This window comes from Mastacembelus armatus, chromosome 16 (assembly GCF_900324485.2).
Source record: "Mastacembelus armatus chromosome 16, fMasArm1.2, whole genome shotgun sequence".
Lineage (NCBI taxonomy): Eukaryota > Metazoa > Chordata > Actinopteri > Synbranchiformes > Mastacembelidae > Mastacembelus > Mastacembelus armatus.
Window position 1 is genome coordinate 5263729 of NC_046648.1, and position 278815 is coordinate 5542543.

The 278815-nt window shown below is 38.8% G+C and overlaps 10 protein-coding genes across 27 annotated transcripts; 4 read left to right on the forward strand and 6 right to left on the reverse strand.

Annotated features, from left to right (window-relative positions):
- Positions 1-9444: 9444 nt before the first annotated feature.
- Positions 9445-18761, reverse strand: trmt11 (tRNA methyltransferase 11). 2 transcript variants are annotated; one of them, XM_026292940.1, is made up of 13 exons: positions 18667-18761; positions 17770-17835; positions 17608-17681; positions 17339-17420; positions 17102-17194; positions 16557-16691; positions 16304-16460; positions 16118-16198; positions 15855-16019; positions 15460-15532; positions 15112-15246; positions 11692-11812; positions 9445-9799 (listed from the first exon to the last, which is right to left on the reverse strand). In XM_026292940.1, the coding sequence occupies exons 1-13, from the start codon at positions 18742-18744 to the stop codon at positions 9659-9661; spliced, it is 1401 nt and encodes a 466-aa protein (XP_026148725.1). In that variant the 5' UTR covers positions 18745-18761; the 3' UTR covers positions 9445-9658. The 2 variants fall into 2 exon arrangements, with proteins under 2 accessions (XP_026148725.1, XP_026148726.1); XM_026292941.1 differs by having other exon boundaries at positions 17608-17647; positions 18667-18726.
- A 471-nt stretch (positions 18762-19232) lies between these two features.
- On the forward strand, positions 19233-20675 carry LOC113122850 (actin-binding Rho-activating protein). Its single transcript, XM_026294482.2, has 2 exons — positions 19233-19374; positions 19749-20675. The coding sequence occupies exon 2, from the start codon at positions 19757-19759 to the stop codon at positions 20270-20272; it is 516 nt and encodes a 171-aa protein (XP_026150267.1). The 5' UTR covers positions 19233-19374; positions 19749-19756; the 3' UTR covers positions 20273-20675.
- Positions 20676-20743: 68 nt separating this feature from the next.
- On the reverse strand, positions 20744-24144 carry hint3 (histidine triad nucleotide binding protein 3). Its single transcript, XM_026294483.2, has 5 exons — positions 23968-24144; positions 23327-23444; positions 23104-23173; positions 22224-22350; positions 20744-21879 (listed from the first exon to the last, which is right to left on the reverse strand). Exons 1-5 carry the CDS (start codon positions 24097-24099, stop codon positions 21832-21834), a joined length of 495 nt encoding a protein of 164 aa, XP_026150268.1. The 5' UTR covers positions 24100-24144; the 3' UTR covers positions 20744-21831.
- Positions 24145-25303: 1159 nt separating this feature from the next.
- Positions 25304-29530, reverse strand: ncoa7a (nuclear receptor coactivator 7a). 2 transcript variants are annotated; one of them, XM_026294343.1, is made up of 7 exons: positions 29341-29530; positions 28257-28437; positions 27487-27636; positions 27189-27341; positions 26972-27067; positions 26698-26771; positions 25304-26534 (listed from the first exon to the last, which is right to left on the reverse strand). In XM_026294343.1, exons 1-7 carry the CDS (start codon positions 29364-29366, stop codon positions 26396-26398), a joined length of 819 nt encoding a protein of 272 aa, XP_026150128.1. In that variant the 5' UTR covers positions 29367-29530; the 3' UTR covers positions 25304-26395. The 2 variants fall into 2 exon arrangements, with proteins under 2 accessions (XP_026150128.1, XP_026150129.1); XM_026294344.1 differs by lacking the exon at positions 29341-29530 and having other exon boundaries at positions 27738-28399.
- Positions 29531-41072: 11542 nt separating this feature from the next.
- Positions 41073-45888, reverse strand: cmtm8b (CKLF-like MARVEL transmembrane domain containing 8b). Its single transcript, XM_026293019.1, has 4 exons — positions 45727-45888; positions 44109-44282; positions 42126-42245; positions 41073-41577 (listed from the first exon to the last, which is right to left on the reverse strand). Exons 1-4 carry the CDS (start codon positions 45856-45858, stop codon positions 41491-41493), a joined length of 513 nt encoding a protein of 170 aa, XP_026148804.1. The 5' UTR covers positions 45859-45888; the 3' UTR covers positions 41073-41490.
- Positions 45889-104744: 58856 nt separating this feature from the next.
- On the forward strand, positions 104745-116353 carry ctnnb1 (catenin (cadherin-associated protein), beta 1). The gene is made up of 17 exons (XM_026293524.2): positions 104745-104912; positions 110046-110096; positions 110671-110898; positions 111023-111276; positions 111371-111609; positions 111779-111980; positions 112070-112214; positions 112346-112449; positions 112577-112711; positions 112884-113087; positions 113477-113635; positions 113807-113926; positions 114258-114408; positions 114569-114690; positions 114839-114899; positions 115615-115865; positions 116134-116353. The coding sequence occupies exons 2-16, from the start codon at positions 110084-110086 to the stop codon at positions 115827-115829; spliced, it is 2352 nt and encodes a 783-aa protein (XP_026149309.1). The 5' UTR covers positions 104745-104912; positions 110046-110083; the 3' UTR covers positions 115830-115865; positions 116134-116353.
- A 175-nt stretch (positions 116354-116528) lies between these two features.
- ulk4 (unc-51 like kinase 4) lies at positions 116529-188980 on the reverse strand. 6 transcript variants are annotated; one of them, XM_026293511.1, is made up of 39 exons: positions 188688-188980; positions 185638-185778; positions 185288-185387; positions 184841-184980; positions 184578-184740; positions 183914-184015; positions 183501-183584; positions 183224-183290; positions 182635-182778; positions 181994-182289; positions 181577-181646; positions 181260-181326; positions 180946-181032; positions 180184-180244; positions 179857-180074; positions 179231-179277; positions 178382-178460; positions 172547-172654; positions 167869-167952; positions 158546-158707; positions 157975-158160; positions 156387-156514; positions 151509-151642; positions 150952-151073; positions 150585-150641; positions 150217-150268; positions 149546-149640; positions 147446-147497; positions 146871-147054; positions 145194-145286; positions 139965-140013; positions 137521-137626; positions 131817-131983; positions 130233-130334; positions 128018-128212; positions 121858-121946; positions 117954-118587; positions 117777-117858; positions 116529-116899 (listed from the first exon to the last, which is right to left on the reverse strand). In XM_026293511.1, exons 2-37 carry the CDS (start codon positions 185773-185775, stop codon positions 118521-118523), a joined length of 4095 nt encoding a protein of 1364 aa, XP_026149296.1. In that variant the 5' UTR covers positions 185776-185778; positions 188688-188980; the 3' UTR covers positions 116529-116899; positions 117777-117858; positions 117954-118520. The 6 variants fall into 6 exon arrangements, with proteins under 6 accessions (XP_026149296.1, XP_026149297.1, XP_026149293.1 ...); XM_026293512.1 differs by having other exon boundaries at positions 117777-118587; positions 149546-149634; XM_026293508.1 differs by having other exon boundaries at positions 117777-118587.
- Positions 188981-195470: 6490 nt separating this feature from the next.
- Positions 195471-225819, forward strand: trak1a (trafficking protein, kinesin binding 1a). Of its 10 annotated transcripts, none has more exons than XR_003294852.2 (17): positions 199716-199954; positions 202669-202863; positions 213058-213134; positions 214066-214182; positions 214296-214396; positions 214592-214700; positions 214842-214920; positions 215045-215175; positions 215308-215382; positions 215510-215647; positions 215911-215987; positions 216085-216309; positions 216587-216915; positions 219244-219711; positions 220410-220512; positions 220838-220966; positions 221745-221879. XR_003294852.2 is itself a non-coding variant. In XM_026293521.2 (17 exons), the coding sequence occupies exons 1-16, from the start codon at positions 199951-199953 to the stop codon at positions 220905-220907; spliced, it is 2298 nt and encodes a 765-aa protein (XP_026149306.1). In that variant the 5' UTR covers positions 199716-199950; the 3' UTR covers positions 220908-220928; positions 221745-221873. The 10 variants fall into 10 exon arrangements, 8 of the variants coding, with proteins under 8 accessions (XP_026149304.1, XP_026149306.1, XP_026149307.1 ...); XR_003294851.2 differs by having other exon boundaries at positions 220838-220970; positions 221745-221836; XM_026293521.2 differs by having other exon boundaries at positions 220838-220928; positions 221745-221873.
- Positions 225820-249779: 23960 nt separating this feature from the next.
- On the forward strand, positions 249780-253287 carry ccka (cholecystokinin a). Its single transcript, XM_026293882.1, has 4 exons — positions 249780-249846; positions 251270-251349; positions 251570-251768; positions 252383-253287. The coding sequence occupies exons 2-4, from the start codon at positions 251272-251274 to the stop codon at positions 252529-252531; spliced, it is 426 nt and encodes a 141-aa protein (XP_026149667.1). The 5' UTR covers positions 249780-249846; positions 251270-251271; the 3' UTR covers positions 252532-253287.
- Positions 253288-254844: 1557 nt separating this feature from the next.
- On the reverse strand, positions 254845-277386 carry mroh1 (maestro heat-like repeat family member 1). 2 transcript variants are annotated; one of them, XM_026293728.1, is made up of 45 exons: positions 277238-277386; positions 276591-276671; positions 276270-276415; positions 274900-275031; positions 274647-274809; positions 274038-274136; positions 273680-273831; positions 272947-273087; positions 272645-272737; positions 271105-271183; positions 270584-270697; positions 270260-270333; positions 269800-269922; positions 269427-269534; positions 269099-269243; positions 268866-268906; positions 268297-268438; positions 268084-268136; positions 267641-267748; positions 267233-267352; positions 266997-267119; positions 266722-266868; positions 266296-266322; positions 265038-265160; positions 264844-264923; positions 264366-264507; positions 264008-264103; positions 263665-263769; positions 263267-263402; positions 262795-262907; positions 262429-262581; positions 262241-262297; positions 261878-261975; positions 261547-261712; positions 261101-261267; positions 260837-260974; positions 260341-260455; positions 259269-259415; positions 259110-259176; positions 258778-258899; positions 258462-258611; positions 258198-258332; positions 257577-257679; positions 257299-257364; positions 254845-257203 (listed from the first exon to the last, which is right to left on the reverse strand). In XM_026293728.1, the coding sequence occupies exons 2-45, from the start codon at positions 276610-276612 to the stop codon at positions 257127-257129; spliced, it is 4908 nt and encodes a 1635-aa protein (XP_026149513.1). In that variant the 5' UTR covers positions 276613-276671; positions 277238-277386; the 3' UTR covers positions 254845-257126. The 2 variants fall into 2 exon arrangements, with proteins under 2 accessions (XP_026149513.1, XP_026149512.1); XM_026293727.1 differs by having other exon boundaries at positions 277129-277386.
- Between the last annotated feature and the right edge of the window lie 1429 nt (positions 277387-278815).

The window sequence follows — 278815 nt, forward strand, 5'->3', positions numbered from 1 at the left end:
TTCATGGCTTCAAAGCTTTTTCAATATAATCATAAGCACAATGTGGATTTTAGAGGGTATATTGTCTCAGTTACTCAAGCTATTTCACAAAACCAACTTTGTTTAATTGCCAGCATGAATGGAAACAGGTGAAAATGATAAATGACTGTAATAATTCATATGTGTTGACACAAGGTTTATCAGACTGTTTCATCTCAACTCCTACATTGTCTCATTTCTTTAAAAAGCATACTCTAGTCTATCATGGGGGGCCCTGCATAAAACAACACTGTGATCACCTGTGGCTGCTGCTAAGAAAAAAACTCTAAAAGACAACCCACTGCTCACCTGTTCAGGATTATCCAAGGTAGTAGAGTTAGAGTCCATGTAAGGACAAAGACACTTCCGCACATCTGTTTGCATTGACTTGACAGAGTGTAAGTCACTTTTATGGGAAGGAGTTATGGGAATGAATGAATTTCACACTTCTGCCCCATGCAAGATGATAGCATAAAAAAGGATTATATACATGTCTGCAGTGTAGTAGATCAGTAACACTAAAATGCCAGTTTTATGTCAGGTGACTGTAAACTTAACTCTCTCAAGCATTTGTTTTTTTCTTTTTTTATGCAAAAAGTCTAACAAATGTAAAAAACAAAAAAAAAAAGAATATCCCCCTGACTACATACTAATTATGAAAGTATATTAGTGTACCTGTACCCTTTGTGTCTCTTATCATATTAAAGCCTTGTAAGGTTAAAAAAATTTTTAAAAAATCTATGTTGTAAATACCAGCTATCACTTGTTCCATTATCAATTTTTAAAAAACTTGTAAGACTGATACAAAAAAGGATTCAAAATAATTATTCACCCACGTCTGCAAAATTTTAATATGTTTACTGTTCACACTTATCACTACAATCTCAACACAGACAAGGTTTTCTCACAGATGGTCCATCATGAACCATTTCTGTCTCTTCTTAATGTTTTTTCCAGAGACATCTGCCTTGTGCTGGGCATACATTCTCAACATTTGCTTAGTGACATGTTAACAGCGGAAAAATGGACCTCAGTTCTGGGAACATGGCAGTCTGAGGTGATGCTGCTGTGCAAAAGCGTTCAGCTATTAAAGGCCAACCCAACACTGGTGCGTTTGGTTCTGCTTGCAGCCTCATAAAAGCAACGAGCATCTAAAGCGCCCCTTTTGCATCCAAGCTTTAATTCATTCCTTATAATGTAACGTTTCCCCACCACCACCTTGGGGAGTGCTGGCAGCAAATGGGACGTCACCTCCTACATGGCATGACTGTTTTTTATTACAGGTTAAAAGTTTTTTTTTCTTTTGCATTTTTCCATTATTTCCCCTCTGAGCTTTCATTGCACAAATGGTTCTTTTTGGAAGTAAGTATATGATGATAAATGACTGTTGGAGGCACACATGGTGTTACACTGCAGGCACATGTACCTTTGATGAGGAAAGGAGGGAGGGATGAGAGGTATGAGACTGGTGAGATGGAAGAGTGAAGTCTTATTTTGTTTCTCTTAAAAGTAAAGGTTCTTTCAAGACCATTTTAATTAGGCATTGAAAGTTAAATTGGTGCATTTATTTGACTGAATGACAGCAGATTTTAAAAGAAATACATTTCAATGCTTTTGACGCTTGAGGGGAATTTTTGTAGGTCTAAATGTGTGGAACGGTGTGGTACAGAACTGCACAGAAAGGTTTTCAGCCAAAATTCAAATATGAGATTAAAAGCCAAAAAAAGGAGCTGCCATCCTTACTGAAATTTGTTAATGCTCTTTGAAGCACCAACCTTTCACAAAGCATTTGTGTTGACTGCTCAGATCATGATATAGCCACTTTCAGACATTGTTCCCAACACGGTGTGGACCATACCAAGAAACGCCACCAGTGGAATAAACCAACACCTGCAAGTCAAGCTAACCAGGCTGCAGGTTGGCACGCCTCCAGTCAGTTTTTCAACTCTGTCTGTAAATCTGTGATGAGGTGCTAAGTGTGTAATAAAGGGTGAGATAAAACTGCCAAAATCAGGACATGACTCCTTTCATACTCTTTTAACAATTTCTTTATCATTTGCCAAGAAATGTACCCAATTCTAACTGCAACACACACTGCCAGTAGACCCACTTAAATATTTGCTTTAACCACCTAAACCAAGTGATTAAATGTCAAGTAAATCATCTGCTCACTAATGATCATGGTCAAGTGAGTTGCCTGGATGAGCCACAAAGTACAAGTCGAAGAAAACCTGGTTTTTGTTTGCAGGCTCACATGCATTCATAAACATAAAAATGAACATATTCAAATGAAGAGAAAACATTTTCTCATGACTGTTGCATGAATCCTTCACAGTGACACAGTGTTCTAGTTTGTGCCAGAGAGTCCCCAAATTTGGGGACTTTGGGGAGCGGTTAGTAAACACAGCATGAAACAATGCACTTATACAGAAAGAACATAGCGACTTTTCAAAATAAACTACAGGACCTGGGCTACAACACTATACAAACCTTTTTACATGCTCCAAACACAAGTGAAATGACAACTAAATGAATTACTAAATATCAAACTCCACACAGCCACATCACTATGTAAAACACACCATGCACCTCAAATGAAAGCAGAGACCCCACCGATTCTGAAGATGTGTGTAAAAACACGGTACGACAAAGCATCGGAGAGATAGAAGCCAAAACAGCAACAGCACTCAAATCATTCCATTCTCAATCTGTGAGGGCTCTAGGACCCAGGAGAGAAATTTAACACTTCTGCATGCAGCAGCTTGCCCCCCCACCCGCCTAAACTGTACTGTACTAAAACCTCTCAAATTTTGCTCTGCTTCACTCTATCAGATTAAACTATTGCAGAGATAATGTTAACATGTTTAATTATGATTTCATAAAGGTTTAGAACTGCTGCTGCCTCATTCTCAAAATATAGATCTTAGATAGATCTATATAGATATATAGATCTTGTGGTTGCAGAGATGTACTCATTTCATTATGGGATATGCAATTTTCAAGTTCTAAAAAATAGGTTTAGGGCTCAAAGTCTGAATTATATAAAAACTGCATAATATCTCTCTCACCATCCTGCTGTGCTGCTGAAGTCCAGAAACATCTGGATCAGTCACTGGTGCCTGAAAGTTTTTTTCCCTGAGCATTTAATAATAGTAAATAAAAGTATTAAAAGCGGGTATAGGATCAAACGTATAATCATATGTCCTTTGTGCAGGATGATTACATATCAAATACAGACAGGGGCCTGAATCATCATGCTATAGATGATACAGTGGCTAAAAGGTTTATTTTAAATTGAAAGATTTGTACTGGGCCACAGAGAACAACCATGCTGCACCTTGATTCAAATCAAATTCAATTTAAATCTAAATAAAACAGAATGATGATTTTAGACTACCAGGATCTGGTTTCTGTTTTATAGCACATGCTGAATCACTGTATGAGTCTAACAGGTAGGAGGTAAAAAGCGGCAAGTGGAGGGAAAATTTGCGAGCAAAGAAAAAGTCATTCTGGAAAACCCCCATGATACAAACCATACAGATAGTCAAAATCACACACACATGCATACAAACACTGTCGTGGGTGAGCAGACACCTACACACACTAACATGCTCCTGCATGCACACGCAGAAGCTTACACAAACACAGGTTTTATTTATTTAGATTCATAAAACCTCAGAATGCTCAACAAAGCTGTGCAAGAATGAAATAAAAAAACAACAGCAACAAACTTTTCATCATGCAAGATCCAAACACTCAAAGTAAACCTTTGTAACCAACTTCCCACCAGCCTCATGTTACACACTATACTGTAGATTGTAACATGCAACCTATATTCGCATCAAAGCCCATTTTTTGTCTTCCAGGTGGAAGGATGAGTTAGGCTTTGTTCATATGGCTTTCCATTATTCACTGTGTCCTCCAGGTCTCCCAGCACAATGTGTAGAAACAGAACATACATCAGCATTGTACATGTGTTAGAAAATCAACAAGCCCTGAGCCATCAGAACGGTCTTTTGCGGTCTGCAAATTGTTTATGGTGTTATGGCAAGAAGAGGTAGCATAGCAACATTGTTTAAAAAGAGTAAGAAAAGAACAAAAATAAACAGGATTTGTTGTGGTTTGTTTGAAAATGTCGAGTTTTTATGTTAATCTGCCAGTAACACTTAATTTTATATCAACCATTTAAAATGCCCAAGACAGCTCTTCCTTCTGCACAGTGCTTGTTGCTGCTCACAACGTAAATTTCACAAGAATCTCCCTCTCTGTTAAAAAACTCATGACGTGCAAGAGACATCAGAGTTTTTCTTGTTATGGATCAAAGACAGTGTTGGTTCGAGCCTGCGTCAATCCAAAAAGCTGTAACAACAAGAACAGGCACTAACTCAAAGGAAACTGAAGTTAGAAAAGTGCTTCATCCAGGCACTTGTATACGATACTGTTTGATTTATCAGATCAAAAAAAAAAGAATGGAACAAAATACATAGTTGTGTTAATACTGAAGACAAGCTGTATTTACCTCATCAATATAAATAATCAGTTATGAGGCTGTTCTTGTAAATGTGTTGTATTTCTTGGTTTTAGAACATGGTATATGATTAACTATATGCATAATTTTTGAAGCTTAATTTCCTCATGTAATTTCCTCCATTCAGAAATGTTTTGTGAAATGTGCTGTATACTTATATTTATTATTCAGGCAGCTGGCAGTTATGTTACCTTAGCAGAAATCCTGGAAACCAGGTGAAAAAGATAAGGTCTGCCCTAAGATCAAAAAAGAGAAACATGCCAACACCAGCAATTCTAACGCTCATTAATTTAAATGTTCAAGAACAAAAATATGGCATGTTTTGATGTACCAGTTAAGTCAGTTTATAGCTTCTCATAGCTGGATCTTTGGAAAGAGGCAGGCTAGCAAACTGTATGCTAAGCTAAGTTAACAATTTTCTAGCTGGATATTTACTGGTCAGATATGAGACTGATAGTTTCAAAAATGCCCAACTATTCTTTTAATGTCAAGCTGGATGGCAGATGATCAAATGTCAGTTCAGAGTAAATGAGGCTCATGATGTACATATACCAATGTAAGAGGAAGAAGAAAAAGCCAAAGTCAAGGAGAAAGTGCAGCTAGAGACAAAGCAAAACAGGCATACAGATAAACTGACACAGAGAAACACAGTCAGATGCAGGCAGGCATGCAGGTGAGCTGGGCTCAGCCGGTCTCAAACAGGGCTCACCTGTGCAGAAAGGACAGGTGTGGGTGTGTTGGTAGCCAGGAGGCAGCTTAGAGATTCACCCAACAGTGATAGGGGTGTGATAGTCTCCACGGGTCCCAGAGGAGAAAACATTTGAGCATCTTGCGTGTATCCTGGCCCTGACTAACACACACCCCCATGGATAACACATTCCACTCAACTAAATAGCCATGAGAACGTTATGATCGGCAAAGTACATATGTACTCAGCCAGGGATGTTCACAGACACACAGCTGCTTGTAGTACACACACACACATAGTACCCCTACACCCCAGTATTACCCTCCCAAGAGGCACTGAGGTGCATCGCTGAAATTCAAACCCTGCCTAGACAGCCCACTGAGAGGCAGAGCAGCTCATCCTGAAAAATGTAATTTCTCAGGGAGAGGGATGATATGGGGGGATGCAGGGACCATGCAAAGTGGGCTGGGGGTATGAGAGATAAACAGGGCACTCCAGGAATAAAACGAAGGGCATGAATGAGCATTTGATGGTACTTTTGCATATTAGAGCATGGGTAATACAGTCCTAAAATGCAGAAGGGAAGTTCTAGAAGCTTGCATTTAAGGTCATGAAAAAGTCATTTTTAAAACAGCTGCAAATATATCATATAAAGCAGCGAGAATATTAATATTTCCTCACTGTGGTGTTCTTTGCGTGTTCACAGATATTTCTTTTGGCAGCTCTGGTTTCCTCCAACTTGGCAAATCCATGGCAAGTCTGATGAGACTGGACACCCAAATTTGCTCATTAGTTTTAATGTCAGCAAGAGGTTATGTGTATTTATCCTGTGTGGAACAGTAACCTGTCCAGGTTGTTTCCATGCATTGAGCACCATGCATGCTGGGATTGATTCTCTCTGAATAGATACCTTTGGAAAATATATAAATGTATGAAAAATGGTCCCATATTGGTTACATCCTCAATGGTGTCTTATATTAGATGTATTAAATGGAAGGAAATGTGTCACAGTCACCATGTTTGCCATCTCAACCGTGTGTGTGTGTGTGTGTGTGTGTAACCATTTGGCAGTTAAGAGTCATTAAAAAAGGGCGTTAGGGAGCCATCGAGTGGTTTCTTGTCATTAATGAAAAACAGCACTAACAACCACAGGAACCCACAAATACACACCAACACTGTAAACACAAAATGAAGCACAAACACACACATCCAAATAGACCCATAGACTGTTTGGTCTTGGCTCTATACTCCCTATTGCTCTCTACTACAAACACTTTTTTTCCTCTTCTCCTTTTTGGTTGGATTAACTGTGATGAATCCATAAACACACATCAAGACCTGCACACACTGACAAACGTAAATTTACCAAAACAACAACGAATGTGTGAAGCGCTCTGGAGAACTTTAAGGTCACACTAGAAAATTAACAGTAAAAGAGGGAGCTGCTTAAATCACAAAGCAGGATTTCTGGTGGTTTATTTAAAGTAAGCCATAGCAGACTTAATCAAGTTCCACTCTGTGGAAAAACTTAGCACGGTGATGATATAACAGTCAAACATGGTCTGAGCGGGCTGTGAATAGGTGAAAAACGGATGAGGAAGTTGTGTGACAATCCGTTCAGTCACCCCCTTTACTTCCTGGGCCAAGAGGATGTTGTGTGTTTAGAGCTGCTCTGCACTTTCTCAACCACAGCTCTATCACTTCAAAAGCCTAACCCCTGAACTGTTTGTTTACCAACTGCACAGCACTGATTGTATGGCAAACAGTCTGTGAGCGGGAGTACAGTCCATAAAGCACACAGAGGAGATGAGTTATCAGTCAATTGGAAACTGAAAGCTTTCTCTGCTCAAGGCTGTCATCTAGTGGCACTGAATTCAGTAGTGCTGGAAAAAGGTGGACAGGAGATGCTCTGTTGTTAATTGTAAAATAACTGGAAAATCTTTGATCTCAAAATCTTGAAGTCCTCTGTTTTCTGACTGTTCCTCTTCATTTCTTGTCTTCCCCTTCCACTTTCTTCTGAGCATGGTTAGAGTTTCACATGGCTGTGTGAAATGGGACTCCCCGTAGTGATTTGTAGCACCATAATGGCTCTTCCTCTGCTGTGCTTCTGCTCGCAGACATTGAGATAACAGCTCTCGCCTTACTTTGATCAACAACCAGAGGGGCTGCAGAGGGCTTTCTGAGATGGATGAGGGGAACTGGGGTGACCTGAGGGTGGAGGAGGTAAGGCAAGAAGGGGTGGAGGACTTGCAGGTGTCTAAACTCCCCTGACTACAGACAGGTGCACTGCACCTGTACCACATATGTTGAGGCACGTGTGTGGGAAGGGTGGACATTGGAAAAGCAGCTGTATGCTATGAAGTTTCTTTCTTCACACACTTACCACCCTGCCTTTCTAAACACATGTACACACTCAATTTTCTCTCACACGCAGTCCCTGTGAAGTACACACTTACACACACATTCGCTCCACACACATTTTTTAAAAAGATCAATTCATGTGTTAACTAATGTTACAGGTCAATACATGTCTAATCACCTACTATCCATTTCAGAGTAGCAGATGTGCGGAGCATCAATCCATCAGATCTAACCAGGACTGATAAGGACATCATGGTAGACACACCTCTCCCTGTGACTACAGAGATTCTCACCAAGGTTTGGTGAAGGCTGTGCATGTGTCACCCTCTTCCTGTAGCATAAATTACACTTATTCTCTTTTACAAAGACTAGATCAAAAAAGATGCTCAAGGCCTATCCGTACTAATGTTACCACTTTTATGATATTAGTCATAAATGTGATGACAAAAACTGTAACTTGAACTTCAGGGTTAAGTTCAGAGTTTGTTAATATTTCAAAATGAGGTTTAAGTTATATTTAATCTGTGCCTTTATGTTCATGCATGTGTGCTAAGCTTTTTGGTGTACTGCTGATTCAGCAGTGTGTGAAGGTAACTTGGAGACAGAGGGGAGTTTAATCAGGAGCTATTGTTCCAAAACAGTGACCCTCTCCTCCTACAAGGAGTTCCCCTTTGAGTAAAAGGGATGAGGACAGATGAGGAGGTGCAGAAGAGGCTGGAGAGTGACAGAAAGGGAAGACCGGAGGAGGAATTAAGCCTCTTTTAAATTACTCTGAATAAATGTAAAACCATATATATATTATATATTATGAATCTACATAATCAGTGACTATGTCGATTTTTTACAGGTTAAGTCTTAAATAATTTTGTCACTGAATTACATCAGCAAACTGCTCTGCAGGATCGAACCTAAAACAAAACCAGATCTCACAAGTGCAGACATGCACACAGAGAATTTCCTCAAGGTCTGGACAGCATTACATGGTGTAGAGGAACCCCCGACCCTCCCCCTTCCTAAATTATAGTGTGCATCATTGAGTCTCAGGGCTCAAGGAAACATGTTTATCACTGTATTGTGGCAGTACAAACGCACAGAATAATAATAGACAGCAGTTGGATTAAAACTAGCCATTTTATTCAACATAGTGGGCTCTTCTGTCGTGGCAAATACTGTACTCAATTACAAGGAACGAGTGGGAGAGAGTGAGAGGACAGGAGGTGAGTAAAAAAAGGTACGGTCTCTACCTGCCCAATGGAATTATTTGATTTTGCTTGATGGTGACAGACGATACAAAGACACTGTGGGAACTATAAACAACACACACCGCAAACAATGGTGAGACGAGTATCATGTGATGGAGCCTGGAATTATCTGCCTGTAAAATGGGGTGAATGGGGAAGTGTGGTGAGAAGTCAAAGGCCCAAGTGATAAACAGAACAGAGGGGTAATGTACAAAAACGGCTGCTGCATCGCTTTCAGGAAATGAATAATGAGCCAGGCTGTATGTAAACAGTGGTTGGAAAACAACAAAAGCTGCTGACTAACTGTAGTGGTGTGTGGCGTGGTGGGGACGCCCTGTCATTTGGGCTTCTGCACAGAGAGGCCTCTCTCACCTAAACATCTTCCCCTTCTCTAAATCAAACATGGCAATGACTGTAAATGGAGCTTTGTTTGTTCTGAAGCCCTGTTTTAGGGTTTTTAGACTCTGCAACTGATTAACACCCTTCCCTTTAAGAGAAATAAAAATGGTGAAAATTAAAAGTTAAAGCTATTAAAGCTGAATTCATCATTCACGTAAAAATCTTTCTAATTCCACTAATTTGTCAATACTGAAGAGAGAAAACTTGAGGACATTTTATCAATTTATTTGCAAATAAATGAGTGCAAGCATAAAAAAATCTTATTTAAAATAATAAGAAAGACTAAAAAATGATTACAAATAATTTACCAGTTTGGTTTCCACTGACGATGTCTGGTGGTTTTGTGTCAACTTATGTTTAGGTTTTCTCTATTATAGAAAGACTGAGGAGACTGATTCTGATCATCATGAGGCATCAGGTCCATCACTTCCCATTCACATCAGTTTTGTTGTCTTCCTTGCTGCACCTTTTGTTAAGTCCACTGAAATACTTCTCTCTGAAGGCATTGTGCCCCTGGTAGGGGCTGAAGCGTAGGTCTGCTAGATGAGCCAGTCTGTCCACTTCCTGTAAAGAAACAAATGTTGAGGTTATTTTAATGACCTTACCTAACCTGTCTCCCTGTTTTCCCCAGTTACAACAAAGATTCACCCACATTATACAAAGTGGAACATGAACTGGAATACATATATTATATAAAGCTTGATTATCAAATGTCATAGCTCATTAAAAAAAAATTACAAGAAAAATAAACCTGCTTTTTTTTTCTCAGTCAATGATGTGATGCAACCTCCACTGCATGTCAGATGTCAGTATAATATTGGCATCACAATGTTTGCAGACGTTTTCCACATGTGCATGCAGGAATAGGGCTGCGCTTGTGTATACTAGCAATGTATAGGAACTAAAATGAACCTTGGCTATAAGTTATGAAGGGATCGAGGTAAGAAGAAAGACGCTGGGAAGAGAAACAAGGGTTGAGTTGGAAGTGGTGACTCCAATGCTGCCGCTGCAATTTGTCAGTAACACCTATTTTGCTTGCTGACACTGCCAAGCATCCTAGAAACAGTTTCAATGCCCACTCTGAAATGTTCATGGAAACTCAGAGTAACAAGACTAACAACTACAGTATCCCAAATTAATAGCGATATAAGGATAAACAACTAAAAACAGTGGAAATAACCCTTGGTCTATGTACATTTATTGATAAACTACAGAAATAGATGCTTTATGGTCACCAAAAATGTTGTGTTTACAGATATTAGGCTCCTTTGTGGGCAAAACACTGCAACAATGTAGAGACATGCACATGTGTCATAACTATACAAACACATTCAAGTGTTCACACACACTGGTATGAACCCTGGTGAACGAGTTCAGATAGGTGTGGAACTGAGGTCTGTTTAGAAAGGAAAAACTCTGCGACCTGAGAAAGATATCAGTCAGATAAGATCAAACAACTGTGTGTTTGTGTGTGCGTGTCATAGGGGGCCCTTCATGGGAGCAATTTGGGGTTTTGAAGTGGAATGGATGACAGATCCAAAGATGGATTGTTTTCCATATGATGTGTGATTAGGCCATTTAGTGTTCCAGTATAAAAGAAGTGAGCCAATCACAGCCAGATGGTAGAGATTTACCCCAGAAAGACAGAGAGACATCTTCCCTGTTATTGGTATGACATGTAGGAAAACACTTACTACATACATGTACATGACACATACTTATGTGGTTATATATACAAACAAGTCCATGAAGAAAAACACGAGCTAACAGGAAGGCGCACACATGCTCTCATTTTCCATAAACTAAGTCATATCTATGTTTCTGTTCATGCTCACACATACAAAAACATGAAACTAACTGGGCCATGCACATGTGTTATCATTTATAACTCTGCAACCACAATGTATAACTTAGAACAACCCATTAAGGATGTTGTGCTTCCAACTGCAAGCTGACTAGAATGAAATTATATGGTCAACTTTAGTCATACATATATCGTAAGAGAACTATATATTTTAAATCCTGCAAAATAACTTGTTTCACCCTGTGTGTTAACAGAACAAAAACAAGATTAAAAGTACAGACCTACAACAGACACCTGTAGGATGAGACACCTCTGAATAAAATATAATACAGAAATACAATGTTTATGATTCAAGCAACAAAAACCTTGAGAACCTGTGAAGGCTCACAGGTTCTCAAGGTTTTGCAAGGCTGCAAACTGCAATAATGTTTAATTATTAATTACTAAGTAGTTTGGTATTTATTCAACATGCATACAAGATGTAAAAAAAAATCATTCTTTAATTGATTTATCAAACTAACATTTAAAAAATATATATTTTTAAATCTATTTTGTCAAAAGCATAGCCAAAAAAGGAACAAGCTCCTATATGGAAGAAACTGGAACTGAAAAATATTGACTAGAAATTATATTCAAAATCAGATTTACCAACCTCTGGCCCCCTGATCTTTTCCATGGTGATGAGGCGTCGTGAAGTGTGGCTGGATAGTGTCTGCTCACAGTTACTGATGAGCCGAAGACATGGGTGATGGGGAACCATCTCATCACAGTACCTGGAAAGGGAACACAAACAAACACACATTTACGAATTTCCAATATGGAAGAGCAGGGACAGACAGACACCCAGCAGTACGGTACATCATCTGTATATAATAAACTGACTCTACAGATCCTAACAACTAAATGACAGGACTTTGGAAGCCCTGGTAGGCCCTGTGGGCTCTGGTGAGTGTATTTTCTCTGAAGGCCATAAAAAGGCTACTGGGACACAGACACTAATCCAGTCAAAATTACCATCTAACTTTTGCTAACTCCCTTTGCCACACGCTTCACAACTTTCTTTGCTCCATCAGTGCTTTCTTTTGTTTCACTAAACAACCAACCTGTAGTGTTTGGTAAGTCTAGCTCATTTTGCACAAAGATAAAGTTGGAAAAAGTGAACTGATAAGTCGACTGCTGGCTCCATCATCACCATCCAGGCCAGTTTAGGGTCTATTAACACAAGATGATGTGTATGTTTGCATATTTGCTTCAGTAGCACTTTCTCCTTTTGACCACCATCATAGTAGTAACAGCTCAAACATCACTGTTTGTCTGCTCTGTTGCCATGGCCACGTGTGTGATGGGATGTTTGGTTGTCATGGTGACTAGTGGTGATGCAGTCAAGCAATAATTCTGTCCTGCTAATCTGGAGTTGTCAGCGGTGAAGCCGTCCTGCTGAGAAGGTGTTACTGTCTGCAGGGAGGCAGGGGTTGTATTTCCACTTTAGAGCTTCTTTTTCCATTCAAGTCTGTGACTTTGCAAAGTACACGTTCACTCAAAAAGCTATTCCTGACACACTCCTCCATGTCAGGTTTTTGTTTTCTTGGCATGAGCATGAGTCACAAGGATGACCTTCCATTTATCACAGCAAAGCACACCATTAAATAAGATTAAACTATATTTATATTAAAAAAAACAAACAAAAAAAAGAACAAAAAAAAACACACAGACAATATAAAATGTATCAAAAACAGATTTTACAATTTACACACATAGCACATTTTTTTCTCAGTTTTATCTGTGGACAGCAAGCTCTGGCAAAAGGTGCCAGTTCAAGTAAATAAAAAAATATGGGCTGAAATGTCCCAAAATGTGTACAGAAATAAAAAATTATGACCTGTAAATGACAGCATGGCTCATATACTCCATCACAAGTATTGCCTTACTTCTGACAATATTCACTTTATGTCTTTCTTTCACTTGTTTATGTTGTAATTAGGTCATTTTATGGCTTTGATGACTGATACTCCAACATCTATCTTGATACTTTTTCATCCTCCATTTATTTTTTAAGGGGAGAAAAGGAAGAGAGCTTCAAGAAGTACGACCTAGTCTAGACACCATCTATTACTGTCACCTGTCACACACACACGCTGTTCTTTCTTCCATAGCTATGACCACAGATACACACATATGTGGGGGTGACAGAAACTTGATATATCCCCTGAGAGCCCTAGATTAGGCCCAGGAGACAGCCTGCGTCTGGGCTTACACACATCCAGAAACACACATGTGATCATGCGTACAAACACAAACACACACACACACACACACACACACACACACACACACACACACACACACACAGGTCAGCCTGCACACTCCAAACACAGAGAGTTCACATATCTGACTTAGCTGGTCTCAGCCGTTTATTTTGGCTCGCTGCTCTGACAGGCACAGAGTCAAGCACCGGTGGATGAGTAGCAAAGACAAATGTGTGAACATGATGACACACATGAATATATGTGCTCATGCACAAGACCACACACGTTTGTGCATATGTACGAATAATAAATAAATAAACACATAAATTGCAAAGGGATGTAAACAAAAATCAAAGGTCTGAAAAGTGACTTTGTGCTCTTTAATACATTCTGATAGCTAACACACTAAAAACCAGAGGATGTATGAATAGCTCATCTCCTTCCTGGTCTTACAATCAGTGACCAGAAGGAGCTCCAGCCCTGCAGGGTTTTTCTTTCCCCAACATCTGTTGATCCTGCTCTGTGTTGTGGTTCATACATTTATAGTCAAACACCTGCACTTCCAGTCAGCACTTCACTTTTTGCTAATGCACAGAAAAATTAACAATGCACAACTTTGTTTCAGAGGAGCAGTCGTATTTGTGGTTAGCATTTAAAGGAGCTCACTACTGTTAGTTGTGGTTTACTGAGGCCCAGCTGCATGGGCGTGAAAACCTCAACACACCTGTATGCTACTGTGTATAACTACTGCTATTCACTCAGGTGCTTATGCAGTACATGCAGGACTATGTTTTATAGGAGCGGGAATTCAATCGTGCTAAAAGGAAACGGTGGAAGAAAATCCAAGTAGGAAAATTGTGGTGGAAAGTCCTTTGTGTGCCAGTCTACTAGACACAGACTGAAAAAGCTGCTACCTCACCGCAGGGCTTTTAAAGCATTCAGCAGCTTGTGAATCTAATTAGTCAAATTGTAGTAATGATTAATAAACAATCATTACAGCCTATGTTATGTTTACAACAGCATGTGCTATGTTTACCATCCCCTATGTGATTTGCCAGCCAAGCCAAATTTAATTAAATGCAGTCATTAGATTTCATAATATGTACCTGTGTTTACTTTACAATCCTTCTTTATTTCATGCTTGGGAAATAATTAGGCCAATAATGTGTTCATGCTCCTTACAAACCTTTATCATGCTCTTCCGGTTTATGGTAAAAGTCTGCCCCCTAGTGATACATAGTAGTATTTGGAGAACAGAGGACAAAGTGGACTTTGAATCTATCCATCCATCCATCATCTATACTTGTTTACTCCTGTTTAGGGTCACAGGGATCAGCTGGAGCCTATCCCAGCTCTCTTTGGGTGAAAGGCAGGGGTACACCCTGGACAGATCACCAGTCCATCACAGGGCCACATAGAGACAAACAACCTCACACACTCACACTCACTCCTATGGGCAATTTAGAGTCACCAATCAACCTGACATACATGTTTTTGGACTGTGGGAGGAAACCAGAGTACCTGGAGAAAACCCACACAAGCACAGGGAGAACATGCAAACTCCACACAGAAAGACCCCTGATGGGTTTCAAACCAGGAACAACTTTGAATCCAGTTTTACATTAGAAATATCCATGCACCAAGGCCTGTTTTCAAACAACAAGCTAAAATATAATTAGCAACATATGCATTGGTAAAATGAGAGCAGCAGAGCTCTTTACTGAACCTGAGTATTACTTTGAGGGTACAGAAAATAGTGACTGTGGTAGTCAGCTCATTCTCAAGTCTGTGATACTATCAGCTGATGACACCATTAATATACTCACTCAGGCCTGTAGATAGGCAGCCAGTAGACAAGCCTCCCGCCCATGACCAGGTGGTGGGCAGAGAAGTTAAGAAGGTCTGCGAAGATGTCACTCAGGTGGTACGCCTGTGATACAGGGATGTGGGACTCTACATAGCTGGGCAAGAAAAATTTTTAAAATGTTTAATGGACAAAGTTGTTGAGGTTTATGTCATGTTTTATTTTAAACTGATCCCACAGAAAAGTCAAGAAGTCACACTAGGATCAAATTTGCTTGACAGTAAATGTTGAGTTTACTGCAGTTGGTGTTTCATGCTTTTTAAACTTATAGTTATGACACTGGTCTTTGTAAAATATCAAGGGAACTTACATGCCCTCGGGGGGTCTAGTAATGTCTTTGTTGGAGCCTGTTCGCCTTGTGGATTCCCGAATACCATATGGAGCTGACAAAAACAAGATCACAAGGAATTGCAAAAAAGTATGTCAAATGCGTAAAAGTCAAGTCATAATGTGTAAAAGTCAAGATGAGACTGGTCTACATTACATAGTTAGCAACAGGGCAGTCAAGCTTCATAGACCAAAACATGATTTGGCTGAACACATTTTTTCAGAATATACCAATGATATTTCAATGCATTCGACCACCTCTAAGAAACAACAAACAGCAGGAATTATGCCACGGTTATCAACACACATCTCATGTTTTCATACTCCACATGCCTAAAGTATTAATAGTGGCCTGTTAAGAATAAACTGTGGACCTACGATCAGTAATTATGGCATCAAACAGAGCAGCCTCCCTCCACACAGGCTTGGACGCATCAGACACCATCACATCTAAATACATCTTCTCTGTTCCATACTGCCGCAGGTTGGCTCTGATATTCTCATCGGGTCCTCGCCATGTCTGGTTTTTACGGCTTGAGCGCCCTGGAAAACAAAGGCACTTTTAGGAAATGTGGATAATAATAAATTCCAATCAGACTACAGTTAGTGTCTCATGTGAGCTTTGGTTAAACAAAACCTACCTTTGCCGTGAATGGTGTTATAATCAATGTCTGTTCCACAGACATAGGCTCCAAAATGAGAACATGCTACCAACAGGCTCCCTAAAAAACAGATGAAAAGCATTTATTAATGGATATTTTTTAAAGCGTGTGTCTTTCTATGGGTATGTACAGTATGTGTGAGAGGGACAGACAGAATTAACTCACCTGTACCAACGAATGGGTCAAAAACAATGTCGTTCTCTTTGACTTTGGCGTGGTTCGCCATGATGAATGAGAGACCAGCATCCATACTGGTGTTTCCTATAAAATGTCTGTTCTTCACACTGTGAGAGCGAATCAGTTCACGCTGGCCATCTGCTATCTGGTGTAGGAGTGTATAAGGATGGAAAATGTTCAGCTGTTGACAGAGACCTCAGAAATGGAAATGTTGATTATTAAACAGTTAAATGTATCTCACCCATCTACCAAAGTAAATGTAGTTTGGTTGCTCTGGAATGTTGTTGGGGTCTGTGCCGTAATCTTCCAACAAACAGAAGATGTGCTGTGGGCTCTTCAGGCTTACTGTGCCCTCAAAGGAAAGATACTCCAATGCCTGGTAGAAGAATATAAAACATGATATTATGAACATACATGCAGGCCTTCACAGATGCATGTAGAGTATTTGGACAGTTAGAGTATCTTGGTCTTCAGGCTCTGGGCTTCAACACATTGATTTGAATTACAATAATCAACGGAACATTAAAGTGCCAAGTCTCTGTTTTAGTTTGAGTAAGTTTACATCAATAGAGAAGGAAATGTGTGAGACACAGCCCTTTTCACATGCTGTGCCTCAAATTAATTTGGGCAAATCAAGAAATGTCTAACGCTGTGGACCCACAGACATTAGCAGATGATTTGTATATTCCCCTCACAGGCTTTCACTGCAGTTACATTCCACCTCTTCATCCTGGGAAGCTCTTTGGTTGCCCTTTTAAAAGGTTTGCAACAGCTCTAAATACTCACATCAATCCTTTTTATTCTGTCTGCAAACTCCAGAGTCTTGTTAAAAGTGTAGACATTGATTCTGTATGTGGAGTCTTTGTGCGTGAACGGACTCTGTAGGTCAATATGGAAAAAGAGCATAGAGAACATAAATTAAACATATTAATCTAGACCATATGTTTCATATGAAACCTTCCGTCAAATTTCAGTAATCTGTCTGGTAAGGACAATAAGATCATAAACCATAACATCACCAACCATGTTCTCCGGTGGGTAGTTCAAGAGGGATGCTTTGAGCTCACTGTGTGTTTGTCCATGACCCCATAATTCAAAAGCAGATCTGGAAGAATAACACAACTGAAATTACATCTGCATTTCATCCACTTTTAGTCAGCCTGTTATCTTAGCCAGATAACAGGCTGGAAGATTAAGGTGGATGGTAGTATGTGCATTATGTTTAGCAAATATATTCAGGCTCATTCCTTCGCCGCTGATGCTGGGGTGCCTTTCGGAGTTAAAATACTTACTTTGCACAAATGGATCGCGTCATGATACTATGGACATCCTCTTCAGACAAATCATTTAAACACCAGAAAGGAGCCTCAGGAGATAAATGGCAAAAAGATAAGTGACTGATCAGAAATGACAGGCAAAAACAAAAGAGCAAGAATTAAAATGGGCCTGAAAACCTTTTCTCTGAAGTTTTCACAAGGATGGAATGGTTTTCCTCTGAGAGCCAGCAGGGCCGTAATCTCCTGCAAGTATGAGCGCAGACAGTACTCTGTTAGTTAAGTTCTCTTAAGGTCTTTTGCAGCTGATTCAACATAAACCATCGGACACACATAGACAGCAACAAATAACGTTGCAGTGCATGTGTGTTATTTTCTACTGGCACATATTTCTGTGTATTTTACAGCATAGACATGATGGGGAACATCACTGGTTTAGACTCTTGTGAAATTAAAACATTTGTTTTGCTTTCTGGAGTTTAGAACAAGCTTTAACCTAAACACAGAGGTCTGCAGGTCATTAAAAACCGCCTGTCGTCCGGAAAAGGTCTGGTTTATAGTGAGGATATAAACAGCAAATCCAAAGCTTTACACACAACATGGAGAGACAGACAAGTTCCATAAATGTGGGGGACTTAAAAGAGTCAGAATAAACAAATAGTGGTCAAATGTATTGTAGCAGAGGCTGATATAATACAGTAACATCATTGTGTTTGACATATATGCTTCCCACCCCAGTGTTGGAGTGTGTAAGGATAGAAAATGTCCAGCTGAGTAATGTACTCTCTTTGACAACTTCAATGGTCTACATGAGTAAAATTCAGTGCAATGCCCCTTTAGGGATGTCGCTAAACATATTGAACAGCACTGTGCTGCAGTACACATTTAGTCTGTGATCCATATATAACCTAGGTCCATCTCTACAGCGATGCAACCTGAACATTGGTCGTATATTACGATAAACAGATGCTATAGAGATGATAGAAATGTGAGCCACAGCGAGAGGGCTCCCATAGGTGCTCTTCTTACGAAGCCACTGAACACTAACTTGGTAATTAAAAGCGGTCTGAAAGTTACCGGTAACCTGAAGTCCAGATTATCGTGAGCAAGATGCAGGAGATACTTGAGGCATGATCGACTATTGGAAGTCGCCATCGTTGTTGCCGACTCAAAATACGTCCGACTTGAAACCAGGCTCTGAAACAAAGTACCTCTCATGGGCCAAATTACTATAAATGGCAGAAATATTATGAATAACCTCATTATTATTATTATTATTATTATTAACACATTTTACACAATTTCATTGTGCAATTAGTTTCTTATTTGTACAACATTCTACCAAGGGAAATATTCATACATATGCAATGATTTGTGATTATTGTATCCTTGTTGTTTAACTGCCTATTGCTATGTCATAGACACTGACTTTTATACTGTTCGTTTTAACCAAATTAGTAACATGTCAAATAAAAGACTTTTTGCATATAGTGTTAAAGTGTCCTTTTTAGGGTGTAACCCGCTTTGTTTCAGAGGCACCAAGTTATCGCGGCCCACTCTGGTCAGTGATTGGCTCCTCAGGGCTTCTCTGACATGTCATTGGCTAAATATGATGTCCGTCAAAGTGGCTTTTCCTCGGGACAGAAAGGCATCCGGGCTCTTCCCACTGTCAGCAGCACTGTCTGATGTTATTGTATAGTTAAAGTCCGACCACAGGATTGTGACACGATGGCAACAATAAAAGATTGTTGAAAGTGACGTGGAGATCGAGGCAGGGTGTAACATGTAAGTTGGATAATATCTGACTGTTGTTTACTCCTAATATCTGAAAGGTCGATTAGACCTGAGTTACTGAAGGAATTTCTCCTTCCACTTTAAATGATAAACTTATTTTCATTATGGAAGATATTATTGTAGCTTCTGCTTATTTTTTTTTTTTTTTTGATTTGTTTACAACAGTTTATTATCACTGAACTCTCATAGATACATACACAGAGCCATACAGCTGAAGCGCATAAACAGGACTATAATCATTAGGTAAAAATAATTCAGATGATTTTAGGTAGATTTGTAGATATCAAGGCAGTAAAAACAGTAAAGGGCTATTATTTAGTGAATACATTGTATTCCTGTGCGTGAACCTGTAACCTTCTCTTCAGTGCCAGTGATGGGGACAAAAAGACAGAGCATCACCATGTTGGAAAATGAAAATGAAGTCAGCAAGGACGCTGCAGCGTGTGTTGGGTCTGTGAAAGGCCTAAAGGAAAACTGGCAGCAGTGGTCTGACAAGCACCAGAAATATCAGAAGCACAACCCCTTCAGTCATGACACCAAACCCAGTGTGCTGGTCCCCCAGAGGGGGCAGGACGACTATGGGAGGCCCCTGCAGGGCTCCATGACTGAGCAGCGGGGGAAGGATGCTTGCACACACATCAGCAGAGAGGTTCAGGAGCTGTGTGAGGTGATAAGGAACATTGGAGATCCGGGACAGAAAGATGGTAATGGGCGTGAAGAGGAAATAATCACTGTAGAATTTGGGAAACTGTTTGAGCGTTATGTGACCATCTCCAATAAACTGGTAGGGATCCTTCTACGGGCTAGGAAGCAGGGACTGGTTGACTTTGAGGGAGAGATGCTGTGGCAAGGAAAGGACAACCATGTAGTTATCACTCTGCTGCAGTGACCAGAAATTCATGTTACACCTGCTGTGGTACATACAGAGCTGGTCGACTCACTGCTGTAAATACATAGCATAGGGTTTACACCAATTCTGCTTTTCATGTGACGGCATTTTTATTCAGACATGGGGTTGCACTTCTGTTTTAAAAAAACCCAGTAAATTCCTTATTAACTACTGAATCTATTATTTAGAGACATAAAAGAAATGAAAGAAAATGGTCTGATATAAATCAATGACCAGTGCAAATGGTGTTAGGAATTTGGGTCAAACAATTAGGAAATACAAATCTTCAACATCTGTGAGGAAAATATTATGTGGGGAAACAAGCATAACAAAAATAAAGAGAAGTATTGGTCTCAATAGCTCAACAGCTTTATTATATGGGGGAAGTGGAAGAGTAAAAAGTTAAAATGAAAAAGCCACAGAAAACAGCTGCCTGTGACAGACAATAAAAAAGGTGCTGTAGGATCCGAATTGATTTGGGTTCTTCAGATCATATATTTATTACAGTTCTGCTTTGTAATTTAGCAACCCATTTAATGAAAATGTAAATAGGTACAACCCTGCACTGATACTGTACACGTCTTAATAGCTACAACTTCTATTGACATACAGTAATGTCCATACAAACTACTGAACTTGTTTTAGCAGCAGTAACAGGCATTTAAAACAAATAACTGCTTATAGTGTTATAAAGAAAAGACAGGGTCCTGTTTATTGTGGTTTTACTTTACACTCACTAGATAAGAATCATACTGAGAACATCTCTGAAAGTGCATACATGTATTATACAGTACAGTTCAATTCCAATCACTTGTTAAATCACATTATATATCATAAGATAGACATCACATTAAAACAAATAAAAGATGGGAAAACAACTCACTCTATTTCAGTGCTTGTTGAGACTACTACAGCTACATTGCAAGATGCCCATCAATAAAGAAGTTACTCAACCCAGCTGAAGAATAGAATATGGTGTAGAATATATTAATTAAACAAATTCATTCTACTTGCACCTTTAAATAATTCTGTTTATATGTGTACACAATCATCTCAGCAAGCACTAAAGCAGCCCTGCATGTCAGAAAATCATACAGCTTGTAAATTAAAGGGCAATTTCACATTGTGAAAAGACGATAAAAATCATCCAAGTCATTTCTGTAAATCTATTCCACTTAGCTCACCTTTGCTTTCAAGAGAAAGAAGGAATGCTTTTAGCATTTTCTCTGGCAGCTCAAAGATCTTAATCACACTGTGTCACTTGGTCCATAAATTAAATACTGTTAGTGGTGGATTAACAGTGGTTTAATTCACTTGTGTGACATTTGGCTTCATTCGCGTCTTCATCTGGCTTCTGGTCTGAAAGCTTTTCATGCTAAAACCAAAAACTGAACTGATCTCCTGATTTCTCACTAGTGAGAAATGTCACCAGTTTAACATACTGTCACTGTGGTTAAATGGACTTCAATTTCAGATTAGAGTATACCATCCAACATAATGTGATGGATGTTTAAATCGTTTCATCACAGTGAAGTACTGAAAAAACTGGATCCAAGTTGTCAGTTGGTTTCTCCTTTAGAGTTGAGAAGATCAATCAGCTGGTCAGCCTGCAAAAAAAAAAACAACACGTGAACATAACTAAAAAAACTGACACCAATGTTTAAATTCCACCTAAACACACTTAAGCATGGTGGCACCACAGGACTGTTGTCACTAAAATAATTACTAAAGTAAATATGAGATTCATATGTTGATTAGGTAGATTACAGTGCTGAAGATGCTTCTATAATACCAGCTTATACACTTTAGGTCCTATTTTACTTACATGTCAGGCTGGATGGTGCCAAATTTGGGATTAAGAAGAAAGTCTTCTGTTTAATAGTCGTCAAACTATATGCAATAACCTTTTTTAGTGCTGAAACACAGTACAAATAAAGAAAAAGGGGCTTACTGTGATAAACCAATAGGAGTTGACTCTGTAGAAGAGGCGGGATATAAAGCCCATTTGACTGACAGGTGCCAAGACGTGAAGGTGTAGGTGTGTGACAGAACAGAAGGGGGGCCAGTGGAAACCAAACCTGCACACAAAGAAAGCTCTTCAGTGCATAAAGGACAGCTTTAATCATTAAGACATGGCTTTACTCAGTCTAGATGTCATTTACTCAGTGGTTAGCAAATATATATTACCAAAGCTAAATAATTAGCAAGAGTTTAACAATAAACCAGCATCTTAGCAGCCTATATTTACAGCTTCTGCAGTGAAGAGCAGGGCTGTATGAGAAAAGAGGAGTCTGGTCTGGTGGGAAGTTTCATATAAAGGATTAGGTTCAGGTGTGAGTCTTAAGTTCTGCCAGTCACCTGCCATGGATGACATTTGTTTAACTGTGTATATCTGAGTACATAGTGGTAATTCTCCCAGCATGTGTTTCTGTTTAGATAGAAGAAACTAGCACCCCTCTAGACATGACTCCACAATGAACAAGAACTGGATTGGAAGTACTTTACTGCTCACTGTGTCTGCCTGCACACCCACACTGCTCATCATTAGGCAAAAATCAGTACACACTTCCTAGCTGTCCTATATTATAGGACAATATACATTATCATTACAGTTTCCCATAGATTAAATACAGATTTGTAAATACAGCTCATACTTTACAATACATTAAAATGGATTTAAAATGGATTATTTGCTATTACGGGGGCAATTTTCACTGAATTGATGAGCCTCTCCATTTATAAAGAGAAAAACTGAAGTTGCCCTGAGGTTGATTTCATCAAATGGCAAAAGCTGAATATGTTTGAGGATGTTCCCTCTGCTTGAAGCCCACCTAACATCACTGAGATCTGTTACACTGTTTTTCTGGAGGATCTCCTTCCCTGTCTCGACCATCCGCTTCACTGGGTAATGACAAGAAAAACATACGATCTTTATAAATCATTTCCTTATTATTGCTCTTTATTGTGTGTGTGTTAAATACATGACACAAGCTGCTTTTAACAAGATTTGATAGCTATAAGTCTGTGGATATAAACTGAAAACTAAAATCTTACCCAAAGGCACGTGTCCTTTGGTCAGTGATTTACAGTTCCCAACATGTTTGGTTGGGACAACCAAGTAATGGTGAGGAGCTCCAGGTTTGATGTCTCTGAAACATGCAATCTCCTCATCCTGCAGGGGAAATAAATGAATGTCAGCAAATTCATTGCAAAAATTCATTCAACACAAATGAACAGCTCATTTTTTACACTGGGAGGGCAAAGAGGAACAGTGTATACATTACAGTGTTCACTCCCATTTAAAATACTCAGCTGCCCTTTTGCAGTACAACATAATAAATCAGACAATATAAGGCAGTGGCACTGAATGAAAAGTATTATGCAACTGCAACACACAGATGTGATTTACCCATTTACAGCCAGCCACGTGGGTAACATTAATTTATTTACCTGTTGTATTTATATTTACTTTCTATTTATAGCTATTGGGAGTGTCATCATTACCAGTACGTTTGGATACACTTTCTCATTGAGTGCAAAGGCAGAATGTGTCGAAACATTTGACTGCTAATGTATTTACTATATGAAAGTCAAAAACTGGATCTATTTCTCTTCTAAGGCTAAATTAATAACATGCTAGCTAATGCTAGCTAAGTTAGAGTCAATCAGTATTATATCGATTATCCTATTCTCACACAGTGGAGAAGCTCCGTGCCCATTTCATCGTTTACGATCTTGCAGAAAATGCATTTCTTGTCATATCCCTCAGCTGACACGCTGCTCGTGCTGGACACATCGACCTGAGCTGTAGCCTCGACTCCTGCCATCTCCCCACCATGAGCTGTCAAAGGTCAGACCAGTGCAGTCCACCCCAGAGGTAATCGAGCTCACAACCAGGGGAAACGGAACGATTGTCTGAACGATTGAACACGTCTATGGGTGTAAGAGGAAACCTGCCACCAGAGGACGGTGTGGTTCAGCATATTTAATTCAATTTAGCTGATGAAGAGTTGTCTGGACTGTTCTGACAGCGTCCTCTGGATTCAGTGCACTTAAAACAAAATCAGGTGTCCTCATTTTTGTGCATAATTTGTAAAGGACCTACTTGTAACCTAAGCTGCCCTGTGGCTGACCTACCAACACAGAGAACAAGGTGATTTTGTGACTGCATGGTTCAAATCAAAAGGACAGGCTAAGTTCATTTCATTTGGCAAAGACAGCCTTAAAGTAAACTGTAAAGTTTATGTTACAGCATATTCGTTTTCGGCTTCCTGTGAACTTTGTGTGACATCCGTCAGTCAAACCCATGTAATGGGGGTTAATTAGCCCAGAGCACAGACTTAAGATCCTTCCTACACTGGTTTACGGTACATTCCAGAGTACCCTAGCTCTGCGTCATTCACTGTGGTTTTCCGTGTTTTTTCCGTGGTATTTCACAGGCAAGATGCTGAACCCAAAGGGTTTTTTACTTTTCTTTTTTTTTCTTTTTTTTTTTTGAGGCTTGACACAGTTTAGCTAAATGGCACATATAGAACAGTTGCGCTCATTTTCTTTGGGCATGCTGGCCCAAAGTCATGCAGGATTAGATAATTCAAAAGATTTATAAGCCAATAAGTGAGAATATGTTTACTACCTATACAGTAGACCGATAAATGACAAACAACTTTACATAAAGAACCAGCAGTTTTGCATAAAGGACCATTTAATGTGGCACTACAAACTGAGTTCCTCTTCAGATTCTTGTTTCTACAGGTGCAACAAACTATTGTTGTTTTTGCACTGAACTTTTATTCTATTGTTCAATCCTTTGCGTGAATATTCTCTAGGAAACTTCATTTTGCTATTGCTCTATTTATCCTAATGTATTATTATGTTTGTTTTGTCTGTACTTATGTCAGTACTTATTTATATAGTTGCACCACCAGTTGTGAGTGGTGTGGAATGACATAAAAGATGACGATTTGCATTTGTTTCTGCGTTCTATTTTGTTTGTAAAATGGGAAAAAAAAACATCCTCAGTGAAAAAGGTGATGACGTTTTAACAGTTTACTCAAAATAATAAAATATAAATTCTTTACTCAGTGTCACCAGGAAAAGACAGTGTTTTATGTGGATCCATATAAAAACATTGGCAGTGCCCGCACCACCTGGCAGACTCTAATTTACACACAAAGACAGGTAAACGAATCTGACATGCAGGCACAACATTTTTCAGTTTTCTTAAAATACATTCAAATATATAAATAGAAAAATATATACACAATTTCAAATGTTTCCCTAAGTTTTCCTTAAAATATTGTCCAGCTTTGCAAATAGGCAGGTGTCGCACTTATAAAAATCAAGTGACAGTTAACAGTGCATCTCTATACAGTTATTTTTAAATGCTCTTGATCTGGAGCTGTAGTTTTCAAATAGAAAGAAAGAAAAAACTCAAAAATACAATGAAATACAAGATGAATGAAATTTGAGAGGCCACTGCAGGTCCTTATATGTCAATATTCATAAATTAAGTATGTTTTTAGGTTTTGGTTTTTAAATATGTCCATTTTCATAAACCTCATACACATAAAAGCAAAGAGAACACAATTGACACTTATGTGCATAGAGGCGCATAGTGTAAACACAAACTTTTACATTTCGCCAAAACCAGTGGTTAGAAATATAAAAATATATATTACTGAGTGTGTTTTCAGTAGTTACAAACCTTTCACCTAACAATGTTACTGTTAGATTTCTCTTATAATGCTCTCCATAACTAAGGGAGGGCAAGAAGAGCTTAAAGCTTCAAATGCCAGTTACTTACTGGGCATAGCAGAGGGCTGCTGTTGAAAAGGTGGTAGCGTTTAAAAAGCAGCAAGACCCTGAATCACAAGGTTTTATCCAGCCACTTGTCTTTCTGGGCACGGATCAAACCGGTGTAAACAAAAAGCCAAGAACCACTAGAACAGGCTTCATACTGTGTGCAGGCTAATTTCAGCCAGGTACACAGATGATACAGTGCCAACTGCTCTATCAGCTTTTGTACAGTTGTGGCTGAACCACTTGTACTCTGTGAGGCCTTGAAGTTCTATCACTTCATACAGGACAGTGAGGTTTTTTTCCCGCCTTCGTCCATGCTTTCCCTCAGTTCCCCACAGTCCAGACCTCAAGATCTTGTACAATAAAGTCTTCCTGTGTGGAGAGAGGTGCATTGTGGAAGGTGGGACAGGAAAAACTTGCACCCCGATACAGATCAGAATCCAGCCACAGGGCGAAGCCACTTCTGTAGACCAAGAAAAAAAGGAGTATTTTAATGTGAAACCATTTAAATGTGCCAGTGTTTTATGCTCATGGGTACTATAATCTAGGAGAAACATAACTGCTGTGTGTTTCTCTGGGGAGAATGTCTATATTTCATGGGAGGAATCAATAGTCACTAAACTTACCCTCCTCCACCAATCTGCAGAGATTCCAAGTTGCCACTCACAAAGTATGAGTTCTCACCGCTCCACCTGTATGCCTAGAAAATGCCAATGAAAGACATAAGAAACTAATACAAGTCCATGTGACAAGTTTCAAAACATATGAAATCTTACACAACAAAAAACATTTGTTAATCCTGTGCTCAAAGTTATTCCTTAATTACAGGTCTGCTGTTAGACCTGCTGATAGATACATCTTTGTAATCAGTAACAAGACCACGACCTATTCTGCTCTTACCTGAAGGTCGGGGTTGAAGCTGAATAGGAAGGTTTCTCCTGTACCATAGCAGTATTTACTGACTCTGAAAGAATCAGAGGAAAAAGCCCCAAACACCTGAAAAGACCATAAAAAATGAATCATTAACATATTATTTAGAGATATGCAGGTGATCAGAGTATCTGCTTGACTGCTTCTTTGTACTGAAACTCCTTGTAGAAGAAAAACAGATGCAAACCTTCTTGTGCATGTCTTTGATAACCAGCAGCACAGGACTGTCCAGACCAGCCATATTCCTGTACAGTGTTTTCAGGCTGCTCCCATGAACGGCAGTGCTATAGACCAGCTGCCATGGATAGCCCTGGGTTCTTGCTGGCATGTGAGCAGCAAGCTGTAGGAAAAACACTTGTTAATAAAAAATGCCGTAGTAAAAGGAATACAAATAATTTACACACAATTGATCACAACGGATCATGGCAAAACTTTTGGCGACAGCAGTAATCACTGAGAATCATCCACTTTTTTCAGAAACTTACTTCCTGCAGGTGCTGATCATCTAACAGCAGGCTTTGGTCACTCAGAACAAGCACATCATCGCTTTCCTCCTGATACTCAGGCTCCTCGGTCTCAGAGTCCTCTGAGCCACACAGGCTCAGGCGGCATTTAGAGTCTTTCACTGTGATAATCTGGAGAAGAGCACACGAAACAGGAAACACTTTTCATCATCATCATGTTTTTTAACCCCAAACATAAAATATCTTTCCTAAAATAAATATAGTTATCCTACCTGTACATATGGCTCAACACAATCATTAGCAAAATACAGCACTTTGATATTTTCTGGCAGCAGCTTCATTGCTCTTGGTTTTTTTCTGTCAGCCTTTGTGCACTACAGTACCATGTGTTCGCTAATCTCACCAGCCAGCAATCATCACTTTTGTACTCTCCGGGTTACCTTCACTTTTCATGTGTGAAATGCTATTGGTCAGAAACATGAGTACAGGGGCTTCTCATTGGTGATTTCTGATAGAGTAGTTTCTTTTCTCACTAAACAGGAAAGTGAAACACATTTCTGGGATGTGGGCTGGGCTTGGTTTAACTGGGAGTTAAACAAAGGATGTCAGTTTATAGACATGCCCATATATAGAGATGGTGTCATTTCCCACAACCTCTGCACTAACTGCCGAGCACTTTGGTATGTCAGTTACTGTAATCCATGGATGATAGGCAGTTAATGTCTGCAAGTATTTAGTGGGTTATGCCACCTAAGTTTCTTCTTTAATGTGTGTGTTAGTGCGATCCTTACAGCAGTGGGGTTGACAGAGTTGTTTAGGAGCTTGCTCATCACAGCCACTTTGTTCTCCACAACCAAATAGTGGTTTTGCTGTTTCTCCCCAAGGAGGTAACGGGGCTGGCAGTGCTTCTTGTTGCCTTTAGTGTAAATATCTGGTGACCACTGTACAAAGAAGGTGAAGAGGTGGTCAACCCTGTAGAGGCAAAGAGAGAGTGCATTTTGTTTACTTAAAGATAATATTTAATATTTATTGCACCTAAATGATAAAGTGTTTATTAATGTGGCCTGCTAGGACTAAAATAAATATACAGCTTCCACCATCCAACAAGGTTGCAATGGCATAATGAAAAATAACAGATAATTGACCTAGAGCAGCTTCACATACTGTAACAGCATCTTAACTTGAATACACTAAATATTGAATACATTTCCTAATAACATAACAAAACTTTCTTATAATGATAATATTTTTTTCAACTGAACAAAGCCATTTAGCATAAACACCTTTCATGTTTTTCACACCTTGACATGACGGAAAGTGACTCATGCTTTAAATATTTTAACCATTAATCTGTGCTTGAGGATCTGTGATAGCATAAGTGAGAACTATTTGGAGGGACTTCTGGGACATTCAGTGTTGGAAGCCCATTAACAAAAGCAGTTGCACAGTATTAGAATACAGTATTAATATGAATCTACTCTGAATTTAGGGATGTTTAACCTCAATCAAGCCCCTCTCCTTTCTTCTGCTTCGTCACACACACATATGATCACCAACTTTTTAACAACCTCACCAGCTGCACTGCAACAACCTATTTCCACCATTATATCACAAAAAACTCAGCACCAAGAACATTATTCACTTCTATATGAATTTGAAAAGGATTAATGTCCTATGCATTTGATCTGATTTGATTCAAAGTCTTGTCACATTCAAATGGTCTTTGCAGTCCTAAGCTCATGTTCATTAGCTCAATCAGTTGAAACAATCACATTAAAATACAGTGTGATTCAACAGCAGAAAACCCCACCATAATCTAAGACACAGCAAAACTACTGCATGTTGACAACTGTCATAATGATGCACTTTACTTACTCTCCTACGCTGTAGGCAACTCCCATGTCTGATTGAAGAAGACGGTACTGATGGTAAGCTATATAAAGAATAGTAGATTGTTTGCAGGCTCTGAGTTGAAGCAGTATGTCCACTGAGTCCCTGCCATCGCTAGCATTTTATATCAGTGGATCAATAGCTGAGATAAGCTCCTTTAACCATAAACCCTCCCTTTCTCTCAGATCTACATGGCCTGCACGTATTCACATATATTTCACAACTGTGCCTGGGAGTCAAATTTGGTGACACATTAACTTGACCTGTTCAGGGTCCTTGTCCTTAAGTTTGGCTGGAGATCACACTGACAGATTTATTATGTCAAGGTAGCAGCTCACTGACAGGAGTCCTTTTTAGGGCACAAGATCACCCACGTTCCCTCTCCCACCCCTCCCCACCCCAGAGACAACCTGAAGTCTTGTTTATTAACATAAAACCAGCACACGAGGGCAATAATTGGTCCAAATACCACCAAAGGAGAGGAGTCAGCATGCTCTCTACCTCACTTTAAAAAATCACAATATTGTTTATGATTTCAGGGCATCAGGGATCCATTATCAATATGCAGGAACCTCCCAGAACTTCCCGGATGACATGGGGCTTCACAGAAAGATAAAGGCCTGTATGTATATAAAGGTTTGATTGCCTGTGTTTCAGTCTGTCAGCCCTCTCATTCTATCAATAGTAGAAAGTAAATTAATTGCATGTTGATTTAATAGTAGATTGATTATTATGACTACATGTCTTACAGCTGCAACTGGTTACTTTGCAGATGTGTGTAATTATTTAACATAGCTAAATATAAAATACAACACACTATCATAGAATACTTGAAAGTATATAACAATAGATGAAGTATTTAAGGTTAAGTAGTTCCTCCTCAACTAGATACATCAAAATGTTGTTTACATGTAGTACATAATTAAAAACTATATAGACTATAGTATAATCATATAAAAGTGAGAGGTACCTGAATAATGAGGTTTAAGGTGTGAATTAATGTGCTCTTGAGGCTCTAACAGGTGGATATTGTCTCGGTCTGAGCCAGGTGAGTTGTTTCCTGTTTTCCAGTTCAAAGTTATGGAGCAGAGTTGCATCGTCTTATTTAATTATCTGCAAGAAAACAAAACGTGTATTCTCCAAATCCAATTCCTTCAAGTATCTTTTTCCATGTGGGTTATTAAATTGTAATGGACACTTGTGGTAAATTTCCTTTTACTTAGGGAAATCTTGTGATTACTTCATCTACATCATTACTGCATCCTATCACATTTATTTTTCACTTTCGCTTTCTTTTTTTCTCTCTATTGCACCCTGTTCGTAACTTTGGGTTCCCCTATGACTGCAGTTTGGTTGACCTGCCAAAAATGGTACTTTCACACATATAAAGGAATAGTTGTGGTCTGTGGCCTCACTTAGAGAAAGGCTGTCATTAGATGTGGCTAATGTTTGGGATTATGCAGAAAACTTTAATGACACATGGTTTAGAAAGTATATCTGGCTCAATGTAGTGGTTAAGAACTTGTGTTTCTGCTTATTCTGGATATCATTTATGTTCAGATTTGTTTTTCTTGATCTTGGATTTAAGTGCATACAATCAATATACATGTTTACATAGACTCAAACGTAATCTATCACTAAAGGCATGTATCTTAACATTCTCCACCGTATCAGGATTAATGTCTGGCTCAAGTCTAAATATCAAGATTTAATCAAAGCAGCAAACCTTGATTGTAGTGTTGACCACTCATAGATGATCATTGTTCAATACAAACCATTCAGTCTTGATCAATTTCCAGTGTAGCTATCACTCTGTGCTAATGCTCAAACAGAATCACAGAGTTGCTGATTTTTTTTCTCTGTGGAAATTAGGATTACATGGGTAAACACACAGACGTCTCAGTGGTTGTAGACCATCTGAATCAGCTGAGCAGTAAAACCAGTAATCCTATTAATCCAATTAAATAAAGTGTCATAGCTTCAATGACAACACTATTCAGCTAAATTACAAAATGAATGTTTATGATACTGGTCCCAGTGCTCAAACACACTTTCTGTCACGTTATGATATCACCTCAGGAGATTACATTTGGGGTCAACAATCAGCCATTATGTTCTTACACAAGAGAAATAGGATGAAGAAGATCAATGTCAGATAGTCATTAGTTTAACACACAAGTAAGGTTGATAACTAAACACACAGTTATACAGATGCACAAGCACAAATATGCGTTAACACCAGCGGAAATACGTACATGCTCCCACGTTCATGCGCACACCTTCTGAATACCTGCATACTCGTCAGTCCCACACATGTAAAGACTTAACAGAAATGCAAGTCTGCACAGTGCAGTTGTGACAGTTTGGATTTTTTTGTTATATGAGTCATGACTTGGCTGATGATAACCTTATGTTGAGATTACAGTTTGAGCTCCTCTGCATTACTCCACTGGGAACATTTCGTCATCCCCTTGAGCCTGCCCACTATTCAGCAGACTGCACAGACTTTGCCTGTTTTAGGCCTTGGCCACCTTGGCAGACATCTATTGTAACACTAACTGGAGGTGCACCAAAGAGGAAGAAACATTTGTAACTGCACTAGACCTGCTTTTAGTCTGGTGTCCAGCTTTTAGTTTAGTTAAAAAACAAGGGGTATGCTTGGGCTAACCCTTTCATGCCTTGCCATTTGTTCACACTCCTGAGTGAAAATCACATGAGTAACCAGGTTAGTTATGTTCCTGCAAACATTATAAAGATACATCTTAATTGGGATCCAGATAATACTGTATGGGCACAGGTGAGCCAGTTACTGCAGTTAACAAGTTGGTGAGTTAAAAAAATAAATAAATAAATTACTCAGATCTCATCCTACAGGCTGTGTGGCATGTGTCTGCAGTATTTCGCATAAACTCAACCTCACACACAATACACTTTTGTGACTTTAATGTTAAGTAGGTTTTGGCTTCAGTTTTTGCAGTGCTGTTGGTGTTTCACCTCTTCTCTAATTACTATAAATCCTCTCTGTTTCATGCCCAACTAAATAGGAAAAACCGTCATAAACCAGCTTGTTCAACTGGCTGCCTTCAGTGAACACTCACATACATTGGCATCCCTCTGCAATACATTTTGGTAGCCTGTAATTTATGTCTGTAGGGTTTGTCAACTTGTACCTGCAAGTCAGTTTGTAACACTTACAGCTGTGCATGAGTAAGCTGGAAATGCATAGTGATTTTTCAGACATCTGACGAAAATGTATGAATCATTATGTAGCTGTACTGTAGAAGTTAACGAGCCACTTAGAAAGCAAGAGAAATGTAAACAGAAAGCACACAATTTTTCAATAGATTTATTGTATTTGTCTTGTCGAATGCACCTTGTGATGTAAGAGATAATACAGATTATCTTTATACACAGGAGATAAGGGAGGAGGCAGTACAATTTGACAATAATACAATGTTACCAGAATTAAGGCTGTTCTTCTTTAATAGTACAATGAGTGGTGTTAGTTTTGTTTGCTTTGTTGTGTGAACAGATTTTTGCAAAATTGCTAAGAAAATCCCCCAAAATTTATTTTTGAGCTTCTCTAAAGTCACCATGAAGCTAAAATCAAGCAGTGCAAAGGGTCATTTAAAGTAACACAACAACCAGTTGAACAATGCAGAAGCATTGACTTTTGACTATCCAAAATCTATTCAGGGGTATTGCTAAAACTCAGTGTATGCATGTGCGCAGGTACAGGATGTATGTGCGTGGGTTTTGTAGAGACATGACTGATTAAAGTCTTGTTTATGAGTGTGTATTTATGTGTCTGCATCTATCTTCCATTTGCTTCTGCACAGGTGTATGCACGCATGTATATGTAGTGTGCATGCATGCAAGTCAACTTTGTATGTGTCTAAATGATAATAAAACAGGACTGAATGTTTGTCAGTCACTTCAAAGGTTACTGTTGCTTGGATGTCCTGCTTGGGCTATTTCACATATGAATGTGTTCAAACATAGAATCTAGATAAATCAGGATCAGCCTAAACAATAGTCTATAATAGTAAATAGTAAATCTGACTCTTCCCTCAAGATATTCATTTACATTTTCAGTGGATTATAAAGTACAAAAAAAATTCCTTTCACTGTTTTGTTTTGTATAGCCATAAATTTGCCGTCATTATTTGTTGAGAAGTATTAGTGTTCAAAAGCAGATTGAAGCAATTATGCTTTTGTTCCTATTTCCTCTGCAAACAGAGTTTACAGAACTGGTTTGGACTGGATAAAGTTCTGTTTTCATACTCTCTCCCTCTCTCTCTCTCTCTCTCTGCACGTGTGTGTCTGTGCATGTTTGCATGCACGTCAGAATACAATTTGAAACAAACAGTAATACACTGTAAAAAATCATAAAACAGCAGTAAAAGTCTGGCAGCAAAGTTGCCAAGCAGTTACTGTTAAATCACAATAAAATATCTAATTTTATTCCACATTGTATTGCCATAGAAAAATACAGATTTTTACTATTATGAAAAAGAGCGTAAAGCAAGAAAACGCTGCAAAATAAACTTGGATTTCCTCAATTTCAATGTTTGCCACTTGTTTTAAATAAAATTATGCCGTCTGTTAGATGTGTAAATATCAGTATATGTGTTACTGGTGAGGAGTAAATGAAGATGGCACACAGGAAAAATGAAACATTTTCAGTCTCGTCTAAAAAAAAACAAAAACTGTTTTATAATGAATATCTCTTGAGAAAAATGCTGCAATAGCCCTAAAGCTTTATGAAATCATAATAAAACGTTAATATTCTCAGCATTAGTTTAATCTGATCTACTCAAACAGAACAAAACTTGAGAGGTTTTAAAGACGTTATTGCACAGCTAGACACCATGTGTGCCATTTGTATTTTATCATGTAAAACCTATATACTGTATTTAAATATCTCTAATGGTATTCAATACTTTCAAAAACAATAATTAAACGGAAGCGACACCAAAATTCAGCTCTTTCTGCCCCAGAGCGTCAACTCAATTTTCTCGCTACTGTCCTATATGTCATTGCCCAGGGCTCCATCTCCGCAACGGATTGGTCAATTGGAGTGATTGGCACTTTGTTTGAATCGTTAGAGCCAGTAGAATGACACTTCAGTCACCAAAATGAGATTGACAGCACGATCAGCCAATCGGAATCCGTAAAATGCCGTGTGGGAGGAAGGCCAGGCTGCTGATGTTAAATTTCTCCCCTGGGTCCTAGAGCCCTCTGAGACATCCCGGAATGATTGGAGTGTAACAGAAAACATCCATCTGAGCACAATGGAGTGTGGATTTACCGGTAAAATACAGTTTTTCATGGAATAAAAGCAAAGGTAGGACAAATTTTACAGTTATTGTTTGGGGAAGTGATTTCTGCTGTTGCTGTGTTTTGGATTCTATCTCTCCAGTGCTTTACCATGTTTTACCTACATCTTCAGAACCTGCGGAGTCTGCTTTCATTTGAGGTGTAACATTATATTGTGTGTTTCGCATAAAGTGCCGTAGCAGTAGACCCTAAAATGTGGCGAATGGGTTGACACAGTAGTGCTGTGTGGACTTTAATATTTAATAATTCATTTAGTTGTCATTTATGTTGTGTTTGCAGCATGCAAAAAAGGTTTGTATAGTCTTGTAGCCCAGGTCCTGCAGTTTCATTTTATTCTTTCTGTGTTACTGTATTGTTTCATGCTGTGTTTACTAACCGTTCCCCAAGGTCCCCAAATCTGGGGACCTCCAGGTTAAACAAATATAAAACTTCTCGTTTTTAAATAACATTGTTCTATTTAAAAACCCTTATTTTTTAAAAAATGTCAGAAACACAAAACTATTTGTATTTATGCACATAATTTCACAGTAGTTGTTCATGTGCCTTTTAGCTGCTACTGTTGGAAGTCTGCAATAGACTACACAATTGGTCTGCATTGTTTTCTTATTTAAAAAAAAAGAAGCCATGACTAGTAGCCCTGTGATGGACTGGTGACCTGTCCAGGGTGTACCCCTGCCTTTCACCCAAAGAGAGCTGGGATAGGCTCCAGCTGATCCCTGTGACCCTGGTTAGGAATAAGCGGGTATAGACAATAGAGGAATGGAAGCCATGACTAAATTTGACATATCCTAAAGACACATAGCTGTGATGGACTGGTGACCTGTCCAGGCCAAAGATAATGGATGAATGAATAAAGACACGGAGGATGTTTCTAACATGAATGGGTACTTCAACCTCCAAAAAATAAGAGTCTCTGATGAGTTCTTATTTTCAAACAATGCATGCTGGGAAATCTGTGTTTGGACACATTTTTAAGTTAAATCCATGTTTTTTAACTATCTCTGACAAGCCTTTGTGATTGTTTTTTGCAAGGTTTTGTTATATGATGCTTACTTTGGATTTACAGCAAATACATGTTTCAAAAACCATAAAATTCTGTATTATTACAGCCATATACTACAGTGCATATATAGTACAGTACATGTGAAGAAAAAAAGGTACAGTGTATTTTTTTACTTGGAAGTATAATAGTTTTAGTTTGAAAACTGCCATGGCCTGATGTTTTCGGTTTCCTGTGGGACTTTTATTTTGGTTTCTGCTTTCCTGTCCCACCTGGCTTAGGGTCCAGGTAGCTTTGTGTTCATTAGTATGACTAGTTACACTTTGTTTGATTGCCCCTTTTGTTAGACACCTATATATACCTATATTGTTCCTTGCTGAAGTATTGGTTTGAACCTGAGCTATATTCGACGGTTTTGAGTTCCTGAGTTTGTCAGCTGGGGCTTTGTTTTAGTGTTCGAGTTCTACATTTGAGTTTGCCACGTGCTGGATCTTTGTGTCTGTTCCTGTCCCAGTCTGCCTGAGCTACGTTTTTCTTCTGTTTGGTGTTAAAAATAAAGAACTTTAGTTATGTCTGTACCAATTCTTCGTAGAAGAACATAACAGAAAACCATTTTAAAACAGCACAACTGTGTAAAAAAAAAAAAAAATACATTTTTATAGTGTATGTATAAATTATACATTTTAACTTTACTTTTACTGAATATCTATTTAAAATCAAGATGATTGACTATTTTACAGGTATATGCTCAGAAATGTTTTTAAAAATTGCAAATGTCTATTTTTATGGTAGATTTTAGTTTTTTTGTACTGTAATATAAAGTGTTAGATGCTATAGTGATTGTAGTGTCATTATGTTTATATATCTTAATTCCCTCTCCTTCTCTCTTGCCCAGTTGTAACCCTCCTGAGAGAAAATGCTTCACCAGCACTTTGTTCCCAGAGACATTTAACTTTAAATGTAATTTAGTGACAAACTGATGCAACAGATTCAGGCCTGATTACAGTGTAATGGCGCCCACTGTGCCGTGTCAGTCAGGGTTAATCAGTGATGTTTCAGAAAGAGTAAAGGTTCCATTGACCTATATATGAGACAAAATACATTATAGGACACAAAGGTTAAAAAAGACAAGTGAGCATGTTCAACTCAAAGTAAAAAAAAACTTGCTTCAAGGAAAATTTGCATGGGTACAAGACAAATATGTATTAGATAACAGTATCTACTGTAAAAAACAAAAAATAGAGAACAGAGAATTAGAGAATAAGTTATGAGATTTTGAGAATGTCAAATAGAAAAAATAATATGACCTACAGCTGGAACCTGAATTTACCGTGATATTATGTATTATTCTTTGAACACACTTTTAGCTATCTATAACATAGTTTGGCGTGAGTATGCATTATTTTCAGAAGGTTTAAATATTTGTTCATGTAGATCATTTCGGTAAGAGATCATTGACTGACCTTTTTATGCTTGCATGAATATGCTGACAAGTTACAGTTATACACTCATTCAATCTTTTTCAGAGTTTTTATGACAAATCTATACAGATCATCATCTGCAGCAGCCCTAGCATTTAAGACCGATTCTCAAGAATTTTATCACCCCTGAGCCTATTATTCTGACTGCTAGATGTATTTAACTCAAAGTTATAAAAAGTATTTTGTATGTGTCAGATTAACAGATTTTGGTGGCTTGCCAAAACTAAGCTGACTCTCAGCAAACTGAACAGCCATGACTTCTGCACTTTAGACCAGACAGGGTATTACACAGCAATTGCCAATGCCACCTTTATTCTCCCTATTGATTTTGCTGGAGCTGTGCAGTCTTTTATTGAGTGTATTGACATAAAAATAGAAAAATGTTTCTGTGAATAAATGGGCCAGTGGTGCACGGTTTGCATTGTTGCATGAAACTTCATGTAAATACTGTAAATAATAAACTTTTTCATATGAGGTAGCAAAAATTGTGCATCAGAAGCAGCAATACAACATCAAATATATACATGAGAAAAGGTGAAATATTTTAACCTTTTTCTTGTGGTGGAGTAGGTGTGTTTGGAAAAAGAGTAGGAGAACTGAAATCTGACAGTTAATCAGTAGGTACATTTCCATCACAACTTTCCCCAGTGAGCAGCTTCACCTTTGGTTACACCACAGGAACCTGAGTCTGTATTAACATCCGGTTAGATCCTTCAACTACTTTCTGGAGGTTCATGTACTTTCAAGGTGGGAATTGCAGAACTGAACATCACTGGCTGGACAAAGTCTGCTAGCATTTTCTACAGCACTACACTATATTTTGTTATACACCAAACTGAAGTCCAGGCCAGGTCAATTTTTGCTTTAGTTCTATCATCATTAACGTACTACTTATGGGAAAGGGAACTATAGTGCTCAGTGGATTAGTGTAGTCTTCCCAGAACTTTACTCCTGTGGGACTGCAGAGAACTGGAAGCGCCTTCGTCTCTGGGATAACACTGCATTTCCTGGGAAATTACAGTTCCTGAAAAATTTGGCAGTGTCCCAAAGGCCACAATCCTCATCCTAAATTTGGAACAATAAGTAGTTAAGAGGTGTTTTTTAATTTTGGTAGAAGTGATGCAGATGTAAATTTGCATTTGTTTTTCTGATCTCTGACTCATTTTAACCCTAACTCATGGCTTAAGTGGTAATAAATAGTTGGTTGTGGTGTGTTGTAAATGAATCATCCCTAGAACAGAAGGAAAGCAAAGGTGAAAAGACTCACATCCTCCATGTACTTAAACTGGTTTAAATATGTCAAATGGAATTATTTATCCAGTTAGACATGTGGAAATGTGCCCAACAAAGTTCATTCATCCTAATTTGATTTCTCACTCGAGGTTAAAAGTCCATTTTTTTTCTGTGTCCTGCCAGCTCTTTCTGCTCTGCTGCTCTCTCATGTGTTTCACGTACAGTATGTTGGCAGGATACCAGTCCAAATCAAAGAACACTGGCAGTGACCTACTTATGGTCTACACAAAAGATGAAGCTTAACGTAGCTTAGGTTGCATACGGGTTGTAATGCTTGTTTTCTATTCGTAAATGCTTATCGGAGCTGTCGCTCGTTTGTGTAGTAAAACTAGCTAAGAAACATTTACAGCGTCTTGGAACACAGGTCCAAAAAACATAGATACACTGTATTTGTGGATATTTCAGTTTTAATGCTGGTAAACTTCAGATTCATGATAGGAAATTGACTTTACAGAGGAACTTTAATTGCATGTGGAATTGGGTAGATTCCTGGGAAGCTCATTTGATCCAGGTGAAGTTATTCAAGTTACATCATTGGCTATGAGTAATAAACTATTTGGCTTAGAGACAATCCTCTGTTACAAACTGAGTTCAAAAGAAATTAGCATTTACTAAAAGGACAGGGTCTATCAAAAGATTTTTCTGCTTCCATTTCTCCTCATTTGGTTTGTTGTTTCCCTTTAATGTCAGTGCTACTGCTTGTAATATTTTATCAGTGTTGCCTTTAAAGATATATAAGAGACACATATTTTATCAAAATCTGTACAGTGAAAACACCATCTCTGTTATGAAACTAATTATGAAACCCATGCTCACATCTAAGAGGAGACATATTTAGCCACAGACTCACTCAGATTAAAGGAACTTTGCAGAGCATGAGAGCTACAGTTTGATAACCACACTACCCAATCAAGGCATATCAACAAGTTAGGTAATGTGATTACTGTACTTGTTCAGGTGGTGAACTGTGCCAGTTAAGACTGCAGCTGCTTACATCAAGGGGGGGGGGGGGGGGGGGGGTGAAGAAAACAAATATAAAGTGTATGCAAATAAAATGTGTTAATAAATGAACATAATCATCAAGCTGTGTAATCTATATGTCACCAAACAATTTAATATTTAGTGGTGTCCTCAGCAATACCGCATTTTAAGGTATGGTGTTATGTAGGTTGGAAACACATTCATTTCCTGATATGAGATTTTACTTAAGGGTATAAGATCTTTGAAAGATATTGCCTAAGAGTTTTAGGAAATATTTCAGTCTGTTTATGTTGGTTGGAAAAAAAGACATAAAGGTTTGTAACAGAGAATCCAACATATGAAGTAAACATCCTAAAGTTGACACAATGACATTATTTACGAAGGTTTCTGTTTGTACAATGATACAGCGGCTAATGGAACTTTTTAAGTGAAAGCAGTCTGACAGGAAACATGGATAAATTTCATTAAAGCTGCATCGGGTTCAAAGTCCTAATGTGTTGCTGTCACACTGTTATGCTTTAGTGGGGCACTTGATGGAGGGTATGCACAGCTTTTAGATTTGTCCTTCATATCCCTGTATCCAAAAGCTGTAACATCTGGAAACAATCCTGTCCCCAAAACAGCCTGTCCTGTGTGTTTTCTTCAGGCAGACACACATTTACAGGATTATGGGCAGTGATAAAACACAATAAAACTTTCCTCCTACAGAAATGTCTGGTGCTGTGCCAGTCGTTAAGCATCTTAGGATGTTCACCAGTCCAAGGTCGGGAGTCAACTGTGTCAAGTCAGAAGTTGACTGATGTGGAACTTGACTATGAGACACCAACTCTAGTGTCCATTCCAGATGTTACAGTGAAAACTACTGGCAACTGTCCATCCATACCAGAGTTAATTATTAAACAGCTAGTCAGGTTATTTCAAATCATTTTTTATTGTCATACTTTAGATGATTACTATAAATATGTTATTAGTAAAAAATAATTTTATGTTGGATGTTATATGTCCTAACTTTTTATTTCACACATTAGTGTGGTTATTAAAACTGTAAAAACTATAAACATAACAGTTAAAGCCAATCTAGATTCCTTTGTTTGCATCTTTGTATTTTTATCTATCTTCTATTGTACTAGCATACTTTTGTATGTAATGATAGAGTCTTGAAGGTCATGAATGTAATACTGGAAACTACATATATATTCATTTATTAATATATTCAAAATAACAATTTGAACTTTAAGTAAAAATGCTTTTACTTACTTCCATGGTTTAGACAGCCTTAAGGCTTATATCATTTAAACAAATTTACTGCCTCAAGACACCAAAAACCAATGGTTGGAAAAATTACAGTAAAACTGCTCTCTGCCGTAATATACTGTAAACTGCATGGCACAATTGGAAGCCAGGCCAGGTGATTATCATACACTGATCGAGGGCCTCTACTGGGCCAGTGAGGTATGACACCCCACAGTGAGTGAAGCTGTCACCTTTTACTGTTGTTTCAAATAAAACACTTTCACAGGTTGTAGCTGAGCAGTTTACAGTAATTGATGCAGGTAAAGTGTTTGCTGTTAATTAGTGTGAAGATCCTTATTTAAAGCTTTTTTCTCATTCTTTTGACTGTATGACTGTATGCCTATGTATCTGTTTCATTTAAGAAGTAAATTATCATATTAGTGCAACATGTGCAAACATTGTCACTGGGTAATATGCCACTTCAATGCTTCAGTGAAAATGGAAAATAATAACTGCAGAACAATGGTTTATTAACAATAATGAAAGACAAACTTGGTTTTTGATTGGGTAATGCACAGTACATTTTTATGAATCAGTATAATTACCAATAATTAAAGGTGTTGTCTATAATAAATTAAAAAAACATTTCAAACAAATATATTTTGAAAGAAATGTTGACTGTAGTTTTCTACATATACCAAACATCTTTTTTTGTGTTGATAAAATCAGAACAAATGCAGTGAAAGTAGTAATTCATTAGAAAGTGTGAGTAATGTCACCAGTCAATGTCAACAGGTGACAATGATGCTACCGCTCCTCTTCTGTGGTTTTCCAGGCGCAGTAGCTTAGATAACTGCTTCCTGCATAACACAGTGTGGTCAGAAATGCAAAGAACTGAAAAGAGTGAAAGATGGTGAAATAGTAAGAAAAACACAGGAATATCAAGAGGGAAAGAAAAAACAATGAGAATGAACAAAGTTGAATTTTGATATTTTAAACATATTTAAACTGCAAACTCAAAGCAGTGCTTAAATTTTGTGTCCACATGACACACATATAAATAGCCCACTCTAACAACTGTCTGCTGACATAACCAGAGGTTGTTGTACATTCAAAACAACTCAGTCAGAAGTAAACAACAACTCCATTTTACAACTATTTATAATAACACAACCAACGGAGACGTTCACCTAACATTCACAACTGTCATGTAAAAATGTTGGAGCAAGTTACTGAAGCAACAGCAAACAGCTGCATTGTGGGTAATATGTGTATTACTGCCTCCACTTCAGCTGTTTTGACACACGCCTGCTCTTGTCTTGCTGTGTGTAATGAGGACATGCAAATAGTGATGCAAAACAATGTTTAGATAAAAACAAGCATTTCCTTTTTGAATGAACTTTCCCTCAACGTAGCAGACATATTGAAAGAAGAGGTCTTACTGAAGATGCTGCCCAGCAGTTGTAGTTGTGTCGCCCCTTGATGCCCTGGTTTACCGAGAGAGCATCTACTACTGCTGTCACCAGGTACAATGCTGTGGCACTACAGTTCAAACACAGAGACTAGGAGGCAAAGAAATGAGAAATAAATAAGCAAAGCAGTCAAAATTGATCATGTCTTCTAAAATTATTCCAATGCCTCTAAACCTTTTTCCAGTTGCATTATAGGGCAACACCATACTGAAAGCATTACATTCAGATGTTAATTAATAAGCATCTGGTTTTAAAACGATTTACTGTCAACAATTTTCAGTCAGGTATCAGGCGCACTCACAACAGTGAGACTGCACTCATCAAGGTGACAAATGACATTCGTCTGATCACAAAAATCTAGGGGTAATCATGGAATATTAACAACCACATTAAATCAATTACATCGTCAGCATTTTACCATCTCAAAAACATTACCAGAATCAAAGGAACCATGTCTAAACCAGACTTGGAGAGACTCATCCATGCATTTATATCCGGCAGGTTAGATTACTGTAACAGCCTGTTCATGGGGCTCTCAAAACGAGAAACAGGAAGTACAACCACATTACTGCTGTTCTCAGATCTCTGCACTGGCATCATGTCACTCAGAGAATAGACTTTAAACAGCACTGTTTGTGTATAAATCTCTTCATGGCTCAGCTCCACAGTACATCATTGACATGTTGCTGCCAAATGAACCATCTTGGACTCTGAGAACATCAGGGACAGGCCTTCTGCTCTTGCCCAGAGTCAGGACTAAACGGGGAGAAGCAGCGTTTCAGTCTTATGCAGCTAAAATCTGGAATAGTCTTCCTGAAGATGTTAGACAAGCCTCATCTCTGGCAATGTTTAAGTGCAGGCTAAAAACTTCTTTTTCCCTCTGCATATGACAACTGAAAGTGTTTTATCTGCTCTCATTCTCCTTTATTTATTCATTTATTTATTTATTTCAAGTCAATTTTCTATGCTATTTGCAGTTTTGTATTTTAATGTTTGCCTATGTACTTTTAACTTGTCTTTTATTTCTGTAAAGCACTTTGAATTACTCAGTGTATGAATTGTGCTATACAAATATACTTGCCTTGCCCTGCCTTAAAACCACAATAAGTATATTCAGAGGAAAATAAACATGTTAACATTATCTAGCCAGCAAGTATTTATGCGGAAAAAATAGTTTTGTTATAAATATTGCACTCCATTTCCTGGTATTTTTTGTACAACAGGTGTGAGAACTGTCTGGTGTTAACACACATGCTGCAAAATCATCAAGCCACCCACAGGAGGAAATACACTGCATAGAGGTCTATCTCTGCTGGCTCTACATTCACTGCTCAAGTTGTTTGCTTTCTTTATTCAATCATTTGAGTTTGCTACCTCGGTGCTGCAGTGTGTTATGTTTTATTTTAGCTAATTTATTTTATTTATATAGGGATTGGAATGCAAATTTCCCCTCTGTGTGAAATTTAGGATTTTTTTCTACATAAATCACCTCTCTAAACCTAAACCATGTGAGTTTATGGTTATCTTGTTTTCCTATCAAAATGTTTAAAAACTTGTAAATTGTTAAATTAACATTTGTATGTTCATTTAATTTTCTGCTGTCAAGTCTGGATGTTTCAGTGACTATTACTTGAAATTGAAATGTGTTTGTTCACTCACAAAGCCAACAGGGCAAATCTCATAAGGAAGTGCTTAAAGTAGGGTAGACAATACTGCAATGTGAACCTAAGATTTAAAAAAAGTATTTTACAATCACCATCGGTTCACTTTTTTTTTTTTTTGGGGGGGGGGGGGGGGGGGGGGGGATTTGGATAAAAAATGTTGGTATGTTACTTGTGTTTTCTTAGTTAAAATCAATGGAGGAGATGACATTTGTTCAGTCTAACAAGCTGTCAAGGTTGCATTGTCAGACTATCCTGAGTGAACAGGTGAACCAGTGTACGTGTGTATTACCAGTGTAGTCCAGGGGACCTGTGGTATCCTGTTATAGGCTCCAGTGAGGTAAATTATAAACAGGCAAGTGGTCACAACCCAGCACAAGATGGCAGCAAACATCACCCAACAGAGAGCAGACAGATGAAAATAGTCTGTTCCCCCAACCAGGATCCACACTAACATACCACACACCTGGAGCAGAGGATAAGAGAGAGAGTGGACTGGTTATATACAGGGTTAATGGCTGTGTGTGGTAGCGCAGGACTAAATTGTCATTTATTATACTATACTATGTTTATTGTGAAACAAAATAAGAGAGGCAAATAAAGGTTAAGAGTTGTAAAGATACATCTAGAAAAGAGAGCACTGGCTGTTGCACATTGTCAGATCCATGAGTGAAGAAAATATTTGGGCCAGTTCTTTCGATGAAATACAGGTCAGGTCAAAGTCAAAGGTTAAAGCTTCACTCTCTCATTGGTTTCACCAGCTAAAGTCATAAAAATATAAATACAGTGTAGTATTTTGAAGGGCATTTTACACAAAGTAAATTCAAATTAACCAAAGTTTTAACAAGAAGTTGTGTTTTCTGTGACTTTTGTTTTTAAAATCTTTATTTATATGGTGTTGGATGAGTTTTCCAAATGCAATACGCATTTGAGTTGAGATGCTAAGCAGCTAAATCTCTTTGCTCCAAGTACTATTCCAAAGCCCTCCCTTCCTGTTTCACAGCTGAATATTCCTGCTTGGGGTTTCCTATCACTGCAAGAAAACATTTGCTGGTGTGAATCATGGTTGTGTTTTTAAATGTGAAATCTCTTCCAGTTAAGTGACATAATCTCTAGCATTGCTGAAATGTTTCAGTGCACCTATCACAAATTAACCCAAAACCTAAATTCTGCAGCTTCTGTTTTTGATGATGCAGTACATATTATAGATCTTCCCCTTTTATCATCTAATTGTGACTTGTGGCTATTCTCATATAGAACATGATTCCACAATTTACTATGTGACTTTTGAAACAAACCATTATTAACTGTGTTTGCACTACATTGTTTTTTTCCACTTGCTAGAATCATTTCCAGATTACTTCAACTGTGGCATGCCCAGCGTCTGCATGGCAGCCAGCCAGTCTGTATTTAGAGAAAAGCTTTTTCCTTAAGCTGATTTGGAGAGGAAGAGAGACAATGAGGCAAAGAAAGGAGGAAGAGTGGATTTGCTTGGTGTGTTTTTTGGTTAGCTTCCTACTACATCTCTTGTTTTCACATTTTTCTTTGACTCAGTACAATTTAAAGGAATTCCACAAAAATACATTTATGCTGTTATTACCATGAATTTCAGATTGATTTTATAGTGGAACATAATAATTGAAGATTTTTTTCTAACCCAACAAGCTGCTTTTATGTGTTTCTGTAACTAGAAACAATCTAAACATAAATTCAGCCATCTTTAGTCTTAGCTGTGTGTGTTGGGGTCTTTCTGGTAAGACAGCAGCATTCAGTTGTAATATATGTAACACTCATTGCTCACAAACATCAGAATTATTTCCACTTTCTGACAATGACCATAAGCCAATTTTCTAGAAGTTGCATCTTGCTATCGGCTAAAGACACAGTCTCCAACACTAAGTAACACTTACTATCTCAGCCAGGAGGAGCATTCCTTTGGGGGTTTTGGTGAAATGCTGGTCATAGGCCAAGGTGGAGGTCGAAATGTTGTACTCGGGTAGTGTGGGACTCCTGCGGGCCGACACCACAGCCTCTCTCTCCATGGTACACTGACAGACAGCTCTTGTCCTTTCTGTGAGGTTGTGCCTGTAGCAGAGGAAGTTGTGTTCCTGTGCCGGAATCCAACAAGGACTACCCTCATTATGAACTGATAAATACTGTGTCAGTTTGTCCCACTTCCTTTAACTAAAAATCAGAGTCCAGAAAAATGACTTTTCTTTTGAGGATTCAAAGAGTTGATTGGTTATCATAGTTGTTTTTCTTTAACTGTTTTTATTGTGTGGTCAAGTAATGAAGGCTATGTAGGAGTAAAGGTGCTACATTAATCATTTAAACTGACCTAGTGGTGACAATAAATAGGAAGGAAATGGTGATGACAGTCCTGTCAGAGATATATACAGCTTAAAGCAGAAAGAGAAGGGCCGTGTGTGACTTCAGGACGCAGTGGAAAAGACAGTTCTGCTGTTAGTGATACATGATTCTGACAGGCAAAAGGAAGAGGTGGTGCCTGTGTGAGGACCCAAAGTGAAGCCTTTATGGGATCCAGTGAAACATAGAACAGAACATTTTAATGTGAGCCCATGTTCAAGGCCCACTGTCCTGCATCTGAGATGGTTGCCCCATCTCTGCTCTAATGTCAAACTCTGTACATACATTATTTACTTAGTGATGGTCTATCTATTTTTCAGTGGAGATTGTCCTTTAAAGACAAAATGTGCTGAGATGTTGTGGCTACATTTATGGCCACTATAGTGGCAGAAAGATTTTTTTGACCTCATTAAATCCTATATTCTATCAACTGCCTGTCCCTGCTGTGGTCTGGCTCTGGCGGGAGTAGTGGTGTTGACCACTGGGGGGCAGTAGTAACACATGGAAGGAAGATGAGCCTGAGTTCAGAGGCAAGAGCAGAGTACATGGACAAAAGATGCAAAGTGGAGGCCAACAACACTCACTTGGCTTTTTATCTGTGGCCAGGTAATTTAGGAAGTGTACATATTTTGTCGTGAATAAGTAGAAGGTAATACTAGTTGATTACCTCATTGCTTATTCCCTACAGAAGTAGAGCACATCAGGCTGGATTTCATTTGTATGTGCATTTAATCATTGAGACTATGTGTTTCTTGGCTCTGCCAGCGGTTTCCAAAGGAGGCAATTGCATTTGTAACTCTTGATTGGATGGGTGTGATCAAACTGAACAAGGTGACTCTAAAGCCAGTCATATGAATTATTAAAATTCATATGGGAATAAACCCAACAGCAGTAACATCAGACAACAAGGGACTCAGGAGCTCGTTGGAGTGGGTCCCAGGTCCTTCTTCCCCAAACGAATTAAATGCAAACAAACAGACCAATAACCTTCACATTAAGATGCTTTACATTGTCCTCCTGCATTCATTATCTTGGACCATGCATTATCTGACTTTATATTTTACGTTCTTTATGTTATGCTACTTGTCTAATTCTGCCCTGCTGAGCACTTTCTGCCCTGCAGCAATATATTTCCACTGCAGCAATCTATGCTATGCATTACTTCACTGCTTTATTCCTTCCTTCCCTTAGCTGGCTAGTGTCTATGTCTAGCTAAAATAATAGAAAAAACAAATAGCCGGCCAAGGCATTTCTGATTGGCAGTCTGCACTCAGAGACATTTTTGTTTCTTTGAAACCAATATAATTTCTATATGAGCTGTCAAACTGCTAATTATCACAGCAGGACTGGGGTCGTTTAACTTTCATTCTGTTAATTAAAAATGGAAACACAATCTTAGTGTCATTTACTAATGTCAGAGTACATTCTTAATTATTTCATGACAGACTGAACGTGACCACCAAACTAAAAGTTTGATGGTTATATAGAAAATTCTCCTATGCTGCTCATTTTGTGCAAGATATTTTGGTCCATCCAAAATACTGTTTATAATAATTAGCAACTTTATTATAGGTGTCCAGCAAAGCAATTGTTACGGTGTACTTAGTAAAATGTGTTCCCAACACAGTATCTGCACTGAAAGAATGAGAGAATAAATGAAAGCCACTGAAGCAATATACTTAAATTACAGTGGATTTTCGCCTCAGCCACACACATGACTAACGACATGGTCAATGTCAGCTGCTCTACAGTTATTTTAGCACTTACCTACTCACTGAATACATGTCTATCTTCCTTGTTCAGCCTTTTTTCCTTCCTGCCCCTGTGACTGTTTGTCAGCACAGCAGTCTTCATAAGAACATGTTGAGATCTCGTTTTACCATTATCACCTTTGACTTTTGCTGAACAATTCACTAAACATGAACTGATATGATGAACAGACTGCATGAAAGGGATTTTACTTGGTTGACTGCTGTTAAATGTTGTTGTGGTGGATTCATAACCTTCCAAAACATAACCATTTCATTATGTGTTGAAAGAAATGCACAGTGAATTGGAGGGAATGGTTTAAATGTCAGAAAATCCTCTCATAACCGATAAGCATACAGGTATTAGCAGGGTAATGAAAATCTGATGGATGTAGCTATCATCATCTCACATAGACCTCACATTAATTAGTAGAAATTCAGCAGGATTTTCCACTGATCAATCACATTTTGCCTCCTGTAGTAGATGAAGCTTTCTTGGATTCTCCAAAGCAATTTGATGATGCTCTATTATCTCATAGGCTCAATTAAATTGTGATTTCTCTTTTAATTTTTTTGAAATACCACAAAGGTTTGGCAGCATCCAGGTGATTAATCATTCCAAGAGCAGGGAACTATTAGGAAATTAGAAAACCATATTAAAAGTAAATGTGACAATAAACTGTCAGGACTTTGAAGGATAATCAATTTAGTGCACAAAGCATAATTAAACTGCAAAATCAGAATCAGCCTTTTCCTACTATAGTTAGACTATGTGGCATAATATAAAATAATTAAACAGAATATATTTTTGATTTTTTGAAAGGAAAACATTAATTCATTACAAGACAATAACTTTACTTACTGTGCAGTATTTCACTTTCTCTGTTGATTGAATTCATTTAAATAAAATTTATGTGAACATGTGCCTACTAGTAGCTCACAATGATCCAGTTAGTCAGACTGAAAAGGAATGATCATGTCAGGATGATTTAATTGAAAAGGAGAAATAAATAGAATTAGTTTTCCACAGACTCCTGAGGGAATTATGCAATTGAGTAAAAATGTGCAGAGTTGTACCTTTTGTTGCTGGTGGTTATAATTTCAGTGAGCACTTTCTTTTCTGAGAGTGTGGAGTGTGATGAGAGGTTTTGCATCTCTCGTGCAAATGACAACTTTATTTTAGTGTTTCTCTCTCACTTTCCTTTCCTTTAGGTGTTTTTCCATTCTCACTATTGTCTTTGGTGTTACTGTTTCTTAATCATGTGCTTTGACAAAGCCATCTCTCTCTCACACACACACACACACACACACACACATTGCACTATTTACTGAAACTTTACATGCTAAGATGTAAAACACCTGAACCTAACATCCCTTCCACAGAAACACTTGCGTATTTATTCTTTGTGGGCAGGACTTTACATTGACTTAATTTCCTGGAGACTTACTAACCTTAACCATAACTACTACTTACCCAAGCCAAACCCCTAACCTAACCTTAACCTAACACTAACCTTTCACTGCCCTTACACCAAGTCATCAACATGACATTCAATGATTTACATGGTGGGGACAGCTTCAAATGTACACATGGAAAAGGCCCCATAATGTGAATGTGTAAGCAGGGTTAGTTTCCCACAAATACACACACATACACACACTGATAAATGTATGATTACCAAGATGCTGAGATGTAATTGGCCACTATGGCTTACTCCTGTGGCAAAAATATTTTTAATGCAGATACTTAAAGACACACAACTAATCCTTGCCTCTAAAACATCTGCCACATCTTCCAACACATGTGCTGGTTAAACGTAACCACACACTCATACACATCATGCACACACCCAGTGTAACCACACAGGCAGCCCCTCCCTGTTAACCACCAGCCGTGACATCAGTTCTAAATAAAATGATGCGGTCGTTCACTGAAAGGCACGGCCTCACCCTCTGAGACTACAGCTGCTGCTTTTTCAGCTTCGGCAGTGTTTCCCTTGGATAGCTTCCTTGGCTCTGTGGAAAGGGCTCCAGATCAGCCTTTGGATCATGTGACATTTCGACTGGAACGTTTTAGGCTGTCTTAAAATTCTTCAAAAATGTACGTTTGTCCTGTGACACCAGACACCAAGAAACCATTTCTTCTCATATCTTTGAATTCCTTTCTGTTATTATCTTACATGCTTTTCATTCTCATACACACTCTTCTCCACAGTCTTAGCCAATTTTCACTAGAGTACTCAGAGTTCTCTTCCACATCAACCTTGTTAACACTATCAGTTTATTTTATATCAAATAACATGATTTTCCCAAAGGTTACACCCCCAGTTTTCATTTTTTATTCACTCTGATTGTTGATGCCCTTTTGTGGGTGTGTGTTGACCGTGAGTCTTCAATAAATAACAGCAATGTGATGCTAAACTCGTCCGTAGCTGTTTGTGGTTTCAGTTCAGTACAAAATAATAAATGCATTAATTAGGAAATTGTTGAGGGTAAACTGTGGCTGATTTCCACCTTATCGAATCTGAGTTAATTAAGAGTGTTACAGAGTGAGGTGATATTGTTTTAAATGGCTGACATTTTACCTTCTGGTTTTGATATTATTGTCAAAATTTGTCGTTTTGTTTTCAGAAATATCGTCTTTTTACACTTCTGATTCTAGTTATGCTGCTTGATGCTGTGAATAACAATCTCTGTCAGTAGGCAATGTTATACTGCAATATTGATATAAGCCTATATCATAATAAATGATCTGGAAAATCCATTAAAAACCTTTTTGTGGATAAAATAACCATATTGGATTGCTTGTTTATAATCCCATTAAGTACAAAAAGTAACAAATCAAGAAACTTCATCACTTTGATGCACTCCTGCTCACTGATTGGCAGCACTGCACACAATGGCCAAATACACCCAGACTAGAGTAAAAACATTTTTGACAGATTTATATCATCTCTTGTTATATATCCTCATTATCGGCCCCCCAGCAGCTGGGCTATCTAAACCCTTTGCACACAGCCAATTCACTAAGAGAATTAAATAATTGAAAAACAATAATATTAACAATGGAGAAACGCATGCAGACACACTGATTTTCAAATATTACTATGGAACACACGACAGACTTATTTTTTAACGGTACATGTTTTTTCATCGGTTTGGAAGCGAGGTGGGCCCTCGATGTCTGGATGAGCATTTACTGTCTACTAACCTTACTAGTTAGGAGAGACAGAGGGTGGGTGGAAGGGAGGGAGCGAGAAGAGGGGGGTGACTGGAGGGGAGAGAAAAAAGAGAGGGAGAGAGATGGAGGGAGAGGGAGAGAGAGAGCAATGGATGTATCAAACAGTAGCCCCCTGCTGAGTGGGGAATGGAAAAGCTGCTGGCACCAACATGAATATTTCAGCAGATAGCTACAGCTCTCTGTGCCCCCCTCCCCCCTCAGTCTGTCACTCTCTCTCTCTCTGCCTCTCACCTTTTCCTTCTCTCCACTTCCCTCCCTCTTAACCCTCCACCACCCCCTACCCCCTGCTTTCTCCCTTTACTCTCTTGTGGAGTGGACAGTGATAATGAGGGGAGTGATAGAGATGGAGAGAGTGAGACCTGTGCCGACTGAATTCTGGGAAGCCGAATTTGAAAATGGCTCCTGAATGTAAATCTAGGAAGGCGGCAGCAGCGTGTTGCTTCACTAACAGCCACCCCCCACCACCACCACCACCACCTTACCAGACACTTGTGATGGTTTGGCCCGGGGTAGTTAGACAATAAAAACAGAACGAATAAAGCAAAACAAATATCAGCAGGCAGGGAGTTTCTCAGGAGACCTAAATAGATTTTTAACAATCTGCTCTTTTTCAATAATTTAACAGCTTCTTTCCTTATCTGGAGTTTATTTTTAGCCAACTTATTATCTTTTCAATTTAGAATATGTGTTTATGTAAGTCTGCAGTGTGTTGGTGTAATAATGAAGAATAATGATTGATCAATAGAAATCCTTTGATTGTAATATAAGAAAATGAAAAAATAATGTTTCAGATAATTGCATACAACTACGATGCAACATATGGAGGTGAAAAAACATAATAAAGGTGAGATGTTGCCTGGAGGAGTTGTTTGTGCGATCCCAAACTTGTTTTTTTTTTTTCAAAAGTAAAAATAAAGCACTGTAAATTTGTCTAGAAAGCGTATGTTTTTTAGGTTGAGTAAAATAAGTCACTTGAGATTGGGAACTATATTTGAATAATATTCAGACTAGTTCGTATTTTTGGCATCATAGCGAAAATAAACAAAACCCTTGGGTTGCTAGAAACTGCCATCAGAAACCTTTAAGAAATAGGGAATTCAGTGTCTTATGTATCCGATTTAAAAAGCTCCTGTCATAGATTCATTCAGTTTTTCAAGGGAAGCCATCACAAAAAAAAAAAGAATAATAAAATTTGGTCTTAAAGATACATCAAAAATCTCCATTACAATTAAAAAAATAAGGCAAAAAATATATTTTTCCATCTGTGACCTCAGTATGGCTGATCCATAAACAGAAACAATTTTAATTTATAATCTCCACCTATTTCATTTCTAAAACTGAAATTATAGAGATGTGACACCTACAATGACCTACAAAGGATAGTGTAACACAGTAGGCCGTATAAATGGTGGACTGCCCTTCTCTGCTTCTGTTGTTATACCATTGTATTAACTTCTGTTTCTGTTGGGATTATGGTGTTCCTGACCAACCAGTGAAATGGAGTCAAGCTAGATATACTCTATAATACTGTTACATTACTTGATTTGTTTATTTTTCTCTGGCAGTATTTGTGCAAATGCCTCTGCAGGTGGCTGACACTTATCTTGATAGTAGTATTAGTATTAATAGCACTATTTTACTTAAAAGGTACCCTGTGTTGCACTCCAGATTAAAAAAAAAATCTAAGATGAAACAGCAGAGGCCAATATTGTCTGACTTTATATGTATTTTAACCTTTAAAATGCATAATGTCACACTTCCCATAGTGCAAATAATATCATCTTTTTACTCCATAGTGTGTAGGCCAGGCAAATGTGCTTATGAAACAAGATTGTATTGTTTTCACAGGAACTGGAATATTTTTCACTGATGTGTGGAAAAATTCTTTAAAGTGTTAGATTTCAGGGCACAGATAAATTCTTTTTAAATGTGTCCTTGACATGGCAAACATGGTGGAAAAATGTTTGAAGACATTATCATTAATATTATTTTGCAAGGTAGTGACATGATCCAATCACAAAGAAGAATGAGAGAGCCTGCGTTGAAATTATTATCTGGTTTGGTGAATTAAATTTAACTTAAGTACAGATCAAGATAGTATGACACTTTCAAATCATCTGCCGAGAAATTTGTAAAAACACTGGGCATATGTTTGGATTTAACTATTCCTTCTGACAAAACTCTTGTTGAGATCATACTTGTTAAACAGAATCTGTAATCACTGGTGAGGCCACTTCTTCACTTACCACTCCAACCTCTGGTGTTCCCCAAGGCTCCATCCTTGGCCCTTTGTTGTTTTCTATTTATTAGGGCAGATTATTTGCAAGTCATGATATTGTTGTTAAGCAGATGATATGAAGACACAAATAATGAAAATAAATCAGAAATAATTTTGTTTGGCCACACAAAGTCTACACCCTCACTGCAGAACAGTTTTCCCTGTCTAGAAATCTACAAACCAAACCTTATGAACCAAAGTGCAGCCTTGGCTCTTCAGGCAGGGCTCTTTTGATTCTTCCTAAGACCTGGCTCAAATCTAAAGGTGACTTGGTTTTTCTCTATACCTTTAGTTGTATGATTGAATTCATTTTTTATTGTGCTAAACTGTTTTATCTTGAATTTTCTATGTGAAGCACTTTTTAATGAGTTTTTGAAATTGCTTCATAAATAAAGTGTATTATTTATTAGTATTATTATGTTTTTATGCAATACAACCAATCTTGGTCTTTGTTCGTCTGCTTCTTTTTCACGTAGCCTACATCATCATGCAGGCAAAATGGCTTCAGATTTTAGCGCTGTACTATTCTTTGTGGCTGGAATGCCCTTGTTTTTGTTTGAATAATGTGCCAGTTTAAATGAATATCATTCAGACTGTTGCTTGCTTGTGTTCCCCTTGCGGTTCTCTGATTCATAGTTAATAACATGTTGAGTTTGCATCATGCAAAATGAAAAGACCCACATTGCTTCTCACATTAATACTGAACAAAAACACTCAAAGGAATCTGCAGATGTGATGCACAACTTACACTCAGTTTAAATAATAAGTGCAAAGGCAGTAATTACATTTTGATAGAAACTTAAATTAAGTAGACACAAACATCACATGTCAGCAAATGGTGGAACTGGTTAAAATTGGGAATAAACTGATGAACATACTGTATAGGTCTTTAACTATCATAACATTTGTTGTAGCCCCATTCTTTAGCTGGACATGGACTCCATCTTCACAGTATTGTCTGCAGTTGACCCTCCTCCTAGCCTGCCTGTTGAATAGGGTGCGAGCTAAAAGAGAGTTTCTTCAAAGCACCATCATTAGGTCCAAATTCAGAATTAACCAAGTGCTGTGTTTAAGTATGTACAGTAGGGTTGAGTGGTGGGTCATTGGCTAGTTAGTTTTCCATCTGAAGATATGGTAGTCATCATACAGGCCTAAGTGCTTGCCCCAAATAGTGAACTCTGATAACACTGCTAAATATGAGGATATGTGTAAGTGCCTATATGTGTGTGTGGCATAACAGATAAGAGTGTAAGAGTGTGTGTCTGTATGTGTTTGTGTCTGGAAAGGATGGATGTACGTAGCCATTTCTGCACCTCTTTGCGTGTGTGTGTGTGTGTGTGTGTGTGCGTGCGTGTGTGCGTGTGTGTTTAATGGTCTGCTTACTGTTTCATGGTGGTAAATCATTCGTTCTGTCTCATCTCACACACCACTGGACAGCAGAGTCTGCACTACCCTGATAACACACACATGACCGCACAGCTCACATACAAGCACAGCTACACAGCTCCTACATTCTCTGCAATATACACGCATATACATACACACATACACCAAGGCTATGCGCTCTTCCACCTTGACTTTACGGACCAGTAAGTACTGAAGCCTGTAGAGTGTCAGCCAGTGTATTTGTCTGTCTGTGTGGTTACTGCCTTGCCTGTCCATCCCCTGCTGCCAAGTTCAGTATTGTTACAAAAAGCTTTTACAGCTGTGAGCTGGTGAAGCTTGTGCTGCAGTGGACTGGGGTCATGCACAGATAACATAAAGGCTAAAACATGGCCAACCTGCTTTACTACAGTAAAGCCTGTTATTTTCTTAACCTGATATTCTGTACAAACAAAATCTCATAAGTAAATATCCCTTTGTTTAAATCAAAATGAAGTAGGCTTATTTCCACATATGAATCAAATTTGTTTTAGCAAGTGATTTACACAGCAAATGCAATGTGCTTAAAACAAGACAGACACAAAAGAGCTATTCTAAGACATAATCTTTTTAAAAGGTCTGGCCATGAAGAGCCTTAAATGTAATAAATAAAATCTTAAAATCAGTCATGAAACAAATGGAAACGAGTATAGTGATGCTAATAGTGGATTAATGTGACTATTGCAAATCAAACATAGAAACTTTCATGACAACTCAAAATTGGTCTAGTCTTGTTACATAGTGAATAGGGAAATGCTCTGCAAAATGTTTTTGTATAGGTGAATACAGTGTGTGTAGGGTCCACATGTTCACAGCAAAATCTACTGAAACCCTCACTCCATTCACATGGACTACTTGGATGAGAGAGAGAGGCGAGCAGAGAAAGTTGGATAAAAAGATAGTGGAAACATAAGAGCACAAGAAAGCAAGAAAGAAAATGGATAAGGGAAGAAGATATATGGGAGGATTGACAAGAGGAGATGGAGGTGGAGAGCACATAGCTGATGGAAGGAGAAAATGGAGCTAGGAACAGATGAGAGGGAAATAGATAGGTGAGCACAGAAGAAAGAAAGCCCAATCAAATCTTTCCATCACAGAGGTTATTAAGCTATTGAACTCTCATAGAGCAGTAATAGATGGCAATGAACTGTGTGTGTGTGTATGTATGAGACAGAGTGAGAAAGAGAGAGAGAGGTGTATGAATAATGGAGGGTTAATACTGCTGGCTCTTAATGGTAATTTTGGCCTGTCACTCCTCTAAAGGCCATCGCTGTGGGCCATCAGCCAGCCGCACACAACCACCGGCACACTGCAAATGTCACCATTATCGCAGTGGGCTGTGTAAGTGTGTGTATGTGTGTTTCAGTTTTATGCATGCTGAATTACTTCCCTCTTTTCTGCTCACTCAGTCCTATTTTATCTTGTTTTTTCTCCATGTGTCTTTCTGTCTTTGTCCTTAGAATTCACTCTCCTCTCTCTGTATTGACTAGTCAGGCTGTAAATATTTACATGAACTGAAACTCCATCGATTGATCTCTGTCCATTTCTGTCTCACACTGACAGAGATCGGTTACATTCCTAGCTTTCTTTGTAATTGGCTCTTTTTTTCAGCCTTTGTTTATTATTGTTATCATCTGTGTCTTCAAGAACCATAGCTACAATTTTAACATTTATTTTAAGTTAAGTGAGAGTCTCTTGTGTAAAAATTGTTAACATGGGGCCAAGAAAACCATTGATAATATATTGATAAAACATGAAAACATGCTTCTCAAGAGAGAATTCAGTTTTTGTTCTCTGGCCAAGGTGTCTGCAGAAACTAGATCTTCTAGAGCTGTTTCAGGTGTCTTTTTTCTAACCAGTAATATTTATTATTTGACGCATTTCAAAAATCTTGTACCAGAAAATAAAAATATTCACTAGGCAGACTTCAGTCAGTTTTCTTTAGTCTACTTGATTTTGTTCCATTTATCATTCATCATAGAACCTTGCCATGCTTTGCAAACCTTGACCATACAAATAAAGCATTTAGAACCGTTTGTATGGATCCTACTTTGATGGTGCAGTGCAAGGTATGAAGATTTTCTTAAAAGAAATCATTTTTGAGGCTTAATGGCTTTGCTGCACCATAATACTTCATATCAATTTGTATTCAACAACATGATCCCACATTAGGCCTTGGTTGTTCAGCATGCACAAAGCTTTGAATCAAACAAAGCTAAAAAAAACAAACAAGTGTCTTATACAACATATATTAGTTATTTGTGTTTAAATGGGCATAGTCAGCTGTTTAAACCAGGACAAATCCGCATTTTGTTTCAGTGTTGACTGTTTTATAGTTTGGTTTAAAGGGTAGGTTCACATTCACAGTCCAACAAAGCACATTACTAAAAGGACAGGCTCTCTGAATTGCACCTACTGGATTGGATTAGCTCAGACTTGACTTAATGAACAAACGAAAATGACTTAGAGATTAAGTACTGTATGTTATTGTACCGAAACGAGTATGTTGAGAGACAAAGGTCTAATTTTGTACAGGCTTAATTTAATAGAGATAAAAATTAAGACAGAGATAAAAAGTTCTACAAAAACACCCACAACTCTTGATGAGAGAGTGTCTGTTGTGAAAGTGATGAAGATAAGACAAAGATAATCAGTGTGGTGAAATATAACAGCAAAAGTGAAATACTATAGCAATAACATGGGTACACCGTTTTTGCTACCATTGTTTATTTTAGAATTATGGAGGAAAACTGTGCTAATTTTCTAGCACAGTTTTTTCTAGTCTTTTCTCCCCATCAACAGTTTCCGCATATTTTTCCCCCAATCATTTGTTTGTTGGACCAAAATGTTAAGCATACGAGCTGTTGATGGGCCATGAGTTCATGATATTGGTGATTTGGGTCTGACCACTAAACTGTGTTGCAGGTCTCCCCTTTTGTCACCTACTGTCCCAACCACCACCACCAACTACCCCAGACCCCAGTTAAAATGATATTTAAAACTAAAAAAATGGAATAATATAGCTGCTTTTTTTTTTTATTTTTACTTTGAGTGACATAAACCGTCTCATTGCTTCAAATGTGTCCCCATGGTAATATGGAGTGAATGCTGACTCACTCAGTGAATGCTGCTTGGAAAACCACAGTTTATGTTATGAAATAGTCATGGTGTCTGTGGCTTTTAAAACCAAAGGAACGCATATTGCTTATGTAGTCTGGTGTGGCATGTGGCATGCTGGGTGATGCTTTCTGACAATGACTCGCAATAGATTTAGATAGCTTCCAGTTGACTGAATAGGAATTAGACTCTATTCACCACCCCACCACACCAGTTCTGACCCCTGCCTGTGTGTGTGTGTGTTGTGTGTGTGTTGTGTGTGTGTTGTGTGTGTGTGTGTGTGTGTGTGTTGTGTGTGTGTGTGTGTTGTGTGTGTGTGTGTGTGTGTGTGTGTGTGTGTGCCTGCCTGCATACGTATGACTGATGGTAGCATTTCACACAGGGCCCAGTATTGTATTGTCCTCTGGGAGATCAATGACATTCCCTTCCTTTGAGTCTATAGATTATCTGTCTGCCTGGCTGTCTGAAAGTCTGTCTGCCTCTCTGCCTGCCAAGCAGAGAGGCATACCCTATACGTCCTTCCTTCTGTTTTTTGCTTGTCTCGTTACACTCTTCATCTTCATGTGCGACTCAGTGACAAAATACCTTTATTTTCTGACTACTTGCTGATTTTGTGAGACTTCAGAAGCAATTGAAAAAAAGCCACCATAAAGAATTTACATATTATAATCATGTGCAAAGACAACCACACCATCCTGTGAGTGCCCAATCCTGTCCAATCTCAGAAGCTAAGCATGGCCAGGCCTAGTTGGTATTTGAATGGGAGACCACCTTGGAAGACCAGGGGCCATTATACTCAGCCACTGAGGTTGTGCAAGCCAGTGCGGTCTTAGTATTGGTCCTAATTCAATTCAATTCAGTTTTATTTGTATGGCGCCAAATAAAAATACAAAACAAAAGCCTAAGCCCGAGTAAATGAGGAGGGTTGAGTCAAGAAGAGCATCCGGCACAAAACCTACTCCAAATCAATCATGCAGATCAATTGATTTACTGTGGAGACCTCTAACAGGAGCGGCCGAAAGAAAAAAAAGAAATAATAGTGATGATGCACATGTACCAGTGTACCTCCTGCAACCTACATATATGACAGTAATATACAATAATGTCTGAATACTGGGCAGCTGACAGGAACTTATATTTGATTTTTATTGCCTCTAAACTAAAGGTGCTCTATTTGACTTTGGCTAAGGTGTAAGCAGCAACACTTTCCCCTGATGACTCTACAGTAATGAAAACCTGGATCTATCTCAATGGAATATATCCAAATAAGGTCCAGAAAACTTTCAGCCTCAGGTTAGCAGGAGTGAATTTACATCCACCATTTTACAGACCAAAGATCCATAGATAAAAGATGTCCAAATTGATTTTTTTCATTTTATTTTCTACTGATGTTACCTTTTCTGGCAGAAGTTCAGTAACTGATTGTAAAAGTTACTGACATGGGTGCTGACAGACAGATACATGTATATGACCCCTGATTCTGCAACCACATGTGTTCTCTTTCTGCCCTGAGGATCAAATCCCTCATGCCCATAGCCTCTTCTCTCCTGCTGCCAAAGTAAAGAACAAAAACACTATTAATGACAACATAACTTCAGATATTTACATTCCACAATGAAATGAAGCTGAAATGTAATAATACGCTGCAAGTGTATACCATACAGAAGATACAGAAAGTCCTAAAAAGACTTAATCTTATTACGCTTACTTGTTGATCCAGGTAACAAAAGTGAAGCAAGCACACTTTGACTTGTGCTTCTTTTGTGTGTGTGCATGGACACATTGACTTTTACTATTTTGACTGTGTAGGACAGTATAAGTCTGGTTGATGTTTGTTGGAGGTGTTGTGATATTCAGGAGGCTTAACTGTTGTATGTAATAGAGCTAATAATGTCCCCATGTGAGACATCCTGCACTTGTAATATAAATAGCATAAGTAACCATGTCCACATTTAATGAAGCTTCCTAAAAGGAAAATATCATAGTCAAAACGATATGTAATGAAAAGCTGTCTGTGAAAACATCAATCATTCATTCACTAAGTTTCAGACATATTGTTAATTAACTTAAGATTAAGAGTAGGATGACTCATTGTCTCTGTTTGTAGATAAGGGAGTGCTCTTTATAACACATTTCATGGTATCTCCTATTGACACTGCTGTGGAGAAACAGTGAGTAAAAGAAAAGGAATAGTGAATGAGAGGTAACATGTTGCACAACTCGTGCCTTTACTGTTATACATTTTTGTTATAAATTTTTATTTTATTATTTATTTTTAGACTGGCAACCTGTGGGTGGTGTACCCTAAATAGGAATAAGCGGGTATAGATGATGGATGGATGGATTTTTACAGTGGATGCTCAATATATATAACATTGAGCATCCACTGTTAATTGAGAACTTATTTGCATACAGCATATTTAAGCAGCATTTGCACTGAGCTATAACTGCAACTTTTTTCATCGTATGGCTGATACTGACTTATAGCCAGAATTACAGATTCTGTACCACAGCTACCTAGAATTCATTTCTTTTCTAGAACATACCCTTTCCATGTGCAGAATAACCTTTTGTCCTGTATTTTAGATTTTGACTCAGTCCAGCACCTGTCAACAAAGATAACATATAGGTGCACCAGAATGTTAGTTAGAAGGTTAGCTTTAACCACTTTTAACAGCTCAAACTGCTCAACCAGTGTAAAGATTGAGATGCTGTTAGCAGAACTAGTTTACATTTTCATCAGAACTTTCAGTCAAATGTGCATAATGTCTGCTTTCTCTTTCATTAAACACTACATTTCTTCTATTCATTCAAAATGTTAACAATAAATGTCAATTCTGTTGCATTCATTTTGATGATATTTGTTTTACTGGAGTCAAATGTCATGAAAAATATACCAATGAACCACAACTTTGTACTGGTTGGAATTTTTTTTATTATCATTATTTGAGTTAGACACGCTACTGAACTTGTAGAGATTCACCAGCACACCAAATCGGCAGCTGAATTAGTCCCATTTATTCTATGTTTGGCAACATTTGTTATTATTTAACCATTTTAAACATGAAATTATATATTTAAATAGGTACAGCTTCAACAAATGGGCTTAGGGCAGAGAGATGAGAGACTGTTTCTTTCATAGGATTTGTGGACAGTAAGATAAATGCCAAATATCATCAGCTTTATGCTTTAAGGTGTTGCCTGTGTAAACAACAGAAGCTGCTAGTTTGGCTGAAATGAGCAATTACACTGTTAGTGTTCTGGAATATTTGTGTGTGAAAAAGCTTCAAGTGAGACAAAAACAAGGAAGGAGGGATGAAGGCTGAGATAGAGAGGTAACCTAAAGAGAAAAAACATGTAGAAAGAAAATAAGGAGAAGATGAGAAGGCAGAAGGAGAGAGGGCCTCTCCACAGCTGATGCTACTTCAGCCAGAGGGTTCCAGAAATACACACAAATGCAATGTGCACACACACACACACACACACACACACACATGCACACATTCATATTAGCCTGTTTTCCACACAGACACACACATAAACACACAAACACACGCAGGTGGGACTAAGGAGTGTAGTGTGCCAATTTGTTGTGCCCCTGGTCCCCTCTCAGGAGGCTCGCAAACAGGCATGCAGCCATGCCAAGATTGGCACTGGTCCCACTAATACGCACACACACACCTCAATTCTTACTACACTGTGGCTGCAGGCATTGCAGTATCACAGATTGTGTGTGTGTGTGTGTGTGTGTGTGTGTGTGTGTGTGTGTGTTTGTGTCTGTATTTGTGTGTGTGTGTGTGAGCCTCCACTTTTCTCCATTTTCACAGAGCACAAGAGACAAATGCCGAAGAATCAGGAGCATGTGAAAGACACTGCAGCTATTTCCACACAAAGAAGATGGAGCATTGCTTAATACAAATATTTGTGTACGGTCATATGTAACAATTCCATTTTGACTCTTTCCACACGTAAATGTTGTAGAAAAAAACTGATTTTTTTTCCCCCCTGTCCACACTGGCAGCATAGCAGTGGGCTGGAAATGTAAAAAGAAGATTGCCTCAGTTCTGTCACATGTTGCCTCAGGGATGAATTTTAGAAATGATTTAGCAGCTGAATGACTGTTTATCTTCATGTGTTTATCAGCACTGACAGGAGGCTCATCCTAACTTCATAAATAGGTGTTCACACTGAAACCAGCTCATGGTTCACATTGCATGTTTCATGTAACAGTTAAACATCAGTTTGATCCACTCAGTTCTGTTTGACTATGAATTTGTGCATGTATACCGTCAGCACTCCTGGTGGTGGCACCTCTGGAAACAATACAGCAGGCATTGCATTGTTAGTTTACACATCATCCATTGGCCAGTTCCCTTTTCCTACTCTAATATTCTTTAAGCATTTATTAGATATGATTAAAGAATACCATTGCTGTGACACAGTGCAGTGATAGAAAGGTTCTAAACTTTCGTCTTAGTCTTTAGTATTTAATTCCTACTTTCTGTTTATTTTGTAAGCACTGTGAAACCTTTTGCTAGACTTTTGTCCCTAACACAAATGTTCTACTTCAACAGATTTGTTTCCCTAACAATATGAAATAATATTTAAATGTGACATTTGTGACAAATGTATATTAAAACTCTAAGCAAATATGCACATGATTGTCTCTATGTAAATGCTGCATAATTTCTGTTCCTTGTACATGTGAAATAATTAGCTAATTTCATTGTGTTTTAATATTTCAAATTCAGCAGCACTTGCCTGCCATATTGAGCTTGTCCTTCATAACAAAAGAAAGATTTGGTGGAATAATACAGCTGGTAACCAATTGCTCCATGTTCAAACTACTGATTCAGCTTCACACTTTGAAAACATCATCATTTTCTTCTCTGGGGACACTTCAACCTCTGAGGACGTAGTTTGCTGATCCAACAAGACAGTTTTTTGCTGCTCAAATCTAATTTCTAAAACAAAAACCATGAGTCCTGTTCTTCTGTTCTGTTCTGCCTCACTGCGCTCTGTGCTGCTAATGTCATTGTCCCTGTCCTTTGGGCCAATTATGCACCATGTATTGTCTGATTGGGCTACACATTGTTTTAGCAATCAGTATCACTGTGTGATTGTATGCATAAAGGATTATCTATGTGTTTAAGTGTGCATGTGTCTTAATTCATTATCTGATGTGATGAGTATCTATGCAGTGGAAGCTGGAGAGGATAGCACAGATTGAAGGATAAAAAAGAAAGAAAGAAAGACCTGAGTCCCGTTTTTTCAGCGGCCCAGTCTGGCTCTAATCAGACATGGGGCCGACTGCACTCAATTATTCACTCATTAGTCAGCAAACAGAAGAGGCCACTGAAAGCTGTTTCCTGCATGCTGCTGTTCACAGACTACATCCCATTCTTTGTCTTTTCATCAGTCCGTGCTTGTTTTTACATGTTTGAGCTTTAGTTTCCAAAGCCTATTGACTTGGGCATGCAGTACAATATAGCTCCTGAGTATTTCCACAGTGGCTGTAAAAGCTCGATATCTAAAAACATTCATTCCCTCTCTGCATATATTTTATAAGGACTGAGAAACTGCCAAAAATCAAGTCCTATTTGTCTGTTTTTTTTCTCAATTTTTTCTTTGACGCCATCAGAAGTATTCAAGGGAATATAGCTAGACAGTACTGCCCTCAGCAATAATGGGATTGGCAACTCAGACAAAATCAATGTCTATAACACAGTGGGCTGTAAGGCAGCAAAGTATCATGAAAACACTGTTGGTCATAATCATTGGCTAAATTGCCTGTCTACTTTGGCTCCAAATGTTGTCTGGGTGCCATAGTCTTGACTTACTGCCTGAAGAAATAGTCACTATTAAGTTGGCACCTCTTTTGAGTCTGCCACTCATTACATTGGCATGGCTTACTAGGCCCCAAATACTGCAATGGACAGAGAGGGATGTGTGCTGGACCCTCTGAAGCTCGGCATCTTGAAGTATAGGCCTGTTACCATCAATTCCCCAGTCATGTAATTTATTTTATTTGTTTATTAATTAACTGTTGAACAGACAGATAGATCTCAAGGGATGGAACAACCTGTAAACAAAGCCATGTTTTTCAGTTTAGACCATATTAACACAGTTGGATATACTGTATTTTTACATGTAGGATGTATGCTTGGCTTTCTGTTGTTAATATCTTTATCCACACTGAAATACCAGAGCAATATAAGGATGGCTATTGGTCAGAAAACATAAATGTTGTTATACCACAGCTGGCCACTATCAGAGGTTGAACAAGTGTGTGCAACACATTTCCTTCCAGATAAAACATTTACAAAGCTAATTTGTACGCATTTATTATCAACAGTTGTTCACATGCATGCTTATGCACTAGCTATCTTTTTCTCTGGCTCTGCAGGCACATTGTTGTACTGTATGTTTTGTTGTGTTACTGCCACCTGTTGATGAGTGAAATAATTTTTAAATACTGTATATCTCATAATGCATGCATGTGAATCTGTGTACATCAGAAAACAGGGACCCATTCTTAGATTGCATTTAATCAGATGCAAATATGACTGCAAATATGTTAAAACAACAGAGGGGACTGCATAGTGGGGTGGTCAATGTACTGGTAAGACAGTGAAATGTGATTCAGGAAGTGCAGTTGAAGCACAGTGGTGTGTAACACTTACAGACAGGATTGTACAACTCTGGAAAGCTATCACAAAGGCAACTATTTTATATTTGTCATGAGAATCTCAACATGTGCAGTAGAAATACAGTGTTAATTAATCCACAAGGAATGCATGCTTGCATGTATATGATTGCACAGAGTGCCTTGGCAGGTGATGTGATATTATTTTTCAGAAAAATCCAAAAGAGATTTATTTCGGCATAACTCTACATTGTATGGGGTCAGTCCCCTTGGGCTTCAGTTTTTCAATATTTGCTGTTAATATTGCATAGCTATATTTTTATAGAGATATTACAGCTCACTGACTGCTTTAAAACCAATTATGAAGCAACAAACGTTTTATGCACTCAGTGAAGAGGAGTGTAGTCAGCACTCTTTTTAAAATATCAATTGTAAGCAGTTCTTTTTTTTCTTTTTAGGCTTATCATTTCTCTTGGCAGTAAAACAGGGAGTTTTTGATCAAACATTTGTCTTATACTGTATCTTTAAGGTGTTTACTGTGAAATCTTTATTTATTTTAGGCAATAGTTTTCTTATTAAAGTAAATGTTTCCTGAATTAATAAATTGTGGTCCTAAGTGTATCTATTATTCAGCTCAACCAAAATGACCTGTCTTCACTGAGGTCATCATAAATTAATATCACCTCTCACTGTCACGTCTTTTTTCATCTCTTCATCCACCCTCCAATGTTTCGCCTCTGCTTGTTCTCTGTCTCTGAGTCCCTCCTGTGCATTCACCTGCACACCCTTCACAACAGAGCTGTCAGCAAGTTGTGTTGGTGCGTTTCTCTGCATGCATGTGTGTATTAATGAAACTGACAAATCCACTCTTGCTTCTCCTCCCACTCCAAACCAGACCTGACAAACAAATGAAAAATGCATGCTCAGCAATTTGTTTCATATTCTACATGCAGTGGTCTTCTGCAGAAGCTTTTTGCTTTAAGACTGACAAACACCTTGCAGTATGTTGGTAAATGTTTTTCACATTCTATAGTGCAGTGTTTCCAGCCTTCATGTTATATATACATATATATGTTACATATGTATTTAAGGGCAGCATGGTGGTTGAGTGATTAGCACTGTTGCCTCACGGCAAGAAGGTTGTGGGTTCACAATCCGGCCTTTCTGTGGGGAGTTTGCATGTTCTCCCTGTGCTTGCGTGGGTTTACTCCGGGTACTGCGGTTTCCTCCGACAGTCCAAAAACATGCATGTTAGGTTGATTGGCGACTCTAAAATTGCCCGTGAGTGTGAGTGTGTGAGGTTGTTTGTCTCTATGTGTGTCTCTATGTGGCCCTGTGATGGACTGGCGACCTGTCCAGGGTGTACTCCTGCCTTCCACCCGAAAGAGAGCTGGGATAGGCTCCAGCAGATCCCCGTGACCCTGGTTAAGGAATAAGCGGGTATAGAAAATGGATGGATGTTAAGTATTTACACAGTATATCACCATGGAAGACAAGATATCAATGCACTAAGATGATATTGAAAGGAAAGCTTTCTAAACCTAGGTCCAAGCCACATTGGACATTTATATTACTCTTGATCAAACCTTGAGCTCAAAACTTTGTCATGACATAGAGCTGACAGATCCAATGAGATGTCACTAGTCATAGTCATTTTTATTTTCTTGTTTTAAATTTGATTGTAATTATACTCTATTTTCAACGTCTTATGTCATGTTTTTGCAAATATGATGGAATAAGAGGGCAGGTTGAAGTGTACAAAGAGAATGTCTGGGCAGTATCAGATACACATTTGCACACAACAAGCATGCAAATTTTTTTTCAATTGCACTACAGATTTAATCACAATACTAAAAAGTCTTTTTTGTTACAAAATAACTTTTTAACTTTGATTTTACAATTAATCGTATTTTCTATCATAAATATTTTAAACTCAGAGTGTGAAACCATGTGTGTATCCAAACAAAAACACACAATTTCTTCCCTCAGCTATGCAGTGTCAGACACCTGTGTATTTGTGTGTCTGTGTGTGCGGAGGTCAAGTCTAGCCCCACGGCAGTTCATTAAAATGCATGTGTTTTGGGGAAGGTGTATGTGTGTGTGTGTGCATGCACGCACGCATATGTATGCACATATGTGTGTATTACTCTGTTCACATAACTGTTTACATAATTGATGAATATGATAATGACCCAAGCTGGCACAGTGCTCATTTAGGCATCTGTGTGCGTGTGTGTGTGTGTGTGTGTGTGTGTGTGTGTGTGTGTGTGCATGCTGGATGTTCAGGGCTAAGGCAGAGGATGCCCCAGTCGCATCACATGCCCATCATCTTGGCACTAACTGTTTGACCATTGACAGCACTTTGTTGTTTTGGCGGGCAGACAGGCAGACAGACAGACAGGTAGACAGCATATGGTGCAAGACAGGAGACTTGTGGACCCATGTGGTTGTTAGAAAAATACTTATTCCTCTAAGTCTCTCTCTCTCTCTCTGTCTCTCTCTCTGCCACTCCACCCCCTTGGCATATGTTCTGTGTGGTTGGCTGTGCGCCACATGCCGATCCAATGCCCTCGACACTGCCAGGGCTCTGTGCCACCTGTGCCACTCTCTCCCTCAGCAGCCCCCAGCTCCCCTATACACACACAGACACACAGACACACACACGAAACACTAGCTCTCAGTTTGCACCTGTGTCTGTGGAAGAAAATCTCAGACAAGAGAAACACAGACATCATATTGTCCTCTTACTGAGTTCAGCGGCCTATCTGATGGATTGTTTGACACAAGTTGTCTTAAAAGATCTCAGACAGTTTGTTGTTGATCACACAGCTTTTCAAGTTCAGTATAAAAGTGACAGAGAACAGTTTTTAAAAATAAAGTTAGATAAGCACCCTTTTTTGACATGAATGCTCCAACAGTCCCTGCTCTTATGTTAAAAAATGCACAAATCCAGGTTATAAATTAAAATACAATTTGTAATTAATGATTTAATTTGCTTGGGCAGCATGGTGGCTGAGTGCTTAGCACTGTTGCCTCACACCAAGAAGGTTCCTGGTTTGAAACCCATCAGGGGCCTTTCTGTGTGGAGTTTGCAAATGTTCTCCCTGTGCTTGCGTGGGTTTTCTCCAGGTACTCTGGTTTCCTCCCACAGTCCAAAAACATGTATGTCAGGTTGATTGGTGACTCTAAATTGCCCATAGGAGTGAGTGTGAGTGTGTGAGGTTGTTTGTCTCTATGTGGCCCTGTGATGGACTGGTGACCTGTCCAGGGCTGTACCCCTGCCTTTCACCCAAAGAATGCTGGGATAGGCTCCAACAGATCCATGTGACCCTAATTAGGAATAAGCAAGTATAGATGTGAGAAATGGTGAGTTTAAAGTTATGTTTTAAAAAAAAAACGTTAATCCACAGGTTCACCTAAACACAACATGAGTCTTCAATATAGGTGTATAAGTGCAGGTCTGTGTTAAAGCTCAACTTTGCTGAATTCTTCACCCAGCTGCTAACAGATAGTGTGAGATGTTATTAGGCAGTAGTGCAGCACATTTACATAGTTTTGTATACTGTTACACTTCTTGATATGTTTCACTGTCTTGATTTGTTTATGTTCTACTGCAGCTTATCTGGTTCTGACCAATCATTACCTACCAATGTTAGATTTGATAGCAATGCACAGCACATGACTGTATGTCAAATTCTATACTGTATGCATTTGTTGTGTACATGCACATGTGTAATTACATGAATTGCACAAGATGTGTCTTTGGCTTTTATATAAGACAAGTCAAACACTCAAAGTTATAAACATTCTTTAAACAAACAGACAAAACACAAAATGTCACTTACATTTGATGGTAGAGGGGGTTGTGAACACTAGTAGGCCCAGGGATTTAAGGTGGAACATCACTAGAAATTCTGTATCAGCCCAGATGCGCTGCCAACACTGCCGTGAGAGTCAGATTATAGAGACACACACACAAATCTACAGCATTACACACAAATACACATAGACATTCACACATACACAAATTATGATGCTATTTCTTGTCAGCCCATGATTTTTGACTTGAATAAAAATGTCTGGTAATATAGTTTTCTGGTGTGCTTTTGTTTCTGACATTTAGCTTATTTAGTAACGAGGACAACATGAGAGAGATTTAGAATATTAAGATATTTGAGTGTGTTTTTGTGTATTTGTGTGTGTAAAAGAGAAAGAGGAAGAGGAAGAGGAAGAAAGGGAGAGATAAGGTGATAAAGCAACAGAGCTGCAGGTTGCGTGCAAACTGGGCAGCTAAACAGAAATGAACAAAAAGACTGTTATCTTACAGGCACTATTCTGTCAGGCACAAGCATGCACATGTACACAGAATAACTGCAGGCTACACCTTTGTTCAGTCACTGTGTTGTGGAACCCATTGTGGCGGGCACACATATGGTGTCAGGCAGTAGTCATGTAGTCAGTCTTCTGTGGAAACGTGATTCAACTGGTGAGCCTCAAGCAGCCTGTAAAAGACACACAGGATATTGTTGTGATCATCTGCCTCATGTTTATTGTCAATGACATTGTCAGCTGGCTGAGAAGGTCTGAACGGCCATTTTGTTATCATCTGTCATCCCCCATGCTGTAAACAGTAAGTGCTCCAGATAAATCCAAACTAATCCTCAAATTCTCAGGTCAGCTACCACAGCTGACCCACACACACAGGCACACATTCCTGGCCAGGTTAGCTCGGAAGGCAGGAAGTAGCACACCTGACCCCACTCTGCTGTTTCCCAGGCTGTGCCATGCCAAGACTGAAGGCTACCTCTTTACATGCGCTTGACCACACACATACACCTTTTCTCCCTCTCGGATTTAGTCATTATCTAGCAAACTGGTTTGGCTAGCCTGTCGCTGCCACACCTGACACACTCAAACACACTCAGGTGTCCCTGCAATTTAGTCTCAGTTGGCCAAACTAATCTGTGGAGAGTTAATTGGATCAGCTGTTAGGTGAGGAGACCGAATGGAAGATGGACATGAGCCAGGATAAACTGAGTAAGGGCTGAATAAAAAAATTAGGTTGTTGAGAGACACACAACCTTTGCAATGGTCAAATATACAACATTATTTGTGCACTGCTGCTGAGATGTTATATTAACTTTTCAAATATATTGTCAACAAATTTATATATATACATTTATTTATATTCTAAAAATCCTAAAATATAGAAATAATTTATTTTAGAGGGAAGCATATATGAAAATCCTTTTGTTTGAGCCCCAGAATACAAGCCAGAATCAAAAAGGCTCCAGCGCGCTTCGATTTTTGCTGCCAGCTCACCAGAGTTATGATTTACTTCTAAAAGTAAAGAAACAAAAACCTCATGTGAATTGTTTTTAAAGCAACAGAGGTTTAGGATGATTCAGATCGCTTAAACCTGTTGCAGTGCTACCTGGCAGATATGTATTGAAAGAAAGAAATCCTAGATGGTGTGATCAAAAAGAGCGTCACTGGATTTAGGACGTACATGAAATTATTTACAGATATCTTCTTCTTAGATACAGGCAAAGGGGTTTAGTGATTATTACTGATAATACTGTGTATTCTACCCCCTAATTATAAATTATAAAACAAGATCACTTTTGAGGGCAGCATAGTGGCTGAGGGGTTAGCACTGAATGATCCAACAGTCCCTGCTCTTATGTTAAAAAATGCACAAATCCAGGTTATAAATTAAAATACAATTTATAATTAATGATTCCTGGTTTGAAACCCATCAGGAGCCTTTCTGTGTGGAGTTTGCATGTTCTCCCTGTGCTTGTGAGGTTTTTCTCCAGGTACTCTGGTTTCCTCCCACATTCCAAAAACTAGGTTGATTGGTGACTCTAAATTGCCTATAGGAGTGAGTGTGAGTGTGTATCTATATGTGGCCCAGTGGTGGACTGGTGACCTGTCCAGGGTGTACCCCTGCCTTCCACCTGAAAGAGAGCTGGGATAGGCTCCAGCAGATCCCTGTGACCCTGGTTAAGGAATAAGCAGGTATAGAAAATGGATAGATGCAAGATTACTTTTGAGAAGTTAGTGAAACATCAATTTATTGTAACATGAAGTGAATTTGCCAGTATACCTACAGGTAAAACAAGTGTTTTATTACAGCTGCTGAAGTTCAAGTGCAAAGCATGGAAAGCCATAATTCATCTCAGTGTGGATGGAAATCACACACCATTCAGAAGAAATAATTTTGAGTGACTTTGAGAAATAGGTGTTGTCAAAATATGGCTTAGCTACTCATTCTTTCTTGAGTTGCCTGCAATTACTTTATTAAGAGCACCTCCTTTTTTCTACTGATGTTTAATTTCACAGTTGTTTGTTCATATTTTTCGTGCCCTCAGGTTGTACTTTTCTACAGTTTGTGAAATGGAAAATAGAGAATTAGTTGATTGTCCTGAAACCTGGGACTGAAGAGAAGCATCCATCCTTAATTTTATTATTTACACTTGTGCTTTTCCTTCATTTCCCGTGACAAAAAAAAAAAAAATTGTATAACAGGACAACCGCTTTCCTCTATTCTTGCTGTGTTGTCTCTCTCTTTTTTCTCACTTCAGTCTGACTTTCTCATGTTGTTCTTAATGCTCTTTCTTTCAGTGCTACAAACATTTAAGATGTCTTTTAAACACAGCAGACTAGAATAAAACCAAAACTGCTCTGCATACACGCACATTCAAACACACACAAGCAAAGGTGGACACGCATGAAGAAACCTCACAGATTAAAAGCAGCACAGCCCGTGTGAGCTACCGTCCAATTAGGTCACCACATCTCTGGCACAGTGATTTATCACCCAGTTAAACCACTGGACAGTAAAAACATTACACTCATAAATAAAGAGATGAAAGTCTTTTAAAAATTATCAATATTATAAAATGGAATAATAAAGTTTAAAGAACTGCCATGTCTCTCAGCCTGCTCGAGGTTAAGAGGGCAGAAACAAAAGAGGAAATAGAAAAGAGCTGCACTGCTAAGAATATCCATGTTTATGCCTAACCGTTTCATAAAGGACAAATACTACTAAAGATTTTCCCCTTCAGTTCACTAGAAATTATGGCTGCATCAAGATAACTTTGTTTACAGTAAGTAACTAGATGAGAATCAGAATGTTTACTGATAACAGCTTTTCTTAAAATTCTATTAGTTTTTTTTTTAATGATAATGTACATAAATATTTTTGATGAGACTATTTCACAGTGCTCATGCTTTTACACTGGAGGGGTTAGCAATTACCTGTTACTACCGTCCTCTTCATGGAAAACCACTGCAAGCTTTTTTTTGGTTGTTTTTATTTATCAATGAATTTTTATTGTTTTATTGCTAAATGGGGCATTAAAAGAACAACTAAACCAAGTAAAAATAACATTTTAAAAGCCGAGAAGGGTACGTGCTTTTCTCTCTTTAATACTTATGCTAACACTAGCAAACGCTAACGTTAACTAACCTGGAAGCCGCTAACATTAATGGTAGCTAGCCTGAGAGCTAACGTTACTTGTACATTAATTCCATATAAACAGTAACGTATCTTAAAAACATGTCTGGACATGTTATTTCAGCCTGGTGGTTGTGACTTTGAGTCAGACTCATGGGGAAATACGAGAATTACGCTCTTAGTTTTTCTCTGCTTGTTAACAAACTGCTAACATTACAAACAGCTACTTTGGCTAAACGCTAGCACAAGGCTAGCAACAGGAGTAACAATGACTGAACTTCCCCAGGATAAGGATAAGATGAGGTCTCCCTGGTCTTCCCGCTGTGCCAAGACAGTGTAAGTGCAGCATTTGTCAGGTAAGGCTGTCATTTCTTTCAAACACACTAGCTGCCATTCAGTATTAATGAGTTAACAACACATAAGGATGTTTAAAGCTGCAGCTAATTAGGACCCGTTTAGTTTAGATGACACAGCAAACCACACTTTCGTGCTGCCGTAAACAAAACCAACCACGCTGGGACGAGAACAAATCTGAGTCAGCTTTTAATAACATTATTAGCTAGATTTGTGGTTGAAAAGTTTAAATGTCTCCTGTGAGAAAAATTTGTTTCACCATAAAACTCCTGAATGGGGCTTTGTGAGAAAATGGCACACTACAGACACCAGCAAGCATTTCACCTGCCTGTGTTTGAACATTTATTTGGAGGTGAAGTTATTTGTTCAGGTGGACAGTTTTTACTGTGTATAGGAGGAGGAGGAGGAGGATGCCCTAGAGAAAAGAATAGATTGAAGACCAAAAGCGTAAAAGAGTAGGGAAGTGTTGGGGCACAACTTATTTGTTTTACCATTTGTCAAGAAAATAAAAGCAAGTGAGAGAGTTATATACAGACAACTTATCTGCACTTTGACTTGGAAAATGTGATGACTCATGAAAATGCAGAGATGGTTGCAGGTTTTGTTTTTAATCCCTATCTAACTTTTAGGGCACAAACAATACAAAGATTTGTGTTTGGAATAGGTAAATACCTATTTTCTGTAACTGCTGAAAATATCTGAACTCAACCTCACCCCTCCTCCTCTCCCTAGTTATTTCACCTTTTTATCATTTTCAGGAGAAGAACAAGCTTGTGCATTTTTATGACATTTAACCCTAAACATCCCAAGAATACAAGTTTGTAGTTGTAAAAACTTTTAGCAACTGACTGTCATGCTTAATTTTCACTTGTAACTGGGCAGGAGCAACCCAGCTACTGCTGTGACCCCTACTTCCTCCAAATATTTGAGTTATCAGGCACTGAGCCAAAAACAGCTCTACATGAAAAAAAAGCAAAACAAGTGGGAGTCTTGTTAAGGGCTAAAACGATTTTACAGTGACAGCTATTATAGTATCTGTTGAGAAAATCACAAGATAAACAGTAACAGATAATCAACCCATGAATGTGTTCTTGTACATGTTTGATTGGTTAGAGGTGGTTCAAAAGCTGTTTTGCTGTGGTGTGGGGTTAACAAAATCTAATGTAAAAGTGACAGAGAGGGTTTATAAAAACAAAACTGTAGAAAATAAAATTATGATAACAATCAGTGGAGTAATCAAATCATGTAGTGTAATATGCTGCCTGTATTATATCACATACTGAAGGTGTCCACAAAGATCCACCCATCATGATGTTCTTGTTACTCACACATACTGTATCTGTCACTCCATAGTGCTCATTACTCTCTCAACATGCCTTTGTGTCTGCTCATAAGGCATCACTATGTTTGTACTCTTCACAGTTATGTTTCTCCCCTCCACCACCTCCCCTCTCCATACAGCATACCAGAGGAGTCAGAGTATCATTACCAGCACCTCAGATGAATCTGACTAAAGTCACACATGGGAAAACATGCACATAGACACAAACACATTTTTAAAGTTAGTCAGGGCTCTCTTGTCAGAACAACCTACTGCTGGACTTTAAATAGCCACACCTCTTACAGCATATCAGCTGAAGGTGAGCCAAGCTGACAATGAGCAGTTATTCAACAAACTAAGTACTTACTGGTCTTCCCATAGTGGTAGAAGCAGTAAGGAGAAGCTGTCAGTATTTATCATTAAGTATGAATTCTGAACTCTGCTCTTTGCTCCATAGCCTGAAATCTGTATAAGTTCAACTATAAAGCCTGAATATACTACACTGTTCTAGTGGGATGTTTCAGTTTGAATCAACTGTATAAAATCAACATTAAGATCACTTATTGGAGAAAGTTCTATTTTGTTTTGTTGTATTCTATTATCGATTGGAGAATAGTGAACAAATTGTTCAATCAGGTTTGGCTGACAACCCGCTTGTATCCATTGCTTTTTAGCCAGTCATTGTGCCTGCATGCCAAGTTTGATGTTATTTTCAAGATAAAACCAGCCAAAGCGGTCTCTGTCCATGCTAGCTACAATCTGTAGCTTCTGGTTAGTTCTAGAAAGTTGCATTTTTCAAAGATAAGCAGTGAAATTTGCACAACACTATAAGATACACACTAAAGGGTCATCTACCTGGGATGTGCACAAGCTCATATTTGTTTGCCTACCACAATGTGTTGCAGCAATTGTTGAGCAAAGATCGAATATTTTGTCAGAGCTCTGTGCAGCATCTCCCTGCTGTGCTAAAGCTGTGGTCTCATAGACATGAATGAGGAGGGAGCATTTTGTGACGCAGTGCTGCTGCCAGTCTCAAAACAGCCCACAGCAGAACAGAACTGATGATTTGTGTTTAACCTTGGTCTCAATGTCACTCACCAGCCTCAAGCTTCTCCACAACCCAACAGCTCTCCCCTCTTTCTCCACCCCACCCCACACCACCACCACCACCACCAGCCCCACACTCAGTTGGTGTGTTTGAGCTTCTCAGCAGGGGGTCTGCAGTTCCAGAGATATGTGGGGGTTGTGTGTGTGTGCGTGTGTTTATGTGTGTGTGCCCAGGCATGTGTGTGTAGCCTTTCGGCTTCTTCCTAGATGTGCTAATGTGATAATTGAGCATTCCAAGTTCTGCCTGCAACTGTGTCACTGTGCACACACAAACATACATGAACTTACACACTCTCGCACACATCACACAACTAACTTGTCTCAGAATAGCTTCTTCACTTCTTGATGACATTCTTCAGCCTGAGCTGTGTTGAGCAGTTAGTAAGAACACATGGAGAGTTTAATATGTTCTTTAGTTTCTGCTTTTCTGGTTTAGTTATATATGTAACAGCAGCCTTGTCCTGTAGATTTAGCCTAGATTATTGCCATTTTGATACATTTTCTGTAGATTTATGTTAGCAAAATTGTGTAGGCTTTTCTTTTTGTGTAATTTTTGCATTATGGAATTTAATAATTAAGTCCAGAAAAACAAAAAATGTGACCATTTACACAGCAGCCAAATTTTGAAGAATGCTTTGCTACAGCTTAAACAAAATGTGCTCTCTCTCTCTTTCTTTCCCTCTCATTGCAGGAAGATAAAAAACGAAAGAAATCTCCCAAAACTCTTGAAAGGAGCCACCAGCGCACCCAGGGACTGGTGAGCTGCACCCAGAGACCAGCACTCGTCCCCTGCCCAGAGTCGGAGGAGCAGTGAAGGTGAAGCGTTGATGTGTGGAGAAGCTGGTAGGTCATAGCTGCACTCTGAGGCTCCAGGCGAACACATCACAGACATAGCACATAGGCACTCTCTGGCTTTCAATATTGATTACTTCACACATTCACAAATGCACACACATGCACGCATGCACGTATACACACACATATACACGTCAGAGAAATCAATGAACAGACAAATTTACACTGGCTGAAAACCAAGTAATTCTAGTAGTACTTGTGTTTTTTGAGTTTGAGTTGCATTACTGAGAAACAAGAGGAGAGAGTTGAAAAGTTGAATCCAGAAAGTTCTGTGAAGATTTTTAACGAATGATTGGTAAGGGGGACTGCACTGAGAAGAGGCGTAGAGGAGGCGTTGACGAGGCGTTGTCGGAGGAAGAAGAGAGGAGGGGATTAGGGTTGGCGGTTCACTGTCGAACCAGCATCGATACAACGGCAGCATTTGCCTAATCCCCTGGTAATGGGAGCTTAGCAGCCTCCTCGGACACACAAACACTCCCACTGCCTCCTCCTTCGCTCTGCTCCTCTCTTCTCCTTTCCTGCCCCCTTCCCTCCTCATTTACATAACATTAGAAACATTAAGGCAGCTTCAACAAGGCCCCATTATGTGCATGTTGGTTTTGGGTCCCAGTGCGTCAGCCCCAAGGCTTTGGAGAGAAGAGGAGCAGAATGAGTCTGGACATCACAGAGGCTTGTCCACTGTTTTGTCTGTTGGAGATGGTTTGTGTGCTTCTAAAGGACTTATAGAAAGGAGAGAGACAGGAGAGAGAAAAAGTGATAAATGGTTTTCTGAGAGTCCAGAGCCACTGATCTGATTGCAGATGTGCATACAAAAAGTCAGCTGCAACAGTCTGAAAGTAGACAGCCTCCAGTTTAGATAGGTGTTGTTTGTTTTTCTGATAATTAACTAGGAGGCCAGATTAACATGAAAAGCATCATGGCAAAGATGTTTCACGGACAGTTCTTGGCACCAGAATTGTTTTTCAGAGCTGAAGTTCACACATCAAAGTGACAGAACAAAAAAACAGAATCAAACTTTTCACCTAACATTTCAGTGTTTTCTCAGTCTGCCACAGAGACCCATCTTTATTACCATGAAATGATTCAATTTGCTATTTAAACAGCAGCTTCTTTGCCATGACAGTCTGCCTTCAAGTCTGATATTGATAAATATGATAATACGGTGTGCAAATGGGCTGAGAAAGAACCATCTTTGAAATAAATCTGACAGTTGTCATATATCTGGAAATAAATAATGCATGAAAAAATTGCTCATTATGAATTAGGGATGGGCATTTCAAGCTAAAAGGCTATTCGATATTTGCTGGAAAGTATTCAACAGTTATTCAAAGATCACACTTACAGACACACACCACAGGCCCAGCACACAAATAAAAATGAACATGAGGACTGTTCAACTGTTTCTTTTACTTTATTTAGTAGCGTTTGCTTTGCTTATTGATCCTCAGACTTATTTAACTTCTTCAGATGACAAAGCTAGCCATTGACTGTTGATCTGCGAACTGAAACCCTTTTCCTGCTGAATGCCTTGCCTTTGTGCATAGTTATTGATATGTGATATGCTAACTTAACCAGGCAGAGTTTGCGCTGCACCTCATTTTTGTTTTAGTCTAATAAGTTCCACACAGAATGCTTTGATTGCTCTAGTCTGGATGTTTCTGCCATTTGTATTTGGTGCTATAGTAAAAAAATAGTTACCTTTTTGTTTTTAGATGTCAGTAAAGGGAAAACAGTGGATCTTTTTAAAGGCAGACTATTCAAATATTTGAAAATCATTGCCCATCTCCATTTCAAATGAATAATTTCATAATCCCATTTTTACTGTTATGTTTTTGTTACCATGTGATGGAGGCCCTGCATATGGAAAGATGTGGCCTGAAGGAATAAGGAGCCAATTAGGAGTCTTTATTAAATAGACTAACCTTACAGGTTCCACCTCAGCCAGCAGAAAGAGTTTCAGTAATTTGCTTAATGTTACAACAAAAAGATTTTTCAGGAATAGAAATTTAATAGAACATTTTTACCAAGGCTTGTATCACTAGCATTATGCACAGTGGCATTACCCCACTCTCTTTTAGTATCCTGTTCAGCCTGTCTACAGATTTTAATATCAGCCATTTGGATCATCATGAAATGATATAAATTATATGCACTCTATCATGGTTATCACTGAGTGAGAAAAGACATCCATGCATATTCCAAACATTTTTTTTTACCTTGGATCATTATCAAATCATTTAAAGAGGTAGAGATTTTATAGAGTGTTCTATATAAAATACATAAAACAGAATATCCTACAAATGTAGAAATAAATATTTTTCACCAAATGTTGATGAATTAGTGTGTAGATAAATTTATGAATAAAAATGAGCTGTGTCTGAGATTTACAAGCAAGTATAACAGATCAGAAAACTGCAGTGTCACATCAGTTATGATGACTTCATTTATATTTTTAAAAATCACAAACACAGCTTCCAGTTAATCATCAGATCAGACTACATGTGAGTGCAACCATGAACCAGCAGAGAAAAATAGCAACAGTGCTCCACATTTCTCTGCTTTTTATAACTTTCCTGTTTTCCTCACTTTCATTTAGTCCCATAAAACAGTTTTCAGTTGGCTTCAAAGCTCTGTGCCAAGCTCGGTTGGGGGCCTTCAAAGCCCCCTGTCTGTCGGCAGGTTTAGGCACAGAGAAAGCTTCTTGTTCTTTAAGGATTTGGCTCACAAATAACGACCAGCCAGGGCCAAGGCAGCTAGCTTGCACCCTGACAGGATATTCGACAGACTTCTGCATTTTAGTGATGTGTTTTGGGAGGTATTCCTACAGCTATCTGAGTGAGTACCTGCTCTGCTTGGGTTTGTTCTTCTGTGTTCTGATGTTTTCTGTGCGGTCCTCTTCTTAGAAATATTGTCTCCTTGTAAGAAATTTACTTTGTGAATATTTACAGTAACTATAAGACTCAACTAAATGATCAAGGACATGACTTATTATAAATGGAAGTAACTGGTAGTTTTTATTTTAAATACAAAACAATTTTTGAGGCTCTCTTTTGGTATAATTTACTAAACCTCAGTTTAAAAACATAATTTTTATTTGCCATATTCTGCATTATGGATTGCAGTATTTTAGCGTGGACTCGCATTTAACATTTAAGGACAGTGTTTATTTGTCTTCATAGTTTTTTTTATTTATGAAAAAAAAAATTAAGTAATCACAACGCTTAGAAGATCTTTTCTTACAGCCACATTATGGTTTTATAGTTGTGGTAGATATTTTGACATCAAATGACTCAAATAATACATTAACACTTAAATGTGCCATATGTCAGAATGTCTCTGTCTTTACTTACATCTGCCTTTCTTGTTTCAAGTCCTAGTTAAATGAAAACCTACACCAAGCCGAAACAACAGGTCTCTGAGCTATATGCCATAAAGAATGGAGGAGACAGAGTCCTCCTCTGGTCAATCATTGTCAGACTGAGGTTTTATTAAAACTGTATTTTCCATGAATAAAAATTACAGCAGATAAACAAGGATCACTAATTGATGCCATCTGACATTTTTCAAGAAATGTAGTTAGTATATTATAAACTGGACCAGCAGAAAGCTTCAGTTATACGGTTGCAGTAAAATCACCTGTAAGACTGCAATGAAGAATATTAGCAAAAGCATCAGGAACAGGGATTCTGTATATTATAAATTAGTTTTCTACTGCTTGTGTTTCTGAAATTTGAACAACTAGTCTAAGTGATGTTTTGATGTTGATTCCTGTGAGCGATCAATGTTAATGTCAATGTGATCAATGACCTTGATGTAACCTTAAGTATTAGTGTCATTATTTTCTAATTGCTAGCTTGTGGGTAGAGGTTAATGAATTTTGGCCTATTGTGAGCAGTTTCAGAGTTGACTGTATTCGTTGTTCCGGTATGATTCTGTCAATAGAAAATATTGTTATAATAGACACTGCATATGCTGACACATTTAGTTTAATGCATCAAAACATAAAACATAGGACGAGTGTAAACAACACCATAAACTGAAAGTTTAGGCAACCCGGGGTGTATGGTCTGTAAAATCTCTTATAAGTAGTGTCTGTCTAAATTATCTGTCATGGCTTTCATAAGTTAAACGTAAATGCCACAGTTTACAATATCTTTCCGTATTCAGAAAACAGCTGAGTTGTTAGTTTGCCCTGGCCTGGTCAGTTCATTTGGAATTTAAATAAATTATCCCGGTTATCACAGTGTGTCACACAGTATAGCTTTGGGACTGTTATTCATGGGACATGCTAATACATACTTTTGTAAAGCACTGCTGTGTTGTTGTTGTTTCTCTTATTCCTTTCACTCATTTGGCAGTGCACCTGTTTTAAACTAATTTACAATATGTTTTGGGCCTCACACTTACTCTTAACCAAGCTTCTGAGGATCACAGGGTTCATAGACATTATAGCCTTTTCTACGGCTGCTCTTGTTGTTAGGTGCTTTGGATAAGGGCGCCAGCTAAATGCTTAAATTGTAATTGTAAATTGTAGGCCTGCCCACATGTTAGCCCACTAGTCACAGTACTCTTAGGAAAGCAGTGCTGAGAATCTAACGGGACGAGATTGAAACAGGCAGCCATTATAATCAGTCATTCAGCCTTTTGGAGTAGACATTCAGTGTTTGTGGTTTGTTCTAAATTTAAAGGGGACCTCTGTGACCTGCTGGCTTTCACATCAGCCTAAAACCACTCCGCTCTCCCTCCCACCCCTCTCTTTTTTTTCTGCATTCCCTCATTCTCTCAAATTCTGCTTTTCTAACTATTTCCCTGCCACTCTTTGTCTGTCTTTGTGTCTTTCTTTTCTCTTTCATTTACAAATACAAAATATTCTTCTAAGACACAACCAAATACAGACATTTGTAAGTTAAATTAAAGTTACCACTATATTGCATTATAAGTTAATAATATTGTCATTGCCAGTATTTCTTTTTTTTTCATATCCAAAATTGTTTTAGAGTTATACTATTGGTTAGCTTACACAGCATTTTCTATGATTACTTTTGGACGAAGGGTCCAAATTGTAAATCTTTCCTTTAATTAATTTGTTTGTTTGTGTTCTCTTATTTTTACTGCAGTGTGTAACTATGTTTAATTCTCTGAGATGGAAATTTTGCCTCAGCTCACAATGTATTTAAATTTAAAGATGGACAGGAGATATGTGAGAAGAATTGTGGGAGTATGCATTGCTAACCAATGAATATGATGCCCAAAACTAGTCACACCGTTTTAGGAGGAGCCATAAAAACCAAAACAGTGAAGTTCTGATGAAATATGATTGCAGCACTCATGAGGGAAAATGTATTGGAAAGATTATTTTTAGTCACTCTCATACTTTGTTTGTCAGTGGTATTATTTCCTCAATGCACTGTACGTGTAATTCAGATTTCACTGTTTAATAGACTCACTTTCATGGGGTGACACATTATTGTGATTATTGGTCTTTATTGACTCATACACTCAGGGGCAATTTAGACTCTCCAAAGTCCCTGACTTGTGAATGTTTGAGCTGTGGGATGAAACCTAGGTGAGGATCGTGCAAACGCCATACAGGAACCAAATAAATTAGCTATCCAGTGGGCTGCTCAGCTGCCCTGGTGTTATTATCTGTGGCACCCTGTTTCTCTACCTTACCTTTTCTCTCTGCCCATTTCTTTCTTTCTCAGCCCTGCACGGTCGGTGAATATTGTGTGTGTGTGTGTGTGCGCGCGCGCGTGTGTGTGTGTGTGTGTGTCTGTCTCACTTCGCCAGCAAACTGTGGCTCTCTGCTCTCCACTTTGCTAATCATATTTCTCCTGGCAAGTTGTTAGCTCTAGCAGGACAGAAGGAGGCAGGTAGGGAGGGGGATGATGGGGTGATGTGGTGGAGAAACAAATACAGTAGAGGGGGGAGAAGAGAAAGCACATGGGAAATGGAGAAAAAGAGAGACAGAGAAACGGAGGTAAAGAGTGTGGTAATTAGCTAAGTTTTGTAGTGGTTTACAACTCAGATTACACAGTAGAGACACCATATTTAAGGACCTGAATCTCTCTCTCCCTGTGCCCTCTCTCTCCTCTTGTCTGCATCTTCCTCTCTACCTTTAAATAATGTAGTGTGAGAGATGGTTCTTACATACTGAGGAGGTGTCAGCAGGCAGCTGTAGAAACGTTAGCACCACTGCACCTACCCAAATGACACATCCACACCTGCATACGCTTCTGTCATCTCTGTTTACTGTGTAGCTGAACTCTGCCATGCTAAGTAGATAATTAGATGGGCTTATACATATAAAAACATATAACCGTCTCAGTAACTTCAAATAAGTGGTAATGCCAGGCATTTATACACAAACACATCCTAAATAACATATCAGAAATGCCAAATTAATTTAAAGTTATTGTATAATGTATGAATCTAGCATTATTTGACAATTTCAAGTAATTTACTTTAAAAAAAAAATTTAAAAAAAAGGATTATAGAATAACAATGATAATAATCTATATCATCTTATAACAAGAATTAAAGGTCATTTACAATGGAAGATAGACAGGAAGCTATAGTTTAACTAAAACAATATACTAATAAACAAGGCTTACATATTGAATACCGTTTTGTATGTAGTATTTACTGTGCTTTAAATGTTTATCATCTACCATCATTAGGTATTTTTTCTACTTTAAACCTTTTTATTGTGATTTTTATATTTTCTATATAAGTATTTGACCATATGAATGTATAAGAAAGTAATAAGTTAACCTCTATGACCACACAAACTATATAGTTAGATAACTTTCTGTAAATTTCTATCTGTGTGAGTATAATGTGGGTATAATATGTATGGGTAGTGAAATTGAGCAATGAGAAAATGTCAAGATATGACAATATTTTGTATCTTCCCTACACTATTGGCCCTCATTCAATTTACGCATAGAAGCATAGAAAGTTAGTTATATTGAACCTGTGGAAAAACGACTGAACCGGATGTCACCAGCACATTATGTAATATGGATAAATTTATTACAAGCTGCTAAATACGTTTCATAATTGCAGAGCTGATGACCACAATAACAAGTTAATTTAGGAGACAATGATCAACAATAGCTTTTGAGTAAATGTGATCAGAGGCATGACTAATGAAACAGAAAGAATTTATTTAATTTATGTTTTTGTTTGATTAACAAAGATTAACTCAGCGTAATATGGACATTTCTCTCTGCCTACAGGTAGCCTGGGATAAAACATCAGCCAACATTTAATGTGATTTATTTTATACCGTGCTGATATGGCTAGATGCTCTGAAATAAAATAGAACACTCTACGTTTATTCATTTTTTGTCATTTAGTTTCACACAGTTTTGTGTCACTTATGCTATTCTCCCCATTGGCTTACCTAATACCTCCTTTGCCGTAACTGCATAGAGCCATAATATAACCTTCTAGACAACCATATGTAACCCATACTATCAAAAGTGCAGATTCCTCATGTTTCTGGCCTATTCTGTTTTATTTTCAGGAAAGGCTTTTTTCTTGGCAAATATAGACAGACATTTTTTTTGTCTGCCTGTCAACACTGGATCTGTTGCTACTTCAATAATCTCAATGTCAAATTTGCATTAGACAAATATCTAATAATAGCCATTCTGTTAGATAGATGGCTCTTGCCAGGGTTTAGACACTGAGAACTGTTTCATACTGTGTCACTGTCAGGATCCCTTGAATACTGAGCTGATGAAATGGTTGCCTATAATACAATTTAGACTCGATTTAATAAACAATAGACAACATGTTGACATTGTATTATATTTCTGAATACCTATTAAGTACTTTCATTATGGAGTTTAATTTAGGTTTAATTGCATTGTGACCTTGAAATGACACAATGAAGAGCATTTAGAAAAGCAAAGTCAGCAAAATATAATTACACTCACCCCCACAGCTCTAAGAGTTTCTAAAAGGGCAACACTGGAATTGGTTCTGTGTTTCTGTGATTAGGCTTGGAATATGAATATAATGTCTTCTCATTTATTCTAATTTTAAAATTAAGCACACAATGCACACATGTTTTCTGAATTGAATTTGTTACTGGTTCCATGTGCACTGTGCACAAGCTTAAGAACTCACAAAACTTTTAGACAATAATACAGCAAGAGAATAATATGGTAGAATAGATGTATTATATTATTAATACTAACGGGATATTTCCCATATCAATTGAAGGGAGAATATCACCCACACAGCTTTGTACCCACAGCCGAGGCGACGCTGCTGTTATGCATAATTCATATTTCCATATCGTCATGGTGATCATGTGCGATGAGTGTTTGCTCTCACAGCAGGGGAGCTAGTTGGTGGTGGTGGTATTAGCATGTGTGTACGACGTGTGTGTGTGTGTGTGTGTGTGAGGGGGGGGGCAAAGTGTCAGGAGGGACAGAAAAGACCCTGAAAATGAGAAGGAAGGGGGAAAGGAGAGGAGGAGTGTGACAGGTAAAAACACAGGCTCTGTCTTTTTCTTAATTATCCTCTGTCAAAATGTGGCCTATTTTCAGATTTTTCCAGCTACAGTTATTTTTACATAGTTGAGATACACAGCAGGAATGGAGGGGTCGGCAGGCTTTAAAAGGTAGTTTGTAAATGGTTTTTGAGTCACACTTTAACTCATACAGCTGCGCACCTCTGCCCCTGTTATCCCCCAGAAGTTTTCCTAGGCATATTAATTGATTAAAACCTATTTTCTGGTACACAATGCCATGTTGTTTTAAAATATTAGCTTGAAAACAATTTGTGTTTTAAAGAAAGTTAAATTACTGTAACTTTACTTGTAACTGTAATTTTAAAATTTAGGACACTGTCATTAAATCAAATATTAAAAAAATATGTTCACATAAATTTATTAACTCCAAGTTACTCAGTATTTTTACATTTCCTTGAAAAATACACACAAATTATGATATACCTACACTTAAATTTTTATAAATATATATAATTAGCAGTATTTACCCTATATCTAGCTTCACTAGTATAGTTAAAATGCTGTAGTCACATAGAAATACTAATCAATCAACAGCTACACCTCAGACAGACAGTGTCAACAGGCCAACAAAGACATCTGGGTAAAAATAAAATACTCACAAGATTGTTAGTAGTAGAGAGAAATAATGGAGACACTTCGTTTTTGGCTTGTGGTGTTTTCCATCTACACAAGCTCATGAACCTTGACTTATTTTCTCATGATTCTTATGACCTGATACTGGACAAAATATGCAGAAATACCATAAAAATCAAGCTGAAAGTTCAGTGACCTTTATATTAACCTTCTGAATCCTGTGGCTTTATCAATTTAAACATAACAAATAACACTTTGAACTTTATTTTAGCAATGTTTTTTAAAAATAAACATCTCTTGGCTATTGAATTTCAACCCCAAAACTATCTATGAGCATGGCTAGAGGTACTTGAAAGTGAACTTGAAGCAGGGTGGCATGGAGATGCAGTGGTTAGCACAGCAAGAATGTTCTTTCTGTGTGAAATTTCTATGTAGGTTTCTATGGGTGCTCCAGTTTCCTCCCACAGGCCACATAAAGGGTGAGGTTAAGTTTATTGGTGGCTCTAAATTGTGTGAATATGAGTGTGAGGTTTTCTCTGTCTTTATGTGTCAGCCCTGTTATAGACGGGCGATCTGTCCAGGGTGTACCCCGTCTCTTGCCCAGCATCAGCTGGGATTGGTTCCAGGCTCCCATGATCCTAATCCTGATGGATGGATAGATGAACTTGAAACAATCTAGCTACTGTTTTGAATCATTTTGAGTAGCTTCTCACACACACACACACACTCACACCTCTCATTTACTCTCGATTTCACTCTCCCAGTGGACAAGATAGACCAGAATTAATTAGCCCTGCCCATTGTGGACAAACGCATATTACACATATACAAAAAAGTCACATGGAAAATCACATGGAATGGACCCATGCAATCACCCTTTATGTTTGTGTATGTAGGAGTATGTGTGTGCACTGTTTATGGGGAGGACTGTGAAGTTGCTCATACTCAGTATTCCCTTGGTGTATTACAGGAAGATATAACAAAGTGTGTGTGTGTGTGTGTATCTGTGTGCATTTGTGCGTGCGCTTGTGTAAAGGCAGGAATTCAGAATGGTATTGATTAAACACAGCAGGGGGTGAGTGTGTGAGCACTGCAGATAGCTCACTCACCTGCCACTCTGCAAACGCACATAAACACACACAAACATCAAACTGTCCGCTGGCTTCATTAGAAAGAGGCTGTCTGGCTTTAGATATGATGAATAAAATAAATCGAGGAATTTTAATTCAGCTTTGAGGTATAAAATATAAAATTTGTGTTGAAAATGTGTTTATGTGCCATTTTTTGTCCTTTGTGTTAAATGTGTTTAAATTTTGAGAGAGGTAATGGAGAATTTGACTAACAAGTAAAGACAGAATAAAAAGTATTGCTTGAGACGGTTAAGTCCCGCTAGTTACTTTAGCTTCTAGTGTAATTTTTTTAAAGATCAATGAGCAAGGCAATGAATAAACCTGTAACCTCAGGAAGAATGTTAACGTAGCTATCTGTGTTTAAAATAAATTTTTTCATGATGTCTGTAGATAGTAGATAATAAACTAGGACATTGGCTAACTATCTAGCTCAAGTGTTTAAATGATAAATGTGACATTAATTTAACATATTCTGAATTGTACGTCTCCAAGAGTTAAACATATGGCCTTCATGAATGTTGATGTAGAGATTTTTCAGCCACATTGTTCTCAGAATTTCATTAATATGAGTTGAGCTTGGGCTATTTAGATTTTTTGATTGGGACATTTAAAATGTACCATAAACTAAAGGGAATATTAAAAACTGCAACAGATGTAGGTTGTGGCTTATTACTGTATGTATCCCATATTTTCAATTTGTGAGGTAGGTGGTTTCTAAGCCCACAAAAACCTCACGTCTCCTGCTTGTAAGTACACCAGGAGGGGCTGATGTGAATGGTTCTTCTCAGTAGGAAGTTTGTATTTACGGTAAATCTGACATGACATGAATGTAGCACACGATTTCATGTTGTGAGTTAAGGAAGCATGGTGGTTATATCTGTTTAGTGCTGCGCTGGGCAAACTGGTGATTGATTTGTTCCATTTAAGTGTTTTAGCCATCAGCATCTTTAAGTGTGGCACCAGAGAGACTTCATCATTTAAAGGCTGGGCTGGATCACAGACATTTTGAGTAGCCTTGTATGACTAAAGTAGATGAATTTGCAGTTCTATCATTACATGTGAACTCAAATCAGGTTTCCTAAAACCTATGATGCTATTAAGAAAAGCCTGATGAATGCAAAGCTAACACTGAAAGATCAGTTCAGTCATAGCTCATGTACACATGAAGAGGCTGACCAAGAGCCAAACACATATTATATGGCTTCCCAACCATGAACTGTGATTAACCTGTATCTGTATTAATCATAATTCTAATAGATAATCATAGCTGTAGGTGTAAATACTATTTCTGTTTTGTTCTTATGCTCTTCTTCACTGTTTTCTTTGTTTCCCACATGTTCCTCCTATGCTTCTGTGTTTTTATGTTTGCCTCATTCATTTATGTTTTTTTCCATCTTTATTATTTCTTTTCTCTCTCCTCTCATATTCTAAGCTCATACCAATGCCTCCTCTCCTTAGAGGCACTAATGTGGTAAGAGTGAAAAGTGCATCCATGGAGAGAAGTAGCTGCATATACTCCTTGATCTAAACAGTGAAATGTTTTATCAATCAAACTGTCCTGATGTGGGAAAAGTACATGAATGCCATCCTCGTTTGTCAGCCTGCCCCTTTCTCTCATCTTTCTTTCCATTCCCTCTTTCTCTTGATTCATTCTGAGGGATTTTTGTTTCTTGAACTGTTTGCCCTACCCCCCACACCTATTTTTCTCTCTCTCTCTTTATGATCCATGAGCCACGTGAGGCAGATTCCCATGGCTAATGCAGGTGGGGAGGTCAGAGGTAAATGGGGTAGGAGGTTGTGGGTAAGTGTGTTCTACCTGATTTTAGGGGCTGAGCTCACACCAGGTTCTTATTCCATGAACCTTCTATTATAGTAAGATAAGAAAGGATAGTTTCCAGATAGAGAGTCTAAATTCATATTAAGTCCATGTCATGTCTCTCTATGTTTAATATACAAAATGTATAATGTGGAAGAGTTTTATCAGCAGATATTAGTAGGATCGGCTGGTGCCTGATTTTGTCAAAATGGCCTTCAATGGACTAGGGAAATACACTTTGGTGCTCTTTGGTTATGATCATCTGGTATTATCCTACTTACAGTAATGATGCAGGTTATTCTGACACAAATGTGTTCATGTTTGCAGACGCTGTACTTGGGTTTTACTTAGAAAATTGCCAAAGTCCATTTCCAGATTTTGACTCAGGCTGCCTACAAATATCATAACTACTGTTCTGTAGCATTTATGGAAAAGGCTGCATATGCAGTAACACATTTGTGTCCTTGTTAACTGTAGCTCTGTCTGTCCATATCCCTCCCATATCCCTCTTTTTCTTTTTTCCTTCCTTTCTTTCCATCTCTTTTCTCTCTCATTCTGTGTTTCCACACTACTGAGTTTTAATCACTGCTGTAATTGGCAACTCCCTGCTGTGCATGTGCACATACACACGCACAGACCTGTGCTTTGCCTAGCTGCTGCAAATCCCTCTGGCAATGTATGTGTGTGTGTGTGTGTGTGTGTGTGTGTGTGTATGTGTGTGTGTTTGTGTTGTGGGGGCAGGAGAGAGAGATATGGAGAGATAAGGATAATGAAAGAAGGAGAGTTTCAGAACTGCAGGCCAACTCAGCAACTCAACAATCTGTCTGCTGTGAAGCACTGTGAGGAAGTGGAGCTGTGCAGCCAAATTGTAATTATCTGAGAGAAGAAAGACATGGCTCAAGATTTATTACAGAACACAACATTGTGTTTGAGTTACTGGAGAACCTGGTACTGCCTCAACTTAGCCTAATTAAGAAGTAGTCATGCCACACAAAGTTTGACACATACTGTAGTTTGCATACATGTGTAGATACTTGTATTGGTAGATGACTATGAGGGTAGCAATCTAGCAAAAAATAAAAAGATTACTACGTGTAGACAGAGTTGGCTTTGTACCAGGTAAACTGTCTAACCACTGTTTGGTTTACAAGCACCTTAGTGTATTTCATCCGTCAGTGAACACATTCAAAGTAACTTTGTCTTGCTTGTAATATCTTATGACACTAAGCGAAGCAGCATCCTTAAACAAAAACAGTTCAATTTTATATCTATTTGCCACATGGTACATGGATTTGGATTTGTTTCACATGGTTGCTAAGGTTCAATATAAAAAGTCTGACCTTTGTTTGTTTTTTACAGCAAGATGAAGACTAAGGTGGATATAAGACAGAAGAACTATTTACACCCCATGGAAACTCCAGACTTCTTAGCTACCATGGTTTTAAGTAGTAAAATTAGTAGCACTCAACATCTTAAACTGCTACAGTTATTAATTTCCCACCAAACCTTCAAATACAATCAAATAAAAAGCAAATAAGAATTTGGTCTGAGTTTTGGCTGAAATCCTACTTGTGGCACTTTTTGGTAACTATTTTGTAAATACTTAATTAGGTCCATCTTTTATAGTCATGGGTGATTATGACTTTCTAAAAAATCTATCAAGGAAAGATGAGTTTTATCAATTTTGATTAATTGCCACACACTGTATATTCATTGCATTTGCATTGCATTTTATTTATGTTTAGACAACTTTTCTTTTGTTGTTTGTCAAGTTTGTTGTGTTGTTGCTAGTGACATTTGTAAGAATTGAAGTTCATAACTTTTCACTGAGGCACTTGAGCAGCACAAATGTGATTCAGCACCAAAAGATCTTGTTAGATTTGTGCTGAATATGTTGAGCCCTATTGGACCAGCAGTTGCCGACCAAATCTAAACCAAGCTAAACCCAGTGCTAAAGAATCCCAGCTTTATGGTTATCATAGCACATTGGCCACAAAAAAGAAAGTTTCATGCTTGTGTGTGTGTGTGTGTGTGTGTGTGTGTGTGTGTCTTTTATGTGGGTCACCCCACCATGTCTAATGACCCCTTGCTGCGTGCAGCGTCCTGCACTGAGCTGCTCCCTGCTGTCACACTCACACACACACAAACAAATGTGCACACGCAGTGGGGGAGATTTTGGGGTGTCCCTCGCCCTAATACCCTCCACAATACACCACCACTGCATCTGTTGCTCCTGTTCTCAAAGTTGAAAGTTGATCAGTGGAGTGCTAACATATCTTTGCTCCCTCTTGTTTAGATTTTGTCCTCTCTCCTCATCACCTCCTTTCTCTTGCTCTACATTTTTTACTTTTTAATTTCATCCCACAACAAAGATGGCTTACTATTTTTTACCATTTACTTTGCATTTAGGTTTGTTTTTTACTCTTGTTGGCTTGGACAGGACTTTAGCTGATGGCCAATTCTTTCTGTTTTGTCTGTGTAAAATAGACTTGGTTGTCTGCAGGCCCTCATTAAACAAACAGCAACTGCCTGAAACAGGTGAGCACCTGCACCACATAATTGTTACTTATACATGTTTCTTTTATACACATTCAGGTACTATAATGCATTAGCTTGTGCATTACAGTTAAATTATTTATTACCTTTGTATTGTTATGTGTTAAATACATCAGTGCTGGATGGAAAATTTATCAGCTCTTTAGCATTATTAGTCATGTAGACAAAGCTAAGACCACACTAACCAATGATATCTTGCCACCTTTTACTACGTCTCACAGTCACCTTATGCTATAAGCATGTTGCATTACTAGTAGTATTAATACTAGCAGTGTGGAATCTGAATGTATTCTCTGTGTATGTGTGTTGTTTCGTGTGTGTTTTAGGCTCATCTGTGTGTTTATCTAGGCAGCAACTTGAGAGTATGGAAGAAAAAAACTAGCATTTAAAATCTAGCACACCAATTTTATTTACAACCTGCATTGTGAAATAGTCTGAGAAGAGGAGAGGGGGGATGGGTGGGGTACAGAGTGAGACAGGCGAAAGGAAAAAGCGAACATTGAGATGCTGAGAATTCAGATTGCTACAGCTAGAACCTGCCCATCCCCACTGTACTCTTGAAACACACACACAAACACACAAAAGGACATCAAAACGCATGAGGGAGACCTACATGTATATACTTCAGGTACCATGAACAACCGTGTAGATAAACTTTTGTAGCTGAAAAAATGAAGCAGCTGTGATCATTAACCCACACTCCAAACCATAGCATGCATATTTACTTCAACCCGTAAAGCACGAAAGGCAACATATGCACACACAGACCAACTCTCAGACGTAGACAAGCCAGCTACGTCAGTATATTTTCACACTGCAGTAGTGTCTCTTTGTCTGCCTGTTGGCCAGCCAAGCTGTAAGATGGAGGGTGAGAAATATGCTTTTAGTGATCAGATTCGTAAGACAGAAGACACAGCTTTCTCATTTTTATTTCTGTATGGCATTTTTCCAGTATTGATTTTTGTGAAGTGATTATTTTAGGTTGGTGTTTTTTATTTTGTGTTTTTATGACAGTGTGTCTATGCTTGATTATTTGTGAATGATTTAGGAGTGTGTGCGACTGTGGGTGTGCATGTCGAACAATGCATTGACTACAATTACTTGTTCTGCACAGTTAGCTAAGCTTAGTAGGTGACATTTGTGTGTACATCTTCATAAGTGTCCACGCATACAAACTAACAAATACCTGGTATGTGTTAAAGTGTTTGTGTGTACTTTAGTGGGGGATGCAGACCTTGTGTCCACCTGTCCTCGGCATCAGCTGCTGTTTTTGTTACTACGCACAGACCTGCTCTGAGAGTAAGGGTAATTTGTTCTGTTCCCGTCCTTGGAGATGTGCAAGCCGTCTGGCAGTTTTTATGTAATTTACACACACTCAAGCTGACATGTACACACACATGCACACACATACACATCATGGGGTAGTGGGATGACAAAATTACAATATAATACATCCCAGTGCCGTGTTCCTGCAACACATGCTATGTGACGCTTAAGATTATTGCATTCCTTTCACCTGAGATTCGCCTTTCCCAGTTTTAGATTTTTTTGCATTTTGCACAATATGCAGTGAAATGTCATACATCATTGCTGTGAGTTGCTCACCAAGACAGCAAGTAAAGGACAACTTTCTGCAGCTGGGAGGTTAAATCAACAGTTGCACTCTGTTATTTTCATTCTAAAGCTATCTTCAAGAAGCCTCAATTATTTTAACCACCTCAATAAACGCAGCTGTGTCACAACACTCTTACACTAGGTAAAAAGACAATAAGTAGCTTCTCTCCACAGCCTACATTAAAACTTCACAGCAGTGTTACGGGTGATAACATGATTTTCTCACACTGCACAAACACTACAATCATTTTAGTGCAGTTTACACTGATGCATTGCCTAAAGAGAAAGCCGTTTCAAGGGGAAAGCATCGATATGTACACACATGGGCACAAAATAAAACCCCAGAAATGCATAGCGAGGCAGCGAAAGACGCAGAGCCATAGAGAATGATTCAGATGTATGGAAGGCCTCAATGAGAGAAGGTTTGCCATTGTGTGATAAACACAAACACAGATGCATTTAGGCTTTGATTCCAGGTTGCTTTTCACTGCTCGCAATGGGAGCTTTCCTAAAGAAACAACCCTCACACACTCACACACACACACCATGGACCGGACTGATAGGATTAGAGACTGGTGCTATAGTCAATCTATCCCTCTTTCTCTCACCCCCTCTCCCTCTCGAGCCTGCCAAGCCATGATTATTCACAAGGTTATTTCCTGATTGCCTATAGCAGTAGCAGACACAGGTTCATTATCTCTCCACCTCTTCGGCTCTCTGTCTGTCCTTCTTGAAATATGTTTATGCACAATGATCAAGTGAAAAGACTTGACTTATGAAAACTAAAACTCGCAAGCTCACAAATAATCCACAGAAACAGTGTGGCTGAAATGTTACGTGTCAGATAATTGCATTGCATTTTTCATCTTTACCTTTGAAAAATTAAACAGTATAAAAAAGAAATACTGTTTCTTGTCAGTGCAGTTTTCTGTTATGTGTATTCCTGAAGTGTCCCCTTATTTTGTAGTCAAAACAGTGAATCACACTTTTGATGTGGTAATTAAGGAATTTGATTAAGGATGAATAGATTTTATTGTAAAAATAATGGGAAAATATATTCATCATTCCTCATTGTCCGTCACTCTATCAAGATCTATCTAAACAAAACACATTTCTATATTTTACTATATATTTTCAATAGTCTGGCTTGGCTCTAGAGCCATGGAATATTATTTACATATTTGCGGTTGATATCATGTGTCATTTATATTAATAGAAATACAGCTGAGCTAGAGACAGGCGGGTTTTGCAGAATACTGATGACACTGTATGTGTATGTGCCGTGGAGAATATCAGCACTGCTGTAGTAGGCTTCAAAAGGTAGCCGTCGGCCAGCCCTCCGCTGTCACAGAGGAGCTGTCGTTATAAAACCTCCACTGGAAGCTCACATATAAATACAGCATACGAGTAATGATTTTCATTTTTAAAAATCCAACAAAAATTAGAAATCAACTGATGTTATTTAAGCTAATTTCCTTGTCCTGCTATCATGTGTAGCTATCGATATTCTGATGAGTTAAGCTTTATTTATTTGTTTTTCGTTTGTTGTCAGGATATCGAAAGTGTGTTAGTTTTTCCCTCTGTCTGAGGGACAATGTCCCCATTCTGAAGAGAGTGTGAGTGTAGTGTTGACACATGTTAGTGCTGGCTGATTAGTCGACACATAAAGAACACACAGCCTCTCCGTCACTATTCAGCCATTTTGTCTCCCTGTCTCTCACACTGCTGGAGTGGATGTATGATTGTGTGTGAGGCTTTTGTTAAGGTAATGCAGAGGAGAGAGAAAGAGTGAGGGAGAAGACACCGTGAAAAATTACTCAGACCAGAGCTGAGTCTCAAGGATCCAGAGATGTTTTTTTCCTTTAATCTCTGCATATCAGACTCATACCATTTGAGTCATTTTTTACATCAAAAGTCAAAGATTTTATATTAGAAGGGAAACATTTGGAATAAAATATTTTTAATGAGAAATCATTCCGAATGTGTTGTGCATCAGATCAGGGAATCTGTTGTCTATTGTGTCATAAGTGGATTAACAGAGCGGTCAGTGAGACAGACAGCCAAAGTGGCAAGCATAACTATTGTTTACAAGCTTGTGGCTCCTCTGTCGCTTCACATTTTCATATGCTACTGATTTGTTTTCTTAGGCTTTCTCACAATAGTGGGGTGGCATTTGTGCAAAATTGTTGTGTAATCTTTTTGATAAATCCATGAAAGTTGGCTCGATCACATCTCACATTTTTACAGACGGGATACATTTAAAACTCCCTCAGTGTTGTTGCATGCCATATTAAATTCAATATATTTTACTGCAGCCGTTTATTATTTTCACTGAGTGTTTTTGTAACAGATCCGATACCCAGACTTCTTTTTAGATTCTGGATTCTAAATACCACACATCACGCAAAAGGAAAAGAACTGAACAGTACATATTTTATTGAAATCAAATAACTGTATCATTTTAAATTACAAATGATGTAAAATGTTTCAAAGAAAATTCACTTTGCGTTTGATGTGTTTCTATATTTTGAATATTCACATACCTTTGAACCCCTTAATGTCTGTTTTAAAAGGAATTTCCAATAATGGAAAACCTTGTTAATAGTGTAATTTTAAAAATTATTATTGATATAATGGTGACATATATAAAAAGCTACATTGGTTATCATCAAGGCAACATCCTGTAATAATTGCATAAACTTATTGAGGCAATACTTTATTTCTAGGGAATAGATTGTATTGTAACAGCTTATTTAAAATAGATTTAAATACTTTATCAGTTTAATTCAATTTAAAGAATGGCCACCAGCATCATACCCTTTTAGTGTAAACAATTAAATGTTCTAGGTACTTGACAGCCAACGTGAATATATTGTTTTTAGTTCAGCATGTAAATAACTGAGATCTCAGAATGTGAAGTCCGGTGTCAAATCTAGGTATAATTAACTTTAATAAAAAGCCTTTCAGTTTAAAAGATTTACACTTTTCAGATCTGGTCTAATTTAACCAGATCCGGTTAAATTAGTATTATTATTATTGCCTCATAGGTGTGTTAGATTAGTTTAATAAATAATCTCAACATTTGTTTATATAATTTTGCAAAGAATATTAACTAATAAAAAGCATCTATCAAATAGACTTTACGTGTTTGAACAGCATAGCTCCCCCTCTGGCTCTCAGGTGGCTTAACATTTTCAATGCAACTAATTAGATGGATGCAATTTGTGTACCAAGTCAAATATGATAGTAATGTGTGCTGTTCATTGTTTTTAACAACCCATTCTCCAGTTTAGTGTACTATAAGTTGTTTTTGCCTTAAATTAAAGGTTGTACTGCAAAAGCTTGCTCTTTTGTCTGCAGAACATAGTATTAGTATATTGTGTTCAATGTATTGATCTTAAGCTCATACTTTATATTGAATTACTCTTGTTGGTCTTTCCTCAAATCACTTCTATCACTTATAGGATTTCCTGAGGAATCACCTAAACATTTACTGCCAGTCTCACCTCTTAACATCATTTTCATTTTCCTTATGTGAAATAAGTTATATTTAAGACAACTTGTAGTCTAATACGTATCCACTTGAAGTCACGTTTTGTGTTTGACTTGATGTTAAATGATGTGTTTTCACCTGGGTTACATTAGTGTATGACTGTACACATTGTGAAGAGCATGGATGCCATATAATAATACATACATGTTGTCACTATTTTACTATTTCACTTTTAACTATCATGGCCTGTATTTCTTATGTTTGTATGTATGCACTTGATCATGCAACAATAAGCCCAAACTATGAGATGTCTACAGTTTAAGTGCTGTGAATTAGATGATGATGTACCATGAAGGACTTAAAGACACATCGAATCAAACTGCATGTTTTACTCTTGTTTTTTCTCTTATATCTTCCCCTATTTGCTGTTTTTCTTTTATGATTTCACCAGACATGCTGCACAAGATTGTATGTCACTGCATGTGATAGCATGTTCACTAGTTAATATGTGGTCTGGGAAGATTGTGTGCAGAAAAAATAGCATCTGGGAAATATGATTTTCATTAATTTTGTATCAGTGATGTAACAGACTAAATATAATAATGAAGTCACACTCAGTTGATGTTTAAAAGATAATTTCACTGATTATTGACGTTACAGTTATTTTGACTGTACATCATATTTTGTGTTAATCCTCATTGGATTTTTTAAAAGAGAATGTAGATTTAGGGGACCTATTGAAATGGTAAGACAGAAGTTAAATAACCAATAATTTAGTAGCTGGTAGCTTTTTATGTTTTTTTTTTTTTTTTCCTGCAGCAGCATTAAATAAGTTGTAAAATAAGTTCTAAGCATAAAGGTGCCAAAGGTCTGTGATAGCATTAAGACTACTGTGTGTAAGTCCAAATTACTTTTTAACATTTTAACATTTTGCCCACCATTGAATCTGTCAACTCCATTCAGTCTTGTTAGCATATCCAACCATCTGAGTAAACAGAAATGTGTTGTCGTATGTGTGTGTGTGTGTGTGTGTGTCTGCATGCTTGCTGCAGCCTTTTAAACCAAGATTTAACATCAACAATACTCCATCTTTGTTGTCAATTTCTCACCCTTTATTGTTCTGTCTGTGTCACACATTCTCCCTGTCGCAAACTCACACGCACACACTCACAGCGTCAGTCAGACCTTCGGAGGATCAGTCATGCTAGAGGTCGTCTATGGCCCAGCTTCATATTGTTGTCTAGAAGCTGCTTTGAAATGAGAGGAGAAATTAAAAGGACAATTCCAAACAGTTTTTACAAGAAAAGGCTTTCTTGCTTCACATATAGCTCAGGGTGAGTGAACCCGGCTTTATACAGAAGGGGGAGGGGGTCAATTCATTCTCAGTTCAATCCGTTCCAAATGTGAATAGAAACGGCAATTGATTTGCTAATGATATAAATAAGATAGATATAACAACCTTGTCCTTCTCAGTATTTAAATGAGAGAAAATTGGCTTCCTAAATTGATTAGGTGAAGGTGAGCTGGAGCCAGCCGTGCAGGATGTTGTTTCACGCGATGGAAAGCAGTGCTGATTTCAGATAAATGTGATACAGCTGTTTATGACTTTTATTGCTTAAATTAGTTAGAGCAGGCCAAATTATAATTATTGAATTATTGTGTTACAAAATCAGTGGAAATATATGCTCAATCGTGATGTAATCATGGCATTTGAAAGTAATCAGTGCTTGCTGGAAGCTCCTCCTCATCTAACTCCTGGCTCCTGCCATCATCAGTGTCATCTTTTAAAACGCTGTTTTTACATTCCACTTTCACATGATTTTGTTTTACTTTTTAATCATATGTACCTGCTTCATTTTTATGTAGGTGTAGTGTTTGCATTTGACTTTGTCCAAATTTTTTATTCCATGTGTAATATGTGTTATTTTATGTGTAATTGTATTTTGTAAATAAAATTTTATTCTGTTTTATTCTTACTGTATTGTTGAAAACTAATATTTTTGAAGATATCTCACTATTGTCAAATGAAATTGTTTAAATAATATTGATGTTTGATTGATCTTCAGTGCAGTAAACAGAACAGTTTATGGTTAGTTATTCATATTCTGATACTTGTTTATTCACATTTTTCCTTATTATTATATATCCAACATCTGCTATAACATGCAGCACAGGCAGGCATTATTTTAGCATCATATAATTTATGTTTTTTTAGTTTGTTAATCCAAGTTATCTATTATATTATGAATGAAATATCTGTAGACCACTATATGAAATTCTGCTTCTGTACTTTCTTGTTACTAACATTTACCTTCACTCATGGCTTTTTAAAATGATCTCTTAGTTCGTAATGATATGACAATCATAATGATAGTCATTGCACACTGCAGTGTATGTACACAAATGGCATCTAAATCCAGATGTGACTGGCTTTAATAAGCAGCTGCTGACGATAATCCAGCTGATAAATGACTCTTTAGCTTTAAACCGTTTAGCTCTCCATGTGTAGTTTCATTTGAGCATGACATCATGAGATGTAATAAAAATATCAGTGAGCAGTGTGATAGCTTAGTGTACCAGCCACATATTCACATATTCATGTTTATTGAAATCCAGCACAAGATCATGATTTGTCTCTCCCTCTGTGTGTCTTCTGTTTTAATGAACATAAAAATAATAATAAAAAAAAAAAAAACTAAAACAGCTCAAAAATAACAGGCTGTGAGTGCAGTCTGTGGCCTCCTTTGTTCACAGGCTTGCTTTGCTTGTCATCATGTGGTTTTGTTGTAAAGGTGTGATGGATACAATGCAAGAAATCTCAGCATGATTTTACAGGTAGACCTCACTGTTTAACTTTGAATAGCTGTCAATAGGTTTCAGCTGTTTCTCACTTTCAGATTCTCAGTTTCCTCCAGCATAAGCCAGTGTTGCCCCTGTCTGCACTGGATTGATGCGGGATGGAGGACTTTTACCATGGCAACCACTAATGCAGTATAGATGCAGGGACTGAGCCTCAGCTACCACTATAATAATTCAGGATTCATGGAAGGCAGGTGAAATGTCATCCAGGCTGTTGTTTTAAAATGAGCAAGGAGTGCTTTTGATGTCTACTGTGGTCAACACCAAATCCCAATTGGCTCTGCTGTGGAAACAAGGTTATTGTTTCCTTTATTAGTTCAGCACCTCAGCATCCCTTGGATTCTGTTTCTGTTCAGCAGTTTGTAGCTGACACCAGAGTCTCTCCTGAACATGACTTCCTATGTTGCATTATAGCAGCACTTTATTTTTTTATGTCAGCTCTGCCAATATTATTCAGCGTCTACTTCACATTGTTTCCAATATCGGCTTATACTGCCCAATCCTCATAATCCCACTGTAGTCTGAGTCAAATATCTGATTCCTGCAGTGTCCTCTCACCTTCAAGGATTTCAGTATCGTCGTCCTCTTCACACACTGGATTACAAGTTTACACCACAAGTCACTTTACAGGTTAACATGGAATTTTGATTGAAATAACTTTCTCATTTATAATCTTATCACATTTTGTCCAAAAAAGAAAAGGCATCTCACCTCTGTATACTCTGATGAGTAAAATGATGTTTAGATGATGCAATGTTTGCATGTCCTGTGAAAAAAAAAAAAAAAAAAAAAAATCACTGCACTGAAACATGAAGTGTAGGAAAATGAAATAAAATAGCTGATATGCAGGGTGATACTTGATGCCTAGTGGATGTAAACTAATTTACTAGTTTGTGGATTATTGAATCAATGGGCTATTTTATACTGTACATGGAATTCATTGGGTCTTGTTAGTGTCACTTTTCCTGCAAATGAGTGAAATCAAATATTATATTCATAACCGAAGAGGATATATTACCTTGAGAAATCCATGGAGCAGCTCTGTACTAAATGTGTGCTTAAAGAAACAATATGAGTGACTTGTCCTGCTGTGTGAGAGCCATTTTTCAGAAAGGCCTTGAGTCGCGGACCTCTACACGAGTATCAGTCCAAAACAAGCATTCTTCCAATGTGGCTCTGTCTATAGCACTTCCCTGACCTGTTGTGTGTGTGTGTGTGTGTGTGTGTGTGCGCGCGCGCGTGTGTGTGCGTGTGCGTGTGTGTGTGTGTGGTAGGATATTTGTTTTGTCTGTCCCTATCTATAGCTCTGTCCTGCCCCTTTCTTTCACAGCTAGAGAAAAGAACCACACCCCTCAGGCCTTGGCTCAGCGTATGGCTGAGGCATTTTGCTCTCTTGGGATTTTGGCATTTCTGCAGTCAGTGTTCCTCTGCATGCGACAACAAATGCATATACTTATAGCTAAAAACCACAGGAAGTTCCAGAAAATGTATATTTATATATAAACTTTTCATATTTAGGCTCACACAATACCATTTCTTTAATTATTCATTTTGTACACAGCATACACAGACCCATATCAGGGGTTTTAAAGGAAACAGTCCACAGATGCTCACCAAAAGTATATGGACACATAAAGTAAAGAATGGGACACACTTGTCAGTGCAAGCATATAGGCTTACATATGATTGTACACGCATCTCAATGTAAATACCAAAACCATATTGTTTTTGTATGTGTGTGAGCGTGTGTGTGCGCGTGTTATTTGTGTCATGCTGGGTTTTGTGTTGTCTTGGGGTTGTCCTGTGTTTAGTGAGGATAGGAAGCACATATACATACATGCAGTTCCTGCACAATTTCACATTAAGCTGTATGAGTGCACAAGTCAGAATAACTGTTGGTTCTGTCAAAGTCTGTATTTGTTTGCTGCAAGCAAGTAATAATGTGTGCAATCCCCTATGGTCTGTTTATGTGTGTGTTCTTAATCTCCTATATTATGGATGTGGGATTTTTTTTCAAAATCAAAATACTAAATATGACAATGCCGTTAGACCAGCTCCATATAGAAATTGTGAAAGCTAAGAGCTTTTTTTTTAATTATCCACAGAACTGATTAATATTATTAGCTAGTTACTAGTAAACTGACCTCAGATTGGCATAGTGAGAGATGCTGGATAGCCCAAGCCAAAGGTTACCAGAGAAGATACACAATAATTCGGTCATAAATCAACTGTAACAGGTCCTGTGTTGAAAGTGAACAATTGACACTTTTTTTTTCATTTCTTGGAGTAAGTATTTTTTGTATTCCATTAAGTATGTGCTTTCAATGAAGATACCTGTACATCTTTTATGAATCACACTTAATGCACCATGTCTTTATAATGGTATTATACGTGTTGTAAAATGTGCTACCTTAATGTCCATACCAATCTGCATTCATCAATAAATGGTGGTTGTAAATACTCCAATGAAATCTTCTTGCTGCCATAGTGGAACATGAAATGCTGGAAGAACAAGTGCTGTGTGGGTTCCCTGAAGTGGCACAGCATTGGACCATTGGAGGGCCAGAGGGTTTGGGAACAGAACAGTCTGTGTTATTTCAGCATAGCCTGTTGGATGTAGGGCCATTTTGTAGGCATTATGGAATAATCTTTGGCAGGATCTCTCCACGATCAAATTAAATTGGATGTTAAACCTCACGTGTCCTAGAGCTGAGAGTTCTGTCGTGATAAACCAGGATAAAGAGGCTTGAATGTGACCCACATTAAGTTAAAATGCCACATTATTTTGCTACTAAGAGTTTTGAACAATCCATGTGATCACCCAGTGTCCTGTATGGGTAAGAAAGTGAACTGTTTTATTCCACCTGACTGTTATGAGCGACAAAGAAACAAATTCACAGCCTCCCATCTCTTCCTTCACTTATTCACTTTGTTATATTAGGCCAACTTTAGCAATTTTACTCATTTCATTTGACGAGCAATGACTGACAGTGCAATTTAACATTTGATTTGCAGAAAGAATTGTATAACATAAGTATAAAGTAAAATAAGCATTATAGATGTAGTGATGTGTGTATGGCAGAACATGAGAGTGGAAATGAAATTACATGAATGTGATATGTTTTACTGTGTAATCACATACAAACAAAACATGATGCTCCTGATCAATGTTTGATGCAGAATTAGGAACAGAGTAGAGATCAGTAGGATTTTCACAGGCAGTAAATCAGATTTTTAATCCAGGCCCAGTGGTCACAGTAAGATACATGGTGACTGGTTCTGATTATACTTTCCTGACTAAATCTCAGATCTGTAACTCTAGTGTGGCATGTCTATTCAACAACTGTCAATCCTCTACTGTCTTTGTTTAAAAAAAAAAAAACATTTTGAGATGATTTATTCCCTGTACTTTGGCTGTTACTATACTATTGCAGAAATAACCTACATTACTGATGATACTAAATCTATCATATATAATTTTGAAATACCAATAAAAGACATCAATATTTTCATTTATGTTGGGTTGACAGTTTTATTGGCTAAAACTCTACGAGGGACGGAATATGCGATGGGAGATGCTCTCCTACTCTCATATATGCTCTTCTGACTTTTGCACTTGTCCACAAACCCAAAGTCGAAAACATTGAACTTTATAGCACACATACAGAAACAAGGAAGAAAACTGAAAGGTACTCTCTGTTTTACAAATGAGAACACTTATATGCAGGGGAACTGCTTTAAGATTTATCATCATATATAAGTATATTGTATATTTCAATGTGTTTACAGTGTGCACTAACAACAGCAGTCTCTACTGTTTATATTACGCACATATACTGGAAAGATTGATGACTAGTTACCTTGCTCAAGGACAGTAATTAGTCTAAAGAGGTTAACTCAGATCTGCCCAGCCATTATGGAAACCAGCAAGCTTGTGGTCACCAGCCTGTCTCCTATCAATCATGCTATCGTTTTAGTTATGTTCATTCTTGGATATAACTAAAAATGGCTGCAACCCAAAACTTGTCGTCTTGTTTTCACTCACTGTGCCACAAATTCATACCTGTTTGGTTATATCTGCTCCTGTGAAATCATGTGACTATGTACCATGACTTGAGGCATTTGATTTCATAAATCAATATTATATATTAACCTGACTGACAGCAGTAACTCTCCAAGTGGTTTTAAAGTTATTCCAAATAAAATGAATCACACTCAGTTACTGTAAATTTCCATGTTGCATAACAAGGGTGGGCTCATTCTAGGATGTGTGTTCAAGCGTTGTGTATCCTGGCTGCGTTGTTATTATTACATTTGTGTTGTGACTGTTGTGAATTACCTTGGATATCAGTAACCTTTTCCATCCATATACTGTAAATACATGTCAACGAATGAAGGCAGACGACAAGAGATGATTTTATTTTTTGTTTGCCTGTGACATTCTTACCTGCAGCATGAAGGGATAGTGTGAAGATAACATGTTACCTGCTCGCAACCTTTTATGACACAGAGATTAATGGACTAAATTCTTACAAGAGGAATTTTAATATGTATTTTAATTTCCTACATGTCCTATCCACTAATTATTATTAAGCCAAATAGAAAGCCATCTGAAAATTAACAGCCACAAGTCTGTGATCTCAGAATAAAAGAGAGATCACACTATTCACTTAAAGGACCTCAGCTATGCCCATAGATCACTAATAATTTTAATGACTGAATCTGCTTTCTAATGGAGTCAGGAAATATGATTAATCTAAGTCTACAATATTTTGAAGCAATAATCCTTTGAGTGGTGCATGCATTGTTTGATCAATTAAGTCTATAATACAATTAACTGCCTCAACTCAGATTTTCTCCCACTCAAACTGTGAAAAGTCGAAATGAATGACTCCTTTGAAATATTTCTGCAATGTGTGAGATTCGATTTTATTCACAAAGACAACTGAATATATTTCAGCAATCAACAACAATCCAGGAAATCACTGACAGTCCCAGACTTACAAATGTATCACAAGCTGCTCCAACCTGCTGAGTTACTTCTGCCTTATTGCCTGCAGGGCTCATCACAGTTTCAGGAAGGACATACGCAATGAACTGCTTACTGAACTTACACATTTAGGCCACAGTAAGAATTTCAAAGTCCAACAGAAGAAGGGTTGGTTTATCAACAGAACCAGCCAGCTCTTGAGACCTCTAACATTTTACAGTGACAGGCACTCAGGCTCTACTGACTGACTGTCAGTAAAGAATTGATGTCCTTGTTGAGTTGTTGTTTGAAATATTTATTATGGTTTTTGCATCATAACTTAACCTTTGGTATCAACCAGCTATTTTGAGTTACAAACAAATGTATAGTAGCTCTAATGAAAGGCAGATTTGTGTTGTGGAAGTGACTTATTACCACTGATGGAAAGTACCTAAGTACATTTATTCAAGTAGTGTATGTAAGTACAGTGAGGTATCTGTACTTACGCAAGTATTTCCATGTTCTGCTACTTCATACTTTGACTTGAGGAGCAGATTTGAGGATTGTACTTTTACATCACTACTATTATTTTATAACTTTAGTTAGTATACTTTTTGGAATCAGGTATTTAATACAAATACAAATATGTAATAGAGTTAATCATAAAACAATTGTTTCTCAGTGGGAAATTCATAAGATACCCAGCATACTATAAGGATATAGGCCTGTTAATTACCCTAAACTGCACTTTTACCAGCTGCACCACCAAGTTTTTGAACATAGTAATGAATCAATACATATAATAATATTAAATGCATGTGCCATTGAGTTTTACTTTTGGTACTTCAAGTATATTTGGCTGTATTGCTTTTGTACTTTTACTTTAGTAAAATTTTGAATACTGACTTTTACTTGTAGAAGAATATTATCCCACTTTGATATGTATACTTTCATGAAAGATCTCAGCATGTCTTCCACCATGCTTATTAGTGTTTATTACTGATATTGCGGGCTGTTTTTTTTTCCTCTCTTGGCGGTAGGGAACTACTGATGACACGAGTGTTGCTGTTAGTACTGAAACTCTGTGTCACTCCACAGAAGCTACAGTGTTTGTGTAGGTAAAAGAAAAATCGTTTTTTGCAGATCCAGAGGTTTAAGGAATAAACCTTAACCTTTGAGGAATCGGATTTCCCATTTCTAGTCTGCCGGAACTTCATTCCATTGTGTATTCATACTCGTGCCATAGACTGTGATCTTTAACATGCTTCTTTATTAAATCCACTAAATGTCAGAGATATACAAGGTGATGGTTCTGCTCTGGTAGGTAATATGTGTATTTATACACCTCTAAGAGTGATGTGAAACGTTTATTTAATTTTCGTTTCTATTTTATTCGAGCGCACGGTCATAAGAGGAGTGCTTCGGTCTATATAAAAGCGCGGCCATCTTATATTTACCAGTCTCTACTGTTGCGGCCGTGGTAGCAGTGATTGACTGCCCGGGGAGTGGACGAGTGCTCCCTGCTGACGCTCGTCTCAACATTTTCATCGACTTTTCACCGTTTCGAAGTGGGTTTTACTCTGCCGGATCCAAGTGGACGGACTTGCTGTATTAACAAGGGTAGGCCTCAGCGTTCAAACTGTCGGCTTCACTCACTTTCTCCTTTTCTTTGCGGGCTCTCTGTGAATGTGAGCAGGAATGGAGACGGTTGTTGTGTGTGGCTCAGCCGAGGATGCTGCCGAGCGTTTACGGCAGACGTTTGGGATACGCCGGCTACGACTTAATGGAAACATGGCTGTTTTTTTTTTTTGTTTGTTTGTTTTTTTTACAGGCGATTCTCCTAAACTTTATGGTAGTTCGAGTTTGCTATGAGTGATATAGACAGCAGTTAACCTAACAATAACCAGACATATCTGACTTTCTAATGAATTTGTCAACCGTATTTGTGCTTTTGGAGTAACAGTTAACGTTAACCGCCGCCTGATTGTTAGCAGCCGTTAGCCGTTGGCCACATTCCGCGGCTGTGACTCATGGTCGGTCCACCGGAGTTTGTCCTTTCGCTCGGCTGTTTTTGCAGCTGGTTTGGCTTCACGTAACAGTCATAGTGTTACACTTTACATTGGACAAGTTACAGGCGTGTTGTGTGTACAAGCGTGGCCGTGTCCACAGCTCAACACGTTAAAACGAAGTTGGCTAACGATAATGGACGTTAGCTAACTTTCGGTAATAGGTGAAGGAGTTTCACGTTAACGCTTCGAAAGAAGTTCAGCTTAGACCATATACAACCGTATAACAAGCGTCTAAAATTTGGTGTGAAGTGTGAAAGGTCGCTGAAAATGTCTCGCGATTTGTGTTAGTTAATTTTAGGTCGAAGGCCCATGTGTGTGTTTTCCAGCAGTCCTTTTAAACAAAGACCGACAAATTCCTCCGGCCGCTGTGCGGAGGTGGGAGGACAAGGAGGGGCCACGGAGTGAAATCTGAGTCCGTGTTGTAGGAGCAAGACAGTCTGGGGCAGCTGTGGAGGAGAGGGGTTGCTTCTAGTTCCTCTGATGACTAGACACTAGTTGTCTTGGTCTCTTTTACTAAATGTTATATTGGGTGTTTGTTTTTTCGCGAAGTGCTAGGTGGACAGGAGGGTCACCGCGGAGAAAAGTTGGATTTCTCGCTGCTTTTCGACATCCCACCGACACAGAAAACAAGCAGAGGCTTCGGTAGAGCGGGAATGCGTTTTTATTTAATTACACAGGACGACGTGGTGTTGATGTTTAGACTGTATTTTACACTTCGTTGGTTGTGTTTAGGTTTCACTGGAAAGACTGATTGGACAAGAGATAACATTAGAGCTTAAACGGCGATTTTTTTTTTTAACAAGACGACAAAAACAGGTTTAAGGGGTTTTGTAATTGCCAAATATATAAAATGATGCTTTCTCGCCCCATAAATCACGGCACGATATTTTTCTCTTGGTCTGCTGTATTGAACCGTTTCGTTTATTCGTCTTCCTGCGGCCCCTCAGTGAAATCCCCGGACAGATTACTCAGTGGAACAAAACACTGACAAACCTGTCTTCTTGTCAGCGAAATTTTCTACTAACGGTGCATTACGACGGAAGCGTGGGTGTGGGCTGCATCCACCACGAGTAGCGCTATGTTTTGATGTAATCCTCCTGCAAAAGACCCTTTTCAGTGGCACTGCCATTGCCTAATACCGTAATTTTTCTCCTTCTCGTCACCCAGTGTTGTCCCCAATTGAATTGTAATTTATTTGTATGCAACTTCTACGTTTGAGGGAGATTATTGAATGAATTGAATGACCTCAAGGGGCAATAATGATCAATCACTTAGATTTTACAGAAAAGGAAGGAAAAGAGGATGAGTCATTTTGCATTACAAGTTCACTTACTGGCCATGAGATTCAAAGCTTTTGACTTTTTCCAGGTAGAAGTCTTTTTTTTTTTTTTTTTTTTTTTAAATGTTCTTTTGTGGTACTGTTAACCTATTAAATCACATGTTTCCATTTCAATAACATTCAGAGTTGCTGAACAAACAGGAGAAGTCATCATGTGGTTGTTGCTTACATGCTGCCTGGAGCTCTTGTTTCTCCACGGGTGTCCATCATTTTGCTGTTGAGACACAGACTAAACACTGCAGCGGCTGCAGGCACTGAGCTCATTGTGTTGGCAGCCAACAGTGAGTGATGCTGACCCTGCACTTTACGTGACTGGAGCCTGTGGCAGCTCCTGTCTCAGCTTGTGCCAATAACACAGCTCCTTGGGTCATTTGTTCTTGTGGGTGGATTTTTTTTTTTCTTTTCCCCCAGATTAAATTGACTTTGCAGGTGGTTTGAATGTTCAGTTCTCAAATACGTACTTTTCCTTTAACTCATCCTCTGTATATTACCTCTGACTAATGAATTGGTACTCTCCTCTTCACACAAGGTAAATCTAAAGGCTCACCTGAAATCACTCTGGTGCCCGCCTAGTTCAAATTTGCTGACAGAATGGTTATTTTACTATTCAGTCAGAAGGAATTGGATTTGAGAGGTTTGTTGTGCTTTAGCTGCATTATATTCCAGTTATGAATAAATAGATAATATTTTCAGTCTCCCTATGATTGGTTTATTCAAAGTTGCCGCAAATTAAAAAGGAAAAAGACTATTCAAGGGCAGCATTACTGCATTTTTCAATTTATTTTCTCGTGCTTCAAGGTGTATAGGGATACAAGGTTTCCCAAATCTTCCAGACTGTTTGCATGCCTATTTAGCTAGCCGCTGGTGTTTTTAAGATGATGATCATAGTATCCTGACTGTGTGGGTATAGTTTCTGTTCTGTCTAGAGCCTGCCAGTATATGACTGTATTGATGCCCTGCTCTGTTCTTTGAGGTAGTCTTTAAACCAAAACGTCCTGACAGTAAATCATCTTTGTTTTCACATTTGTCAGTGATGCTTTTATGAGCTCAAGCTCTCTATATGAAGAGCATGGTTCCTTACATTAGGTAGGTGAGCGTTTACAGTAGTGCGGTTTGCCCAGCAATCTAGTTCTGTGCCCATCCCACAGCCATCTGACTCTGGTGACTGGTGTGTCACTCATCAGTCATCTGGTTTCAATTATATGGCTTTAACTGTACCATGCACAGTTCTACATATTGGGTTTCACGTCTGACTTCAAAAAAACCTCTCATTGAGATTTTTGTGGCTAAGCTGCTAGAATTGATATCTAGGAACTCCTGTTTTTTTTTTTTTTTTTTTTTTTTTTTTTTTTTTTTTTTTTGTGAGATGCTGTCTTGTACAGGCCATATGGCTCCTATTAGGATGAGGCTGGGTTATGCAAGGGCAGGCCTGCAGAGCTTTGGAGGATGGCGTGTGAACAGTGAATTTGAGTTGGTGCGCTTGTGGTTACAAGCAGCAATCTTGGAGTCTGACTCAAGACTGTTTTAATGACACAGCAGAGCTGGGTGGTGTGAGTGTGAGGGGATGGAAGTAATTTAGGGCAGTAGTTTAGCTGTCTTTAGGTTTATTTGCATATTGGCAGCCATTTAACTTCCACAAACTCCTACACGTACACTCCATTTTACTGCTAACAGAGCTTCTTTTCTTGGTGCTTTATCATTTTTATTTCATTCAATTACTTTGTTGCCACAGTGCAGAGCAGTTTGCAGGCAGCATAATAAAGGTTCCCCAGAAAAAGCTATTAAACATTTGGAATAAAGTGCACAGCAGTGATGGGAAGTTTAAATGTCTGTGTGTAGGCTGTTTGAGAGACATTTGTTTGCAGAGGCTCTGTAAGCAGTGTGTTGCGTCCTTGGCAGATTGAGTCACATTTGATCTTTAGACTCTTCCAAAGAAATTTTCACAGGAGTGTGTACATCTTTAGCTTACTTGCCATTGACTATAAGTCAGTAAAAATGTAATATAATCATTTTCATGGCTATTGGATATTTCACTGCCATGTTAGTTACCACTACACTTTCCAAATCAAAAATAAAGTTTAGTTTCAGAATTCTGTGAGCCTCTGGCTGACACCCAACCTTGAAGTAAAATTTCTCTCAGCCATTGTTAAATGTCCCCCCCCCCCCGCCACACACACACACACACACAGACAGACACACACACACAGACAGACACACACACACAGACAGACACACACACACACAGACAGACAGACATCAAAGTTGCTGTTGTCACTACATCTGACCTTCCAGCAGTAGCACAGCTGCACACCTGTTGCATCCAGCCTTGCGGCAAGATATGACTGCTCAGAATTTGAATGTGCCAGCTTTCATTAGATGATTGTTTTTTTTTATTATTTTCATTAGCACTATGACAAAGTATACATTTGGTTTCACATGGCTTTAGTGTGTTTGGATTGCTGCAGAAGGACATTGGGTGAACTGATTAAATAACTGCTGGAAACCATAAATTGCTGTCAGTCTTCTACTTTATCTAGTAGGCTGTAAATCCATTCATAGTCCTTTTTATCATCCCCACCAGTGTGTCTCTTTCTTCTTAGAACATGTCCAAACCGGTTTGTCATGATTTGAAAGGGATGTTGATCTACATTTTCCTGTTGGATTTAATTTGGAATAACCACAGATTTGCTTTAGAAAGGGTTGGACAAAAAGATTTCTGAGTATGTAGCATGGATTTTATTTTAGTTGGGATTTTCTTCTGCTTTTCCCCTGCTTACTGTTTTTCTGGCACAGTCATACCATTTATCTTTGAGTTTAAATTGAAAATACCTGTTTCAATTGCCCCTGTTGTTTTTTTTTTTTTTTGTTTGTTTTTTTTCTCTCCTGAATTAATCCTGTCTCCCACACTCTACTTCTCCTCTGCCATTGCCAGTGTTTACTTTCTGATTGTGCTTGCAGCTTCAAAGCCGGCACAGGAATGCACATGCCCTCCTCCCTCCTCAATTCTCTCCACCCAGTGCTGCACTTCCCCCAGTCCTTCCTCACCTTAAGTAGCTGCTTGCTGCTGCACTTAATGGTGGCTTTGTGTATGAGCTGCTGTGGTTTGCATGTCTGGCTTGAACAGAAGAGGAAATCCAAGAAAGGGAGGTGGCAGGAAAGGAAATCAGCCCCAGGGAATGTCATTCTGCTTGGCTGTTTCTTTGGATAAACACTCATTAATTTACAGCAGGCTATTTTCTGTCTTTGCCTCTGCTGTGATCTCTGTGTTGGCTGTAGAGTACAAATGATGGAGGTGAGATGCTACTGGCACCGTTGGACTGATTTTTATTTATTTTTTTCCTTCAGATCAGGAAGCTGTGTCGGCCGCAGTTTGAGAAAGGAACATGGCTTCCCAGGGTGAGTACACTCAAACCCCTGCTCATATTTGTGGCTTCTGCATCTCTTGCCTGCACACACACACACACAAACAACTAATATGTGGTAACATGTTAAAGTTTGCAGCAGATTTATGGTCTCCTTAAAATGAATTATTGATCTCACATTGAAACATTGACAAGTAAATTCAGACTGTTTGAAGACTCTTTTACTAAAACAGACTGTTGTGGGAGAATAAAATCACAAGGAGCTGGTTTGAAACCCATTGACTGCAGTCGCTGTGAAGCACTGTGGCAGTAGGTACCCCTGCCTTTGTATACAGTTAACTACAATCTTCCAGTGTTGAAAGATTTAAATCACACAAGAAAGATTGACATTAAATGAAGCAAGTGAAATCAGGTTCAGAAACTTCACAATTTTGATGTGTCTTTGGCAGTAATTGTTTAGATATCCATTTTGTTTAGATGCTTTGTGTGTCTTTTTCCAACAATGCCAGCTCACTTGGAAAGCACTCCACTCTGTTCCCATATACAAAAGCATTTCCTTTTGTTAATGTGAGGCTGTGCTATGTTCCTATATTTCTACTTTGTTACAGCTGATCTGATGGAGCTGGATATGGCTATGGAGCCAGACCGTAAGGCAGCAGTCAGTCACTGGCAACAACAGTCCTATCTGGACTCAGGCATCCATTCAGGGGCCACTACAACTGCTCCCTCTCTCAGTGGGAAAGGCAACCCTGAAGAAGAGGATATTGACAACAATCAGGTCATGTATGAGTGGGAGCAGGGCTTCAACCAGAACTTTTCCCAGGAACAAGTACAGGGTGGGTAATAATTTTTGAAGTTTGATCTTTTGCAGTGCATCTGTTTACCGAAAACACTGTCTGTATGGCACAAAGCAGTTGTTTAATCCTAATATAATTGAACAACTGTTCTTCTGACGTCTAGATATAGATGGTCAGTACGCCATGACACGTGCCCAGCGAGTGCGGGCAGCGATGTTCCCAGAGACTCTTGAGGAAGGCATGCAGATCCCATCTACACAGTATGATACAGCAAACCCCACCAATGTCCAGAGGCTGGCAGAGCCCTCACAGATGCTCAAACATGCTGTGGTCAATCTCATCAACTATCAGGATGATGCTGAGCTGGCAACCAGAGCCATACCAGAACTCACCAAACTGCTCAACGATGAGGACCAGGTAACTGTCTGTGGAAACTGTGGCCATTATTAATTTGTGTATTTATTTTAAGCCCCTACTGCCATTCCCTCATGGTTGGATCTGTCTCCTCCAGGTTGTTGTAAACAAAGCAGCTGTGATGGTCCACCAGCTTTCAAAGAAAGAAGCTTCTCGTCATGCCATCATGCGCTCCCCTCAGATGGTGTCTGCCATTGTCAGGACCATGCAGAACACAAACGATGTGGAGACAGCTCGCTGCACTGCAGGGACACTGCACAACCTGTCCCATCACAGAGAGGGTCTTCTGGCGATCTTCAAGTCTGGAGGAATCCCAGCTCTAGTTAAAATGCTCGGGTATGTGAAAGGAGGAAGAGTTGGACGGTGTTTGTCTTGGATTTCCATTTAACTGATGTAGTGCAGTACAGGGTGGTGGAGAGCATTGCTAAGTCTTTTAATTTTGTTAGTAAAGTTTTGACACAGTAGCCTCTAAAGAGAGAGTAACTTATTACACCTCTCTGTGCAGTTCACCAGTGGACTCTGTGCTGTTCTATGCCATCACCACCCTCCACAACCTCCTCCTGCACCAGGAAGGAGCCAAGATGGCTGTCCGTCTAGCAGGTGGTCTACAGAAAATGGTGGCTCTGCTTAACAAGACCAACGTCAAATTCCTGGCCATCACTACTGACTGTCTCCAGATACTGGCCTATGGGAACCAGGAAAGCAAGGTTAGTCATGGTATTTCCAAGGTACCAGTTGTTCACAGTGGCCATCAGGAGAACCTGAAACCCCCCTAACCTTTGTGTTTTCTCTGTAGTTGATAATCTTGGCCAGTGGTGGCCCCCAGGCTTTGGTCAACATCATGAGAACTTACACCTATGAGAAGCTGTTGTGGACCACAAGCAGAGTTCTCAAAGTACTATCAGTGTGCTCCAGTAACAAGCCTGCCATTGTAGAAGCTGGTATGTCTCATAAACATTCAAGTGTTGACATATGACAGTAATGTGGGAAAATTAGTCAAATAATAGTAATATATTGATGTATGATCATTCTTTTTTAATTTTTTTTCAAACATGGTATGTGTTTTGTCCAGGAGGTATGCAGGCTCTGGGACTACACCTGACAGACCCCAGCCAGAGACTGGTCCAGAACTGTCTTTGGACTCTCAGGAACTTATCAGATGCTGCCACCAAACAGGTGAGAGCTGCCCCCTTGAACACAGAAGTTATTTTTACTCTTATGTTATTTTTACTCTTTATTTAAAACTCAGTCTTTAGCTGGACCCATTTTCCTTCCACGAGCTTGACAACTTTCTCTTTTTAAGGAGGGAATGGAGGGTCTGCTAGGGACCCTGGTCCAGCTGCTCGGCAGTGACGACATTAACGTGGTGACCTGTGCTGCTGGCATTCTGTCAAACCTAACCTGCAACAACTACAAGAACAAGATGATGGTCTGTCAGGTGAGTGTGAACAAAGTACAGTAAAATAGAAGGTGAATTGAATGTTGATATTTACTTCTTAAGGCTTGAGCCTCTGTGTTAATATTGTTTCTTGCAAGTCATTATTTAAGAACCTGTTTATGCTACTGTCTAATGTACCTATTAATCTGTCAAACCCTGTGCCCCTCTGTAGGTCGGGGGTATTGAGGCGTTAGTTCGTACAGTGCTTCGGGCTGGAGACAGAGAAGACATCACAGAGCCAGCTATTTGTGCCCTGCGTCACCTCACATCTCGGCACCAGGATGCCGAAATGGCACAGAATGCTGTCAGGTTGCACTATGGTCTGCCAGTGGTCGTCAAATTATTGCATCCGCCATCACACTGGCCACTCATTAAGGTGAACACATACACAGACTGGCCAGCATCAGCTGCTCTTCATACACATACAGAACTTGTAGTTAAAATCAGTTTACACTTGAGCACACTGTGATACTGAATTGCTTCAAACTTTAACAGGAAAATCTTACTTCCCTCCAATATATTGTACTTGCATTGAATGACACCAAAAATTGGTAGTTTTAACATAACTTTTCAAAAGCAAAACTTTAAACCAACCTGAGGGAATGTTCAGGTGGAAGTAAATAAGGAACAATGCATATAAAATTGTGAACACAAATGTGTACATGGGAATGTAACTTTTCAGTGGTTGATGATTGATAAGCTATGTTACATAAATTTGGCATGTAAAGCACACTTAGCTGACATGAAACTGTGTCCCTCCACCAGGCTACAGTTGGTCTGATCCGTAACCTGGCTTTGTGCCCTGCAAACCATGCTCCCCTGAGAGAGCAGGGAGCCATCCCCAGACTGGTTCAGCTGCTGGTCAGAGCACACCAAGATACACAGAGACGTACCAGCATGGGAGGAACACAGCAGCAGTTTGTGGTGAGATTTTTTTTTGTATTCTTCCCATATGGTGATGGGAACCACCACCATATGATAGAAAACTGAGTGATATGTCAGTTCTCACAGCCACTTTAAAAAAGATGATCTCCTGTTATCAGTGATTAGTTCCCACCACATCCTGCTCCTCACTAACTGAATGTTTGTTTGCAGGAGGGAGTTCGCATGGAGGAGATTGTGGAGGGCTGCACAGGAGCACTTCACATCCTAGCCCGAGATGTACACAATAGAATAGTCATCAGAGGGCTCAACACCATTCCACTCTTTGTACAGGTGAGTTCCCCAACTTGTCCACATTTGCTGTTTTGTGTGCTGATTTGATGATGCTGCAGTCACACTAATGAGCCCTAAATAAGATTGAAAATGTTCAGCTTGAGCTTTGATTTATTAAAGATTTCAAGAATTATGATCTGTTAGCAGTGTAATTAAACTGTCAGTTATAAGGTAGTTTGAAAAATAAACCTTGAATTACATACAAATGGAGGTGCTCAGGAAAAATTATCTTGCCACCTTTTGTGTTTGTATGTCTTTGAGGTGCTGCTTGTTGGATCATATCATGTGTTGGAGAGTTTTTCTAAGTACCTGTTTGTGTTGCTGTTTGCAGCTGTTGTATTCTCCTATTGAGAACATCCAGCGTGTAGCAGCAGGTGTCCTGTGTGAGTTGGCCCAAGACAAAGAGGCTGCTGAGGCCATTGAGGCTGAGGGAGCCACTGCTCCCCTCACAGAGCTCTTGCACAGCCGCAATGAAGGAGTTGGTATGTACACAAACACATTCATTTACAGATATATAAGATACACAAGTTAAAAACTTGTGGTTTGAAGTTTTCCAACTCTTCAGTGTGAAACATCTGACCTCTGAAGCTCTGTTGGCTCAATTGTAGCTGACTAACTTTTAAACCTCCCATCTCCCCTCAGCCACATATGCTGCAGCAGTTTTGTTCCGTATGTCAGAGGACAAACCCCAAGACTACAAGAAACGCCTCTCTGTAGAACTCACCAGCTCACTCTTCAGAACAGAACCAATGGCCTGGAATGAGGTGGGATGCCCTCAGTTATGTTCTTGGATTACTAATCAGTATATTTGTACACTGAAGATGCTCATTAACATTTTGAAGTTACTTTCATTGCACAGAGGCCTGAAACAACTGCCTCCTTGCTCATGCTTGTCTGTGTATTGCTCTGCAGACTGGAGACCTGGGTTTGGACATTGGAGCTCAGGGAGAGCCTCTGGGCTACAGACAGGAAGGTGAGTCACCTCCTTACTTCTGGCTGGCAGTGAGGCTCCCCAGAGAAACACAGGAGGAGACAAGGATGTCATGAACAGAGTTAGACAGTGACTTTTTTTTTTCTTTTTCTTTTTTTTTGGATAGTCAATGCCTTTCTCTTCTAGGTGGCCCTCTCCTCTGGTAGTTTCTCCACTGTCCTCATCTGTCCCTTAAATAGTTAACACTGCTAAATCTTGTTGGAGTCCGGAGCCTGATCTGTCCATCTTTATTGCTGCTGACAGCATTGGCTGTTAAAGGTCATGGCACACAGGCAGCCTGAACCCATGGCAAAGGCCAACAATTCTTTCCAGTTGAGGCTGGGAATTTGACTTAGTCCCTGATCTTCAGTGAGGACAGTGCGGGTGGCTCTGACAAGTTAAAAAATTCAATACTGCTGCTTTTATCATCACAGTTGGCCATGTTACCAGTACACCAGAGTCTGAACTGGAGAATGACCTCACCAATGTAGATCAATTTGTTGGTGCAACCAAACTAACCACAATGAACGGAGCCATCAGTCCTTAAAGCTGTAGATGAAGTGCGCTCAGCAGCAGCTGTGAAGATGGACAGTGTGCTGTGTTGCTGTGTTACTTTTGAGTGATCGTACTACTGTGTGACAGCTTGGTTTGTTAACATGCTTCTAACAACTGCTCTGCTTCCCCTGCCTCTTCTTCACCACTCCTCCACCTCCCACAGACCCAAGCTACCGTTCCTTCCATTCAGGGGGATATGGTGCAGACACAATGGGCATGGAGCCCATGATGGACCATGACCTGGGTGGAGGCCACCACCCTGGCCAGGACTACCCCCCTGTAGAGGGGTTGCCTGACCTGGGACATGCCCAGGAACTGATAGAGGGCCTGCCACCTGGTGACTCCAACCAACTGGCCTGGTTTGATACCGACCTGTAAATACCAAGACCAACATTACACTACACTTTCTCCTAGGTAAGAATGTCTTCACACTCTTAACTCTATAGTCCTGCAAGATGCTGTCCTTTCCTTAGGCAAGATGTAAAGGGAGGAGCACAGTAGGGGCTTTCTTTCTGGGTTAGAGTGGATTTACTCACTGAGGCTGCTGCATGGTCAGATTGCTCCTAATTACTAAGCTGTGTGTTGTGGGGTGTGTGATGCTACTTTTTTGATCTGTGTGTGTCTTAACCCAACACCTTACTCCTCTCACCACCTGCTTTTCCTTACACCCCTTCTGCTGCAGCTGTATCATGTGATCTGGATGAACCTGCATTGTGATTCGCCCATATGGAAGAGGCGGGGTTTCAGAAAGTGCCTGAAGACAACTCAACAGCAAGCAGAGTTTCCTGTCTATGGGAACTCCATTGGGACAAACTAGATTCAAAGTGCGGTTCGGTTCTGGTCTGTCAGCCTGATATGGGGCTGAGTTTAAATCCTGACATGTGGATTTTGATCTCCATAATTGATTTTCAAAAAACCTCCCTATGTATTTTTTTTGTTTGTTTTTACTATTTTTTGTTTTACTTTTTTATTCTGTTTCTGAAGTCTGTAATGGTACAAACTGATTCTAGCTTGCTTTTTCATTCTTCTCAATTATAAAACACTTCTTTTTGCAGTCCCCTGTATTTTAAGTCTCTGTTCGTATAAGTTTTTTTTTTTTTTTTTTTTTTTTTTTTAAGTGGTAATGCTCCATCCAGTTAAAGAATCTGATCACATTTTAAATGGTGTTTAAACACTAAACAGTTGAATTGTATTCTGATGATCAAGTGTAACATTGTGTAGCTTTTGTATAAAAACATGAATTGGAAATCATGGTCCAAATATCAAGCTATTTTCTTGCTTTAAAGGTGGACACTCATGTGTCTCTGCTGTTCCAAAGGGGGTGTAGCTTACCTAAGCTGAATGGGTGTGGCAGTGGAAGAGACGGGGGTGGAGGAGGGCTCTTATTGGTCTGCTGTTACAGAGGGGTGGGATATTGGGAGGAGCTGGTTGCTGTAGCCTGCTGTGTTCTGAAACAATAAAATGGACTGTCATTTCACCTGGATGCCTTCATGTGTCATTTCACCTACAGCTGAAACCCTGGAGGACACAAGTTACACTGTGAGACAGTGACATGTTGTAGTTTTAAAAAGAGCAATCCCTCAGCTTCTGTAGTGAAGACCATGTCATTAGCAAACATTCAGCCTGATGTGCTGCTTCCTACAACTAGCTGTCAAATCTCTGCTTATAAGGAAGCAGAGTTAAGACAAGTATGTCTGTGCTGAGCAGTTTTCAGACAGCAACAGTAACGAGACGACCACAACACAGACGTTACAAATCAAATGACAGCTAGTGAGTTGAGGAAAAGCAGATCCATCAACAGCAGGAGAAAGTGTTCACATCCTCCTGTAGAGATGTGTAGTTTAGCAGGAAGCCAGTTCTCTTCACGATCTTCCTTATGAGAAAGTGTAACTGAACAGTGACAGCTGTATTTGCAGCTTTACTGAGATTAGTCAGATTAGCAGAGGAAATTAGAACCCGCAGTGAAAAACTAAAAGGCTGCCAGTGGTGACCATGTGTGTCCACGAGGTGGTTTTTTTTTTTTTTTCTTCTCACATCTAGTCTCACCCTCACTCTCATTGTCAGCTGCTTACCCAGAATGCACAGTTGTCAGGCACACACTACCAGGGTATACTGGAGTATTCTATGTAAGAATTACAGTTCAATTAGTGCTATTTGTACAGTTCACCAACCAATGCTCTATATCAAATGTACCCAGGATCAGTAAACAGCTTAAAAACAAGTCCTAGCAACCAGTGACTTAATTTACAAAAAAAAAAAAAAAAAAATTGTGACTTCTGTGCAAGCCCCACTCCCAGCATGTGGTTCACCCTTGGGAAGAAATACCTCAGTGTAAATCAAGTTGATGGTACTGCGCCCTGCTCCCAGCATGCAGGTGATGACATCTGAACTTGTGGCATCGTGACTCCTGATAAGAGAGAGTTTTAGTGTGTGATGGCATTAGGAAGAGGAGAAAAGTTAGCAGTAGGTTGAGCATGGTGTTGTTCACAGCTGCACTCTCACTGTAGTCTGACACCAATGCTGAGTGGAGCTGTCTAGACAAACCCAGAGGCCAGTGCTGTGACGCCTGACAGTCTGAATGAACCTTCATGCTGTAATCCTCTGGACACTGGATGGATGTTTTGATTGAGCTGTCAAGTTATTTTGGTAACACAGCAACATTTATCACAGTCAATGATCCAATTTGCAAATGTGATGAGTCATGAAGAGAGATGAGTGAATGCTCTGACAGCACACAGTCAGTGTGCCCAGGCAGCTGTTCACAACTGGTTCATACAAAAACCAAAGCTACTTATGAATTACAACAGTCAGCAGCTACAGACCATATAACAGGATCATATTTATATCCTGTCCAGCCTGCGTTAATGAGCTTGACCAAGACACTAACTAATGTTTAAATACATTTTATTCCAAAGCTAAAAACAGTTTGAAACAATCTCCTCCAACTTTAGATTATTAAGAACTATGTTACCTGAAGATGGAGAGAAATTTTAAAATGCAGATTACTAATCTTAAATATCACTTAGGTGGTTATGTTGTATAGTCCTCTGCTGGGTAAAGGTCTGAAGGTTAAACACATTTAGGATCCAGATCCTGGAGGATTTCTGCAGCCAATGGAGCCACATCCACATGACACCTGGAGCAAAAAAAAAGTTAATTATTCACTTTATTAAAAAAACAAAACTATATCTTTGAAAGGTGCAACTAACAATGTATCACATACTGTATTCTTTAAATCCATATAAAAGTTTGTTTCAATAATTGGAATAATTAGTCTGTCTATTTCTGAAGCATGGCTTCATATTTCTCTCACCTACCTAGGATCCATTTCCATCAGTGAAATTAAAAACCAATGCTCAGAGTAATTCATTCCTGTGTGAGGCAGGAAATGGTTCCTTGCTGGGCACTGAAGTTGGATGATGTGAACTGGCACCAAAGCAAATATCTGCCCCTAATGCAACTGTTGTGAATATTCAAGCATCATCTTAATTCCTAAACATTTACAGCAGATTCTCTGCACTGCTCCACTGCCTCAGTTTAGTTTACCACCATTATTTGTTGAAGAATCTGCTCAACATACTGCCTGGTACAAATTTACCAAAAACTGTCTGGTCAAAGGTCTTGGTGAGTCAGTGTCCATGCAAACTGAGACTCTACAGACTGTGCTCTTGGGTTGTTGCAGTCCAAGTGTTGAGGCCATATTTAACAGCACCACACATGCTCAGTTATAACACTTCACACATCGCTCGTGTCTTACTGAGCAAGCCTGCCCGGTAAACAGTTTGAAATACATATTACAATATCACAAACATCTAATACGCTCAGAGCCCTACAGGCTGTCTAATCTGGCTCCTCTCCTGTCCTCCTCCTCTTCCTCTTCCTCCCCTATCTTTCTCCGCTCTCTCTGCCCTCCACTCTTCTCTCCCTCCCAGGTGTCTTTGAGGGCAGGCTGACAGCCAGGCCAGCAGAAACCAGACCAGCCCCCTTAGTTAATTAAAACCCACATGATTAAGCTAATTACCACATTTCCCAGAGGCCTCGGAAATCCTTGAAAGTGTGTGGATTTGGAAAACCTAAAAGTTTTAGAACAAACTTTAGAGTTTGGTTACTCATTAAGAGTCTGCACTTTCACAGTCTCAAACTGACACTCATGGAGGACAAATGTTAGCTGTAGATGACAGTGAAGAGCTATTACAGCACCACGTTAGCCTCACACTCAGCCTACAACACCTACAGTGTTTGCTGTTTTCTACCATTTGACATGGAGCCAATACACCACAGAACTGAGGCAGCAAGTTGGTTCCTCACACTGTTTTCATTTAAATACCTTATCTCTATGGATCAGACTAGTTCATCCCACTATACCTGTGGACTCATCTCATCTCTCAACAACATGGTCTCAAACTACCGTATTTTCTGGACTATGAGTCGCGTTTTTTTTTTTTTTAGTACTCTTGCTTGTCATGTGACTCGTATGTGGTAATTTACTGTCATTTTGTCGAGTGATCACTAGCGTTTGATGCCACCCTTGACCTAATTGAAGATAATATTACACCACAGAAAAGGTGAAAACGTTTCTGTTCACTCTAAACTGTAACATGAAAATGCCGCTCCAAAAGAAAGAGCTGTGCTGCAGATTCCACACTGCAGGTAAAGTCTGCAGCTGAAACAAAGTTTGGACTGAGTGTCAGCATTCAGACAACCTGAGAGAGGTTGAGATGGTGATAGTACTTTCTGGACAAACTGCTTTTCAGATACTATTTTTCAGCTGAGCAATACTAAATCTTTCCTCACATACCTGGCAGAAGTACTTGTACAAGTGAAATCACTGTCCTTAAAGGGGGAAACAAAAAACCCCTAAATTGAAGATAAATCTCAAATTACAAACTTTTATGTTTGCAGAACAGTTTAATAGTTTACTGAGCTGCTGCTGTTGCCTGAGCAGATACTGGTGGTCTGGTCTGTATTGCTGATGGCTTCAGGTTTGGTTGAATGCAGAAATAAACTAAGGATCAGGTTCAGGGCCCTCAAGGCTTTTCTTCAGGATGAAGGACTATGACTGACGCTGCTCCCCTCCCTCCACACTCGGTCAGCCTAGAGATTTTGAAAAGGCATTCCTCAGGTTGCCATGGTAAAGATTCAGTGACATCATTTGGGTTAGGAGCTCAGCTCAGACCTCCCTTCTCATCCTCCCCCCGATTCTTCCATCTCCTCTCTCTGCTCCAACTCCTCACATGCTCTCAATTAAAACCTCTGCTCAGCCCTCCCTTGCTCTGCTCTCCTCTCTCCTCATAACTCCTCTCATCTTTCACCCTTTCTCCTAAAACCTCTGCACCCCTCCTCCTACCGCTAAACCAGTGGGAGTGTGCCAGTCTCAGCCACTTCAAAGTCTAGAGCTGATCTCTGCTTTCATCTGCCAGAGAGGGAGAGGAAGGAGAGAAGATCAGGAGAGAGGGGAGAAGTGGGAGAAAGAAAGCACAAGAGAGAAAAAGAAAGAGGTTGAAAAGAAAGAAAATGGGGGAAAAGGAAAGAAGATGGAGGGGGTGGAGAAGAGGAGAAATGAGTATAGATGGTGACAAAAGGGGAAGAAAAGGGGTGATTGAGGAGAATAGATGGAGAGTGGGAGAGGCCTCTATAGCAGGATAACAATACACCTTTATTACTGATCTGACAGGGTGTGGGTGTGTGACTGAAACACACAGTTTGTATATAGAAGACGGTGAAAGCATCTATTTATGTGTGTGTGCGCACACCCACATCTGTGTCTGTGTGGCAGGTTGCTGGTCTCATACATCAGAAGATCAAAGGAAGCATGGTCACTACGGTGACAAAAACCCTTGGCTCAAAGAGGAACACACATTCAGCCCACATACTTATAAAAGGCAGCCAGATGCAGAGATACAGGTGCACACACGCACACGCACGCACGCACACACACACACACACACACACACACACGCGCCACATTTCAGGTCGGCCCATGATAAAGGCTTACTTTTAGATTTGGTCTGATCTGTTTTACAGAGTGAAATTTCATGCACATGTATTTGAGATGTTACGGTCTTTCTTGCACCAGATCTTTGCTGGCCTGTCAGAAACACAGTGAGATTAACCTGATGTTTTATAAATAACTGTACACTGAAACTAAATTATTATTAAATTAACAAAACTGCCTTAGAATCTAACCCAGAATGAGGAATCACAGACACAAAAGTCTCTCTCACATCGACAGACAGGCTTTGACATCTAAAAACTCTTGCCCTGTTGCAGTTTTTTTGACAGTATGATTTTTTTGTTAGAATTATGCAAAGCATCATAATAGAAGTGATATTCCGTAATAAATCTATATTTTATAAACCACACAAACACACACACAAATACACATTTGAAGAGCAGAAAAACACACCTGTTGGATGTAGTTATATCCTGCAGGACACTCAGAAGCTTTGCCCCTTCAGGACAGTCTAACCAATCAGATCTTCCTGTAGTCTGTACCTGCAAAAACACGCAGAGGAAAAACAAAGTGAGTGAGGAAGACTGAAGGATGCGATGACATAAAATACTGAGATCATGACCTGAAAAAAGTGTATGTTGCTCCGCTTTGTAGTCTGGCTATGAAATACAGTACAACACAGGGAGATTCCTAATCAGTCTGTCAGAATAATGAAATCCATTTCCAAAAACAATGGTTCACTATTTCTGACTGTACAAGCTCACACAGTAAAAGCTGATCAAATGAGAATTTGAATCCAGATAGAAATCCCACCCAAAAAGGGAACCCAAACCGTACAGACAAGACTAATGCATGAAAACCCATCAGTTTGTTGTCTCAACAAAGCAAATCCAGCCATGATGCTGTGCAAAGACGGAATATTAATCAATTTTTTCTGTCCTGTTTTTCAGACTGTTAGATTGCACGGTGAGAGGAGGAAGCCAAGCAAGTATTGTTTCACCAGTGACAGGAAAGCAATAATCAGACATTTGTACACTAAAAACATAATTATCACTTTATCTTTTCACAGCACATCTCAGTCGTCATGCGGAGCACTGCATCACAAGAACCACTGCTCTGTCTTATTCATCACAGAAATATTTGGCATGTTACCACCACTACCCACTGACACACACTCATTTGTCAATGGGATTTCAAAGTGAATTGATCAAAGAGCTAATTTTCCCAAAAACAGAAAAAAATCACCCCACACACATATTTCTATCTTTGTGAGGACAACTCATAGACAATACATTCCATAGACCCTAACCATCACAATTAAACCTAATTCCAACTCTAAGCCTAAAACCAAGTCTTAACCCTCTTGATCGCTTTTTAATAGTTGTGATAATTGTGTCGATTCACAAATTCATTCCGATTCTTCTGCTGAACTCACACACCACCGTCTGCCCCTGTCAGCTAGAGTATTCTCCTCTTTCTTCTTTGAATTTCCACCTACGACATTCGTTTGTTCTTTTAGTCACCCTTTTGTTTTTATTCTTGCCCTAACATGTTTCCCCCTGATGTCTGGGCTCCTCACCCACCCAGTACTTACTTACAATACTTCATTCAGTGAACACCTGGTTGTGTGTGTGAACATTTAGGATGGTCCTCAATTTAGAAGGTGGCAATTGTAATCTTTAAACTGCTAAGATAAGGTCTGATTCAATGTTGCAGTGAGTTTAACAATATTACAATTTGTTCTGTAAATAATACAAACTATGTTTGCCTATGTTTCTTTAAGTGCTATTCAAAGTGTGTTTGTACTAGTGAATATTTATATGGATGCGTGCAAGTGTCTGAGTGAATGTGTATCTGTGTGTTTGGTGATCGTGTTCTCTCTGATCTCTGGTGACATCATCACCTCTGTCTCTGAGGCGACACAGCATGGTTGTTGCTAGGCAACGGGGTTAGGAGGAGACAAAGATGCTCCCCCTCATTCGCTTAGTTTTTTTCATAAACAAACACAAACACAGACACAAACGCACGCACACAAGCGCGCGCACACACGCACACATTCTTCTTCAGGTGAGGTGACATTTGTGTGTGCCTGGCAGCCAACCAATAAACACACACACACCTACTTATTATCCCAACAACCCTGTCCTCCGTCCACCTCTACCTGACCAACACCCTGACTCTACAATACTGAACTCAGAGCCAAATGAGAGGCACATAGACAAAGACAGACAGACAGGAGAGGACAGACAGAACCAGACTGTCACATTATCTATGTTGCTTCTCAGAAAGTCAGCACAGCCCTGTCATAATAGATATTAGGTTCAAACAAGTGACAATGTACATGACAGCAGAGAAAGCCATTTTAGGACATTTGCCAGAGTAAAATAAAGTACATCATTCATGAATAAGACAATGTGTATATGTGAGTGTGTGAGAGAGAGAAAATGCCTATCACTATTTGTTTTAATGGATTATACTAAAAAAGAAGTTACTGAAACCCAGTGCTGTTCGAGTCTGTATTTACCAAAGGTCATTGTTCTAACACAGACTGAAGCCAGTTTCATGTCCTGTGCAGCCATTTTTAATAAGTCTATTTCATTTGATAAATAATCACTGTTCCTCAAGCCACACAATTATGTTTAATTACAGTGCAATGCACCAAGCCCAAAACCGAGCTTTTCTTATTTCTTCACCTCTTTTGAAAAATGTGGTAACACTACCTGATCACAAATACCCAAACTGCACTTTTTTTTTTTTTTGCGACACACAGGGAGGGACCAGTGGAGAAAATGTTTTGATGAAACTAAAAGCATGTTGGACACGGACATTTCTATGAATATGTTTAAATCCATGACACCTAGTCATATATAATTGCCTTAACATTCACACTTTTACATTAGGACTTGAATGCAGGACTTCTGCTTGTAGAGTATTTTCAGCTTGGTATTGATACTTTGACCTAGCGTTATGTGAAGGATCTGAGTATCATTTACACCACTGACTCAAAGACTGACTCATTGACAAACAAATCGTGAGTTTCAGCTGAAACTTGTCAGGTCACAATAATTGGACATAAAGGTTACAATAATTGGACACATTGTGCTTTGACATTTATGTAGGAGACTGCAGATATCTCAGTCTCTGGAGATGAGAGAGGAGAAAGCTTCTAGACAAAAGTGTGAGATTAACAAGTGAAAGGAGAACATCAGCCACAGCAATCTGTCCTGCCTCATAGATCCAGATTTCACACTATTTTAATGCCTCAACAGAGTCAATCACTGCATTCTTTTGAACCATTGTATGGTGCTGGAATTCAGGGACAGGTCCTACAGTGTTTTGATTTATACCTCCAGGACAGCTCAGCCAATGTTACAACTGATAACATGTCCTATTCTTCTGTAACCACTTCACAAGGCTCCATATTTAGCCTTATGTTATTTTCTTTATATATGTTTCTTTGTGGTCTAATTTTTAAAAATAACATGTTTTCTTAAAAAACATTATGTTACAAAACCCAGTTGTACCTTCCGCTGAAACCCTCTGATCCATAGTGCATAAAGTACCTTCTGTCTGCCTGTAAGTTATTCTTGATTCTGACTCTATAATTAATAAACACTTCAACTCTGCTGTCAGAACTCTCTTATTTAAGAGAGATTACTTGGAGAAATAAAACCATTCCTATGATTAGGATTACATGCTTTTATTTTCTCTTGCCTCTACTATTGCAGCTTATTCTATGTGGGAATCATTCAGCCTCATTTTGCCTGTAGCTGATTCAAAATTCAGCAGCAACAAGACAGATCTTGTAGCGGTCTCTCTTCACTGGTTACAAGTGAAGCAGAGAATTTTAGATTCTTTTACCTAGTTTGAAAAATACTACATGTTTGTCACCAAGTTATATCTCTGGACTCCTCATCCCCTATTCCACCTCTAGATCTCTCAGGTCTGGAGACCAGTTACAGTTTTCCATTTAACACACCAGTTAAAATCAAAAGGTGATTGAGCATTTACCATTGTGGGTCCAAAATCCTGAAACATTTTGATATTAGATTAAGTAGGTATTGTCCCCAATTTAAAAAAAAAAATCCAGCTGAATGTAAAGCACATTTGTAAAAAATTAACTGTTAATAAAAGTGCTATATAAATACATTCACTTGTCTAATATGTGAAATGGGTTTGAGGAAACATATACAGGATATATATATACATACACATACATATATAAAGAACCAATCATTGAGCACTACTGTGTTGCAAGAAAAAAAAAAAAAAGACTGACAAATAAAAATGTGTTAAAAGAAATAATATATACTCCTTTCTCTAACAACTTCTGAATTTCTTTTTCATTTAATTTGTATTCCCCTTCAAGCCTTTCAAAGTTGTGACTTAAAAAAGACCAGATGAAATTTTCTCTAAATCAGGCTTGAATCATTCTCCCTCCCACCTTCCCTTGCAGTTTCCAAGCTATTAGCGGGATCTTTGATTGAGATTAACAGAGCCCTGAAATCAATGAAAGATAATTAAAAAGCCTTTGTTGAAGGGCAGGCACTTGTCTCAGTGTGTGTAGGTGTGTTTGAGAGAGAATATGTGAGTCATTGTATTTCGTTGACATCATGTGTGAAAAAGCATGTTGCGGATAATGAATGTCTTTTACATCCTTTGATTGCTCTCTGTCAACTAGCCAGCTGATAGAAAATGAGATTCAGGAAGATGGAAAAACAGCATTTCAATGGTACCATGAAGGAGAGTAAAACATTTGAATCAGGCAATAAGTAGAATGACTAAATGTGCAGACAGGTAGACGGATATTTTTCTGAAATTAGTTCTGCTGCTAGCACTTAGCTACTCAGTGACTCCTCCACCAGCTATGAGGAACTGGCTAAAGCACGCACACACGCACACACACACACAGAGTTTTCAGTGTGTGTTGCTCAGTGTGGTGAGCAGGATACAGAATGCCCATCTCAACATTACTGTAGCTGTAGTTAGAACGGCAGGTAATGAGAGAATTTGCACAAGAAAACTAATTTGTTATGATAGACAGAAAAAGAGAGATGTAAGTCAGTGAGGTGGTGCATGACAAAGTTTGTGTGGGTGGTTCAGGTGGCTGGAACTAATTAGTGAGAGTTACCAAAAATACATACACATGTAAACATTCACACTCCCACACAAAGAACTACAAATATAAGGTAGCTTCCAGGTGCAGCCTTCAGTGAGATTATATGATCTCAGGGTGACAGCTGACCTTGTATGCCCATACCCAGAAACTATCTCATGTCCATGCGGCCAAGCCAAAACATTAGGAGTCTGCATTAAACCTTGGCAGTGAGTATTGGCAGCCAATTTTTCAAAGATGGTCATGTTTACTCATGTTACTAGTTCAAGTAGATTTTGTGTGAATTGGCAAAGCCCTGTATTATATAAATTGCCTACATTTTTACACATACACTACCAATGTTTTTAACATAAGCAAATTTAGGCAATTCAAACTACTTATTTAAGCTTAGAAATGTCACCATCATGACTGGAAAAAATGAACATTAATTTTGGCCTGAAAAATGATGCAAATAATTTTTTTTGACAAAGTAAATACTCACCTTGGAATATAAACAGCATACTACGAGTGTTGGCATTAGGTGCAAAAGTGATACTGCACTATCTCCACATATGAATTGATTTCCAAGGAACACTAGGCTACAGAATGTGAACCAACTCTGTTGTAAGACCATACTGTCTAATGCGCTATAAGTCTCTGATCAACATTCTACAGAAATTTCATTTTGATTTTGGAGGTGCTTTGTGATTCAAACTAAAGAGCAACCCTGCTGATCGAAGTTCACAGGCAAATTAAGCACACCTCAATTCAAATTCTAGCTGAATTACTTAATTATTCATTATTTTATTGCTCTTTGTTAGCAACAGCTAAAACTAGACTGGGATTCAATTCAATTCAATTCAATTTTATTTGTATAGCGCCAAATCACAATACAAATCATCTCAAGGCACTTTACAAAAACTAAAACTAAAAACCCAACAATTCCCTTATGAGCAAGCACTCAGGATCATGTTATTTATTGTTTGGGGAACAGAAGTCTCACTAAATCACACCCTGCTTTACTGCAGTATACTCTAGAAGTCAGCTGCCTTTGTCCTGCACTAGAAATCATTTTACCTATCAGGCAAAATTGGACAGACACTAGTGACAGACAGATACAAACCAACATTTTTTCTTCCTTTCTGTCTTGCTTCTTCTGTCAGTCTAGGTCTGATGAAACGACACTATTTCCAGACCAGCAGCACAGCAGAGCTGCCTCTGTGTGCGAGTCTGTTTTCATTATTTCAATATTTTGATTCTTCAGTGTTGGCAGTTAATATTTCAACCCCCTAAACAAAGAAACAAAAGCATTGGGACAAGATGTTTGACTCATAGAACATATTCAAACATGTTTCACTGCTGCGATGTGACCAAGGGACAAGGATGGAGCAGAAACATCTGATCACATGGCATACAAGCAATGTTAATGTATGTGTGTGTGTGTGTGTGAGAAAGCTACTATGGATGTGCATAGACGTTGGTCTGTGTGTGTCAGCATGCCTATTACACTGCACTTACCAGTCGTTTGATGATCCTAAGTGTTGTGCGTTGTATTCGGGCGGCCTCAGTGTGCATGTGTGTGTGCAGCACGTGTATAAAGCTTTGCAAGCAGGAAGGTGACAGGCAGTCATGACCCTCTCCACCATACAACTGGACCAGTAGGGACAGGCACTGAATAGACTCCTCCCAAACCTCCTGGTTTTCAGTGGACAGCTAGAAAGAATGAAAATCAGATAATAAATAGAACAACAACACACTGTCTGATTCAAATGTTTTATATCAAATAAAATGATTGACTGCATTCTCCGTTTCTGGTTTTACAAAATACATGTCATAAATACATTTCATTTCAAATATTAAACAGGAAAAATTAAAAGCAACAGTCATGCTACAATTAATTGGGCCAGCGAGGAAAGAATCACAAACACAAACAACAGAGACACAGGAAACCCGAGCAAAAACAGACATTAAAACACGTCTATACAAAGAGGACTACGCTTTGAAAAAGAAGTCTGAAATGAACTTGTATTTTTACACACAAGTGTGCATATTAAAGTACACATTCAAGATGTTTTCTTTAATCAAAGTTAGCTAATAATTAAAGACTGTGCAAAATGTATTGTATATGTGGTGCTATTATAATTTAGAGAAAATTTCATATGAACATTGCCAGAAGTTATTTATTGTATATAAGAATTTATTTGGAGCTAGATATAGCAGTTAAATGTTGCAGTATGAAAAAATGTTCAAGGCTCTATGTTCATCTGTACCCAGTTACTATCTATAACTCAACTATAGTTTATCAAAAATTTATTGCACTGAGTAAATCATAATACTTTACCATGCATCAAGCACTACTTGTTAGAAGTACATGCTTTTAACACAAGCAAGTTTTGCAGTTTTAATGATATTAAATTCAGGGATCGTATCACTGCTGCTCTCTCTGTCCCACTTATCTCCCATGGGGCAAAGGGGCTGTACAGAGGCCGGAGGTGTTTCAGCTGCTGCCTTAACCCTTTCACAGCCAGTGACACATACACACAGATGCCCACACAACACTCACTGTCAAGTATAAGTAAAAAACACTGTTACGTCCCTTGAGACCCCCTCTTCTCCTCCTCCCACCCTCCTTTACATCCTCGACTTTCCAAGATCCCCCACAGCACCTCTCTCACCTCCCTGTTTTTGCACAGATTCTTCCATCTATCTTTGTTTCCTCTCCTTTTTCCCTGCCTGCCATCTTTTCATCCTCTCACCTATATTTGAACTGTCTTCCACTGTTCATCTCTTCTGCAACTTCTGACCTCCTGTTATGTATCACTTTGTCTTTTTTTAAAAAAGATTTACAAATATTTTTTAGTGTGAAAAAGTTAGTCAAGCAACAAAAACAATCATGACATTAAATTTGATTTGAGCTCTAAAATTATAGTATTTCAATCATAATCACATTTTGAGTACAGACAGGGAGGTATTTTTCACCACATCATTCTTTAATAGCTGACTTTAAGTGACTATTTAATTCTTGGCAGTGAGTATAGTGGCAGGAAGTGTGGATGTTAAAGTCTGATAACATTTCCACATTTTTGTCAGCACAAGGCCAAGACTGTATCCACTCTTATCTGATAAGAGCCATTTTCTGTAGCTTTTTAGGTTTAATATTTGTAATAACTGTAAAATAATTACTTTAGTACAGGATAATCTTTGATGTTGAACAGTTTGTACAAGGGACATAGAGCTTTTAAATAACCTTAATGTAATCTTAATGTAATCTTATGTAACAGTCTGTACATACAGGAATGAGACAGGGCACATGCTGAAGATCAAACCATTGTGTCATAAGCAGCTCAAACTAATTCGAGCAATATAATAATATAATATATAAAATGAAATATAAAAAAAAATTTTATATTATTTTATAAAAGCTCTAAGGTGACTCACACAGGTGTACAGTGGAACTGGCTGTGCTGGACATCAGCAAATGGTGAAAAGTGCTTCATAAGATGTGACTTTCAATCTAAGCCATTGATTTAATGCAGCATGTCAGTCTTTCTCCCTCCCTCTCTCCTCCTTACAAACACATGCACACATACTTCTTCACATAAACAAAAAGAGTTTGTGTCACTATATTAGAGTACACAAACATTCATGCAGAAGCTACAACCAAAAATATTTATCTATACATGCAAGGTTTTTAATCACACACACATACAGGCACTTTTAGTGTTGGTCTCACCATTTGAATGAGGTGTATGCTGAGTTGGCTCAGGGGTCGGTTGGCCAGGAGCAGCTTCTCTGCTGCCTCCGTCTCTACTGCTGGACAAGATAGCCTCTGGCACTAGGTGCGTGTACATACACACGAGCACACACGCACACGCACACACACACACACACACGCGCGCGCGTACATGTACGTGCACACACGCACGCACGCACGTGCGCGCACACACACACACACACACACACACACACGTTAAATCATTTATAGAGATTTGACAGTCAATAATGATGGATCCAGAGACCTGCCAAGAGAGATTCTGACAGACTGAAGAAGACACACTGGTAGATAAACTAGGGGAGAAAATTGTTTTCCTGCATACATTGTGGTATTATAACCCTTCCCCCTCATCCCCATCATGGAACTTTGGGCCAATTAATGGTGTAGTAATATGATTAACACTGGTACTAATTCTCTCTCTCTCTTCTTTTTCTGCTATGCACCCTTTCTCTTTTTTTCTGAAGTATGTATAATCTCTGACTCACTCTCCCTCTCTCTTGACCAACAGAGTAATAGTTTGGGGAGAGTGGTCCAACCACAGCCTCTCTCCTTATCAGACCTTATTACCCAAATGAATTTGGTTTGGGCACAAGTTTTCTTTTTAATGAGCTTTGCATTTCTCTGAGAATTGATTTCTGCTGCACATTCAGCTTGCTCCCTTTCCCTGCTCTGTCTCTCTTTCTATCTCTCTTCTGTCTTCTCTCTTCCACCCAGTCTTTCACACTCCCTCCCCTTTAGTCCCCCCACCCCTGTCCAGGCATTAATATGTATGTGTTGGGCTGGGGTGCACACTATGGGGAGATGGGGGCTGGTGTGCGTGTGAGTATATGTGAGTGTATGGAGGCAAGCTGAGGACAAAGCCAATGGTGATAATGAGGCCGCAGGGACATAGCCAGACAGGCCCCTCTGCGTATGCCTGTGAGTATGAGAGGGTATGTGTGTGTGTCCCAGTGACTCAGGACCACATACACTTTCTCCAGAAGTCCAGAACTTCAATATTGCAGTTGCTTAAACCCACTATCTTCCACTGCACACATCAATAGACACACACATACTTACAGGCACACACTCATGCACACATGCCTTCAGGAACATGATACAAGGACAACATTTTGAGGGAGATGACTTTGTGATTCTGTGCCTAGCAGAGCTGAAATTGGTAAATAGTGGGGAATGTATCAGACTACATGGACCATGATACAGCAAAACGACACGTAACTAACAGTCACCTAAAACATTATAAAACACAGCAGAAACCACTGTAGATTTCTTTGCAAAGACTGTTGCAATCTGGTCATTTATGTGCAATCAGTGGGTTTTCATCTGTGAAATCCTAAAGACAATGAAAAAGGGGAGGAGGTCTGCATTTAGCTTGGCATACGTTGAAATTCAGTGCTAATAAAGTACTGAAAGATGGCAATGGAAGTTAGTTTTTCAGTGCATTTCTGATCTGTTCTTTTCTTTGCACATAGGCTTCTTAGTGACTGTTTCGGAGAGAGAGTAGTAAAGTTTCATGTTCTCATTGTGTTTGAATGCTCATACCTGAAGCACAGAGCGGACAACCACTGATGTCTGTTTTAGTATGTTGTGAAGCAGTTCCAGAAGAGCTTGTAACACAAGATGGCTTATTTTCCTCCCAGCATTCCCTTCTCCATCCCAGTAGGCCACTGCAGCATCTGATAGGGTATTTACCACCACCTCTATTAGGCCTGTAAAATAGAAAATTAGGTCTTCATTAGAAGGTGGTGGCTGAACTAGGACCTAAACAAACTTGTTTATGCCTGGTCATTTCACATTATGCAGTCTACATAACCAAATACATTACACATGGCACAAAAACATAACAAGTCCAGCCTAACCGCATAATTATATTTACAAAATAGTCGCTCCATCAGGGAAAAAGAACTCAGGCTACCTATCTCTCAATGGCTATCATGAAATGTAAAACACAATCACCTTTGCTAACAAGCTCATTTTATAATTAAATATAAATTAATCCCTTAGATCAAAGAAACCAATCAGTGGTTACATTTCAATCAACCAACACAGCTCGCTCTATCTCTACTGTAGTAGATGCATGTCTGAAGTGTAAAGAACAACAGTATACTTGGGCCCATGTAAAGGTCTGTAACTGCAAGCTCTGGTTCTTCTCCTCAGTGGATTGAGAGCTCCTGTGCAAGATGAGAGACCCTCTCTGTCTTAAGTCAGTATTTCATTGTCACCAGTTTGTCCAGCAGGAAGAAACAGCTGAATTTGACGTTAATTTTTAAGGAACCTGTGCTACATAGGTTTGAATGAAATTTTTATGATAATTAGATCAGGCATCAACATACCTGATTTCACACAACAGTAACATGGCAGCAATAACAAAATGTACATGCTCAACTAAAAATACATTCTTCAATTCCTATCCCTCTCCCTGAAAAACTGTCCAATACAGAACATGTTGTAAACCTGCTAATCCTTGGTAAGCCAAGAATAAATACCACTTACCAAAGTACAAATCCATGTTCCTTTGCTCATTCAATTTAATATACCAAAGATGCTGTGCATTTATAAGATATGTCTGTGGAGCTATTGCCCCTTAGGTGTGATGAGTGGATAGATTCTCCCCTGACAAGCATGACATAACATGCATTCCAGAAAATGTAGACTGTGCCAGTACTTAGACTATCATAAAGTCCAAAGTTTTACTTCATTTCCATTTCTTCACACTAAAAACTTCACAATTAAATTAAATCACTGTGTTCACAAGGGAAATACAGCTAGGTTATTTTCTATTCCAACAGATCTTTATTTAGAACGTAGATGTGTTTATTTTTGAGTGAAACTGCAACACTGCAGACATTAGAAAGCTATGAGACTAGCCTCCTGTCACTGAGATGTGCTGTTACTTATAATTCAGTAAACAGACTGCTCTACTTTGGACTCCTCAGTGCAACAAAGTCCACTCCTGCCCATAATGTGATTTGACAATGCAGTCCTATATCAGGATAGTGTGCTTTTAACTGCTGATCATATGGACAGTTAGAAAATGAGATTCCCCTTTAAGCACTCAATTTTTTTTGATGCTGAAAAATCCTGCTGCTATAGGTCAAGGTGTAGGTTTTTATGCTTCCACTAATAAACACATTCTTCTATGACTTTATTGACACATGACATGTTGCTTATATTGAGTGTAGAAACAAATAGTGAGTGAAAACCTCTGTCCTACTTTGGAGTTTGGACTTTAAGTTAAAAATAGACATTCTACATAGCTCTGCAATATTTTCTATTTATAAACAACTGAGAAATAAGTTCTGCTCAGAATGAAAAGGATGAATGACTCAGAGCATTATTGTCTAAGCAGAGTAGGAATGTTTTTTTGGGACAGGAAAACCTCTACTAAACTGATATGTGATTTATGGATAAAATTTCAGTCTGCAAATATCGATCTTTAACTGATATCATTTCATTACCATATAGGAAAATTATTCAGTCACTCAAAAACCTGCAACGCTTGTGTTGCAGGTAAAGAAACATAAAGTAGACCTCTTACCAAAACATCAAAGTGGGTCACTTATTACAGTTCTTGCCAAAATGTCCCATATGAACTGTTCCAAAGAAGTTTCCTGTTTCCTAATCAAGACTGTGGTCAGGTTTAGGATTAGGGAAAGATACCGCCTATACAAAGATCCCGATACTATACAAATACTGTCATGAATTTCGATATCTGAGAGGTTATGGTTGCTTATTTACACAGAACTAACACAAAACACAATGCAAGCTGCACCGGCATCAGTGAATTTATAGTGTGAACAGTATAAACTCAAGACACACTGCAAAACATACATTCACTGTCAAGAGTGTCATATTGATTGACATTATGTAAAACCGTCAGTCCAGTGACCTCTGAGGTACTTGCTAATATGAAACATTAATATGGAAAGCAGATCTTTGTGGTATAAATGATGCCAGAGGCATTCTTATTGATTGGACACATATGGACGTGGTGTGGAAAAACCATTAGACTTTTTTTCATACCATTAGGGAGAAAACGTCAACAAATTTGCAAAATATAACTGCAAGTTCAAGAGAAATGAAAAAACACTGCCACTAAACCAAGATCTTCTGAGCTTCTTACAGAAGGTCAAGAAAAATAAGGAGTAGTGTTGGATCAAATCCAGACAGTAGTAGGTATTCAAGGATCCTGAAGATACACAGACAGCTTGAAGGATTCTTTAAAGGACAGACAGCCTAACACCAAACTCAAGGTAGTCCAAATGCATTTGTTAAGGACGATGGTCGCTCAGTGTACCGGTCCGTTGTGGTGAAGAAGGAGCTGAGCCGGAAGGCGAAGCTCTCGATTTACCAGTCAATCTACGTTCCTACTCTCACATATGGTCATGAGCTTTGGGTCATGACCGAAAGAACGAGATCGCGGACACAAGCGGCTGAAATGAGCTTCCTCCGCAGGGTGGCCGGGCGCTCCCTTAGTGATAGGGTGAGGAGCTCGGTCACCCGGGAGGAGCTCGGAGTAGAGCCACTGCTCCTCCACATCGAGAGGAGTCAGTTGAGGTGGCTGGGGCATCTGTTTCGGATGCCTCCTGGGCGCCTCCCTGGGGAGGTGTTCCGGGCATGTCCCACTGGGAGGAGACCCCGGGGATACCCAGGACACGCTGGAGGGATTATGTCTCCCCCTGGCCTTGGAACGCCTCGGTGTCCCCCCAGAAGAGCTGGAGGAAGTGTCCAGGGAGAAGGAAGTCTGGGTATCCCTGATTCGGCTACTGCCCCCGCGACCCGGCCCCTGATAAGCGGAAGAAGATGGATGGATGGAAGGACGATGGTGATGTGTACACATTGGGATTAAGGTGATGTTTTTACCCCTTTATATAGATGTGCCTATTTCCTTGTTATATATAGTGTAGTGATGGTGTAATTCTTTGCTAGGTTTACTATTGCCTGCACTTGTCAGTAAATTTAATCCAGTATATGTGGGGAACTTTCCACCCCCTCCCAGCAATACTACAGCTAACTACAGCTTATCAGTAAACTGGTGGTCCACCTGGAACTTACTTCTCCTTTAGAGCAATGCCCCCTACATCTCCCCAGGGACACTTTTAGATTTGCCTTTTACCTTTGTCCTGCTCAATGTCTGTATCTATTACATACCGTATCCTATAACGTAATGAAGACTAAAATGGGGAGTTAAATTACCAGGGACAACAGGGAGTATTTTATCCCACCTAATGCTAATGTAATGTTAATCCCTTCTGAATTGAGCTTTAGTAGAGAAGTTCTAGGCTTCAGATCCAGTAATCACAGGTTACAACCTAAACTTTCTACGTTTTAGTACATGTTAACAAATTAAAAACAGAATGCTATAAAATAACAGGATAATTGTTTAGGAAGAAACTCTGACTGCCTCATTAACTTGTTCTTCACCTCCAACCTCTCCCTGATTCTCCCTCTATCAAACTGTCACTCCACTCCAACCTCCAATTTTCTCTCTATCATCTCCTACTTCATGTTTCCTTGTCCAAAAGCACCATACTCTCTCTCTCTCTCTGTATCCCATTCTTCATCTGTCACCTCTTTGCTACCTTTTTTTCCACATTATTATTTTTCTTTCCTGCTCTATCATCTTTTCCCTCTCTCCTCTCTTTTGCAAATGCTTTTTTTTCCCTGCTATTCGGTTCTTCCTCCCTATCTCTCTTTCTCTTTGCTCCCTCTGTCTTCATTCCCCAGGGGGTATTATCTCAGTCAGAGGCAAATCTGCCCAATTATAAACCTCATCTCCTCTCTCTCTTACGCCCTCACATATATACACACATACTGGGTGCTCCTGCATCCACCACCTGCCACACACACACACACACACACACACACACAACATACACACACACACACACACACACCTCTCTGTCACACACTCACAGAAGCATAAGCACAAATACATTCACACAAGCACAAAAAACACCTCCTTATTTTGCTCTTCTTCACTGTCTATTTCATTGCCTCCCAACACACACACACAAATACACACACACACACCAATCTTCCCCTCCTCTCTCTGTCACACCTTAAAAAGCCAATTATACACGCTTCCTCCCTTCTCCTCTTCTCTCACGCTCCCTTCTTTCTTGCCATAACCACAATGATCTGGTATCAACCGCAAGAAAAAGAGAGGAGAAAGGAGAGAAGAGGAAGAAGAACCTAAAATAGAGGATAAGGGACAGGGTAAAGATGGGGAAAGAGAGAACAGGAGAGGAAGAGAGGAGGGGGAGATAGTGTTAATTGCCTGGCCAATATTATTGCTGGCTTGACAGTTTCTTGTTGAGAGGACCACTGATTGGATGATAATGATTCTGACTACTGATCTGCTGCACTGCTGACCCAATGGAAATCAAGGGAGAGGATTGGTCGATAGTAATGGTGGTTTTGTGGTGGGGATGTGGGGGAGAATGGGTGCAGAGGAAAAGATGGACTGAATGAAACCAAAATGTATGAGTGAAAGGGACAGAGAGAAAGAGAGAAATGAACACAGACCAAAACAGAATTTTGAGTAGGCAAGTGTCACTGAGCTAGTTTTCATTGACTCAGTGGCAATTACAATGTTGATCTGTGTCACACAAATACACACATGGACAGCAGTGTTTGCACTTTAATACTGCTCTCATTCTCTAATGGTAGATTTAAGCTGCATCCCTACATCCCTATGAGTCCTGTGCCTTCAGTTAAAAGCCCTAATCCCAAAATTTGCTTCAATGCTAAAATACACACAAAATATTGTCTGAAGATACTGAAAAACATCCTGCATTCCAAGAGGACACACAAGATAAATTTGACTCTCCCTTCTGGATCCACTACAATCACTTGCAATCAACTAATATTAGTGAGTTTCACTGTAGCTGTAGAGCAAAAAACACTGCCTCAGTCTTACATCCACACACAACCAAGGTTGTTGACCTGAAGAAGCATTATGCTGCAGCAGGACAGCAGGCTGGGGAAAACAAGATGTCAACAAATAACATGACAATACCTAATGCTAGAGGAGTAGAAACATGCACACTGTGCAGTAGGGTTAGTGACAGGTCTCTAGGACCCACTTAACTCGCTCATTTATGGTAATACCATTGTTAAAAAAAAAAAAAAAAAAGAGTAAAAACAAGGAAAGTAGTGAAGAATGGAAGGATTATTTTAAAACTAAGAAAAATATGTCTTTTCGAGCTGCATATATGCAGAACTGTATAGAGACATTCTTTACCTTGTTGATGTAATGGTTCCAGGTCCAAGACTGTGTCTCCACTAAGGTTACATAACAAGGCTACTGCATTCTGGACCATCCCACTGGCGACATTACTACTGTTAGACTAGAAAAAGAAAGAGACATAGCATCAGGTAAGATAGTGGCCTTCCATCCATACATTCAGTGGTTTAGTGTTTTAGGCCTTTAATCTTGTGCTGTTCCTGGAAACTCAAACCAGTGAGCCCTAGTGTCCAGTTTTCAAACAGGCTGCCAGCAAGAAACAGCAAACGGTACACAAAATCAATTATATTATTATAACTATTAAAGCAACACTGAGTAAATTTTACTCATGGTTTCCCCCATCTGGTTGAGAAGCCCAATTGTCTGTTACCGGTGTCGTAAATACTGTGACTGTATAAGCGTCCCAGTGGGCAGCGCAATACACGTGACTTTGTTGACTAAGCTGATGGAACTGGCGAATCCAGAGTGTAAGCTCATCTGTTATTGATTTTGTGTTCATGTCCGATCACTCCCTGTCTGTCTTTCCTTCGCTTCCTCCAACAAACCCCTTTGGTTTCTTTGCTGGCTCTGCCATAGTGTTGGTTTTTTCTGTGTTAGATTGTTTCATCTTATAGTTAGCTGATGGCTAACTCCACTCAGGCCACAAGTAAAACGTGACGTCTGCCGTAAAGCAGGTCTAACTCTTCCCCTGGCAGCAGATGGGCGGGGCTGAGTGATCCTACCCGAACATGAAAGTTACATAGTGCTGTTGCAGCTGATGGGAGGCCGCTCAGGCTGCAGTGGTGGTAGAATTCATCCTGTTAAGAGTTGTTCTACGGCTGAAATAATTTTAGAGACATTATTTTAAAAATTGATTAGCAGTGTTTCTCATTTCACATTATAACTACTATAAAACCTGTTAATGGGGCATAATGTTGAGCAAAAGATCAAATTAATTCTTTGTATTACAGGATGGTAGTATTCTGTTTTGTGATAGTAAATTGAGAAACAAACAGCAATTGTCTCATTTCTATATCTTCACAATCTCTATTCTAACCCTTTGCTTTTCCACCCTTTTCTATCTACTTCTCTTTCCCCATCATAAAAAAAAAAACTTCTGTCCTTCTTCCATATTCACTTCTCCTTCTCTCTCCTGCCCTCATTTCACTATTTGATCCTCTCGGAGATACACCAGCTCTGCCTGCGGGGTCTGAGCGCATCAGTGTGATCTGTGTATGGGCTGATAAGGCTGGCTGGTACTCAGCATGTGCAGTTGCCTGAGGCTGCAGACAATGACATCAATTCACACCTAGGACAACGTACCTGGCAGTAGCAACAAACGACAAAACTAATTTATTTTGATCTTTATGGATTAATAAGCCATTAAAGGACAATGATGTATGTCAGTGAAAGCATACACCTGACAAAAAGCAAAATTAATCATACAGCTCATACTTCACAGAGCATCCAACTTAGCGGTATACACTATACCTGCAGTACAGTATATGTAAGGCAAGATTTGCAAAAGTACTTGAATATAACCCACTCTGAACAATCTTCTGCCTCCTCAGGCACAGCAGCCAATCAGTTAAGAACATCAGTGTAGCTGGCTTCCTGAGGTACTTTTATGTCCAAAGCAGAACTACTTCATCATCTAGACAAATACAATTACGTGAGTCTCTCTAAGACAGGTGTGATTACCAGTGACAGGCATAATCAATCCAGATCAGAGTGCGTCAGGCAGCATAAATCAATCCAAACATCAGCAACACAGATGACACTAATGGATCCTGACATGACTGGTTCAGACAGGAGTAAACAATCAGGAGAGGAGTTAATCAGGCTGTTGGATAACAGCGTTTTAACATTCTGCATCAGTTAGTTGGGGCTGGACGGGTAGCCATGCAGAACACTGACTATTAAGTGAACGTAATGTCGTGTGTGTGTGTAAAGCAGAAATTGTTTGTTGCAATGTTCTGCTTTGCTGAAAACAGATTTTGCTGTGTTTGTTGGTGGGTGTAGACTGTGCTTATGCAGAAAGGGTCAGGTAAACTAAATTGTTTACTGGGAACATTGTTATGCTTCACTGATAACAGACTGTGTTTGTGTGTACGGGTTTGTGTGTGATTTTAGCAGTGGAGTCCATATTCCCACTCTATTAACCCTCCTTTCTCTCTGCTGCTGACCTGCCAGTCAATTACACCAGCCCTCTAATAGGTCAACACAACTCAGACTAATTTTCATAAACACATCTACAAGGTTTAGACTGAGGAAGTGAGAGAGGAGAGAAGGAGGTAATGAAATAGCACAGAAACGACAAGAAATAATACAGATTGGACTTTTTGATTTGCTAACCGTAACACTATTTAACAGTGACTGATTCACTGACAGACTAAATTCATGTATTGATTGGCTGAATGAAAACCAATTGATTCAATACTTAACTGAGATGGGTTTCTTACCATAATGAGCTGAAAAACTATTGGTAGGATCCTACTGTGTTTGATCAACCTGAAATGGAAAGAGAAAATACATATTAGAGCAGAGGTAGAAAAAGGAGTGAGGAATTGATTTAATTTAGCTGCAATTCACTGTGCTGTTGACACATGCTCACACACTGGGCTGTTTCATCTTCATTAAGGTTTGCGTTCCGCTACAATGACTCCTGTCTCATACCAGTTGAATTGGTGTAAGGGGAGAGAAGAAAAAGAGGAGACAAGAAGAGAGCAGATGAAGTGAGAGGATGTGGGAGAGGCGCAGGAAGGACGAGAAAAATAGGCAAGAGGAGATTACATTTGGGGAACATGGGGAGCACGAGAAAAGGGGAAGAAGCTTGGGCAAACAATGGAAGGACAGAAGTAAAAGAGCAACATGGATAAATGCAAAATAAAAAAACTTAAAAAACAGGGAAAAGGTAGAACAGAAAAAAAAAGAGGAAGAGATGTGAGTGTATTTTAGAAATGACATGCTGTCTCCTTATTGATTACAGTTTTTGGGTGGTTGCCATGCTTAGATGCAAACCTCAAGTACCTTGTGTGTGTGTGTCTTTACATTAAAAGGCAAGAAAGTTTTCAGACTGCAACATAAACAAAGTCAGACAGGTGTTAATATGTTGAACGGAACATCCACTACATTAAAAACCTGTTTTCATTCTAACTGTGATTTATAGCTTTTCTAGAACGTGTCAGACCTCTCATAGAAGCTTTACTTCACTAAGCTGATTTAATGCGCTCTAATGAGTTTTTCATCCACAATGTTTGCATTGTGATCCACCTAATTGTCTAAACTTTAGCCACGGTGTACCATCCATCCATTTCTACCTTCTTATTCCTTAACCAGGATCACAGGGATGTCCTGGAGCCTATCCCAGCTCTCTTTGGGTGAAAGGCAGGGGTACACACCCTGGACAGGTCACCAGTCCATCACAGGGCCACATAGAGACAAACAACTTCACACACACACACTCACTCCTATGGGCAATTTAGAGTCAACCTGACATACATGTTTTTGGACTGTGGGAGGAAACCAGAGTACCTGGGGAAAACCCACGCAAGCACAGGGAGAACATGCAAACTCCACATAGGCCCCTGTTGGGTTTCAAAGCAGGAACCTTCTTGCTGTGAGGCAACAATGCTGCCCACCAAGCCGTCTTTTGATAATGGTGCACAGCAAAAAATGACATCGAAGGGTGTTAAAAAGTCTGCAAGTCACTTTATCCTCCAGAATAGCACTGCCATGAAGAGGTGGACTCGGTCTGCAATAATGTTTAGGTATATGGCACATGTGAAGGCAACATCCACAAGTATACCATAAGTATAGATTTCGCAGCGGATCTGGCCTTCTTCCCATAGCGCTTACAGTTATAGTAGCCCCTCTGTAAAACTGGATTATACAGGGTACCTCCTGCTCCCCATACACATCACTGAGGCTTGGATCCCCAGTGCCCTGTTGCCAGTTTACCAATTATCCTTCCTTGGACCACTTTTGGAAGGTTGTGATCATTGCATATGATGAACATCTTACAAGACCTGCCATTTTTGCAGATGCACTGATCTAGTAGTCTAGCCATTGCAGTTTGGCACTTGTCAATGGACTGGCTGATCATTTGATGCTTAATATATTCCACTCCTAGACATGTGGTACTGAAAGGAGATAACCAATGTTATTCACTTCACCTGCCAGTGATTGTAATGTTTTGGCTTCTTCTTCTCTATATTAAGAAGACTTGCTGTCTGTAGGCACAAGGAGCTTGTAGAAACAGAGCTGAGGACACTGACTATATCTCTGTGGTAACTGATTTTTATTTGTTATGATGAATGAATACACTGATCAGTGATGTATTTTATATTTAGCTGAGGACCTCATGTTAGGTCTTTTATGAAGGAGTAAATGCGTGTGTGTGTGTTTGTAGATGTGATGGATGGCCTCGCATTAAGGAGGTGACAGGCTGAGAGATGAGAGGACAGGCCAGGCCAGCACAGCATGACAAACTGGACCACCTTTAAACTATTGGCCATACATCAATAGACACTGTGCACAACACCAGACATCGACCAAACAGAACACAACAGACTGCCTGTAATTGAAGAAACACAGATCAGACAGCTCTTACTGCATTAGTCATACATCATCAGTATTAGTTTTGCAATAGAGAATAGAGAAACTATCACAATGTGGACAATCACTAAACTAGATTAACCTTTGGCTTTGCTCATATATTCCTGGAGTCAGATAAACCGCATGCACTTGTAAAACTGAATCTTAGATGATTTTGAAAAGGCAACATGGACCTTGTTATTTTATAAGAAAAGATAAAGTTCAGGACATTGTTAGCAGTTGGACGTTTTAGTCAAATTAGCTATATCACAAGACACTGGAAAGTTCTTCCCTAGAGGACAGTCTGATTATTCATAAATTACACACCGTAATGAGTTTTTGAATCATCTAAAGAATATTTTAAAATATTTTTCATCCATATATTTAAATCAGAGAATAGCCCAATAGAATAGGTTGTTACATGTTATGAACACCTAATCATTTCATTTTCTCTGGCTTAAGTGTCTATAGCAATAAGATGATGTAATGGTCATGCAAGGCTGATCCTACATCAAGCTGATGATAAAATGATAAAAGGAAAAGTAGACACTATGAACACAATATAACAGCTCACCTAAAAAAAATACCACCTTATAGTCAGCTGATAATTATGGCCTGTGTGAATGGACTAAGCCAGATGCACAGACATTTGCCATATATGTATAAGGGGCATTTAAACAACACTGGCACACACTCACATGTAACCGCACAGTATGAGGTTCTTTGGCTAAAGGTCATAGTAAATGTAGTTGTTTGAAGGTGTGTGTGTGCTGTGATAATGCAGAGAGAGACAGCAGGCTGCTTTCCCAACATTAATGTCCCCAATTTACCATCTAATTACTGCACCACTGGCTTCATAGCCACACTTATCTAACCAAGACCCAGGCAATTTAATTTTTGATTGTGTAACCGCAGTGATGGAGAGAGAGTTGTGGAGAGAGGGCACAGAAAACGAGAGAAATGTGGACTAATGTTAATAAATTAGAGATGGTGAAAAAAAAAGAATGATGGAGACAGAGAAAAAATGTGAAATATTGTTAATAGTGTCAGAAGAAAAGAGAAAAATAGAGATGTAGAGAGAAAGTGCTGACACCAATTTGAAAAGTTCACGTCACTCTTCTAGTGGCAAGGAAAGAGGGAGATGTGGAGAGGGAGGAAGTGAAGAATAGAGACAAGAGGGGGTAATATTACTGATAAGAGAAGTAGGGACATAATCAACAACAAGGGTGAACTCTGAACTCTAGGAGGGTGGTAGGAATGGCTGGAGAAGAAGAGGAAGGAGAGTGGGATATTAGTGATAAGAGGTTTATTAAGTTATTATCGAAGAAGATAGAATAAGTGGGTGGAAGCAGGTAAAAATAAGGAAGGACAAAACAGAAGATTAACAATAAAAGTTGTTACAAATTAATACTTAAAGTTGAGACATGCAACTATAAATGAGACAGAACAGTTGATTATAGATATTTGCATGACTATGAGGACTCTGAATCCAAAAATATATAGACAATTACTATGTAATGTAAGATGACGTGATGTAAAGGTAGCTTGCCCTAATATCCTATAACATTTCAGGATAAATTCTAATTAATACTATCTGCTACATAAGACATTTGGCTATGCAGCTAAAAAAAAACAAAAAAAAAACACTGCACCCTTTTTTTTCTCCTACTTATGCTGGCCTTTGCTTCAGGATGTGAAGCACATCTATTCTTACCTCACCCATTGGCACTAAATCCCTTCTACCCTCATCCCCTCCGTTTGCTAGTGTTTCCCCTCCTTCCTAGTATTAGTTTCATCCCATCCATCTTTCTCAATCTCCCTCCAAATTTCTTACTTCCCTCTCCTATCCTTCCCTCCACCCCTCCAGCTATTCCTTGCTTTTCCCATTCTCTCTTTCTCTGTGCCTCTTCTCTTTTCACCCTCACTTATTGTCTCTGTCAACAGCTAAGAGAAGACAGATAACTAGAGAATCAAGACTTACTGACAGCTGTTGTCAGATCACATCTATCAAACACACATACTGTACATGAGTACATACACAAACGAGCGCATGCACACACACAGGTGAGTCATCTCATGGTTATAGATGGGATCAGCAGAAACTCTTCAATAGCAACACATCATTACCTCTTTTTATTTTTGTGTCAGAAGACTGCTTCCTCAAGAGATTTTTTTTTTATAGTCCTGAATGGTGAATTACTTCCAACATGATTTAGTAGTGACACTAACATTCATGATAGTAATAATTTTGTCTTTGACTCAGATATTTAAACAGTATGCATCACAAAGCTCTCCAGGAACAGCTAGTGTGCCAAGAAACACACCACCACAATATGTTTAGCCTTTACGCATCTCAGCTGATACAGCATTTTATGCTTGCCACTAAACTGATTACTAATGTAGAAAACATTGGCTTGATGATAGGTGAAAAGGGTGCTGATGCTGACATTAGCACAGAATGGGCATCAGCAATGTCAATAAATAAATGATAATTTGTGTATATCTGTATGCACTGCAGTGGGTAAATAAATCACTGCCAGTGCTTATGTGTGTGGGTATGTGCGCACATTTACGCAGGAGTGTTAGTTTGTGTGCGCGTGGTTGTGAATAAAAATGTGTAGTACTGATTCATAGTGCTGAACTGCAAATGAGTGGCCTTGGCATTAAAACATCACACACACGGACAGCCTAAAAATGTGCCTGTGTGTATTTGTGTGTGTACCTGCTATGACTGTAAAACACTTCATTGCTACCAAAGCCTGGTCTTGACTAGAGAGCAAGAATAATGTAGTCAAGAGTATCTCCAGTTAATGCAAAGTCCACATAAAATTTAACTTATTGTAAGAAGGAATAGTGTATGTTAAGAGAAGGATACATGACTAGAAGAACACACTGTCCAGCATCCACATACTTTTTTTTTTTTGTCAGTTTGTGCTACTCACATAGAACAACATCAATGGATGTACCTAAATCTAGTATATTACTGTATGTTATAACATTCAGAATGATACTTTAATGTCACATTTAGGTATTAAAATACCTTAACATTGTTCTATATGCATGTGTTTGATTGTATGTGGCTGTGTGTACAATACCTGCTGGTCTGCGTGCTGTGTTCAGTCACTGATACCAGCAGTTTGAGTGCATAGAGTGGGATAGGCTCTGCTGCTTGAAGAAGAGACTCATACCTAGACACAAACATGTATGAGTACATCATTTGGCTTTCACAATGTTAATAATTAATGTATCTTTCTCATCATTAGTAGAGTGTAAACTGGAACAACTCTGGAGACAGGGTGGAAGAGGGGGGAACGGTGGTTAAAGAAAGAGAAGAAGAGAAAAGGAAATGTGGGAAGACGTGTAAGGGAGAACCTTTGAGAGGCACATAAACAGATGTGATTGCGAGGAAAAAGGGAGTTAACACTGAGTGAACAGGGGTACCTCATAAAACAATCACAAGGGAGAGGTGTTGGGACGAATATAATAATGCTGTAAGAAGAGGCAGTATAGACCCAAATTGAGGATGTCAAGGCAAGTAAGATAAAACAGTAATGTCAACATCTATTTTGTATTCTTGGTACTCTTTATGATGTAAACTTCTCCAAACCAAAATTGACTGTCTGTGGTCTCCACAGATCATTGGATGGCAACACTCATAAAGACATAAGATGCTTGTCAGCTTGCTCTATCTGCCAGGTACTAGGGATGTGACATGGACCTACAGAAGCAAAAGATGAAAGACTATATACTGTATTCTATTTTAAAGAAGAGCTGCATGCAGGATTTCAATGTAAATAATTACTTATATTAATTACATTTACTGTAACTAAACTGTCACCTCTGCCTCTGTGTGAACCTCTAAGGTAACAAGTGTACTTGATCATCAAGGAATTTATAATGGATGGATATTCCTATTTTCATTTGAAGAAATCCATCTTTGTTCCTTTAAACAAACGGCTCTGACATTAAGTTCTGTTGTGACAAAGCTCAAACGTTTTCATGTTTCATGTGTAGTTTTGTGGTAGGCTATCCTATAGTACCACAGTTTTGGGTACTAATAAAACAGTCAAGAGAACCTGTAACTTTTCGTTGTTCCTACAGAATCAAAAATCAAAAGCAGAAACCAGAAGGGCTGACACCGTAGCCAAATTTCAATGTCGCCCTAAGGTCTGAACCCTAACAGGTATTAAGTTACGTCATTGGATTAGTATTTGATTGAGAGAGGCAGCGAAGGCTCAAAATGATATAAATAGGAATAGGACCGCATGTGCGTTAGTATGTTAGAGTTGCAATACCAAAACATTTCTTACTATTGTGGGTTTTGAACTTCTTATTTTACATTTTGCACTTTCCTCACAAGGCATTTAAAAAACAGACTGCCATATTTACTTGAGTAGACAAGAGGCAATTGTCAAATGATCAGTTCACTCACTGTTAAATAAGTGTGTAATGGAGCATATGCTTCCATTCTTCAGATTCCATGTGCTTTAATGTATTATACCAGCACACTCAAACTAAGCTGAACACCCATGTTTGATTATTTACCTTTTTTTGTGCTTCTGGGCTTTGCATAGGAACCCTGTCTTTTATGTCACAGTGGTATGAATGCTACTGCAGAAATAAGTCTGCATAAAGGGCTCAAAATGGTTGCACAAAAGCCCTTGTGCACCTAAATATTAGACAGTGGGACAGCCCTAAGCCCCAACAGATTCAGTGGGAATATATCTCAGTCGAGTGTAGACATTGGGATTGCGCCTTCAAGGCAGACCAACCTGGGAAGCAGAGATTTAGTAATAACTGCTGAGATTTGACTGGAAAAGTTCCCTTCATCTCTTCCTTCTATTACTCTTCCATCTTCCTCTGTCTTTTCATCTTCATCAGTACCATCACCATCATGGACTAGCAGGACAAGACTGAGTTCGGACAGCACTCTCAAAACAAACACAGACCACTCCACTGTAACACACACACAGAAAAAAGGGGATTTATGTAGTATACAAATTATTGACAACTGAGTAACATCATGACCATTACTCCAGAAATGACTTAGAAACTGCTCATTTGGAGACAGCAGTAATGCTTCTGCCAAAATGCAAAGTCAAAGCACAAATCACATGAAATATATTTACAGGGATCCTTGGGCCAGATCAGTGTGTGATCATTACCGATTTTTACTGTTGGATACAGAGTAATGACTCACTGGGGGTCCACAATAAAAACACTGCATTCTCCATATCCTGTCCTTGTTTTTTCTTCACTAACTCCACCTCCATTTTCTTTTATTTATACATTAAGTCTGTCTCACTAGCTCTTCCTCTCTCCCAAAAATGACCCAACATCATCTTACCATTTGTGCTGAAAGCCAGGGTTGTCAGAGGAGGAAGTATGGCATCCACAACCTTCAAGAGACAGACATAAAATACTAAACATCACTACATGTCACACTGTATTGTTGCTTGACCATAATATATGCACAAAGCTCTTGTAAAGCAATGGTACAATCTGGCAAAATCAATTACAATCTGTTACACTGTTCAAGCTCAGCTGCAAATAATATCTCTGCAATGAACATAAAACAACATAGGTCAAAGTAGGCTGAAATTTTGTAGCAGGGGGGGAAAAAAAAAAAACTACTGCCAATATATTGAAGGTTTTATATTTAAAAGTTCATATTTAATCTCAAACTTAACCAAATGAATATAAACAGCAGAGGTTCTACTGGTCCTATGAAACAACCAATATACTAATAAAAGCAATCTCAGCCTTCCTCTGAAAACTACTTGATATACAGCAAATCTGAAAATGGAATATATTTTTAGATTAAACCTAATAGAAGGCACTGTGCTATATTAATATATTGCAACCATATAGACCAGTGTCACACAGTATCAAATTTCTATGGAAATGCACCGTTGAGTGATTGCTTTGATCACGCACATACACACACAAAAACACAAATGTACTTCCGCAACTGACAAAGCCTTTATTTAGGCATGAATCTGTACTGCATGAATTTGCATGATTACTAATATTACCATAGAAACAACAGTAATGCTGAGTTAGTGTGTATGGGGTCATTACATTGAAAGCCAGAGAAAGGAAACTACAAAGGACGCTGTCCATCACTTAATGGTTTGTGTATTAATATCACAACCATCAAAAGACTGAATTGAGTGTGTGTATGTGTGTGAGGTTGGCAGCTTGGTGCAGTTTCTCTGAACTGTTAACTGTGGGTGACATGTCTCACCACTCTGAAATCCTTTTTTGTCCCCATTTGTTTTTGCTCTCTTTAATAGTTATCATTCTTGCTATTGTGTTTTTCTATAAACATAATCAGAGATTAATTTATTTACTTTGCAGTTTAATATATGATTATATGCCAACATAACCCAAAAGGTAATGAATGAACCTTAGTGGCTGCACAAGAGGTTTATGTTAACAGTTTCTCCATATAAAAGTTCAATCACACGTTAAATAAACCTACAAACTATGCAAATTCCTGGCCAAGGCTATTTGATTTTAACAAGTAATACCCACACAACAGAAATGTTTAACTTTTTAAGATGACTAATAAACAAATTTAACATTTTCCCACAGTGAGAAAGCACTTTGTGAATAAGCAAGTTGTGGGCACAAAACTTATTGAAAACTTTACACAGATAGGGATTCAAGGACAAAACTAACTCAAACATGAGTGCGTGTCCTTGTACAGATAGGCAATAAAAGCTAATCTGAGCTGGCTGGTGGTAATTAAAGTGTCTTCCTGTGTTATTGACTATCAGTAGAAGCAAGCCCCCTGTTTACTCCATTTCTCTACTGCTCATCTCTTTTCTTTTCTGTCCTTCCATCCTGTCTGCTTCCTGCTCCTCTCCACTTCCATATGTCAATAGTCATTAAACACAATCTCATTGTCCCATCACAGACAGACAGACGAAGACACACACACACACAAATCTGATGAGGCTCTGGTGGTTCAATAGTTGATTAGTGTCTTGCCTAATAGCCCACAACTTGAACCCGTGTCCTCTGACCACTGATAGACAGGTTTAGTACACTGGAAGACTTAAGCTGAATATAAAACCAGGTTCTACTCTATAAAATGGAGAAAAAAACAAGTTATTCATGAAGAGACTTGTCCTTTGCAACCTTCCTATCCTAGAAAAACAACTTATGTATTCTTCTAAATGTGGACAGGGTAAAAACTGTATGTCAGAAATATGGCAGTTTAAGAAGCAGAGTGGAAAAACAAAATGTCTCATTAGTGTCATCAGAGGTATATCACAACATACTGTCCTACATTACTAAACTCTCAGAAGGCAGTCAGTCAGACAGAGGAAGGTAGCGAGTCACACATTAAATCAGACATAAACATTCAGTCAGTGCTGTATCAGGTAGGCAGACAGTGAGACAGGAAGTCAGTTGCATACTTGTCTGGATGCATACTTACAGAGCAGTGGTGTGGAGCGATGAGAGCATGGTGCTGACTTAGGACTTCCACAATGGACAGAGCTGTTCTAATCAACTCCTCACATACTGCTGCACCTAACACAGAACCAAATATCATTTCAGTCTTCAGACTGGTTGTATTGTATTTGTGCAATGGCAAACAGAGCATATTTGATACTGTGGCACTCGAGTAAGGCACTGAACCCCCTCAGCTGCTCCACATGCAGGAGTCTATAGCTGACCCAGTACTCTGACCTTGCCTTATGCACATTTGAAATTCAACACTACATCTGTCTACTGAAGGCTGTATGTATCTGTCTCTCTCCTCATCTTCCACATATTTTTTTCTCATGATCAAAAGTGAACTTGTGAACTAAATACTATAAATATACTAATACGTAAATATAGTAAACTTTTAAAATATATGGGTGACACTGTTTTTCAGCTAAAGTAGAGCTATTAATTACTTTTAGTCTTAGTAAAATTGGGATTTAAAACAAATTAGGACTTAGAAATGGTAGATATTACATAATGAACAAAGATTAAGCAATGCATATAAGGAAAATAAAATGAACATATAAAAAGTGAATGCAAAGTATAGCTTGGTAAAAAATAACAGTAGATAATTAGTGAGTATGTGTTAACATTGGAGAAATTGAAAAAGTAACTCACCCACAGCATTAGCCAGGTTTGTTTCATTGGACTCTACAGAGGTGATATAGTTCTGAGGGAACAGGAGAGAGTAGGGAGAACATACCATTAAAAACCATAAAACTTAGTCTAGATGCATTTACAGTACTCTACCTAGTGAAGGCTATTATTTTTCAGGTACTTATCACAAAAGACTTCCGTGTGTTTCAAATTCTTTTATCTAGCTGCAACATATTTAAGGGCTGCAATGGAAACTACTACTTTTTATAATAATCTTAATGGGTTAAAGACGCTGGCTCACAATATAGGTTTCAACAAGTTAAATGAATTCACGCTGGTGTTGAGAGGGATAAAAAGTCCACATCAAACCTGTATAACTAAACACTTACAAGCAGCAATCCAATTTGTGCAAGAAACTCTTCAGTGACAATTTTAGACCTGAAGACCTGTGAGAAAACAGTCAGAGACAAATGGACAGGATGTGATGGGACAACTAAGTGTAAAATAGAAAGAGAAAAAGAAAAGAGCAACAATAGAGAAAAGATTGTTTTGCAGATTTGTTATATGCACACATTTTCTTACTACTTATTCTTATTTTTGCTATTTTGTAAAAGGCCCACATTCCTAGCCTTTAACAGGAGAAAATGAAATAACAGTTTTCAAAACAAGATGCAGGTTTTTGTAACTTACATGATAACTATGTGGATAATGTTGTAGAACATAATGCTGTTAATTGCATTAAAATGAAATAGTAACCTGTGAAGAGAGAAGTTCTAGCACTACAGACATTGTAGGCAAAGTGTGTTTAAGCTGTCTGCTCTGAGCTGTAGATGGGTGTCTCCTCCCAATCACGTCTCTCAATGCACATAAGACCTCCTCTGGAAAGAGGATGAGAAAAGACAATGGTACACAAGACGAGATAAAATTCTGGAAAAGTGCAATAATGGGGTTAGACTGCAAGGAAAAAAAACTCAGTTAAAATAATTTAGCTCAATTAGGAAATAAATACATACAAATACGTTTTAAAAATACATTCAATGTTTGCTTTTTACTGTTGTAAAACTATATACAATGTAAAACAAAAAGACAAACAGAAAAACTACACTTAGTATTTAAGTTCAAAGTTTTACCATTACTGAAGTTTCAGTATTAATATGAAATTCTGTTAACTGTTTAACAGATGTTCATGATAATGTGGTATGAATGGATACAGAGGGAAAGGTTGTTCAGTTGACGTGAAATTGCATTTGAATAGACAGAGCGAGCACATGCAAAGCAGCACAGTGTGTGTTTGTGTGTGCACCTATCCATACCCAGTAACAGTGGAGCAGTGCTACTCAGATATCTAGTCATTAAGTCCAGACCCTGAGACAGGTATCCTGATTGAATGGCACTCTCTCGGAGGGGAGTCGCTTTGCGCAGGTCTCTTTCCAGGTACATCACGAGTCTAAAGAACAAGAGATGCATATTCATTGCATGACACAAAACAGAAAGAACCCCCATTTATTTTCAGCTCTGTATGTAGAATTAATGAATTATCAGTATTTGAAATATGCAGATTTTTTTCAGTGACTGCTGTTAGCTTTTCCTCACTTTCTACTGTTCCACTAATTGGGTGATGCTTAGCAGTATCAGCTTACTTTCTAACATGTAAAAGCTGCAGATATGATTCTAGTCAATAAGCAATAGGACTTTGATACGATGCATAGAATATGGGGTGCAGGGAAATTGGCCAAGAGAGAAACAAGCTGAGTTTAAGAACATTTTCATTCTCATTGGACTGGGTGTATTGAACACTAATCAATCACACTCCATTTACAAATTCAGAGGAGAGTGGAAAGGTTGGCACTGCTAACTGATATTCATTAGCCTACTGATAAACAAACATTGTGAGTGCACAAGATTCTAAGATAATATTGATTCTAAGCTTTAGTGACAATGGTGCCAAGGGTGTGGGGGAATTATAAATTCTGTATTTTTTCCTCATAATGTCGCATAATAAAAGAAAAGAACAACCTTGCCAAGACCTAAGTAATTAACAGTCAAAATCAAATAAATTATACCAGCATAGGCAACACCACCCTGAGTCGTGAAAAAAAAAAAAACATATAAAAAACAAAAAAAACAAAAACAAAACAGGATTAAAAAAAAAAAAAAACTTACAAAACTCTTTTTTTGAGCCGTACCTTTGTGAATCATTTGTTCCAAACACTGGAGATGTGGAGATGGGTCATAGTTTGTTTAAGAGAAGGATGAAATACAGAATTTGGAAGCCAAGAAAACAATAAGCTATGGGTGTCACTGAAAAATATCTAGCCTACTTTAATTCATAAAATTATTAAATGATTTTTTTTACATCTATAGACAAGAAGGAAAGATAGAGCTTCACCTCACCTCTTTTCACTTAGTTAACATTGAAGCTGAGTAAAGGAGCAAGGTTGCACTGAAATGAATATACAGTGAACACTGGACTGCACCGTAAGTCTAATTATAATTACAGGTATGGGGGAATGTCAGTTTTTCATATACTTTGTCATAAACTGTAAGAATTTTGACAGATATTAAAAAGTTAAAATTCAAATTTCACAACAATCAAGCCCAGTGTTAAGAAATTTTACTCAAAACCACAAAAGCTAGCCTCATGGCTGAGCTGGGTCAGCGGGTCACCAAAGTCACTGAGATTCATCATCTGGAAACAATCTTTGCCAATAAACAAAAAATTTGACCTTTTAAGATTAATTCCCTGACTGTAAAAAATTTCATGGAAAAGTGATAGTTTCCAACAATGTGTGGCATTTGGTTTTTGGGGAGGTACAACAACAACAAATGATCATCATTTCTGATTACCTCCCCATGCAATGCTGCAATGCTGATTAGACTATCTTTCTATCGACTGTACATGTACATGTCTGGATAGTTCCTGACCTTCCTATCTCTCTACTCAGCTCTAGGCCTACTCCCTGGCTGTCCGCCTAATGTCTCCCTGCTAGACTTCTACCAGTGTGCTACTCTGTTAGTTTTGCAGCCATTCCTCCAGATTGCTAGATAAAGAAAGACAAACTTGCCACCTCTCTGTCAGTCACTGTGGGAGACTCACAAAGTACTCATACACAACTGACCTACAAGTAGCCTGCTCTGTGTGTGTGACTGCATCTGTTGAAAGCTATCTCGCTCCATCCCAATGGCATTCTTGACACTTCCTCAGTGAGGCCTGCGCAAGTATATCTCATACAGACGAAAACACACACGCACACATATTTTCACGCCACTGAGGAGCTAATTAAACACATTGTGCCTTGGTGAGAGCAGGACTGAAGGAAAGACATGTCTGTGTGTGTGTGTGTGTGTGTCTGTGTATGTGTGTGTGGTAGAATCCTGCAGTGTGCTCAATGGGAGAGGGACAGGCAGGTCAAATCTGACAGCTCTAACATAGCGAACAGAGAAAACAATTCAAAGAAGAGAGAAAGTGTGTATAAATATATATATATCTATATATATATATATAGATATATATATATACATACATGTATGTGTGTGTGTATGTGAGAGAGAGAAAGCTGAAGCGAAAGTGAGGAAAAAAAACAACAAAACACATTGATCATGTGTAAAAGGAGGTTATGAGCAGACATCCAGGAATTGTATTCTCATAGCTAAACATAAGAAAGCAAAGTCATAAGATCCAGCATATGGTGCTCTGGCACAAGATTGTCTGTCAGAGAGAATGATAGAATCAAAAAGATGAGGTAAGCATGCTTCTTCATTTCCATTTCCATTTCTTTTTATGATCCCGTTTGGGAGATAATACGGTTCTGTGTTCTAATTATGAAATGTATTATTCCTTATGGTGTGGTTTTTATACAATTAGTATACCAGGAAGTAATGTAATGTAACATTTGGTACTAAAAGAAAATGACCAAGAACATAAATGTGGCAGTCAAACGGCAACTTTGGAATTCTACTGCTAAAATGCAACAAGAAAAGGTTTTACCAAATACAGAAAAGACAAATTAATTTTACACAGAGTGGAAATTTGCCAGCAGTGTTTTTCGAGGTATTCCTCATCACACAACCAACTAAAATCCGTCCATGAGACTGACACTTTTTTGTTGAACACCACAAACAAAATCATTGGTTATGTCAACAAACCCTTCTCCAACTAAGTTAACCTAACACACAAATAAATAGGTAGGTAGTTCACAAGTTTAAAATGTTAGAGAATGAAATAGATAATGGCAGAGAAGGAGAGAAGTTAAAAAAATGAAAAAAAAAAACCCATAAGAAAAAGAGAGTACGACCATGTAAGGCAAGAAAGAAAGATATGTCAGTAATCTGAAATATCAAATGGGTATACACTACCAGAGGATGTGGGTGCATATATAATATACTGTGCCATATATATCATGCATATGCATCTTGATCATGAGGGATATGCATTCACAGATGCACTGGAAGTTAGTGTGGGGTGAAACAGAGGACAACTAGATAATGAACCATTTCAAGTTTCTGTAAAGTTAGAACATACAGTAGTGCACACATTTGTATTATCATTCCCATGGCTGCAGTGCTAATTAATGAAAAGGCTGCACTATCATGCCAACAGTCCCAGCGTTCTGCTCTAAATAATGGTCTTGGAATCTTTACCTCAGAATGCAAAACCTCTGCTTCAAGATAAATCAGCCCATAAAACATGCATGGCCAAAACAGCCGATTTAATAAATGTGGTAAATCTATAGTTTTATCTCATGCAATGTCAGCTGGGATCGGCTCCAGTCCCCACGGGACGCTGTACAGGATGAGAAGCAAATCTGATGGATGGATCTTTTACTCAGTTTGTTGTATGTCCCAACTAGACAGAAACAGCTGTTTGTCAGCAGCTCTTGATGTGCTGAAGGACCAAACTATCTTTACTAAGTTGACGAATATCCGAACTGTAACTGAATAACATTCATAGGTTGTGTGAGATCTATAAAGGAAACAGACAGCATTGACTGATTCTTATTTCCCCTTCTATTGCAGCAGTTAGGGGACTCTGCCTATAGTCAAAGCAGGCAGTTCAAAGTGACACTAAGAGCCCTGACCACTCATTACATATGCCATTTAAAAGTTCACAATATCTTAGCAGAGCAGAGTAAAAAAATTAATTAATTTTAAAAGATTTGGGAGGTCCCACGGTGTCACTGAGTCAGTGCAGTTCATAAAATGGAAGCTTTTCTGTCTCATGAACCAGGCAAATAAGTAGATGTCAAAAACCCTCTATATGGATTATCTTTTGGAGTGGACCACTGCACACCACCTAACCAGCATAAAATACTTTAAAAAAAAAAACAAAACTTAAAGGCATGTTCTCTAATGGTATATTTAAAGTTTTATTTTGGATAAAAAATTATTAATGTGCCATCTACTCTCACCAGCCATAAAGACAGCTAGCCACCCGGAATGCCAACTGGACTACTTTCACGGAGCTAGACATTGTGTAATGTACAACGTATATTTCTTCACAGTGAACAATATCACAAAAACAATGCAGAACACATTTTTGAATTTCCACCACATTTATGCTAAAGTCAGAATACAGTTTACGCTATAGTATAGATGGTTGAGATATAGCACACTACACTAGCTAGAACTAAATAACTAAAGTAGAATTGTAAGCTTTACTGGTCCAAATATCAGTAAAGCCAGTCAGTAAGAGATTACACTAAGTTATGTTGCAAGATAACAAACCACAATCAGGCAGCATTCATACATTATTACAGTATGATGAAAAAAGCACAATACTTATATCAACAGAATAAAATTATATTTCAAACTTGCAGCATCTGGCATAGCAGACAGAACACCTGCCTTTCAGCTTGTTACCTATTGCACAGCTGTATTGGGTAGTGGCAGAGTGTTGCTGTCTACTGAAGAGTATACAGTTATACTCTAACCTCAATATTTGTCACAATGCCTTAAAACAAATTCATCAAACTCTTAGTGCTGAGCATTAAAACCTGAGACATATGATTCAGTCAATTTTCATACGACCACACTCATAGTGTGTATGTGACCAAATGTGAGCTACTTTCCAGTTATTACTGTTGGTCAGAAAAATTCAAATGTACTGTAAATACAATTGAGCAAAACATGTCAATGCATATTACTAAGGGATGTGCAGGTCTCTGTGTGCATGTGCATGAGAGTGTATTTACCTGTGCTGACAGCAGTAAAGCAGCATGTGTGTGTTATCCTGTAATAGTATCAGTAGAAGTAGTAATGCTTTAGCTCTTGTTAATGTGGATGGACTCTCTAGACAGCGCAGCACCTTCAACACCAAATCCTACAAGACACAAACACATAAAAATAAAGTGAAAGACTTGCATGTTTCTGCTGGTGTACAGTCCAAGATATTAGGCTATATATGGAACACACTTTTCTATTAACACACATAGTACCATGTTTATGTGCCAACATTCCAGCTAACTAGGTTTTACTGCAATGTATCTAAATAATGCATACATAAATATTACAAATTATTTAACATTTTCTCTATGGTGTTTGAAAAAAAAAAAAAATTCTGAAAATGCATCAACTACCAGGCTAAAACTTAATCAGCTCAGACTCCATATTATCTCTCTCTCACACACACCACACAGACACACACAAACTTGTGTGCCTACAGCTACTTTAGCACCATTGACTGGTTGGGAAAATTTTTGACTAGCCGACACTCATTAGCATTATCATTATCACCAACAAAACACACTACTGACTGTGTGTGTGTGTGTGTGTGCGTGTGCGTGTATGTGTGAACTAATGCAAGAGAATGTGTATGTATGTGTCTGGGGCGACACACCAAGTTAATTAATTTCAAAGCCCATTAGTGTGGGGCTAGCTGATAAGTCCCTCCCCACTACCCAAAATGCTTTGCTGAAATAGAAGGCTGCAGCACACTCATTCAGCCAATTAGCCCAGATACTGACACACTCTACAAATTAGTGTATATGCATTCACTCACACACACAGTTACTGTCAGACATGCATGCACACAAACACACATACTAACTGACAGAGTTCTGTATAAACAAACTCTTGGACCGTCTGTCTTTGTGCCAAGGGAGGGATTGTGAGTGTGGAGGTAAGGGGAAGGAAGTAGGGGGTGAATGCATATCACTGTATAATTAGAGCAGAGTTGAAGTACTAAGTTTGTATTCTGGTGTTAAATTGGAAATGCTCAATGCAAATAAATTCAGTTCAGAGTCAATTACAAATGCTAGACTCCAAGTTAAAAACCTTCAAATCAATTTTTAGCCCCTCTGCCTTACTAAGATTAGCACTTCACATACGCACTAGATTGGCTGTCTCATGAAAAATTAAATAAGTAACTCCTGACAAATTAGCTTGTGCACAGCTCAACATTAGTTCATGAACTCTATGAAAAAAAAGAAAGCCAGGCAGAGAAAGAAAGAAAGAGACAGAGAGAAGTCAAGATTTTGAGAATGGAAGCCAGTTTTGTTTGTTCCTCATGTCACTGTTATCTAGCAGTGTTTAACCTCCATCCCTCAGTCCACATGTAAAAACATCTGGATTAGTAACATCCCCTACAAAAACTCAAATTCTCCTCAGATGTGATCTTACCATGAAAAGTTCTGAAAACTTCTCTTTAGCAATATAAATATGATATTAAAACAATACACTTGTGTGCCTCTGGGTTCTTAGACTACCTGGATGGATTTGGATTTAACATTTTTGCGGTATACTCAAATCCTAATGTGGGTATGCGAGACAGTATACATGTACCCTGCTTTGTGTGATGCGATGTGTTTGAATATGTGAGGCGACTAAGGCAGTGGCCATGGCAGTGAGCAAGTGCTGCTGGACCCTGGCCCCTGCTCCATCAACACCCTCCAAAATGGCTGCAGGGCCACATGTGTCAATCACCGCCAGAAAGACTGCTGGGACCACTCGAGTTAGCCTAGAAAGAGACTGGAGACACAAAGACAGATAAAGACATTCACAAACGGGTAATGTATGTCATTCACAAATTGTGCGTTACCTTTCCCTTGCAATGTTGCAAGGGAAAAGGAAAATTTTTCATCAGCAATCACAAAATACATGCACTTCATGAAGTTCAAACAGCAAAGTTTGCTAGTGCTTGCCCTGTGTTTCCAGCATGTTTGCAGTGTTTAACTTGAAAAGTATTTTTTCCATTTGTGAAAACTCCCTACCTATTTAATGTCAACTACTTGCACAAACTACACTGCTTTGGTTATCTGTCTTTTTGTAGAACCTATAAACATTGCTTGTGTAGGCATCTCTACACAGTTATGCATTCGTGACTGTGTATAAGTGTGTTTTTATATGAACTTACAGAGATGGCAGTGACTCTGACAGCTTCCACAGTGGAGTGAGTGAATAAGTACCAGAGGGCAGAGCCAATCTCTGTGGTAACCAGGTGGTGCGAGGGTCCAGAAACAGTGGCAGAGATGTTTTCTATGGCTTTTGCAGCCATGTGATGAACTATGGAATCATCCTGTAAAAAGACAAACACTGCTGAGTTACTGTATTTATATTCACTATGACAAAGTCATAAGTCATTTTAACAAGCAAATGGTTTTCAGATTAGTGACAAGCCCAATCTACAGTTCTTAATAGCAGAAAATAGGGAGTTTCATGATTTCTTACCATAGTAAAATTATATTATAGTGTTACACTACAATGCATTATACAAATGGCTTTACTTATGGTACTGGCAGCCCTCCTGACTGCACCTATAACAAAATAACACAACAAAAATGCTGACTATGCACTCTTGGAATTTTTGCCTAAAAATTATTCATACTATTTGAAATTTGATCATATATTTTTCCTTAATGGGAAGGGTCCAGAAGAAGCTGCACAAGAAGGATGCACACACACAACACACACATATATATGCACAGACACACGTCAGGCACCTGTATTTACCAAAGACCCTCTTGACACTCCAGAATGCTGTTGGGAAAATGTTTGGTTTATTGATGAAGGTTGCAGTGTTTGGGAAGAACGGACAGTACTATGTATGATGTAAAGGGGGCGGTACATATGATGTAAAGAGGGCACTACATTACTACATGAAAACATCATTCCAAAAGTGCAGGACTGTGAAGAGAGCATCATGATTGGGGCTGCTATCTTGCCTCTGGGCGCGAACAGCTTACCTTGATAACCTTGTCAGTTTATCAAGACATCTAACAGGTTAATGTCAGTATGTCCACCAGCTAAAGCTCAGAGGAAGTTAGATGAAAACAACAGAATGACTTGAGGCAAAAAAAACCTTCACTTTATCACATTTTATGAACAATTAATGGCAAAAACAAGGGAAGGCAGAGTTCATCTACTTTTCTGCCACTCTATTCAAAGATAAAATGCATCCTAGTAACAGCTCTGTGTCCAGAAAGCACATATTAACTGTTTAACAATTAATTGTGAACGACACATTTTCTGGTTTATTAAGTTACAAACTCAAAACTTGATTACTGAAAAATGTCCTACACAAGAAAACAGAAATGAACAAAGAACAAACTCAATCACAAACAAAATTAGATTAGCTTTGAGCATCACTTCAGTACAAAAAGGAGAGAGGCACTGCCAGGCGTATGTGTGTGAGTATATATGAGTTAGGGTGCAAGTGTTTGTGTGTATGTATGCTTATGTGTATTTTCTATGTGCACACACACACACGTCTTTGCTTGGATAGAGAATGCTTGCCTGTATTCAGACAATGGGGCCAGGCTAATGAAATCTCTGTGGCTGAGGAAATTAGTTTTTTCCAGGAAAGTCATTGTGGAGAAAGACAGGAAGTAGAACAGAAGTGATTGCCTCAGTCAGGTTATTATTGTGTTTCACTGTGTTACATCACTTAGACACCACTCTCCCTAGATATGAGATACAATAGTCTATTCATAAAACCAAGTTAACTATATTTTGTGGTAAAGGTTCATAACAGCTGAAACATTCATTTCACTATGGCAATTTATTATGGTAATTCTGAAAAGTTGTGTGGGTGATGGATAATGACATTATGTTATTACTTAATTGCTTAATTGTAATTGTGCATATTTCACACATAGCTGCACTGATTGCACACACATTTGTGTGCACTACATGCAATGCACAACATTAAAAAGATGAGACTCAAATTACATCAATATCTAACAAATAAAGTCCTTGTAAATTTGAAGTGGCTGTAGAAAAATTTTAGGTTTGCTCTAGTGTGGTCATCTTAAACTCATGGTATTTACAATGATCCCAAAAAGTTCTCTCAGGATTGCACAATATGTCCAGGCAGCATAATAGTCTTTTTTGCTGTCTGTGTGCTTACAATATTTAAGACAGTTCTGTGTTTGCCATAAGACATATAGAGCTTTTGCCATAAGACATATAGAGCTTTAGGGCGTCAGCTAAACACCCTAATTGTCTAAATGTAGCTGATGGGTTGCATTGCAAGCCTGTGATGGTTTTGTAATGTCTTTGTAAAATAAGTAAATAAATTAAAAATTATAGTAGGAATGGTTTGAGAAGTTTCTATAGATGTCAGATACACTTTTGCCATGAAAATATGTCAACATAGCTATCAAATTGGCAATAATTCAAACTGACCCTAGTGTGGCTATTATACATCAGAAGCTGACTGACAGTTCAGATTTTAAGATCTTTTTTTCCCTCATCAATTTCAATTGCAATTCTCAATCCCATCTTCCTGAACATATGAACTATGTAGCAGCAATACAATAAATAAACATACGGCACTGCAGAAACCTTATGTTCAGAACAAAATGAACCTTTTACAACTGATAAAACTGAAATTTAACAATGCATCAATGGTCAAGCTGTGATCTAGGGTTAGTGACATTTTATAGAAATTAGACACACATATTATTCAGCGACATGGGAACTATAATCATTACTGGTATTTTAAATAACCTACCTATTAATCCAATATAGGACATCACATTGTGTATTCAATACCAAGGGACCACGTAGCATGACAACATAATGAATCCTCTGGCACCCCTTCGGGAACCAGTAGAATGGTCTGTTCCAGCATTCCCTGGGCCATGCGGGCCAGATCACTAATGAGCCCACGGGGGAGCACCCACTGTCTGTGTGTTTAATAGACTGTAGCCCTGCCAGAAACTACACAGAGAACGAGAGCGAGTGGAAGACTGGAGGACAGAGAGAGAGAGATATCCTTACATGTGGTGAGAAACAAGTAGCTCATGCAAGAAACTCATCATTATGATGCAGAGAGAGAAATTCCGGAGACAGAGGAAAGAGCAAGTTATTCTCATTATAATTTCTCCCAGTATGAGAAACAAGTTCATCCTAGAAACACACTCACTATATTACACTCCATGTCCTACTTAAACCCCACAACTCCCAGAAAGTCAACTTTAGAGAAATGAAAATAATTTTTTTTACATTAGCTTTCCCAATAACTTTGGCTACAAGTTCATGTAAGTTTTGTATGTTACACCTGAGGATATGCCATGTTTGACCACAACTGATAAGAGACTATAAATTTTACATAACACAAATCAATTGACAGAATCACAGTCATTTTTTACACAGAGCTTCTTAGAAGCTAGCAGCATAAAGACATACTAAGATTAAATCACGAAAGGAACTTATAAGGAGCAAATAGTTAGCGGATGACTTAATAAAGGGGCAAGAGGAGGGGTACAACTTGGACAGGACACAGAGACAGAAGAACACTCATGCTCATATTTATACCAAGGCAATTTAGAGTTACCAAAAAACCCTACTCCAAACTGCATACAGTACCCAGAGAAATCCCACACTGACAGAAGAACATTCAAAATCCACTTGAGTGAAACTCCAACTCAGAACCATTTTGCAGTGAAGTGCTAACCTGTGTTACCAAATGCTGATGTTAAGCATGTGTAATGTTTTCCAATGTTTAGTTCAATATGTTAGCACGCAATCAAGCTAAGCATGCTAAATGAGCTTTGACAAAGGTCACAGAAGAAAAAGCACAGGCGTGATTAAAAAATATATATTTTTTGCTTTCTGTTTAGGTGAGTTAGGTCCAGATTCATGGTATATACCTTTTTCATAGCAGACATTTTTTACATGTCAATGTAGGAAAAGCACAGATTTAAGTGGTAATGTTCATGAAGGCTACATTCCCTTTATGCCAGCCCCCTTCAAGGTCCTGATATTCCACATACTTGTTGAGTCACATGGCTTAGTGGAAAGGTTAATGGAACTCAACTATTGTTAATACTGTTAGCTGCACCTGTGCCTTTCATAGAATGACAAGTCAAAATGTTGGCTGTGAAAAAGGGCTCTTGTGCAAGTTCATAAATTACTACTGACTTACAGGAATTCTCAAGAAAGATAGATTATGGTTTTAAAAACATTCATTCCCCAATTGTTTCATTAGGTTTCAACAGGACTGTTACTGGCAACTGCATTAAATTAAAAATCTCCCTCATTCTACAGTTAAGAACTGGCAAATATGATTTACACACCTTGAACCCCTGGCTAAAAAAGTTGGAAAGGCTACTGCTCTCAGATGAAAAGAGTTAAAAGACTTGCATCATCTTGTGTCGATCAGCGGATTAGTTTTACATCCCAACATGTTTGCACCTGGCCTCTAAGCCTTAAGTAGAAAAAGATATGAATCACAAAAACTACATCACATGACTTGACCTAAGGTTTGTATGCTTGCCTGTGTGTGCATAAGTGTGTGTTCACATGTCTGATGTGGTTTTTCTCTGTAATTAAAGTCCTTTAGAAGCCAGTGCACCTGGTTTTGAAAGAGCCCCTATAGCAGACACAGACACCATCTATTAGCCTCTCACAGCACATCTAACAGCACTAATAGCCACACTCAAAGAGAGGGATAGACTGTCTGATTAACAGACGAACAGACAGTGAGGCGTGAAGAAAGAGAAGAAGAGGGACAGAACAGCAGTAAAGAGCAACAAGTACAAGTGTTAACATGCACATGGGAAAAAGATGTGAACTAAAAGGCAAACTAGCAGACATCACAAGGAGACAAAAAGATAAAGAAGACACACACTGCCAAGGCAGAGACAAAATGCAATCGGGTGGGAAAGTGGACTGAAAGGTACACAGATGGCCAGTGTTGTCATCTATTAACCGTTCCTCTCTTTTCTGTTCAAAAAAAATTGTGACACTCATTTTTTAAAAATGTGTTAATACAACATGGTAACTTTATGACGTTATATTACAAAATGGCTTGTACTTAGAGCATGTATGTCTGATAGATGACTGCACATGGACTGGTCATTCTATGTTAGAAACACAAGGGCAGGACCCATGGCTCTCTTATAGGGTCCCCCTTCTGTTCTCCTCTCCTTTGTGGAAGATTGTGATAAATCATTAATAAGCTCACCACTGCTGTGTGTGTGTATGGATGCATGTGTGTGTGTGTGTGTGTGTGTGTGTGTGTGTGTAACAGGGATTTCTGCTATCTGCCCCCTGGCTTTTATCACTCTAACAAACACACCCACACCCACACGCACACGCACATTTTTCATCACAGGCAGCAGAAGCATCATCTTGTTCAGGCTCATAAATAATTTCCTGTAGCTCAAGTCTGGCCTGGAAACCTGCCTTTCACTCCATGCCATCCACTCTCCCTATCCAAGTACAACTTTCTTTTTCCTCCGACTCCCTGCCATCTCTTCCCTTCTCCCACAACACTGATCGTCCTCTCTCTTCCGCTCTGTCACTCATCTCCCTCTCCACTAGTAAGACCCCCATGCTCTCTTTGTGCCCAACCCCCCCCCCCCACCCAATCCATCCCTTGTATAACCATTTCTATCCCTCTATCCAGTGCTTTACTTGTAAATGAGAAAAACTCAGGCAGTGGAGGGGGCTGGGGTGATCCAGTGGGTCAGAAAATGCATCAAAACCAAACTGCCTGGAGCACGTTAGACAGGGTCTTGCTGCTGTATCTCAATGCTGTCATTCAAAAAATTGTGTGTGGCACTGTATTTACATTTAACACACTGGTAGACAATTTACTTATCTAAGAAGGACTACTAAAAAAATTCATTACTAATAATTAGACACACTGTTGAAGGAATAAAACAAGGATGCAACTGGTCACTTATCAAATTAGACAATATAGGTTCATGCACAAAAATAATTTGAAGTTTTACTCTGCTCTTGGAATCTTGAGGACTGCTTTGGGATTTAGTAAGGCCATGGCAAACTGTTACTAACTTTACACCCCCTACAGTCTGTAGCAGTTAACAAATACTTCATTTTCATCTCTGCAAGGTCAAGTGAAATCCAACAGAGAACTCAATCAATGTTTCTGAATTTTAAAAGACCCTGGACTGATCTTTGGAGGACAGATAACCAGCTCAAATATTTTATTTAAAGCCACACTAATCAATATGTCTATATTAACAATGGATATGTACACTGTGTAATGTGAAGGGTTCTGCCCATTGTGACGAACCCACAGCAAATTATCATCCAGTTCTCAATTAGATGTAGCATTTTAGCTCTTGACTTGATTTAAAGGGAAGTCAAAAAATGCAGAAGACCTCTTAAAACAATTTAAACTGAATGACAAGATAAAAGCAGCACACCAAATATGCCATTTGAGTCGTGGCAACTGGACTTCTAGTTTTTAGGTTTCACTACTCACCCAAGTAGCTTATGAAGCTACTTGGGTGAGTTGCCATGACTGAACCTCTAGTTAACTTCACCTGACGACTGAGAATCTTCACAGACTTGTCTAGTTTGATGCTGCTGCTTTTATCATTTAAACCAGGGGTGAGTAACCCATGTTCCTCAGGGGGCTCTGCTGTGCATGTTTTTCTTTTTAACTATCCCTGCCCTGTCCACTGATGTTTACCTGGGTCAAGTGTGTTCAGTTCACTTTGTCTCTCCCTTTTCCACCATCATCTAAGATGGCATCGTCAGGCTTCTGATTGGCTGAACACATCTGATCCAAGTACTCAGCAGCGAGCAGAGCAGCTATGGTTGGAAAACAAGCAGGACAGTGGCCCTTGAAGAACATGGGTTGCCTAACCCTGATTTAAACTACTAGAACATATGACAGAAACATTCACTTTGTTTTAGAGCAGAATTGTAAGATGGATATGAATTTATTTATGCTTTCCTGTTTCTTTTTTTCTTTTTTTAAAAATGTCAACACACAGCAGGAATTAAAAACCACTTACATGTTTAGTAGAGCCTAGTGGATACTGGATTCTTGAAACTAATCGAAATATTTTACTGTGTAACAAATCTAATACTAATTGTGATTTGGCGCTAAACAAAACTGACCCGAATACTAACAAACAACATACAACAAATTTTCACTGGAATCCCTCAGAATTCCTTTTCAAAAAAAATGTGCAATGACAACAGTATTTCTACATTAATCAAGCACATGGAATTATTGGCTAGCACAGAGTATGGTGATACAGATGTCTGTTGTCAGCCAGAATGAGATGATTAATTGTTCCAGCCAAACATCTTAAAAACAATACAAGGGCATAGGTTTAGTTTCAGAATTTCTTCAACCACTGAAAAAGACTCAGCATAGACCTACTATACATGTATTTTATGTTATAAATACTGAAAGTCAACACAAATTCCAAACACAAATTTTCTCTGTTTTGCCCTCATAGCTAATTTCAGGAAGCTGAATGCATCAGTTGTCTTTTGGGAGGTCTGTCTCACCTGTTCATGTCTGATGAGTTCCTGCTCTGAACAGAAAGTGGCATGGGGAAATTCCTGAGTACAACCTGAAATGTGTGTTGCTGGAAACTTGATAATGTAGTGTTTAGTTGCAGATACTGGAGCTAGTGAGCAAAACACTACAACATGCTAGCTAGGAGAAGCAAGCCATAATATCTGCCCATTTCCAGGTTGCTAACTGGACTAGTTACAGAAACAATTTGTCAGGCAGTTTATTTTGCACGTTCCAACACACTCCTCTCTATTTGTCTTTCTGGCTCTTTATTCTATCAAAGGTCAGTGGTGGTCAAAGGTCAAGCCTTTAATTATTCTCCAATTTTCACCCTAGCCCAACCTTTCCAAAATACCTGGATGGATTTTCTATGGGATAAAATTCAGTAGCAGTTTTTGCATTGTAATACAAGTAAATGAACTGATGAATGGTTACTGGCTTGATCGCACCCTGAAAGAGATAAGGATTTTTCCTGCATTCCCAAAATGTTTCATATATTAGACATTTCGGTATTAGAACTACTACATCTAACTCTGAACTATACGACTGTCTGTGGAAATGTACTAGTGCAGTGTGACCACCTTGTTAACTCTAGGAAATGTGATGCCCAAGAGACACAGTTAGACTATTTAGACAGCTCTGTAATATAATAGTAAATATACTTGTGCATCCATGGGAAAAACAGCCAGTGAAGAAGAGGCAGGGTTAAGAGAGGGAGGGGAGAAGAGGGGAGAGGAAGACATAGAAAGAGGGAGGTAGGTTGGGTCGAAGAATGAATGTCTGGTCCCTAAGGCTGCATGTGTGCAGTGTGCATGTGTGTAGTGTGCATGTGTGCCTGTTTCTGTCAACGTACTCTCACAGCTCAATAATGATAAATAAGTCAACCTCCTCTCCCCTCCCCTCCAACCCCTTACTTCTCCTGTCACACATACACCTCATCTGTACATGTACCCCCCAGTACAGTCCCGGTGGTAATGAAGCAACAGTAGGTACTAGCTGACAACTGTGCAGGCCAGAGTTTCTAAATTCATTCTGCTATAGTGGGACACCACAGTAAGACCCCTTCTACCTCAGAGACAAAACAACATCCGACCCTGCCTACCTGTCCACTATCAGTCTCCCTATGCACCATCATTTTCCTCAAACAGCAGCAAAGTTTCACCATGTAAGAACACTACAAAAAAAAAAAAAAAAAATCACTACATCTTAGGATATGAGTTGGAAGCTGAATACAATTTCATTCAAACACATGCAAAGCAAAACTTAAACAAGTAGAGGCATTGTTAAAACCTCACATTTAACAAATTGAGGAAATAGAGGCACTTATTGCTGAAAATAAGCAGCATAGGGTCCAAACCATGATAAAGACAAGGTCAACCTCTATTTGTCTGTAGCATGACGCAACACTGAGCATATTTTTAGATTCATCACTTGAGACATATGGGTCATTTTGTTATGATACAGTATTGTATCAGCCAAAGTCATAATTTATCATTTGACTTTATGTGACAGACTAATATAAGATATAATTAAATAGAAAATGAGATGAGACAGAAGAAGCCAGCAAAAAGAAAAGTGCTCTCTTATACTTCTGCATGTGCTTCTGCTGTATCTACTGTATGTTTGAGTCTGGAGGGTCCTAATTGCTGCTGAGGTCAGGCTGCTGAGCAGTAAAGGGTTGTGTTTGATGCAGGTAAGAGTGTGTGTGCACACATGTGTGTGTGTGTGTGTGAGAGACTGTTCTGCATGCCCTTGACTTGCAGCTGGCAAACAACGCTTAAGGCCCCCACAGCTGCCTCATCATTACTGTTCACAGGGATCCCCTGCCACATACTTGCGAATACATACACACATACTTACAGGCACACAGTGAGAGAGAGTTAGTCACAGCTACACAGGCACAGACACAAAAACAGACACACGCAGACATACACAGAGACACTCACCCCTTCCCGCAGGCTCCTCATTAAGCCAGTGTAGGCGGCAGCAGGAACGAACCATAGTCCCTCTGGGGAGCCTCTCTTCTCTTCCTGATAGAGAGGCATAGAAAAGACAGGGAGAGAGGGTGAGAGGAGAGAGGAAGAGGGGGAATGGTATGGATTGGGGGGTAGGGGCAGTGGAGGAGTAGAGTGGGAGTAAGAGAAAGGCAGTGAGATAATGTGGAGAAGATGTAAGTAGAGAGGAGTGAGGAAAAGGGCATTATGGGCCAAGCTGGGGGGGGAGAAAGGGAGCAAGAGGAGTCATGACATCTTGATTACATGGTAGTGGTCTGTGTATCACCATGTTTTCATAACTATTTAAATTCTGTTGATTTTTTAAAAATATTTTTAGATTATACTGTAGATGTTTTCTTTAATTCTGCTTGTTTTGCTTATATTCTCATATTCTGCTTATATTCTGTGTGCATGAAAACTTTAATTTAAAATGCACAAAACTGCAATTAACAAGTAGGCTACTCTCTCTTTTCACTAAATCTCTTAAATACTTTAATAATCTATAAATCTTAGTCTATAAATACCTATTATGATGTCCCATTAATTTTGAGACTTTTGACCAAACATGATCTTGAGAAAATTATTCATGCCTTTGTCACATCCCGTTTGGTCTACTATAATGCTCTCTTTTCTGGAGTCACACAATCCACTATTTTCAGACTTTAGTTAGTCCAAAACACTTTTAACCTCTACTCCCAAATTCATGAGCTTTCACCCTGTTCCCGAGACCTCTGCATTGGCCTCCAGTTTCTTTTAGGACTGATTTTAAGATCTCATTAGTTTTCTAAGATTTACATGGACTAGGCCCCTCTTATCTGACTGAAATCCTCAATCTCCATCAGCCAAAGACCTTTGAGGATCTCTAATCAACCATTTTTAGACGTACCTAGGACTTGATCAAAATGGGGAGACCAAGCTTTTACAGATTATGGAACTTTCCACCTTTTCAAATTAAATTAACTACTAACAGTGCTTATATAACCTGTGAAAAACATTCTTTTTTTTAGTAAGGCATTTAGGTCTGGTTTTTAAGTTTTACCTTTTACTCTGTACTTTCTCGTCACTTTTTTATATTGTGAAGCACTTTAATGTGTGCTGTTTTAAATGTGCTGTATAAATAAACTTTAATTTTGATTATTCATCAAAACCTTCATTTTTTTAACCAATTATTCTAACATTTATTTGATAATGAATTAGTATACGTTGTTTCTTAGCAAAATATGATACATATACAGTCATGTCAGCATCTCTTATATTCCACAAAACTGATTATTTTAACCAATATTTTTATCATGAAACAATGCTCTCTTCTATACTACTGTGCTAGGCTCTAGGCTATATATAACCTTGAGGATAAAAACAGCACTGGGGGGGTATAGCTAATCGTTGTCATTGACTGCTGCTGGGGAAGAAGAGAGAAGTGAAGCAGATGATTTTACCTGGGGACACTTAAAAGGCCGTTCCAAATTATTCAAATAAAACAGTTTCTCCTACCATTAGTAGGCAAAGTGGGTCCACCTATCAGAATTGGTTCACATATGTGTAGGATTTGTGTTGTAAAGATGAAATTAACTACCACAGATGATGTTCAAAGAACTTAAAGCTATTATGTATCAGTGTAAATGTTTAAAATGTAAATGCTGTAAATGATGCCTCAATGAATGAAACTAATATGACCCTCAAGGGTGTGTGTGCAATGGTCATGTAAACACGTTATTATTGTGGTCAGGTACTAGCCTATTTTAGGAAACATTTTCTCTATCACTGTACTCATCATACAGGAACAATCTGAAACTTTTTATTTCACTTTTTATTTTCCTTGAATCTATCAGTCCAAAGTGCAACAAATGTACAGTATGACATATATATATGTATACTGGTAAGTTAGATCTAACCTTGATAATAGAGGGAGCTACGGACCTGATCACTGGCACTGACCACCTATCAAGCAGCCAATCTGCCAGGTCACCAAGGGACTCTTAAAAGGCTTGGTACAAATTAAATAACTCCTTGGCTTTTAGAGCCAAAGATTCTTTGACACTGATGTTGAAACACTGAACTCTTAAGTTCATGCTAAAATGAGAGACATGTCTGACACAGAAACCTGCACAGTGAATAAAGATGTATTAACGACAAAATACATGTTTTAGAAATTTTTCCCAAATTAATTCAAAACTAAAAAACAAAATCTCCTATTAAACTTTCTTAGAGTCATACCATTCATATTAAAAATCTATTGGAGAGTCTGGTTGTTAGAGATTTAGCAGGGACATACTTGCATATGCAGTCGGAAAGTTTATGAAACTATAAACAAAATTATAAGCAATGTGACCTCTGCTTTAGGTGTTGGTTTATATATGAGCTATAATTGTATTATACACTGCTTGGATAGACCTAACAACAAAACATGCAATTATGCATGCAATTTTTTTTTTCTGTAGCAGAGCCAAAAAAAAAAAAAAAAAAAAAAAAGCTTGAATTTTTTGTTTTAATAGGTGACATGTCTGGAGATTCTCAGTTGTCCAGGTGAAGTTATCTAGAAGTTGAGTCAGGGCAACTGGACTTCTGGATTTTAGGTTGAAACGTTTCACTACTCATCTGAGTACCTTCATCAGTCTAAGAGAAAGCTGGTAAGGAGTCTCGAATTTATCCTTCAGGTTGGTTAAACTCCCCCCCTAGCCCAAATAGGCTCATTAGGTGAGCTATGCAAATCGGGTGAGAGTCATTAGATCCACACTGCTAAGTTGGTATCACTTCACACCTGCCCTGAATAGGCTTGTTATGGTAGAATCATGTGACCTGCATGGGGGAGGAGGTCAGAAAAAAACCCACACAGGTGGTGGGAGAGTATCCAAACACCACACCGAAATGTCCGTGGGCTCAAACCCAAAATCTTGTTGCTGTGAGGTGACTAAATGCTAAAGACTGCTTCACTTTGTGTATCACTGAAAACAAGAATGCCCATTTTTTTGTTGAAATATAATATGGATGGCTTGATGGACAAATTTTTCAAAAATGTCCTGCAAAAAGAGAAAGAAAATTGCAGTCCATTAGATACATTACATATGCAGTACACTTTTAAGGTCGTGTTTTAGCAGTGTGGGAAAATCTTGATTTTCTGAGGGGGGGAGTGAAATTAGTAAATGATCGTGTTTTTTCTTAAGACCATGCTGGCATTAATGGTAAAACACTTCCTATTGCAGAAGCTGAAAAATCAATTTATTGAAAGCTCCTACAGGACACTGATGAGATTTTCCATGGCTTTAAGAAAGTAATAAGCGTAGTGAGGCAGAACGTTCAATCATGTAAATAAAAATCTTACACTTAATCGACTTGCCCGGATAGATTGAGGTTAACCAGGCAAACTGTGATCACCTTTCCTAATCAAGTCAAATGAGGCCTCTTCCACTTTCCTCTTTGAATTTTCAGAACTTGTGGTCAATTTGCATTTAATTCAGTTTAGTCAGCATATAAATTTAAACTGCATTACTTAATGACTTTCATTCAATTTACTCAAGTCTTTCTCACAATAGTAATAAGAAAATGTCTTTTGAACTTTCTTGCATCTGGCATCAGTATTGTCCTACATCTTTCTGATTCATTAACACAAAAGAAAGGAGTCATTCCACATTTCCTAAGAGTTGGGAAAATAAACTTTTCCCTGCCAAATAATTTTTCATTATCTACATTCAAAAAGTCATCTCTTTGGGGCAATCTCACAGTCTATATAGTATGAACCTTTCACATGTAGACACACTTGCACATTTGCAGACCAAACTAGAGATAAGCAACTTTACAGTTTACTAGCCTGTACTGTTGTACTTGTTTTTTGATTATATCATTAGTAGATCTAGTATGTAATAGTAGGCCTCAGCTACACTAAGTACAGTCTAAGATTTAATTAATGACCCTGACACACTACAGGATGTTGATGAAATCAAACATTGATTGGAACCAGCAGTCTCTGAGACGCCCAGATAGCAGGTTTTAAGTTCTGACTCCTGCTTAAGAGCCTTACAAAACAGTAAAATGATCAATTCAACTGCCAAAACTACATTAATAACAAGGAGTCAAAACTACTTTCCACAACATTTGGTACAATGAGTGCCTCAGAAAAGGCCAAACTGTGCTCAGAGTGGCTTTTTGGTAATATTTCACAACTACTCTGTGTTATATCACTGTGGAGAGAAAATGTATATCTATGAAACTGTAAAAGAGATTGCATACTCACATGTTTACAGGAGCAACAGAATTTGCAGAGTTCTGTTTTGTCACCACACCTCTGCATTTCTTTGAATCTTTTGTTTCATTTTATAACTACAGTCAGTGAGGTGGATTTTCACATACAACAGTAAAGTCTTATACCAAAAACCTCAAACATCCCAGCTGAATTCAGATCTGAAACCATTATCAAATATCACAGTCCGCCCTCTGTATCATTATGTCTACTAAAAGCTGAAATAGCTTAAAAATATATATATATAAATTAAGAAGTCAGATAAAAAAAACATTGCTGGTGACAAAACCACTGCAATCAGTGCCATTTGAGTTCATGCAAGTCAGTGTATATGTGCCCATTTCCTACTTATATAGTGTATGCTTGGCTATATCCCTGTTGATTTCTGTCTACCTGAGAGGCAATGAGGTAGAGGAACTCCCCAAGTGGTGGCAGCAGCAACTGTTTTATTTTATTGTTCCTCAGATTATCCCTCAACAGATCTGTCAGTGTGGACACAGCCTGTAAAAAGAGAACAGAGGGAGATACAGTCTTGTAATTTTTATTGCTGCAAATTAAACTAAGCAGAAGCACATCTAGAAAACTAGGATCTACAAAACTGGCATTTATGACAACAAACTAAACCAGGGTTTAACAGTTTAACTGAGTTTTAACAATATTTAACAATTCTAGGTATAAATTATAATTTTACAAAGGTAGATTTCCTTAGGAGCCCATAATTAATACATTTGTTCCATCTGCCAAAAGGCACTCAATGGATCATTTTAATTTGTGTAAGCCATCTTACTAACTGATCTTGTTTTTCAGATAACCAGTTTAACAAACAGCTTTCTGTAGATTTCCTAAATCTGATTAATGAAAAATGTCCTGTTAATATACCTCCAGATACTACAGCTAGACTAATAATTCTAACAACAGAAACAAGTTTATCGCTGATATAACAATATAAGTGTTTTGGCTGATAAAAATGGCAAATTATGTTTGTATAGACTAAAATATTCAATAGGTACATTAAAAAAATGAGGGGGCACATATAAAGATTTGTCATGTGTTTGATTTTAAAATTTCTGTAGGCCAACATATCACATTTTCTTAAATCCTCAAATATCAATATCAGTACCAACTTCAAAAACCTTATACTGTTCAGGCTATAACAGAAACCATATTTCTTATCAAGTTTATATTGGATTTTTGTAAGAATGTACTTGCAGGATGGAGACTCCATTTGGGAAAAGTACTACTATGGCATTAGTGTGCAGGTGTAAGAGACCGGTAGCAATGCACCCTTATTCAAAATAATTAAACCCCAAAGTCCAACTAAAAGTTTGACTGATACGAAAATGACAGTAGCTTCTATAGGTCTTAATTTCTACAGCTAAACTGTTTGCTATTTTCATCACATTTATTAAGTTAGGCCTCTCACAGCTGGTCAAAAACCATAATCAAAAGTATTTTATTTAAGTGAAAAAACTGCAAAAAATCTTTTTTTACATCCAGTATCATATATTGGAAAATGAGGAGGAAAAAGGGAGGATGAAACAAGAGTAGAACAGAAGAGGAAGCATAAACCAGAAAGTTATAGAATTTAAAAAGATAATAGAGAAAAAAGTGGGAGAAAGAGCATATAAAAGAGAAAGATATGAGCAACAACATGACTAAAAAACACTTGAATGCAAACATGTACACACAGACGCACAGTTAAGAATATGCAGAGAAAGGCTTGCTGGCTGGCTGCTTCCTGGCATTAAAATTACTGCCAGCTTCCCTCCTCTGTGATCTGATGCAAGTTCACAAGACCCTCACTCCTCTGTCTGTCTTCTCCACTTTTTCTTTTTCTCTGTTCTGTTTTTCTCTACTGCCTCTTCTACCTTTCTCTTCCTGCCCTACTTTGACTTCTCCTCCATGTATGTTATTTATCTCACACTCACCTACAGCTTTCTCACACTTGGTTTCACTCTCTCTCTCATTTTCTGTCTTAATTTCTCATTGTCTCACTGTAGGTTGAAAAGTGGTAAATCTTTTTGTCATATTCTCTCTCAACATGTCTTTCCATTTCCCCAAAGAGTTATTTTCTTTTGTTTTTGCCCAAGAACCATGGTGTATTTTTGTGCGGTGGCATCTATTTGCATTGTATGGTATCAGTTTACCACTGGAATCCTGGCTAGGACTGACAAAGACAAGAGGCAGTATGTTTTAGTTTACCCAATTTAAACTTTTTATATTTAAACTCCTCTCTTGTGTCACTTAACCTAATGTGTTAATGGTACATATTTGCTATTAAAATCTGTCTTTGGATTATTACCCATTTATCACACTGTTGGGGTATGTAGGCAATAACTTGTCTTCTCTCTCATTCACTTTCTGAGTTGAACCCGCTAATAACATGAAATGGCGCATTTAGATTCTGGGATGTGCTTTAAACTGGTTACTCAGCTGCTCTGGAAAGAGATTGCTGAAAGGCACCACTGTGCAACCCGCCAGAGTGGGAAAGCAAAAAAGCGCATGCACACGTGGTCACGCACACACACTCACACTCACACATGTGCATGCATAAAGAGACACACATACACACAAAACTATTTCCTCCAGAAAACATTATCATCTCAGCATTGACAGTCCCTCAGATCAAAAAACTCACATGAATGCACACACAGAATACACAAACATATGCACTCAATTAACATGTATAAACCACACTCATTTAGTGGCACAGAGATTAAAAAGTCATCCCAATTTAGCACACATTTTACAAACACATGCACAAATATGAACAGATTGCACATTAGCAGTTATTATATGGGAGAACTATACATAACAGAGAATACAAGGTTTGTTTGTGCTGAGGTGAAAGTGGAGACTGACTTGTGAAGCAGGACTGCAGCATTGCAGACCTCTTATCTTCAAGAGTCCAGCCTAACATCCTAAATGTACATGTTAGCTTTTACTGTGATGCCCTAAGACTGAACTTTACAAAATATGCTCATGTTCTGATGTATCTCATTGTATATCAAATGGTAAAACAAAACAAAAAAATGCAGAGCTCTAATATACAAATCAATATATTGTAATTACACAGTTCTGCTAATGAATTAAACACCAAATGTACTACTAATATGGATTAGAAGTGGTTCACACCCTCATTTTTACTTCCAAAAGGTATTGAGAAACGTTTTGAGGTGTGTTTTCTAGGAACCAAAGTCCTGTGAATCTGTGCTCCTAAAAATTGCTGTGAACTTTTAGAATGCTTTAAGACTCCATATCCTTATGAATCACTTTGAATAATGCAAGCTTTATTAGCTAAACCGTTGTAAATTTAAGCCACAAAAAATTTTGTAAGTGATAAAGTGGGAATTGATATCTGGTCGGTCCTTAAATCACATGATAAAAGCAGCAATCTTGCATTACTAACATTAACTGAGAAAATCTTATTCTAATTTAATTCTACTGGAAGAGACAGTGACTGAGAAACAGGAAAGACAAAACTAAGACAGAAAAGTAAAAGCTACAGGACAGACAGAAAGTGGAGAATGAGACAGAAGGCACAAGAGACAGAAAGAGAGACAGATGTGCGTGTACGTGTGCGTGTGTGTGTTGGGTGGAGGGGGTGCTTGAAGCATATAGTAGTTACCATGGTAACTAAACCCAGCCCTGACACTCCAATCAGCAGGACTGCAGCAGGAGAACCCCTGCTGAGACAACACACACACACACACAGGAAAAAAATGAAAGTATGGCTACAGCAACTACAACATAAGAATACACACAAGCACACATTTGTACATGCACACACAGATTGGGAAACAGAACATACACAGAATCAAAAGAAAACTACATACTCAGGTCCCCTGCTGAGTACACACACACAAACAGTCCGTGCACACTTACCCCCTCACGCACACACGCGCGCACACACACACACACCCCCCTGGCTCAGTCTATGGATGGACACAGTCATAGACAATCAGACACACTAAAGCACACAGTCACAAGCATGCAGCCTTGTCTTAACAACTTCTCATCCTACAGTAGCTGCATGGAGGTAAGGAGTGTAGCGGAAACAATGTTCGGCCATTTGTCTTTAACAAGCGCATCGAAAAAACCCTGATATGCCAGTCAGCCATTTTGTAAATCATCATGATGACTCTGTAGCAGTAAAGTGTCAGAGCAAGTGGAGAAAGAAGACAAACCAGGAAATGGAGCGAATGGGGGATCAGAGTTACTGTAGTCATATGTTTTGTTTTTTTTTTTAGAATAAATGAGGTTACTGACAAGATGAAGAGCGGAGACTCAGTAGAAAAAAGAAACCACCTCAACACAAACTGCATTTACAATCAATTAGTTCAGCAATGCTGTTTGAGTGTGTGTGTTTGCATGTGCATGCGGTTAGGGTCTCAGTACAGTATATGAATTGCCTGTGTGTATCCAGAAGCATATAGACTAATGTCCTTAGAGCCCTTCTTCACCATGATTATTGGCATTACTGTGATGAAGCTACATGAGCTACAACTAAGTTGAACTTTTTTCATCTAACCATAGAATCTCAGAGTCATATTCTGTTTACTAAGATTGTGGTTTTTTTTACTATAAAGGCCTGGCTGAGTGCTGCTGAGATGGTTGTCCTTTGGGCAGATTCTCTCATCTCTGCAAGTGACCTTCTCCCTGACTGAGCCCATTCTTTGCCAGTTACTAATTTTGGCCAGATACCCTCTCTTGGAGGAGTCCTGGTGGTTACAAACCTCTTCCATTTCACACCTATTAAGGCCACTGTGTTCCTTTGACTATTCAAAGCTTGATTTTATATCCCTGCATCACCATAATTTTATCACAAAGGTCTACAAACATTTCCACAGACTTCATGGCTTGATTTTGTTCTAACATGCAGTGAGAATTGTAGGACCTTATATGCATATAGATGTATGATTTTCTAAACTATTTCCACATTTCAAGGGCAATTGAAGCAAACATGATGCACCTGAGCACAGTTTGAAATGGCACAGTAAAAGGTCTGAATGACTTTGTAAATAACAACAAAAACAGAAAGTCCGCTATGATGAAACTGTTGCTATTACAGGGCTACCAATTAAAGACATCAACAATAAATAAAAATCTCTAAAATCATTTCAAAACAAAAAATACATAAAGACCTATAACTAATATTATAAGAACATTACACCTCCAGTTGCCATATTTGCATTATCATAATGTGCAACTGCAGTAACACCTCAATTTCCATGCCAAGGTGTTATCTTAATATAATCTACATCTAATCAGATTATGATCATGTAAAGAGATAAACAATTTTAACTCATATCACTGTACAATGCTTGATTACAAACAAATATTTTGGAGTGTTGCACTGTATGCAGAGGGAGAGAGCGAGAGAGAGACAGACAGACAGAGGGGCTAATGGAAAGATTACTTGTCTTGTAGTTTTCTAATGCCACCTGCTGGTGCTACAAATATAAAGCATGAGTGGACAGAATAGGCATTCCCATTCTCATCTTGTTTTAAGGAAGATTCATGTTGGGCTAGATTTTTGAATTAGTGGCAATGCCCCTACACCAGGGGGTCTCCAACCCTGGTCCTTGAGTGCTACTGTGCTGCAGGTTTTCCAACTACCTCTGCCCTTCCAGTTTCTGATTGGCTGAACACACCTGATCCAGGTAATCAACAGTGGGTAGGGCAGGGATATCTGGAAAACAAGCAGGACAGTAGCACTCGAGGACCAAGGTTGGAGACCCCACCCCTAGACTGCACAAAAGGAGAACTAATGGCAAAACAAAAATAACTATAACTTAAAAACTCAGTATAAATAAGCCATGTCTCTACATTTGCATGCAATATTAGATTGCTCTCTTTTTTATGCATGTTCTGTGCATAAATAAGCATTCATGCTTTCTGTTAATAAAGGTACGGTGGACTCCTGCTGCTACCTCATGGTGCAAACTGGTACTGCATGTTTGACTCATCAAAATTTGATTTGGCGAAGAGAGGAATTGTAGTTTGTTTTTTTTTTTTTTGCTATTGAACAATTTGACATTAACATGGCTTTACCATTTACCTGAATTTGAAGCAAAATTGACACCAGATTTTTTTTTAGAATGATTTCTTTTATGCTTACCTGTCTTATCTAACAGAACAAAGATATGCTGAATTTCTCATTTTAAATGGGAAGATACAGTGAAGAAAATTTAAAAATGTGTGTGTGTGTGTGTGTCTGTTCCAGACCTCCGACACAGGACTATCTTCGCTGAGTTCAGTACAGTGCAGCGCCAGCAAGCCCATCACCCTGAGAACCTTGCTCCGCCTGGAAGATATTTTTATTTAATTATAAATTTGATACAGCATGTGATGATTGTGTTGGCATATCAACACAGGACTAATCCAAATGTGAATTTTAATATCAAAAATTCTAAAACTACAAATAGTCTTGATTAAAAAAAAGAGACAAAACATGTACGACAAGCAGTGTAGTTCATGGAGACTGCAACATCAATACAAGCACAAGAACACTGTAAAGATGCTTTATGTCAGTGTTTATAGCAGTAAACTAGAAACACAATTATTTGAACACTGTATAGGAGAGAGAGAGATGAAAGAAGAGAGTGAAGACATCTTTGTAGGTTTAGCATTGTGGAAGTGCCTGGCCTTAATGTTTATTACTTTACGTGAAGCCAAAAGAAAAAAAAAACAAAACAATTTTAGCCATTATATTTATCTGCTTTTTCAGACAGCGCCTTATCTATCATAGTTTAGGTCTGTTACAGGGCTTGCATTTCAGGCATCAAAATTTTAACAGCTTGTAGTTCAACTCCCCTAATGAGTATTTTAGTTTGCTGTACTATATGTACCAAGAGTTGCCTTCCCTCATTTATACCCGCTTATTCCTATTTAGGGTCACAGGGATCAGCTGGAGCCTATCCCAGCTCTCCTTAGGCGAAAGGTAGGGGTACATCCAGGACAAGTTACCAGTCCATCACAGACCAGTAGTGGCCATTTTTCTAATATTCCTGCAAAGGAGCAGCATCACACTCCCTAGCTTATAGAGAGAATACATATAGTACATAATGTACTCACACATCCCAGTTAGCAGCTTGTCGTAATTGCTGGATCAATACTGGAAGCTGAATGATGGATGGAGAAGACAGACGGATACAAAGAGAAAGACAAAAGATTAGATTAAAAACCTTATCTGCAAATAAGGTATATGACAGACAGAAAAATGATTTTAGATTCATTATGACTTAATATGTATGCTGACATGTCTTTTAATAGGTGTTGTTCAGATGACAGAAAAAATATTTTATTTGCCCTGAATAATGCAGTGGAGCTATGCCCTTGCCAGTGCATTAATGACTCCTACTGAACTAATGTCTTGCTGGCAGCAACAGCAAGAACCTTACGCCTGATGCATCTTTCTGGTAAAGCTATTTTCTGACAGGTGAAAATAAATGGCTGGAAATTTGTCACAGGAACGGTGTGACAAAAACAGACAGGAAAATTCAAAGCTGATTATATTTTGTGTTACAGTTTACAAATATACCAACAAAAAACAGTGGCGTGAATATGAGGTCAAAAATATCCTGAGAGCAATTACTCCCACATTGCCATGTAGTGTTGAAAGTGCAAAATTATCTTGTGAAATCCAACTAATAACAATGAAATATTAATCGTATAGTAATAAGTAAAACACATTTTCCTACCAGTGTAGAGTCAATCAGCCTGTTGGCAATAACTTTATGCCCAACCACACAACATAGGTAACATAGCAGGTTGAGTTTGGACCGAGTGGCTGTAGAGGAAGGAGGAGGAGCAGTAGAGGAGGACAGAGGAGCAGAGGGCCTGTGTTCTTCAAGGCATGAGCAGAGCTGTAAAAGGAATGCAGTCCACTGCTCTTCATTTAGGGACTGCAGTTTCTCAGCTGGAGCAGAGGAGCAAAGGTCAGATAAACTGGGTGCAATGAGCTCCGCTGTATTTTGTGCAGGACACAGACAAAAACCTCTTAACAGTGCCTCCCAAAATGAACATACCTGAATATGCTGGTACACAAAGAGTTTTAGGATCAAATCGCACGGGAGGGCTCTTAAGAATCTGCTCAACAGACAGAGAACACCACAAAGTGAACTTCAACCAGAGTCATTTCAATTGCCATGAATCAGTATAAACATAGTTTGCCTTAATACAACTTCTGTGACAATGTTTTTAAAAAACACGCAAAGGAAGAAAGATTCCCTGCAATGCCATTACTACTGAAGACTATTCCATTCCATTTTCTGGCACTTATCCATGGTCATGTCACGGGGGCAGTGGTCTAAGCAAAGATGCCCAGACTTCCCTCTGCCTAGACACTTCCTTCCAGCTCTTCCAGGGGGATACCTAGGCGTTTCCAGGCCAGCCAAGAGACATAGTCCCTCCAGCGTGTCCTGGGTCTTCCCTGGGGCCTCCTCCCAGTGGAGCATTCCCGGAACACCTGCCCAGGGAGGCGTCCAGGGGCATCCAGAACAGATGCCCGAGCCACCTCAGCTGGTTCCTCTCAATGTGCAGGAGCAGCGGCTCGACTCTGAGCTCCTCACCCTATCTCTAAGGGAGTGCCCAGCCAGCCTGCAGAGGAGACTCATTTCGGCCGCTTGTATCCGAGTTTTTGTCGTTTCCGTCACGACCCAGAGCTCAAGACCATACTACTACTACATAATACTAATACCACTACTGAAAATTATTAAAGTCAAATAGATGTATTTTTGCATGGCAGGACTCAGAAATATCCTATGCCCAATAATATTCCATGTCTGTACCTTGGGGTTGTCCATAATTGGAATCACAGTCAGATCAGACTCAGTGTGGAGAAGAGCTTTCACACATGATGTGATATTAGTACTTGCCTGGAAGCAGAAAAAAAAGAAACACAGGAGCAGAAAAGTAAACCTCAGCAGGTTAAGATTTAAGCATTTACCAGGCAGATTTAAGGATTTAGCAGGTCTGCAGCAATATGACTGGTTCTAAGCACAATAACTACAATAACAATTTGTCACCCATGTTAATATTGTTGGCATGAATCACTTCTCGCTGCTGCATGCAGATTTCAGGTTATATATATGGCGACAATAACCTGATGTACAGGGTTCTGGTTCAGGGTGTCTGAGGTACTGCAGCTCCTTCTAGAGTTGGCACAGGAGCTAGAAAAAAAGGAAAAGAATATTAAAACATACTGCTGTGTGAGTACCATTGAGGCCACTGACTATAAAATTACTCTTCCTGTGCTGTCTTATTTTAGAGTACTGTATTTGCTACAGTACATTTTAAAACATTTTGTGATGTGACATTTGTCTTCAGAGTTATGAAGTGAACAAGACCATAATATACTGTACTGGGTAAATGTACACTATCAGTGTCAATGCATGGAGGCAGATAGGCTGATATAAATACCTCAGCAGAAAAATAGCCTCAGTGTTGTCCTCATCCACACCACTTTTTGGCCTGAGCTCTGATACATTACCTGGAGAAGGAAGCATTTAAGAAAACAGACCAGGTTGTCCAGAGTATTTTACAACAGATGCTGTATACCTGTGAAAAATGCTTTAAAGGTCACATAGAAAATGTATTTTAACAGGGATTCGCACGATGGGGACTCAGCAAACAGCCTGAGAAACAGCCTATCATAGTCACATAGTGAAAGTAGCTCCTTTGCATAAATACAGTATAAAATGCCCTATCAGCAACCTTCCACATTAAACCTCATCACACACACAACTCCCACATGTACAGCAGACATACACAGAATTTTTAAGCTCAAATGACTAACTTAAAAGACAGACAAAAAAAAGACATCAGGGAAGGTGTTACCTAATGAGAATGACATATTGGGCTGCAGTGTGTCGCACATCTGCTGGGCCCCAGTTAGCCTGGAGTCATCTTCTAACTCTGCCACCTCCCTATCCAATTCCTGGTTGTTTCTTAAGGCTCCACAGGTTGTGTGTCTGACAGATTGTTGGCTACCAGCCCCTCTGTGAGTTGCTTCAGTGGTCTGTGATGAGATTAGTTTTTTAGAAAATCTCTGGGATGGCTGGGTGACAGTCGAGTGGTTACTGGGAAGCTCCTTTGCCCGTTCTGGAGGAAAAGTGTCAGGCGTCCTTGTATGTCTGGAGGTTTTAAAAAAAAGCAAACCCCAACATAAACTATTCAACTGAGGGGAATAAATGAAACAATGCAACATATGAATGAGTTTGGATTAAACTTTATAATAATGCCTTTGTGTGGTTGCATATTATTACATCATATTGAAAGGTCTTACAAAATGTTTGACCTGTCCCAGTGGCGTAAAAGAGACTGGACTGTGCTTAGACAACACTTTGCAATTTACATCTACATTGTGTGCGTTACTAGTCTTTTACACAGCAGTAAAATAGCCTGAACAAAATGTTAATAGAATGATGCAGAAGTTTAAATCAAGATAAATTAATGATAATGATAATTTAGTGACACACCTCAAAGTAGATGGACCAAGTCCCTCACAACAGTTTTTTTCCTCTTGATCCCCCTCTACATTGTCTTCTCCTTGTTGTAAAAAATCTTCTTCAATCAGAACCTGTGACCAGAAAGGGTGTTCCAGCAACTTTGGCCAATCCATCCTAAAGAACAAAGACACAACAATGTTAGACATTAAGCCACAGAAAGATAACACTATGCTCAACGTGCAAAAAAGTAGCAGTTTTAAGCAATTTAGAAACTCTCTAGTTGTTCATTGTTGTGAGTCAAGAGCAAGACTTGTTTAATTAATAAATGGCTATGGTGTTAGGATATCAAATAACATTAGGATATGTGTTTATTTCTGTAGGTGGTTCATGAACGCTTACCCATTTGGGCCATGAATAAATAAATAATGTACAGCAATATCATGGGTGATATTTTGATGTTAAGATGAAATGGAAGCTACTTTAAGGCCAATTAAGCAACAAACTCCAACCTGCTTACTATAATTTCAAATTGTCAGTATGGATGTCATACTGCATTTATGATTAAATCAGTTGTAGTAGAACTGCATGCATTGGGTCTGTGTGTGTCTATGAACCTGACCTCTTATCTGGGTTTTTGTTGAGCAAGCCTTTCAGAAGATGCTGGAAGACCTCACTGGGAGGACTGGCTGAAAAAGTGAGGATAAAACAATGAAGATAGCTTAATTAATTAAACGAACTGCTCTAGAACAGCAACATGTAGATTGTGGTTGTTCTCAACAAGGTAAAAATACAAATGCTAACATTTATTTTGCTAAATATCAGTAAAATACATATGTCAAATTATTGTGTATATGTGATGGCACAAGCACATCTGTTTGTGACAGTGTATGTATCACCTGTCTGCCTGGGAGGTGGTGGGTCCTGATGTAAAATCATGTCTGCCAGTTCAGTGTAGCTATCAGAAAAGAATGGAGGTTTACCTGGAAATTAAAAACGGGTTCAATTCAAAACTAAAATATAGTTAAGTGTAGTAGAGTATAATACAATAGTGTCCTGTATACTGAGGTTAGTGTCAGCATCCTGTACGCTGTATTGTTGATTCAGTCATAAGTTACTCTCTACTCTAGTTCTATTTCCTAAAAATAATTTTCTTCATTATCATAATCACCATGAAATATGGATACCCAATAAAGTACAAGGGTAAAAACACATTCTTAAATTCACTTAAACCTATGTACTTAATCATATTCAATGTATGCAGTGTTTGTGTGTGTATATGTCTGTGTGTCACACGTGTGTGCATGTATACCAGTGTACATGTAGTAGAGTATACACCCCAGAGCCCAGAGATCAGAGCTCACATTGGTTTCTGATCCCTGTAAAACCTCTGGAGCACTGTAAGTGGCAGAACCTATAAGGTAAACATATACATGCATACATAAAGTTATTAGGAAACACAAATAGTACAAAAAGACAACTGTGCTCAAAAAGAAAAAGTTTTGATGTGGAGTTTTAGGTAAATTGTACATTTTATGAGTTTTGTCATCATGTCAAATTTTGGAGACTAATCAAAGTATTGGCTAATATGAAACCAATTATTTAAATTACTGACAGAAAGGGAATTTCTTTAGATTAATTAGTTTACATAGAGTACATATACACCCTTTTTTGCCTCTCCTTGGCCTCCTGTCATTAAGAATTCATGCTGTAAAGAGTGTTTTTGTTGAGACCTTTTTGTTCATCCCTGATGTTGCACACAGCAATTCCGCTGCAGGCCACTAAATCTTTTTCCACCCTGTCTCCCGTGTATTATCCCTACCTACCTGTTCACATTTCACTCACATATATAAGATGTGACCCTATTCCATTAGATCCACCCAAAATGTATCGCTATATTAATCTCGTAATTAGCTTCTCCATCAATGAAACATGTACAGTATAAAATAAGATGCTTAAAGAGGTAGTAATCTGACCTTGTAATCTTTTTCTCATGATGTTAGATTTATCCTCGCTATCTCCTTCCCCTGCCTCCTCAGATGTACACAGGAATCTAAAGAAATCCTCCAGTATCTCCCCCTCTGCCTTGGACAGACAAAAGTTGCCAAACTTCAAGGTGCCACTACCATCCAGAAAGATCTATATGTAACAAAATGAGAGATATTGTGTTCATAAAATAGTGATCATTGGCTGTTATACTGATAGTCTTAAATAAAAAAATACAAAAAAACAGCCAAACCTTTTTAGGGGTCAAATCAGAGAAAATGATTCCTAATTCATGGATATGTTTCAGTCCTTTGACCAAGTCCCATCCAAAACTCCTCACAACATCTTCTGAGAGACATCCATCCTGATCAATCACAGACTCCAGGGAACCACCTAACAGAAAGAGAAACGGACAGTGAGGGGAAAAAAAGAGGGTCAAGACAGCATATCGGAGAGGGAAAGAAGCTTACATAGAAAAATCCTAACATGTCTTGTTTCAGAAATTGCCAGTCATTTCTGCATACAAAAAAATACGTATCTCTTTGCAATCTGGACTTGAATAAACCGGAAGCGCATTCACTATTTATGAACTCTAAGATTGCATATTATGTAACTTCCTGTGGTTTGAATTTGAAAAGTGACCAGATACCTTCTAATTATGTATTACTGTTCATCAGAAGTGCCAGACATAATTACTGACCTGTACAGAGTTCCACTACCAACCAGAGATGGTTACTTGTCTCATACCACTCATAGAAACACACAATGTTTTGATGATTCAGATCATGGCTGAGACGTACCTAACAGTGGAGAGAAACAAGTCACTGTATGTTACTTTTTAAGCATTGTTGGTATTCTTTATTAAAAGGCTCAAAAGCCTAATTCACTCTAAAAATATTCACATGCAGTTTCCTGCATACTGGTTGGCAGACATATGAGTGAGATCACTGAAAACAGAGGAACCAAAATTCAAAAAAGAAATGGCTATAACTCTAAGGCAATATATACAGATATTTTAGTAGGTGTATAAAGTTTAAACAAATATCTTACATGATTAGTTATTTCAGGTCTCTTGGCTTTGTTAGTGCAGATTATGGCTACATAACTGAGAGTGCCTTTTCTTCTTCCTTTATAGACAACAGAGCTACTGCCTGACCCAAGCTCCTCATACAGGATAAAGTTTTCCATCTGCTGTGGAAAAGAAATGAGAGACCTGAAGTTACAGTTATGAAACATTTTTAAAAATATGAGCTTAAAAAAACAAAACAAAACAAAAAAAAAGTTAATTAGAAAAAAAGTAGACAAATCATTATCATATATTTGACCTTGGTTAAACTTATGTTGTGCATTTACATGTTATCCATTTACATGTTATCCACTCCAGTTTAATAAATATATTATTATATTCCAGACTGATTTCCATACACCAAAGCCCATTTCATTAGTTGCTTAACGCTATATAGTGCTAAAACTGTGCTACTAATTCATTTTATTAAATCTCAGCTAAATAAATGTACATCTAGCCTAAATAAATACTGCAATTTGTTGCATATCTAACAATCTGGTCGTCTTAAGTGTAGCCTGTGAAAAACTACACTCACATTACTCTACAACTGCTGTAACAGTGTAGCTAAAACGCCTACCTGTGAAATACACCAGCTGGTCATAATTACGCCGGTTAATTAGGGAGACAACAACTAACACCTGCTTGATTTGAGTGGACATATTGCCATAAAAAGTTTCTGCTAACCAGATAAACGTACATAATAAATGAGCATGTTTGAAGCAGATAACCTCTAAGTGGTGACTAAGAATATTTAACGTTAAGTTAAACTGTCGAGTAAGGGCTAATTAACTTCATGGCTGGCCTCTCTCTGGCAGCCGCTGCCTCCCCGTTAATTCAGAAGCAGTTTAGCATCAGCATGAATCAATATAAGAGTTCAGTGCAACTTCTAAAATGTAACGCAAATAAATAAAAACTGCACACAGCTGTACACGCAACCTAAACAACTTTTCACTTATAACGTTAATTCCTTTGCCATTTTTTGAACCTACCCTCTTCAACGACCCACTGTTTGTTGGCGGAAGAGTGGTGGACCACGTAATTCGAAGTGGGAAAGGGAAGTCTAGACTATTTCGTTAAATTGAGAGCTAAACATACACACTAAAATCATTTCGTATGTATAAATGTGTATGATTAAGTGTTAAAATAAAGTAAAAATTGGTTTCACATATACGCGATCCAAACAAAATGATGGTTTATTGGAAAAGTGTTACAGATTTCAAACCGCCCACCTCCAAATGGCACATTCCTGGGTTGCTAGGATACAAGGGTGACCACAACAGCGCTCGAAGGCGGGTGTGTGACATCTTCAAAAGTCCCAAAGTTTACAAAACATAGCATACTAACTTCTCCGGCTGGGTTCGGGTTACATTTAAAGGCTGTTGGACTTTCTTTTTTATTTTCCTTGAAAATTGATTTGTATTGACATGCAGTAATTGCTCACACGCTATATAAATGACGTCATTCATTGAAGGCGAAAGATAATAGGATACAAGGAAGCCTTGGATGGGGTTTATGCAGCCTGCAATAATGGAAATGTTGTAGAAAGATGAGCGGTTATCAACATAAAATAGTTGAATTCGGTATTGTTTATTACGATCGAGCAACAACCAAAACAATTCCTGATAATGTCGATGTTAAGGTATTGTGATAACTTCAAATGAGCCATTAAAATCCTGTTTTGCCAGACAAAAAAAAAACAACCCGAAGACAATAATGAAATCCAGGAAGACCCCAGGAAAAATGTTAAACTAATTCAGTCTAGACTAATGCATAAACAAGTCAGGTGGTTTAAGAACACGCTGAAACGGTCTAAAAGTTGTAGATTTGCATATAGTCTAGATGGAGAAAGAATGAGTTAAGAAAAGTGCATAGTACTCGATAAAGTTCCTCATCTGTAAGGTTATCTGAAGATGCAAAGAGTACCACTTCCCATGTGCATTTTATTCTACAAAATAAAAGCAAGAAAACTGCAGTACCATGTTGACACAACTTTGTTTCATCAAAGATATCCCTTTCTGTACGACAATTCTCCGCTATAGCCAGATTACCCAAGCAGGAATGTAGTTTTACATATCATATATTGTCGTTAAATTATATATTATTCAAATGATATCTTCTCCTCAAATCCAAAGCGCTGACCTGCAAAGCCACATGCTTCTTTGGCCCAGTAAGCAGCTGTAACTTCTCTTTCTTTCTGTCTTTCATCAATATATATCACTGTAGATGGACAGCATAACAATGACATAGATAATGTCTAAATTTAAACTGGAAATAATGGTTTGAATATGTATTATTGTTCATGATATTTTTCTCCAATTATGTAAATAACTGCATGACTATAATGAACTACCAGGTTTCTTTTTATGATCTATAGGAGTTTTAAATTCTAATCAGCAAGCTCATTAAATGTGGCGCTGTGCAAATGATTGAATGAAACACATACTGTATGTATAATCAATCAGCCACACTGTGTTTGTATAGCACCTTCAGATATGTGAACACAACTTAAAGTAATTTACAGATGACTGATAAACTGATATGACAAAACAATGTGACCAGTAAAAACAATTTGAAGGGTGTATGAGGATATGACAATTTAAAATTTGAATGCAAAAAACATAAATGAATAAAAAATAAACATTAGTTAAAATAAAAACTACATAAAATTGATTTTAAAAACTTACTTAAAAACCTAGAATGTAACTAAAATTTAAGTTTTATCTTGATTGAGCTTCGAAAAAGGTTTTGTGACATGCAGTTTCTGATATCTAAAATCTATTGATTGGTCCTGTGTCATCATTGCTACAGAAAGAGACTCTGTGTACGATATAGATTAAAAAGTAGAGCAATGATCAAAAAGGCTTTGTGCCATTGTCACATAATGTAAATAAATATGGTTTAGGTTGACAATCTCAGCATAACGCTATAGCAGGGTGGGTCTTTTATGTCACTCCTCTTTGCCACAAAATGTAATAAATGTAGTTTACTTCGAAATCAGCCACACCGGATGTAGCTACTTGTGTAATTTTTCTACCTTGACTGTTCAGCAGCTTTGTCTCCAGGCGGTTCAGTCCGCGCTGCAAAAGAAGCCGAGCAAGCTTTCTAAGTTTTAGTGAACAGACAGAGGAGTGACTCTGAACTACATCTTCAGTTTCAGGCTTTCACCTGTCCACTTTTGCGTCCGACGGTGTGGGTTGATTTCCCGACACAGCTCGTACCGTCCATTGTCGAACAGTCAACTGAGTCGCAGGGAGTGAAGCCGCCGATTAGTCTTAAAGCAGTAGCCCCAAAGAAAAGAGAAAACGGAATTGGTCCTGTGCTGTCTGCTGAAGCGGTAAGAAGTCGTTTTGTGTTTGTGAATTTGACATATTTCAAGTTTTACGGTGATATGGTGATAGCGGAGCAGGTGCAGAGAGCCACACGCTAACTGGTAAGTTAACGGTTGCTCACGTTATCGTTGTATACTATGGGATATTTTCTTTATTAGTAATTTACTGATCTGTCATATTATATGCTGAGCAGCTCTCAGCAGCGGCTCACCTGGTTTTGCATGAGAATATTTTGTTTGTTTGCTTTTGTTTATTTGTTTGTCTGTTATTTGGCCACACTTGGAGAAATCTTGTCGCAGCGGCTTCTAGCACCTTTAACCAGATTGATTTCAGATTTTTGTAAACCTAATCCGATCACACTAAATCTGCCTTCATTCATTATAAGTGACCGTCTAAACAGATTGTCACTTACACTGCCAACAACCTGCGATTTTTGCAAAGTGATGAGATTAGTATTTACAACTACTCGGTTAGATCATTAATTATATGTAGTTTTTTGTAAGTATTATTGCTAAGTGGAGTCCACCCTTCATTAACATGCTGAAAAGTTACTAGGCTACATTACTTAAGTCACTCTATATATAAATAAAACAGTCCACAATCAAAGAAAGCAGCTGGCAGTCCCTATAAATTCATATTTTTTCCATGCACTGTGTAAAGTATTTAGGAGTCAGTGATCTTTGGTTTTTGAGGAGGGTTTTTCTAAATAAGATTCCACTTGGTCTGCCAACAAACAGCACATGATCTGTGGAAGGCCTGCATAACGTTACTGTCTCCCTACTGGGACACACATTGGGGCTGACTGTTAATACACAGACTTCTGAGAAAGTTCACACAGTCAGGAGCTGACAGGACTTAAATAGATAGCCTGAATATCTGACAGATAGGGCGACTGGCAGATTGGCTCCAGTGGATGTTTGTCCATATCTGACCTTTCTGTCTCTCCCCCTCTATGTACACTCACTTGTTCACTTATAAATCAGTTATTGCGGTCAGACCTCCGCAATCTCATTGTGCATTTTCAACTCCCTTGCAAATATACAAAATTAATCTCTGCAGGGAGTAAACAACATTAATTTTTTGGTGTTGTGTTGAAGAAAATACAAGAAAAATCTTTTAGATTTTTTTTTGATTTAACTTATTTTTTTCATCAACATTGTTTAGTGCAGACAGTGTTAGTATGCTCTGTTCAGGTAGTCTTAAGTGTGATCACCTTATATGTTGGTTGTAATTTCTTTGAAGGGATGGAAATAAGTCAGAGGTTGCTTTTATGAATGAGGCCCTCAGTAATAACCTCAAAGGTCTTTTATTACACACAATCACTGATATGGAATTTGATGGATTTATGAGTTATTTTTTCACGAGGTAATCTTTGCCAGTAAATAATAATATTGACACTAAACTAGTTGAGCTCCATGGTGATTGTTACTTGTGTTACACTTTTATTCTCCAAACAGAAGTGTGAAGAGATACCAGCCTGTAATTTTCAAATTGGTCTGGTGAAGGCTGAAAATAATTTGCATCATCAAAAAAAAAACCGCAGCTGCTTAACAATAGATGTTGCTCTTATTTATAGCAAATACAAGTGAGGTAGATGTACTGTAACACTCATAGCTAGTGGATTATTTTATAGAATACAATGTGGAACAACAATCAGACAATTACACAATTAGAGTCCAATCTAATTAAACATGCAATGTTGGGGTTGGTCAGAATGCCTTGCAGCATATCTTATTCCAGATACTTAATATCATTATTAGAAGTTTCTTTTTGACACTTCCCCAATGTGGGCAAGCACCTTTTATAAATCTGAATGAATGCCTTCTCATCACTTTCCAGCCAGGATCCGTGTTTATTTCTGACATTACATGAAAGGATTGATAGGATCTTGTAAAAGATGTCTCAACTTACTTTGACTGATCATGTGACTCGATCTTTAAAATCCAGTAGCCACTTCCTATTTTATCATCTTTCCTTAACTTCTCTGTCCTCCTCTATGTTTCCCAAACCCGTGAAGAGAGTTAAGCTCAGCCTGTGTGTGTGTCAACATGAGCGATAGTGTAAGATCTAGCCTGTCTGATAAACTTGTAAGATTAGAGTCTGTGAGAAAACAATGCACATATTACTGTGTGCTCAGAGTGAGGGGTGTGGAGTGCAGTGTCTTATTCTGTTCTCAAAATGACAAACAAGAAAAAGAGGGGAAAATATTTTTTAGAACTAATGTAGACCTTCACACATGGTTAGTGCATATGTAAATAGTACAAAATATCTTTTAAGAGTAATCAGTTTAGTACTTTTATCATCTTTGTATGATCAATTTATTTTGAAAGTTCCATCTGTAAAGCTTCTATGTTAAAAATCCTGTTTGGTTTAAGATTTTATCTCAGGTCAATAGAAGATAATGGGTTATTGACTGGATCTGCTGATCATAAATTGACCGTCAAGAAGGGCTGTTTGCCTGGACTAACAAATATTGTGTTGGAAATTGGAATTTCTTCTGTGGATTTAGATAGAAGAATTGCTTTTTAAATCCACAAAAACTGTTTTGTAATGTTTTGCAAGGAATGAATGGGGCATCAAAAGAAATTTAACCCAGTCAAATTAGAGGGATTAAAAAGAGAAATGTGAGCCTAGGTTGTATCCATCAAGCCAGGCTGTGACCAGTTAGGCTTAGGCTGGAAATCAAAACCTGTTCTTTGTAACATTTAATCAGCCTCAACCATCTGTCACTAAAGTCCTGATCTGGCTCTCATGGGAGACAGGATAGGTTTTGATGTTATGTCTTGAAGCTGATTTCAACTTTATGACCTCTGAGCCCCCAGAGTGTTTCACAGCAAAGAAAATTCAGGAAGTTGTCAACCGTGTACACGTTTCCTGTGTTAAAGCACCAGCTTATCACAACATGTGGGCATGCACCTCTGCAAACAGACTCATGACCACTGGAAAAGGTTCTCTGTCACCATGTCCTTGTATATTCTATTAGCAAGGGCATACACATGTGATGTAATCATCACTGGGAACCAGCACTACTCCCAGTCAAAGTGGTCTGCATTATCGGCCACTGATAGCAATGAAAGTAAGGAAATCCCCTCTGGCGAGGACAAACGTCAACACTCAGCTTTTAAAACACACTGCAGAGGTATTGCAAATTGAGTGATTAACTGCCATAATACCTGACAGCAGACAGACTAATGTTTTAAAACTTTTAGACAAACTGGTTACAACCAGTTAGCTAATAGGCTGACTAATAAGATGCATACGTATACTGTCCTGTTGTGACTCTGCAGTAGGGTGTGTTTCAAAGTCAGGAAGATTACTAGACAAACAATTGCTTTGTTACATGTCCAGTATACAGTATTGTCAAATGACTGCTACACATACAGTACCAGCCAAAAGTCTGGACACACTTTCTCATTCAATTCAATGGTAAAGTGTGTCAAAACGTTTGACTGGTTGTGTATTTTTGTGTTGGTCGCAGAGTAAATCAGCCTTGTAGTTGTGTGTTGTAATTTGCTGACATTTGCATTTTGATCAACACTTGGTAGGTTTTGGGGGGTTATTGGGTGTACTGTCAAACAACACTTCAGTCACTAAACCTGCAGCTAGATTGCTCTATTTCCAGTGTGGCCTTTTTGATTGATTTCTAAGGGCACAAGTCAGTTACATTATGCAGCACTCTTAATTTAGTGTAGGAACACATACCACCACAAAAAACATAACATTGAGAATAGACTTTAGCTTCATGGAAGACCTGGATGCCAGAAAAGTAAAACACACTTATCCTTGGTTTGTGAGTCTGACTGCTTTCACATCTCACATTAGAGCCCAACCGATATATCGTTTTGCCGATATTATCGGCCAATATGAGCCTATCGCACATATATTGGTATCGACAAATATGCTGCAGATATTTACATTTTTTAATGTGTGTTTAAAATGCGTTTATTTATATATATTCTGTTTATGAATACTGTATTCTATATACAGTACCAGTCAAAAGTTTGGACACACGAATTGAAATGCCATTACCTGTGCAAGTGTATCCAAACTTTTGACTGGTACTGTACTATAATATACATATAAATAATATCAGCCGATATATCGATATCGGGTTTTTTTTTGTTGTTTTTTTTTTTAACTTCATAATATCGGCATCGGCCCCAAAAAACCCATAGCAGTCGGGCTCTATCTCACATCATAACTGCAGGGTTCAAACATATTAATAATCACATTTGTTGGCATGTGTGTCATGACAGTGAAACTAATTTCAGCTTTAATACATCATTAGTTACATGCTAGTGGGTAGATTAAGTTTGTCCACCAGCTGGGCCTGGCATGAATAGATCAGTATTCAAAATATACTGTATAGTTTTTAAATCCATTTGAAATGGATATTTGCCTAATTTAGGTAACTGGTGTCTATCGAGACTCAAGTTGCAACACCAAAAGGCTGCTGAGCTAAATGTTGTGGATGGACAAAGTTACAGTCTTGTTTCTGAGTGATTTGGGTGGTGCAGCTGTGGTTTTCTTTAGGAGCTGAGAATATTTATGGTCTGTGTTGTAATGTTCGTATTGTTATAGTTTAACAGCTGGGAGGTGACCGATTAACAGACTGCATTGAGAAATCATCAGGGGGAGGGATGCATCAAAAATTCTTGATGTTATTTCCTGTAGCACAGCCTTTTCAAAGTGTATCTTCAAAAAAATATGTTTCTAGAAAGTACAAAACTGCACCTTTTCCCCAACAGAAACCAGCATTGTGTTCTTCAGCACTGGCTGCAGCAGCCCATTGAAATTTTCCACTTCCTCTAAACTCAACAAAACCCTGACATTATTAGCTTCAGTGGAACACATTACAGGATGGGAATGTTGTGGCCATAACATATTAGATCTTTGTAATGTTTATCCTGTTATTGTTAAACTTTAATCTGGGAATACAGTATTGTTTAGTCAGCTTTACAGTAACTACACTTATTATTATTAATTCTGAAAACATGGCTGATGTAGGTGTGTTTGAATGAGCGTATTCTTTATTTTCTCTATACATTATTCATGTGACTCTGAAAAGCATTTGGGCGTTATCAACCAAAACACAGTTTAATCAACAGTCAGATTAGAGTTTCTGACTTCTGGTTTTAAACCCATGTTGTTTCAAAAGGACTCAGGCACTGGCCTATAGCAGAATCATGTCCCTGCAGCATGGCTTATGTTTTGCTGTGACTGTATGCTTTGTTGTCAGTAGCAACAGACTTTTTGCCATTTGGATATCCTTTACTCCTAAATAATGGAAAATGCATGACCCAATTTGTATTTCCCACAATGCACCAGAATCTGACTCAGTAATGTTTAAGAAGAGGCTAGGGTGGAAAAAGAAAACTTGTGAGACACATGAAGATAAACACATAGAGGGAAGGAGAGAAAAGCAGAAAATAGAGAAATAGGCGTGGTGCAACCAAATCACTGCTGTGTTCTTAATAATGATAGACAGTGAGTCGAGGTGTACATATCAAACAGCAAGTCTTTTGTGTGTTTCGAAGGGTCGACTATTAATAGAAACTTAGCTAAGTTCCTCTTTAGTACTGGGCTGGCAGCCTGCTGCTGAGCGATATGATTGTGTTGTTCTTTTTTCTGCCATTTCAGCTTCTCAGCCAAGTTTCCTTTATTATGATTGTCCTTACTGGTTATGTATCCATTCAACCAGCTACTTTATCAGCATAACTACAAACACACATTTTAATCCTGTCAATATTCCACTATGAGTTTCCATAGCTTTTATTTTATATTGTACTTAGTCTATATATTATTTTACTCATCTAGACAATATTGAACTGAGGGGGTGAACTGAATCAACTCAATTTATTGCCCCAAACGCCACTACTGTAGAACACACACTATATATCATTCTAAAATACTGTCAGCAAACACAGAATATAAGTCAATACAGTATTTAAGATTTATTGCATGGCTGTTGTATTAGATAGTACACCTAATAAACTGATAGCACAGAGAATTCATATAAGTCTATAATTATCTACAGTGGATCATGTGTATGATCCAGTTAGCCATCATGCAGATGAGCCTGACACCATGTCTATAAATACTGCTGCTTGTAATAGCCTAGTGTGAGTTAGAAAAACAGAGATATGTCCGTGTATTACACAAATGAATATATTCAAAAATCCACATATTCAAGATCTTAATGCACTGTGCCATTTGTAACTTGTAATTACGAAAAATAATGGATGCAAAATAAAAGTGTTATCCCTAATCTATCTTCTGCTGTTTTTCTCTTTTTTTCCTCCAGGCATGCAGTGAAAAACCTCCATTCATCCAAGTGCATTGTTATGGTTCTGTACCTGCTCGCACCTGCCCTGTGCTGCTGAGACACCCTGAGCAGTTTCATCTTCTCTTGTCCAATAATACAGTCAAGACAGTGTGGGCAAGTACCAGGTTTTGTCCATGGCTGGTCCCACCTTAAATCGGTAACCACTTAGCGCCAAGCTGGACCCGAAGACTTCGCCTCCCCACATCTGTTCCTGCTCCTCTACCCCACCCCTTAAACACCATTCAGAACCTATACACTTACCTCAGCTGTACAACGCAGGGATCCCATTGGCCAGCAGAGAGGAGGAGTATGTCAGTGAGGCGAGTCTGCCAGCTGCACTCCAGGAGTTCAAGGCCACCTACAGAGATGCAGAGACCATTACTGGTAATGTTGTCTGCATACATTATAATCATAGGCCAGCGAAATTTACTGTAATCCATTTGGGGTAGTGTTGAATCAGCAATTAGAAGAGTAAATATATAATTTAACTGTCAAAAATGCTCTCTGGCTGCACTATTATATTAGTAGAACTTCTACATCAGAATTTAATCCAATTAAAAGTTCCTGACAATAACAGTCTACAATTTCTAATGGTTTTAGAATATGCTGGGAGGAACATTGCAGGCTGAGGAACATGATGTATGTGTGTTAGAGTGAGCCATGTGGAGCTGTGAGAAAACGTCCTTCTCCGTGACCCTTTTCTCATGTCATATCCTGCCAGCTCCAGGGGACACAGCTCTGTGTATAAGCCAGCATGTCAGAAAGACAGAAGGGCTCCCAGTGGACTCCCTGTCAACTGTTTCACTCCTCCCCTTTTCTCTTCTGTTTTCTATCCCCTCATCTTTCTGTCCAAGGTAGCAGAGGGACAGTTATGATTTTTTACAGTTTGAGTCTATCTGGACCACTGAGCTGCCAAATGCATTTAACAACTAATGTAATCTTACATAAAAGTTTAATGGATATTGATGTTAATTGTCTTGAAATGTTAATTATGCAGATGTTAATAGCTTCCCAGTCTGGAAACAAAAGCTGATCACACACAAATTTTTTAGAATCTCCACAAAGCTGAGACTGCTGTTTTTGTCAGGCTCAGGGGGTCCAGCACACAGCCTCTTGCTAGGAAACCTCTAAAGAAAACTGTCAGATGCCTGTTTAATACAGAGCTTAGGACCCTGTGAAACAATAAGGAAGAGGTCCAAAAGAAAGAAAAGGGAGCTGAGTACATCTAAGCCAAAAGCTACTTCAACAAGGTCATGAAGCTTTCCAAGCACTTGTACAGCACCAGGCTCAAAGAGACCGTCTGGCAGTTATTTAGACTGCAGCAGTTTCTTACACCTTAGCTGCAGGAAAGAAGCTCTCCAAAGCACACTTCTTCCCACCCTTGGTCATGACTCAGGTTCTTATATTTGAACAGCAAGGTCTTATTTGGAAATTACAGTGATCAGTTCCCCCAAGAGGTTTATCAACCTTTTCCTTCTTGTTGAGTTTTTGCACCTGTGTGCAAAATTTTCTTGTCTCATGTTTGTTTTTTTTAAACTTGAGGTGTCAGTGGTTTACAAAGATGGTATTTGCTCCCTACCGCAGCTGGTACAATGCCATGGTTCCACTGAGTTCAGTCAAGAGATGTCTTGGAGGCAGAACCACATTTTAATACACCTTTGCACAGGTTAAACCACTTATGGTAGCTGATGTTTACTTGCTCAAACAGTTTTGGACAAATCTGTCTGATACCCCAAGGTTTCAATGCTTATCATATGGTTTGTTGATTTTAGCTTTATTTTCAGCACCATGACTGCAGAGAGTCAGTCGGTGAAAGTTGTATGTACTCGTAGATTTACAATGTCACTGAATAGGTGTGCAAACTTTTTATGGCCAATGGATGAGTGGGTTAATGGCTACTTCCTAATGGATGCTGCTTAACCATGCTTAGTAAGCAAATGGAAGACAAGGTGAAGGAACAGTGTACAGTGCTGCACGGGGTAGGTGATTACACTGGTCCTGGTTATTTGAATTAATTAATTAGTTTTATTGAAACTGTGTCAAGTGTCAGAATTTCTGCTGGAGATTTGTGGGATTTTTAATCTTGATGTTACAATACAGTTATGTCAGTATTGAGAAATATGAAACTTAAATAATAAGCTATGTAAATCTTTGTGTGCAATCTGTTTTCAAACAGCATTCTGATCTTTAAAGGTTATTTGAGGTAAAAACATGACTATAAAACCCACTGAGTTCTTGATTTCAGCATGACAATGTCATACTTATCTCTATCAGAAACAGATTGGTGACATTTTTATACAGCAGCCAATAGTGTGACATAGTGTATACTGAAAAATAAAATAGTGACATGATATGCTGTGCTATTATCTGCCAGGCTTACAAAATGTGTCTCTAGCCTATTCAAGCGCAGGACATCTAAGGAGGTCAGTGCTGCCATCTGCTGGACTAATATTATTACCATAACAAACTTCAACAGGATGCAAAATCTTACATTTAAAATTCTTTTTTTAATCTCTATATATTTTCTTCTGTCCCTCTATTTCCTATCACTCTCGTCATCTCCCTTCCTAACTGTTGAATTCTTCCTCACTGAGAGAGTGTATATGTGTGTAACTTCATTTAGTCTAGAGGATGAATGAGCACAAAAGAGCTGAATAGACCAACTCAGTGCCATGGGGCAGTTCCTGGGCGTGAGTTTAATTCTCCGTGGTTACAGGCCAAGAGTGACGGAAAGAACTGAGTAACAGAAATTATGGGATGCCTGGTAAGGTGAGAGAGGTCAGGAACAAACAGGCAGACAGAGAGGAGACAGAGCAAAAGACCTGTAGAGTTAAAGTTATGTAAGTGGACAGAGTGGAATCCAAATTGCTGGGTTATGCTGCCTGTCTCTGATCCAATCACACCATGCAAAAACATCCATTGTGCTGTAATGGTTTGCATAGAGCTTGTTCACTGTTTGTATTATCACACAGAATCAACAGAGACAAAGGCATTAGTTTCGTTGTTGTTGAAAGAGCTTTTCACTGCTAGATGATCTCAAAATTATTTAATGCTGATTTTTTTTTTTTTTTTTTTTTTTTTTGGGGGGGGTGACAATTTCAGCCAAACTCCACCCTAAAACAACAGCATATGCAGGAGTGCACGTTTGTTTTCTTACATTGTTATTCAGGCCCATTTTCAGGAAAAGGGTTTTGTTGCCATTTCGTGTTATATATCTGATACGGCCACATGCCCAGTCATGCCCATGACTCCTCACTACAGTGTTTCCAGCTCTTGTGTGTACTACCTAACAGGAGCTTTACAACATTGCTTTTTTAAAATTGTGAGTTTCCATTCCAACTAAACTACACATTTTCTTTTTTCTTGTATTGCCATACAAAAAAAGAGATTGTTATTTTTACTTAGTGATAAACCTGACCCCTGGATATCTGTAGGTTATACTGAAATTTCTATGCCAGTGCACAAAATGTAGGACTACAGTCATTCTTTTTATACAAGCCAACACCTCAGTGAAGACCTGTACACGCATACTGGATAAAGATTTATGGGACTGGTGACACTTGAACGCCTTCATGGAGCCTTCCTCACTTAATTTTTATGGCCTGCCAGTGATATTTGATCACATTGGTGTACTCTACTGTATTTAACGCGGGTACCCTCTCAGACCAGCAGCAGTTTACAACTGTAGCCCAGTCTAATTCTGAACTGTGCTGTAGAGTCTTAGGCAAAACATATTTGGTTATACAGTTCAGTGGGCAAATATTGGTCCTATGGTTAAGTGAATTATAGCCCCAGAAGTGGCAGCTTCCAGAGTTGCCACTAAAACCTGTTGTAAGCATTTCTAAAATTAAACCCTCAGGTGATGCTCTGTATTACCTACTATGTTTAAACAAGATGTGACACACCTGATATTTTTTTTCAATTTCAAAACACATAGGCTTACTCTTAATTACTTTAATTAAGTAATGCAGATATTAGTCTGCTCCTAACAAGCCAGTTTGTGGGATCTCTACGATTACATGATGATGGACATGGTTACTGCTGTGACTGGGCTAAATCTGTTCCACTGGCAGTGAATAATGTTTTACAGTTGAATATACCCCCCAGTATAAAACAAAGACTCCTTAATCACATAGTATCTTCTGAGTCTCTCCATGTAAGAACTGGAGTTGTGTACTGGATCAGCTACAAACACTATAACAGTAGGAGCAGATTCAGCTGCTGTTATCTACAGTGTTTATCTAGAAGCACAGGGAATGAGAGAGCGTGTGCAGTTTGTACAGTCTTGCTGGGTCTGTTGGCTGACAGAGTGAGGAAGAGGGGGGCAGAGCAAGTGTGGGGCGGTCCATGTGGATTCCGTCACTGGCATGTCAGGCATGACAAACCAGTTTGGCTCGGGTCTTCTCTCCTCCCTCCCTCCCTCTTTTCCTCTTTTTCTGTTTAAGTCTCTTACACCAAGTGCAGTCCTCGATACTTTTAGCACCTCTCTCTTCTAGTTCTCGCTTGTTCTTGCTGTCTTTCACCCTCCCAGCACATTTCCTCTCTTTCCTCTGTGGTCTTTCGCGTGACCTTGCCCTCTCCTGGTCCAGTGGAAAATGTGATCCGAGGGCAGTAGAGTTGGTGGTTGTCGGGCTTCAGGCACCATGAGTGAGTACGCTCTGCACAGTGTAGTTTTCTCACAGTTTCAGCTGATCTGCCATCAGGTTAATGATTAGGCGAGCTAACATCTGGATACAGTTTCTCTCACACTGAGTCTCTTTTCTCTGTCTCTATGTGTAAGTGAATTAGCCAGTTGTATTCTTCCTAGTTACACTTGGATAGTTTAGGGAAATGTAAAGGGATTTGTCTTTGCAAGCTAAATAGAATTTGTACGTTTTTTTTAATAGAGTAAAAACGGATAAATATAAAATCCTAAACAGTACATAAGAGGTCATCTTTATTTTAACCGTTAAGAAGTGAAATTTTCAAAAGCTTTAAAGGTTAAAATTGCATTGAATGTACCATGAAAAGGTCAGCACAGTTCTTTAACTATCACATGGCCACAAGTAGCAACAGGTATTGCTTAATAGGAGGCAGCCATGTCGGACTTTAGTAGCATTCTCAGTGTGGCTCAGTGTTTTCTGTGCACGGTGCTGTGTTTACCGCTCAGGCCAACAGTGGGACAAAGGCCTATTCTTACATTTGAACTTGAACTTTCTTCCTCTAGTGGCTACTAGCTGCTACTATTGTCATGACCTGCAGCTTGTGTTTTTATGGATTCAGCTTCTCTTGCTCCTACACAATTTTTCAGCGATTCATTGATATGTAAATTAACAAAAGCAAAATTTTTTTTTTTTTTAAATGTTTATTCAATGTTAAGAGTGAAATATTTTCATTCTTGCTGGGTGTAAAGTTGCCCTTGGCTTGATGGTTATTAGTTATTTCTCAAAGGAAATTAGCAAGCGAAAAATCCAATATTCAGAAGTCAATAACTCTGACTTACCACAGACACTCCGCTTGGACTGTCCTGCTTTGATTTTCAGATCTGTGAAAACAATATCCTGCAAAATTCATTCAAACAAGACCATTAGGTACCTCTATTTATTAGACATTGCCAAAACAGAAACCCAATTTTATTGTACGAAACACACAGACACACAACTTTTGCTGTCTCCATTGACCTTTTGTCAGCACACACAGCATGGAATGGTTTGTGCTATTAATATCCTCATCCATGTCCTATCAGTAGTCATTTTAGGAACTGAAATGCATTGGTCATTTCCATAACAGTACAGATATCTGTGATATCTGAATAACAACATTCTCCTCAAGATCAGGTTTCTTTGAGCAATGATTGGTTTGATTTGAAGGTTGTGGTTGAACCATTTAAAAATACCCCCAAAAAATTAACTTGAAAGTTTCCATGCTAGCTCATTTACAGTTTCAGGTACAAACATTGAAAGAGTCTTGGTGTATTACTGTATAGCCATATGATTTGATTTCAAACTTTAAGACTGTTAGTGTGCTGCTGTAATGTATATGTGTTTAGTGCTTAATTAGCCATAGATAAACTGGTAAAAAATGCATTAATGATCAAATGTCCCTGTTCCTGACATTTGTAGGAACTGCATTACTTACCTCTGTGTTGAAACCTCATTGTCTGTGCTTGCTAAATGATTCTCCATCTGTGTGTGTTTCCATTTTGCAGCACAGTCAGTCTTTCAGTCTGGATTAACAACATTGTTAGACATAGGCTGACAGAGAGAGAGAGAGGGAGAGAGAGGGAGACAGCAATGGAGAGCGAATGAGAGAAATAGCAGGAGCTGGACAAACAAAACATTTTGTTTATTGTATGTTAATTCTAATTCTGTCTCTGCTAATTGTCAGTGTTTCTTGGTTTAACATTTTTATAGAAAAAGCAGTTTAATCTAAATTTTGTAGCTGAACATTGGAAATATGTTCTCTAATTGATTACCAAATATATGTCCTGTTAATAACACACTAAACTATTGTGTGAACAGAGAAGCATATAACTGAAAGCTTATGTAAGATTGTTTGGTTTTCCACGACAGCACATAAATGTAGCTGTCTGGTTGATTTTAAGTAGAAGGCTGCTGTTGACTTTGTAAAGGAGATTTTGGACGGGTTTGGCTGCCATGTCAAAGTTTACTACCTGCGATGTACAATATAGATTATTACAGTTCATTTAATATTTTCACCCAGTCAGAAACAAAGCCTCTGGAAATAATGCAGTTTCACTGTCATCATCCCTTTCATATTGTGTTTATAATTCTATAAAGTGTCTACTCTTTTTCTTACTGCATTTCATATACTGTAACTTTTCTCAGGCAATGAGGGATCTCATCTCAAACCTGTAAATCCTGTACAATAGAATTTGACATATATAGTAAAACAATCCTCTCATATGTAGTTTATACAAATTAAACAAAGTTGTTGGGGTTTCAATAATTATGGTTGTAGATAATATGGGCTATAATCTTGTTTTTAATGTTAAATTCTACTGGGTTCCAGTAAGCATTTGATTTCATTTAAGTGGGGAAGTAAATTGTCACAAATATACCTAAACTTCAATTAGTACTTTCTAATCAGATCTTTGCTAGTTCCTTTGCTGGTCACTAGAGGGCCTCCTATACTTCGAATTTGCTCAGACTTCAGAACTCCTATGGGGATGCTTTTAAAATGTAAATACCTTGTCCAGTCTATATGGATAGTGGATAGTTTGCCACTCTGAAGTATTTAACTGTTACAGCTGCTGAAGACCATTATCTATGCCAAAATAATGTAGAATAAATATAAAGACAATATTATTACCAAAGACTAGAACAAATACTATATTGTTCTCTCTTTTTCTGTCTGTGCAGATGTGTGTAACAATACTGATTTGCCCGAGCTTGAGATTATCAGCTTATTGGAGGAACAGCTGCCATTGTACAAGCTGAGAGCCGACACCATCTTCGGCTATGACCAAGATGATTGGCTGCACACACCACTCGTGGACCCCAACTCCACCCTTGACCTGACAACTGAACAAATAGAAGAGACTCTCAAATACTTCTGTAAGTTGATCATGTACTGTCATTTTGTTCAGAAAAATTACCCATACACTAACGTGCCAATACTGTGCTCGCAATTAAGGACAGGGAATTATTTGATTTCTGTGTTTCACTAGGAAACTGTTATTGGACAGTGTCAGTGAGGATTCAAGATGACAGCTGAGGGATTTAAGATTTATACTGACCTTCCTACCCTTCAGTGGGTAGGAATCAGAGAGAGATAGAGAGAGAGAGAGGTGGCCATCTGCCCATCAAATAGTAGGTGTGACAGCTGGTCAGGGTTGCCACAACAAACATACTTGATAGGCCTTTCTGTTAGTTGGATGGTTTGCACTAGGCAATCTGTTGTGTCTTCATGCACGTCTGCTCTTGTCTTACCAAATTAAGAGCTGTCTTGTGGTTGTTTTCTATGCCAGCTGTAAACCACACCCATCCACTTGGGAACAAATAAACACACACACAGACTCTTATAAATCACGTGCATACACTGCACATGGCAAACCAAGGGAGTTTAAAGTGGGTTTTTTCTCCATTAATAATTTAGTGCTAATTCATGTTTGCTTGAACTCAGGGTGAAAACAGTTTCTCAAAATATATCAGATGTCTTAAAAATAGGCCTAACTAGCAACTGTAACTTCACTTCAGAGCCTCATGCTCACATGATCACCTTGACATTCTGTGACGTCAGGATGTGACAAGTTCATGGTAAATAACATTATGAGACATTCTGCAAGGGGTGCTTTGTTAAAAACTCAATATTGTTTTTGTTCTTTATCATCTGTATTCTCCTCATGGATTCTTCTCATCGCTACTGGAATCTTGGTACTCCTCATTATAGTGTCAAACAAAATGGCCATGTATTGATTTCACTACCAGTATAATTTCTGAAGTATCCCATTGGTTGTATGTGGTTATATACTTATGTGATAAATAAATTGATTCTAAGTTTAGGTTTATCTGATTGCTACATTTTATATAGATGGATTGTGTTTATTACTAGTATTTGGGGTTTGGTCAGGGTCATTTTTATATATTATCATATATAATATAATATTCAATTCAATTCAATTCAATTCAATTTTATTTGTATAGCGCCAAATCACAATACAAATCATCTCAAGGCACTTTACAAAAACTAAAACTAAAAACCCAACAATTCCCTTATGAGCAAGCACTTGGCGACAGTGGAGAGGAAAAAACTCCCTTTAACGGAAGAAAAAAACCTATATATTTCCTGTTTGTACAAGGTACAGTTTATGCATGGATATGCACTGGTATGTATGTGCTGTCATCAATGTAGTGACAATACATGTATTCTCATGGAGTAAAACATGGTGAACTGTAGCGGGGCTGATGCAACCCCACTGCATTACATCAGTAGAATCTGGAGCAGTTACATGAGCCCTTAAACTGTTAGTAGAAAACTATATGCAAGTCATCTTATTAGCATAAGCTATTTTGTCACACCGCATCAGAAACACACACTGTTTAAGCCTGGTTCTTTAAACCTAACATAATTTGACCATCTGGAGCTAGGCTGTTAGCATCTAGCCTAATGTTTTCATTCAGAATGTTAGCACTTAGCAGGTTAGCATTGTATTTTGCTCATATTGTATGTCATATATGTTGTGACAATATTTTACATTTGTCTTTGGCCGTGTTGATACCCCAGCTTTCTCTTTCCCATCCTCTCTGCATATACTTATTTCATCATTCAGCAGTTCAAACAGCCAATCCCTGAATGCCCATTGTGATCATTCATTTTGGGGTAGCCACGTCACCTCTGCCAACACTACACTCTTTTCCTCTAACTGCTTGTGCATGCTCCTCAGCTTCAGGCCTTGGAGTCTGAGCCTGTTGCTATAGCAACCACACAGGAGAAAGTTGAGGAGAGGAGGGGAGGGGAAATGGTGACATACGCATGGTGGGTGGCAGCAAGCTGACTATTCTGCTCCTACTGATTGGCTGTAGGCATAATCTGACTCCACCTACTAGACTGTGTCATGATTAACATAATTTCTGCTGCAAAACCCGTGACTGCCATTGCTGCTGGCTCTCTTCCTCTCTGTATCTGTGTGTTTATTGAATCATTGTTAGAGATGCAATGGTACGTGTGGGCTGGTGCTTTCAGAGAGCAACAAAAAGAAGACACTGGTTAATCTGTGACCTTTGCAAGACGACATATCCTGAAGACAGGCTTGCTGATAAAGATAAATTGACATGAAGCTGTAAATGGATGGAAACAGGAGTGGACAGATGCCGACACGTTTGATGAAGCTTTCAAGTGATTGAGGTAAACTGAAGGACAGATCCGGAGGAACACAGGATAAGAGAGAAGAAACAGATTCGTGGAAGATGGTAGATTTGCTAGCACAGTGAAATCATGGACAGAAGTACAATAAAGTGACATGTTTTTTCAGCTGACAACTGATGACGCAAGTAACGCTTCTGTGGGATGACATGCAAAATGTCAACAACACCACAACAGATATGGACCATAATACCCTGTATATAGTTTTCTGTTAATGAGTGGAGCAGAAAGGACATACAAAGAGCCTGGACAAACTCTCACCAACAATGTCTGTGAGTGAGCTGGTAACTTCTAATAATGCTAGAATGACTGACCAGTGGCCACTATCGGGTACCAATAAGACACCAGCTGGGTATCTCTAAGTAAACTGTTTAATCCAGAGATGAGTATGCTGGGACATTGGAAACAATTCAGCATTCTGTCAGAGCAGTGAGAATGAAGAGACGAGGCCAGAACAGAGGCCAGAGGTTTGTCAAGGCAGACTACTATGAACTGGACTGGTACTATGAAGAGTGTACTGACGGTAAGACAACAGTCTGCTGTAGTCTTATGCAGTATCATTTTTTTTAAGAGTCTACTCAAACCTAACTGCACTTGTATTACTGAGTATGTAGATAATAGGGTTGAATAGCATAGTACTTTTGGTTGGCTAGTTGACAGATTGAAAGTAAAGTAAAATAGCCTAATAAAAGATTGTGTTATATGGTAATCAAGCTGTTTTTAAAAACTGCATTTGTTTTCCTTCATCTACACCGTAATTTGGGATCATTAAACTGATCACTTTGTGCTAGTTTCCATCTAACACAACCCAGAGAATGTGACCTTGTGGACTAGCATTCATGGCACAAGCAAACATCAAGGCTTACGTTACAACAAGGACAAACACATCAGCACCAAAGCTGTAGTTACAGTAGACAGGTCCTGCTGGATATGGTAGGTGTTGTAGCAGGTGCTTTGTGGCAGCTGAGTCAGTGTGGCTTGTAAAACAGGGCCAAGGAGTAACTGTGGGTGTAGGAAGTGGGACTCGTGGGATGGTTGTGTGAATCAGAATAAAAGGCTAGCTGTGTCACTGCCTAGTTATCACAGCAGCTGAAAGAGACAAACACAAGCTCACCTGGAGAGGTTAAAGTCACAGGTGGCAAAAACATTTATTACATTACATACATACATTTATTGTGAAATGATAGATATGTAATGAAGATAGCAGGAAGTAGAGCATATTCGAGCAACAAAGTGATAAAGGACCTGACTACAAAGAGGTTAAGTCTCTAAAGCAGTTAAATAATGTATGACCTATAATAGGGACTCTACTGTTGATAACATGTAAATACATTTTTATTAAGATTTGGGACTAACAAAATCACCTGTACCAAAAAAGATAGAAAGTAATATGGAGCAAAGAGTTACTGGCTGCAAAGCTGTAAAATACCATTTTTCCTGCATGTGTCAGAGTTTGGTGCATTACATTGATGTAATGTACCCCAGTTTATTTCAGCTAGTTGTATTAATCTTTGGAGTGGCTATAAAATGTAACCTGTGTGGATCATTTTTCTACAGATCGATCCATACACCAATAGTCAAAGCACATGGTCATAGATTGCACCTGGTCAGGTGACATATGTGACTAACAGCAGGTTATAGCAGTGGTAGGTTTATTACCAGCCTGTTGGCACCATATCTACCTCGTCTTCCTGCTGTGTACATCTGTCCACCCTTGTCTGATTCTCTTCTCTTGCTTTTAGTCCTTCTATCTCCTACAAAGCAGCACTGTATGGTCTGGTCTGCTCTGGTTATGGTTATTCTGTGTCAGGGATGCTGTGTCGAAATAGTTACATAACATTTTGAGACAGCTCACTACCTCCCTAGTGTGAACGGTACAGCTTAAACATCTCCAACGTTATTTAGCTGTGGCAATCTAAGTTTGATTTCCAGTGTCTGGTAATTTGCCTTTTTAGAGACAAATGTTTCATGTAAGACAGCGAAAATAGGTTTTTACAGTGCTTGATGCTGAAATGATCAAATAATCAAATGAGAGAGGGTGTGCAGTTTCTTTGATAAGCTTCTCAAGGGGTGTAGAGGCAGAATTAGAAAACAGCAGGTCTTATTTTGAGACATGCAAGGGTGAGATGTGGAAGTAGGTTGGTTTATATTTAGCTCACTGATTTCTATTCTGCTCTCTGCCACCCCTGTTGATAGCACCCTGCCAAATATTCTCTGGCACTTTTAGAAGCCTTAAAAACAAAAGGCTGCCTGGACAGAAGGGGAACCAGGACACAGGGCTGGGGCAAATGATTTTTCCAATGGGAATATGACCGAGGGCAGGGATATTTATGGGAAACACAATTTAGCTTTTTTTTTTCTTTTTATCACTACTGTGTGTGCACTTGAGTGGAAATGGAATTTTCCCCATTGTGGAACTAATAAGGGAATTAAGTTTAAGTTGAAGTTTAATGTGGCTTAATCAAAACTATTTTATAAAGTTTTTCAGCATAAACTTAAGAGACAAGAGATGTGAACTGGGGTGGAGGGAAAACAGAAAAACAAGTGGAGTGTAAAGAGTCAGTGTGATCTGAAAAGCAATGTGAGAGAAAAAAAAACTGCTTAGAAACAAGAGCTGTGTTTCTATTTTGTTGTCCTCAGAACTGCATCCATTCAGCCATAGAGGAAAGTTACTCAAACACTAAGGACGGCACTGAGCTGACGACAGTTTTCTATACCAATTACAGTAATTATAATGCTTCAGCAGTAACTAATCATCAGAAAATTTGGCTGCTTTGATGTGACTCATGAATTTCGGAAGGATCAGCCTCAGTCTCACTGGCTCAGCTTAGCTGACCATGTGACCACTGACAAACAGCACTGTATATACAGTTATTCTCTAGTTTTTCTGTCTTTAAGATTCATTGGTGGTAAATATAGCTCACCATTTTACACTAGGTACACATCTTTCATTAAAAGCTAATGAGGACTAAGAACGCTGGATCATGCTTGTTTTCATAGAGCAGCTTATTAAAATGTACACGGCTGACCAGCCCAGAACAGTTGATTAATAAAGTCTTTGACTGAGCAGAATTAGTGGAGCTTCTGCTGATGCTTAACCACTCAGCTTCAAACAAGCTATTTAAATGATTAAGTGATAAATGAATAAAGGTTGTAGTATAGTGGTGAGCTTCAAATATATAGTCAGTAATTTATAGTTTTAATATTATTATTGTTATGTTTTCTCAGAATCTTGGCTCCTAAACCACATTTAGAAGCCTTCTACTCTAAAGTCCCTTGTGCTAGCTAGTACAATGAAAGGGTTTGGTTTAATATGGCTATTCATATTAACTAATTCTAGATTAAATTCTAAAGCATTCTATCATACTGTAAAGATACCTATCGTAAATGTCACTTGATAATACAGGCTGAAGGTTAAATGTGTGTAAAAACATTCACCTGTGAAGGTTTCACAGTGTCTGGCCCCACCCTGGTAACAGGTGCATGTCATTTATTGTTTGCACTGCCCTATCGTCACCATCGAGCCTGAACGGACTGTACCAAGTTATTTTCACCTGAGGGTGGTTACACAAAGACATAGTTTCATTGTACCTGACACTCACTTGAGAAACAGGTGCCTCCCTCAGCTGCCTGAACCATTTCAATTATTTAAATGAAAATGGTTAAGCAGCTCAGCATTACACAGATTAATAGAAATATTACAGATTATTTTAAATGCTCTTATATGTTATTACATTTATTTAAACCCAGTTTTATGACCATAAATTGTTGATGGACAGCTTCCTGTATGGGTATACGTGTCTGTGTGTGTCCACCCCTGTCTGTTGTAAAGTAAAGTAGCTCATTTTCCAACCAGTCACAGAGGAGAAGGGGAGGAGTCAGGTTATCCAGTTGTCTTGCGTTGAGTTACCATAGGGGACAAATGATACACACACTTTTAGAGACTCATACAGCAAACACTACTTGATAGTTATACACAACAATGTGTTTAGAAAGACGGACTATACACACTGTTCACACCTTCTGTCTTGTATGGAAGGTGCACACAGCTTAGGTACTGATTCATAGATTAAAACACACATGAACACAGCACAGGTGGGAATCATGTTTGTGTTGCCCTGGCAGGCTTTGTGGTTTACTAGTTAGCCATAGTGCCACAGAGGAGGATGGCACTGCTCTCTACTGAGGATGAGCTGCTCTACTCATACCAGCCAGAGGAGGATGAGGAATATGTTTGTCTGCCTAGGAATGGAAGCACAGAGCAGGAGGAAGAAGAAGAGGAGGAGGAATACGGCTGTTTTCCCACTCTTGGAATTACAGTCCAGAAGCAGAAGGAGAAAGAGGAGATGGATGAAGAGCAACAAGTTCTGTGTGAAGGTAGTCTGTGGTTGTTGTAATCAAGGACAATCTGTTGTACTCTTCTCTCTTCTTAGCCCGTCTATTGGTTTACTTTGTGTATCTGGCCTTTGTGGTGTGATTCTGCAATCCTAATCCTTTTGTTCTAAAGTAATGTGGGTTCTGAAGTGCTATTGGATACCTGTGTAACCCTTTTTAAGGGTATCATGTCTACTATAGTCTGTAACTTTATCGTGCAGGTGCAGTTCCTCATGTTAGTTGCATCTCCTCTCAGCACAGTGGTTTGTCTACCTGCTGATTTAACATGTTCAAATATGGGCTAGGCTCTTTATCTCAACGTGTACTGCAATGTTGTGTTTTAACACAGCAGCATGACGGTTCATGGTTAAAAACGCTCGTAATTGATATTTCTGAATGTAGCTTGTACTTGGTGACTTTGAATTTGCATTGAGGGTTTTATTGCAACATATGCATAGATAGAAATGTTCATAAATGGCATCTGGGACAGTGGCTAAACATGTTTTAATAGTAGCAGTTAAGATGCATATCAGCCTGAATCCAAAGAAACAACACTCAGTGATATGCAGTCCCATTACATTTGTTCATTTCCAAGCAGTCAGAGTCTAACAAGGGCTCCTTTCTCTGTTCAGCCAGTTGTCCTGGCGTTTGTTTGTTGTCCTTAAACCTGTGTCTGTTGGCCAGTAGCAGGCAGGATTATTAGCTCCAGACCTGCAAAACACACATGCATAAAACCAAGAGTCTTGAGATCTTGGTACAGGCAGGTATAAATAAGACTTAGCCTAAACTTTTGTTTCTCCTTTATCATGTGTGTGACAAAAAAGGAGCGGGAGCATCTGTCTTACAGTACCTGCTCTGTCTAAAACATCCAGATCACCTCCCAACATGAAGTTACACCTCCTTTTACGCAATCCATGTCACAGTTGTTTTTCCTTCACCACCCATTCATGACTAAAGGAGATTAATAAAGTAACTGTTTAAGAAATGTAACAATTACTTGCTTTTGACGTCACTAAAAAACCGGGAGGTCCTAATATTTTTCGTAGGGATCACCAGCATGCACAATTTCTGATAAAAGGTGTTGAGAAGCTGTTTGGCTGGGGATCCCAGACATGTTGCCATTCCTAGTCAACATTGTCTGATGTGCTTGCATAATTGTGTCCCTCTCCACTTTAATACTATCTTTACATAGTACCAAGAGACATGAAAATAATTGTCATTAATGAGGCCTTCTGTAGGAGTATGTGTTTTCATTAGTCATGTTATTGTCTGACCCGGGTGGAGTCTTACAATGGAAATACACCAGCATATTCTTAAATAGAAAGTATGACAAACAAGCTGCACCCTGTGCTATCAAGCATGCATCAGTTATATTTGTGTGAGCTGACATGTACCTAAGTGTGTTTCCTGGTGATTATCATGCCAAATGGTTCTCTCTGTAGCAATCTCTACCTTAACAACTCACTGAGGAGTGAAATGTTAGAAAAGTTACAAAAGTTAGAAATAAGCCATGTAGAAACAAACTTTTGGATTGTGACTATAATTTGTTATTATCTCTGCCACCAGCATAGTTTTATGGTTATAAATGCTGGTTGGTTGATCTGTACAACTAAACGAAACACATCATCTACTGCTGGATGGGTTGCCGTGAAAATGTATCAAATCTATCATCATGTCAAAACTTGCATCTGTCCACTACGTTAGTGTTTAACCATGCCTCTATCCTGCTTGTAGACTTATTAAAGTTGAATCTTGTTAGCCTGTCAGTGTTCTAAATAAGATGTTTGACATTTGATGGATTTATAAGGGGTTTAAAATCTCATACTATGATTAATTTAAATTCTTATGGTGAAAAATGTTAAGTTGTCCTTGTTTACTTAAACAAAATGCCTCTGTGCAGCCTTGTCTGGTTAGGAAAGAGCAATGTGTTTAATCATAGATGATAATGATGGGAAATAGCTTAACTAAAGCACAGCCAGCTGAGGCCTCATGTCTAAATTCGTATTCGTATGTCGTATCAGTCTATGAAAATACTTTGTTTGCATTGGCCAGTTCTGTTTTGCATTCATTGAGGTCTTTGACTTTGTACTACTATGTCCAGTATATGCCTGGCACGCGTTACTCCTTAACATGCTCGAGTAAAGTACTGTCTATGAAAATTGAACTAATTAAATTGATATATTACACACCTTTTCTCTTCAAACCACAATAGTGTTAAAGTGACAATTGTAACATCTATATAATGTGACACATCTCCATTGAGTCATTTTGTCTTAGTAAAATATGAATGTTATTTCAAAAATACTTATTGGGAGAAATGTTTTCGTAGAACCAAAGACAACTATAGCAATGTCAGAAACTAGATATTTTCAAAGAGCTTAGAAAATGATTTTGTTTTTGCTGGAATGCCTCTTATGGGTGGCTAAGACTTATACTATTATACGTGATGCATTCTGTCAATGAGATCCCTCTGGATTTTGACCTCTTAGGTGACTAACTGAGAACTGATTACCTGGTCATTTAAATAATTAACTAATTACGGGCTCATGCAGCTAAAATAACTGGGGTTTTTCATATGTGTCACTGTCTGAATTCAATAACGTCTTAATCACTCAGTAGGCTGATGAAGAGTGGACCTGTACGTGACTCTTTTAAGGCATGTTTGAATGAAGGATGTGGGTGTGTGTTTAGGAACATACATCATGATAAGATTCATGAACTAGAGCAAGAAAAGATTGGAAAGGAAGTGTTGCTGTCAATCATACCAGCCACAGCATAAGATCCAACACACATCCACTTTGTGCGTTAGAAACCCTGAGAATGAGTTAGGTCACCTGAAATTTAAACTCAAACAACTCCAGTCCACCTCATTTATATCCATGAGGGTAGAGTAAATAGATGCAGTTCAACAACAACACAAACTGCAGTTTCTAGGATAATCACAGAGATGAAAAAACTCTTGGAAAAAAGGACCAACTGAAAAGTATCTATTTATTGCAGGACTGCTGTATTAAACTGTTTCAACTGCCAAATGGTTATGTATGGACATCTGCTTTTTACGCAGGCATGATATAATCTTATTACAGGGCTTTTTTGTTGTGGACAGAAAAAGATACAATTCATGCTTTTCACATTATTTTAGGCTTCTAAAAAAATATGAGATATACATTTGTCAGCTTATGAGGAAAACCAAGCTAAAAGTGATAATACATGGTTTGTTCATTAAGATAATATTTACTTTGTTTTCAGACTGTCTTAGAGAGGTGCTGATTTGAATATGAATTGCATTGCATTAAACCAGCAGGTGTTTCTATTATTTACTATTTATTCACTGGTTTTATATCAATGAGGCTAGGCTAAACAGACACACCTTTCTATACAATGCAGTTTAGAAGTATATGCTATGTCTCTGCAGTACATCTGGTTATAGTACTTCATGACTACGCATGTAATGCTTTACTTTCTTGGTTTATTGAGGCTATTACCTGTTTTCTGTCGCCCTGTCTGTGCAGTGCTGTGTGCTGACAGAGTGGGCCAGATGACAAAGACCTACAGTGACATCGATGCTGTCACTCGACTGCTGGAAGAGGTGAGATCACATCAGGAGAAATAAGATAGATACTTTATTCATCCCCCATGGGGGAAATTCAGATTCAAGTTCAATTAGTTAGAGCAGAATACACACAAAGACTACAGTTTGAGTCAAATATGAGATCTGATCATTTAAACATAGATCACATGATGAGGTTTATGACAAAGCAGCTTGGATGTACTGAAATCATAAAACTAAGTTCCAGCAGGTGACATTCAAATGTGACTGATTCACATCAGCTGCTCAGAATGTCAGGCAGGACACCTGAACTGAGGAGCTCAGTTGGCCTCTCCTGCATAAATAAAACCTGTCATTGTTAAATGAACCAGGAAACTGAACTGCGAGCCAATTACTGACTAAACATGGTATTCGTAGATGTCATACCATCAACAATCAGGCCAAATTCAAATGTTTTCACCATGTGAGATCATTGTACTTGCCTCCGTTGCGGTTTTCTTTCTCAAGTTTACAAGGCATTGACGGAACAGGTTTGTGTGACCTTGTCTTTGAGTTGCTCAGTATTTTACTGAGGTCTTTGTTACCCAGGTAGCCAAACATATTGTTGTTATTGCACCTAGATGTACTGAAAGGCACAATGTGTGGCTTTCACAGGTTCATAATAGGTTTTTAAGTCTTTAAGTCAATGTTTCAATCTTGTCACTGTGTCAGTAACATTCATTATTCCAAGAAGATCAAATGTAGCTGGATCCAGTTAGCTTAGAAGACCTTCCTTAAAGACGGGACACAGGGGGAAATTGCTAGCCTGTCCCAGTCCAAAAATAAGAATCCTCTAAATCACATTAAGAAAGCAATCAGTTGAGTTATTGGTCACACTGACATAACAATGAATTAACACCCTGAAATGCCTTTGTAATGCTGCCAATTGTTATGCCATTGAAACACTAAACAAAAGTTCATCTCACTGCAGAAAGAGCGTGACCTGGAGTTAGCAGCTCGCATTGGACAGTCCTTGCTGAAGAAAAACAAAGCTCTCAGTGAGAGGAATGAGCTGCTGGAGGAGCAAGTAGAGCACATACGAGAGGAGGTACACAGTGACAGTCTTTCTATGTCAAATTATTGATTGTGGGTGTGGAGCAGTACAGCATTAGCACTGTAGTCAACAGTCCTGAATCTACTTCTGTTTTTCCACTTGCACAGGTATCTCAGCTGCGTCATGACCTGTCCATGAAAGATGAGCTGCTACAGTTTTACACCAGCGCTGCTGAGGAAAGCGAGGGGGAGTCTACCACCTCCACACCGTAAGTCTCCTTTTACTCACCTCCCATACTCATCTTTCATCACCGTTCCACCTTCACTCCTTCTTGATAAATATTACACAATGTAGTTAGGCAACTGAATTCAAATCTATTGAAAACATACACACGTGCCTTTTTGTTTTGTTACTGATGACTGACTGACCAGCGTATTCTGTCTTCTGTGTGAACTGTTTACAGTGTGCGTCCCAGTGAAACCAGTGCATCAACTCCGACGTTTTTCCCTCTGGAATGCTTACAGAAGAAACTCAAAGACCTGGAGGAAGAAAACAAATCATTGCGATCTGAGGTACACACACTGTACATGAAGAACTGCTTTGTTTCCTAACTTAATCTGTTACTGCATGCATTACATTTCAAAGCACAGTGTCATCATTAGTGTCATCATTAGTGTGCAGTACAGATCAGTAATGTCTTTTTTTCCCCCTAGGCAAGTCATTTGGAAACAGAAACTATCTCCTATGAGGAGAAAGAGCAGCAACTTGTTAATGACTGTGTCAAAGAACTACGTGAGTATTTCACTGAGAGATCAGCATCTGAACAAGTTCCTTGGTGTGTAAAGGCAGTAGAGAGGTAGCTTTTGTCATTTTTGCAGATTTTCACTCTAGCCCAAACACTTGTTCTTGTCCCCAGGTGATGCCAACCTTCAGATTTCCTCACTGGCTGAGGAGCTGGCCAGGAAGACTGAGGATGCCTCCAGACAGCAGGAGGAGATCACACACCTACTCTCCCAGATAGTAGACCTCCAGAAGAAGGCCAAGCTGGTACAATACTGATCATCTTGATGCATTAGTTATTTATTTTTCTCATTTATGCATGTTCTGTGTGCAACACTAGACATGAAATATTGTTGATGTAGCATTTCTCACACCCACTTTGTTTGGATTGTTTTGCAGTATGCTGTGGAGAATGAGGAGCTGACTCAGCACTTAGGAGCAGCCAAGGATGCCCAGAGACAACTCACTGCTGAGGTAAGGCAATCTACAACCCACTGACACTGGCCACAGTACCTCAATTTAAGTTTGGCCTTGATTAGATCATTTATTTATTCTCAAATTAATATTTGTCTTCTCTCCTGATTTTTCTTTTCTCCTTCAGTTGCAGGAGTTGCAAGATAAGTATGTAGAGTGTATGGAGATGCTCCATGAAGCTCAGGAGGAGCTGAAGAATCTGAGAAACAAAACTCTGCCACTTACTACACCACGACGCTTCCACTCTCTGGGCTTGTTCCCAATGGTGAGCAAGGGAGCAGACAGTAGAGAAGCAGGAAAGATGATTAGCAATGAGAGGAAAGAAGGACCACATCATCATCCTTTAACTTAAACTTTCCACAACTTAATTGCACTTTGTCATTTTAATGGAACACATTTAGAATGACCCAAAATTCTAGCTAGATAGACACAGTAATTGTTTCCAGTGCTTGTATTCACTAACATGTCTGTCTACATCACATTAAGACCCTAGTAGTTATTCAAAAAATGCTCTCCTTTCTCCTCCAGGACTCTCTGGCAGCAGAAATAGAGGGTACCATGAGAAAGGAACTTCAGATGGATGATCCAGATGTAGAAGAGCAGAGGTAAATCTAAACTTAAAAACTTGAGTCAGCCTAAAAGGAAAATATACTTAAACTAGGGTCGTAAATGATTTGGGTTTATGTGGTCATTTCTCTCCAGAATGCACCCAAAGCGAGTGTTCCAGACTGTGAAAAACCTTAACCTGATGCGTCAGCAGCGTTCATCCTTAGCCCCCTCTCCCCTCAACATCCCAGGCTCCAATCAGACATCATGCTTCACCTCAGGGCGCTCCAGCAGGGTGGGCACCCCTCGTGCCAACTCCATATATGGTAGTGAGACAGGAAGTGGGATTTTCCTGGACAACAGGACTAGTCCAGACAATGGGTATGGACTCTGCAGCACACATCTGATTGTTTTGTATTTCCAGAGGTAACTCGGGGACTGCCACTCACTCTGTTAGTTCCTTTTTATTTTGTGTTTACTGGTAACCTTGGTGTTCGTTAGTGTGTTTCTGTGTTTAATGTTAGGATCTCATCTGGGCTAGAGCTACAATAGACTTGAATCTTAACCAGCTAACTGTGGCTTGCAATATAGCAAACCTTAAAAAGGCACACTGCTTTTAAAGCTATTCTTTGAAATTTAATTATGTTTTCTTTTCCAGGTCAGAGGACTCTAACAAGAGACCCCCTGGTGCCCCAGGGACCCCAGGCAGTAGGGACCTGGAGGCGGCCCTTCGGCGTCTATCCCTGCGACGCGACAACTACCTCTCAGAAAAACGCTTCTTCGAGGAGGAGAGGGAGAGAAAGCTGGCTTACCTTGCCAAAGAGGACGAAAAAGGGGGTGCGGACAGTGGCGGAGACCCAGGGACCCCGACTGAGAGCCTTTTGTCACTGTGCTCACATCCGACCTTGGGAAGCGTCTGGTCGGGATACTCTTTCACAGCAAGATCCTACCTACCGGAGAAGCTGCAGATTGTAAAACCGCTAGAAGGTGATTATTCCTCTCAGAGCCATGTGTACTCTAATCCTCAAAACAAAAAAGACAACCAAAATCAGAAAACCTTGCACAACAAAATAGAGATATTTCAAATAAAACTAAACCAGAACCACACACAAAACCCAAATTCTATTTTAAATGCTTCCCAAAGTCAGACCCAGATTTCTGAGATGCAGAATCAGCAGCAGAGCCAATATCTGATTTTGCACAGCCACACTCAGTCCAGAATCTTTCTAAGAGCCTCACAGGAACCTAAGAACCTGCAGAGAAGCTCCAGTTTGTCAGAGCTGAGCAGCCTGCTGAGTGCAAAGCCTCACCTCAGAGCTCCACCAGCTTTAGTCACAGGTCTGCTAGAGGCGTTAGAACAGCAGCAAGGCAGTTTTAATTTCCAGCACTCTTTTTACTTCAGACATACACAGCCACGTTGCTGGTTTGAAATATAGGCGACTAGACTCTGCATTAATGCAAACAGTTTGTCAAAAAGTTTGTTTATATTTTCCTTATTTGATAAATTTGTATAATAAATATTAGTTCATAAAATACCTTAATGGGAGGTTAGTGTATGTAATTATGAGAACAATGCATGCTTCCTAGTGTACTGTTACATTTATTGCAAATATATTAGCCTTAAGCACTTTATGCTGGATTTGCAATAACTGAATCAGTATGATCATTTAAGTTGCACTTATTGTATTTACCAGCACACGAAGCATTTACTTGCACCTAGTTTTTTAAGAGAGGCTCTTTTATTATAATATAACTATTTATTTTCATACTTTATTGGTTGTTGGTTTGTAGAGTTGAATTGTTGATCTACAGTATCTGTTGTCAGAAAATGTCTGGACAAAGATGCTGTTGTAGATACAGTACAGAGCAATTGATAGCAGTTAGGATAAGTGTTTCTTCCCATGTTGTAACACTGTTGACAAAAAAAAGCATTAACGCCTTTAAAGATATTTTGTTCAGATTATCCATGTGCAATATGTAGTTCTCAGTCGAATTAAGACGAGACTAGAACTGAGTCTGCTGTCACAGATGTATGTCCTTTTGTGGCACCACCTAGTGTTCAAACTATTACAGTGCTGTGAAAAGTGACACCATAAAACGTGCTTAAAGTAAGACACTCATATGTATGATGTGTAAACTTCATTTTCCTTTTGGAGTGACAATACAATACGTGGCCATGTTTTGAGTCTAATGATGTCTGGTTGAGATGTGAGAAATAATGTAGATTTTTATGTTATTTCTTTTTTTTTATAAAATTGAATTATTGGCACGACAGGGATCTGTCTATATAAATATATGACACATGATCAGTCTGACTGCTGTCAGATGACTATCCTTAAAAGTTAATACTCTACAAAATAAGCAGTCAGAAACTAATATTGTGGGGTATGAGGATCGTCAAATATATGAAACAGCTCTTACTGTAGGAGCCTTTAGTCTAAAGAGACCAATTCACAAATTTTAATGTGAAATTAGTGCCATACATTGTCCACCTCTTCACTCATTGGTTTGCTGTTTTTCAGTTTTCCTGTCTTTTGCTTGAACTTTACCTCTTTTTCTGTTCAGTTTGTCTGTTTCCTTTGTTGATGGTTTATGAATAAAATGTTACTAATTTTCTCATCTTCCTTTTTCTCATTATTATTGTGTTAGTCCCCTCAAACCTACATGTTTCATGGCAAAACAATCATGCACTGTACTTAAAATTCCACCGCTTTACTAGATTGAAAGACATGTTGGAACACAGAAACTAGTGTGCCATGTCATTCATTCTTACTGGAGTGTGTAGGAGAGTCTATACTGCATGAAGAAATCAAAAATGAAGCCCTCGCTATCTGAGATTAGGGACCTAGACTGGTGACTGTTATTTGCATGACAGTGCTGCTGCAGGTGTGCCCAGACGATACACTCCTATGAGCTTTTGTATCTAGAAGTTTATCTCTATACATTAGGTCTGCCAGTAAATAGCTTAAATATAGTTTTGATATATTTCAACACATTCATTCACATTTCCTGAACAGATCTGTAGGTTCAGTGAACCGTTTAAAATGTAACGCTCAGCATTTGAGACATGGCCCTATGAGAGGCTAATTTCATTAGCTTCACAGATTCTGTGATTTTCGCAGCTAAAGGTTTTTTAAAAGCTTTTAGTTGAACGTTTCTTATATTTATCACCAAACTGGTATATAGGATGAGAGGAACCACTGTTTGGCCACAGTTCTATCAGGCTGTATTTCAATTTGAAAAGACGAGTTTGTGGAGAGAGCAGCATGACATGGATTTAGATAACATGACTTTTTCTCTTACGTTTTTTTCCAGGCTCTGCTACACTCCATGCATGGCAGCAGCTGGCTCAACCCCACATGGGAGCGCTGCTGGATCATCGTCCTGGAGTAGTCACAAAGGGCTTCCGCACTTTAGCACATGAGCAGGAACAGGAAGACAGCTGGCAACTGGACCAACCAGAGGAGGATGAAGTCTCATGCAACTCATTTACAGGCTTGTCAGAAGAAGATTCTGCTCTCTTGGATCTTCCTTGCTCTACCTCTACTCCTTCCATCTACTGCAAGAAAAATGGAAACACTAATGACAACGGCCAGTCAGAAACACTGCAGGGAGGAATGCATGGGGCTAAAGATGCAGTTCAACGAAAGGAAATCTTGGAGTTTGGGAACACAGCACTTCAAGTTTCCAACTCCTCTTCCTCTTCTTTTGAGATGATGAACGGGCATGTGGACCTTAAGGAGCTCCAGGCCTTAAAGTCGGCCACGATGGACTGCATGCCTGGTGAGGGATCTTCTTAGCTGGGGTCACATCACTGCACCCACCCTCCACTAGAACCCTGGAGCATGGGGATAAATGGGAGGGGGTGGGAGGGTGAGGGAGTGGGGAAGGATTTCACTGGTCATGTCACAGCCACAATGTGATCTCTACCCACATGATCATGCTCAGGTGTACACAACTTCAACACCCACTCATCCCACTGGCAGTCCTTGTGTGTGCAGCCACTGGAGCCCATCAAAACTGAGTACTTTCTTTTTTTGTTCCTTATTTTTCTTTAGCTTATATCTCCCTTCTCTATTCATACTTTAACTGCCACACTTTGCTTTTTAAACAAATCAATTATTTCTTCTATCCTTCAAACTTATCCTCTTCAACCATGCCCTCTATTCTAACTTGTCTTACTGTTCTCATTGTGATTAGAAGCACAAATTAGGGTTTGTTGTGATTTTTAAAAAATGAATTTAGAAGATTTTATTGGTTCATGCACAGTATATGTGTCAGGCATTGCTGAGGAGGCTGTCCAAATCAAGGAGCAAATTAATGCTGCTGCTGCATTTTCTTGGGGCTTATTCTATGGTCATGGTCTATCAACCCCCACACACACACACACACACTTTGTTGTGCACAGTGTTTTTGCAGTGTAGTTTGGTGCATTTTGTCTGAAGACTAACAGCTTCTCCTTCTGTTCTCCTCTCATCTAGTTAATTTCCCAGGGAAATGCTTGTCCCATACAAGCTCAACCTACACCTTCACCACCTGCAGAATTCTCCACCCCTCTGATCAGCTGCCCTCTGTGTCCCCGAGGTAAACATGTTGGTTACTTTGTTATACTGAGTTTCAAAATATAATTTGTCTGTAGTAATGTTTCTTTTCTCTTGGTGTGCACAACTGTTTGAAAGTGTAGTGAAGTACTGTGACCACACGATGGCAGCATAGGGTGCATTATGTCTTTATCAAGTGGCACAAAAGGAGGGGTACTACTGTTAAATCTGGTGTTTAAAGAAAGACCACAATGAAAACACTTGCTGCTTTTGTTCCCCTACAGTAGATTGTGAGACATGGCTACTTTTTTTCTGCAGCACCTAGCTCATATGCTCTATGTCCCTATTGTCTGATTTGGCCTTGGCAGGTCATGTGATGAGGAAGATGACATGGAGTTGTATCATATTGTCATGACCGGCATAGAACAAACCCACTGAGTGCACCCATTGTGCACGTGGGTGAGGAAATGCATGGAAGCATCCATTCCTAAAAAACTGTGGGTGTGTGTGAATCAGAACATTGTCAGTTACTTTCTGTAACTCTCAACACAGTCACAGCCTAGATTTAGATTGCCTCTAACATTACAACTAACAATCCAGCTTAACACAAGGCTGTGACTCCAATCACTGATCAAATCTAATATTGTCAGGATTTGAGTTTGGATTCTTTGTAATCACTGAGATCAGTATATGGTGAAAAGAAGCTGAACATTAAGGTCTACTTTCACTACATTTAATGGTCAACAAATGGAGCTGTCTTAGGTGTCATAAGGCTACGCTAATCTGCTCTTTTGGATAACAAGTGGCCATGGATGGGGGAAGACCATAACCCCTGTCTTTGTTCAAGTGAGGTTATTGGCAGTGAGTTTCTGAGCACCTACCACAACGTATTCAATTAATGATCATGCAGTGATGGCTCAGGCAGCTTCTGATCTCTGAAAGCTATAATAAGCACCGTTGTGGTTAGTTTCTTTTCACCATATCCACATCAGAGCATTTAATAATTAACATACTCTGTGTTAAACTGTCTAATACAAAAAGGGTTTAATTCATGCATGGTGGTGTTTCAAGTAAATGGTGTCTGTATTATTTTTTGAGTTGATTGTCACTGAAAACCAAGTACCAAGTCTTGATAACTCATATGCGTCTCTTTCTGTCCCTGTGCTCATATTGATTCACCTAATACCACTTTTCTCATTTTCTACTCTTTCATGTTTCCTCTCCCCTCTTCATCCCTCCATCATCTTTTCTCTATTCTCACTCCTCCATCTACAGCCCAGCTCTAGCCTCTTGTCAGAGTAGTTCTAAAATTGGCATCCCTAGCACCACTTCCTCGTCTATACCATTCTCTGCCCCACATACACCCTCCTACACCCCCTGCTGCACCCCACGCCGCCTCTCCCTGTCTCTTTCCCTGGCTGAGTCCTCCACCAACCTTAGGGACTCTACCAAGACCACCAGCACCTCTCTAGGCCTGGTACGCCTCCTGCTGGAGCGTGGGATCTCTGCCTCAGTGTATAATCCTCTCAGCTGGGACCGTGGGCTGGATGCCAGTGGAGCTTCAACACCCGTGGGAGGAGCACAGGCACCACAGTCCACCAACACATCAGGGGAGACTGATGACAGACGGTTGAGGAAACGCCCAGACACTCTCCTCCTCCAGTCCTCCAGCCCACCCAGGTCCCCCCACTCTAAATCTGCTTCCTCTACCACCACACGCCCTGTTTTTCAGTTTAGTCCATCCACTGATGACCCACCATACTACGACACTTTCCTTGCCTCTAAACCTGCTCGTACCATTCTGAGGGAAGTGCTGGGGGAGGCTGACAAGGAGCGAGTGGGGCAGACAGATGATAATGACAACCAAATAGAAATGCTGAATCTAAGACTTGTGGATAAACTGAAACGTTTCCGTACCCTCTCGCCTCTTTCTGCTTCAGTTTCATCTGGGAGTACACTATTGGCCCCCTTTGGCTCCACTGGAATAGGAAACAGTGCACTGGGTGTGGGGCTTCCAGGGCTGAATGCAGGACTGAGGAGGAATCGAAGCTACCCTGCCATGGTGGGAGCCAGTATGGCTATGAAAGACCCAGGAGGCCCCCCAAGCACAGAGATACTCATACCACATACGATGCAAACCTCAAATACACAAAAAACAGAAATTGACAAAATACAAACAAATCACACACTGGTCACAAAGGCCACACACATACCACAGACACTTTGTGCACCGGAAACGGTCACACCACAAACCACAATACAGAGACACACAAGGCCAAATGACAGACTGCAGAATTCAACAAATAATGATGAAACTGGGACATAAGCTGGCAATATTTAGTATGTTACTTCATATTCCAACACAAACTCACTACATGACTTCACATACACGCACATCAAATTTATTTCCAAAACCAAATCATCATATATAACTAACACATACATACATACATCCTTCAGCTAATGAGTCTGCCCTAAATAACTAAAGAGATGAACAATGAAGTGCAGTACCAACTCCAACAGTTGTTCAACTTTCTAAACAATCTGCAGTCTGATCAATGGAAACTGAATGAAATAGTGAATACACAAGTAGTGGCTGAAACTGTTAACACTGTGGTATCCTCATACACTGTCTGAGCAGACTAATGATGATGGGGTATGTTGCCTTCCTCTGTGTCCACTGTAATTGTATATGCAATATACTGTGTCAAATATCAAATAATGTTAAAGGCCCAGTCTAGTGAAAGTTCTGCAGAGCATTTTCATAACCAGTTTCTCAATGTGAATGTGTGCACTGTTGTAAAAAGCTCAGAGGTGAATTAAAATGTACTGTACTGGCCCGAATATAGCATGATGTTGAGAATAGCTTTGAGGAAATCTGAATTTACTGTATATTCCAGGTCCACACAATTAAGCATTTATTACAGCAAATGTCACTTTTTTTTTTTTTTTTTTAAGAAAGTGCCATATCCTGGGTTGTTTGTAGCATTAATGTAGCCTAGTAAGTTTCTACCATGGTACTGCAAAGAATTTCTGGAAAGCATTTCCCCAATAACAACTAACAATCATACATGACACATCCATAGAACAGGATACATTAAAAACTAAGTTTAGTAAGTGCAGGTGTTTTGATTTAAATATTTAATATTTCTAAAACTAAAGTGGTTATTATACACATCATGCCATCCCAGTGTTGAGTCCATAGTGTGACTGCTGGGCAATAGGAGGAGAGAGTTAATGTTTAAGCCAACCAAAGCTAATACTGTCTAAAGTCATATTTTAAAAACATGTTCATGTTACATTCGGTTCATTATGGTAGTTCATTATGTGTGTCTGCATTATATTGCACTGGAGTTAAATAGAAGCTACAGTGTCACATACAGTGGCATTAGCACTAGAGATTATCTTCTACCAGCAACTCCCTTTTCCTCTCAGTATGTATGTAATCTGTGTTTTCAAAAAAATATATATATAGATTTGGGCTTTATTAATGTGTCTTCTGGCTGTGACTGAATGTGCCTAAAAAACTAACATACTGTGTCTCTTTGGAACATGTTTTCCATTTGTATTACTTGATTAGTATTTTAGTTGCCATAGTAGAGGCACAGTAGAGAGTAAATAAGTAAATTGTTCAAATTAGTGTATTTGCATCTGAACATGCTGAGTTGCTTTGTGTCTGTGTATATTTTTAAATTTGTTGTCTCCAATTGGGTTTGGGTGAAGAATTCCCTTGGATTACAATCCACAGGGACAAGCATGATATAAATGGTAATAAAGACCAGGTCACCATGACATATGGAAAAACACTGGCTACAGAGAAACAAATGGCAAACCTGCAGCAAACACACAACTTTTAGTTATTTTCTCCACCATTCTTTACATAACCCCATAGTATGAGAGTTAAATCCATCATGACTGACGCACAACATGGGCACAAACATCCTAATCCACTAAAATACTGATGAGAGCTGTAACATCAGAAAGTAAAGTCTGCCACAGGCACTTCAGCGCCCCAAACTTTGACTCAAAATCAAAGTTACACTCAAAGACTGAGATGGACTAGGACACAGAGTTAAAGTATGTCTGCAAACCAGTTTTTAATTACTGGCTCATATACATAAGCATAATTTCCTTTGTCAAAATTAAACAAGCATATGGGTGAGAAAACAAAAACATTACAGTATAAACTTGTATGTTTCTGAATAGATAGACTTGAATGTTTTAAAACCAAATGTTGGTTTTAAAAGTAAGAAACTAAGAGACTTTTGTCATAGCTTGTTACTGATCGGATGTTTTCGCCATCACTAACCCAGTTCCAATGTCCACCTTTGGGGAAGCCTGCTTTTCTTCTAATTCTGAATGGACAGAAAGTACAGTAACAAAATTTGAACCTTTATATGATTGCCTTGCACTTTACTGGCCACTGAAGCTGTCCTGATCCAGTTGCCTCATTTTGATCCCTCACACCTGCCTGTACTGTAGCTGAGCACTGTTCATGCAGGTAATGTCAGAGTCTAAAGGTGGACACTGGGACTGGGGCTCTGACTGAACTGAACTGAACTAAACTGAATGAATGAATGAATGTAAAAAAATGTCAGGCACTCATGCTGTCACTGATATGTTGAAATCATATGACTGAAAGATTAAAGGATTAAACTATGTTCTAGGAAAAGATTGATTGTTATATATTAAATCTTGGATTATTAGCAGCACGCATATAACAAAGTCCACTGTACATGTTCAAGTGAAGGACCTTTGCAGTTTTTTGAATCTTTTTTCTTTTTTAATTATTACAGTTTTATGTCTTTACAGTGACCTGAACATTTCTGTGGCACTATGACAGGGTCAAAGTGTTTCAAATGGAAACATCAAACAATGGGTACAGTTAGTTGTCTACAGCCTGTCTACACTGGTGTTGCTCATCACTTCATTACAATTGCACACAAGAATTCACAGTATTTGATAATGATACCACGTGCTAAGACTGAAATGACAAGGAGGTGGTCTGTGTTTGTGTGTATGTGCTTATTTTTGTGTGCATCAACATCTGAATGTAAGTTATTACAGATGAATGTAATGTAATGCTGCTGTAGGGCCATGTATTTGTGTACAGTATGATGATTTTACTTTATTAGCTTATGTTAACCTCAGAAGAGGGATTATTATTACAATGTAAATGTATACAGCATACCTATTCATCATAACTTTTGTAAAGTAACAGTAAATAAAAAGAAAAGAAATTTAGTTGATTATTTTGAGTACAGTGAGGACAGTTTTCTGTTCAGGAACTGAAGTGTTCTATTCTACAGAACAGACTGTAATAAAAACAAATAAATACATGAAGACTGAACAGTTTTCTTTTTGTTTTTTATGCCTGGTCCAATGCTGTCAATCATGCATGCTTTGTTGCAGAGGTCTGGCACCAATGTCCCGATTGAGCATAAAGTACTGATAATGTCACTCACTGTAATGAGCCTGGGTGATATGGTACAAATGAACATCATGATATTAGATATGGTTTTGTGCTCTATACCACAGTAGAGCAAACGATATAACCAAATCACGATAAAATCCCACTCAAATTAACTAAACACAGACTCACACATGAAACACTACAACTCCCAGTATCTGTCACCTGCAGGCCTTTCATGTTTAGTCTCTCCAATGTTTCCCACAACACTCTGCTGGCCCACTGCTCAGAGCTGGCATCAATTATTAACTCGGATCTTGTCTTCTTGTCTTCTGGGCAGTAAAAGGAACTGCTCTTTTGTACAGTATCTGTAGGTCACTGTCAAACCCTACAATCTGGCATGTTTATTGTGCCGACCCATCTTCCTTTGTGCTCAAATAAATCAGAACATTGAAAAACTAACCAACATGAAAACGTCACTGCTAGGTAAACTGATGCACCAACACCACAGTGACACTCGCAGCTTTCTAGACTCACTTCAAAATATAACACTTTGCTAAGGCACTTTAGAATAACTGATGGCCAGGACTCCAGGGATTTATACCTGAAGGAGAATGTGCATTTAGAGTTGGGTCCAAGACTGAATCCATAATAATAACCTGGTGGATCAGTGTACTTAATGATAAAATCCAGATCTCAGACAGCCGAAGACGCAACTATAATATTCCTAATATTCATTATTCAAAGACTAGAGTGCGATGAATAGTTTTTCTAACACTAGTCATTCTTGCTACAGCGTTAATCCACAGGGAGGCAGTGTGTCTCAGAGAACAGAACTGACAGCTGGTGTAAACACAAACCATAGCCAACTCTAACCCTGGAAAAGAAAGCAAAGCAGCACTGAAAGATTAAGAAATGCACCCAGTGTTGGTCTAGTAAACCCATATGTGTGCCTCCTGGCCTCAGAGTGAAGCTCCACAGAGCCCGTCTTTCCTACAGGCTGTCTCGGTGAGGACGTCCAGAACATAACACCACTCAGTGCACCACTCTTCTTCAACTGCACACTAACGCTAAAGAAGCACAGAAACTAGACTTCTAATTTTGTGGGTGGCAATTTGAAAAATACTTATCACTTGCCGTTATCAACTTGGTGCATCTTATTGCTTTGGCATGCTAAAGAGAGGTAGAACACCTGATTGTATAGACTGCCTAAATCTAACTTCTGGTTTTAACAGTAGTGATTTATCATGATCTTTCAAGTCCACTTTCTTCAAATTGTAAAAGCAGAGAGACTGAGTGAGAGATGATAGAGGCAACTCTGACAATGGAAAAGCAAGAGCGCACCAGGTGAATTATGGCAAGAGATGGAAGTGAAAACAATGATGAAGGCAGATGGATATAGCCCAATAGATGGCAATAAAAAGGTTTTTGATGCTTAGTGGAGGACTAGCACTGTCCCAGATGAGAAATGAACACATTCTGCAGAGTTGAGTTAGTCAGGACAGAGAAATAAAGGTAATGGTAATAAAAATGAAGGGGACTATTTACACCGCCATAGTTTGGTCAGGTAATATTAGTCATTGCCTCATATGTTGCCATCTGTGGACAAAGGTAATGGAATGGAACAAGATAACCACAGCAGGCTTTAAAATAAAAGCTACATGGAGTCTATGCAACTTTAAAGATCACTCTTACCGCAAACTGAATGGACATAAATCACAACTAACCCAAAGAAATTACGTCAATTGTCTCTTAAGTTGAAAAAAAAAAAAAAAAAGTCTTTACCTTAATGTATAGAACATAGTGCAGGAACCGTCCTTTAGATGGGTTCTATGTCTTAGAAACGTGCCCTGAAATACAGCATGTCTGGATCTCCACCAAGATCAGATACTTCAGCTACTATTCATGCTTCAAAGCAAAGATTATTCAAGAGACACTTGGGCATGGAATAATTAAGAGCAGCCTGGAAGGAAGGTCCACTTCAGAGACAGGATGTGCGATCATGCCTTCAAGGGGATCAGCAGTAGAGCCAGTCATTTAGGAACAACCAGACACTGTCATACTACACAAATGCAAAAATAACCACAGAATAACCAACAATGGTGAAAAATGACTATAAAGATGCAAAACAACTACAAGTCAATGAACAACTGTTACATGTTTGTGCCCAAGGTCCTAGTATCTCATAATCTAGCCATGCTGCACACACAATGTTGAGCCCCTGATTTGTCATTAGAAAAATCCTGTTAAATATCTTGGAGTCGATGGGAGAAAGTGACATGAAATTTTCAATACAATGTGATTCCCAGACTGTAAATACTATGACCTTATGAGTCCAACTTCCTCTCATTGTAGACTGTTTTCTCTGAAAGGGTGCTTCAGACTTACTATTCTCATCTATGATCATACAGTCATTGCACTGTGTGAGTTTGCATATTTAGGAAAACAGATCTCATAGTAATGTCAGCTCTGTATTGCCTTTGGATCTCTCTCTCTCTCTCTCTCTCTCTCTCTCTCTCTCTCTCTCTCTCTCTCTCTCTCTCTCTCTCTCTCTCTCTCTCTCTCTCTCTCTCTCTCTCTCTCTCTCTCTCTCTCTCTCTCTCTCTCTCTCTCTCTCTCTCTCTCTCTCTCTGATCAGATCAGATCAGATCTAAAGTGCAGCCGTTAGAGATTCTCTAGTCAAGTATAAAACACATGTTCTCTGGACAACAGGAAGTAATATATCTGTAAGCGTGAATCTGTGAAATAGATTTGTTTGTCAGATTCAGTCAGAACGAATGCCAATATGGAATAGATTATATAACAGTTCACTTAACATCACAGCTCTAGATTTATAACATTTTCAAAATGTGGTCAACCATTCTTAACCATCCTCCCTCTCCCACTCTCTCTCTCTTTTTCTCTGTTGCACTGTCCATAATGTTTCATTTTTCCACTGTTTTCCTGACCAGTTCACCACACACTGTGGTTGCATATCTAGATGTAATACTATTGTAGCCTCAAGCAGAAACATAACCATGACATGTCATGGACATAAATCTTTAATGTTTCTTTCTTCTTCAACGTTTCAGAAGGACAACCATCACTGCAGCCCTCCACTGATCTGGGCTATGCAAAACACATGAATGCTGCTTGTAGTTTGCAAACCAAGCATCCGGAGGAACTCTCAAACTATGAGGAACAAGATTCTCTGATCTGATGAAACCAAGATTGAAATGTTTGGTCTCAAATCTTAATGTTATGTCTGTAGGAAACAGGAACCTCATCCGCTGCCCAATACCATCCCAACAGTGAAGCCATGGTGGTGGCAGCATCAAGCTGTGGGGGTGTTTTTCAGCAGCAGACTGGGAGACTGGTCAGGGTTGAGGGGACGTTGAATGGAGCAAAGTACAGAGATATCCTCAATGAAAACCTGTTCCCCAGCGCTCAGGACCTGACACTGGGCCAAAGGTTCACCTTCCAACATGACAACGACCCTAAGCACTAAACACCCTAAGTATCTTCAATTTGTGAATGGATTTTTTAACAGCAACATCTTTCATGTGATTATTAGTAGGTCCTGAAGGAACAACAAAAAGATTAGCTTATGTCTTCCACTGCTGTGGCCTGTGAATGCAAATTGTATGAGCTCAGTCTTCCTCCTCTGCTTCACTCATTAGTTTCACAGTGACATTTTTAATATTTAACATCTAAGTATTAGAAATTGCCAGACATCAAATTAAATGAAGTCAAATAAAGCAGACATGCATTTCTCTCAGTCTGACTGAGAAACCAATATGAGCAGAGAGCAGACACCAAACATTTTGTCTTTCATTTGGAGGAGAAAAAGACACTAATCTGAATAGCAATAGAATAATTACACAACCCCTAAAAACATGAACATAAGAACCTGATAAAATTTCTTTCCAAGTGATGGGAAATAAAAAAGCTTGCACAAAAGTGGACAGTTGATGTCCACAGTTAATTTAATAGCTGATGATCAATTATTCTGTATATCTGTTATCATCAAGTAATTTCTCAAAAGAAATATGCTCCAGATTTGCAATTTTAAGACATAATCATAACTCAAGATCTTCTGGTTTTTGGTTGTGCAAATCTAGCAGGAAAACAGATGACTGATAAAATAATAAGCAGATCAGATGATAATAAAACTAATCAATACTTTCAGCTCTAATGTGCTTTGGGCTCATCCATAAAGAAGAAGTCCAGCCAGCATTGGTTCACCAAACCCTCAACAATATAATTAAGACAGAACAAACTATTCAAAAGTAAAAATGCAACTGGGGATATAGATACACAAAAAGCTGAACGTAGAAAAGCAGAAAACACTTTAATCTCGAAAGAAACAATCCACCACCTGAAACACAGCCAGATGTCAAACAACACAACAACACAACCAGTGCAATCGTGCATTTGGCCAGGGCACATTTAAGGCAGTGTAATCTATTAGATTAGATGTTACAATCATAATCTATGATTTTTAGTTTTTTTTTTTTTTTTTTCAAAGAAGTAAAATTGGTCCAGGTCTGTAACAAATGCACTCGAGGAGTCTGTGCCCAGTTCAAACACCTCCTCCTGTTGTTCTGATTCACTAGAGCCACTGTTATTCTTGGGCTGTTTGACATTGGGTAATTAACTACACGTTCCTATGTGTACTTTGTTATTCTCAAGGTCATATTTAACAAATTGTTAAACAGTACACAGCAGAGATGGAGAAGAGAGGACATTTTGATGACATAGCAAAGATGTGAGTTGGAGCCACATGTTTGGGTCACACGAGGGTACCGGTTCTTATTTGAAGCTGTGCTCAGGTTTCTGTTTAGGAACAGTGATGACATTTCTGCTGCAATGTTGTATTTAGCAGTCTCTGTTCGTATCACCTGCGTCATCAGAAGACTGTAGAGCGAGATGACATGACATGAAGACGGATATGTCACCCTTTATTTATTTGTTAAAGTACATTTGTGTGTGAGAGGGATTATTTTTTACATATTCTGGACAAAATAAGAGTTAACAGTTTAAGGCCGAGCACTAACAGAAACTGTTATCCTATTTCCATAGGATTTTTTCTTGATGTACTCTCTTTTTTAAAAATAACAACCTTCTAGCTTGTAATGTCCATTCTACTAATTTATGGGCTTCAACTTGTGATTATGCCACAGTGCTTAATGTTTCACAGTAATGTAAACTGATGTTGCCCACTTAGCTATTGAGACCACTCATATAATCAGATGTAAACATAAATGGATGTAAGAAAATCTACTAAAGTGGGTTAGTGTTTGAGATCATCCTCCAAAGATAAAACTAAACATCAATTATTTGAACTAAAGCTTGTGGAAACTTTGCACAGTCAGCAATGAAAGTACTGCAAGATGTGAGTTAAAAGCTGTGGAGGTGTTTAAAGGTGCCAAAATGAACTGAAGGCACTGTGTGTATGGCAGCTGGAAAAGGGAATGAATGTACTGATGGGCCAGCTTTTATAACCTAAAGGACTCCGACTCTTCAATCAGGACAATCCACCAGACACAGCGGGATGGACATTGAACCCGCTTCCATTAACACTAAGCACTACAGCAGCCTTTACTCCTCAAAGACCAAGGTAAGAGTAAAAATATCCACTTTTATATCTGCTTTAAACAGAGAAGAGTCCATTTAATACGTGTGTTGATTTCCAAAGTGCTTGATAAAATCTGCATGTTATATGTACAATAACAACACACTTCTCTGTCATCACTGTGTATAGAAGATTAATGTCACCTTGTGTAATAAATCAGCACAGTCAAACTACAATTGTTAATCATTACAGGTTTTAACAGGTTTTCTGCTAATAACAATATGACAGAAGCATTCAATAAACCCTAACAAACAATTTGCATTGACAACATGGTGTTTTTATTGTATATGGAACTACCAACACAAACAATTTTCATATCTATCATCTACATTTCACATTTACAACTGAAGGTTGGTGGTTTTCCTATCTGTCGCCCTCTGTGTCGGTCCATTTGATTTGTGTACTTTATAAACATTAGGGCCACATTTTACTCTCATGCTTGTGTGTTTTATGGCTCCTATCTCCTGTGGTTATATCCTAATGTCTTTATGGCTGCTTGTAATGGCCAACAACAGAGCAAAGGAAGGACAGATGGAAAGGAAAAGGAAGATTAAAGACTGTGTGTGAGTGTGCACTAAAGGTGTGTTACAGTCTGTCATTACTGCACTGTTGTCTATAGTATAGACCTGTCTATTTTCATATAAGCTATATAGCATTTTGCACATTCCCTGCGCAACATGTATTCAGTAACCAACTCTGCAGGACCAGAACGCATTTATTTTAGCAGGAGATGCATCTAACCTACACAGAGCTGTTAATACCGACTGAACAATGCCAGCTCTAAAAAGCTTGGACTTATACCACCATGGAATAAAAATCAGAAACATACACCATCAATTGGAGCCATGATACTGTACACAAAATACTGTATTCTCATCTTGTAAAGTTGCAAAGGTGAATGTTGTAGCATACAGTGGATTATGGACAGATCATCTTTTGGCAAACCTAAGCCCAACATTCAGTTGGCTCCGCTCTGGTCTCTACTAACTTCTTTTTGAGAACTACCTGGCTCTTTAACATCTACACGCTCCACGATTCTCAGGCTGCCAACTTTGCCTGTCTGCTGTTTGGTGCTGGGTGGACATGACTGGCTTTACATCAGACCTGGGTAAGATAATGATCTCTTTAAAACCTACAGTCTATAAGCACAACATACTGCTGCACCAGTCTGTCTTCTGGTGCAGCAGAGGTGTTTTTAAAATTGCACCAGCCTACTGAAGCAGAGGTAACTCAATAATATGAATCGGCTTTAGTTCAAATTTGTTTAATGTTGACTTTTTAAAACGGTGACAGTCCTGGAGTCAAGTGATAATTCTCATTACTACTTGGTCATGTGACCCACTGTTAACATAAAAAATAACATGTCATCTTCTTCCATCCATCTACTCTAATCAGTTATACAGTATAGACAGACACTGATCTATTATTCTCCATTTCATAAGGTTGTGATGTTGGTCTCAGTCTGTGTGTGTGTCCCAGACAACAGCTTCAAGGCCTCATACAGTGATGCTAATTGTTCAGCGATGGAGCCATTATTAGACTATTTGCATGATGAGTCTTGGCGTGATGATTTCCATTTCAGGACGCTCGGCTCTAACCTAAAGTGGCATTCTAATACGAAATGTCACCAGTGCAACTACTGAGCAATTTCAAACCAATAACTGGCCATTAAATTAAACCCTCCCACTGGAAGAAACACCATCCTCTCTGAGAAATAAAGAAAAAATAAAATGGACCTGAGTGTTATAAATATAAGGAAAATGCTGCTAAAAGTTCAGGCATAAATAGTGAGCAACATCCCACCACAACTGAGACGTCATCTGCTACGCAAATTCATAAGCACCGTGCTGACGCCAACACACTCAGCCCCAGGCCTTACATACACAACACACACACAAACAGTTCAATTCATAACAATATAGAGTCATAGAAACAAACAAATAAAACTGAGTCACAATACACACAAGCACAGGCATGCTGCTGCTACTTTGATTGTTCAGTTCGGCCCCTTGACTGTGAGTTCATGACATGTTAGTATGCACAGGCACGCTTGCTAATCACAACTGTTCACATCATGAGTGGACTCTGTCTCTGCATCTGTCATTGTACAACAGGATGGGTCACAGCCGTGGCCTACATCACTCTCTTTCATTATATCTGTCACTTTGGAGGCTTTTTGGTTAAACAGATTCAGAGTCTGCCATTATGTGTTTGTGTTTCAACATATGTCTTCACTGGAAAGATCCAATTCTCATACTTTCACCGTACAGACTAAAATTTTCTCCAAAGGCCACTATGTATCAAGCGCCATGATTTTCACTCAGGCAGAATAATCAAACAGGGTCCTCGATGTAATGCTCAGGGGAGGTACTTTCACGCCTTCCGCTATCAAATCAGAAGTGGGCTCCACTCTAACTGCCCTGATACATTCAAAAAATCAAACATGTTTTTGAATGTTGAGTGGTTGGCTAAATTATGATGATAATTTAAAAATGAATCCATCACCACAGTGTCAGATTCACTTATGCTTCACTTAGAGGCAGAGGCAAAATAACAGCCTTTTCTTTGGCACACAGCACCAAATTAAACGGAAATACAGTACTTTAGGAAAGGAGTGTGTCCATGTGCAGTGTTTTAACCATAAGTTAGTTATTTTAGAAGAACTTTAAATTTAAAACAATGAGCACAATACAGCAACTGTGCAGCAGGACATAGCCCAAAAATTATAACTAAACTTTTACAAATAATGGTAGATTGAAAACAGCAGCAAATTATCAATTACCTAAACAATTAATTATAAGAATAACTGGCAATTCATTTTTTGATCAACTAAACATTTCAGTAGAGTGCTGTAAAATAATAAAAGCCTCATACTATAAAACCCTGAAAAAGCTGTAAGCTAAATATAGAAAGTTTAATATTTTACTGGGAGACAGTAAATTTTAAACCTTTAAGAATAGTTTAATATTGCTCTGTTTCTCTACATGTAGTTATGTTAGATTATTTACACAGCAATGGAAAAATCATTATTCCGATTCTTCTTGAATAAATCTTACTAGTTGCCATGCTGTATGCTGTAGTGTCAAAAAGATTTACAACATTTTTATAACTTGTCCACAGGTAGAGATGTTGCACACTGATTATTTTTGTATGGCGCCTGTGGGATTAATCATTCAAGCTGTGTTGTACTGACATTTTTAGCACCTGATGCAGTCAAAATATTTAGTAATTTAATTTATTATTTAATTTATTTATGGATATTATCTGTCATTCATACACAAAAGTGAAGTTGTGTGTCCTTTTCTTGCAGAAATTTGTATTTAACCAATAAAGCCATGAAACCTTGACATCTACAGCAGGTTGTATATGCCTGGTATTGATTTTAAGGTGGTCAATAATGAAATGCTCAACAGTGTTAACTGTGATTTATGATCCCACCTGTCCCAGCAGTGACCCTAAGCCTCCATACTGCTCAGCATTGTCAGAGGAGGCCATTATGGTAACAATCACAGGAAGTAGCAAGTACTTTAGCATGTGCAGTATGAGCCGGAGTGTTTACAAGACACAAGTGTGTGTTCCTAATGATGTGTGTCTGTTCTTGTCAGGCAGAGCAGTACTGGGATTATAGATGGAGCTTATTTACATGTATATGAAAGGGGAAAGATACAGTTTTTCCTGTTTTGTGAATGATGGTGATTGAATAGCTACTATCTACGTGTAAGTGTGTGCACACAGTCAGTGGCAGGTTGATAAGAGGCTCCTAGTTGTGTTTACTGACCAACAGATGACATATTGATTATTATTTGATGAATCCCAGTCTATGCTTTTGCTGTGCTCTAAGGATTCACTTAGTTTTGATCTGCCAAGATCAAATTTTACTCTGGATCGTTGTGGGCTGGAAATTCAACCAGATGGTAAAAAACATCACTCATTTGCAGATTGAGATAAAGCAACATATGTTAATTAAACATGCTGGAACACCGTGTGGAGGACACAGATTGTTGCATAGTCAAACAGGTTTTATACTTGAGTCAAGAAAAGGACATTGAACTAAAAATCATTCTCTGTCCTACTTGAACTATATATATCTCTCATTCTGGTGACTGACTTAATGAGTTTGGCTACAGCCCAACAAAATTAATCTGGGTAGTATGCTATGCATTTTAATAACCAGTAGATGCTGCAAACAGATTACACTCAGCTGGCAGAGACTCAAATTTGACAAGACATGTATATCAAAAGTGTGTGGCAGTGGAGTTGTGTGTCCATTAGCATGGAAAACATGTTTAACACACCAAAATAAACAAACATCTCAAGAAACGTTTACTGTCTAACCAACCCCAACAGTCGCATGTTAAAACTTCCTACACCTCTGTTCTTCCCATCACATCCTGTTTCCTACTGTAGCTACAGTGTCAAGTATGGAGGCCTGGTTGTGACAAACTACACAAAATTCTTCAATCCAAATCCAGCCGAACACTGTGGTTATGGCTAATCTGTCACCAAGTCCTCACATTACACAAAGTTTTCCCAAATTTCAATTTAGTTATTAAGTATGAAGGTAAGATTATGATCATGCTAAAAAAAAAAAAAAAAAAACAAACAAACAAAAAAAACATGCAACCAGAAATTGTTGCTAACATTCAAAAATTAACATAAAATTTTGTGCAAACAAATACGGCTCAGCCACCACTGCAATTAAATATAAAGTTTAAGTTACTGAGCTCTGCCCGGAACCCCATAGTTTAAGAGTACATAATATCACAGCCAGCAATTGAACATTGTAATTACAAATGATGCCTGCTCCCAGTCTGTGGTATCACCCTGTCATCTGCTCTGCTGCTGAGAACAGCAGCCTCTGCTGAACAGGAGCTCTTTGTTCTCGCTTCACAAGAATTGAAATCATTTTCATAAATGTAGCTCATTAGACTCCACCACTCACTACATAAAAGTAACATTAGTTTTCTTCTAACTCACAAATTCTGTTAGCATAATGAGCACCACACGGGTTCAGCGGGTGAATAGGACAGGCAGACCAGCTGACTACAGGGAGAGTCAAGGTGTCACTTTTCTTTGGGTGGTATCATCTCAAATACACCACTACTCTGCTGTGTCTGAGTGGCACACCACCCGCCTTGGCCATGAAAGACACAGAGAGGAGGGAAGCCAAGTTTGTAGTCGACCTAAATTTTGTCATTATCACTTATGTTAAAATACGTCAAATCCACCGGAATTACTACCCACTCAACTAACATGATGCTGAGTAAAGCAGTATGGAGCACTTATAATTGGAAAACTGGAGTGTAAATACAAGGAGAGTTTCTGGCCCCATATATGTGCATCTCTATTTTAATGCATCATTAACCACATCAAACATATTCTGAACATGGCTCAGATCTTCTGGAATTGTATCTAAAAACCTATGCCAGTAATAGATTTTTTTTAATATCACAGCACTGTAGGATATTTCTTTGTGAACTAATATCGTTTAAGGCTGTAACAAATGTTAACACTTTATCTCTAATCTAACTTCAGTATCAGCAGGGTTAGGTTAAGGCTTTAATGGATTATAGAAAATGACTTAGGCCCACTGAGGGGAACTTAGGTTCACTTTATATGGCTTTGCTGTTAATCGAGCAGCTTTGTGATGGATGACTGATCCACTGGGTTGGCCGATGGATAAAGTTAAAAACAAGAACGAGACGTGCACAAATGGCTGGATGGATGATGATGATGATGATGATGATGATGATGATGACGATGATGATGACGATGACTACCCAAAAGTTCAATAAAGATGGATTAATAGAGTAAATCTACAGTTTCATAAGGAACCCTGGCTGAAATCTGAAATTAATTTTCATCCTATAATTTACAACTGTCAGGGAAAAAAATAAATCATAAACTTAGTTTGAAGAAAACTAAGATTGATATATTTCACAGCGGCTAGTTCATGTGGGGGGAAAAGTCAACAATGACTAGAAATGTTATTTTTCCATCAGTGTTGTGACTGATCACTACTTAGTAAGATGGACTTGTAAGAACTTGAGTGAGATGAAAACTACTCAGGTTGCCAGTCAGATGCTAATAGGGAATTATAATATGAAAGATGGTGAGTGGTAAGAGCAGAACAGTAGAGCAACAATTACTCCCCACTGAACAACAATTACTGGATTTCCTTGGGAAAAGAACAGAAACAGCAAAACTAAAAACCACTTACTGAGCTACAACTAATTGCCTTGTTTTGACAGCTTCTGCTTAGCGAAACCAACACACTAACTTATTGGTTAGACTGGGTTCAGGTAAAACGAAGCTGCTTTAAAAAGGTAATTCTCCTCTACAGGAACATACTGCTGGTGCATGCTTTGCTTTGTCAAACACTCACATTGAGGTGAATATGAGGGGTTCATTGATATTTTCAAATATGAAATCTGAACCCTGCTAATAAATGTGTCAGCTGGACTGAGATGTTCATGGCACAATTGAAGCCAACTGACTGTGGCCAACATTAACTTTAGGCATTTCACCTAATTTCTTCCCCTTTTCACTATTAAACTGTTGTCACTGAACACTAGGGCTCAACAACATGGTCAGAAAATACTATCACAATATTTTTTTTTAATCTTAATTGACTTTGATGATTCCCACTATGGAGATTTGATGCCACTAACAAGAAAGGAAACACATTCAAATGTTTGTTAGACAACAAAGACACATCATATAATGCTCCATGCCAGTGTTAATGCTGCTGCTCTGCTCTCCAGTGCTGTACTGTTTTTAAAAATGTTTCAATATTTATACCCAGACTCAGCCACTTTCATTAGACTTTCAAACACTGTTCTCCACTATTCCCACTGGCATCATGTCTTTCACTCCATCATATAAAATTGCAGTCGATGTGTCCCTGCTTCTTTTTGAGCTCTTATCTGGCAGGAACTGGAAAGGCCAACAGGAGCAACTACTTCTGAACTAACAGTACCACGAGAGGCTAGTTAACAAGCTTGTGTGCTAGTCCTGTCCTGTGGGAGTGCACATTTTGTCTTTCTGTACACTGGAATAGTAACATTTCCTTTGCAAATGATGAAAAAGGTTTGCTGTGTTTGTTTTTGCTGCATGGGCACCGGTCACCTGTATAGTTTGCAAAAGGTATCACTCTGCTGTTTATGCAGCTTTTGAAATGCAAACCACTTCTACAGGATTGTTGTGCAGATGGTTGACCCAAATACAGAACAGATACATTATCAGATTGTATCAGTTTATCATCATTGTTTTATGATAGTTATAAAGATCATTTTAAGCCTCAGCCTTAGTTGATGCCATCGCAGTTCATATTCAGCAGTTCTCTTGCATAGTGCAGTGCATAACAAGTGATTTACAACAGGAGGCTTGAGGGTTTGGTTGGATCACAACACTGGTCCACACAGAAAATCTCTTTGTTGTCTTGTCGACTGTGACTCTTTAAATCATTTTGTCATTAGCCGCCTGCTCATAGTGCCTTACACTAAAATCATTATTTTTCATTAGCTACTTGGAGCTTTTTTTGTTGCTTGACTTGCTGTAATGTACATGGTCACTTTAATCTGGAATTTATGTCCATGTGCTGTCTGTGAACTGTGTTTTCGTACTTGCTTTATTGATGTGTTGCACAAAAAATCTGTACATTATTCCTGCAGGCAACCAATAAACTCTTAGTGTGTTTTTATAGGCATTATTATTCTAGCACTCAATAATCTTTATGGGACTGTATCGGCTCTCTTCCTCCCTTTCTCTATCAGCCTGCCTGTCATGCTTTCTCACCTGCCCTTTTTGTCATTGTCTTAATTAGACACAGAATACATGCATGAAACAACAGTCTGATCTAAAATAATGCAAACACCATTTTTGGCCTTTCCGTTGCACAGACGTAATTCTGAGACAAGCTCTTTTAACATTCAGAGAGGCTGTTAGTCAACCTGAAAGACAGACAAGGTCAGCAAACAGCACTCCAACCTAATGTGGCAGCACAGTGATTACACCACAGTGCGTGTGTGGGTCCTACCACTGTCAAAGTGTATATGAGATGAGTGTTTCTTTGTACTTAATAAAAGACAAGTGACTCTGCAGAGTGACTCAGAGCCAATTAAACACCACTCCTTCTGACCTGCCCTTCTTCCTTGAGCCTCCTCAGTCATCTAACTCACAAATCAGACCTCTGGATTAGAGCCAGCAATGCATCCTCTTCTTGACCTCTTTCATGACTCTGTGTTAGAATTAAAAAATAATAAAAGACCAAGTTATATTACAGACGTGATTTAGCGTTATGTTAACAATAAGAAAAGGGTCATATTTAGTTTAGGAAACAAGCAAACTGAATACTTGATACCCACGGGTGAGATTGAAACCAGCTCAGCCGTGACAGAAATATGTAAATCTATTTTGCTCCAGTGACAATAAGTCACATGCTGTCAATTTGAGTCCAGAACGGCTATGTCTGCCTTTTTCTTCCATTAGATTTTTTTTCTTACAGATTAAAGAAAAGTTTCAGTTGCTTGTAAAGTCATTAAAAGATTTCAAATCAGATATGTTGTCACATTTGGTGTTATCAGATCACTAGTAGGAAACAAAATGTAAATATAGTCATTAACAGGTGATCGATCCCTCAATCTGACATTTCCTAAAGACAATACTGTAATGTGACTTTTGCATCACAAAATTCAGTCTGTCTGTGAATACACCTGTTGATGTGTCAGAACATGGTGAAAAATGCTATTTGTGTGCAAAAGTTGTATGTGTCCTGGCTGTAGCTCAGACAGCTGAAATAAATATAGTAATGCTGTGATAAATAACACAGATGTCGAAAGCGACATTGGAGGGTAAACACTAAATCGTCAGCCGTGACCCCAGTATGAAAACGAAATCAACATGAGAGTGCACGATCATGGACCAACATTTGTGCTGCTCAACCAGCTGCTTTCTATCAAATTACATAGACAACAGAGTAACAATAGGTTGTTGACCAAGTGTTGTACATGCAGCAGTCGTTCGCATTATGATGACTGATCACCAACCCACACTAATGACAACACTGTTTGATATGTGGGTGTCTGGATGTAAAATAAAAGGCATGACTAAGTGCATTGTGTCTACAGGACGTACGTGCATGAGTATATCTCATATCTCAAGGTAATACAAAGGTCAAAGAGTGTGTGTGTTTTATTATAAAAGTAAAACTAAGACCATTGGAGAACAGCTAACAATATCCATTAACACTGTCAGTGTTATGTAAGACTGATGGGACAGGATGCTAAATACTACAGCATGTGCAGAACAAGCAGAGATAATCAGACTGCAGTGGATGGCTCTGTGAATATATATGCTCAACATCTGCAGAGGCTGTTTGCCTTTCCTCATCCTGATGCCAACACAAGTACTCCTCTGTAAGAGTGTGTGTATGTATATGTATGAATGTGTATGTGTGTGTGTGTGCACAGGTAGAAATCACAGAGCTCCTCTGAATATATGGTGAATATATTTGTCACCTGTCTCCTGTGTGATGCTCCACAACACACAGACCCTATAATTTACTGAACATTATGGCAAATATCGTCTCACTGGTGCTTTTCAATCGCTGATTGGAGACATAAGCAGGACATATACTGTGACAGAGGGAATGAAGAGAGGACAACATCCATATAATCATGTTTTTACTACCTGTTTGTTATTATCTATAATAACTCAAGTTGAGTTTTGCTTTGGTCTTATTTTACTTGAAATCTTCATATTTCCTCTTCAGGGAAGAGTCAGAGTTGATATAGTGGAAAAATTACATTTTTTAGTCTCATGCCTTTCTTTAACACGTGTGTGTATACACTTTAGTTGACTTACAGCTTGTCTGAGGTTCCCCCAGAACACTGTTAACTAAAAACTCCACCACTGATCCCAAAATTTGAATTATTGGCCATTTTAATCCTCCCTCTACAGTACATAACGCACATGTAGCTGAAAGTGCAGTATGCTGCCTCACAAAAACCAAATGATGTGTTGACGTGAATGTCATAACTATGAATTCAGGTAAAATAAAAGGGAAACAACGAAGTGGATGTTTCCTTCTCATTCTTATTTTAGAGGAAATAATCAATCAAAAAAAAAAAAACTAAAGCTGCAAACACTTTTACAGAATCTACTGGATTTTGCTCTAAATCAGCATGAGGAAATGTCACAATATCTCTTGTCTCTCTTTTTTAAAGATAGTTCTTTGATTGCATTTGTAGGACTGTTACTTTTGTTGCATGATCTATAAAGAATACCAGGTGTTAAACTGGTTTTACTGCTCACTGACAAAGACCTGGTTGGCATTATATCTAGTATGTCTGACAACATAAAGGCTTTAAACACATTTTTGCTCTTTTGCTCTGTCAGAGTGCTTGACATGGTCTCAGCCATGACCCTAATTGGAACTGGATTTCTTCCCCTGACCATCACTGGCTGCTCCTTTTAGGAAAAAAGGCATCATGCTACATTTCTAACAAAGTGCAGCAATAACACTGTTTCTTCGTCCCTCCAAGCACTTTGTAAAATGACGTTATTTCTTCCTGTCTCTCTCCTCAGCTGGTCTCTAAGGTGTCATGCCTTCATTTCCCCTTTACAGTCCATCTTTTCAATGGTGTCTCTGTGTCACCTCTTTATTGGTGCCATGCTGCCTGGAGGTGCGCGCACATGCGCACGTACACACACACACACACACACACACACACACAGAGAAACGCCCACAGACGCGCCCACAGACGCGCACACAGACACACACAGACCAGATACAGACACACACACACACAGTTCCAGCAGCTTGTCCTGAGCCTCTCTCACTCTGCAGTGTTTGGTGTGTGCTTGGGCTGGTATTGATTTCACTCCCATAAGGAGCTATAAGGACAGACAGAAAGCTATGAGTATCAGAGAGTGTGTGTGAGCTAGTGATCTATCTCCACTGTTATTTTATTATCCAGGTGGTGATGGATCACATACTGACCAACCAACAAAGCCCAATCTAGCCTGTTGTGTTGCACGCAGGTTCCCTGGAGTAATAATGTTACCACCCATCCATCCATTTTCTATACCCGCTTATTCCTTAACCAGGGTCATGGGGACTGATTGTTAACAACAAGGCCTACCATTAAGACCAGAACAGCATATTTTAATTTGATAAAACTTAATAAAACTGTACATACATAAAAAGATGACTCACTCAACTATCCACCTTCACATCGATCTGCAGGATAGTGTCACAGAGGCAATGTTATAGACTTATATCCACCATGGATGCACTGACTAATTTACTTGTGGGCCCAATAAGGCAAAGAAAAAAATTACACTTGTAGATGACGGCAAAGAGGTGACAGCATTTTTTTTTTGTCATTTTGAAAATAGATTATGTGTATAGATAGATTTGAATGTGTGTTTTAAATTTCTAAATTAATTACATTTTGATGGATCTTTGTGTTAAGGTGGTGTAACTGTCAAAACACAGGAACAAAAGGAACATGATGCTGAAAAGGATAAAAAAAACCTGAAGAAAACCAAAAAAGCTGCGAGAGAACTAGCTATACTCCTCCTCCTGTCTATTCACATTTTATAAGTCACTAAACTAACTGCCTGTCACAGCATTACAACCTTAAACAGTGTTACAAACTCACTCAAGTACTTTGTGTTCAGCTCACTTAAACAGTGCAGCAGGTGAATGACAGATCCATGTTTTTCCCTCAGGGCTCACTGCAGCTGTATGCGCTCACTGCCAAGACCATTTAGTACTACATATCCAACGTGCCCTGACTGATGCAAAGACCAGCTCTGTTGCAGGCCTGCTGCCCCCAGCACTTCCCATACATTCTGAGCTGAAGCTGTTTTTTTCCAAAAACACTTGGGAGCTTTGGGGCTCACCAGATTTATTTAACTACATGGGTCAGACTGTAAACTGCTTGTTAGACTGTTAATAATACTTCTATTATCTGCAGAATCTGTGTTGCATTTAACATTTAGTGCTTTTCAAGGTTAATCTGATGGACAACAAAATCTGCATGTCTGTTTTGTCTATTTACATTATAAAAGGTATTAATCACCAAATACATTTACACAGGCAAGTTAAATAAGACATTAGTTAAAATATACACACATACACGAGCAGCAGCCAAGTAGCTAAGAAGAAAGTGCTGCACAGAAGGTCTGAAAAAGTCAAGTTGAAATGGTCAAATCAACTCTAAGGTTAAGGTCTAGGTACAGTAAGTCCAGGAACAGGCCCAAAATCCAGGCTGAGCCCATGATTACCATCGCCCTGTGAAAACATGGTGGTGAGGAACATTTCCATACTGCACAGGTAAACTAATCTGTGGGCTATGATGAACCCAGGACATCAGAGATGACTCTACTACTGCAGGCAAATGATATGTAACAACACAAGAGATTTTCATACACAAGTGATCTGTGCTAAGCAAAGCAAGACATTTCCCATAACTAACATTATCAGTGAGGTGGTGCAATGAAGGATAAGGAATGATGGGAATAAATATTTTAATGACCACCTTTATAATCATCTAACCGTCACCAATAATGATCTAGTAAAGTTTAGGAACAGTAATCATCCAGTGAAACTGAATTTGGACAGTTTTGTTACGGCTCATGTGGGCTTCATGCTGGATACACCTGTCACAAATGTCAGCTTTATTCTGAGATTTCACTGATAAACTGCTGACCTAACAACATGGTGTTTCTTTTCCCTAAGGCCTTCTGATATGAAGTCCAACCCTTCTATAGTATGACCCTGGAAAATAATAGGAAGGTACTGCAGAGGTGCAGATCAATGTGATGAGGTGAAGATGGAAAATGTCACTTCCTGACTAAAAATCAAGCACACTGCTTTTCCCTGACAGTCGAGAAATTTGCCTAAATACATGTTCTCTGAAAAACTGCAATTTTATCTATCGTAGCAGTTTGTCTTGTTTTACAGAGTATTTCGTAGGTTCATCTGTGTGTATGTGTGTGCAGCCCCTCATCAAACTGGTTAACACATTTTCTTCATTCATCCAGCAAAACTCCTCTGTTTCCTGCCAGTGACAAACTGCCTCAGGCTGGCAATATAACTGTCAAAACTAACTGGCAAAAGACAGGGAGAGGAGAGGAGAGGGAAGAGGAGGAGAGGAGAGCAGAGCAGGTTTTGTGTTAATACAAGAATAGGAATTTCTGCCACAAACACAACCAACCTGATTCTGAATAAACTCTGTAAATGAGACGGGGCTTCTGAGTAATTTATAAATTAATTCTAGATGAAAGCAGAGCAGGAAATTTGACACTGACATTGATTGTCATTACATTTCAACCAGGTTGAGGAGGACTACCCAAAAAGTACCTGCACTCAGATGATGGATCTCCAGTACAGACGGTCTTCTTTGTTCAACCCCCTTACTGGATCCACATCTGGCCCTGCTGTCCTAAAAGTGTGGACACCATTCTCTCCCAATAAATCCATAATAAACTTAATCAGGTTTATGCTCCTGGGGTCAAAGTATCAAACACAGCACTCAGACACCAAACCAGCACAATGATAACAAGGATGATTTTGGGCTTTAACCCCAAACTACAACCATGACCCACTTCTTTCTCCTTACTGGTCATGTATAATTTGATAACGGTATTTTTGTTAGAATGCAATATCATGATCGGTCTCCTTCAGTAAATAATGTGATGACTCACTGATCTCAGAGACTGATTAGAGAAACAATTTATATTAGTAATTATTTTGTATTGAATTGTTAGATTTCAGCCAAGCTAATCTGCCTGAGAGCAGGTTTAGCTCCCACCCAACAGAAAACACTGTGTATCTGAGCAACCAACACAGCAACAGTCTACCAGCCATCATTTAGTTACAGTGCGTCCAAGAAAACAACATGAAGAGCCCATGACATTATCTGAACACCACCACCTCCTCCATCACAGAAAGATCCTTCACATCCACAGAGCAATAAAGGCAAACCAGAAGACGACCACAGTATAAGACCCACCAGTTTTCACGGCCTCCAGGAAACAACTCATGATGTACATTCACTGACCACTGACACAGGCAGATAAATGACCAATTTCACAAATCATGAAAACAGTTTTTTGAAATGCATTTTCATCCTTTTAACATAAATTACAGTTTGAGTTGGTCATGAGCGTTTGCACGATGCCTGAATAACAAGATAACAGTTAAGACTTAACGAATGATTTCATGTATTCAACTGCAATCAGCTCTCCCGAATAATGTGGTCACTCAGTCCACATCACAATTCATAATATTTGCTATATGTGAGTGCAACATGTTAGATGCTGCAATACTAAACTCACCCAAACTCTTCTGACCACAAACCATGTTCTTCCTGCTTTTCTTCTGTTTCCCAGTATGTTATGTAAGACAACACCAGTCCGCCCTTCAGTTGCTGCCTGCCACTAACTCAGAACAGCTACAGATCTTTCCTCTGGGAACATTAATAACATTTGACAATGAATAACAACAACACAGTTCTCCCCTGTTTAAAAGACTCTCATAGCTTTCTATTATGACTGTTGTTTACACACAAACACATGGAACTGATGTTAAGACTACAGACACACACACAGAGACACACAGACACAAAGACAAAGACACACACACACACACACACACACACACACACACACACACACACACACACGCAGACAGACACACTGTTTTTATGGCCCAGAGAGAAGCATTAGCTGTGATGAAAGGATAAATTAGAAAAAGCAGCACAATGTAGTCTCGCGTTATTTCCCCTGAGAAGCTCATTTTTAACATGCATCAATAAGACTTTAAGGTTCTGCACACCAGGCCTGAAAGTCACAATACCTAGTCAGATTTCAACACAACATCCAGACAACAACCAAAGAGCACTGCTCCACATGAGACTCAAAGTTCAGAAGCAACTGGTCTCACACGGCCCCCGAAGCAGAAGCTGCCTGGGGGTGGGTCCTCACAATAAACAAGCGGAAAAAGTCTAAACTACTACATGTGTGTTTAAATAATAAGACGGTACCTTGGTTGTTGAGGTGAAGGTCCGACCATGGAGTAAATCCGTAAGAGCTGGTCGACACCACAGTGTCGACTGAAAAACCTCAGCAGGTGATCTGGCAAAAAAACAAGTCAGTGAACGCGTCCTCTCCAAATCCATAGCGCACAAACACGACCTTGCTGACCAGAAACAAACAAAAAAAACGCGCATGTGTCGTCAAACCTTTCAAGTGTAAGGAAACAATAAAGCAGAAACAACAAACGAGGCTCCAACGACTTAAAAAAACCGCCCATGTTAGAGGGTGCGTTTGTTTTATATCACCTGTTCCCAGGTGTGTGTCGTGTGACTGCAGACGGTAACACGTCACCCTGGAGCTGTCTGAGCTTTGCACCATTAGCATCTATTGTGCAAATCCAAGCTGTCCAGATGTTCAACTGAGGCTACAATCTCTGAAGAAATGAAATGATAAAGAAACATTTCTTTAACAATAATAATGATAATAATGATGATAAGCAAATAAATAAACAAGCAGAGCGAAAATTTCAACACTGCGTACACTAAAATAAAGCAGCTAACTGGAACTCAGCCATCATTCATTTTATTATATTATTCCTAAAGAGGCATGTGTGACAGTGACATGCGTGACAGTGTGTGCAAACACCATATGTAATGGAATTTCTGTAGACTGACACTGTGTAAAAATGATTATACTGATTGATTTAGATTGTGGGGGGAGGTAAGAGAGAGGAGGGACCCTTCAGGCCCAGACATGAGTAGAAAAATGTGTATGTGCACCTGCAACATAATGGTTTTACATAAAATGCATTTATTAATTTATTTTAGATTCTATATTCATTTTCCCCCCAACAGCAGCCAGGAGCTGCCTGATGAGGCGTACAGCTACACTTCTGTAATGAAATCCTATGGGAGGAGAGTGGATTAGTCAGCTTTGAGGCGATTGTCCACGTCTGTTTCCCCAGAAGCGAAGTCGATATCTTAGCCACTGGGATTTGATTTTAAAACATGGTAGTACAGGTAAACAGTGAATCTTCCACAAAATTGACACAGCCATGCAGTGGAGAAATGAAGGAGAAATGTTATTAACTGTGCACACCACACAGGTGTCATTTAGATGATATTATTCATTATGTAGAGACAGATAGATGGCCGATGAACAAAAGCTAAACAGCAGCTAATGGCATTTATTCATGATGTAAATATGGTTACAAAAAGAAATTTGTGTAAATGTAAATACAAATAATATAAAATATACAGCATATGTTGTAGTTACATCAATATTTTTTATCACTGCCTGGTGAGTCATAAAGTTCTGTGATCAGGTTTAATAGTCTGAAGAGGGAAAGCTATTGCACTTCAAGGACATCTATAAAATTACAAAATACTTGCACCTAATAAAACTTTATTCTTTAAAGCCAGAGTGCCAGCTAAGATCCCCCAGGGAAGCTGAACTTCACAAAGCTAAAGATTGAAAATATTTTCCAAAAATGCTTGAGAGCCGTAGTGCGACCTTGTCTGCAGCCAAACAACGGAAGAATTTTAAACGATTCAGACAAGCTCTGCAACCTAATCAATATCTAAACAGACATAACAGGGACAATAACTTTATCCCCGACACGTGAAGGCAGCACAGTCTCCACTCTGCATGGCTGCCCCATCACCACAGATCAGGACTAAAACAACCACAACATCTTTTCTCCTCAGAAGGCTTTGAGGTTTGCAATACAGACGCCACACAGGTGCAAATAAGGAAGTCAGTCACCGATTAACTGATGCTTTGACTTGGACAGTGAGTAAAAGTCTATAGTCAGCGCCTACAGCATTAATGAGCCTTTTAAAAAAAATGAACTGCCTTGCCACTATATGTATGAATGCCATTCAGCCTCCACAAAGCACACTCGTGCTGATACTTTCTATTTCTGAGACCATCTGTGCTCTCTGAGTTCCAGACATTTGTGTCAGACAAAAAACTGAATGTCAGCCTAAAACTTTCTTTTAATTTACTTTGATCTCGGAGCGTCTGGCACACAGCAGCGTTTTATCCACGTTTTTCAAGGAGACTTTAAAATTGTTAAATAATGTTTTCAAAAATATTTTTGAAACTTTTCTATCATGTATTGTCAGATTAAGTAGATACAGTGTTTGCAAACCCAGATCCAGCTAAATGAGCCACTTAAAAACCTGCTGGACTTGCTGAAATGCACCATCACCATCAGGTTGTTCTCTTAGCTCGACAAACTGATGTTTTTGAAGTTTTGGGTTTCTCATACCAATCAATCACTGAATGCACATACACTGATATAGGAGCATTAAACTGCTGCCAAGAAAAAAGAATGATAGATGTTCATGATGTTAAATACTCAGAGCACTCACATGTAATTGATTGTTTCAGACATTAAACTGATAAATCTTTGCACAGGTTTTTCAGGCTGAGAAGAGGAAATTTTCTATGAAATCTTTCAGCAGCATTTTTCACTTGCATCAGATGCAATAAAACCTTTACAAAAAGTCTACGTTACCAAATTCTGACCCACTTTGAGCTCATGTCAAAATTCTGTCGGTGCTCATTGGTGCTATAAAGAAAAGAAAGCACCAGAGAGAAATAGATTTTCTCCTGAAATTGCAGTGGCTTGGTTTCAGTCAGACAAAATCATTTCACTCTGAAATGTTGCTAAAAAGACTCAAACAATCATCTAGTGGAATATTTTCCAGTCTTGAGCTGTAACGTTTTGTGTAGTTACATATATGTACATATATATAAAATACATATATGAACAGAAATTAGAAATTCACAGTTGTCTTTCTTTCTGTCTTTTCTCCCATCACACTTTATTTGTTTATTTGTTTAGCACGCTTCTCTACAGTTGTGTGTGTGTGTGTGTGTGTGTGTATGTGCCAGTCAGACATGCAGAAATGTATTCAAAGTTAAGTGCCTTTTACTTTCTCATTACTAGAAACCTACAGTTCAAACCACCTGGTTTGGTATATTGCTTCATACACAGGTGTCGACAGGTGTCTAGGTGGCTATACATTTAAAGCTGTCACCTTTGTCCCAACTTTTTTTACAAATTAGTTTGGTATGTGTGCATGTTTGTGTGTATTTGCGTCTTCAATTGCGTCAGTGGCATCAGTTTCTTCGCCAGCAGCTGGCTCCTCCCTTCTCCCCGGCCCCTCCCTCTTCCTGTGTGTCAGTATAAAACATGGTCTGGTCCGGGTCTCTCTCCCACTCACAGCCTCAACACTGGAGGAGCAAAGCCTCCATCTTCAGATTCGTCCTGTCCTGGTCCACGCCAACAACTGCAGGTAAGGATAATCAGATTACATGCTTTACAGTGGAAATGTATTACAAATTATAGAGACTAAATTGTTTTCTCTCTGTGAGTGCATTATTTTATTTGTCAACTATTCATCTTTTTGCAAAAATGTATATTTAAATCAAAAATTGGCCGAAAAATCTGAAAATTTTTAAATTTGGTTTATTTCAAATCTCTCTCTCTGTATATATATATATATATATATATAGTGTGTGTGCGTGTGTGTGTGTGTCCTATGTGAGCTTTCCAATAAAAGGTGCCAAAGATATAAATCATGTCCAAAGTGAGATGTTCATGTTTAACTTTGAGTGAGGAGGTGTTTCATTCATTCTTATTGTTTTATGGGGAGTGGAGAGGGTTTTCACACTCATTACAGTACCTCATTATCAGCTCATTGAATAATAAAAGAGAGACAATGACCAGCTTCTAATAGGAATTATATTAGCATCAAGAGAATGACTATTTACACCAACACTGTGTCAATTTAAACAAAAAATATTCAAACAGACTGTTGTATTTAGTCACAGTGATATTACACAGATATTAATTCTACATTTTATTTGATTTAAAACTAGAGAATTTATCAATTGTTGCATTGTATGGCTGTCATGTTGTTGAAGAGAGCTTATAATTTTATATAATCATCACATCAAGTCAGTAACTAAAGAATACCCAGGGCTGTGACTCACAGGAACAATATTCCCGTTGTCTTGAATTTTAGGGTTATCAATTTTTATTCTAGTTATTCATTTCAAAAAACATGTTTAAGTTTTACAAGGAAGCTCCACGTGAGACAAGAAGCTCTTATCACTATACAAGTCTCACATGTGTGTTTTCCAAAGCAGGTGATAAAGCAACACAGAAACAGACAAATAACAGGAAAAAGGGAGTGACTGACAAAAGACCCTGAGTATAAATAAGCAAGATGAGAGATACAGATATTTCAGTGTGACTAAAACATGTGGGGCTTTCAATCATATAGACTTAGACTTAGAGTGTCATAGCAGCTGAGTGTTTTCTTACAACTAAAATGCTTTTTTACTGGAGTCAGTCTGGTAAATTCAATATGATGCTATAGTTTCTGTGGCTTTGCCTTCTGTACATTGCATGTACAAAATGGTTGTTTGATGTATTTTTTTTTACAAATTTGTTTTGGAGCTTTTATGAGAATAAGGAGAAATCACATCTGTATTCATTGGTGCCATGTTAATATGTACTCTGTTCAAACCACCACACACCATTTGAGTGTGACTGTGTACATCCAACTGTTTACCTTTCCTGGAGATGAGTCTGGATGTACATATGTGTTAAGTGGTACATTGTTCTATGACAGTGACACAGAGAATAGGAAAGATACAATTGAGCCCCCCCCCCCTTAATTATATTTTGTCCACTACACTCTTTCTGTGCAGACATGAATATAGGCATCTGTGTGTGTGTTCTCCTGGCTGCTTTGTCCAGTGGTTCCCTGAGTCTGCCATCACAGTCCACGGTAAGATGCACGCACACGAACACGCAAGTAAGACACAAAATGATTTTGTCATATACAGTAGGCACGGTAGATCCACTAAGGAAAGTAGTTTATGCTTCAGTCCTACTCAGTTCACTGAGTAGAGTGAGGACTAAGTGAGTTATATTAACGTACTTGAATGGGAGATTGAGATCTTAGTTGTATTTCTTGTCTTTCTTCTTGGTTGTTTCATGCTGTCCAGTCACAGAGAGCTGAGGGTGAGGCTCTCGTGTCAGACAGCCTACCTTCCCCCTCATCGGACCACACGCGCCAGGCCCGCTCAGCTCCAGCACTCCCCTCAGAACAGCTCACCAACTACAACCAACCCCAGTGGGACGCAGATGCTCGAAACAGCCTGAGTCAATGGCCTGAGCTAATGGCCAGACTCATGTCCAGCAAAGGTGAGCCGCTGGATGTGCAGGCTGGCTGCTGTCAGGAGATAGCTATGAAGACCAAGTGGAATGAAATGTTTCCCTTTCATCACCTCATGTCATTACATGTTCATCAGTCCTCTTGTTTCATTTTACCCTTGGTTGTATTATTCCACCCTTCTGTAATCTGTTGTCACCCATGCTGTGCTTGAGTCCCACCATCTGGCATCTCCCACCTCCCCCTTGCTTCCTCCCTCCTCCCTGCTGCCTCTGTCCTTCCTTCACTCCTCTCCCTATCTCCTGACCTCACTCTCGGCTCCTTCTGTCATTGTGCGTCTCTGTATTCTCTCAAGTCACCACTGACTGTGAGACCTGCTGAGCCGACTGGTCTTACAGAACACACACAGACAGGAACAGAAACAGAACAAGTCAGCATGAGTCACTTCACCTAATTCAGAGGGTGCACATTACTATTATAGAGTCAGTGCAGGTAAAAAAAAAAAAAAAAAGAAAGAAAGAAAAAAAAAAAAGTGCAATGCAATCATGTTTTGCCCAAGCAGAATGTCATCTTCCTGCCCTCATCATATCATAAGTGTCATGAAATGCAATGAGTGTCACTCTCTTTCTGTCTCTGCCTCCCCCAGGCTCTCACCCAGGCTTTCCCTACCACAGCAGATCATCTCTAAGCAGCAGAGCTAGCGGCCTAGCCCCCAGCCACAGGATAAAGGACAGAGATTATCTGGGCTGGATGGACTTTGGACGTCGCAGTGCAGAGGAGTATGAATACTCCTAAAGGCATGGCAAAACCTGAGTTACAGCACCCAATAAAAGCCCACAAAAATAATCAGCCCTTTTCACACTGCACTTACGATAACCCAGGACACACTTGACTGGAACCAAGAGTGAGCCATCATCAAAATGTGAGCAAAGAGTAAAATTATTTTTTAAAAACAGGCATCAATCTGTAAAATCTGTGAATCTTGAATCTCAATGCTAAACTAAGGGGCACCTTGCAATCCAATCCACAGAGTTCAGCATTAAATTCATACAGCATTTGAAGGATAAGGCCCTTAATATTCCATAGTGTTGTTATTGTCAAGAAATCATATGAAAATACCAAAAGCAACCGTGTGTTAGTTCATGTATTAGTATGTTCAGACTTCCTGAGCCTGTGTGTGGCCACACCTATTTATTCCTAGTGATGTAAATTTTAAAAAACAGATGCCACACACACAGCCCTGTAATGGACTGGTGACCTGTCCAGCATGTACTCCTGCCTCTCAACAACAACCCTGGGCTAAAACTGTGCAGTGTGAAAAGCACACGATTTCTTTTGGAAAGCACGAAATGTTCTTTATATGAGCTGCTTGGGAGTCTCTTCAGTGTCAGACATTAAAATCAGGATTACAAATACTGTAGATAAGAAGCGAGGATCTTCTTTTTTGAAAGACCATTATGTATGTATGTATGCACTCTTAAAGGTTAAGTCTCTGCAATAAATATGTTTCTACCAAAATTCTGACTCAATAAAATTCAAAACAAAACTACATTTCCTTTGATGTCAGCAAGAAAAGGCCATGCATTTGTTTGGGATTATGACATTATTGATCCAAGCATTTCATGTAGCTGCTGACTGTTCAGGGTGGAGCAGCGTTATTCAGTGATAAGCAGAGAAATACTGAAGAGTTTTCTATTGAAACATGAGCATTTGTTGCTATTCACCAGGACTTCCTAGATCCCATAAAAACAGTATGTGATCAATGGTGTCTATACTTAACATAGATCAGGTTGGAATTGGACAAAAAAATAATTTAGAAAATATAAAGCAAAAATTGGTTTTCTGAGGTGACCTGTCCAGGGGTCTACCTTTCACCCAAAGAGAGCTGGGATAGGCTCCCTGTGACCCTAAATAGGAATAAGCAGGTATAGATAATGAATAGATGGATATTTTCCAAGGATTATCCCTTAGAATTGTTCAGCGACGTTAGGCCTCATGTGTGACACTGTGTCCTGACAGGCCCCTGTAATGGCCTCCAGACGTTGACTGAACAGAAGCTGCTGTAAAGAACAATGTGTCAGCTGTCCATCTGGGGACATACACTAAACTGCTGTTACACAAAAAGTAAAACAATACTTGCCTTAGATCTTACAGTGGACTTCAACCAAGATCGAGGAGAAACAGAGCAAATGGTTATAAAGAAAAAAACCTAAATGGTAAACACTGGGTGAAAGCGAAAGGTTCTTGAAAGCACCTCCCTGTTTAGAAAATGTATTGCAATCAAGCTTTTAGTTCAGAAATATAAAGTGCTGTCTCCAGAATTCAGACAGTATTGTTGGGTGTTATTTATTACTGCCTGCACACACACTTCCTGCTACACTCCACACAGACGTGTAGTGCAAACATACTGTAAAACACAGATTTATTTTCACCACTGATGACCAGTTTGCCAAGCTTGAACTATTTAGTATTATTATTGTATTATTATATAGACAGTATTATTAGAATAGTTTTCAGACAGGGAAGTAAACACATGGTTTCACAAATAAAACATACAGACAACAGTTGCAAATTGTCAGTGTCACCTTGTACTAGTCACAGGGACTATTAAATGAGCCACAGACAGAAAGTCAAGACAGGACCTTTAAGCTCAGTATGACACAAAATGAAAACAGTAACAGTCAGACTCTCCTGTTCTCATTGACAGGACACTCTGAACATCATGAAAAATCAGACAAGTATCGAACTGTAAAATTCAAAAAGAGCAATGAAGTATGTGCTGCATTTATCCTGTCAGTACTGATTCATTGTTATACCACTGTATTTGAACTATGTCTAATATAGTCTGTTGGTACATTAAGCCACATTGTCATTGAGATACACAGAGGGATACACGTTTTGTTACAGCTTGTTTGCTTGCATCTTTATTGTATGATCACTGCACTTTACTGCACCTGCATGGACACAGAAATTCAACCACACTGGATATTCAACTTTTGCCAGTGTGCTGTGCTATAGCCAGATACTTTAACCCTATTATTAAATAATGCACAATCATAAATCAACAGTAATAACAAAAAAGCCATAAAATAATTAACAGTCAACAGGTGTGTTTTAATGGATCTGTTTATTTGTTCATTTTAAATATGCTGATTGCCATCATCCACTCTCTCTTCTGGTCCAGTAACATATGAAAAGTGACATGCACGCATTCGCACTTTAACGTCTCATTCCCACATCACAGCACTTCAAATAGTAAAATCGTACTACTGTGACATACATAACATTCAACATGTATTTAAAAAAAAAAAAAAAAAAAAAATCAAGTAGATTCATGTCCCCATGTTTATCTCAAATCATTAATGGTATAACTTTTACAAAAACATTTAAAACAGTTACTTTTCACCATTCACCTGAAACCAAGCTATAGTGTTAGAAAGTGCAAGAAGCCACGCGTCCCTGTTTGCAGATCATCTAAGACAACAAATATAGGTCCAGGAGCCACCACGTACTTGATTTAATCCACAAAATATAAACAAAATATAAACCTACCTACAATGGACTTGGAGAAGCATTTGCCTTCCTGTTACATACAGTAAATGCTTTCTATAAGACTTATGAAGGAAATTAACTAAAGGTTGCGTGTCAGTTCTAAGAGCACAGGCTGCATGGCTGAATTTAAAAGTAGAACAGAGTACACATACATGTACATATACATAACCATATACTTTAATCCAAACTATATACTGCTTTTACACAATTTTCAATTGTACATTTTTGTGCCCAAGTAAATTCAAACTGGGAAACATAAGGATCACTTTGCTTCCTTCATCGTTGGCCTTTGAGTGAATTAATTTGGAGACAAAAGCTAAACTTAGACGTACAGTTTTCCCTACATAACACTCACACAAATGTTTATGTATAGAGGTCTGAAAACAGCAGTACCCTAAAACTTTTCAATCTCAGCAACTAAACAGAATAATGTCTCAACATGAAGTGCATTTGAAATCAAGAGAATATCAATGGCAGCATCTCAGTGTTGCTATTATAAAATATATAACATATGTATTGCTATTATAACATATGATGTCAATGAACATTTGGCACTAGAATGGCAACACTGGTCTCTAAGTAATGGTTTCATTTGGCTGGTTCATGAATTAATGTCAACTGATTGTGTGAATAAAAACTAAAAGGTCTCTTCATCAAAGAGTATGAATTGTTATTTGGCTGGTGTGTTTATGACGGAAGGTTTGGAAATGTTGTGGCAATTCATTTTTGCTCAGAGCATTATCTGGACACTTGTCTGTACTGTAAAGTGAAAGTGAATCACGAAGCATGTGCAGACTGATCATGGACAAAACACCTGTGTGAATTACCAAAGCTGCATTACAGCATTATAAAGAGATGATCATGTTCGTCACACAAGGTCCACTGTGGCCATTTAGCTGTAGAGGCGGCAGTGATTTAGAAACTCCTTCATTATAGGTTGAAAATGCAGGTGGGGCTTGGATACATATGTTTAAGGTATACTACTAACTAATCTGAACCACACTGGCTGGTTATCACTGGCTGAACTGACAAAGTCACAGACACTTTCCTTTATGTCTTCCAAACACCCAGACATTAAACAAATAAATGGATTGTGATCAAGGGCAGGAACAAATCTCAGAGCTGGCTGAAGGGCTCTGGGCTGATCAAAGTGTGGGTCTTTGGGCCATTAAAACCATCTCTAAAACAGAGACTCAAACTAAATCTAACACCCACTGACACTTTCACAAAATGCTGGTATGGCTGCTGTACATACACACACTCTGAACACCAGCCAGAGTCATGTTTATTACTATTATCATGTGCACATAATATTTGAAGAAACTATATTTATTCTAAAAAAACTCAAGTTCAATTGTGTTTTACCTCTGCATTAGAAACATTATGTATCTCTGGTACCGTTGCACTTGTAGAACGCACAACACTATAGACAACATGTAGCTGTAAAGATCAACATGGTCTTTGGTCACTCAAGAATTAATAATACCTTTCTGTGTCATAATCAAGTGTCAAAAGAAGCTAATAAAAGGTGGCAATGTCTATATATGTGCGTGTGTGAATTTGTATTATCAGTGTTTCTATTATTTGTAACATTGGTAAATGTGAGATTGGCTCCTGACTCTGAACTTGTTCCTGTTTTGGTCCCTGTTTTGGTTTTAAATAAGGTTACAGTTGCATTATTTGGATAATGTTATAATGAGTGAGTATCACCTTTTTGTAAACACAAAATTGTAAATACAATTCACTGTCTTAACTCACATTAAGTATTTTATGTAGCAGTGACCCACCACCTTGGGACTAAAGGAAACGTTGATATTTGTCCAGTGTGTGTGTGTGTGTTACTGGAAATGTCCCATGGCCTCAGCAGCCTTCACTCTTACCACAGGATCTGGATCTTGGAGCAGCATCACTAAGCCTGTGGATGAACACACACAACAATATCGTTAACCACACAAAACACACACAGTGAGTTTAATTTCTCAAGAAAATGAAGGCTGTGACTAACACCACCTTTAGTGATGGTACCCATGTTGAGGTGGGAAAAATGCTCTTCTGAAAGATTCCCCAGCAGAAACCCTGATAAACAAACAAAAACACACACATGCACACACACCTTATAATCAGATTCTATCATTTACAAATACACAGTTTCGGGAGAGATTCATTTGCATGTTGTGAGGTCTGTTAGAGCTGCCAGTGTGGTGCTGTAAGGCTGCATGGCTACACAGTAATCGTACAATAATGTTTAAAGACGTGAGGTTTACAATATTGTGGTGTTGCAGTCATACCTATAAACATGGCGGCTCCTGCTCTGACCTCAGGCCAGTTGCTCTTGAAAAACTGGATGACTGATATGTGGTAGAAGTTCAACATACCTGGGAAGTCCTGAATCTAAACCACAACACATACAGTCCAAATGAAATATAATATATTTCCCTCAAAGGGTAAGACAGTTGATTTTTCCACAAATTCCATACAAATGAAAAACAAGTGTACTCAGAGTTCTATCTGCTCAGATTAAGCTACAGTGACTGGCCCAACTGGTTTGTTAGGCAACTGAGAGTAAGGACCACTCAGCTGTTCAATTGCCATCAGTACATAATGTCACTAATCTCACAGAGATTCCGGTGTCACCAGTCACCAACATGTTCCTTTACCTGACTACAACCAACTAACTCCATGTAAAGCTACCTGGCTATTGTAGCCATCCTGCCCTGGGCTCTGGAATCACATCTAATTTTACAACAAATGATGCAGATAATGATGAAAAGAATTTTGCATTAAAAACAAAATGTACACTGATCAGAACAGCAACAAACTTCAAATCAAACTTATTTAATCAAACATGTCTTAACAAGGTGCACGTCTTCTTCACCTATGCAGTGATATGTCTTATGTTTGTGCCTCACCAGGTATTTGGTGAGGTCATTGATAAATTCTCCATAGTGCAGGCTCTTGTCATCGTGGAGGTGGTTCTGAAACATGCCTGTGATCTGCTCTGATCCCACCACAGGAGCACACACACGCATCGCATACTTACATGCCTAGACACACAAATGCAAGCAGGCAAAATCAAACTTCATGTACTATCAAAACAATATAGAAGTTTGCATTAAATCTCATATTCATCCAAAATAAAGACGGCTATGTCTTAGTGTGTGCAGATTTCCTACCTTGACCACCTGTGGGTTTGGGTCAACCAGGTGTAACAGCAGGCTGACAAGAACATTGTGGATCTGGTCTTTGAACACTGGCTCTCCTGAGCCAAACTTGGACAGGTTTCCCATTAGATAGATAGAAGCACAGCGGATTTCATCATTCTCCTGTACGAGAACACAGAAGATACTGTTTGTGTTATACATACACATATACATACAAAAGGTATAAAGGAAGAAGACACTGCTGGTGGAGAATATGGTGAGGACACAGGATATATATAGATATACTTTGAAATCATACAGCTTATTGAAAGATCAAAAAGAAACTCACACTTTCCAAAAATGGTTTAATCTTCATGAAGATATAGACGACGAGTAAGTGAACATTCTTCTTGTCCAGATAGAGCAGAACTTTAGACAGACCTGACATGGCCTCAAGAGTAATCAGCTTACCTGCAGGAACAGAAGGGGCCAGGAGTTTAAAACAAAGAGCAGCATTTCAACTGATGATGGCTGAACATGTGGTGTAATAAACATGATGAATGTGGTGAAATCGAGTGAAATCCATATTTTAGAAATCATAGCAATAAATCAGCTGAAGCAGACTAATTTGCTGTAACTGGTATTTTTCAGGCATAAGAAATCAATTCGCTGTCAGCCTACCTGGATCATCCTTCTCCTCCATGCCTGAACTCATGGCTGCCAGCAACTCCTTGGCATATTTATTCACCTGGTACAGGAGGGAAGCAAAACGGAGAAAGCTGTGATTGACCCAGCAGCTCCGGTATGTGTGCTGTGTGTATGTGCATGTGGGTGGTGTACCTTTTCAGGTGATCCCACGGCTATGTTACCAAGCCCCCGCACAGCCAACATGCGGACCGTGCAGCAGAGATCTGATATTCTCTCCATCATGTTGTTCATTAATACATCTATCAACATCAACTCTGTCACCACATGGTGGTTTAACAGCTGTATTCGGGAAATGGCAGAGAGATAAAGTACATTGTGTTATTCATGCTCTCCACCTGCTGGTCAATAAATGTTTTCATTATTCTTTATAATCGGATGGTATTTAGACATATTTTGCCCTAATTCCATATCCTTAAAGTGAGATTAAGAATCTGAGAAAGGTTATTAGTAAAAAAGGCTGGTAAGAGATGAAGACATTATTGATCATTTGACTCAGATCAATGAACCACTGGACTCCCACCTAACACAAAAAACTAAAAACACTATTTTCCGGGCTCTGAGTTGCACTAGAGTATTTTAGCAAAAATGACCTCGTTGAACAGAAAAAAAAAACAAAAAACATATTAGTCGCTTCAGTGTGTAAGTCATATTTCTATTATAGCATATGAGGAAAGTTGGCTAAGCATAACAACAAGCAGAAGTGCATTATGATATTCATTCATCTGTGTCAAGTAATGTTAAACAACTCCACCAACATCAGGGTGGGGGGACATGAAGCGGTGTCTCCTCCTCTCTCTCAGGTTTGTCTGAATGCTGACACTCACTCCAAACTTTGTTTCAGCTGCAGACTTTATTACCTGCACTCTGAAGTCTGCAGCGTAGCTGTTTCTTTTGGGTGGCATTTTCACTTGTGTAGTACTAGGAGTTATAGTTTAGCGTGAACATAAGAATACATGTTCAATACTTCTTCAGCGGCACAATATTATCTTCAGTTGAGGCAAGATTCCCATCTAATGCTAGTGACTACTCAAAAGAATGACTCTAAATTAACACATATAAGTTGCTATGCTATATAAGCTGCAGGACAAGCCAGAGCATTCAAAAAAAACAAAACACAAAACTTATTGTAAGAGCCATGTAGGAGTGGACTTATAGTCCCGAAAATATGGTAAACATACTGCTGGAGTAACTTATGGTTCATCACCTCAGAAAAGAAAGCAGTAACAGTGATTCTCTGACTCTCGTAAATGTTGTTCAGTGATGGACACAGACACTCCACGATAGCAGGCAACCTGGGACCAGCATGTTTGGCCATTGCCCTATAGACAAAACATAAAAATCCATTTTATTAGCTGTGAGAGAAAAAAAAACCCAAGGAAATATATCTTAATTCTTGATTAAAGATAAGTGCAAAAACCAAAGCATAAGGCTGGTGTTTGTTTTACTTTTTAGCATTAAGCATCTAACATATCTAACTTTTTTAAAAATGATTTTAACATTCTGTTGGACTTCCAATATATGCATTAAGCATCAAACAAGGACATTTAATTATAGTCACTTATTTCATTTGAATATTAATGAGCAATTTTGCACAACCTTCAAGCTATTTTTAACTATTTTACTGCAGCACACAGAATGTAACTGGTGTGCGTTTCCGACAATTGTGTCAAACTGCTGGCTTAACAAGAGTGTGTCTGTACCTTGCTAGTAGTGTAACTCCAGTAATGTGTGTATTTGGTTCTCTCATTGCATCCCAAGCATTATCCTCATCCAGTCTTTTCAGCACCTCATCTGCCTGGGCTCTTGCTAACAAGATTCTCAGTGCATCAGCTGCTACCCTGGAACAGAAAAAGATTATACCAAACCATATTGTCACACACATACACCCAAGATTAAACCCTCACACACTAGTGGTCCACGGGACCTAATCAACATTTGACTAGATATAAAAGGACGACACCCACCCTGCTACATGGACAGAGGCAGTGTGTTTAGTGTTGTCCTTGGGTGCTGAGAGTCCAACACTGGCTCCCAGTCTGACAGTGAGACAGGAGAAGAGCTGAGGAAACAGACTGATTGCCGGCTCCTGACTCTGACCATTTAACAACAGCTCTTTGAGACCACATGTCATCTGGGAAAAACAAAAACACATCTGTAACTACATGGCATCATCTACCTCTTTAACTTTGTTTAGTATTAAGGAAGAAAAAGGCTGTGTGGAACTTCAAAAGTTCAAAATGTAGAAAATGAACGATGATCGAAATTAAAACTACTAGAGCTACTACAGCACCTGATCAGAAGATAGAAAACTGAACACACTGTAAGTACATTTATGAGACATCTGTTTTTCACAATCTGCTTTATGGCATTAATTGTTTATTTCAGAGAGATGTGTGTGTTTGTAACTTACAGCCAGTGGATGATTGGTGGCCACCTTTATTGTCCCTCCCCTTATTATTGATTCCTTCTTGTCAACATAAGGTGCCATGATAGCCAGCTTCTCCATCACCATCTCTATGATCTGATTTGCTACAATAGGATCTGCTCCCAAGGCCATCCACATTTCACTGGTCCAGCTAGACAGAAAAACAAATAATGTTTAAGTGTCTCCCACTGAAAAAGAAGGTCTTTGTCCAATTTATGCAAACACAGAACCTGGGAATTTAACTATTGACTTCATTCAACAAAACATTTTGTGATGCTTATATAATCTAGTAGTTAATTTAATGTTGTATATATACCTGTCATATGGAAGTGGTTGGTTAACTAGTGTATTAATAACAGTCTGAAGATGCTGAGAAGCCAGAATTAGTACCGTCTGTCCCACTGCCACTCTCACCTAAACACAGACACAATGAAAAGGTAAGTAAAGCAGGTATTGGTAATAAAAAGGACAGATAATCATTAGGTACCAGTGAAAAAAAACACAGCAAGTAGGTATGATGGATTTACACAGTGAGATAATTATTAGTGCATTAGGTGAATGAAGTCTGAATGTTTTGGTTAATTAAATATAAGTAAAACAAACAAACAAACAAAAAAAACAAAGCAATTGAACAGTACATGCTAAATGTACATATTCTAATACTGATATCTGTTCTTACCTGATCCTCTGTGATGCTCTGCAGACGTGCATGGAGCACCTCTACCATCTCTGGGACCTAAAATACACACCATACAACACAGACGCAGAAACAATCAAACAAGAACTGCTTTCTTTCTGTAGTACAACCGGTGTGAATATATAATTATGGACTTCAATCATGGGTGTGTATTAGTGTGTGAGCTTCACCATCTCTTGCAGCCCCGCTCCTCTGTTCTTCAGCAGAGTATTTAGGATGACAGATGAAGCTCTGCAGCAGTTCGTCTGACTGTCGACCAGCCCTTCAAATAACATGAACACCAATGTCGTCAGCTGCTGCTGAGGCAAACGCTTACTCATCACCTGATACACACAGAAAAGGAAGCAGTTATTCCAGGTGTATTTATTACTGCGCCTGCTACCTTGAAACATTTACAATTCAGTAATATTAGCTGTATGAGCACAATAGCCTGACAGGGGTAAACAGTAAGACAGATAAAATTTCATAAAATGTTTTCTTTAGTGCAGTCTCATTTTACTACAGCTGAGTGCCTCCCTGAGTGGAACAAAGTGTACCTTGGTGAGGTCAGAGCATGTCTTGTAGAGAACTGAGTGGTCAGGGTTTTCAAGTCTGTCTTTTAGGAGCAACAAACCGTCCACCCCTTCATCCTTATAATCTAGAGAGAAACCTACACAGAAAAAGTCAACAACTTAAAAAAAAAAAAATGCAATTAAAAAAAAAAGAAGTTTTTATCAGAATAATCCTTCTGTAGTATGTAGTACTACAGACGTACATAGTTAAACATTGACTCGCTATGTTCTAAGTACTTATTTAAATAATTCAAAATATGATGAATAATGATTCATCATAGTTTGTGGATACACTATGCCACCCCCTGCGCTCTACAGCGTATATCACAAGGCATATATCACACTCAGCACTGTCATAACACTTCATAACACTGCAGCAAATGTTCTCCAATGAAATTCCACTTTCTCCAGCAAAAAAAAAAAAACTGACATAGGTCAGTTCTCCATGTGTCTGCACCTTCATATCGTAGCTGTATATAAAGCAGTGAGTAGATAGAGTCGATGGCAGTAGTTCGTATAGTCAGGTTAGGGTCAGAACATCGTGGAGACAGTCGACCCAGCAAAGCTCCAAGGTTGTGGAAAGATACCATGTTCTAGGCGAAAATGAACACAGGAAAGATAAAGACATAGATTGTCAATTTTACCATCAAACACAGACAAAACACCTCAGCACTGCAGTGATCATTCAGAGACCTCTGATTGCTTATAAAAATGAATATACCTATTACTTTGGATGACATGGGTTTAAATGAACTGTAGGAATTGCACATATGTGTTCATCCAGGCCATTATAAAAACTATCATCCGTGATGTGTCACAAATCAAACCACAACACAAACAGGTAAAAATGCAAACCTTAACAGTTAAGTTGTCCAGGTAGGTAGAAAGTATGTGAGCTGTCGCTGTGATGGCTCTCTCTCTCTCGTGATCCTGTGCAGAGCTCAACCATGACTCAATGTGCTGCAGAGGACAATAACACACTGCAAGTCAGATAACATACGGATACTGTACAATAGCCACAATAACTTCTTCATACTCTCTGTGGAAAATAATGTAACCAAAACAATTCAACCTGGAGACCAAGCAAAAGGAAAATGTTATTCCTCAGAAAGAAAAAAGCAGTATAATGAAATACAATTGTCAGTGTCATTAAATAGAACTGGACAGAAGTTGACTAGGTTACTACACCTGCCCTCACCTTGAAGACAGTCTGCAGGCCATCAGGTGTGGGATCCTTGGCCAGTACACTCTGCAGCAGCTCCTGCAGTGCAGCCAGCGTGTCTTTGTACAGTGTCTGTACAGATTTACCAGCCCATGTTAGTTTGACAAAAGTGTGTGGAATTGGTCAGATGTTTTATGCATACATGAGACTGAGAAACACTGTCTGCTCAAGAAGGACAAATAGTAGTGACCTGCACTTGAAGCAATGAAGTACAAAACATTCTGCTGGTCAGCACATGGTCCAAACACTGTTTATAAGGTTAGTGATTAGGTAAGTGTAAAGAATGCACAGCATATGAGCGCATGTAATGTGTGTGCATCTCGATTTACTCCACCTTTCTCTGCTTAGGGTCTAATATCTCCTCTTCTTTAGTTTTCTCTGGTGTGTGTGTGTCAGGGGGCAAAGAGAACACGCTGTTCACACACACTTTTAGCAAGTCAAAGGTTTCATTCTCACTCAGCACAGGATCCAATGGACTGAAGCACTAAAGGTCAAAGATAAAACACTCAGGTGGAAGAATTGAGATCCAACAAACTGTTTTGATGATTGTGCCTTAAGAATCCTTTAAATTTTAAGGAATTTCAGGGTTTCGTTATATGGTATATATCTATTCCTGTAGTTTTAAATTGCAATTCTTTATTTATTATTATTATGCTTTGGTTATAGAAAATCACAGTGAACTTTAATATTATAAAACGCAACGCAACACATTGAAAGAAAATGGTGGCTGTTAACCATCAATGAGAAAAAAAAAAAAATCATGTACGCTATTACACTGACGAGTCCAACTGTGTTATTTAAATGAAGGATACATTAGGTTGGCGCAGGTGCTCATCACAAGATGGCGTACTGGAGTCCTTAATGAATCAGCTGGCTCTGCCTTGATGAAATCCTGACCGGGGCAGATATAACGGCAGTCAGAGAAATTATAAAATGACTGTTGTTGCAATTGTGGCTTTATAAATTATTTTGAAAGGGCTGTCCCTTAATTTGTCTTCATACTGACCAGCATAACAGTAATGAGCTCCTGTTTGCGAGAGAAGATGTAGCCTTGTTTCTTCACACACTCACTGATGGCTCTGGCTACAAGGCCAACACTCTGGATCAAACTCAGTTTCATAGTCAGGTCCTTGGGTAGAATAATACACACAAGCACATGTGGACAAAATACATATAAACAACACAGATACACAACAAAAATGAACAGTTAGACATACAGAGATTAAGGTCAAGAGGAAATGCAACATTAATGTGAAGAAAACTGGATAATTGCAATATCCAAACTGTCTGGAATGCAAACAACAAGGCAAACTGCAGCCTCCATTAGCAGATGTAGCTTTACGAATAGTTAAGCAGAAGCAATCCAAAATCATTTCACCAATCAAAGATCAATCAACCAACCCACTCAGTCCATGAATAATTTCAATCAATCCATCAGCAATGTTGTAGATTGATCCTCCATAACTATGAATGGAGTCTGAAATCAGAGTTTTGTGATTAGAAGAGATTAATTCAACACTGAACCACCTGCAGAGTCTGGTCTAAGAGGTGACAGAATAGCTTGAGGCCTAGAGACATGAAGAGCTGTTAGGATTAGAAATGACAAAAGCCCTGTCATACAGAGTGTGGGTCATTGTTTAAAGAACAATTCACCATGAAGTAACCAAAGGAAAAAAAAAAAAAGAATCTTATCACAGAAAAATCGAGATTAGTAGGTTGTAACTGAGATGAGACATTCAGGAGACATTTTGAAAAGTCTGCAGTATATGTGAGTTCAGTAGGAGCTAGAGGAAAACAATGAGGCTTTTGTAGATTCCCAGTGGCTTTCAAACTTACTGCGCAGTAATCATGTCACAGGTTTCAAATTAATAACCCACTAATATGAAACCAGTGACAAGGTTACCAGGCAGTAGCAGAAAACAGTGAAAATAGCCTGTGAAAACTAGTTTGATGCAGTGATTTAAGGGAACCTGCAACATTTGTAGTTTTCTCTGTTTTGGTCTCAATATTGTTCCCAACTGATCAATTCCTGCACAACAGTGATTGAGTACTATAGATTAATTTTAATGATGGGTCATTTAGGATCTAAAATCTTGTTCTAAAGAATAGCAACAGCAAAAATATTTTATTTACAATATTATCACAAATAAGCAGAACAGAGAGAAAGATTCAAAAGGACAGTAAGATGAAACACAGGGAACGGGAAATAGTAACTAGCAGGCTAAAAGCACAGAAAAGCAGCCTTTGTGTTCCTGTGACGATACCTTTGTCTCTACTTTTATCCCCAGAACCTGTATGAAATATAAGCAACAACATCATGAGCTCATACACAAATATTGCCATTACCTGCAAGTTTGACTTGTTATATCTGTTGATAACTCAGTGCCAAATGTTTCACAGGATCATACACTCTGTAATCCCTTCCCAAAAATCCCGAAATATTTAAAATGTGATTCCTGCTTTCAGTAGGACATTATACCACTGTGGGGATCCTTCTTATCTGCTATATTAGCACTTTAATTATCCAAATTAATCTGGTAAATTTTGCAGTAAATTTATTTTCACTTCCAAGATAAAACAGTATCTCATATAATGGAGTTGTACAGCCTGAACTGAAACCGTAACTCTAGAACAACAACAACAAAGCTGCCTGTTTAATCCCTGCCATGTTATCTTAGTTTTTACATTACCTTAGTATTAAAGTGTTTGCTGATGCAGCCAAGGATGTCTTGATCAATGCGGTTCAGTATCTTTTCTGGAGGTGCATTCAGAGCCACTTGACCATAACACAGGATTAAAGTGCTCTTCACCTTCTCTACCTCAACATCATTACGTTCCTGAAGAAAGGAAGGGATGAGAGATAGAGAAAGCTCAGACTGAAGCTCTTTTTGACATTATCAGCAAGACAAAGAACCATGCACCATGTATAATTTTCATTTGAAATGTTCATGATAGTTCTTTGTACTTTTAGCAGGTTGAAGATGCTTGGTGACTTCTTGAAGGCATCTGATTTGCCAAACTCATCTAGTTTGGCTAGAGTTCCTTCTAAGTGGCTGTGGGCACACAGACCGACGCCCATCGCAACTCCCTGCAAAATACACGACAGGTTAGACAAAAGCCTCATACCAGTAAATGAGAGACATCTTCTGTCTTTTTCAAAACCTCAGCACCATTAACGCCTCTATTTCAAACAGACTGTACCTCTCTTTCAACAGGATCATTGTGTCGTGCAGTGAGAAGGATTTCCTGCAGTTGTTTTTTAACCAGGTCCTTATTGAAACACTGCTGGAGTGTCACTCCTATGCACCGATATAGAAAACTCTGGAGAGGGGAAAAATTAAAAATATATTCTTGACATGTCAATATTTCTAAAATGACTATACTATAAAATATGACAACCACTATATTTTGCTGTAACATTTAAAGGCTCCAGCCTTCACTGTTTGATGATGGTGGGTGTACACATTATGGTGGTCAGGCTATGATGGGCTGTTGCTGTTTGATGAGGTCACGACCCCCACAGGATGACAACGGCTGTTCAGGACTTATTGGCTTGCTATCAGCCCTGTCTTGATTTATGGTGGAAATAAAGCTGCTGAAAGCACTTACCTTCTCCTCTACTGCGTTGTTATATGTGGAGAGATATTTTGTTGCCTCAGCTGTCAACTGACACACCCACTTGTCATCATTAATAGTAGACAGGGTTTTAGACAAGAGCTGGAAACAATTTTAATCATGTTTAGAATAACACAACTAAATCCAGTCAAATTAAAACATTTGATATCAAACCCGAGATAATTTCTGTATGAAAAGGGGTTTCTGTAATAGTCCACATCTATATAAACAGTGTAAAAATGGTAATGAACACTAGTCAGTCTACTGCCACAGACTATGGGCAATTAATGCAAAATAAATTATGGATTAGTTATATCTGGAAGAAAAAAATAAAATTCATCCGTTTCTATTATTGCTAAATTTTGCTTTGTTCACATGTAAAACACCGATACTTTAAGACTTTGAGATGAATATTATTCTGACACAGAAAAGCATACCTTAAGCAACTTTTCCTCCCACTGCTTCTTATCCAGGGTCCCTGGTGTTGACTCTGGAAACAACAACAGCACACCATCAGACTAATCTACATATAAAACTAATCTACTATATGCTGTAATGAAGTAGAGCAGACATAAACATGCCAGTAAGTAGAGACAGCACTATTGCTATGCAGATGTGCTGAACTTGTAGAAAAGATGACCTCTCCATACCCTCTAATATGGACAGCAGAGGAGGTATCTCTTCCTCCCAGACAACCCCTGTATTGGGGTGAATGTTAACACTGAGGACCTGAAGCAGGGAGAGGGATGGGGGTCCATGTTCTCTGCTATTGAATGGGAATGCTGTATTCACCTGGGACACACCAACGCAAACACATTCTTACATAGACATTCTTTTATATACAGGTAACTATAGATAACACATTGAAATTTAAAGACAGTACATTAGAAGACATTTGCAACGATAAATTATTCTTTTATCTCACCAAAAAGTTCATTAGGATTATCAATGCTTTACAAGAAAGAATCAGGCTGTGCTAAAAATATAAAAAATAAAATGAGGCTTGACAGCTGATTTGGATCATTAGGTATGATGCGTAATTAGTCTAAACCAGGACTTTCTCTGAATTAGTTACATATAATAATCTGCTGTTCCAGTCTCTGAAACTGGATGTTTAGTAAACCTTTATACTAAACCCCTACAGTATTTAAACATGTGAGCTTTGGAGGTTGTCTTTGGCTTCAGACACCACTGTCATGTGCTATATGTTTGTACTTACCAGCAGCCTGATCATTAGTGTTTGTGGAGAGGGCAGATTGACTGGAGGAAAGAGGATAGACATGTTTACATCAAAATAGGTTGCAAAAAACAGGACTAATGTTTAAATTTTATTTTTTAAAGCTGCCATTTTGCTAATTACACCTTCTGTTCATGACCAATGTACATCTAACAGGCATCACACACAACTGATAATTTCCACATAGTACCTGCTGAGTAAAAATGCCCCCATACCTTCCTGTGTAAAGTCTATGTTGAAGCTAGGGTCCTGGTTAGCTTTCTTTTTGCTACCTAGCACCATCAGATTCTTACACAGAGGAGTGGTTGCATTGCTGTACTGTGGAAGGGTCAGATAGTACAGCAGCTTGGGCCAGAGGACCTACAAAACAACAAAACACATGCATTAAATTTCAGAACAATGGGTTAATCTCTCTAACACATACAATAGACAGCCAGTACTATTAAGTGACAAATTGCAGCATTATCAATAGTTAACTTAGTGGGAACAGATGCAGATTAGATAAGTAAATCACACTGAGAGACGGGAATATACTGTACGTACATCAGCTAGCCGTCCAACAGTGGTCGTTAGAAGATGAAGAGTGCTGTCACACATTGTCCTTAGTGACTCGTTAGTCACCTCCTCTGGATCAATGGGTCTCTGGCCTTGCTGGAGACAGAGATACATGCGCAGATTAAAATACATATTTAATTTCCCTCTGCAAAAGCAGAAATGTTGGATTTTGAAGGTTGAACACTTTCAAAAAAAAGGGAGACTTCAACTTCTAATCTCTAATTCAACTCATCTTCTGCTAATCTCCCTATGCAACACACATACTAAAATATCATACATTAATTCAATTATTATGAGAAATTTTTTTTTTTAAACCTTACAAAAATCATAAAGAAATAAACCCAAAGAAGTTAGAAGTTACCTGGTATGTGTCAGGTAAGGCGCAGTGTTGAACTATGAACTGAACCAGTAGCTCCCCTCCCTCTAACTCCAGGTAGCCATGATGAGCCATTGCGCTGATAACCTGGATCACACGCTTCTTGACCTGGGAGAGTCAGACACAGTGTGAGCTTTAACTATGTCTTGAGAACGTCAACAACAAGTTTCTTCAGGAAAACTACTGTTAAAAATGAGACGCAAACAGTTTTGTCGTGACAAAGATTTTAACGTGTTAAAATCAAAATCAAATCTCTTTGTCACACATCATGTACACAAGTGTAACAATGGTGAAATTCACACAAGACTCTCTGCCATGGCAGTACAAGCAGCAAAGTGTGAAAAATCAACAATGTACATAAATAACAATATACACATTTTACAATACACACTAGACAATTTGTACACGTTATGTACACAATACACATTATACACATACGTGTTACCTTGTTGCTGTGGTCGGCCATTGGCTGTCTGATGCTGGCCAGAATCAGCAGCTTTTTATTCTCCATCGTGGAAGCTGCAACACACACACACAAAGACATGAATATAAATAACCATATAACAAAAGATAAACATGAATAAAGGAGGATTATGTAGCCCACATGACTCGTCTAAATGAATACTTTCAGTATATCAGTTCACACTTAAGTGCTTATTTTTAACTGTTCTTTATATGACAAATCAATCATATACGTGTCTGGACTAAGAGATAAGATGAACTGGGGGGTGTGTATGTTTGGCTTGTGTCTTGGATTGTATTTCCTCACTGGCAGAGTTGATGAGGTGACGAAGCACAGCCAGAGAGCCCATCCTGCTCCGCTCATTACTGTTTTCCAACTTCTGAAGAACAAACACAACCAACCGGTCTGGGAAGGAGTTAGCTAGAGGGAGAGGAGTGGCAGGAGGAAAAAGGAAATTTATGTTAAATGCATATATTGTCACAAAAATGCAAAAACAAGCACAAACACAGAAAAGAGACAAAAAAAAAAAAAAAAAACGAGCATGTGAGAGAGAAGAACACTTGACACACATAATATGATTATCTTGTGTTGGACAGCGAGTCTGGCACTAAATGGATAATCTCATTACTGTTCTTGAGACCACATAGAACTAAAACAGACAGAAAGGTCTAACACTGTTGGCCGTGGCAATACACTTTACTTGGTCTGCAAAGACTTAATATAACAGCCTTAAAAATCTGCAAAATTTAAAGTAGGGGCAACAAATGTCCACAACTAACACATAGAAATACTAATGAACACAACCAGACAGTGAAGAGCTTTAGTACCTAGCAAACTGAAGCAGCGCAGGACCTCGTTGTGGTTCTTGACAGTATGAGGGTAACTGTAATCAACAGGGGCACAGACCTGGGAGCCAGAGGAAATATTGAACTCTTCTATATCACAGACATATAAACTTGTGTACGATTCATCACTGGTATAAGCCATACAGTATGCGACCTTATCCACAAAACAGTAAAAGTAATACTGAGGAAAACACTAGTATTAGTGTTAATGACAGTGTGAAGTGACATTTTTTTTATGCTTGTCCAAAGAAGTGGCTAAACACATATATATGGTGTTTTTATAAAATCAGGTCACAAATGAGGAGTTACAAGCACGACCAGAATCCTCAACTTGGGGTACATGAAGTGGAAAAAAGATCTGAGAATCTGTGAAGAACCACGTTTTTGAAACCTCTGTTTTATATTTCTGGGAACAATTTGTGTTCTCAAGCAGTTTATTTGGACCTAATGAATGTAACTAAAGTTTACAAATACTGTTTTCAAATGTCAAGAAAGATTTAAATAAAAATGACAAGTCACTCCTGGAACAGGTATTGTGCTGGTACTGTAGTATTCTGGTCAAACGCAGTCAGATCATAAACATAAATCAATGGCAGAGTCATTGTGGTAAAATGTTGCAACAGTCAAGTGATTAGGCGAATTGTCAGCTGAGTCACAAGGCTATGGAAATATCTGACTATAGCCACTCTCAGCGAGACATCTGAAAGTAAGCTGGGTGAATGTAAGACCAAAATTAGTAAGCTAGTCTGCCCAGCATTTAGCCAAAAAGTTGTGATTTCAAGATGCTGTGTCACTAAATATGGTATGACAGCAACCTTGTGTTGTAATACAAATTGCTACATACAGTGAAGGGAACCAGAAACTCTCAGCACTTAGATCAGACAGACCAGGTACAGCTAATATCATTTAGTAGTGTTGGGAAGTCTGTTTGCATTTGGCTCAAGGTGTATTACTAGGAGTGTCTAATTTACCCCAGTCAAAGTTAAAAAGTAGTTAAAAAACAAAATGTGACCTTTTCTGATGATGTTACTTACTGAATGCTGAAAACTGATTTACTGCAATGAAAAAAAACTATGGACTTCAAATGTCAGGGATACAGAATTTCTTGAGTTGAATGTTATTGGCCAACATTTATATGATTCAGCTTGTTTCAACACTTCACCTTCAGAGAAGATGATACTGTTGCATTTTTGTCTTTTTCAAGTTTGCATTATTTTCAACTCTGGATTTTCATAATGCTGATCAAAGAAATAATTAAAACACGGAGATCTGCCCTTTTACTTGCTCATTTATGAACTATTTCCCAAAATACTGCACATTATGAATTAGATGTTCAACAGTTATGTATAAATGTGCTAAAAGTCTGGTCAACAATAGCACTTTCAAATGTGTAACTACAATATAACTATGGGAAAATCTATACAAACATGTTTTTATGTGTTTTATGTGTGTCACGCATCAATCAGCTGATGGTAAAGCTGCAGTATTTATTTTAGTATGTATTTACTTTAGTGGTGTGTACCTGTTGATGTAGCACCAAGAGTAGACTGTCCAGTTGTGTCTCCAACACCCTGCTGCCCATGTTGACAGAAGCATCAAGCACTTGACAAAGACTCTGAAAGGAGGCAAAAAAGAGCACTCCATGTTTGACTTCTACAAGACATAATGCAACCTAATAGCTTATTGTATGATATCAAAGCTTAAACAATAGAGTTTTAGCATTAAAATCCAGGAAGACTGAAGTTTGGTGATGGTGTAACTATTGTTAAAATACAAGATAAATGTTACAAAATCCACAAGTAACACATTGCAGCACAAACTCACCTTGCTAATGACATAGTGCTCAGTGTTTTTCTTGTACAAGGAGAGGATAGTGGGAATGAGTTTGGGAATTTGATCCTCCAGTTTATCACTGGCCATCAGATGGCACATAGAGCCCACTGCCTCAGCCACTGTTAGCCTCAACTAGAGTGCACAAATACACAAAAACAGGATGTCATGTGGCAAACATGAGATTAGGTGACAGACTTTCTAATTTGTAGGTTTGCATAGATAGGGAGGAAGTTAAAAAGTGGAACACAAGTTTGAACTTCTTGTTTGCATATTCATTGGCCTTTTGAAATAATCTGTGAGAGTTGTTTCAGTGGTCCACAATTAACTCTGATAGAGATCCTGCCTTTAGGAAGGCATAAATAATACTGAATAGTTAGTATGACCTCAATATAAACATGAAGGATAAACTTGATCGCTACTATGAGATTAGGATCCCACAGAAAATATACTTTATCTAGTGGTTAACATGTTTCACTAGATATGGAAACCAAATACAACAGCAGAAAAATGTTCTTACTCTGGACTTTCATTAAGATGTTATAATTCTGCTTAATATGAGATTCATGAACATCAATGTGCCTTAATTTCACATTTAAAGCCATGGATTGTATAATTTCCTGATGACCCTCTCATAATAGCCAGTTGTTCTAAGGATGGCCAGGCCAATGTGCAAGACAGTGGGAGGGACATTACAACATCAAGAGAATGACCTTTGTGGCCTTACCTTAGACTCCCTGCTTTGTAACCAATTATTGAAGAGGATTTCGTAAGCAGCATAGATTTCACTGGAGAATGTGTCTTTCCTGACTGTGGGATCTGGAGCTTTGTCCAGGTTGGCCAGGTAATCCAAAATGCTATCGCTGAAATGACACAGGGCTGGAGGGAGAAACAACAACAAAACAAAGGGGCATGGGAATGTAGGGAGGAAAAAAAAAAAAAAAAAAAAGAGCGTGATGACAGAAGGGTAAGATAAGGTAAAGTGAGGACTGCATAATTTTAATAAATTAATAGCCAGATTAATTATTTCAGTTCTGTCTTTTATTTCAGCAATTATGACAAAAAGCATGATGGAGGGTTCTTACCAGAAGCGAAGACCCACTTCATGCTGTCCTGTTTGGCCATGCTCAGCATGGGCAACATGGTGCCCAGAATGGCATTTAAGAAGGGGACCATGCCATAAACTACAGAATAAGGAGAAGGGCGCAGCATTAATGGCACAATACTATTGACCACTTTATGTGTGAGTAAGGGAGAAGTGGAGTGTTTGCCTTTTTGGCTCTGATAAGATCATTGGTGAGTAAGAAAGAATGGACAAAAGTTAAAAGAAAAGCATGGGGAAAATTTTAGTAATCAATTTAATTACAATTACAAATTCATAAACAAGAAATTACCAAACAATCCCTAAAAATATTATGCACCAAAAGACAAATAATCTTATACATCTCTGTAATGCCCATTAATTTACAGTTACAACTACTTAGTTTGTACTCTAACATTTTTCACTATGCAGCAGCAATACACAATCAACTGTAGCTAATTAGATTAGACTGTGTGTGAGAGTGAGAGAGTGAGAGAGAGAGAGAGAGAGAGAGAGAGAGAGAGAGAGAGAGAGAGAGAGAGAGAGAGAGAGAGAGATTTCGTTTGAACAACATGGGATTTCTCTGTGTTTGTGTGTGTAAATATTTTCCCACCATTGGAATCAGAGAGGCTGGCGAGTGTTTGGACCACATAGATGTGAGGCAGGACCCCTGGCTGAAACTTGCCCAGTATCTCCTCCATTATGTCATTAATGTGTCTGTTACCCACAGCAACCAAGATATTACTGGCTGCTTGCTGCCAATCAGGGATGACCTCCTGCGTAAACCAGATAGACAAAACAATAAGGATCAATAATCCACCTTGTGCAAGAAAAAAAAAATGAATAATTTACCTGTCATATTTTACCTTTGATCGTGTCATCTCGTCTGAGGCCAGTGAGATGATGTTCTTTATCCTGGGGGAACCAATCGCCTCGACCCTGCAGCCAACAATCAGCTCAATAGTCCGAAGAATCACAACTCTGTGGCTCACCACCAGCTAGAGGAGGAGGAGAGTGGAAGGAGGAGAAAAATGAGCAAAAGAAGAGAGAACATGAGAAGGATGACAACAGAAGCACATACACAAAGAGCACATTTAAACTTTAAACATTTAAAACAGGATGACAAAACAAAACAGAAAACCTCTGTGATGATATAGCATTTATTCATCTCTTATCTCAAAAAGCACCAAATCAAGTGTAGATATGCCAAACTTTAGTATTTGGCTTTTGCTTACTGTTATCGGATATAAAGGAATTTATAATGGAGAACATTAAACAGTATCTCAATAGAAAAATCTTACTGTATATACTATGTCACGTCACTGATGTTTCCCAAGACATTTTATCAAAGTAATGATGCCATCATCTGATAATCTTAAATCCAACTGCTGTGACAGCATAAAAAAGTTGCAGCATCATAGACAGACAAAAGCCGACTCAGACCTTTGTGGTGAAATGTAGAAATAAACATAAAGAAACAATGAACAGGCAAAAAAAAAACAAAAAAAACAAAACAGGATCTAAGTGAAATTTTTCCTTAAAAATTCCATTTTTATGTTTTGTAGGTGGACAGATTTTAATGAATCCTGGAGGTGTGGCATGTCAGATACTGTAATTTAAGGCTGGGTGATGTGTCCTTCTTTATATCACAGCTGTAACAAAGATTTTCAAGAAAATAAACATTCAGATTAAATAACAAAAGAATCTCTTTGTTTGGCCTTAGCAGCTCACCAGAGCTGAAACTTGCAGTTCACTGGTAACAAATATGGTCAACTATTTTGCTAATATTCTAATTAATAATTCACGTTGGCAGTAACATTTCGTTGCCAATTAACGTTGGCAGTAAAGTTTCAGCTCCTCATTTTGAAAATGTGTCACAGACTCTCTGTGAAAGAAATGGCTTTTACAATGTTTACAATGTCTTGTACACGCAAAAGTGCCAATTTATGTCTGCTTCAATCTTGTTTAATGTTGGTCTAAAATGATCAAATTATCCACATATCAGAAATCAAAATGACAGAGAACGTCCCCGGCTGTTTTCTTTCTGATTATGTGATCACACAGTGTACTCTCAGCCACAGAGCACTGTATATCTGACGTCTGTTATTTGCTTTCTTCCTTGTAATGTGGAGCAGGAATGCTGATAAGAAAAGCAGCTTCAGGTTACAAGTGTGTTTTAATAGATAGTCCTGACCTGAGCCTGACACTCAAACAGAGGTGTATTCTGTACGTCTACCTTTGGATGTTTCAGGAGGTAGTCCTGACACATGGCTAACACTCGGTCTGGCTGTTGCTTCCCCAGGGTTAACATGGACTTTCTGACCTGCTCCTGGACCTCAGGGTCTTTATCGTTGGCTGCATCTAGTAGAGCCAGGGTCACCTCTAGAGCCAAAACACAACAGAGTGGAGGCCAATTTAAGGAGATTAAAGAGTAAAAATGCACCTAACACCAATGGCAGCACATGAGCAGCAAAGCTCCTGGCACAGAGCACATGATATGATGTCGCCAAACAGAGGCAGACATGAAAACTAATTGCCAGAGAAGACAAGATCTCACGTTCCACATTTGTCTCGTCCATGGTGGGGAGCACGAGGGGCTGGATTCCTGAAGCCGGTGGCTGAGGATGGAGCCTCTCTCCTACGGGACAGATCATAGAGAAGAAAAAGAGCAAACAATCAATGTTTTGTATTGTTCTTTAGAAGGCCCCATTTGTATTGTCACTCATTATTTTTAACTTGACTGCCTTTAGACACTTAACACAAGTGGGCTGATATGTGCATTTAAACACGTGACTCCCAGGTGAGGGTGAGTTACACTGACTTCTGTGACACCTTCACTGAAAATACTGAGACATCACTGCCATTATAGTTATGGACACTTTGTTGTCTTCAGTCAAGGCTTTGAGACATGTCAACCCACAGGACAATGTTAGCTGCTGTATTAACACTGTCAACACTAAAAGGGACTCTGAGCCTACACAGTAACTTAAAAAGGAAAATAAAAACCACAACAGAGATAAGCACACCTCACAGTATTTGCACAGTAAACTCTGTATTATCTGCAGCCAGTGTCAGAGCTTAACCTCCACCTTTACCTGTGTGGGTGATGATGCAGCTACAGCGAGCTAACCTGAGCTAACACATTAGCATGCTAACCTAGCAGCAACTGCTGCTACGGAAGAACCGCTAGTAAAACACACGCGCCTGTTAAAATAGATCCCAGGCCACCCTCCTGCACCCTCTCGGGACCCCTGTGTTTCTAGTCTCTACTTCTGGTCGACCCTCCGGTCAGGCTCCCTGTCAGCTTCGCAGCGGTCGAGTCTGTAAGGTGTAAACACGCCCGGTCATGTGCCTTTGATCAGCAGGAAGGCGTCCGGCAGGGGGCGTGTCCCCGAGTCACCGCCACAGATCTGAGACACGTAGAGCTGCTATTCCATGGAGTTGCTACTACATAGAGCTGCTATTCCGTAGAGCTGCTGCGACATAGAGCTGCTATTCCGTAGAGCTGCTACTACATAGAGCTGCTATTCCGTAGAGCTGCTGCGACATAGAGCTGCTATTCCGTAGAGCTGCTACTACATAGAGCTGCTATTCCGTAGAGCTGCTGCTACATAGAGCTGCTACTCCGTAGATCTGCTACTACATAGAGCTGCTATTCCGTAGAGCTGCTACTACATAGAGCTGCTGTTCCGTAGAGCTGCTGCTACATAGAGCTGCTACTCCGTAGATCTGCTACTACATAGAGCTGCTATTCCGTAGAGCTGCTACTACATAGAGCTGCTATTCCATAGAGCTGCTATTCCATAATGCCACATAGGAAATCTGCTGTAGTACTGCATTGCACTAGTATATGATGACTAAACTCAACCATATAATCAAATCAATATGTCTTGTGTTATATGTGTATATATTCTGAAATGTATAGAAATTAATATAGAGTCGTATCTCTTAAATTGAAATAAAAACAGCACTTGCCATCAATATTTCACATGACTCTACTGTTCCCTCTATATTTGCATTATAATTTATGCACACATACAAACGACTGGTCAAACTTTTTGTTGTCTGTCTTTAACTGATGTGAATATCTGTGATGGGATTGCAATATAATATAGTATATTATAATATATCTATCTATGCAGACCCATAATAATAATGCAGTGTTAAGAGTGCGACAGAAATAGTGCAACAGAAAGAAGAACCATAAATCAGGCCAGTCTTTACAGCGCAAATCAACATGACACAGTTTTGGTTCATGTGTTTGTCCCCACAATTATACATAATGCTCTAGTGCTTAAACAATAAAAGCCTTAACCAAAAAGCCCATGGTAAGACAGGCTTCACAAATCCTTTAAATCTACTGGAAAGTTTCTTATAGAACTTTATTATTGACTTTATCTCATGAGGTCCCTAAGTGACGTCTACTGAACATCCTGGTGCAGCCATGTGACAATGTGTGAATTTGTGTGCCCATAACATAATTTTAAAAATTCTGTGACGTATGTGTTGCATTAGGTACTTGTGGGTTAAGCATCTGTACCTCTGTAACAAAGCTACATCAGGGGTAGTGTCTGTGTCAGAGGAGCAGTGTAGATTTGAAGACACAAGAAAGCAGTAAGAAATTATGCAATATCTGACTTTCAAAACAGCAATAAAGGGGCAGAGTTCTAGAAACTGTATGTTCAGTGAACTGTAAAACCACTGTAACTGCACCTTTAAGTGTGGACATAAATAGAAGCATCTAAAACATCAGCTTACATTAATTTTAGATGTAAAATTAGC

Bases quoted from the DNA above. Each gene is read 5' to 3' on its own strand.
- trmt11 (XM_026292940.1), bottom strand. From the start codon at position 18,744: ATGGCGACTTCCAATAGTCGATCATGCCTCAAGTATCTCCTGCATCTT. The intron at 15,533-15,854 runs GTAGGTCCACAG...TGTTTTTGTCAG, and splicing joins TGATGCCATAATTACTGATC to CTCCATATGGTATTCGGGAA. The intron at 11,813-15,111 runs GTGAGTATATTA...TTCCCTTTCCAG, and splicing joins CTGCCTATCTACAGGCCTGA to GTACTGTGATGAGATGGTTC.
- LOC113122850 (XM_026294482.2), top strand. From the start codon at position 19,757: ATGGGGACAAAAAGACAGAGCATCACCATGTTGGAAAATGAAAATGAA.
- hint3 (XM_026294483.2), bottom strand. From the start codon at position 24,099: ATGGCAGGAGTCGAGGCTACAGCTCAGGTCGATGTGTCCAGCACGAGC. The intron at 23,445-23,967 runs GTGAGAATAGGA...TTTCCCCTGCAG, and splicing joins GCACGGAGCTTCTCCACTGT to GATGAGGAGATTGCATGTTT. The intron at 21,880-22,223 runs GTAAGCCCCTTT...TTTTTTTTGCAG, and splicing joins ACTCCTATTGGTTTATCACA to GCTGACCAGCTGATTGATCT.
- ncoa7a (XM_026294343.1), bottom strand. From the start codon at position 29,366: ATGGGAGTTGCCTACAGCGTAGGAGA. The intron at 27,068-27,188 runs GTTTGCATCTGT...TGGTCTTTTCAG, and splicing joins TCAAAGACATGCACAAGAAG to GTGTTTGGGGCTTTTTCCTC. The intron at 26,535-26,697 runs GTAAGTTTAGTG...CTTGGTCTACAG, and splicing joins CTGCAGATTGGTGGAGGAGG to AAGTGGCTTCGCCCTGTGGC.
- cmtm8b (XM_026293019.1), bottom strand. From the start codon at position 45,858: ATGGAGAGAGAGGCTGTGGTGTCGGCCCGCAGGAGTCCCACACTACCC. The intron at 44,283-45,726 runs GTAAGTGTTACT...CCTCTGCTCCAG, and splicing joins TGCTCCTCCTGGCTGAGATA to GTGTGTGGTATGTTAGTGTG. The intron at 41,578-42,125 runs GTAAGACCTCTT...CACTCTTTTCAG, and splicing joins ACTGCTGGGCAGCATCTTCA to TTCTTTGCATTTCTGACCAC.
- ctnnb1 (XM_026293524.2), top strand. The intron at 113,088-113,476 runs GTGAACACATAC...TCCCTCCACCAG, and splicing joins CACACTGGCCACTCATTAAG to GCTACAGTTGGTCTGATCCG. The intron at 113,927-114,257 runs GTGAGTTCCCCA...TGCTGTTTGCAG, and splicing joins CCATTCCACTCTTTGTACAG to CTGTTGTATTCTCCTATTGA.
- ulk4 (XM_026293511.1), bottom strand. From the start codon at position 185,775: ATGGAAAACTTTATCCTGTATGAGGAGCTTGGGTCAGGCAGTAGCTCT. The intron at 180,245-180,945 runs GTACAGACATGG...TCTGTTGAGCAG, and splicing joins CAATTATGGACAACCCCAAG to ATTCTTAAGAGCCCTCCCGT. The intron at 131,984-137,520 runs GTAAAGAATGTC...TCTATTTTACAG, and splicing joins GGAACCATTACATCAACAAG to GCCTAATAGAGGTGGTGGTA.
- trak1a (XM_026293516.2), top strand. The intron at 202,864-213,057 runs GTAAGTTGATCA...CTGTCTGTGCAG, and splicing joins AGAGACTCTCAAATACTTCT to TGCTGTGTGCTGACAGAGTG. The intron at 220,513-221,744 runs GTAAACATGTTG...CTCCATCTACAG, and splicing joins CTGCCCTCTGTGTCCCCGAG to CCCAGCTCTAGCCTCTTGTC.
- ccka (XM_026293882.1), top strand. From the start codon at position 251,272: ATGAATATAGGCATCTGTGTGTGTGTTCTCCTGGCTGCTTTGTCCAGT. The intron at 251,350-251,569 runs GTAAGATGCACG...CATGCTGTCCAG, and splicing joins GTCTGCCATCACAGTCCACG to TCACAGAGAGCTGAGGGTGA. The intron at 251,769-252,382 runs GTGAGCCGCTGG...TGCCTCCCCCAG, and splicing joins CAGACTCATGTCCAGCAAAG to GCTCTCACCCAGGCTTTCCC.
- mroh1 (XM_026293728.1), bottom strand. From the start codon at position 276,612: ATGGACGAGACAAATGTGGAAC. The intron at 268,907-269,098 runs GTATGGGGGCAT...TCTTTCCTCCAG, and splicing joins CATAGACTTTACACAGGAAG to TCAATCTGCCCTCTCCACAA. The intron at 262,298-262,428 runs GTGAAGCTCACA...TGTGTATTTTAG, and splicing joins GAGCGGGGCTGCAAGAGATG to GTCCCAGAGATGGTAGAGGT.